The sequence below is a fragment of the Saccostrea cucullata genome, unplaced genomic scaffold (assembly GCF_032062105.1).
Source record: "Saccostrea cucullata isolate Sc308-1 unplaced genomic scaffold, CSIRO_AGI_Scuc_v1 ctg14, whole genome shotgun sequence".
NCBI lineage: Eukaryota > Metazoa > Mollusca > Bivalvia > Ostreida > Ostreidae > Saccostrea > Saccostrea cuccullata.
Window position 1 is genome coordinate 83,296 of NW_026941090.1, and position 234,215 is coordinate 317,510.

At 33.8% G+C, this 234,215-nt stretch overlaps 12 protein-coding genes across 15 annotated transcripts; 6 read left to right on the forward strand and 6 right to left on the reverse strand.

Annotated features, from left to right (window-relative positions):
- The first annotated feature begins 805 nt into the window (after positions 1-805).
- On the forward strand, positions 806-17,051 carry LOC134257175 (leucine-rich repeat and IQ domain-containing protein 1-like). Its single transcript, XM_062739820.1, has 32 exons — positions 806-904; positions 2,022-2,278; positions 2,419-2,527; positions 4,022-4,113; positions 4,360-4,444; positions 4,793-4,911; positions 5,204-5,320; positions 5,627-5,701; positions 5,786-5,925; positions 6,676-6,795; positions 6,896-7,470; positions 7,590-7,731; positions 7,889-7,975; positions 8,193-8,328; positions 8,606-8,758; positions 9,297-9,447; positions 9,541-9,734; positions 11,610-11,737; positions 11,908-11,981; positions 12,083-12,176; positions 12,412-12,558; positions 12,666-13,100; positions 13,302-13,464; positions 13,653-13,775; positions 14,029-14,078; positions 14,208-14,453; positions 14,731-14,825; positions 14,922-15,029; positions 15,332-15,467; positions 15,990-16,077; positions 16,380-16,473; positions 16,810-17,051. Exons 2-32 carry the CDS (start codon positions 2,102-2,104, stop codon positions 16,950-16,952), a joined length of 4,596 nt encoding a protein of 1,531 aa, XP_062595804.1. The 5' UTR covers positions 806-904; positions 2,022-2,101; the 3' UTR covers positions 16,953-17,051.
- Positions 17,052-18,078: 1,027 nt separating this feature from the next.
- On the reverse strand, positions 18,079-24,453 carry LOC134257148 (uncharacterized). The gene is made up of 12 exons (XM_062739790.1): positions 24,113-24,453; positions 23,332-23,476; positions 22,425-22,457; positions 22,176-22,315; positions 21,981-22,095; positions 21,781-21,879; positions 21,568-21,661; positions 21,384-21,461; positions 21,210-21,298; positions 19,517-19,736; positions 19,047-19,186; positions 18,079-18,892 (listed from the first exon to the last, which is right to left on the reverse strand). Exons 1-12 carry the CDS (start codon positions 24,327-24,329, stop codon positions 18,553-18,555), a joined length of 1,710 nt encoding a protein of 569 aa, XP_062595774.1. The 5' UTR covers positions 24,330-24,453; the 3' UTR covers positions 18,079-18,552.
- A 9,328-nt stretch (positions 24,454-33,781) lies between these two features.
- On the reverse strand, positions 33,782-34,141 carry LOC134257092 (craniofacial development protein 2-like). The gene has a single exon (XM_062739735.1). The coding sequence runs from the start codon at positions 34,139-34,141 to the stop codon at positions 33,782-33,784; it is 360 nt and encodes a 119-aa protein (XP_062595719.1).
- A 51,133-nt stretch (positions 34,142-85,274) lies between these two features.
- On the forward strand, positions 85,275-97,358 carry LOC134257147 (endoplasmic reticulum membrane sensor NFE2L1-like). 2 transcript variants are annotated; one of them, XM_062739789.1, is made up of 9 exons: positions 85,275-85,567; positions 92,542-92,673; positions 92,829-92,928; positions 93,093-93,256; positions 93,391-93,621; positions 93,884-94,163; positions 94,365-94,571; positions 94,783-94,865; positions 95,029-97,358. In XM_062739789.1, exons 1-9 carry the CDS (start codon positions 85,517-85,519, stop codon positions 95,851-95,853), a joined length of 2,073 nt encoding a protein of 690 aa, XP_062595773.1. In that variant the 5' UTR covers positions 85,275-85,516; the 3' UTR covers positions 95,854-97,358. The 2 variants fall into 2 exon arrangements, with proteins under 2 accessions (XP_062595773.1, XP_062595772.1); XM_062739788.1 differs by lacking the exon at positions 85,275-85,567 and adding an exon at positions 86,203-86,785.
- A 2,567-nt stretch (positions 97,359-99,925) lies between these two features.
- On the reverse strand, positions 99,926-111,063 carry LOC134257169 (gamma-interferon-inducible lysosomal thiol reductase-like). The gene is made up of 7 exons (XM_062739814.1): positions 110,906-111,063; positions 105,922-106,104; positions 105,495-105,572; positions 101,520-101,621; positions 101,189-101,335; positions 101,020-101,088; positions 99,926-100,203 (listed from the first exon to the last, which is right to left on the reverse strand). The coding sequence occupies exons 1-7, from the start codon at positions 111,020-111,022 to the stop codon at positions 100,138-100,140; spliced, it is 762 nt and encodes a 253-aa protein (XP_062595798.1). The 5' UTR covers positions 111,023-111,063; the 3' UTR covers positions 99,926-100,137.
- A 386-nt stretch (positions 111,064-111,449) lies between these two features.
- On the forward strand, positions 111,450-145,849 carry LOC134257146 (protein argonaute-2-like). The gene is given in 23 exon segments (XM_062739786.1): positions 111,450-111,559; positions 116,359-116,448; positions 117,169-117,219; positions 119,362-119,575; positions 119,822-119,942; positions 120,039-120,220; positions 120,403-120,539; positions 120,661-120,795; positions 121,078-121,165; positions 122,950-123,033; positions 135,271-135,334; positions 135,670-135,741; positions 135,876-135,923; positions 136,035-136,157; positions 136,445-136,578; positions 136,776-136,896; positions 136,899-136,977; positions 137,716-137,875; positions 138,006-138,096; positions 141,437-141,631; positions 141,820-142,056; positions 142,717-142,916; positions 143,409-145,849. Coding segments are annotated over 23 exon segments (2,751 nt in total). The 5' UTR covers positions 111,450-111,540; the 3' UTR covers positions 143,515-145,849.
- Positions 145,850-148,559: 2,710 nt separating this feature from the next.
- LOC134257144 (zinc finger protein 14-like) lies at positions 148,560-155,448 on the reverse strand. Its single transcript, XM_062739784.1, has 6 exons — positions 155,365-155,448; positions 153,179-153,418; positions 150,891-152,542; positions 150,655-150,788; positions 150,203-150,387; positions 148,560-149,868 (listed from the first exon to the last, which is right to left on the reverse strand). The coding sequence occupies exons 2-6, from the start codon at positions 153,387-153,389 to the stop codon at positions 149,009-149,011; spliced, it is 3,042 nt and encodes a 1,013-aa protein (XP_062595768.1). The 5' UTR covers positions 153,390-153,418; positions 155,365-155,448; the 3' UTR covers positions 148,560-149,008.
- A 22-nt stretch (positions 155,449-155,470) lies between these two features.
- On the forward strand, positions 155,471-167,803 carry LOC134257145 (60S ribosomal export protein NMD3-like). Its single transcript, XM_062739785.1, has 15 exons — positions 155,471-155,602; positions 161,022-161,156; positions 161,607-161,700; positions 161,831-161,911; positions 162,475-162,603; positions 163,981-164,071; positions 164,201-164,279; positions 164,444-164,540; positions 164,852-164,969; positions 165,137-165,279; positions 165,679-165,794; positions 166,606-166,678; positions 166,840-166,949; positions 167,185-167,255; positions 167,422-167,803. The coding sequence occupies exons 1-15, from the start codon at positions 155,559-155,561 to the stop codon at positions 167,541-167,543; spliced, it is 1,503 nt and encodes a 500-aa protein (XP_062595769.1). The 5' UTR covers positions 155,471-155,558; the 3' UTR covers positions 167,544-167,803.
- Positions 167,804-169,811: 2,008 nt separating this feature from the next.
- Positions 169,812-175,894, reverse strand: LOC134257107 (large ribosomal subunit protein eL19-like). Its single transcript, XM_062739749.1, has 5 exons — positions 175,762-175,894; positions 174,804-174,910; positions 174,455-174,698; positions 174,086-174,196; positions 169,812-170,050 (listed from the first exon to the last, which is right to left on the reverse strand). The coding sequence occupies exons 1-5, from the start codon at positions 175,764-175,766 to the stop codon at positions 169,921-169,923; spliced, it is 597 nt and encodes a 198-aa protein (XP_062595733.1). The 5' UTR covers positions 175,767-175,894; the 3' UTR covers positions 169,812-169,920.
- A 363-nt stretch (positions 175,895-176,257) lies between these two features.
- Positions 176,258-211,540, forward strand: LOC134257154 (ATP-dependent 6-phosphofructokinase-like). Of its 2 annotated transcripts, XM_062739795.1 has the most exons (22): positions 176,258-176,584; positions 178,446-178,519; positions 186,851-186,928; positions 189,363-189,552; positions 191,879-192,044; positions 192,377-192,421; positions 192,612-192,720; positions 193,121-193,216; positions 193,461-193,553; positions 194,024-194,149; positions 194,521-194,585; positions 194,677-194,767; positions 195,303-195,449; positions 195,964-195,984; positions 198,500-198,570; positions 201,193-201,283; positions 201,499-201,651; positions 201,900-202,064; positions 203,273-203,337; positions 203,676-203,887; positions 204,828-204,936; positions 208,677-211,540. In XM_062739795.1, exons 1-22 carry the CDS (start codon positions 176,395-176,397, stop codon positions 208,813-208,815), a joined length of 2,496 nt encoding a protein of 831 aa, XP_062595779.1. In that variant the 5' UTR covers positions 176,258-176,394; the 3' UTR covers positions 208,816-211,540. The 2 variants fall into 2 exon arrangements, with proteins under 2 accessions (XP_062595779.1, XP_062595780.1); XM_062739796.1 differs by lacking the exon at positions 195,964-195,984.
- Positions 211,541-216,447: 4,907 nt separating this feature from the next.
- Positions 216,448-219,154, reverse strand: LOC134257168 (BAG family molecular chaperone regulator 3-like). Its single transcript, XM_062739812.1, has 2 exons — positions 218,936-219,154; positions 216,448-218,505 (listed from the first exon to the last, which is right to left on the reverse strand). Exons 1-2 carry the CDS (start codon positions 219,083-219,085, stop codon positions 217,153-217,155), a joined length of 1,503 nt encoding a protein of 500 aa, XP_062595796.1. The 5' UTR covers positions 219,086-219,154; the 3' UTR covers positions 216,448-217,152.
- A 2,650-nt stretch (positions 219,155-221,804) lies between these two features.
- Positions 221,805-229,606, forward strand: LOC134257155 (methionine-R-sulfoxide reductase B2, mitochondrial-like). Of its 2 annotated transcripts, XR_009989864.1 has the most exons (6): positions 221,805-222,016; positions 222,591-222,703; positions 226,214-226,290; positions 226,604-226,751; positions 227,146-228,787; positions 229,549-229,606. XR_009989864.1 is itself a non-coding variant. In XM_062739797.1 (5 exons), the coding sequence occupies exons 1-5, from the start codon at positions 221,878-221,880 to the stop codon at positions 227,248-227,250; spliced, it is 582 nt and encodes a 193-aa protein (XP_062595781.1). In that variant the 5' UTR covers positions 221,805-221,877; the 3' UTR covers positions 227,251-229,606. The 2 variants fall into 2 exon arrangements, 1 of the variants encoding a protein (XP_062595781.1); XM_062739797.1 differs by having other exon boundaries at positions 227,146-229,606.
- The last annotated feature ends 4,609 nt before the right edge of the window (positions 229,607-234,215 follow it).

Genomic DNA, 234,215 nt, shown 5'->3' on the forward strand with positions numbered 1-234,215 from the left:
AGGTCAAAATTGTTGATATCCAAAAGAAAGTCTTGTCATACGGAATAAACCTGTGAAATATGAAAGTCCTGATGCTAACCCGGCGTTATGACAAAGGTTAAAAATTTTCAAAAGTGGGACAAACTCTATGGTCAAGGTCAAAAGTTCAAAAATAAAAAGATAAAGGTGGGTCAAACTCCAAGGTCAAGAGGTCAAATTTGGCGATACCCAAAGAAAGGTCTTGTGAAAAGGTATACACTTGTGAAATATTTATGAATAGTCATGCATAGACCCATTCATTCAAAAGTTATGGGCAGGGACACAGCTAAGGACTTTCTCCCTTTTTTATTTATTAAAAACATATACGGTAATACTTAAACAACAAGTGTTGTTTTAATATTACCGTGTATGTTTTTTAAAGAAATAAAAACAGGGACCAATTTAAGTCGCTGTGGGCACAGGCGTCAACAATTTTGTCAATAAATTGTAAATAAATGATAAACTCGCGAAGCTCACTGGTAGCATTTATGCCTGTTTATCAATTTTTTAATTTCATTTATTGACAAAATTGCTGTAGGCAACGGTAAAGTTTTTGCGGACAAGCAGACAAACATACAGTATTAAAATGACAAACAGAAAGACAGACAGATAGACAGACTAACGGTCAAGGCAAAAACTATATACCCCCAAATCCTTGATTACCAATTACTGGGGCGTTAGGCCATAATTTAATTTAAAAATTAAAAATACGAAGGTATGGTATGATATAGTTTCTCGGAAATAAAATTTCCCCCAACCTTGGTCCCGCATTTACGTTTTAAAAACGGAAGCACCTTGTTGACAAAGATTTGGCATACCAACGATATCATCGCTGGTGAAAAAAATGTATCAGTAAAAACTCAAGAATTTAAACAAATTCATCGAGGTATGTAATGTTTATTTAAAAAACGATCTTTAATTTCTGCTTTTCAGATTCTAGAGATATTGGAATTCCAGTAAAAATAATATGTTTTACGGTGTGACCGTTGGGGCGAGCGCAGTTTATTTATGATCATAAACCTACACATATACTGTCTATCATTCAAGAAAAAGAAAGCAAAAAGAATAAAACAAAACAACAAAAAGAAATCACTTCCCAAGCATCGGGATCGAGATTCGAAAATTCTCGGAAGTTTTCGACAAAATCGGAAATACCCGAACCGTTGAAGTGACGAAAGTCTGACGTCAGAATGAGATAAAAAGTTCTTTTGACTTAGAACGCAAACGCTAGTTTTATGGAAAAGAGATTGCATTAAATCGTTTTTTTTTTCATGTAAATTGTTGCTATGTTTAAGCCGAGTTTCACGGAAGCAACCGACATTACTTTCAAAATTCGTAAGTTTCCGGTGACGTCATTTGTATCATTTCCGAAGGGCAAGGTGAAGGCCGGTGTTGTGGCATGGGGGTATTTTTTTGAATAAGGTAAGGCAAAATCATTTCGTTAAGATTTCGGTAAGAATCAATGTTCCTTTAATTTTTTTACTATTTTTGATTTATTCGCGCAAAGGACATTGGGTAGTTGGGAAGGTTGCACAGAGAAATTTGGCTGACGTATGTACAGATTTCAATCCGAATTTCCTCTGTTCATACACGTTATATCGCGATCGCGACGCTCGCTGCGCTCGCTAATATTTTGATAAATTTACTCCGTTGCCCCGAGACGCTTTTCATAGAGTAAATTCGAACGAGAAACAAAGTTGCGTCGCTAGTGTACAATGATACAGATTTGTCTAACAGTATATATGACAAGAAATTAGTGCTGACATTTAACTATATTCAATTTTTACCCGATTACAATGAGTCTTAGATTTGAGATGGCACTGAGATACAGGTAAAAATCAAATTAAGCTTTTTGAATGAAGTCAAATTATTTACAGCTACATCCTTTAATGGTAATCGGTTACAATGGTAAAATAAATTTTTAACCTGTGATCGTCATTTTTCCAGGTTTTCAAATGTATATTTTTCTTTTCCTTGCTTAAATTTTTTTCCGCATTTTACAGTGATATTATGAGATTGCCAATACAATCCAAATTAAGCCAGCTGGCCTGATGTCTGAAAGAGGAAATCTGTGTTAACGCTGATGAAGAGCATGCCCCCTTCTGGTGTGTTTGGGGTGACAATGGATGATGAGGCTTTGATCGAGGCAGAAATTGCTCAGCAACTAGATCAAATTAATCTGGATGCTGACAATTTCCAGTATGAAGAAATTGAGGAAGAAATTGAAGATGTTGATTTGGATATTCCCCTAGAAGATGTGGTAGGAAGTTGCTTTTGTCCATAGAATAAAAAATTAAATATGTTTTCGTGTAATTTAATATTTCTGATTAACTTTCAAAAGTTTTATTTCAAAAGTCATTCATGTAAATGAATATTTAAAATATTCATGTTTCTGTTTAGGCCTTGCCTGATGGGATGTCAGACTATATCAACCAAATTCACAGACAAACTTCTAACTTTGAAAAGGAACTAGCAGAGTGTGATGAATTATTACAGCATCATACACCAGGTTTCATTTATAATTTGTCCTAACTACTGATTAAAGTATCAATATTGAATTTAGAAAAAATAGAGGTAAAAAATGTAATTTAAAATTGTGATACTGATTATTGATAATTGAAAGTCATTTATCATTGAACTTTTTGTTTGGTTGTTATATATTTCTTTTATTTCTCAAAAAGCTTACAGCATGTCAGTATAGATAGTTTTCAGTAGATCCAAATTAACAAGAGTTATTTCCCGTTGTCCGCCTTATTTGGGGTCAACATGCTCATATTCCTTCATTATTTAACCAACTTTAACTTTTTATACTGGATATTGTGGCATGGGAAGCATCGTTTTTCTTAAAAATGTACATTTGTTAGAACCTCCTTTATTTCATAATTTTAATTCCATAAATATTTTCTACCAAATATTTCTGCTACACCCTCTTATATTTGGTAGGAAAAAAAAGAGGGAAAAATACCAGGTTGACCCACAATATGGCAGCCAACAGGAAATAATTCTTGTTAATTTAGGCCTACTGCATACATGTTAACTCTCCCGATTTAGGCGGGAGTCTACCGCTTTTTCACTCCATCTCCCGCCTACCGATTTAATTAAAAAATCTACCGCTTTTCTACAAAAACTGCGTCTAAAGTATTTTTGGTTCGCTTGGGTATCAGAAGCCACTCTCATAAAATCTCGCTAGATATCGCGTGACTTTATTCGGAATCATACAAACGCTTTTTTGCACCTAGATTTCAAGCACGGATTTGACAACGACAACAACACAAGACAACCAGTGATTACATTGGTTACGATAAATTAATCAACATCCCTGCCATGAAAAAAGAGATACAGCTTTTAAGAATTAGATGAAAACATTTGACATCGTCCTTAAAAGCACAAAAGCTCAAAACTTTATCAATAAAGTCAATAGAAATCACTCAATTGACCAAGCCATGTGGCATATCCCTACTTTCGTTTTCGATCATCGCGGGAAATCTGATTTATATAATAACGAAAGATAGGAACTTGTTTTAGATCTAAATTAAACCATGTCATCAATTGTTTTGTTTAAAAACTGAATGAACATTCAGAATTATTGCTTCTAGGCTATATCAGCAAAGATCACTCTTCAAAAGGCTAAGTAAAGCAGCCAATCCAAGCAAAATGATGAGCATAAAAAATATTTGAATTTGTAAAATTTATGTCAAACTTAAGGTGTTTCTGTCTTTTTCTTTGCTGTTTCTATTTAAGATTAATAAGTGTAGGTACCTGATTTCATTTAAGGCTTATAATATACATGTATATTACATTAAAGATATCAATAATCCAAGCGTTAAACAACACGCGCGCAATGCTACCGCTTTTGAGGTCTAAATCTCCCTTTTTTTCATCACAATAGGTTAACATGTATGCCTACTGAAAACTATCTATTACACAAAAAAAAAAAAAAATGAAGAAAAAAAAATAAAGTTTTCTTTTAAACTACATTAAGCATTGTTGGTTTTCATTTGAGGACCCAAATTACAGCTGAATGAGGAAGAGTTGGGTACTTTGGAGCAGCTGGCCAGAGAAAGAGGAGAAAGTCCAGAAACCTATAGAAAAAAGGCCAGTTTGTAAAGATACTTACAAACATTATCTGTGTTTACATGTACAGAAAAGGACTATAATCAATAAATGATGAGTGCATGCATAAAAGGGAACCGATGAACAAAAAATGAATGCATATGCAGAAAACCCTCTGAAATCTATCTAAAAAGTTGAAAGAAACCATGTCACTTTTCGATGCAATTTTAATTTGTAAAAGAGCATACATTTTCTACATTTTAAGTGTTACATTTATTATCTTGGTAGATTTTGGAAGAGGAGGAAGATTTTGACATTTCTGACTTCTCATCTCTTCTTGTTGATGACAAAGATGAACAAAAAGATGCCAATGGTAAATTGCGTACATTTATTTCAATGTATTATTCAAGATGACTAAAATGTTATTTATGAACATATTAAAGATAGACAGTCAGTATTTGTTGTGAAATCACCTGTCGATGATGAGCAGACCTCTTAGGAAGTTTGATTGCTCTTCCATATAATTACAGTAAATTATTAGATGATATATTTTTACATTGTAGTACTATATGATTTTACTTAAATTGCCTTCAGTCAAGAGTATGTACTGAACAGTTAGCAAATAAAATTGCCATTGGTTTTTGCAAATTTCAAAGATTTCACATTATGACAGGGACATTTTATGAACTATGCACATATTTTTTTATGATGTTGATTTTAGACAACAGCATGGCACTGGTACACTTGGACGAGAAGCAGCTAGAATTCCAGAGGAAGTTCAAAGAAACTATGAGGGAAATGGAGGAAAAACAGAAAGAAAGGGAAGAGAAACTCAAACAGGTAATAAAAGAAAGATTATCTGCATGGGAGCCTTTTCCAAGATGTCTTTGGATGTAAGGTAAAGAAAATATGAATAGTATATATTCATTTAGCAACTTCACACAAAGTTGTGGATACAAATGACAGTTGTTTTACATTGTCTGCTTTTTATATGAGAGAAAGTCAAAAATTCTCTGATTTTGTTTGTATGATCAAAACCAATTAGTATGTGTATATTTCCTGAATTATTATATGGTAAACATTATAGATACAGATCAACATGAATTATTTATATTCTTTGTTTCTTATAAAGGAAATCCTTGAGGACAGAAAACGGGAAGAGGAGGATTTTGAAGGAAAAGAGAAAAAATGGATTGAAAAGTTTGCGGAATTGCAAAGGGAAGAAACTCAGCTAGCAGCTGAGAGAAAGGTAATATTATATCACAACAGAGTCTGCATGTGATGGAACTTGATGGAAAAGTGTTTGTTTTTTTCTTCAATTTTGATTTCTTTATACCAGACCATAATTTGGCATGAAATGTTCTTTAATTTGTTAAATTACTCGTATATCTTTGATGGAGAAATTAAAATGCCATAAGAAAATACAGTTTGAAATTGTGCATAAATATTGTGCCTCAGTATGTAGATATTTCTTTGATCTTTTTACTTAAATGTTTGTATCAAAACATTTATAAGCATTTGTCTAATTACTGTACTGTGTTATCATTCAACTTAGATTCAACAAGAAAAATTTGAATTGGAACTCAAGGACAAAGAAATTGAAATAGAGAAGGAGCTGAAATATTATGAGGTACATCATCTCTGTTTTTATGGAATGTTTTGTACAGTAAAGGGAAAAAAATGATTATCTAATAAATATTTCATATATTTTTAGGAGGAAATAAAGAAACTAGAATCAGAAACCAAGCATGAACAAGAACAACTGGAGCATGACAGGAGTGAGGAGCTAAAGAAACTGGAGATAAAACAGCAGCAGTCAGCCACCAAAATACAGGCAACATACAGGGGGTATAGGTAAGTAATTACACAGGAGATAAAATAGCAGTCAACCACCAAACCAAAATCCAGGCAACATACAGGGGGTATAGGTAAGTAATTACACAGTAGATAAAATAGCAGTCAACCACCAAACCAAAATCCAGGCAACATACAGGGGGTATAGGTAAGTAATTACACAGGAGATAAAATAGCAGTCAACCACCAAACCAAAATCCAGGCAACATACAGGGGGTATAGGTAAGTAATTACACAGGAGATAAAATAGCAGTCAACCACCAAACCAAAATCCAGGGCACGTACAGGGGGTATAGGTAAGTAATTACACAGTAGATAAAATAGCAGTCAACCACCAAACCAAAATCCAGGCAACATACAGGGGGTATAGGTAAGTAATTATACAGGAGATAAAATAGCAGTCAACCACCAAACCAAAATCCAGGGCACGTACAGGGGGTATAGGTAAGTAATTACACAGGAGATAAAATAGCAGTCAACCACCAAACCAAAATCCAGGCCACATACAGGGGGTATAGGTAAGTAGTTACACAGTAGATAAAACAACAGCAGCAGTCAGCCACCAAAATCCAGGCCACGCACAGGGGGTATAGGCAGGCTGAATTGGGGTATCCTTTGTAGACTTAAGTGGAAGCTTTAAACCAAGAAAAATATATGGTAAAGAGTAATAATTCACATTTTGCAACCTCGTCCACTTTACAGTTTTTTTTTTCTGCTCACTGAAGTGTTATTTTCTTTGGCTATTTACAGGGTAAGAAAGCAATATAAGGAGACCTTCAAGGAAATGAAAGAAGAGAGGGAAAGGAACTGGGAGGAAGAGAGAGTAAAAGAAGTGGAAGAAGAAATCCAGAGACAGAGGGAAGAAGATAGGTGAGGAATAATTACCAAATATTTTACTTCTCAGCTGGCTAAGCTACTGCAATAGAAATTAATATTCAGTTCAAATACTCTGTTTTCCATTTTGATATAGACAAAAAAAGATAAAGGAAGAGGCAGAAAGGAAAGCAGAAGAAGAAGCAGAAAGGAAAAAAGTAGAGGAGGAGGAAAGGAAGAAGGCAGAGGCTGAAAGGAAGGCTAAGGAAGAGGCTGATAGGAAAGCTAAGGAAGAGGCTAAGAGGAAAGCAGAGGAAGAGGCTAAGAAGAAAGCTGAAGAAGAGGCTAAGAGAAAAGCCAAAGAAGAGGCTAAAAGGAAAGCAGAGGAAGAAGCAAGGAGAAAAGCTGAGGAGGAGGCAAAGATAAAGGCTGAAGAAGAAGCTAAGAGGAAAATGGAGGAAGAAGCCAAGAGGAAAGCAGAGGAGGAAGTAAAGAGGAAAGCTGAAGAAGAAGCCAAAAGAAAGGAAGAGGAAACTAAAAGGAAAGCAGAAGAGGAGGCCAGGAAACAAGCAAAGGAAGAGGCAAGGAAACAGGCAGAGGAAGAATTAAAGAGGAAAGAAGAAGAGGCTGCAAGGATAAAAGCAGAGGAGGAGGCTAGAAAGAGGGAGGAAGTAGAGGCAATTAGAAAATCCAAGGAAGCTGAAGCAGTGAAAGAGACAAGGAAAAGTCAAGGTAAAAAAAATAGATATTTGCATTGAACACTTAGGATATTAACATTAAGTTATTGAAAGAATTACTTATCTGATTCACCTCTTTTTATTTAAAGAAATAATTCCTCTTTTTATTTAAAGAAATAAAGAAGTCAAAAGTTCATGTGTCAGAAAAAACATCGATGGGATCTCCGAGACCACTTTCTGCAAGATCAAAAACAAAATCAGGAGGAAAACACCAGGAAGATCTTGATATTTTTGAAATGGATGACACCAAGAAACTGTAAGAAACTTTTTTTAACAGTAAGGCAGGTTCAACTTGCTTATTTCATTTTATAGAGAAACATACCATCTTACAGTTTGTGCAGTAGTTTTAAGTACCAGATGATGATATAATAAATCTTCTTTTTATGAAGTATATTTTCTCCTTTGAATTTCAGACAAACCTCATCACTCCTACTACAGGGCCTACCAGAAAACCTGGAAAAGCTGAGATTGCAGTGGATCAAAGAATGTGTACCTTGGAGGTATGATTCCAGACTGAGTTTTGTTCTATAGAGCAATAACTATGATTACTGTGGAGGGGAAGAGATGAGTTTTTAGATGTTTTACTACCTAGGGCTTGCATTTGTGTACAACATGAGTCAGCAAACCTCTGAAGTTGTTATCGGTAGTTTTTTTTCATTAAAAACATTGCACTTTGGTTAATTACATTCATTGTTTATTTTGATGATGATTTATTAGTAAAGTGAGTAACGAGCCCTGGAAGTTGAAGTCTGTGTCCTCCAAAAGCATCAGACGACCAACATCTGCCAAGAAATTACAACCACTGAGTGAGGCCACTATTGTTATGGCTGCTAGAGTTTCCACCCTCAGACAGGTACTTGTCTCGTGAACAATTCTTTTAGTTGAAAATCTTAATTATTTTCAACTTACAACAGTTTACGAGCTGTATTTTAAAATTTTGTTTAAGGAATTCGTTTTGAATAAATAGAATACAAACAAAGGCATAGCAAAAATTTGAAAATGCACATGCAATGTATGTATATTATCTTTTTTAATAGTCAAAAGTATTTTGATTGATATGCATTTATATGGAGTCATGACAACAGACTTTAGATCTTTACAAAGATATTTATAGTGTCCTTCATTTGTAGGTGACAACGGTAGAGCTACAGGACCTGCCAGGCTGTAACATTTCTACATTAGGACAATGCTGGGGACTGAAATCCCTGAAGATGTCCAAGTGTAACCTGACTGTAATAGAGGGCTTACAGCAGTGTAAACAGCTACACTTCCTAGACTTACAGGTAACTTATTATGTCCCCCTTCAAAGAAGGAAGGGCATTTTGCTTTGCTGATGTCTGTGTGTCATTTGGTCTATCTTTCAGTCCACCATCAGTATCCATTCATTTTCTTTACAGAGGTTACACATATTGAAATGAAATTTGGTATTTAGATTTATCATAAGAATATCTAGATCAAGTTCTGTTTTCGGTACGATCAGGCCATTTTTTGGACAGAGTTATGCCCCTTGGACTTGGAAAAATTCCAATAATTTGCAGTTTCCGTTCATTTTCTTCACAGAGCTTGCGCATATTGAAATGAAATTTAGTATACAGATTTATCATAAGAATATCTAGGTTAAGGTCTGTTTTGGGTATAATCAAGCCATTTTTGACAGAGTTATGACCTTGAACTTAGACAAATTCTAATTTGGGGGGGGGGGCATAAGTGTTTTTAAACATCTTTTGTTAACTACTGTGTGGCTACTTTACGCAGAATTTTTTTTTCATGTAAGTGAAATATTATGTTATAAAAATGCATGAAAATGATTTTCTTTTGTAGGATAACTTTATTCAATATATGGACCTAAAGGACATGAGTAACCTGACCTTTCTTGACCTTTCCCATAATTCCTTGAGTTCCATTCATGGCCTAGCGGGATGTTCCAACCTAAGGTGGCTAGATCTATCAAACAACAAGATCACAAGAATAGGTATTTTACAGGATTTTGCATGCAAAATAGTGAAAGTTATAAAATGTATACAATGTTATAAAGAATATTATATGTCTATCACTGTGTCTATAGGAGGTTTGGAATCATTAAGGAGACTACACACACTGAAGATCTCCAATAATCAGCTGATTAGTACAGCTGGACTGAATGACACACCCACTTTACAGTTGGTTGACATTTCCAATAACCACCTCCAGACTGTGGAGGACATCAGCAAGTTGTGTCTGCTGCAGACTCTAATGGTCTCTTCTAACAACCTACAGAAGGTCAGTTACAAAATTTTATAGGTATTTCAGTGTATTTCTTATAAAGCGTTTCATAAGGTATGCAAGTACCGTATTTGGGGGAATACAATACGCACTTTTTTCCTAAAAATAAATTACTGTGAGAAAGGGATGCGTATTTTACATCACAATGGGATTTTGACAAGTTTTTCTTTCAGGTGAAACACGGCTATCATACGTACATACCGTAGTATTACCTATAGACATATGCAATTTCTTTTGTTTATTGCCATATTTTAAACTTTGGAAAGTTATTGTTGGAAGGTATGCTTCTTAGAAATGTCACTTTCATAATCTTTTGATACCAAAATAACATGAAAAAGTAAGTTAAAAGTAATTTGAGCTGCATGTTGATTGTCTCCGAGGAGGCCGCCATTACCGATGTTATTTTTAGACGTTCACTCATGCCTATGTCACGTGTTTCCGTAATGATAGTGCACATGCACCTTATCTGCCAGACAAAGTAATAAATCATTTTTTAATGAAATACAATAAAATAAATATTAATTTTAGGTTTAAAATAACTCGGTGATAATCTGCAACAATATTAACACCCCTCCATACGTCCCAATGAAAGGAAGCCAATGTTGTGACACACGTGCGCTGGTTAAATGATAATTACCTATCAACACCCCTAGGGGCAATTAATTGTCTACTGACTCCAACACAGTGTTTTTACAGTTACAGCACTGATTATTTACTGCCATGTTAATTGCTTTGATTATTTTATTTGTTAAAAATTGGGGGTCGGTTTATAACCTTTCGTATGTGTGAGCATGTGTAGATTACGGCACTTTAAACAATTAATCACCTGTTAAATGTTATTTTACCTTATCTTATACTTATCGGCCTCTTGTTTAAATAATTGAGAGTTGCAAAATGAAATATAAATTATGCTAAAACTTTTAATAAAAGTGGTATCATTTAGAAAATAAGATTTCCGCGAAGATTCAGAAGAGGAAAATCGTAGTCTTCTTAAAGAAATAAACACTTTGATGTTTCAATTTCGTTTCCTGTTAAAATATTGTAAGATAATTTTCAGCATGATTATCTAAAACCAAAATTAAATACGACAACTGATAAAACTTTCAACAATATCTCTTGCTTTGTTGAAATAAAATTATTTCATCTAAGAATATGGCGACGCATAATTTCAAAATCACCGTAACTATTCTTTTAAAAAAAATCTGTTAATACTTTTATGCAACATTATCTTGTGCTTTGTTGAAATAAATGAATAAATAATTTTCTCCAGATTGCCGCGATATGGAATGTCAGGATTAAGAGAAAGTTATAAAGTGTGTATTTAAAAAAAAAGTGTGTTCAGTAAATTTTTGACACTTAATCCTCGTGCCGATTTTCGAAACAAATTACCGCGATTTTCAAAGTTCAGAACATCGCTTGGTAAATTTTTCTGTTGCGTATAATACATCCGAACTGCATTTTTTTCCCCAGTTTCAGACTCAAAAAGGGGGGTGCGTATTTTACATCAATGCGTATTATACTCAGCCAAATACGGTATTCTTGTAAAGTGTAAACCATTTTTATTGCATACTTACAACAGGAGGTTATGTAGGCAACACAAGAACATGCACATATATTTGAAGCATTTAAAAATTCTCTAACCTCTCTCAGTAAGAGTACGTAAAGTGACAAGGGTGAATAAAAGAGTCCATTGTTCTTAATCATATATCTGCCTGTTTGATTTTTGGACCAACGTATGTAAAATTTAATATATATTGTCTTCATTGTCATTGTATATAATTTGCACCAGTGCATTAATGTGATGGTTATTTGGAAAGAAACTTTTCTACAGAAAATAATAACATAAAAAATAATACAATGTATGTTTTCCAGCTTCCCTGTTTGAGGAACCACGTGTTACTGAGGGTGCTGTGTTTGGAGGATAACAGTATAGGTGACCTTGAGGAGCTGCAATCTGATTGGCTGCCTCTCCTTGAAATCCTAAATCTATCCCAAAATAGGTATGGAGTAGTAATCATTACTTGTCAGTGATTGCAGTAATGCACAGGGATATCTCACTTAACACTTGTTTCAATTTCAAATTGACTTACTTATTTTAATTAGTATATGTATTACTTTATTTTGATGGACTCCTGAATTTTGAGACTGTGTTTTTGTGGTTTTCTTTTAGTATTGAAGAGTTGGTGCCATTGAACAATTTGCTGATTTTAAGACATTTTGACATCAGTCACAATCAGGTCATTGGTGAGTAATTAGTTCTTACCTAACTTTTTTTATATAAATCCTTCCTATCATTTAGCATAGGGTGTGATTTGAGGTTCCAATTCTAGATTCTTTTTTATCAGATGTGGAGTCCTTGGCATCAAGTGTTGAAAAATGTGTTCATTTAGAAAGTCTGTGTGTAACAGGAAATCCAGCTACAGAGCTTAATGAAGTCAAGTGAGTGTCTAACACAAGTCAAAGGGCTATAAATAAATAATCTTTATTCAGAAATATCAATAATTTCTTGGAAGCTCTAAAATGCAGAATACTTTATCAAGAATTCAAAATACCCTGGTTTTAAGAAAAAGTAATCTAACTTGTAATGCATAGTATTTCATTTTCAACTATTGCAATGCCGAAAAACAGAGTACCCTTATTTTAATTCCCATTTTAATTATATTGATTTCATCAGTCTGTCCCTGCCAAATCTGAAGAAACTGGATGACAAGATTTTAGGCAGTGGTAAGGAAGTGAAACCGAGGACAAGCTATGAAGCCATGTGTATCAGTCAGGCACAACTCTACACAGACCTAGCCAACAACTTGCTCAAGGAAATTGGGTAGGTTTTTTTTCCAAGTCAAACTATTTTTTATTTGAAAAAAATATTTCAACTGTTTTCATCCTCTTAAACACTATTGATATGGATTGAATCTCATTGTTTTCCAGAGTGCAGAAGAGTAATCTCCCTTGGGATTTGGGTTCGTTGTGTGATTTATATTTCAAGTATTGTGACACAACACAAAGGTTAGCAGAGGAACACAGATATGCTCATGAATATGGAGAAATCACCATGGCAATGCCTACAGCGCCATCTACACCTAAATCTAGTCAGCGTCCAGCGTCCTCCAAATCCGTCCGCCAAGCCAGGGAGAGTCAGCATCTGAACCCCAAGGAAATGTTTGAGAGGGCCTTAAAGTCCTCAGAGGAGGCCAAAGATGGAGGGATGAATATTAATGGTGATTCATCAGCAAAGCTTTATGGTGCTATAGATGGAGGAACATCTGTAAATTCTGAGGAAAAGAAGTCAACTGGTATTTCAGCAAAGATTGTCAAAGCTCTGGTTGATGAGGACATTGGCATTGACCCAAGTAGGAAAGCTAGGTGAAAATCAACTGGATTTTTTACATTTACTCAAATTGGAAAATTTTTAAAAATTGGAAACTAATTTTGACATAAATTTAGTTTTACTGTCTTAAATTCATGTTCTTCAAAGCAATTTTCCTTGGTTTCTTTAAAAATAGAATTTGTGAAGTGGTTATCTGTCATTTATTAGAAAATTTAAAGTGCCGTATTGATTTGTAGTGATCTTCAGAGTGTTGCGGCCAGGAAGATACAGGCACACTGGAGGGGTCACAGAGTAAGGAGGCAGATGTGGGGGGCAGGGGGAAGAATAGGGGGTGCAGGACTAGATGATACAGACCACGTAATCCTACAGGAACTTCACCAGGCTGCTACTAAAATACAGGTGAGGGAGGTTCATAAGATTACTTATAAGACAAAGATACAATTGTATCCATTCCTCAGGTTGCTTCTAATCCAAAATTTTGGAGCTTTAATTTGAAAAAGACTATATGGATATGTTATAAAGAAAAACAATTTCTTGAATTATTTTTGTTCTCCCTATTGAGGATTTTTTTTTTCTGTCCCTTGTAGGCTGTTTGGCGAGGCTACATCTTGAGACTAAGGCTTGAACAGGCCCTAGAATTTGCCAAGTTTGAAGACGAGGATGATTATGATTTCCAGGAGGTGGATCTCAAAGAATTCAACTTTGATGAGGTACGTTTTCTGTTTCTAATAATACAAGCTGTTTTTTATCGATTTTCAGTAATTACCAAATTTAAAAAAACTCCTTTTTTTCTCTGATATTTGCCTTAATTTTAGAAGTTTTAAGCTTGTTAAAGTATTTTGGATTAAGAGTCCTCACATATTCAAGCTCTCTTAACATTGCCAAAATGTCAACAGCTTAATATACATGTACATATATGAAGTTTTTTGTATTACTAGTAAATTATTAACCAATTTTATTTAGGAAATGTTAGAAGATTGGAAACCCCCGCCTACACCACAACTTCCTGCAAAGTAGGTTACTGCTTGGTTCTTAGTACAATATAAATGCATTGTTTGTGATAAATAACAAGATAGAATTTCTTTTTTAAAGCATCGTGGTGAAAATAATAACTATTTTAACTATTCTAAGTTGAATTTTAGCCACCCTGTTCTGGGTAAACCTCCCAGTGGGAAGTTGTCCAGCCCTCCCTCTAAGGTGCCCCTCCTGAACCTCACAGACAAGCCTCACCCCCCTACCAATCCACGCCGTGCCTGGCGGGGGATGGACTCGCCCCTGTCAGATGTTCAGCAGAACGGGCACGTCCCCCGTCCTCCCTCCATTGTCAGTGTGACAGACACACACAGGACTGCTATGTCAAAGAAAGAGGAAATTCTCTCCGAGGAATGGTCAGTTTGTTTTGGAGTCAGTTTTGAACTTAAAAAAAGGTTCAGTAGCAAAAGGCAAATGATTTGGGAGTACTTTTTGTTTAGTTCATGTTTACTTTCTAGTCTGAACAATTTTACCTTAGTCAATACTACTGAATTATCTTGGAGACAATATAGTATATGTTCCTATTTTATCAAATAAAATTACTCTATTGTCATACCAGGTTAAGGATATGTGAGGTCTCAGATTCTCTGTACTACATTGCTCTTTGATATTAACAATTTTGACTTTTTCTAGGGGATTCAAGGATGCCAACACTGCACACATGATGATGCAGCGAGCCAAAAAACTAAAATACAATGCTGAACGCAGAAAGAAACTAGGCAAATTGGGTATATATATTAGATTTTGGTTGTATATAAGGTTTTAGCAATTGGGCTTTTGAAGTTTTTCTCATCTTACTTTTCTTCATTTTTATCAACAAACAGATCCCAAACAGAGACTTGCATTGTTCAGAAGACTTGAAGAAACTAACGTGTCCAGGAAGCCAGTGACGCACTCAAGACAGACACTCCCACGTAAAGAATACTTCCAAGGTCAGTAGTTATATGCTACAGTATATAACAGAGAAAATTTGTATGATTTAACATTAGAATTCAACAGAATAGACAAGTTCTTTGGTTGCAATGTGTAAAGAATATGATCAGTAGAAAGTGGAAATGAAAATAAGGGTCTGAATTCACAGTGCCAAGGACTGTTCATATGTTCATATGTTGAATTGCAAAGTTTTTATTATTATGTAACTTTCTTAATTCTTTTCAAAAATTGTGTTAGTAACAATTTATTTAAAAATTTTAATTTTACAAGAGAAAGAGGTTGTGAATGATTTTTTTTTCAGCTCGACAGGAGGAAATAGAGAAGGAGGAATTGGAGAAAAGAGTCATGTCCAACCTGAAGAACAGTCGGACATTTGAGTGGATCCATAACCAAGTGGGGAGCTTCGAGGAATCAGACCACAATGTCCATCCTCCTGTGTAAGATTTTTGTTGCTTTTGTTAGATTTTTGTCAGATCTTACTTGTACATATAAATTATTAAGTTCCATCTTGGTTCAAAAAGAGCTTTAAAAAATGTAGAATATATGCATGTATCGATGTTAACAAACAATTTTCATAATTTTCAAATCATATTCAGTTTATTAAAGAAATACTGTATACAGGGAAATTTTCGCCCCCGTTTTATTTTCGCCCCTTTCGCCCTCTTCCTGATTGGGCGAATTTAAAACGGTTTGAATTCAAATTTCACAGCATAATTTCTTAAACAAAACTATAACTGGGCGAATTTAAAACGGGGAATAATTGTTCGCAAGTGCAAAAGAGCGAAAATAACATGGGGCGAAAATAACCCTGTATACAGTAGTTTCCATGTGTGAATTGTGAAGATTAATTATGGTTCACAGATGAATAGGTATTGATCATCACAAAGAACTTTTAGCAAATATTATATTGACATTACCTGGTATTTATATGGTTATTTACATGTATGTGTGATTTACAGAAAACCTGCAAGACAGATGTATGGAGCAGACAACAACCTTCCCAGGATTGACCCCCAGGTGGTGGGGGGCAGGCACGTCAGGCTCACGGTAAGTTTGACAGTAAAGAACCCCTTTACTGATACAGCTCATTTTGGATATCCAGGTGAAATTATAATTTATCCAGCGTAGAGGGGAAAATGGACTCTTAATATTACAATATTCCACTCCATTCCTGCTAACATAAAAAGGATTTTGGTCCTAATGTGTGAAAAGATTCTCTAAAAAAAAAATATAATGAAATGTAGCAACATTGATATGTTTTAGTTGACACATTTCTGAATGCATAGACATTATGAAATATGAAGTGGTTTGTTTTATGTTGAATTTGATTATGTCATCTCTATTTATAGGGGAGTCCTGCCCTTGACCTTCAGTCTGTGGACAGTGTCAGTCTTCAAGGAGAAATGGCACATCCCCCAAGGCGATTCTCTGCAGGATCAGAAGGTACTTTGTTTAAAGTCTGTTCAGTGATTTACTGGGACATGTACATTATACAGCAAAACTTGGTTATAACGAAGTCACTGGGACCTATGAAATTACTTCGCTATATCCGTAATACCTTATAACCATATAAGACATTCGTTAAATTTATATACCTGGGGATCCAAGATGACTTTGCTATATCTGTAAATTCGCAATATCCGTGTTCACACTGAACAAGTTTTGCAGTATCTAGTTGTAGCTTTCATTGCCGTAATTCTGTGGCACAACCTGGTCTAAATAAAGGCATTTTCTTTTCATTGTCCAAATTACTTACAGTATCTTTTTTTTTTTCCACAGCATCCAGTGGGGCAAGGTTTCCTCCAATAAAAACCAGTTCTGCTGGGTCAGGAAAGAAGAGAGAGAGGATTTCATTCAGAGACAATGAGGTCAAGTTGGGGGTAGGGTGGGGAGGGGGCAGGAAAAGGGGGCAACTTATGTGATCTTTCCTGTATCAGTTACATGTATATGAAACCAATTTCTTTATGAATTTAATGTTGAAAACAAGTGTTTGGTAAATGCTACAAAAGTATTCATTTAAAAAACTAGTTTTGAATTTTTTATTTTTTGATTTTTTTTATATTCATCAAATTTGAGCTTTGCAGTATCATTTTGAACTTAAAGTATACTTCAAGAAACCATGTTTGCACTAAAACCATATCCTTATTGTAGTAAATTGTTCTTTGCAACATCCTACCAGTTTGAAAATATAGCAGTTTTACATGAATTTGTTCAGCGATATACTGTAGAGGCACAAATTTTCGTGGGGATAATATTTCGTTGATTTGTCATCAAAATTAGTTTCGTGGGCATTTAATTTCGTTGTTTTGAAAGTTAACCTAGTCAGTATAACGTCATATAAAATTTCGTGTGGGATTAAATTTCGTTGATAATTGTAAACACCGAAATAAACAAAATTTAATCCCCCACGAATATTGAGCTTTTACAGTACATGTATAAATAATTGCTGAGAAGAAATCAAATACTGATGAGTTATCCTCCAAGTTTACTTGTACTTCACTCAATAATATTCAAGAAAATACATTTCTTTCATCAGGTTTTGATTTACTGTAAATGCTTAACTTTTTTTAAAGATATGCAAAGATAATGTTTACTATAGAAAAAATGTACATGAAAAAATATCAATTCACAACCTTAAACCTTGTGATATCATTTCACCTTAAGAAAGAAATTTTCATGGGGAACAGAATGAACATTTATACCTATTTATTATATAAAACCCATTCATTAATCTGTATACTTTATTAGTCTGTATGGTTTGCTTGGGAACACAAAAAGATTAATGAGCTAGACTTTACTGTAGTGTATAATGTGTACCAGGTCCCGTTTTCTTGACTTTGTTGTACGTGACGTTTCAATGCTTTTCTGTGATCCAAGCTTCAGAATGTTAATGTAAGTTATTTATTTATTTTTGATGTTTTGAAATAAAATCTTGTAAAAACAAATATTTCTATTAGTTTCTGGAATATTTAGAATATTTTTTTTCTTTCGACAAAGTTTTATTTTACACTATTATCATTTGACTTTAGGGTGAAAACTTAAATTGGATGAATATGCATGCATTTAATATTAAAAAATAATTTTATTAACGTACAAAGTGGTATGTCAATTTGGTAAATAATAATACATAGACAAGTTAAGCGATGTCCAGCATCCGCTACTAAACAAATAATGTTGGATACAATACAATATACAATACCGGGTACATATATTATAAAATAATTGTTACATAGAAATCATATGGTGCCTGCACCACTTTCTTCAACAGATACATGTACACAGTAAAAATTTCTTCAATTTCAACAAATTGTTGCTAAAGAAAGATATTGCAAAAAATTATAACAGCTAGTAACTGAAGAGTTTCAGTATCAACTTGACATCAAGACTGTATTTGATAAAAATATTTTTTTAAAAATAAATCATCATACTGTAATGACACAATGGCCCAAAAAAGCAGCCATGAAGGATGAGTACTGTGCAGATTATTAACAAGTGGATTTCTCCTAGACTTCAGTTGATACTCTAGTCTTTCTTTTCAACATCTTGTTTGTTACTCATTTTCTCCATTTTATGTTCACTGGACACAGGGTAGTCCTTTTTCTTGAGCGGTAAAATTGCAGACAGTTTTTCATGGACAACTTCAATCTTTAGGAGCTCAAAGAATAAAAACACTAGAATGATGATGATAAGGTAAACAAACCACAGAGCCCAGACAGCTGTGTGGGCGAGGGCTAGGAAGACCCCCAGGGAAATGTTGACCAGGGCCAGGGCTACAGCCACACGCCCAATGTTGTGGTGGAATAACTCCCAGATCCTCCTCTTTAGAGTTTTTTTCTCCCCTTCTTCTGGTCTGTGTGGGCGACTGTGTATGAAATACATGTTAGCAATTATTAACTCATACATTTATCAAAAATTTTACCAGCTTCTAAAAATGATTGGAGTTAGCTACATGTATTACAATCGGTAAAGTTTGCTATTAATTTGGAATTTTGTTATATGTGTTAAATTATACTTACATGAGAGCATTGAAAGGTTGACTTAGACCTAGCAGCATGATTATAATTCCTATGGCACCATGTGCAAACTTAAAGTGGTCAAATTGGACAGCCACTATACCCATGACCAGACCAATAACACTGAGGACCAATCCTGATACCTGTAAAGGAACAGAACAATCTGAAGGCGAAGAACCTTCATAACCTGACATTTACAGGGCAGTCCTTGCTAATCAAGATGCAAATAATCTGCCTATTGCAGACAAACTTTTTGGGGGGATAATTTATTTTAACATATTCATCAAGTATGTTAATCAGGATGCTTCATTCACACATTTAATTTGCTTATGAACACAACTTTCTGGATAAAAAGGTGTGGCTGTACATATAATTATATTTTTTATATATGTACTGTAAAATGTACATACATAGTATCAAAATATTACAAGAACAGGACAACCTAACAGTGAAAGACAAAATCTCTATACTACCTGAAATATTCTGTGGAGGAGAAACCATGTGGTCCCAGAGGAGCTGAAGTATCTGGCAATGAATGTCCCCCAGACCAGACACACGCCCCACCCCAGGAACATCAGAATACCATGTACCAGTGGGAAATTAGTAAAAATGGAGGCACACTCCACAATGGCTGCCTGGTCTGCAGAGCTGGAGTTTCCACTCAAGAACCAAATGTCATTCATCACAGCTTTCCTGTAAAAATGTTCAATATTGTCATCTTCTTGCAAACAGACATTCCACAAGAGGGATGCAGTTTGACAGCACATTACCCATGCAGTAACTACACAGAATATACTCAATAAAAAGAATTAATTAATGGATTCCGAGAAACAGAAATTAATTAAGCCTTTAAGTAGTAAACAAACTAGAACTGTCCAAACGGGACAAAATACCCCCCGCAGGGTTTTTCAGAAGTGCTTAATCAGCAATATTTTATGGATCTAAGCATGCTAAGAGAAGAGAGAAATGCTAAAACATTTTTAGTGCAAATGTAATTGCTCATTATATTTTTTACAAATGAAACGAAGGCGCAGCCTAATAAAAAATAGACTAAATATATGGACCAGACACAAATTATGAACTTTTTCTGTCAGTGACCTTGAACTTGCATAAATGACCTTGGTTCAAAGTCATGACACAACCTCAGTTCATAAGCAATGTCTGTGTGAAGTAGTAGATTCAAGTTTCTCCATAATAAAGAAAGATATGGACCGGGCACAAATTTTAAAATTTTTCTACCAGTGACCTTGAACTTCCCCAAATGACCTTGACCCAAGGTCATGACACATCCTTAGGTCATGAGCAATCTTTGTGTGAAATGAGAACTTACCAAGTTTATCCATAAGAAAGATATGGACCAGACACGAATTATGAAATTTTTCTTCCAGTGACCTTGAACTTCCCCAAATGACCTTGGTTCAAGGTCATGACACACCCTTAGCTCAGGAGGAATCTTTGTGTGAAATTAGAACCTACCAAGTTTATCCATAAGAAAGATATGGACCGGACACGAATTATGAATTTTTTCTTCCACTGACCTTGAACTTCCCCAAATGACCTTGGTTCAAGGTCATGACAAACCCTTAGGACAGGAGGAATCTTTGTGTGAAATTAGAACATACCAAGTTTATCAATAAGAAAGATATGGACCGGACACCAATTATGAAATTTTTCTTCCACTGACCTTGAACTTCCCCAAATGACCTTTGGTCAAGGTCATGACACATCCTCAGGACAGGAGGAATCTTTGTGTGAAATTAGAACCTACCAAGTTTATCCATAAGAAAGATATGGACTGGACACAAATTATGAATTTTTTCGTCCACTGACCTTGAACTTCCCCAAATGACCTTTGGTCAAGGTCATGACACACCCTTAGGACAGGAGGAATCTTTGTGTGAAATGAGAACCTACCAAGTTTATCCATAAGAAAGATATGGACCGGACACAAATTATGAAATTTTTCTTCCAGTGACCTTGAACTTCCTCAAATGACATTGGGTCAAGGTCATGACACACCCTTAGGTCATGGGCAATCTTTGTGTGCAGTAGTAGATTCAGCTGGACAGATGGACAAGGCGATTCCTGTATACCTCCCCAAACTTCGTTCACGGGGGTTATAATTATGTTTCAGTGTTTAATCACTATAAGTAGTTAAACAATTACGTTTCAGTGTTCATTCCTCCAAATAAATATATTCCTGTTGCTGTGGAAACCATGGCTGCTGATGCTCTCTTTGCAGGAAATGAACTGCTCTGAAAAGCATATCATGATTTTTTACTAATTTTTAATATATTAGCATTGAAGAGTTGACTGCAAATGAATGAATTAATTTCTTACTGTTGTAGTTTTACGATAAGTCCAGGACATTGAATCAGCGTCCAGTACTGCAACTGTGTCGGCAGGGGCTTCAGAAGTCTGCAAAAACAAATGTAATAATTCAACAAATACATGTACACTTATAGGATGGTATTATTTTTATAGTGTTTAAATATTGTACATATTTGAGTTATCTTTTGCCTACCTGAATAACTTGTCTGTCATTTTCAATCCCTCCGTACAACACGACTCGTTTTTGACCATTTACCTCTGGCAGCAAAGCCATACTGCTGTATGTCCTAAAGTAAAATTTTACATAAATTGATAAAATCCACATTATGATGTCTGTAACATCTTTGATACATATTTAAGGTTCCTTTTTTATTTTCAGGTTCAAGTATACATAATCTGTCGGTACCTGGGACTAGCGCACGGCGGTAGTTCTGTCCATTCTTGTTCTGCGCTTTTGAAAATCCAAGAATCCCCTGCAGGACAGGGGCCACCAGTTTGTCCCCCACTGAAATTAAATTTTAATGTAAAGTAAATGTCATTCTCCTGTTTAGTAAAGAAGGGTTTCTTAGAAAATAAAATATGATATTTGGACTTTTACTCGCGTACCTCAAACATCCACCAAAGATGGCCAATCGGTTGGCATCGATTACAGCTCCACTGTGAAGACATCGTGCATGAGGGTAGTTAGGGTCGTAGGGGTGGCAAAACCCTTCACAGAATCCTGTGAAATTGACCCGTGTAATTACTAAATCTCATTAATTAATTGTACTGCAATGCATCAGATTATAGAAATATTCTTACTAGTGGACCATTGATTTGTTGAAGTGTTTAAGACAAGAGTGTCAAAGTAACGTTTCCCGGCAAATCCCAGATTGACGTAGAGAAGGGGGGAACCCGGGTACACGCCCCCTACCGCTCCGTACCGCACACTGGGTGGAGTTCTGAATAAGAAAAATATACACGTACATACAAACGTGATTTTATCATTATATTATAAATTATACAATTAAAGAAGTTTTCAGCATGCAATACTTTTTTTCTTTGTCTTACCCAGTAGTTGAAACTTGAGTCCAAGTCGATGTTCTGAAATAAATAATAAAATATATCTTACTCTGTTATCGAGTGTTTCATTTTGAGATAGTCAATAGCAAAGTTAAAATGAGAGGGTGAAAGTGTACCATTTAATCATGTAGCATTAATTTTCAAAAGAGGGAGGGGGATTGAAACCCCTTGAATTGAAGTCTGAAATAGGACCATACTTATTTCCAAAAAATAAAAAAAAAAATAAAGGAGAAGTCATTAAAAGAATCCAATCTGCTGAAACAGGAAAATCCTACCGTTTTCGGGGGGAGATGTTATAAATCTTTCCAACTTTTTGGCATGTTTTTAAATTCACATGCAAAGAATGAGCCAACACTTTGTCCAATGCCGCAACAAAAAGTGTGTATGGGGGGGGGGGGGGGAGATGGTTGAATAGAATATCACCATGCTAAACTAACAGGAAAAGATTATTTTTTAAAAAAGTCCCCAACCCTTGTACTACGGGGCAGTGAAAAAAAAATGATGTCGAGCTTCCAATAATTTCTAAAGCAATATTATCATTTGTATTTCAATAATGATATTTAAAATCGGTATTTCGCGTAAAATATGAAAAAAGTAGCAAAAGAGAAAATATACGTCCAAATTTACATTTTCTCAATCTGATCAATTTTCTAAACTTTATAGTGTCTTTTAGCGGGAATTTCACTTTCATTAATTTTATATCACTTATAAAACATGATATGTAAAACGTGACTTTTTTCAAGAATTGGAGAATGCAAACTTTAAAGTTTTATTAAACCAACTTAGTTCATATACACGAACCCGGATACGAGGTCTTTTGTCAAATAGGAAACCGCGATGGACCGAATCATGTCTTCTATATACTTGATATCCTGTTAGGTACTTCCGTACTTACGTGACGTCGAATCTCCACACATCGTTGTAGAAGAGCTTGCCTGGCCCTTCCCCCGTAGTGATGTAGAGGAAGTTACCCACCACCCCGTACACCATGCTGAAGCGGGCACCAGGTCTAGTAGTCGTACTCTTGTCTGCCCACGTCCCTGTGTTCATATAAAAATTACAAATCTACAAATATTTACTCTTTACGTAGATTTCGGAAGATAACACCACCGTTCCTCAATTTGCTGGATCTGTTCTGAGAAATGTATATATATTATGATAAATAAAATTGTCTGAAGTCGGAAATTTTAAATGTAACTTCAAATTTTCAGATGAATTTAATTCAAAGTGCAATCCCTTTTACTTTAATTCATCACCAATTTATTAAAGATGCAGACCCAGTGGTTGAATTGCAATTTCAAGAGGGAAAAATTACAGTAATTTAAAAGAGTATAAATATAAATTCATTTGACAATAAATTATATCAAAGTTTATAATAACTCTACTCTGAATTAAAATGAAAAAAAAGTTCTCAAATTAAGAGCATTTCGAATTACAAAGGTACATGTACGTATATATGTAGGCGGGAATCAAAAAATAGCATCTTATCGATCATTTACTCCCCCCCCCCCCCCCCCCACTTTACATTTTTTCTAGTCGAAGAGAGGGGGAGGAGACAGACAGAAAGATAAAGAGAAAAACCCCTCTCCGAAACACATTTTTTTTTTTACATTTTCAAAGTATCTTTGGCTCCTGACTAGATTGGAGGAACTGTCGGCAACATCATCGATTCTTACCTCCAGCGATATCGAATTCCCAGGTATCGTCTAATATTGGGCCACCTCTCCCCCCAAAAACTACCAGTTTGCTTTGAGTTTGAAAGTATCCCAGCGCCATGTCCCTCCGTGCTGACGGGGTGCTCCCACCACTAACGGTGACCGATGACCATTCCAAGGAGTCAACGGATTGGACCAGTACAGAAAATAGCCACAACACGTTAGGATGTAACAACATTGTTCTCTGAGAAACCAGGAAGGAAAAGGTTTTTTTTTTAAATAGGCACAAGTCAGACTAGTCTGTGATAACCCTGTGTATATACTCAATATTTTATTAGGGCTATATATTCTCTGTTTACAACACGCTGAACGGTAAGAATAAACATCGATCGAGTTTTAAAACGAGACCAGCGCGCAATCATGCGAATCTCATGAATAAATTGAATGTTCTAACTAATGACACGTTGTATGCGAGGCGTATTCTAAAATATTGACTGGTATCTAAATTTTCGTTAGTCCGGGTATACCGACATAACCAGTGGGAAAAACATAGAAATACATGTATACTATTCTGCGTTCCGATCGAAACATTGTAATCATAGTAACTCTCCCAACCTAACCCTTACATTGTTTTTCTAAAAAAAAAAAGGCAAATTTAAAGAATTGTGGTCCCCTGCTTTCGGCGTCTTTGTGGATTAGATGTCATTTTTATGGCATATTGTGTCAAATATGAAAGCCCTAGCAAACGTCATTCAGAAGTTATCACCAAAGTTGATTTTTTAAAATTAGGTCAATCTTGAAGGTCAAGGGGTCAGAAATCATAGCATGCTCGGAAATATCTTGTCACAGGTAATGTACTTGTCAAATATGAAAACCCTATGTCTTCTCAATCAAATTTTTTAAGAAAAAAATTACATTTTTGAAAAGTAGGTCAAACATCAAGGTCAAGGTCACATGGTAAAAAATCATGGTGAATTTAGAAACGTCTTGTCAAAGGCAACAATCAGGTATAATATGAAAGCCCTAATCTCTTCCCATTCAAAAGTTATGTCCAAGGTTAAAGTTTGTGAAAAGTAGGACAAACTTCAAGGTCACGGTCACGATATAGAAAATCATAGTGTACATAGAAAGGTCTTGTCACAGATAAAAAACGTGACCTTCAAGGTCAAGGGGTAAAAAATCATAGTGTATTTATAAAGGTCACAAGCATTATAAAGCTTTAATATGAAAGCCGTATCTCTTCTCATTCAAAAGTTATGACCAAGGTTAAAGTTATTTTAAAAGTATGTCAAACTTTAAGGTCACGAAGTCAAAAATCATAGTGTATTTGGAAAGGTATTGTCACAGGTAATTTACATCTATAATATGAATTCAAAGGATATGAACAAGGTTAAAGTTTTTGTGACAGACGGAGCGACGAATGACGAGGTTTAATGTCCCCTCGTTTTCGCAAAAGCACGGGACAAAAAAAATTCGGATAAGATTCTTTGCACAGGTAGGAAAGATCCCCAGCCAATTTTCTTTTTTACAAAAATGAGGTCCACACAATTTATGAAACTGTTGAAAACGGGAAAAATATACACTGTCTTTAATTAACGATTTTCAACGATAAAAAGAAAACAGCATCCCGATAGACCATGCAGTCATAGATTCAATCTAATGGAGATCAGATTGGTCAACAAATCGTGCAGAATGCCTATAGTGCGACAAACATGAAGGTGAAAATTTTTAATCTCGATTATAACAAAATTTGTTATGACAATTCATCTTACATTAAAGGTGCTTGGACTCAGATTTTTAGGATAATATTTTATAAGATTTTCGGTATTATATTATGACTTATATGTTGCTGTAGCATTTCACACGGAAATAAAATAAACAAGCAAATTCAAAGAATTGTGGTCCCCCGCTTTCGGTTTCTTTGTGGATGAGATGTTATTTTTTATGACATATTGTGTCTAATATGAACATCCTATCATGTCATTTATCTAGAAATTATCATTGAAGTTGTTTTTTTGGAAGGATGAAAACCCTAATCCTGGCCGTTAAAAAGTTATGGCCAAAGTAAAAAAAGTTTTTTTAAAAGTAGGTCAACTCCAAGGTCAAGATCAAAAGGTCAATTTTTTTTTTTATTCAATGAAAGGTTTTCTCGCAAGGATTACATATGTGAAGTATGAAAGCCCTAGTTCTTACTGTTCAAAAGTTATGGTCAATGTTAAAGTTTTTTCATAAGTACTTAAATATTTAAGGTCAAGGTCAAAGTTGTTGATATCCAATGAAAGGACTTGCCACAAAGAATACATATATGAAATATAAAAGTCCTAGTATTAACAGTTAAAAAGTTGTGACCAAAGTTAAAGTTTTTTTGAAAAGTAGTTAAAACTCCAATGTCAAGGTCAAAGGGTCAAAGTTGTTGGTATCCAATGAAAGGTCTTCTCACAAGGATTACATATGAGAAGTACGAAAGCCTTAGTCCTCACCGTTCAAAAGATATGGTCAAGGTTAAAGTTTTTTATAAGTACGTAAATCTCCAAGGTCAAGGTCAAAAGGTCAAGGTTGTTGGTATCCAATGAAATGTCTTGCCACAAGAAATACATATGTAAGATATAAAAGTCCTAGTATCTACTGTTAAAAAGTTGTGACCAAGGTTAAAGTTTTTTAAAAGTAGTTAAAACTCCAGGTTCAAGGTCAAAGGGTCAAAGTAATTGATATCCAATGAAAGGTCTTCTCACAAGTATTACATATGTGAAATACAAAAGCCTTAGTCCTCACCATTCAAAAGATATGGTCAAGGTTAAAGTTTTTTAATAAGTACGTAAATCTCCAAGGTCAAGGTCAGAAGGTCAAGGTTTTTGTTATCCAATGAAAGGTCTTGCCACAAACAATATATATGTGAAATATGAAAGTCCTAGTACCTACTATATAAAAGTTATGGCCAAAGTAAAAGTTTGGAATTTTTGTCTATAATTATATCCAAGGTCAAGGTCAAAAGGTCAAATTTGGTGGTACCCAAAGAAAGGTCTTGTCACAAGGAATACACATGTGAAATATGAAAGTCATAGCTCCACTAAATCAAAAGTTATGGGCAAGGTTAAAGTTTTTGTGACGGACAACTGACAGACGGACAGACTCACGGACAGACGAATGAGATAATCGCTTTAATAAAAATATTTTATCTGGAAATTACTGAAACTAGGATCAATATGGAACCAAGACCCACTATATCTTAAATGTAAAATTTTAAGATTTTCAAAATTGTTTATATGATTTTTATTATCACAAAGCATCAAGATCTCTGACATAGCAAAGTGGATTGCGTGTAAGTCTCAAAGCAATATGATAATCCTGATTTTTATAGCTAAAGTTTGAATCTCTCGAAAAAAAAATTATATTAAGGAATAATTTTTTCCCCAGAAAGTTTTGTAAAGTTAACAAAATTGAAGTGATTGTAACTTTGCCTGAAGCATGACCAAGACCTGTAATAGGTGAACATTTACTCAAATTACAATAATGGCCCAACGGTTAATCATTCAAAAACGTGATGTGGCGATCTTTTGTTAGTAGAGCAGAACTATGCTACCAGTAAAGGTTACATGTATGTTTCTTAAATGAATGCATTTGATTTAATAAAATACACGTAATCAGGATTTCATGCTGATTATTATGTTCCTTGTATCAAAGTCATATAAACCTTGTTCTATATGAACTAGGAAGATATATATACTAGAAAGCAGTATATTCTGTTGTTTGAAGTTATCGCCATTATAAATTTAGAATATATTAATTTTTTGCAAAAATAAACAATGCTGCTGAACACATTTTGAAGCAGAGGGATCAAGTATGAAGGTTTTATGATTTCTTGCAATAAAACGGATAAGAAATGTGTCTTTGTGGTAAAATAGCTATTTTCCCTACAAATATGAAATTAAAAACTATGGAACATTAATAGATCATGCGTATGTATAGTTTATTTTTTGAGCAAATGTAAATCACAGGCACCTGAAGTATGGATAATACCCCCCCTTTTTTGTTAATAAAAAAAAATGTAAGAGTGTATAATATCTCAAAAATATAGTGAGAAACACATCTATATGTCGTTATAATATGCAAGCAGATTGTACTAGCTTTTTCTCACGTTTAAATAATGGCCCTATTCGGTATTATAATAAAAATACACAAGGTAAGAAACAAAAGTTGTAAACAAACGGGGGGACCCCTGCTTCGAGACAGATTTCCAAGGTAATAACAGTGTTACCTATCATACTTTTGCAAGCACTCTGTGAGGGAGATGTTCTTCTACTAAACTATTTAACCTAAACCTCGCCATCAATGTTAAATATGCCGTAATCGAACGATTTATTAATCGGATACATAAAATTTTCTCCATTGGCAGCTTAACCCTATCGCTCTGTTTCGCTTTATCTGATTCCCTCTAATTTTAAATAATGGATATATGCCTCCTCCCTCTCACCCCCTATCAAAATTATCAGACTGTACTGAGGCCCGTTCGAAAACTGTCTGATAATTTTCCCCCGAATCCTATGAGGCATACCCCTTCCTAAAACTCCATTTAAATGTCCAAAAGTTACCTGGAGGACCCCCTAATAACACTCACCCTTTCCCCGTCTAATATTAAAAGAAATGAGTGAACGGTAAAAAAGTGAGTGAACTCTTGTTTCATTAATTTCATTCATTCAATGGCAGTCGTTTCGTTCCCCACCCAGGGGTACGGTTGAAAGATTTTTTGAGGGAACATTTTTATTTATGACCATAAATTGACATTGATACTCCACATAATTTTCATATTTTAACCATCACCGTGGCAAGTTAAATGCGGATTTCCCCCTCTGAATTTTTGGATAATGGACACAGGTTTTGAAAGTGAGAGGGAACAAACATAAAAAGATTGCAGAATCTTTTTTTGTTTGCCTTTGTTATAATGACATTTAAATTTTATTCAAAGTGCTGAATAAAAAACTTTTAAAGATGTGTTTGTGAAAAACTTGGAATTGCCCCCATCGATTGCTATTTTGCTGTGAGATTAAATTTTCTGAAATGCAAAATATTTTGGTATTTTTTTCCAAACATTTTTATTGGGGGTCTTCTAACACGAAATACAGTTGTGTTGCTTTTTAAACCCTAAAGAAATAACCTGTCCAAAAGTTATGGAAAGGATAATTTTCTTGAAAGGTAGGTCAAACCCCAATGTCAAAGGCTCAAAGTTAACTGTTTTCAAAGAAAAATCTTGTCATAAGGATTACATACTGGTGTATTTGAAGCTAGTAAATCTGCTTGCATATTATAACCGTTTAAAGGTTATGACAACGGTTAAAGGTTTTAAAAAGTAGATCAAACTCCTACATCAAGACCAAAAGGACACTTGTAGCAAACTCCAGGATCAGGACTAAAGGGAGACTTGTACCAATGTAAAGCCCATCTCCCCTTCCAAAACATAAATATAGTGGCTCGGGGGGGGGGGGGGGATCGCACAGTATAACTACAGTGTTGGATTTCTCCCCCAGAATATTGACTCCGGTGTGGGATTTCCGTAGGGGAAATCCTGCTCCAGGGCCAGTTTTCCCGGGGAGATATCCTACTCTAGAGCCAGTTTTTATGGGGAGAAATCCTACTATAGAGACAGTTTTCCGGAGGAAATCCTACTCTAGAGACAGTTTTCCGGGAAAAAAGATTTTAGGGGGAAAGCCCACTCTACAAGACCGGTAACCAGATTTTAGACAATCCCGCAAAAATATTTTGATGCATGCATCACCCTTTTAATTTTTGTCATTTGCTGAATAAATTTAATACATATGATGAAAATTGGAACATGGGTTCTTTAGTACTTGTGCACTTTACTTTAAGCAGTATCCGATTTACAAACTGATAAATAATTATAATCAAAAAATAATATTGACAATTGACAATTATTTAAAATAATACAATTAATTCAAAAGAACTTCGTTTCAAGGGAATATAATTGTGTATTGAGTGTTCGATTTCTGTCTAAAATCAATGTTTAAATTAAAAACCAAAAAAACGTTGATATTACTCGTAAAGGAATATGTTTATGGTATATAGTATTTGCCATGTCCGACGGTCTAGTTGTCTGTCTGTCTGTCTATATAGTTGTTTGTCCTCAAAAATTTTAGTCTTGCACATAACTATTGAGTGGATGTGCCTTTGGCTTTCATATTTCACATATCCTTGTGACAAAATATATAAAATTTCCCCGTCAAACACATCTATATCTCTTTACCAGACACATGAGCAGGTGGATTTCAATGAAGAAAAATGATATAATGGGCATCAAAAATGGGTACCGTCCTTGGCGACAAATTCAACGTACTTACAACAACCAATGTAATGTTTGCGTTAAAGACACATAGAAAAACTGATAGGCATCATTTTGTGGGGGGGGGGGTAGTTTACAATGTTTTAAAGAAACATTTGACATTAAAAAGCTTAGTACTCAAAGGTCACCCTATTTTTTGAAAAATGAGTGAAAACAACAGCGTGTAAGAATATCTAAACAATTATTTTTTAAAAAATCAAAAATTGAAGTTATCCACGTTTGTCTGAAATTCAAACAGATAAAAAAAAGATTCACTTGACAAAAAACAGCCAAGGTCTGAAAAAAGCAAAGAATTTCAAAAGCACAAAGATAGTTTTATATATCATTCTCATAAATATTAGTAGTCTTGTTGTTCAAATTATTCGGGGAGGCAGTTCAATTTTGGAGAAGTCTAGAAAGCAAATTTTTACAACAAAAAAAATTGAAAGGTTTATGAGAAGATGGAACCAGAATCAGGAATCCACTTCTTTAAATTTCGTCATGACAGCGTCCAAACCCAAAGGCCATGAAGAATAAAGTAGTTTTGGGGATAAGTAGAAAGTTAATGTTATGTCAAACCGACAATATTCGCCAGATCTTTCACCCTTTCATTTGTTTCATTACTTGAAAAAAACACCATTCGGAAAGAAGAAACAAGTCAAGTAAATCATAGAATCTGCCATATTCCAGTATACGAAGTGCAATACTCAAAAATGCGTTTTAAAAAACAATCAGAAATTGGATAAAAATGTTACGGACATGTGTTTCAATTAAAAGATATATTTAAGTAAAATCATTCAAACCTTAAAAAACGCTTTTTGTTGCTTTCCGAGCACCGAGGACATTATTTATTGAACAGCCCTCTTTTGTACAGTGGTGCTCGCCACTCTGTAGATTGTTCTAAAATATTTCTTAAGAATGTAAATCTATTTTGATGTTCCTCTTCCTCCTCGATATGCAGCTTGCTCTGGTCTTAGTCTGTCCTCTAGTCCATCTCTAATTCTGTCAATCACTATTCTGCAAAATACTTTAGATGACACTAAAAGTAGTGATATTCCTTTATAGATGTCACATATTGTCAGATCTCCTTTCTTGGATATTTTGACAATAAGCTATCTCTTCCAGTCTGTTGGTATTTCCTGCTCACTGATGATTCTGTTGAATAAATCTTTAAGCTCTGATGTTGAATATGATACGCTCTCCTTTAGTAGCTCCGCATCGATGTTAACTATGCCAGGGCGCTTTCCATTCTTCATTTTTTTGAATTGCCTTTTTAGTTTTTAACCCTCCTCCTCTCTTATTAGTGTTGTGTCAATTCATCAATTTTGTTCTCTTGGATGGTGCATCCTTCGGGTAATTCTGTTGTTTCTGTTGGGATATTGAGGACCTCTTCAAAATGCTCTTTCCATCTCTCCAATATTTTTCATCTTCAATGATTAGTTCACCATTCTTGGACCTTAGGCCACCTGTCCTGTTTCTTTTTCTCCCACAAAGCTTCGTGGCCAGTTTGTAAAGAATGGGTGGACTTAACTGGCCAGAAAAATGCCGTAAATTTAAGTTTCATAAAATCTTTATTTTTTTCCATCATATAAACCCCCGATATCTAAAAACTGTGTATTCATGGTACGGAAATGAATTTAAAACGATCTTTTCGAAAGTAAACTAAATAGATATCGAAGGCATGGTGCCTGAAGATTTCTTGAATATCAATAGATAATCAGGGTCACGCGTTTTTCATCGTCTGAATACATAGTCAGCGCATGTTTGTCGGCTGTTCTTACGAAAACTGTAGTTGTATATTGAACAAAATAATGTTATATTTAAAGGAGAAGTGGCGACAAACGTGCGCTCACACTAAATTTTGCAAAAAACATGTTCAAAATAAACTTCACGCTTCCATTGTTATGACTGCAATTGACCTGTTAAATATCACGTGATGTCCACCTGCGAGTGTACCCGTGAAAACAGTTACATTGTATTCTTCAACCTGACCTCGATCTAAATCGTGTCTTTGAGCGTGTTTTGTTGCCGTTTTCAGAATTTAGCAAATTAAATATTGTTTTAATTTTGCGTGTCATCACATTTTTAAAATAATTTCATATTGACATCGCTGTAAAATGTTAAACACGTATTCGAATTTTTGGAGAGAGAGAAGGATAGAGAATGAGAGATGTCAACAATGACGCCGATCTATAGCCCCGCCTCCTAAAAATATTGATTGTGTGACATAAAAATCACTCCGGGTACATGTCAAATTCCGGAAGACGACACTCGTGTATCGTTGCTTCAATGTTGATACATGACAACAGGGCATTGTTTTTGCAATAAAGTTCCACCTAATATAACCAAGTATATGTGGCCCTTTCCATTGCTCGTAATATATTTGGGATTCACTTCATTTTCAGCTTGGTAGAGGAGTCGCAAAAAGATCCAAAATAGGGCGTTAAGTCCACCCATTCTTTCTTTCGGACGGTTTGTATTTGCTGAATTCTCTGCTTCGTTAACTGTATTTTCCAGATTTTCCTTTTATCAGCTCGTGCTCTTCTATTCACTTCTTTGTCCTTGGTCTTTTATTCTTCTCTCTTAATTTCATTCATTCTCTAGGACTTTGATCTTCCTATTTCTTACTTCAGTTTTCTTCTTTCATCTATGGCTCTGTATGTTTCTGCAGTAAGCCAGTCTTTGTGCTTCCTTTTATTCTCGCCCAGGATCTTTTCTGATGTTTCAGTATATACTTCTTTCTCAAGAAACCATTTTTGATTGATTGTGTTTTCGTCATCAGCTAGTTGATGAAACCTATTTCTTAATTCAAGTTGGAACCCTTTGCTTATTCTTGGATCTTTCAGCTTGTTGACATCATACATCTTCCTGTTGATTTCCTTTGGCTTTAAGTTTCTGCAGAGCTTCATCTTTACTTTAGCCAGTACTAGATGGTAATTTGAAATGGCATCTGTACCACGCATAACCTTTACATCACAGACAGACTTTCTGTATTTGCCATTCACCATAACATGGTCAGTTTGGTTCCTATCTCTTCCATTAGGTGATTCCCATGTAGGCTTGTGTAAGTCAAGGTGCTTAAAGAGGGTTCCGCAGATGACAAAGTTATCAGGAGCGCACATTTCCGCTAACCTCATGCCGTTTTCATTCATAGTCCCAATGCCCTCTTGTCCTATGACTCATCCCATTTTTCATTCGACTTTCCAACTTTTGCATTTGCATCACCCATTACCATCAGTACTGGTATGTCATGCTTTGACACTTTTGCCATCTCTTTTTGTAGCTGTTCATAAAAAAATGGCGACCTTATCCACTTCGTCTGCTTTCTTTGTTGGGCTGCATATTTGTATTATTGTAAGCTAAGCAAAGCGGGAGAAAAAGCGTGCGCTAATATTTCTGTCATTAACAGGATTCCATTCCATCAAGCTTTGTCGGCTCTTCCTGCTGAGTATAAGTCCTACTCTTCTATGATGTTCCTCAGCTCCGGAGTCTCCAGAGGTTATCTTTAGTTCACCAAAGCCTGTCCATCTTACTTCGCCCATTATGTCCAACTTATATCTGTTAAACTCTCTTACGATATTAGCTGTTTTTCCAATCTGGAACATTGTTCTTAATTTCCATAATCCGCTCTTGGTGATGTTTTTAGGTGTTGTTATAAATGGGATCTGTGTTCCTTTCAGGCCGTTAGGGTCCTCTCGGCTTTTCCTAATTGCCGTCATTCACTCGAATTCCCAGTGAAGGCAATCCTCTTCTGGAATCTTGAGAGCATATCCCGCTTGCCCTTCCTTCAGTGGTACTAATTGTTGTAACGGTTTCCGTAATCAATTGTCTTTTATGGAAGGAGGTGATTAGCCTCAATTCCAACCTCCATTTATGTCTGGGGGGTCAACATCGTAGTTGCTATCGGTCTCCTAAAAAAATCCGAATTGTAATCAGAGTTTTCTCTCCTAGATGACCTCATCTTCCAGTGCGCCCTTGCGAAGTTAGCCTGGGGCTGAAGGGTGCCCAGTATCCGTCTGCTTCCACGGGGAAGCATCGAATTGGACTTGTGGAGAGGCTATGTACTGGCAGGGGAAGACTTACAAATTGCTTCCCTTTTGGCATTGCTGCTAGCCTGCGGAGAGGACTGAAAGCGAGAGGTGACAAGCACACAGACAGACACCAATACCAACACATTTAGCAGACAGGCAAATAACTATGAAGGGTAAAAAATGTTCATTCTGAGCTCACTAAATGATACCCCCGCCTCCTATATGATTACATGTATAATGAAAAAGTCCATGTTTCTGCTGTGGGAGACAAAATATTGGTACCAGTAAAACATATATACATTTTAAACAAACTGGTCAGAGGTACAAAAAATATAATATATACAATACAAAAGTAAAATAGAGGGTCATAAATTTTGAATAAACATACATAATTTTTTGGCATTGTCCCTCTGTACGAATAATAATTACCGTCCATCATTTAGGGGTACCAATCTCTTATCCGTATACCAAACTCCTCTGGAAAATTATACCACTAAATGAGAATTTTATAGATTCTTTGTCGCATCGTGCCATCGAGCACCTCAGCTCCTATTTTACTTTTTGATCGGAAACATATTTCAGGTTTCCCATAGCAAAACATTGACACTGCCACTTTTTCTATAATACATATATTGAAAGGTACCCATCTCTTATCCGCAACTCCTATATCACTGAATAAAATTTATGGATACTTTCACAGATTTTTTCATTACATAATGCCACTTCCTAATTTTTACTTCTTGATCTGACACTTATTACGGGTCTCCCAAAGCAAAACGTGGATTTTTCCATTATAACGATATGGGAGACGGATGCATCATTTAGTTTTATTTACCATTTTTTTCAAATAGAAAAAATGTTTTAGTTTCATTTAAACAACACATGAAAACCTCGGGTGAAGAAAAAAAAATGGTTACAAAACATATCTTTTTTTAAAAAATGAATAATTACAAGGATATGAGCATGAAAAAAATAATTTGAAAAATTGAAACTAATTTTTTTTACGGACACCATTTTTTGATATACAAGATATGCATTTGTTCACATTGCAATTTGCAACGAAAGAGTTATCTTTCTTATTGCATACTAAATTGGCTTGGCATGCAACTACCACATTTCTTCTTTTTGTGACCCCTTAATCGAAGATATGGTGATTTATAGTTTTTGCTTTGTCCGTCCGCCCGTCTGTCTGTTTGTCCGCAAAAACTTGAACCTTGCCCATATTTCACAGGTGTATTTTTTGTGCATTTCTTAGAGTACCACCATAATGACCTCTTGATCTCGCAGTTGGTAACATAGTTTAAAGTATTATTAATTATTGAAAAAAAAATAACTGACAAGTGGAAAAAAAAGAAAGAACGCACGTGTGAATCTTGAAATCGGTACAATATCCAAATTCGTTAATCGGAAGTATCATGAATCATACATTCATGTGTGGTCTTTTTTCGATTTAGCGATATGGTGTTATTTCCTTCACCCAAAACCTTTGAATGCTTTTTTCTGCTATAATCCCCGGTTTTCAATCTCAAATTCAAGCTGTCCTAAAGTGAAGTATCAGAGTTAATATTTCGTATAGACGTGTCAAATTTTGACAAAAAAGACCTCAAAAACCACAAATTTCCTATATCAATTTAAACCTCCAAATAGGCTCTAAAAAATGCAAACTAAGATAGAGTTCCAAAGAAAAAGAAATATACTTTTATCAAAGAATATTCACAAGGTCAATAATAAATGGACAATTCTTTCTATTTTGTCCATAAAATTCTCATCTTTTTCCCAAGGTGCTTCACACGCTATTTTTTTGATTATCACATGTGTTAAATCATTATTTTTTTAAGATTCAAAAATGGCCAAAATGTTTCACATACCCTCATCTTCGTTAACCAACATACACTAAAACATTTTTTTCTGGTCTTTGATCTATATGATCTCAATAAAGAATATTCACGTGTAATTTATCTTTTTTTATTCATTTACAGTGGAGTCGCCAATTCCGGGTCGTCTCCAATTCCGGGTCACTCGCCTGTATTTTATGCCTAGTGTTAAAATTTAAGCACAAAAAACTTTATGAATATGCTGGTCATGAAGAACTAGTCTTTCTGTATGTAATTAATTATAAAATTTTGAATATAAACTTTAAGAGAGCATCCGACAATCAAAATTCTGAAACGCACGCTTTAAAGACTTGAATGTTTCTGCTGCGGTGACGGGCTACTTTCGCTTTTGTTCGCTGCAGAAAGGCTGATATAAAAGTTCTAGATAAATAATGATAGCTTGAAAGTATGGCAAATGCATTTAGTTTTAACTCAGAAATCAATCATAATGATCGCTGATCAAATAAAAGTATAATGATTATTAAATCAAACTGTAGTAGTTTCTCCAATTGCGGGTCACGCAATCTCGTGGCATGAACATGTCAAAATTCTATGTACAAAACCAATCGACAACCATGTATTTACCTTGATTATCAAAAGCATTCTAACTGAAAAATATTTTTTCTAAAAATTAAAATTTATCCCTTCAAATTAACCCTTCAAATGGATTTTTTTAATAAATGAATTTAATTGTATTATTTTAAATCCTAATACATTTTTTGTAATTCAGCATGTTTTGTTGTAATTGTTTTAAAAATAATTTAAACATATTTCTGTGGTTGTTTTACTTTTTTCCAAGCTGCATGAATTGTTTTATTTTTCAACATCATAAAAGTCATGTTCCAAAACCACACTGCTCAACGCGTTATCGGCAACTCGGTTGTTATCGGACACTCGGTGCAAGAAAAGCAATGTTTAGAAAATGTGGGTAATTTTAAATTTCATATTTCAACGATAAATATGTATTTCAGCATAAAAAAGTGTGTGATCTATGACAGATAATCGATTATACTTTCAGCAGCAGAAAGCACAAACCAAATCACCCTCTTTCGAAAGATCTACAACTCTTTCAAATTATATTTTACAAAAATTTCGGAATATGTCATCACATTCTAACTTCTGTAGAATTCAAAATTAGTTTATTCTATCAAACAAACTGGTCCACTTATTCTATGGACAATCAGATACCTTTAGATCAGCAAACTGGGATTAAAAATCCAAATTAAGGGTTAGTAATCAGTCTTTTAAAATGTCTCGTTAGTTGAAAACATGTTATCGTCAACTCGGTTGATGTTGCCGGATACTTCGGTTTTAGACGGGTGTATGTTATCGGAAACTCAGGTTAAAAAGTTTCCTTTAGCTTCATAAATAGATTGGGAAAAGTCCATTATAATCTGCCAATCCTTGAAAATAGCAAACGTAAAAGTTTGTTTTGATATGAATGTATATAAATAAGATTAATAATTATAAATTTATAACAGAACTACGTATCTCCAATAATTTTTCTTGTTTTCCATTCAAGATAACCTCTTGGAAACCGCTTCAGGTGGTTTCAAACGTAAAAAAACAAAACAAAAAAAAAACAACAAACAAACCAAGTTCAATTTCCCCCCCCCCCCCCATGATCCCCGGGGAACTAATCTTTTGTCCAACAATGTCAATTTATTATCACGTCACAGTTACCACACTGCTCAACGCGTTATCGGCTACTCGGTTGTTATCGGACACTCGGTTGATAACAATTTTTGACAGGTTAGTAAATTATTTTAAATAAACTCTGTTAAAATAGAAACAGAGAATAGTCATTGTGATTTTTGTAAACAGAAACGAATACGGATACAAAATAAAGCCAAGCTACGTATTACTATAGCATTTATTAGCCTTTGGAAGGCGTTAAAAGTCAAATTTGTTATATTTTGCGAGTTTTTCTCCGATTGGTATTGTTGTAAATGGCTTTTTTCTTCAAAATCCATATATTTACCTTGCGTTAATGATTGTCCACAAGAAGACTTCCACAGAATCTTGCGAATATGTAATTAAAGAGCAAAAATTGCCCAATTTTAACTTTCAGTATGTTATCGGAAATACGGTTGAATAATGCACTTTGTTATCGGATAACTCGGTTTTGGTTATCGGAAACAAAGGTTGTCATAGATTAGGGGGAAACTCAAAGAAACGACAGAAATCCGTATGAAACCTAAATATTTAAAGTGGCTGGCACGAAATTCTAATTTTTGGCTATAATTTGCCTCTTTTAAGAATATGTAACTTTTTAAAAAATGATTGCTTTTTTGGCATTTCTCACTGAAATCTGCATGATCTTGACTTCTTCGAAAATAAGGTATAAGTTTTAAATTTCATTTCAGGGTACCGAAGTCGCTCACGTGGCGCATTGGTTAGAGTGTCTGCTCTAGAGTCGCCAAGTAAGGAGTCGATCCTTACGTCGCGGGTTCGTATCCCACAGTGAGACGTCGAAGTGGGTACTAGCACGTACAAAAACGATCCCTCACTGCTCAATGGCCTGAATGCTGAGTATATGACAAATTTTGAAGCTCTCCGCCGGCAAGTGATGGCGTCTCCATCGACTGGAAAATTTTCAAGAGGGCGTTAAACAACATACAATCAAGGTGCTGAGCGCATGGCGAAGGAACAGTTGCTACTCGTTTTTATCGACTTAAATCAGTCGCCGCTGAAATTCAAACTCACAACCTTTCGAACACGAATACATTTATAAGTTTGGTATATACATGTGAAGCAATTAAGAATTTAAACTCAAGGGTGGTTAGATAAATTTCCAAATAGGTAGTTCGACCAAAATATATGACAGAGAATTCAAAATTTTGAGGAGAAAAGAGGTTGACTTTAAAATATTACAAAATCGTAAACATCTCTAAAACATCGGATGTTGTTTAACGTAACAGGAAGGAATAAGAATCCCCTGATGAACGGTTACATCACGCAGTGTGCTCAAATTCAATGTGTAGATAGAGGTAATGCTCGGATGGATGGGGGGGGGGCTGACATAAATTTTGCATTGCTATTGGATGTTTATACTGAAGCAAAAAATCTCTGGCACCAACCCCCCCCCCCATTGTAATTGAAAACGCAAATAACTGTTTGTAGAAAAAGTTATTCATAAACATACCAGGAACTGAAGTGAATCAACCAGCACCCCTTCCACCTAAATCCTAGTAGGAATTTTAACGGTTGGAAAATGAGTTATATATTTTTTTTAAATTGAAGTGTTTCTAACACAATAAAATTCCAGTCGGCTCCCTTAATTTTATTATTAGTTTTTTAAAATATTTTTTTCTGGACCATGCTTTTTGTTAAAGGATATTAGTCTCTTTAATCTACTACATATCCAAATTACATTGTATTAAAAAAGAATTAAGAATTATTATTTTTCTCTAATGTTGACAGTTGTCTGATTGACACAAGATCACATGATCAAGTATTAAAAAAGTCATAAAAACTGGGTGATTCTATTTTAAGCTTCTAAAAAAATATGTTAACGTTCTTTTGCGGAGCAGCATAAGTCCTGACGTCACAATAACAGGCACTTGTTTCATATACAGGGCACCCCTACTTAAGCCACACTTGCTATATGTGTAACTGTGACGTGATAATAAATTGACATTGTTGGACAAAAGATTAGTTCCCCGGGGATCATGGGGGGGAAATTGAACTTGGTTTGTTTGTTGTTTTTTTTTTTTTGTTTTGTTTTTTACGTTTGAAACCACCTGAAGCGGTTTCCAAGAGGTTATCTTGAATGGAAAACAAGAAAAATTATTGGAGATACGTAGTTCTGTTATAAATTTATAATTATTAATCTTATTTATATACATTCATATCAAAACAAACTTTTACGTTTGCTATTTTCAAGGATTGGCAGATTATAATGGACTTTTCCCAATCTATTTATGAAGCTAAAGGAAACTTTTTAACCTGAGTTTCCGATAACATACACCCGTCTAAAACCGAAGTATCCGGCAACATCAACCGAGTTGACGATAACATGTTTTCAACTAACGAGACATTTTAAAAGACTGATTACTAACCCTTAATTTGGATTTTTAATCCCAGTTTGCTGATCTAAAGGTATCTGATTGTCCATAGAATAAGTGGACCAGTTTGTTTGATAGAATAAACTAATTTTGAATTCTACAGAAGTTAGAATGTGATGAAATATTCCGAAATTTTTGTAAAATATAATTTGAAAGAGTTGTAGATCTTTCGAAAGAGGGTGATTTGGTTTGTGCTTTCTGCTGCTGAAAGTATAATCGATTATCTGTCATAGATCACACACTTTTTTATGCTGAAATACATATTTATCGTTGATATATGAAATTTAAAATTACCCACATTTTCTAAACATTGCTTTTCTTGCGCCGAGTGTCCGATAACAACCGAGTTGCCGATAACGCGTTGAGCAGTGTGGTTACACATATAGCAAGTGTGGCTTAAGTAGGGGTGCCCTGTATATGAAACAAGTGCCTGTTATTGTGACGTCAGGACTTATGCTGCTCCGCAAAAGAACGTTAACATATTTTTTAGAAGCTTAAAATAGAATCACCCAGTTTTTATGACTTTTTTAATACTTGATCATGTGATCTTGTGTCAATCAGACAACTGTCAACATTAGAGAAAAATAATAATTCTTAATTCTTTTTTAATACAATGTAATTTGGATATGTAGTAGATTAACGAGAATAATATCCTTTAACAAAAAGCATGGTCCAGAAAAAAATATTAAAAAACTAATAATAAAATTAAGGGAGCCGACTGGAATTTTATTGTGTTAGAAACACTTCAATTTAAAAAAATATATAACTCATTTTCCAACCGTTAAAATTCCTACTAGGATTTAGGTGGAAGGGGTGCTGGTTGATTCACTTCAGTTCCTGGTATGTTTAACTTTTTCTACAAACAGTTATTTGCGTTTTCAATTACAATGGAGGGGGTGGTGCCAGAGATTTTTTGCTTCAGTATTAATATCCAATAGCAATGCAAAATCCATGTCAGCCCCCCCCCCCATCCATCCGAGCATTACCTCTATCTACACATTGAATTTGAGCACACTGCGTGATGTAACCGTTCATCAGGGGATTCTTATTCCTTCCTGTTACGTTAAACAACATCCGATGTTTTAGAGATGTTTACGATTTTGTAATATTTTAAAGTCAACCTCTTTTCTCCTCAAAATTTTGAATTCTCTGTCATATATTTTGGTCGAACTACCTATTTGGAAATTTATCTAACCACCCTTGAGTTTAAATTCTTAATTGCTTCACATGTATATACCAAACTTATAAATGTATTCGTGTTCGAAAGGTTGTGAGTTTGAATTTCAGCGGCGACTGATTTAAGTCGATAAAAACGAGTAGCAACTGTTCCTTCGCCATGCGCTCAGCACCTTGATTGTATGTTGTTTAACGCCCTCTTGAAAATTTTCCAGTCGATGGAGACGCCATCACTTGCCGGCGGAGAGCTTCAAAATTTGTCATATACTCAGCATTCAGGCCATTGAGCAGTGAGGGATCGTTTTTGTACGTGCTAGTACCCACTTCGACGTCTCACTGTGGGATACGAACCCGCGACGTAAGGATCGACTCCTTACTTGGCGACTCTAGAGCAGACACTCTAACCAATGCGCCACGTGAGCGACTTCGGTACCCTGAAATGAAATTTAAAACTTATACCTTATTTTCGAAGAAGTCAAGATCATGCAGATTTCAGTGAGAAATGCCAAAAAAGCAATCATTTTTTAAAAAGTTACATATTCTTAAAAGAGGCAAATTATAGCCAAAAATTAGAATTTCGTGCCAGCCACTTTAAATATTTAGGTTTCATACGGATTTCTGTCGTTTCTTTGAGTTTCCCCCTAATCTATGACAACCTTTGTTTCCGATAACCAAAACCGAGTTATCCGATAACAAAGTGCATTATTCAACCGTATTTCCGATAACATACTGAAAGTTAAAATTGGGCAATTTTTGCTCTTTAATTACATATTCGCAAGATTCTGTGGAAGTCTTCTTGTGGACAATCATTAACGCAAGGTAAATATATGGATTTTGAAGAAAAAAGCCATTTACAACAATACCAATCGGAGAAAAACTCGCAAAATATAACAAATTTGACTTTTAACGCCTTCCAAAGGCTAATAAATGCTATAGTAATACGTAGCGAGGCTTTATTTTGTATCCGTATTCGTTTCTGTTTACAAAAATCACAATGACTATTCTCTGTTTCTATTTTAACAGAGTTTATTTAAAATAATTTACTAACCTGTCAAAAATTGTTATCAACCGATCGAGTGTCCGATAACAACCGAGTAGCCGATAACGCGTCGAGCGGTGTGGTAACTGTGACGTGATAATAAATTGACATTGTTGGACAAAAGATTAGTTCCCCGGGGATCATGGGGGGGGGGGGGGGGGGGAAATTGAACTTGGTTTGTTTGTTGTTTTTTTTTGTTTTGTTTTTTTACGTTTGAAACCACCTGAAGCGGTTTCCAAGAGGTTATCTTGAATGGAAAACAAGAAAAATTATTGGAGATACGTAGTTCTGTTATAAATTTATAATTATTAATCTTATTTATATACATTCATATCAAAACAAACTTTTACGTTTGCTATTTTCAAGGATTGGCAGATTATAATGGACTTTTCCCAATCTATTTATGAAGCTAAAGGAAACTTTTTAACCTGAGTTTCCGATAACATACACCCGTCTAAAACCGAAGTATCCGGCAACATCAACCGAGTTGACGATAACATGTTTTCAACTAACGAGACATTTTAAAAGACTGATTACTAACCCTTAATTTGGATTTTTAATCCCAGTTTGCTGATCTAAAGGTATCTGATTGTCCATAGAATAAGTGGACCAGTTTGTTTGATAGAATAAACTAATTTTGAATTCTACAGAAGTTAGAATGTGATGACATATTCCGAAATTTTTGTAAAATATAATTTGAAAGAGTTGTAGATCTTTCGAAAGAGGGTGATTTGGTTTGTGCTTTCTGCTGCTGAAAGTATAATCGATTATCTGTCATAGATCACACACTTTTTTATGCTGAAATACATATTTATCGTTGAAATATGAAATTTAAAATTACCCACATTTTCTAAACATTGCTTTTCTTGCACCGAGTGTCCGATAACAACCGAGTTGCCGATAACGCGTTGAGCAGTGTGGTTACACATATAGCAAGTGTGGCTTAAGTAGGGGTGCCCTGTATATGAAACAAGTGCCTGTTATTGTGACGTCAGGACTTATGCTGCTCCGTAAAAGAACGTTAACATATTTTTTAGAAGCTTAAAATAGAATCACCCAGTTTTTATGACTTTTTTAATACTTGATCATGTGATCTTGTGTCAATCAGACAACTGTCAACATTAGAGAAAAATAATAATTCTTAATTCTTTTTTAATACAATGTAATTTGGATATGTAGTAGATTAACGAGAATAATATCCTTTAACAAAAAGCATGGTCCAGAAAAAAATATTAAAAAACTAATAATAAAATTAAGGGAGCCGACTGGAATTTTATTGTGTTAGAAACACTTCAATTTAAAAAAATATATAACTCATTTTCCAACCGTTAAAATTCCTACTAGGATTTAGATGGAAGGGGTGCTGGTTGATTCACTTCAGTTCCTGGTATGTTTATGAATAACTTTTTCTACAAACAGTTATTTGCGTTTTCAATTACAATGGGGGGGGGGGGGGGGTTGGTTGGTGCCAGAGATTTTTTGCTTCAGTATAAACATCCAATAGCAATGCAAAAATTTATGTCAGCCCCCCCCCATCCATCCGAGCATTACCTCTATCTACACATTGAATTTGAGCACACTGCGTGATGTAACCGTTCATCAGGGGATTCTTATTCCTTCCTGTTACGTTAAACAACATCCGATGTTTTAGAGATGTTTACGATTTTGTAATATTTTAAAGTCAACCTCTTTTCTCCTCAAAATTTTGAATTCTCTGTCATATATTTTGGTCGAACTACCTATTTGGAAATTTATCTAACCACCCTTGAGTTTAAATTCTTAATTGCTTCACATGTATATACCAAACTTATAAATGTATTCGTGTTCGAAAGGTTGTGAGTTTGAATTTCAGCGGCGACTGATTTAAGTCGATAAAAACGAGTAGCAACTGTTCCTTCGCCATGCGCTCAGCACCTTGATTGTATGTTGTTTAACGCCCTCTTGAAAATTTTCCAGTCGATGGAGACGCCATCACTTGCCGGCGGAGAGCTTCAAAATTTGTCATATACTCAGCATTCAGGCCATTGAGCAGTGAGGGATCGTTTTTGTACGTGCTAGTACCCACTTCGACGTCTCACTGTGGGATACGAACCCGCGACGTAAGGATCGACTCCTTACTTGGCGACTCTAGAGCAGACACTCTAACCAATGCGCCACGCGAGCGACTTCGGTACCTTGAAATGAAATTTAAAACTTATACCTTATTTTCGAAGAAGTCAAGATCATGCAGATTTCAGTGAGAAATGCCAAAAAAGCAATCATTTTTTAAAAAGTTACATATTCTTAAAAGAGGCAAATTATAGCCAAAAATTAGAATTTCGTGCCAGCCACTTTAAATATTTAGGTTTCATACGGATTTCTGTCGTTTCTTTGAGTTTTCCCCCTAATCTATGACAACCTTTGTTTCCGATAACCAAAACCGAGTTATCCGATAACAAAGTGCATTATTCAACCGTATTTCCGATAACATACTGAAAGTTAAAATTGGGCAATTTTTGCTCTTTAATTACATATTCGCAAGATTCTGTGGAAGTCTTCTTGTGGACAATCATTAACGCAAGGTAAATATATGGATTTTGAAGAAAAAAGCCATTTACAACAATACCAATCGGAGAAAAACTCGCAAAATATAACAAATTTGACTTTTAACGCCTTCCAAAGGCTAATAAATGCTATAGTAATACGTAGCGAGGCTTTATTTTGTATCCGTATTCGTTTCTGTTTACAAAAATCACAATGACTATTCTCTGTTTCTATTTTAACAGAGTTTATTTAAAATAATTTACTAACCTGTCAAAAATTGTTATCAACCGAGTGTCCGATAACAACCGAGTAGCCGATAACGCGTTGAGCAGTGTGAAAACGTTCCATGAATATTACACGGCCGTAAAGTCACATGACCCGGAAATGGAGAAAATGATTCGTAACTGGGGAAGCTAGGCCTTGCTGAAATACCCCTGTAAATATTGTTCCCATGCAGTTACTTTGAAAACAAAAAGATGTTTGGATGACTCACTATTTGTTCTTTCAATACATATATTGCATAAAACAAAAACTGAACAGATTTGCAAAATATCAAAGAAACACCCTGACGTGACCCGGAATTGGCGACTTCACTATTTATTTTTGGAAAAAAGGTATTTTTACAGATGATAAGCTAGGTGAAAAATAAAACGTGTGCACATTTTCTTGTATATAGAACAGTCTATGGTATCGATATGAAGAAAAAAAAAATTTTTTAAGTAATTTTTACTTGTGAGAAACGCTACTTTTCTCTTTGCTGTTTAACTATTTTTTTTTTTCCGAATTTTACCTGGATGAGTGTAAATAGACAAATTAGACCGTGACAATTCACTGCTTTGTGTATTTTGCTCATGTTCATTTCTTTCTGAGTCATCTTTGGGTGATCCATTGCAGTTCGCGTTTGTAAAACAAGAAAAATAAGAATTTTTAAACAAATATTTATGTTAAATAAGTTTTTGGTGCAAAGAGGGAAAAATTAACATCCATAGGGCCCTAGAATATATGCATGGACTTTTTCTCCAGCTTAATGTATACTTAATTATAGTCAATAAAGAGCTTTCCTCTAAAGTTGGATTTGATGTGCATGGATAACCGACTTAGTTGTGAGTTGATTATGCATTGAAGATGCATAATGCATTACGCTACTCCGTGTCTGTTACACAGACTTCAAAGGAAATAGATGTACCCAAATCATTAAACATTCATCTGGAAAAAATCAAAATATATACTGGGAAAAGCAGAAACCAAAGAGTTAGCTAAACTTGGTAATATTGAAAAAAAATATTCAAAGTAACGATATCTATTTCCATGCACTTAAAGAAATATAATTAATTTATTTCTAAGGTGTCAATTAGAATGATAGTAAACTTCCTCCCTGTACATATGGATAGGAAAATCCCAGTGCGTTATTAAATCAGAAAAAAATAATGATTGGAATAATAACATTTTTTGTTGATTTAAAAATCATATGGCGACATTGATATATATGAACCACCTCTTCATTTTTTTGCATGTGTTCAATAATTGAACATTATTTTTATTCATGAAAAATAAGATGTGTTTGTGAAACACTGATGTCCCCGTATGGCAGATTAAAGCGAAGGTTGAAGTTTTTCAAATGCAAGTCGAATTCCAAAAGTCAAGGTCAGAATGTCAAAATCATTGATATTCAAAGAAAAGTCTTGTCACAGTTATGGCGAAGGTTAACGATTTTTTTTAAACGCTTACATCTAGTAAAAATATTTAAACCCTTTTGAATGGTTTTGTCACAATAAATACTCATGTGAAGTATGAAAGCCCTAGCATCAACTGTTCAGAAGTTATGAGCAATGTTAAAGTATGGAAATGTTGGGTAAAAGTGATTCAGACTCCAAGGTCAGGAGGCCAATTTGGTTGTACCCTACGAAAAGTCTGATGACAAAGAATACACCAGTGAAATATGAAAGCCATTGCACAACCCACCCACAATTATGGACAAGGTTAAAATTTGCGGACACACAAACGGACAGGACAAAAACGATGTGCCCCCGAATCTTCAATTATGGGGCATGAAAAGTTTTCGCTGTTGTTCGTAACATGTTCTGTTGATATGAAAATAAATCCATAAGCGCTCTCTCTCTCTCTCTCTCTCTCTCTCTTAATATTCAGTATTTCAGAGAAATGTCGACTATATATAATAAAACAAATGAACATTTATGAAAGATTGATGACTTTCTACTTCATTTATTAAATGTAAATTCACTTTTTGATGAGTCTTCATTTCCAAATATGATAAATAAAAACAATGTATTAAAGCACTCGTAACACAAAAACTCCTCTTTATTTTTAGCTTCAAACGATATCACCTGCCAATTATCGTCGTAATTTTGAATATTGTGACACATAATGTCATCAGTGTATCTCTGATGTGCCATTAAGTTCAAATATTTATGATAATAAGCGTTGATTGGTGGTATGGGATCAATACGATGTTTAAGTATCGATGGAAGGAAATGAGCCATGACTGTTGATGATACTACGCAGCGGGTCCCTCCCTTGGGAAAGATTGACTTCCTAGACGGACGTGGTCACCACGTTAGTCACACGCTAAGGTCTTCTTTATTCACTGAAAAAACAAAAGTTTATATATATATATATATATATATATATATATATATATATATATATATATATATATATATATATATATATATATATATATAGGGGAGGGGGCTTTTGCTTTATTGAATGACCTGGGAACAAGTCATCAATTGCAATTGACTTTATTCACTAAAAAAACACAATTTTTTTAAGGGGGGTTGCTTTATTGAATGGCCTTGGCACAAGTAATCAATCGAATCGTGATCAGCATGGATAAATGATGAACACATGTATTTTTATATACAGGTGCATGTATATAGATGAACCTTGATGGTATTTTTTTCATTGAACGATTCTTGGAAAAGCCATTTGGAGAGCGGTTTAGAGGAAACGTTCTTGCAGTTCTTCTAATTTTCTCATTTTACTAAAAAATATATAGAGAATATCTCGCAATTGACGAAGTATTGTTGGTTTATTCATATACCATGTATAAAGAATCATCTCAAATGACAAAAATATAAAATATCGTCTACAGTATATACTTTATGTACTTTTTATGCAATTTTTGGTTACAAAATATCAGAAAATAAAAACTCTTTGGGATCTTGACTAACCCCGCCCCACTCTCAAAAACTGTTTTAATTTAGTTTTTTATACGACAGTGATCTTATGATCTCATCCTCTAAAGATTCTAACTTTGGAATTTTTTTTTTTGAATTTTCCAACTTGTCTGTAGCGGTATTTGAGACACTTTCCAAATGAATTATATAAATATGGAATAACGCCTTATTATACATAAATATCCAACGCCCTGACATTCAAACAAATATGCCGAAACAGCTATTAAATTGCAAATTATGATTAATAATTAAAAAATAAGCAGGATGCTTGTTAACATATTAATAATTCCATATTTAACAAGGTAATTTTTTTGTAAGGGTCAAAAAAGGAAAAATGATAATGTCAATTTCATCAAAAGTTAATATATTCATGTTTTGGAACTTTTGAAGGACTTGCATTGTTATTTACAGTTTTGTCGAAAGTACATTTGCAAGTGTAGGAGGGGACGCTACTCGGGGTGTAGAGGTCCCCATAAGTACCGGACTTATTAAAAATGAACCGAAAAAGAAAAATCTAAGGTCATTCAAGTGAAACACTCTAATGTGATATCTCCATGTATCTCAGAAATCCGCCCCAAAATTGATCACCGTGTATACTATGTCATTCATAATTATCTGACCACAACAATGGTTTGTTTTTGGTTGTAGTAAAAGTCATCAATTGTTTACTCTTTGTTTTGTTAATCAACTTAAAGTGCTCTCAATTTTACTTCCTTTTGTCTGGCGCCAATGGTCTGTTTAGTAAACACATAGTAGCGGAAATCCTCGAGCTTAGAATACCTATATTCGGCACTATACCCCTGTTTCATCATCAATGACTTTTCTCGATGAGTTAGATACTCAAGAAGATATAGGGAAATGTATCATTTACTTGTATTCTACGTTTAATTTTACTGATGAATCTTTTGAAAGTTAATGCAATTCTTATATTTTTTTATGAAAAAAGTTCGTTATTGAGTTCAAGTACAACCCAGATGGAATATTTTATTATAGTAGGATTACTAAATAAAGTTTGATTTTATCATTTATTTACATTTTCAATGAATTTCTTTGGAATTGGCGTTACATCTTGTGTCATTTATACATATCTTCTTAAGCTTGGAATATTTTATTTAATCGCCTGAGGTTGCATAATGCACATACATGTACACTATTTATGAAACAATGTAGTAACAGAATTTACAATTTGAAAAAAAAATGCATAAAACAAAACAATTTATCATTTCTTTAACAGGCAAATTTATAGATGACGATATAATCTGGTTTCTTTTACATCATGAAGAAAAATGTTCATGAAAAGCAACAAAAACAAAATAGCTATTGAGAAATGGGCGTAGAAATGGGAAAAGAATAATAATGACCATTGAACAATTGCCCTGTAAAAGACAAAATTAGAAACACAGGGCTCAGCATTTTTTACCTATTAGTCTCATAAGACATGAAAATATATGAGTTTCTTTTCAGTTTTAAGTTGTTTAATTTTTTAAGTTGTCGATCACACTAACAGACATGTTATACTCGGTTTTTAGTATTTCATAAGTTAACTTGAAGATTAATTTGTCTAACTCTATCTTAAATAGAACATTTGGTTTACCACATTTAGATATATTTAGTGCACAACTTTTAATCTATCTTGTCATGTCTGAATATTGTGTAACAAGGAATCACTGTCTAGTATGTTGGGTATGCCAGGGCATCAACGAGAATTGGAAACGTGGTATAATGTACATGCCCGTTATGCATAAATTATCCCACGTTTCCAACTGTCGTCGTTGATGTCTATTGCATACCCAGTAACTAGAAAGCCATTTCTTATATTTACATATACGAGGGCTGTTCGGAAATTATTGAGACAGTGTTTATATTTTTGTTTCTAATGAACGTCGTTCGGTGAAAATTTGCATACGCAATTGACAAACATTAATAATTAAAGCAAGATATAATTTACAAATATTAAATTTCTTATCTTCAATGGTAAAAAAAATGTGTCAATGGTAGGGGTACCCGGAGCAGTCACGAAATGAGATATTGAAAATATGTAGCACTAACATAAATATGTAAATATTGTAAATAAATATGATATTATAGTTCTTTTAGAATGCTGGATCTGTGCAGGTGATGAATTGTGTATTTACTTAGATGAGTACAATTGTTACACTTTCCCTAGAAATTGTGGAAGAGGGGGAGGAATTGTAATTTTTTATAGAAACGTGCCCAGTATCAGTGTTAATATTATAGAATGTTTTTGTAATACTGTTATCTGGCTAGAAATTAGAAAAGAGTCGAGTGTAAATGAAAAGCCTATTTATTTAGCTTCTTGCTACATACCACCAGAAAAAAGTACTTTTTATAAAAAAGAAGATGTAGATATTTTTCAGTATTTAGAAGAATCAATTTGCAGATTTGCTAGCAAGGGAAAAATTTATTTAACAGGAGATTTAAATGCTAGATGTGGTAATTTAGAAGATTTTATAAGGAACGATATGATAAATAAATCGGTGACAGATACTATGCAAGTTTTTACTGATTACGATTTAGATACAAACGAGTCTACAAGGAACAACAGTGATAGTTTTGTGAATAATTTTGGTAGAAAATTGATAGATTTGTGTAAAACCACTGGTATGCGAATTATCAATGGAAGACATAAAAATGATCAACATGGGGGTATCACTTTTTATGGTGCAAATGGTATGAGTACTATAGATTATCTAATAACAAAGAGTGAAAACGCTAGTAATATTGTAGATTTTACTTTAGGAGATTTTTCTGTTTTTTCAGACCACGCACCAATTATTTTTTCTATAGGTGGTGCATTTAAAGAAAGTGAGGTTGTTTGTGGTCAAGAGCAATCAGGTAGAACGGTTTTCAAATCAGTAAAATGGGTGGAAGAAAATGTAACGCAGATAAATACTACTCTCAGCGATAATTATGACTTGCTTTCTGATTGTCTGATTCATTCGTTTGATAGCACAGAAGAAGTAAATCAGTGTGTTGAAAATTTTAGTAAAACATTATGTGATTTAATTCTACCATACTGTAAAATTATACAGAGTAATAGATCTATTAATATGAATAGAAATATTAATTCAAAACATACTGAAGATAAACCATGGTTTAATGAAGAGTGTAAGACAAAGTACATAGAATATGAGACAGCTCTAAACCATTTCAATAAACAGAAATCTACTGATAATAGGTTATTATTAGTTAATAAAAAAGCGGCTTACAAGAAAGTTATGAAAAAATGTAGACACAATTATGAGAGACATCAAGGTAATAAAATCGAGTATATTCGGAAGTATAACCCCAAAAAATTTTACAAATTGTTTGAACGTAAGAAAGGCCAAGTAAGTTCAGATTTATCGGCTAAAGATTTCTTAGAACATTTCAAAACCTTGCTTGAATGTAATACAGAAAACAATACGAATAATGAATTTAATTACGTAGAGACACAATCATCAGTATACTGTGAATTAGATCAGGAAATTACGGAACAAGAAATTGAATATGCTATTGATAAATTAAAACATGATAAAAGTAATGCAGAAGATTGCATGATTAACGAATTCTTCATTCATTGTAAACAAATACTCATGCCTATTTTATGCATGTTGTTTAATAAAATCTTTACGTCAGGCCATTATCCAGAGAGTTGGGCTACTGGGTGTATAGTGCCAGTTTTTAAGAAAGGGGATAGTAATAATCCTAATAATTATAGGGGAATTACACTTGTTAGTTGCATGGCTAAATTATTTACAAGCATATTAAATAATAGACTGATGAATTGGGATAAAGAGTATAACATAACTACAGACGCGCAATTTGGATTTAAGTCAGGTGCAAGTACCATTGATGCAATATTTGTTCTACAGACATTAGTTAACAAATTCTTAAGGAACAAAAGAAAACTTTATTGTTGTTTTGTAGATTATCAAAAAGCCTTCGATTATATCAACAGAATTAACCTGTGGCTTAAAATTAGTACTCAGGGTATTCAAGGGAAATTATTTTGTATTATTAAATCTTTATATGATAATATTAAGGCATGTGTAAAATATAACGGTTTACTTACAGAGTATTTCAAAATTACGTCTGGTGTATTACAAGGTGAAATTTTATCACCATTATTATTTTCTATGTATTTGAATGACTTTGAACGTCACTTTATTACAAATAATTGTCCATCAATCGAACTGCAGATGATAAATATATTTTTACTGATGTATGCAGATGATACTGTTTTGATATCTGACTCATCTGAAGGTTTACAAAGAATGTTGGATGCATTATATACATACACAACGGAGTGGAATCTAACTGTTAATGTTGAAAAAACAAAGATATTGATTTTTCGCAATAGTCGTAAAGTACTGGAAAATGAACGTTGGATATACAACGGTTGCAAAGTTGAAGTTGTTAATCAGTTTAATTATCTAGGTATGTTATTTAATTATAATGGAAAATTTACTGAAACACAGAAACATTTTTCATGTCAAGGTAAAAAAGCTATGTACGGTGTAAATAGTAAAATCAGGGATTTGCATTTTAACGTAGAAACACAATTAGCTGTATTCGATACTTATGTTAACAGTGTTATGAGTTATGGAGCTGAAGTATGGGGATTTCACAAGGGTCAAGACATAGAAAATGTTCACTTAAATTATTGTAAAAGAGTCTTAAAGGTCAGACAAAGCACTAGTAATGATGCAGTTTATTGTGAATCAGGTAGATTTCCACTTATACTTGAAAGGAAAAAGAAAATTTTGAAATACTGGGTGAAATTAAAAAACAGTGACAATTGTATATTACAAGCATGTTATCAAGATATGATTGAAAATAATGATGAATGGATTGTAAACATTAAAAAGGAATTCCAAAGGCTTGGTTTAGCTGACATGTATAATAGTGATTGTATTGATAATAATACTCTGAACATTATATTTCAAAGAATGTATGACTGTTATAAACAAGAAATTAGGGCAAGAATTTGTAATTCTCCTAAATATTTTCTATTTCAACATTTAGTGGATAATGTTGCTTTACAGAATTATTTAAGAAAACCATTGCATTCTAAGTATAGAATACCTATCAGTCGTTTAAGGCTATCAGCCCATGATTTAAGAATAGAAAGGGGAAGGTATAGTAATATCGAAAGAAAAGATAGAAAGTGTGAAATATGTATGTCAGGTGAGATAGAGGACGAATTTCATTTTGTATTAAAATGTCCTCGATATGAAGAACTTAGAAATAAATATATTAAGTGTTATTATTTTAAAAAACCATCAGTATTTAAATTAGTACAGCTATTGAGTTCTACAAATACTAAAGAACTATGTAACCTGGGCAAATTTTTGTATTTTTCTTATCAATTAAGAAATGATGTTCTAAATAATAATTAAATGATATTGTTATGCAATTAATACATGTATATTGTATAGCCTGTACAAATCTTATGTATGAATATTGTATACCTATGAGATGTAATGTCTCCGGTTCAAATAAAATACAAATACAAATACAACATTCAACCCCCGGTGGACCCATAATAAGAGAGAAAATAATTCAATTTGGGGAGACAGGACACATGTCACATGACTAAAAAGACATATTACGTCATAATCGGTGATGATATACATGTTAAACGTTGTTAAAATCAACAGTTCTTGTGTAATTTTATTCTAAATTCTAAAATTGTTTTTCAAACATTTAATTTTAGAAATTATTATTAATAAAAGTTTTATAGATCTTGCCATTATTTAGATATTGTGAAGTTGCCCGATCCACACCCTTGTTTCTCTTTACCCTGCAGTCTGACGTCAGTGACGTCATAGACGTAGTGTTTGAATTCTCAGTGCAGCGAGATCAAGTACACACACCCGTCATGATCAGTTTTATTTCATAATAAATAGGTTACAGTCAATGTATCGTGATAAATTTCTGAACAGATTTTTTTAAATTAATATTTTTTGTGTTTAGTAGCAGAGTTTCTCTCTATTTCGATAATTTTGAATGTTAATGTTTTCGTGTGACGTCACAATTGATTTCCCGCACTCGGAAAATACGAACGTGAAGCGTTTTTATCATGCTTACGTCTAATTCAACGATGTCCTGTGCGATATTGAGGTAAGCTTCACCCTGTGATTTTTATGCAGTAAATAATTACGATGAAGGACTGGCATTCAATCGTAAATTTAGAAATATTTATTGACAGAATTTTTTTCCAAATGACGTTTTTGTCGTTGAAACTGCCTTGAAAAATGCTAAATTATCCCACCCAAATACTATATAAAATTAAAACAATTGCTTTCAGATAATTTAAACACTATGATATTTTGAAATATTTGATTATATAGTGTAATCTGTCATATTTATCGTTTGTGCGTAAAAAATCGCATTATGGACTCCGCTTTGGGCCCGTAAACATGCAGTATCTAAACTCAATACAAACTCTAAACAGGGTGGTATTTGTGGGGCGTTATCTTTTAAATAAGTCAAGAAACCCCATGACAGGACCGTTTTAAAATTTAAAGTACATATTAAATTAGTAATATAAAAAATACGAAAAAAAAATCACTGACAGGATTTTTTTCAGCGAAGGTCCTGTTCCTCCTTAAGCACGGTAAAGAAATCTGATTACGACGACAAAATGGATTTTGATGTTAAGGCGGAGCAGCGAGAGACCTAAAATTTTGTGTAATGCTATGTAAAACTCTTCTCCAGACTGAACAACCGTCTAAAACATTAACATCGAAAAGAAAAAACATGTCGAAGGGTTTCTTATTTCATATGTATACACTTTTTTCTAACCTATAATTCAATCAAAGACGAACATCAATTTTTACCGTTACGGAATTAAAAAACGTTGACCCGCGTTGCATAAATCGGCACTGCATGATACTTAATCATCCTGTATATACAGTGCTGTATATGACGCATGAAAAATTTACACACGTGTAGCATCACAATTTTTTAAAAGAATCGTTAGGAAAAATAGGCAGTTTAAATTTTGTATGGTTTATATGATAACAAAGAAAGGAGAGTAAACGCTTCCCGGTCGTTTCACATGCGAAAACATCTCCGGCTAATATGACGTTAAAATGACGTAATGATGCTGCTCCAGGTCTATAGACATATGCATGTTTATGATTTCACCAGAAATTATCCAATTATCTCAGAAATTAGAAATTTTACATAACTTTTTAATATCTTCTTCTATAAATGTTGACGAATTTTCCTTAATTTATCTCTGTCCTTTCTCGAGTAAAAGTATTAGTCTCAATAATTTCCGAACAGCCCTCGTATATGTAAAATAACATTTTAAATATGATTTTTAAAATAAAAAAACAACAACAAGATGTGTTTGTGAAAACTGATGCCCCCCCCCCCCCCCATATGGCAGCTTATGGCGAGGGTTGAATTCTTTCAAATGCATGTCAAACTCCAAAGGTCAAGGTCAAAAGATCAAAAGTGTTGGTACCTGAAAGAAGGTCTTGTTACAAGAAATAAACTTGTGAAATACGAAAGCCCTAGTGCTAACTGTTCAAAGGTTATGACCGAGGTAAAAGTGGATCAAACTCTTAGGTCAAGGTCAAAAGGTCAAAAATATTTATACCAACTGAAAGGTCTTGTCACAATGAATACACATGTGAAGTATGAAAGCCCTAACTTCAACTGTTCAAAAAATATGACCAAGGTTAAAGTGTTTTTAAGTTCACAACAGGCAGACAGAGATACAAACAGACAGACAGGACACAAACAATATACCCCCGGGAGCTTTCGATCCGGGGGCAAAAAAATGATGTCTAGTAGATCTAAAATACGCACCCATTGTGCAAGTCGCCCAACGTTTCCAACTATATACATAGTTCATTCCCTGGCATACCCAACAAACTAGACAGTGATTCCTTAAATATTTTGTGTATCCAATTCCCATTCACCTGTCTCCAAGTCTTACAATGCAATATGTGATTTAAGGTTATTTAGTGATTATTAGTACTTGCTTTCTACATGAACTAGATGAGGACGGATAAATTAATTAGTAAAAATGGAGAAAGATAACATTCTAAAACATAATGGCAGTAATAATCAAAGCGGATGGAAAACAGCCAATAAATGGATATATTGAAACAGAAGGTGGGAGTCACGACTAATGATTAACGCTCTGGTTAGCTATTAGGATGCAATTATAGCTGCTAACGATAAAATGATATTCTTCACTTTGGTCATTTTTCATATTCATTTACACCTGCCTACGATTTTTATGCTCACGTTAAAATGGTGGTATAGTTTTGGTATGGTCATTTGCCTAAGGTGTATTTGTCTGTTGGACTGTTTGTCTGTACTTAAAAACGTTAACAATTGTCTATTTCATTTGAATGCTGGAGCTAAGACTTTAATATTTTCCAAGTGTATTCCTTGTAACAATATTGTTCTTTGGGTACCAGCATGTTATACCTTTACTTTGGAGTTTGACCCTCTTTTTTTTTAAATTATCAAACTTCAACCTTGGCCATAACTTTTAAAAGGTTCCTGTACTTTTATATTTAAATGTTTATAACATGTGACGATACCCTTCCTCGTGTACCAAAAATTTTGACCTCCTGACTTTGACCTTGGAGTTTAGCCTACTTTTAAAAACCTTGACCAAATTTTCTGGGGGGTGGTGCTACATGTAGGGCTTTCATATTAAATCATGCAATCCTTACGACAAAAACTTTCTTTCGGTACCCTTTTTTAAATCTTGACTTTGGAGTTTGACCTACATTTGAAAACTTTAACTTGACCTTGAGATGGGCACAATCACATTTTGTTTATAAAGAACTCGATTTTTAATGATCAATCAGTTTGAGCACGATTTATAAGCATTGATTAAAAAACGTTATGGGAATGTTGAATTTAATTGTGATTGATATGTTAGCCTTTGACAATTTCTTTATTTTTAGAGTATTTTAAAGGTCACGTATTGATATTTACATTTTCAAGTGAGATAAATGTCTGGCGGTATGAACTGTTTGATAGTAGACAAATTTCATTGATTGAAAACTGATTCACGTAATCTTATAATTAAAATTCAAAATTCACAGGAGTGGCAAGGAAGCCTGAATTGATTTTAATGCAAAGTTAATTATGAGGTGAATATAATTGGCGAATGATCTTATAGAAGATCAAATGCTGTATTATCAATTTTCAATGACGCCATCAATTAATCAATTAGATTCAACAAGGTTTTGACTTTGAACGTTTTAATGCATGAATTTATGTTTGTCTTATGGCAATCAATATACCAGAACTTTATAATGATTTATTGATCATATGGAATACAGATTCATTGTTGAAGAACGACACGCAGTGCAATTCAATTCATAATTTTTTGGTTCGATAAACAAAAATAGAAAAATAACTCACTTACTGTTAACAGATCCTGCATTTCTGATCGATGTAAATACAAAACATGTTTGATACAAGTAACTTAAGGTGCGTAAACATGTTCTTTTCGCCAGATAGTACTTTCAAATATCAATATATTTTTTTAAACATTTTACTCAATTTTTAAGAAATGTACACTTCTTACACGGTTCTATTGCTACAGTTGTGCGTTTGTTTTTTAAGCTTTTATCATTTCACGACACCAGATGTATTTTTTTTCCAAATGTTTCACATTTGTCAATGTTATCATTATTTATAATTAAAGAAAACTGTTGAAACTAGAGGTACTGTGAGCACTGAGCTCACTAAATGAAACCCCAAAAAGTGTATAAGAGGCAACAATTGGCATTGTGTCATAGAGAATTTATGAAAGGATCATTCGATTTTATTTAGTGGAATAGGAGGAGTTGCTGATAAGAGATGTGTATCCTTTAATATCATAGAAAGAATGGCAGTGTCAATGTTTTACTATGGGAAATTCGAAATATGTGTCCAACCAAAATGAAAAATAGGAGGAGCAATATGTAACAAAGATTCTATAAATCTCATAAACTTTTATTCAGTTTCATTACACTTTGGGGATCCCATTTCTTATGCGCAACTCCTCTTATACCACTGGATAAAATTTGATTAAACTATCACAGAATCTTTGTTACATAGTGCCATTGTGCCATCGAGTTTCCCATAGCAAAACATTGACACTGTCATTATTTCTTTAATATTGAAGGGTACCCATCTCCTCCTATACCACCGAATAAAATTCAATGATACTTTCATAGATTTTTAAAAAAATTACATAATGCCATTGTGCACCTTCTATTTTACTTTTTGATCTGACGCTTATTTCGGGTCTTCCAGAGCAAAACATGGACTTTGCCATAATGCCATAAGGGAGTATCATTTATAGTGAGTTGACTGCTCACAGTACCTCTAGTTGTTTATAAAAATAAATCAAGTTTTCTAACAACTCTTGCTCTTATATACCTGTTATTTACATGTTAAATGTTAAGATATCATTATCGGCCGCAGCAGCGGCCGATCTATTTGTGGTTGTGTTAGAAAGTGCACATGGGGAAATGATACGTTATTTTTTATTAGTTCAGTAAAATAATTCTTAAATGATAACAAGTATAAAATCACGAGTAAAATATTTTAAAACTTGCTTTAAAGTAAGTATTAATTGTTGTTATTATGTTTCAATTTCGTTATCATTTCTCATCAGATAAATGATAATTTATGGTTATATAAAAAGAGTTTACAATAGATACTCCCCAGCCTGGGAGTGTGTAAGATATGATAGGAAATCGTCATGATTTTCCGGATAATAATGACGTGGCAAAAGTGCATGGTAAATAAAAATTGAAAAGTTTTTTAACTAGTAAAAATTGTTTTGAATATGCTCTACAGCTGCAAATAACAAACAGATATTTTTTCTACATTTTGCACCGCGGCTTGCAGAAACCATGGGCATTATCACGTGACCAAAATCCAGGGTATCAGCACGCGGTTTATCTTAAGAGGCCTACATCTTCATTTTGATGACAATACTTAACATTGACTTTTTTTTACATCGATGAATCTATTTTTGAGCAAATGCGGTAAATGTCAATTTATTTGATTTTTTAAATTATTGCTTTGAAGACAGCCTGAAATAAAAATCATTTATTTCACCTTTGAATATCTTGACGTGCTTTATATCCTTGTATGGGCGCTTTTAAATATTGTGAAATATTTTTTTAATGCTAAATTTTGTTTGCGGTCGATTTGATGCTTTGCATCAATTTTACTTGTTTTGTTATTTAAAGGCATTTCATAACTCTATCTTAGCACAAAAATGAGATGGAGGGAGGTGTCATTATTAGATACAGAAACTCGACGCGGATCATCAAGTATGTATTATGTTAGCAACAAGTGTGAATTAAGATATAGTTACATGTAAACATAAAAAGGTCGTCAAAGTATAATGAACATTGTATATCAGACGTGTACTAGTTGACGGACATTCTATTTATTTTCCCCCTTAATAAACACCCAATATATGTGTAAATCACTCGTTTTCTGGAATGTGTCTGAAAACGGTCACCTCTCTGTTTCTAGAACTCCTTTACAGTTTAAATGTTTGCTCTTACATAAGCTCATCTATTTCAAGACAAAACATTTCTTTATTTAAAAAAAATGAAATTAATGCATCAAATATATCGATTCTTAATTTATTTTTAATTTTATTTACATTTGAATTAGAAATGTCTCCTTCTTCTACGAAACAGATTTGGTATCTTTTCAAAGGGGGAGGGGGTGTTATAGCCTTATTTTTTTCTCTCAATTCAGCTCCCCATACAAGTTAAAACAAAAAAAAATTAAGAAAGAAAAAGAAATTGATGCAAGTTTGTACATGTTTTTATTTTATCAGGAAGTGTTTATATTTTTTTTTTCTTTTTTCCTCCTGTTTCACTTCCAAAACTTTTTAAATTTTTTACCTTAATTGTATATTAATCGAAGAGATTCCTTCATTTTAGAAGAAATGCATTGTTTGGACACATTTCTAGTGCAATCAGTATATATTACTCAAACGCATCTTGTCACGTACAAGAGATAAACATTTACCATGACAAACTGTACCTGGTATTTCTGTCAGAATCGATTAAGATATTTAGTATCTTCGATGTTATAAATAATTTCTGCTTGTATATATTTTTACAAGGAAAGTTATTTCATGTGTACTACCCTAAATTTTTTTGTGTCTTGTAAGTTGTAAATAGACAAATATTATTTTTTTTAAATAATATAGCATGCATATATTTACTATATATGACTAACCGTATTTTTTTTAAATGTAGAAATGTATCAGCAGTTAGTCATAAGAAAATTAACGTTTCCATCCGCTAAAATGTTTCACTTTGTAATAAAACGAGACTATGAACTGAAAAAATATGTGAACGTGAATTCTGAGACAGAGACAACATATTTTCTCCTAACAAGACGAAACAAGGACAACATTTTCCTTGATGTAGTTTTTTTTTCTCTGTCTTCATGCAGATAAAAATTAATTTAACTTTAACATCGAACTGTACACACAGAGTAAAAGAATCGATATCTTTCATTTGAAAAATATATTTCTATACTTACTTTTTTATCAAACATAATTAATTAAAACATCTAGTGCTTAGGCAAATTGTACAAATTTTCTGCAGACCTCGCTTAATTAATGAAACGTTGCTCTGCAAAAAGTGAACGTTTCACATATACAGTATCAACCCACTTAAATATTTTTCTTTCAAAAAAGAAAAATATATTTTTCCATTTGAGCGCTGTGAAATCACGTTTCCTTACATTATTTATAAAATTAATTTATATAAAGCAAGCTTCCTGTTGCGAAGTATCTTCAGGTTTCTTCAGGATACGGACGTGGGAGGTGTAAATTTAATCCAACAAACATGAAGTGAATCTCAAACATCCTCCTGGAAGTGGTCAGTAGAAAGGTCTATAACCGAGCTGATGGCATTGTGAAGGGGTTGTACAGGACAGAAAATTGTGCTGGCCAGGGCAGGTACATCATAGGAACCCACGGTTTGATATCTGTTGAAAGTGTAACGGACATAAAACCCGTCGGTTTCGAAGTTGGAACAGATACATAGTGGTAACTGCATGACAACCTTCCTGAGAAAGCAATAAAACCCAAAACAAACAAACAAACAAACAAAACCCCGGATTTACCCAGTCTCAAAAATTCCATCTCGGAGGGGGGGAGAACGGTTCCAATTTTTTTCGAATAGAATTTTTTAACGGATTGTCATGGAAGAATATGATTAGTAAAAGGCCAAAAGCAGAGGGTTTACCAGCTTTTCATCCTAAATTAACAATGAAACTGTTTTGAAAAAAGCCCCCACCCCCTTTTTCATGCCTGGAAGGAAAATGATGTCCGCGTAACATTATAAAGATTCTGATTAGGATCTTTAAAAATTACATTATATAGGCACATAGAACCAGGAGGTCAGGACTTTCCCACAAATACTAGTATGACCTTTTACTTCTGAAAATGATAATTGAAAGCCCCACCTCTATCATGTTTTATTGGAAGTTGTCAAACATTTTTTAGCCTTCCTTTTCAAAAACGATACTAATTGTCTGTTAGGGTCTAATCTATAGCGAGTTATTTCGGGTGTTTTAAAAAATTGAACCAAAGGATAAAGCATTGGCCAAATCGTACGTAGTGAAATCGAAATGTATTAATGCGCATGTCTCAGGCAATTAATTATTTGGCACAATCATGAAAATGCACCACCCATATTACTCTCTATAATGCTTAAGTTAAGCCGTGCTTTGGTAGTGCACCTAAATCAGTTCATTAACATGTAAGCAAAAGGCGCTTGAATATCAATTTCGCTCAAATATATACTTCTTATTGTAAAAAGATAAACATCGAATATAAATCCTATATAAACAAAAAAGCTGCAAAATTAAAATCACAAGATGTGACTGTGAAGCATCGATGCCCCCTTTGGACAGCTTATGGCGACGGTGAAAGTTTCTCAAATACAAGTCAAACTCCAAGGTCAAGAGATCAAAAAAGTGGTACCCAAAGAAAGGTCTTGTCACAAGGAAAACGCATGTGAAATAAGAAAACCCTAGTACTAACCACTCGATTGTTATGGCCAAGGTTAAGCTTTTCAAAATTGGGTCCACCTCCAAGATCATGGATAAAAGGCCAAAACTAACGGTTTCCAGAAAAAAAAGATCTTGTTACAAGGAATAAAGATGTGAAAAATGATAGCCCTAGTACCAACTGTTCAAAAAAAATATGGTGAAAGTTAAAGCTTTTTCCAAAGGGGACGATCTTGTCACTAGAAATAAAATCTAGGGCTGGGTATTAGCCAGAGATTTCGTATTGCGATATTTTTTACCTGCATTGCAATATTTACAATGAAAAGTACAATGGCATTTTCTTATTATATTAACTTTTATTTACATGCAGAATGTACATAACTATGAAAAGTAAGCAAAAAGGAAAAAAATCTTGTTGATGTTATTAAAGTTATGCTCTGAAATACATCGATGAAACAGCTTCTGTCTTACTGTTTGGCTTAATAACAAACCTTCTTCACATTTATTTTTATATTTGATAATAAAATTCCTTAATCTTAGCATTTTGATGATATATCTATATTACAAAAACGTATAGCGCAATACGATATTTTTGTCACTGTATTGCAATACATATGTATACCGAAATATCGATATTTTTGCCCAGCCCTAATAAAATACAAACTACATACAATGTAGTATAAAAGCCCTAGTTCTAACTGTTTAAAAATTATGGCCAATGTAAAAGTTTTTCGTCGCTATGGTCAAGGTAAAAAAAATATTTGTATTTTTTCGCAAAAATTAATAAATTTCATCACTTTCCATAACATATTTTGTTGCGTATCCTTTATGTTTTTTTAAATAATTGCTTTGATTTAACTAATTTTGAATTGTAAGCGGTAATACCCATCCCTGTGATGCAGAAAGGGTAAAGCTGAATTTTATCCCCCCCCCCCCCCTCTCAAAGATTCTGGGGCAATATTTTAGTTAGTTAGTGTGTATGTTTATCTGTCTGTTTGACTGCAAACTTTTAACCTTGCCAATACATTCGTTAGTTGAGGCTATGGCTTGTGTTATTTACAGCTATGTTCCTTATGACAAGACTTTTTTATTAATTTGTCCACACCTTGCCCTTGCAATTTGACACAATTTTGTAGAATTTTTCAAAACTTTAAACTCGCTGTTAACCTTAAATGGTTAGTGATTGGGCTTTCATACTTTAAAGACATAATGCTTGTAACAAGACCTTTTCCTTGGGTACAAATATTTTTTACCTTGACCTTGGAATTTGCCTTAAGGTTTTTTAATTACTTTTGAACAGTTTGTGCTAGGGCTTTTATACTGCACAAGTGCATTTCTTGTTACAAAACCGTCCCTTGGGTACCAACAATTTTGAATCTTGAACCTTGATTTTAGGGTTTGGCTTATTTACAATAACAATAACAATAACCTCGGCCAAAATTATTTGAAGCAAAGTCCTGGAACTTTTTGTACTATTATTTCAAAGATGTAATCCTTCTGAGAGGACCTTTCCTTAAAAGTTAGAATTTTAGCAATTTCTACTCTTTGACCTTGACCGTATATGTAGACTTACTTTTGAAAAACTTTAATCTTTGTCATAACTTTTGAATGATTGGTGCTTAATTTACGGGCGTTTTCTATTTTACTGTCTTTCGGTACTTTTTATATATACATGTATTTATAAACAATGACCTTGGAGTTAGACTTGCAATTGAAGAAGTTAATCTTCACCATGAGCTCCCATACAGGAGTATCAGTGTTTTACAAAAACATCTCTCTTCCTCCTTAAAAGAAATCAAAAGTTACTTTTTTAAATTTGTAGCAACGTATGACTGAAAAAAATTCCGTCTCAATTATTTTCCCGATAAGATTACCGTTAATATGAGGCAATACCTCTCTGGTGCATTTAATAACGTGTAATTTCACTCCCATTAAAGTCATAAAATATATGTCGTATGACTCTCGGCGTGTCATTTATCTTCCTTATACTCAATTGAGGTAAACTCCAATATGTATGCGTTTGCACGTGCTTCAATAATTAAAAGAAAAGCACCTTGGTTTCAATATATACCCAAACTTCTTAAATAAATATCCCAGAAATATGACAGATTAGTATCAATTTATGATTTTAAGCATTAAAAAATCTTCGTGATTTTCCGTCAGAATTTTGCTAAATATATTCGCATTTTTTTATACTTTTCTTTTTTGGTTTTATCTGGAATTAGATAATTGTACCTGCAATATACCTTGTGCGTTTCTTTCTGGATGAAAAGCTGACACTTAAGTTCCTGCTTTATTACCGTAATATGAATAATAACTAATAAATCTATGGAGAGTATGTGACTACTTGACTTATCCTTATGAGTACGTGATTTCCTACCTGGTTAATACGTGTACATGTATTATCGTTATGCAATATGTTTCATCATTCTCACAACGTCAGAAGGAATTGAGTCAAATCATGGCATTGGGACCCCTGACGAACTCTGTTTATACCGACCAAGCTTCTCTGAAGCACCAATTATATTGGAGCATTCGTAAGATGACATAAAAAGGAAACAATTGATACCTCAATGCATATGATAATTTTTTTATCACTGAACATCCTATAATGTCAGACAGTGTATTTGAGTCCAAACTTTTACAAGTTCGTGATATCCTAAAGGGGATGTAACATTCTAAGGAATACATGACTTTACAATCACATGTCAGGTTTTAATATATTTAATATCCCAAAGAACCAAAATGAATTTGAACTACCATATCTATATTGGATTCCAAAACTTCATAAAAATCCTTACAAACAGATACATAGCGGGTTCCAGTAAATGTTCAACCAAGCCTCTTTCTTTACTCCTCACTAAGATCTTAACAATAGTGAAGGGGAAACTTCAAGAGTACTGTGCATCAATATATTCAAGAGGCGGTGTAAAATAGGTGTGGAAACTTAAAAATTCCAAGGAACTTTTGGACAATTTGAAATCACAAGATTTTACCAAAACCAACAGCTTAAAAACTTTCTACTTTTCAACTTTATACACAACCATTCCGCAGGATAAATCAAAGTCCAGGCTTTTTAGCTCACCTGAGCCGAAAACATATTTCTGCTTGCCCATGGCAAAACATTGACACTGCCATTTTTTCTATAATATTGAATGGAAATCATCTCTGCATAAAATGTTATAATATACTTTCACAGATTCTTTATTACATAATGCGATTGTGCAACTCCTATTTTACTTTTTGATCTGACACTTATTTCGGGTCTCCTTGAGCAAAACATCGACTTTACCATTATAATCATATGGGAGGCGGGAGTAATTCTAATACATGAAAGCACATGTCTCTCATCTTAATGAGTACATGACTTATCCTTATTGTAACTAGCCCCGTCTTATTCTGATGGGTGCTTGAATTATATTGATGAAAATTTGGCTGGCTGACATCAACAGACAATGAAACAGTTATTAGCATTTAGCATTGCTTACCAGGTCTTTTCTAATTGAAACAAGTTCTGTTTGAACTGATGTTCCCGTATGACAGCTTCTGGGAAAGAGCTTAATGTTTTCCAAATGCAAGTCAAACACCAAGGTCTAGAAATGTTGTTACTCCCAGAAATGACTTTTCTCAATAAATACAGTATACCTGTGGGGTATGAAAGCACGAGCACCAACCATTCAAAAGATAAGGGGTAAATTTAAAGTTTTTAAATGTGGATCACAAAAGGTAAAATTGAAATTCAGGGGGAGGTCTTGTCATGAGCAATACATAACTTATGTTCTATGGCACTACTACTACTATGAAGGTTATAGTTCTGTCTGTTCAAGAGTAATGGCCAAGGTAAGAGTTTTTACAAGGAGTGCAAGCTCAAAAGCAATGGACGAAAGGTCAAAAATATTTATAACCTGGAAAGGCCTTGTCACCATCAATAAACATATAAAATATTAAAGAGCTTGCACCAAAACTTTGGACCAAGGTTAAAGTTTGTTTTTTTTTTTTTTTTTTTTTTTTTTTTTTTTTTTGTTTTTTTTTTTTTTTTTTTTTTTTTTTTTTTTTTATTTTTTTTTTTTTTTTGCAAAAGTGGGTCAACTTCAAGGTCAGGAGGTCAAATATGTTGGTACCCAAAGAAAGGCCATGTCACAAGGAATACTCAGGTGAAATACGAAAGCCTAGCTTCAACCAATTATATGTTATGGGCAAGGTTTTACCAGACAGACATATAGGGCAAACATTATATCACCGAATCTTCGATTATGTGGTTATAAAAACAATATTTATGTATTTCGAATAAGTATGTAATTTCCATAGATTCTCGAATTGTCTGAAGTAGAAGATTAAAATTTATAACAATTTTTTTGTTCATTTTGACTTTTTTTGACTTAATAAACATGTACTAGAAATTGGAATAAGCAATACAGAGGGCATTCACATTCTGAGCGTGAAAGTCGAGATAGAGTTGGAAGTGTTATATTTGATAATGTGATAAAATAGGTGTGTGACAATAGCAAAACCTGGAATCCACAAGGCGCTAATCAATAGAGTTTGAGATTTCTATACAAACTGAGATATAGATACTAAACCTTAACACATGAAATTCTCAATGGAAGGCTTAGAGGATATTAAACTTATCATATTGTTCGTTTGGATATCTGATTATCACACCTCATGTATGAGTTGTGGAAGTTTTGAAGGAGAAACTGTTACTGAGCTTTCAGATTTCAAATTTTGTTTTCTACTGTTTTATACCAAGAGACATACTAGTACATCTCATAGGTATAAATACATTATACATATAGTACACAGTAGAACATTTCATGTGAACAAAAACTAAAAAAATAAACATAATGTAAAGTATGAATAAATAAAGACAAGATATAGCAAAGGTGTTGAATAATTCTAAAATCTGTTTATTATACCATCGCTTGAAAAGCGTGAGGTTATATAGTGATCGGGATGTCCGTCAGTCTGTCTAGCTGTACGTCCGTCTGTTACGCTTATGGTTCCCCATCTCTTATCCGTAACTCCTCTTTTACCACTGAATGGAATTGAGACTTTCACAGAATCTTTGTTACACAATGTCATTGTGCACCTCTTTACGTTTTGATCGGACACATATTTTGGGTTTTCCAGCACAAAACATGAGCACGGCCATTTTTTTTTTATATATATAATATTGAAGGGTATTCATTTCTTATTCCCCATACCTCTTATATCACTCAATAAAATTAAATATTTTCACATATTTTTATTACATAATGCAACTGTGCATCTCCTATTTTACTTTTTGATCTGTTACTTATTACTGGTCTCCCAGCACAGAACATGGACTTTGTCATTGTAATCATATGGGAGGCGGGGATTCATTTAGTAAGCTAACTGCAAACAGTACCTCTATTTTGTATTGAAACTGCCTGTTTAAATGTGATGAAATGTTTTATATTGAATAAAAAATATTCTGTCAATACATTTTAATATTGTATTGTAAAGGTTGTAGATAATAAGGCCTATATTGTAATTGGTATCGAATTCCTTTAGCCAAAAACAAATTATTGTGGAGCTATATCTTAAAAACTGAAATAATAAAACTCAATAACAAAAGTTTATTCTGACCCAAGATCATTTTGACAAAATTAAGGGTAGCATTATTGGATAGACCACATCATATGCATGTTAAAATCTCGCATTAAGCGACTGAGTGGCAAAATGAAAACCAACTACCCTTTTGTGCTCAGTAATGCAGAAGTCAAAAAAGAACTGTGCGAAAAAATTTTCGAGAATTAAGCGGTGAAAATCAGAATAAGATTCCTTGTACTTAAAAAATCTAAAGACCTTTTGGAAAATTTGAAAATCACAAAATTTTTCCAATATATAAAATATCAAACATAAAATGATATATAGTTTTTATTTATATATAACAAAGTCATAAACTAAATATCATTTTATTTATCTAGTTATATCAACATAGTGAATATCTGGATATAATAACATGGAAAGGAACAGTAAAGGTCTTTAGGTATAGTACGGGAGAGTACAGGAAGTTTTCCAGAATATGCCCATCCTGATATAAATAAAATTATGATATAAATATAGTATAAAGTGATGCGCAGTTTAAATTTTTTTTAAAAATATAACAAAGTGAAAAAATAAACTTATCTGTAGCATCATCTACAGTAAATATCTAATTTCAACAAAGTGGTTTACAGGGTATAGGTAGTGGCTGTAAGCTGGTGTTCAATAAGTAGCTTACTTAATTTAAACAAAGCCATCAAATCTGCAGACCCCAAGACCATAAAATGAGAACAGACTTAAGTCAAAATTTCAAACTGATATAACTTTGGAAATAATTTTGATTATAAAATAAAATTTTCATCATATGTATGAATTGAAGTGTTTCTCACAACTGCAAAATTTTAAGGTAACACATTGAATGAAATTTAAGATATTAAAAATCTAAATTTTGACTTAAGTCTGTTCTCAGTTGATGGTCTTGGGGCCTGAATGCTTCATTATAATAAGGTTATGCACACTAAACACCCTGCTTATAACATAGTAATACACAATGAACATCATGTTGTGATAGAGTGACGCTGCGCAATGTATATTAAGTTACAGCAAAGTAATACACAGTGAATATCTAATTAGAAGGTGATGCACGTTGAATGCGAAATTATAACAAATTGACAATACCCAATAACAACATAGTAAATGACAGCAAATACCAAAATATAAAAAGTTGGCGTGCAGTAACCTTTTTTTAACTGATAACAAATAGTGATTTCTACAAATGTGCTGTAAGATGTGAGCAGTGTGTGTTATCTACAATAAAGACATTGAAACACTGAATCTATGGCATATTCTAACTGTCTGATATATATGTACCGGCACTAAAGTTACTCACAGAATAAAGTTTCTGGAAGTAAACCTTCGATATCAATATCATGAAGTCAAATATAGCTAAAGGTTTGGGGAGGTCTTGTCGCAGAGATTGTATTTGTGAAGTTAGAAATCTCTGTCTTTTCTATGGCAGAACTTAGGGCTTATGTTAACATTATTGTAGAGTAAGTCAAACCTGATGGTCTTAAGGTAAAAAAAATATATCACATATTAGAAAAGGTTTTCTCACAAATGTTCAGAATAAAAGCTTAGTCTATTAAGATGCATGCAAAGCCACAGCCAAGATTATATTTTTTGAATAAGTCAACTTCAAGGTCAATGGGTGCAAATTTGTAGTACATTCGGAAAGGTATTTCACGGGTAATATGAGAAAAAGCAAAGCTCGAATTTCTCATTCAAAAAGGTATTACCAAAATTGTATTTTTTTTTTTAAAAAGTAGGTCAAATCTGAAGGGCATATGGTCAAATGCCCTAGTATACCCGTTATGGTTTTGTCGTGAGTAATGCATATGTTAAATATCGTCTCTTACTCAAAAGATATGACCAAGGATAAAGGGATTTTTTTGTATATGACAGAAGGGCAGACAGACAGACCAATGAGAGTTCGCGAAATCGGGGAACAACAAAGTTAAAGAAAAGGTAAGAAGTTGTAACAAAGTTATACACAGTACACAGCAAATACATTGTCATAACATGACTCAAACAGAATACATAATTATGCCAAGGAGACGCAAACTGATATAACTAATTATAACAAGTGATAAATGAACATCACTCAGTTATTTATCATAACACGACAAAATACAGCATGTACCTAATTACATGTATTTACAAATCCTCACACAATAAATAAATCATAACAATAAACAAGTTATGTATAGCAACAATATAACAATTGTCAAGCAATGAAAGAATTGGCATTTTAGTGATCTAAGGCGAATGCCTAGCTATTTTAAAAATAGAAACAAAGTGTTTTTTCTGCATATTCAAGTTTTATCTCTCGTTTTATTAAGTATACATAAGTAAGTAATGTTCTGTGAATATCAAAATACTGAACAATGAACATCTACACTTAAGCTATATATATATCAGAATTTTACTGGTTTTTATTTTTAAAAATACATGTATATCACCTAAAACATGAAAAGCATGTACCCAAACATGAGAGCAACAGAGAGCAACATTCTAGCTTTATGAGAGAAATATTTGTGCAGGTATAAATGACTATAGTAATGTTAAAAAGATGAATAGCGGACATTGTAGCTTACGAAAAGAAATGCACAACAGAGTGCAATATAGTGTAATAATCATGAATATAATTAGAATATAAATAATATTCCTGCGATTCTTGTTAGATTTAGCTCTTAATGGGGTGATTATCTTTGGATCAAATGTAATTGGTCATTACTCGTCATGCTTGAAGCTGGTGAAAAATTCTACTATCCCTTCTTGTCTTACAAAAAATGCACCAGTAATTACGTCAATGAACACATAATCTCCATACAGGTATACATTTGTTATTAAAATTTTATTTCATATTACATGTTTCATAAGATAATGAAAGGTTATTATTTTCACTTAACATTTTTTTTATTGTTAAAAGTTGTGAAATATATTTCCAATGTAAATAAAACCCATAGATCTATACATGAGCATTCTAAATCTGATGCACATATATGATTATAATTTGTAAGTAAATTTTAAATGAGTAATAATTAGGTTCAATGACCCTCTCACAGGACAAATAATCAACACTGAAATAAATTAATCCCCAAATATTCTTTTCTGAAATGTTTAAGTTAAAAAGGTCGTTGCTGTTAAAATATCCTCCGGAAGGCATGCTGAAATTTTGTGCAATTTAATTGTAAATAAGATTTATTTGAAAAAAAAAAATCATAAGCATCAAAACAAAAGTAAATCTGTCTACTTCACTAATTAATTGAAGCAAGACTGAACATAAAAAAAGGATGCAGAAACCTTAATCAGAAACCAATTTTATAAAATTCTTTTACTGTGACTCTTATTTTTTCATTAACTTCAATAAATTACAAAACATTGAAAAATATACAACTGTTTTATTTTGATAAATCTACTTCACGGAGCATGCTACATGGCACGTTACATCACATAGACTCTTTATCAAAATTAAAAATTGCACAGTTGTAGTGCAAAGAGATTTGTTATATTTTACCTGTCGCATAAGTATCCATGAAACATCACTGGGAGAAATTATGGATCAAATTGGAGGGTAAGATGAAGCAATGCCAACTGAACATAAAAAAGCTTGCTTTTGATTCGAACGACTGAGTTGCAGATGATACATGAAAACTGTCTAATGGTTATGCAAATTTAAAGTAGAAAAAAGATAAGAAAATATTTAAGAAACCAATTTTAAAAAATTACAATGTATATATTTTACTTATGCAACAATAAAATGGGTGTATTACAATTTAATTCATGGTATAGTCACTTTTGAGTAGGTGTTAGTTTCAATCGTAATGTAATACATCAAACTTTGACAGCATTTGTGCAGGTGTCTCTAAGATGAATGAAACTTGAAACTTAAATTACAGACCACATTAAGGATAAACGTATTCCTTTCGTAATATATGTTTCTGTATTGATGTCTTCATATATATCCAAATTTGATAACCTTTGACCCTTTGATTCCCCTCGTCTCTCTCTCGCTATCCCTTTCTAAACAGGGTATTTTTGTGTTCGGGTTTCTGATATTTATCTCGTTTCCTCCAAGCTAGAATGTCCACGTGATGTGACTCACTGCATTGTACAGTTTTATCATAATGTCTTCTGTATAGATTTAAAAGGTCTGTGCTGTTCAGAAAGGAAATTACCTTCACAAAAGAGAATTAATGTTATCCTGGTGCATTTCATGTGATTTTTACAATCTAGAAAAAAAAATAGGACCGAGACTTAATGCAGATAAAGATTTTGTATTGAGTTTCGGCCTCGCTGGTGGTAATTCTTACGGAAGCAGGACAGCAAATTTAATGTTCACAATTCTTGATATGGTAGAAAAAAAATCAGATTTCTATAGTGTCTTTATAATGCAATTGTTTTTTTTTTCTAGTAGCGACCTATTTGCAACCAAAAATAATAACGCTAATTGTCTTCTAAAATATACATAATAAAAGTTACCTGCATATTTAACATTTTATAAAAATCTCACAGTTTATTGAGAATTCAACCAAAAGAGAGAGAGATTCTTTCTGTTGCAAACACTCTCCAATGAATTTCATCAAACTTCAGGTACTAGTATCAAACTGGTAAAACATATTTTATTGCTACAATGCGCAAATTTTGTAATAAATTTAACTTTATTTATAATCTGAGGAGCAATAATAAAACACCAACAAAAATATACATGTAGACCACTTTTTTAGAATTAAGGCTTATAAAAAATGCACAAAATGCATGGGTGTTTATGAAGGCAACTTATTTATAGAAAAGGGTTTTTATATTATTGGCTACATATCTAGCTATAAAATTTAAATTTTTTTTTTACAAATATCCTTTAAAAACCATAAGAAATTAAGAATATATTCATTACGCAAAGACAGGTGAAAAATTTTCAATCGCCATTTAAGATTGGAAAAAAAGACTACAATTCCATAAAAACGCAAAAAGAAAAAAAAGAAAAATCGAGATTTCATAACGTCGAAAACAATTATTCATGATAACCTCAAAAAAGAAATGATTAACTGTGATAAACGATAACGAATCACGACCTAAAGGCTAGTAGCATAAAATCATTCATTTTCAGCACAAAAGGGTACAAAAATACTCTTCCCTGAAAGCAGTATATTTAATTTTCGAAAATGAGACATACCCCTTCCTTCTTTTGATTTCTTCCTATTATAGAAAGAGGAAGAATCAAACATGATAGAGCATATTTTCCCCGGATATTCGAGGATGTATATCTCCTCAAAAAATTAAAATCTTATATATATTCACGAGAGCTGAATTATTGCTATTTCAATGATTTTTATAGGATACATTTTTATTTTATTTTCCTGTACATGTATACCTTCGAGATTTATGATGAAATATAAAAGGAAAAAAATAGTTTTTGTCCGATAATGGAAAGGGGGAAATGTTTTATTTAAATTAGAAAATGTGCTTTTTTAAAAAAATTAATTAAATGATTTTTTCCTGTTGTATTGTATATAAATATCAAATAATGTATATTGTTTGTTAAAAAAACAAAAGTTTTTTGGTCGATACAATGACCTTGTCTGCAAATAAACCTAACATAAAGTCAAATGCTTACTGGTATTTTTCATACTTATTGTTAGGCCATTATTTATACACTAAATTGTTAACGCGTTTGTCTGTTTTCTCAATCATGACAAGGAGCGTACGTCTGCTTTGATCAGTCGGCAGGGAGTGCTCACTCCTCCATAGCATCAGGCCTGGGGGCCATAAAAGTAAGACTAGCTCACTTTTGATCTCAGTCTCACTTTTACCAAAGGAATATATTGTGGAAAAGTACATCAAAAGTGCATCTTTTATCCCACCTCCGATGGTTAAGAGATCCGTGTTTGCTCTGCTCTCGATTTGAATTGTTTAAAAAAGATTTACAGAGCTTGAATACTGTTCGTTTTCTCCATATTTCTTATAAGCAGTGAGTCTGTTGACTTTACAATAAAATACACAGTAAACATGCTTTATATGAAAAAATATTGAGTTTTTAGTCTTCTTTTTCTTTCTCCCACCTCTAAATCTTTACCAAGTAGATCAACCTCATTCTTACAGATTATGTAAATTTGTGCAATTCCACTAAGAGACAGGGGTCATTGGTTGATGGATCCTTCTGGGTAATTTTCTACAAATTTTCACGCTACTGTGGATTCACTGAATTAAATCACACAATAAAGCACACATAAAGGGTAAAACGAAATAGACAAATATCCCGATATGTTCTACTGATGTGTTTTCATTCTTTCTTTAGAAATTAGTTTATCTTAACCTGACGTCACCGGGATAATATGTCGAGTTTGGGCTCTTAGTTACTTTACTGATTGTCTTATTCTGAAAAAAGATATTTTACACTCACTGACTGGACTATTCTTGAAATGACATTCACCGTGGTGTGGCAAACAATTTGTGGTTAATTTTGGGTTGGTAAATAAATCATTGAAAAGTGGGTGATTCTTTACCTGGAACAATATTAGCAATCATCGAAACTCTATAAACCTTAGAAAATATTAGATGTCAAAGTGTTTAATCAATACAAGTAATGAGCAATACAAAGTATACTGATATCCAAAAGTATTAAAACTGTTTAGCCCCTTCCCAAAGACAAGGCTGTATCCGAATGAGTTAACGATGTTTATGATTGAAATAAACCTACCTTCAATTCATTTGGAGCAACGTATAGTTATTTGAAGATAAGTACTAATATATGAATTAAATAGTAAAAAAAAACCCATCAGAATTTATACTCAAAATCCATTTAAACAATATAAATCGTAAAGGAAGCAAACAATTAAAGACCTCCAAAAATATCAGAGGTAAAATCAAGTGGGGGAGTGAGCATCCCCTGTATACCGCTCACAGTCGCCGTGTGTCCCTTGTCATGATCGGGAAAATGAAAAATCCGTGGACAATGCAGTGTGAAAATAATGGCCCAACAATATTAATCAGTATCAAAAATGTCGGTCAGCATTGAGTTATTGATAGGTTGTACTTTGTGACTAGATCCTTGTACTGACCATGCCGAATCAGCTGAATGTCATATTAAGTGCATATTTCTACGTAAAAGAGAGTTGACGTTTTTCTTATTGTAAAATATCTTAACCCGAAACAGATGTGTCAGGCTCTGTAGTATTTGTTTTATGCTCTCTGGGATATATTGTATCGACATATGAATGAAAGTAACTATTGTTAATACATGAAGATAAGACGTTCTCCATACTAAGAATATCAAAAAGTCGAATTCGAGGCCACGTCAAGTGTCTTCTTCTTCTCTTGTAGAAGTTTCTGAATGAATTCCGCTTCATTTGAATACAAAAATAAGACTGCTAATAACAGGTTGCAATTGGTACCCATTAGAATTCCAACAGATTGTTGATAAACCTAATTTCCAAAAAATACATAGATTTTGTCGATCAGAAACACAAGAATCTTTTTAATATCAACTTCAAAGTATTTGTGTGTGCAATCAGAATGATTTTTAACAAAGTAATTTTGCAAATGATCAATGTCAAGGTAAAAATATTAACGAGTCCCAATTTTATTGGAAAAGCAGATGACTATGGTGTCAAAAAACCCTAGACTATAATTTAACACATGGGAATAGTTGTATGAAGTATTGAAAAGTCGTTCGACTAGATTTTTGTCTTTATTTGTAAGGGTTTATAGAATTTTGCAATCCAATATAGGTTTATTTTTTTTCTGCATATTAAAAATATTTAAAACTGACATATTATTTTGAACAGTTTCCTTAAAAATGGAGCTACATGTAGCTAGGGGTACAAGTTGAATTAGGACTTGCAAAATTTAATCTATCCTAGTTGCTCTAAAATACAATATGTTAATTTGGTGTTCCATATAGGTTTTAAAGTATTTAAAATACACATGTAAATATGTGAAAGGTTAATATCTATGTTTTTGTATGCGTCTCAAAACCTTTTCCAATGGTAAGTACCCATAAGGTTTGAAAAAAATATTTACATTTTTTTTTACTGTCAATCACGAAAAGAAGTTCTCATGTAAAAAAAAAAAATGTCAATCTCTTTGTCATATACTTGTAATTGCCATCTGTAAATACTTCTAAAAAGATTAATTTAAAAAATGTAAAAAAAAAAAAAAAAAAAAAAAAAAAAATCAAAAACATTTATCAAGTATATCACCCACAAAAATGTGGAAATTAAATTATTGTACTGAACTTTATCGTAATTGAATCTTTTTTCCTGTTGGTTACCTCCTTGAAAACATTTTTATAATGATTTTTTTTTGGGGGGGGGGGACATCACTGCAATTTTAATTCAACATAAACTTTAAAATCTATAAACAGCTATTTAAAGAAGAGAGGACAAACCTTAAATTGTTGTTTTAATAAAAAGCACGTGATTGAGATTTGAGAATTGATGGAGTCCAAAAGGCTTAAATTTATGTGGAAACCTCTAAACAAATTCTTAACCATGTAGATTTTAATCAGATGACATACCAATTGGTTTGGAAAATTTGACAATTTATAGTGATGAATTTTTTACTACTCGCCTAAGGATACACAATAATGAACATTTCCAACGTTTTGTTCGGCCTGGTTAGCAAACAGACGAAATAAGAGTGAAAGATGTGTGGTGTGGTTTTTTTTCTCTTCTTTTTATTAGAAATAAAAAACCTCACATTTTAAGTAAAATATTTTCATACAGAATGGAATGCTTTTGATTCACTTCAATTTATAATTGCATAGCTTTCTTGTAAATAGCAACTACAAAAGCAATGAAAAAAATATTCATTAAAAAAAAACAGTTCGCACTTATTTTGTTTTTCATGGGTAAAAACGGTATCATGACGGATGAAATGCTTTAGAATATGAATGTAATGTTAATTATGCTTGGACTGTATATTTAGTTATTGTTTTCATACAGCTATCTTAACATGAAATGAATAAGAGATACATGTATAAGCTTGTACGTATGTAAAGTAAGTATGAACTAAAAAGAAAAATATACATGTATATATATATATATATATATATATATATATATATATATATATATATATATATATATATATATATATATATATATATATATATATATATATATATATATATATATATATATGGTACAAGACGGGTTTTGAATCTCCATGAAATAAGTAAATATACTAGTTAGTTATTAAGTAAAAAAGTCTTCCGGTGTGATAATTTGCCAAAGGGAAAAAAGATGGATAGGTCACCTAGGACATTCAAAAACTGTGTCTTGATCGCTTTTTGACAAGTGATCTCCATGAGCGTGGTGCTGGTCAATCTATAATGATTGATGTATTCATTCTAGGGGGTTCCCTAATATGGACAACCACAGTGACCATTGATTCTACTGGTCAAGGAGTGCAAAGTTATAACGTCATTTGACAAGGACGTTTATCAGTCATACTGGGTTTTAACTAATTAACCATTATTGAATCCAAAGACAACTGGTACGAAAGACAATACTTGAAAGCAAGGACGCTGCATGTCTAGTTCCTCTTGTTTCATTACACTTCTCGGTGCTGATTCTTAGAAACCTGATTTCACAATGTAAGCAGTATAAGCGCAAGCAAATCCATTCATTGATAAAATTTAATACAATTGCATCACCAATATTGATTCTTAGTTCCTTTTTGGGGAAAAAAGCTGAAAAATAGTGAATTATTTGCCGCACCTACTACGAGAATGTTGAGGTAAATAACTTTTATATGAATCTAATGTCGCCATCTTGACATCCATGGGGTGATGCTATATCGACTGGTAGCTGGAATATCTATCAATATACTCGCATTACAGGTCTTCGTCCTGGAATTAAAGCTGACAGCAGAAAAACAACAAGAAGCACTGATTAAATTTCATGGATTTTATAAAACCAGAGGTATATATTTTCTAATTTTAGATAAGAAACACATAGTTACTCTAGAGAAGAGAGAGCGAGAATGAATGAATATGTGTCCGATTCACTGGTTTAAACTAATAAATAAAATCAAGAAATTAAAGAAATAAAGCTCTGTAAAGCAATGCTCTTCTGATCGAGGACGCACGCACCCGCTTCTCTGAAGTGTAGTTCAAATTAACTTCAAGCCCGTGGAAAGCAATTTCAATGGGGCTGGGGGTGGGGACACAATTCAAACATTTTCAGTCTAAGGGGAAGGGACACTGCAAAGCAAAAAAGGTTACTAGGTGTTACCGGTATCAATGATGGGACAGAAGCATATATATAATTAACACATTTTCTATACAAACGGCAAACTTATCGGCGGCATATTCCTCGTCTTTCTACGGTTAAATATAAACGTACCATTTCTAGTCTCCGGAAAACCTATAATATTACAGGTCTCATATACATATTATCTATTATTAAATATCATAAAGCTTCATTTTTCTTGACTTTTATCAAGTGAGCTAGTTCATGCGGTTTCTTTTTTCAATTTCTTACGCACTGTGCTGTAGGGAACCATAACCCAGATTTCTCCCTCCTTTTACTAGGTTCGACCTAAATCATCTTTCTACACGCTAACCTGGCGTTTTATGCCTTCCTCTTGGTCTCAGTTTTTGACATTCTTCCTTAGATGGCCGGATGGGGCTAAATGGGAAATTTTATCTTCTATTGGAGTTAAGTAATACTTGCGGGGACAAAGCACTAATGATGTCTCTCGCCCGCCGTGACTGACAGAGCGTTTGATAGTTAGTAATCGGAGTAAACAACAATACCGTTCTGTCGAGCTGTATACAGGAGAGGTTTTAATTCTTCTTTACCTGAGAATCTACGTATTTAAGGATTTATTTTGTATAAATGAATTTGATAAATCTCTGGTTTTCTGTTGGCTAAATCCGGACCGATTTGACGCAAGGTTTACCAGAATCTCATTTGTCAATGATTATCAAGGAAATGTATCAAGAATATCATTATCATAAATATTCCCCTTTTTACAAACTGTGATCTTTTTGGTATCTTATTTTTTTTCTGAAACTAGAAAATTAACCAAATAGATACTTACTCCGAAAAAATGCATATGTTACAGCATTGAAACATGAATCCAACAGATTTGGAGCATTAACAAATTAAATCGACTGGTAACATCGTAGATGCAGCCAGGTACCAGCGAGGTAAGGGATATCTGACCACAGAAATTTCTCTAGGTGTAACTGCACAACTGTAGCTCTCTGGTTAGAACTCGAAAGTCCTGTTGGTTGGATGGTTGGGTGGGGGGGGGGGGGCTATTTCTTTCACAAACCAGATCTTCTCCATGATAAAGTAACCAAGTTACCCGTATTTGACTACGCTCCAACAAAAAGTAGCTTTTCAATGAACATTTTCAATAGTTAAACGTTATGTTAAATGATTATTTATTTTGTAACAACTTCAATAAGACTGCCTGAGTTGGTTTGTTGTGTACAATATACCAGTATTTTTATCCCTAGAAATCGAAGAGGGTGTTTTGGTCTGTCTCTTCTTAGGTCCTTTTTCTTGCTTATGATTCAAGGGTGTGTCATGACCTTAAGCCAAGGTCATTTGAAGAGTTCAAGGTAACAGTTCTTATTGAATGTGTTATCAAGCTTACACTTGATACAAAATTAGTTCAATATAATCAAATGAATTACGACCCAGGACCTCTTGGAAAATTATTCTACCACAGTTCTCTTTTGTTTTATTTTATTGAATTTCTTAAGCATATGCCAAGTTTTAGTTCCTCTGCCTTTTCTCCTTTTCTAGCCTCTTTTTATTATATCAGTTTCATTGGTTTTCTGGTCGTTAACGCCGTGTGAGACAAAAATGTTGATCAGAAAGGGAGAAAGTGTTCGACTAATTATCGACAGAACATTTCTTCTTCAATGAATGATATGTTTAAGGTTATAGACCTAACTATTGAAAAAAAGGTGTTTATCAATATGTGCGGTGAATTCTAGTAAACAATGCGTTCAAAGCCTCCTGTCTTTTATTGAATGCAGAATATAGATTAACATAGAGAAGAGGACTGAATACATACATATATGCATGTATTCACACAAAATAATAAAATGTCAAATTATAAAAACAATCTGGATGTCTTGTATTAAAAAGATTTATTGTAGCACAGTGTTCAAGGTTGCAATATGGGTTATTCAATGTAGGACAAAGGCGGTCTTCTTTTCAGAGGTTTTTTTTATGTCATTAAATATTCTGGCAGCTCCCTGAATTGATTGTATCGCTATACAGTAAAAAAAAAACCTTCATAATTCTATCAATCGTAGAGCAGAGGAATATTGATTTGGTCGATCTGTAAGCGGTGGGGCGGAAAGCCATTTACAGCGAACTCAATCTTGAAATATAAAAACTGCACCTGAGTGGAATTGGAAACTAATTTACATACGTCCCTGCTTTTTTTTATGCACAGCTGTGGTTTTTCTTTCTCTTTTGTAATTTTTCTGTGAGTAAATCAGAGGGTGTGTCAGAATATAACAATAGAGAAGGACACAGCATTAGCTAATAGTGAGGTGTTACAGAAACTGTAGCTGGCACAGTTAAGTTTGCCTAACTACGGGTATCTGATCTGTCCAAATCTGTCAAGAAGGAACAGGATTTGTTAGTTAATAACCAAAGGCGGATCCCGCCACCTCCCTCCACTCCCCCCCCCCCCCCCTCGCCCGTTTGATTTTTTTTAATTGTTTGTAAAATCGAGTCCGAAAAAAAAAAACACCTCTTATTTGTTAGAATTCCTCTCTCTTTTTTTATTTCGTTGCCCTCGGACCCAACACAGGGATTTGCCCGGGATCCACGGGGGTGGGGGTGGGCGGGGGGGGGGCGGGGGGGTGGGCTTCAATGCAGCTCCTGCCTTCTACTACGCCACCTGTTATGAAATTCCTGGATCCGCCGCTGGTTAAGTTGATCAACTAGTAAATAGAAGATCGAGGTTCATTTTTATATCTTACTGCGTTGGGTAGGAAAACGTACTGCATGTTGCATTTTGGAAGGTTGGTTCACCTTGTAACAGACTTGATCTGAAGTTAATCCCTCTTTACCTAGAATTTTGAAGTATATCGCTTCTTCTACAAAATCTGCATTATTTTGGGGCCATCTGAGTCACTTCAGTGCCAAACTATTCTCAGGTGACCGTCAAGGTCCATGGGTCTGTGGTAGAAATTTTATTCTGTACATTGTAAGTAAGTTTGTGTTGTCAACCTTATAATATTTATAATCTTTCAGTCAATTGTCATTGCTACTTCTTCAGTGTAACATTCTAATTTCAATAAACTTTTTTTTCAAGACGATTTCGACTTAATTAAGACTACTAGAGCTTAGATATCTGCAGAGACTAACAGTTTTTATTATGGGTTTTTTCTTTACATTAAGAACAAATCGTGGATATTTTTTCCTGACGCATAACCCTTTGAAAATGAGTGATATAGTATATTTTTTATCATTAAAAAGAATTACAGAAAATTAAAAAAAATCTTTGATAAACTTAAAAATACACAATATATAATATATTAAAAATATTTCTTTGCATGTTTTGCATCTTTTTTCGAGGAGTTTCATGTAGTGCCTTTCAAAACGTAATACAGATGGGAATTTTCATATCTTTTATGAGGATTCTTTCTTAAAAATTTTTAAAATGTTTTAAAACATTGGGGGAAAGGGGGGGGGGGGGGTCGGCATAATAAAGAGCTAACTTTTGCACTTTTCTCCGCACTTGTTAAAGGGAGTTCTCTATACTTTATTTTGCATCTTTAAATTTATATTCAACTGATCTGTAAATTATTTTTTACATTTAAGGTAATTTTTACACTGATGGTTGCAACAGGTCTTGGGATGAAAAAAAAACTATACCAGTAAATGCACGTACATGTAAATAAATAAAGGACAATAATTATATATGTCAGTATCTACCTTGTTATTTGGGATCTTAATTTTAATTTATAGGTTGACAGTGAAAAATTATTTGTACATCACGTACAATCAACATCATCCTATATGTTACCTGGTAGCTTTTATCTGTCCTCAGATGAAGAACTTCCAGTATTTTTTTTACGCGTTGATCATGCTGCAGACAGAGTGACAAGTGATACAGAGATATGATATTATAACATTGAAATGTGTTATCTTTTGAGTGTTGTCTACAGATTGAAATGTGTTATCTTTTGAGCAGAGAAAGGATCTCCATAAACCATAATTAAAGAGTTGAATGAACGAGTGGAATCAATGTTACTCTAGATCTGGATTGTGGACAGTATAACATTATTGCACTAATATTTGATACGTGTGGTGTAAAATGATCATTTGTGTTTTAAGAATTATATCGTTTATTAGCGAAAAAACCATAATTAAAGAGTTGTAAACAATCAAAACGCTAACGTCTGATTTCAATATAACTTGGAATCAATGTTAGTGCATCGGTTTTTGATTTATGAACGGTGTTGCCATCGTTACTAAAAATAGAAATTTCTGTGAAATTCCTTTAAAACGCTACTCCTCCTACAGTTTTGGTCCGATTTCAATATAACTTAACATTATTGCACTAATATAAAAATAGAAATTTATGTAAAATACGGTTTTGTGGTGTAAAATGATCATTTGTGTTTGATGAACGGTGTTGCCATTAAAAATAGAAATTCCTTTTATACATGGTTTATATAGCTTGGCACAAATTACATAAAATAGTGCATTGGTTTTTGATTTATAACATGGCTAAAAATAGAAATTTTTTTAAAACCTGATTTCAATATAACTTGGCACACATATATACGAAAATTATCTCGGTTTTTGATTTTGATGGGTGTTGCCATGGTTACTACACATAGAAATTTCTGTGAAATTCCTTTAAAACGCTACTCCTCCTACAGTTTTGGTCTGATGGCAACATCACCATTTTCTTTGTATATTAGTTTTTTAAAACCCATTATACGAAAATTATCTCAAGGGGGATAACATCACCATTTTCTTTGGGGGGGTCTTTTGATTGAATGCTGTTTTATTTTTTTTTTTTCCATTTATAGCAAATTACTCACTTTCAAGTAACTTTTTTTTGGAAGAGCCATTTCGAACTCTTGCTTAATATATATGATCAAAAAATGTTGGATGAGCAATTCAGACATTTTAAACCACTTTAGCCAGTATTTTACCTCTAAAGTGCATCGTAAGTTTGCATAAAAATGCATCATTATTCAAATACATGGCGAGACATTGGAGTTTTTCAATAGATACTAGTTAAACATTTTACCTTTAGTTCATCCCTGCTGTCAAAAATTGCAATTCGAATTTTTTAATATCAGTCAACAATACGATGACAATGATGAATACACATGTATGTACGAATTTCTTTGCTGATATTGGTTAAAGGATGTCTGTGAAGAACTTTATTGTATTTTGTTAATCTGTAGAAAAAAAGCTAGACAATAAATGATATTATGTTATGTGCATTCGTTGCATGATACGTTAATTTTTAGCATATACATTCATGTTGTATGTATTTTGTAAAAAAAAAATATTTCTATATTCATAGATTTAATATACATGGAAAATGACGAAATAAACATTTTAATTACGTTAATTTACCAAAATTTGCATGTAGTGAACTTTATTTAAAATTCGTTGCTTGTTAAATGACTGCTTACTCGTGGATTTGACGTAACACTTGCAAAAACGACATTTTAATAGTATATAAACCGAATATTAATTTTCTGTAAAATAAAAATATTTTAATTAAAATACAGATGCTTAAAAAATAAGGAATACCATGTGCAGTTTGTATATTTTAATTATATATGCAAATGTCTTCAAACAAGCATTCGGGTCATAAGAGAGAAATTTCATTCTTTCGGGAAGGGGTGGGGGGGGGGGGCGAGACTTACAAAAATTCTTAGCTTTGTTTTACGTGGTATGTTATATTTTGGGGAAATTGTTGAGGGGGCACAAAAGTAATATAGCTTTCTCTTCTACTGTTTTGATCTCCTACTTCTAGTTAAGACTTGCTTACATAGATAAATAATATACTACAATAATTGAAATTTTATGCTTAGGCTAAACATTTGAAACAATTTTGAAGTTATAAATGTGATATTTAACAATTTTAATGTTCAGAAATTCGTGTGAGCTCGGCCTTTTACTTACATGTGGATCCTATTTATACATGTACGTGTTTGGTGTATAGCATTGTCGGATTCCGAAATAAATGTCACAATAAATAATCTGTGTTTGACCCTTCTGGTCACCGTGGTCAGTGGTTTCTTAAGGCAAAAACTGGGCAGGGAGGCTGTCGTGCAAAACTCAACAGATACAATCAATACAGAATACAAGGATTACTATTTTTTGAATTTGTGATATTCTTTTGACCTTGCTACTATGATGTAACTCACAAAAGAAAGCCATTAGTAATTATTTTCAAATGTTACGAAACATTCAACGTATATACTTTAAAGCACTTCTCATATAGCCCCCCCCCCCCTTATATATGTAGATTAGTCAGGTTTCAGGGCGTGATTTTTTTAAAGACACATACATGTACATTAATTGATACTTCTATGTTGGGTACGTTTACATACAATAATCATGCATAATGTTAAATAAAATTTGAAATCTGCATAGGTGTACTTATTTATATTTTTGTCATTCTGCTTGCATTTACTTAAATATTGATGAAACATCGTGTGGCTATATATGTGGTAGTTGTACTTTTTATATATTCTACTTTAATATGATTAATCAAGAAATTATTAATATTTTTTAAACGTATGCAAAAAGATACAAATTATCCTTGTCGTAAACAGAGGGGGAATTTGTCGGACTGCGTCAGATCTGCATATAATTAGAAATGATACTGGGAGTCCACTTAACCTGTTTAGTTATCATGCATATTTTTGAAAATTATTTATGAAAATTAGTGAAATTATCATCCACCAAAAATGCATTACTAAAGCTGTTTATAAATATTTGTCTCTCCAACTTTTTATCTTTTTTTTTTCTTTGTGGATTTAAGATTATTGAACGAATTTTTTAAATTTACTTTTTCAATAGAGTGTGAAAATTTATACAAACCGAAAGTTAGCATTCCTTCAAAGTATGAAAATATTTATGTGCACTAATGAGTAATTTTAAAAAATGTATAGCACGGTTCACATATCATTATTTTTTTTCTTTCTATTGAATTAATTTTCGTCTTCCTTGTAAGATAAAACAAAGAGGATACGTGAAGGTTATAATAAACAATTTTAAACTTTAGTCTCGACGAAATCTAATCTGCGATACGGCCCTTTTTTACCTATACAGTCACATGGTTAATGCTCAGCCAATCGCTCGTATCGCTCGCACAGCAGGTTAAATACATTAGCACATTTCAATACACACACATCATGGAATATCGAGGAATAATGTGTTGATGTAAATCAGTAGCTAGTGATCAACTCTATTAAATTGATGGAGACTATGTTTCACATAAAATTTTATTCACATGGAGTAAAATTCAAGTTTTAAACTTTTTGTTGTGGATATTTCAGTGAAAGTATAAAAACATTTTAGTGTGAGTGCTCTGAAACACGGCTATTGGGGCACCTGTTGTACAAGATGATGGAAACACAACCTGTCAGTCTTCACATGAACAATCCGGCGAACGGGGTTTGTATATCTTTTTTAGCTTCAGCATTATATGTCATGTTTTATTTGTCCCTATATTATTTGGACACTGTCCAAAACCTAGTTATTTGCTGTTGTAATATATAATATTAGGAGAATATAGGTTGTTGTTTGAGAATCTCGTTGGGTTATTTCGATTTGTGTCAGCTGGGTTCAAAATGATTATTTGAGTGAATCTACATTTGTAAATAGTAATCAATAAACAATGTTCAGATAGTTTTTCAACTTCTGCTACCCTTCGCCACCTTGTCAAATATTTTGGTCAGAAATGTGTACCATCTTGACCCGGAAGTGACCTTCACTTTGGATATTACGCTCATGCGCACATCGACATTTCTGACGTCACATTCAATTCTGCATGTTCACAGGTTTTATGGCAAATGGTGTCCGCTTCCTGTTGAAGGAATATTCTAGTCATTACATCATATCTAGGAACTCTTTTTTCGACATTTACCAATTATTCTCAAGGTTCCAGCACATCTATCACCCAAAATGACATGATAAGTCTACCAAAACAGTTTTCACGTCGTCGCACGTGCGGTGGGAACATGGTCGCCATATCTTGGAAATCTGCTTTGTTTACTTGTATCTGAAACAAAAAATAATGTGATAATCGTTTAACTTCTGGGTGAGAAATAAAGAAGGAATTAACTTCAAAGGAAAGGATTGTGCGAAATGCAACTGAAACAGTATTTCACAGACGGTTTAGTGCAGATTGCCATTGTTCTTAGTTTGTTGCGTATTGATCTCAATAGTTACTTGAACACCAGTTATGTGAACTATCCGGAAGTTCAAGAGCTAATTCTTGGACAGACAGCTGTGTATACACAGACAAATTTTCATAGAAGTAGTTTTGAAAACCATTATTCAGGTTATGACCATTTGAAAACTTTAGAAAATGAAGCATCTATTCTACAGGATCTCCGTTCATTAAGTCGTTTTGCTAGTCATCAAGTTGCAAGACAACAAGGAATAACCACATTTCTTGTTGGAATTTCTAATGGAGGAGGTCATCTTTTGACAAATTCTCAAGAAACGCAATCTGCGAATGTGGAAAATAATGACAGTGCGTCTGCAACAACAGAACAGTCATCTGAAAATGCACAAGAGGAGGACAATGCAGTGTCTCAAGAAAATGAAGAAGTTGTTCTAGTTCAAGTGAATGCAGAAAACCCTTTAGCAGTAGATCCTTCTTTTGAGGTGAAAGTGTACATCAGTTCATGAATTGTGTTGTCATTCATAGCATACAATGTAGATTCTCTTAGATTATTTTCTCCCAATTATTCTTACCATGCTCAGATTATCAGATGTATTTAAACACATTGAAAGTGTTATGCTGCAGAATATGCCAGATGTATCATTAGAATCAGTTTCTAATTGTCATATTTGCATTGTGGGGATTTTGTACTTCGATCTTGGTTGAAGCAAAGTTTTACCTTCCGACAGTCTGACTGTCTGTGTTAGTGGTTTTCTTAAGCTGTTGGCCTGTTGCATTTATTCCTCTTGTTTTTGATGACCTATTCATAGTTATGTATTCTTAAATGAATATTGATATATAGGATATGTTTGAAATGCCAGTACTGTAATAAAAGTTGAACTCCCCCCCCCCCAATTTTCTTCTCTGAAATGATCTGTAGTTCAACTAATGTATTGTGTTATACATTTTCGGGTAAATATTGCCTTGATCTTGACTTTGTTGCTGTGGATAGTTTGTTTAGAATTTATGCAAACTTCACACCCTGTCAGTAGGTATATACATGTAAATGGAGCATTTTGAGCTTTCTCATTTCTTCTAAGAAATTTTCCTTATACATGTACAAAATTCTGGCAAGTATTCCTTATATTTGACCTCTTTAAATGTATATATCTGTCTTTATATTTCTGACTATAACCATGATAACCTTATTTTATAATAGTTAGCATAGACAATTAACTGGAAATTGTTAGGAATCATGAATGAGCAGTGATTTTCTCTTTTCCAGTATTTGAAAAGGTTGAGTTATTGTGCAATAATGACAAGTATTGCATTTGATTGGTTTTAAAGAGATTTTTAAAAAAAATAAATACAAGAAGTGAAGTATTTTTAACTTCATTTTAACCAGATAACATGTGGAATAGGTTTATTTGTCTTACTTTCTGCTATAGCTTGGAAAGACTGCTTCAGTAGTCAGTACTATTAAAAAATATTCAAATTGTTGTAAAGCTTTCAAAAACATTAAAACAGGCAGAACAACATTGGATAATGTGTGGAAACAATTTTAATAAATGTTATGTGTAAGAATATTTTGGCAAGTACAATCATGATTGCAGAAGTAAAAGTAACAGATATCATAAGACTTTTAAAGTCACTTTAATAAATGTAACAATGTATAAAAAGATAACAAACTTTTCCTGTAGTAAAAATAATGTTCAAAAGCTTAATACTTAAAAAGGTAATTTTAAAGTTTAGAAGTTGTGTTTCTTAGAGATAATCGTTTTGAGGAAGTGTCATGGGTGTAGCTTTATTCTATTTTTATGGCGTGGTTGTTGATGGGATTTCCTAGAATGTGGGGGAATTGTCAAGGAAAATAAGACTAGTTTATGTCTTCAGTCATGAGTCATATGATCCTTAATTATATAGTTGTAGTCAGATTATTAGATATATAAGATAAATAGTTTGTCTGTTACAAAATCTTCTCCATATCACTGTAAAGTTAAATTAAATATTTTTCTTTACGCACTAAAGCAAAATTAATTAATATATCAAGTGTCCATTTTGTTGGGTATGAGTATAAAAAAATTATCTACCCAAAAAATGAAAAAAATTAAGAATTTATGTATTAAAATTTTGTGTGTTAGACTGTTAGTGTATTTAGGAGTGAAAATAAATAAATTGTGCATCAGTAGGCTTAAGAATGAATTGTTACCAGGTAATTATTTACTGTTAATACCAATTCAAATTTTGCTTGTAAAAACCAACAGTATGGTGACTTTTTTATCGACTGTTTTCAACTGGCACATGTGTTTAAATATATTGTCAGAATTTTTTTAGTGTAAAATTCCATCTGCTTCATTTATTTCTTCTCCTAGTTCATTGTTATCCCTTTATGCTCATTTTGCTGTCAGTAAAGCACAGTATTACAGTTTATTAATAAGTTCATAGATAGGGTTCATGGATATTATAAAAAGGTTTCGAATACTAAATCTGTAAAACATAGTATATCTTGAAAGTTAGTGGTAGATTGATTATATATATGTGGGAATATTTTCATAACAGTACCATATAAAAAGATGAATTTCTGAAATTTATTAATCTTCATTTATAAGGTTAATGAATATAGATTTGATCACAGCAACCTTACTAACTGTTAAGAATGATAGAAAATGTTTCTGACATCTTAATTTTCATATTTGACTTGAGATATCCCAAACCCAAGCAAAATAATGTATCTGATATGTATCTGATATATTTCAGTCAACAAATTACAATACACTGGAATGTCAGTATTATCAGGACAGCCGTAGTAATCAGCTAGTTATGCATGTTTTTATACCCCCCGCAAACGAAGTTTAGGGGGGGGTATATTGGAATCACCATAGACGAGATTTTGTCCGGACCATTACTCAGAAACTATTGGAAGGATTTGTCTGAAAATTTGTACAAATATTATTCACCATATGAAGTTGTGCACCTGATATTTTCATCTTGATTCGATTATTATTTTGAATTTTACAGGTGTTTTTTCATTTTTATTTTGTGATTTTGTCCAGACTGTTTCTCAGAAACCATTGCAAGGATTTATCTTAAAATTTGTACACTTATTATTCACCATATGAAGGTGTGCAATTGGAATTTTCAACTCTTTTTGTTCATTTTTTTGCATTTTACAGGTTTTATTTTTTATTTTAATTGACTTGTTCATTTTGGGCTCATGTATAAGGTTTGAGACATAGAATCTAGAATATCTGTACAAAAATACTACAGCTTAAAACTACTCATATAAACTTAAAAAAAAAACATCATCAAGTGCTAAAAACAGTTTTTACATTGCACAGAAGATAATGTAATTTCATTTGTCTCTTGGGAATAATGACTGGACATGCATCCAGTTTAAGATAAATTAATGAGTTTGGTGTGGAAAGTTGAACATTAAGGCATCTCATTATCAACCATGTGTAATCTCCTGGGAATCAGGCACAAGAATTAAAGATCTCTCTTCTCTTATTCTCTTAATTGTAATTTATTGTCTGTCAAAGCACTTCATTACTGGATGACCAGCTCTTTATTATTTTGTATAATATGATTTTTTTTTTCAACAATCAGTTTGCAGAGTGACATAACACATAATTGCAATATATTTTTTTAATGCAGAAATAAAAAAATTAAATAAAAAAAATAATGTTACAATGGAATTACAATGTATTAGTATTGATGTTTCATTTGGTTGCACCTTTGTTTCATTCATTAAGAAACATGATGAGCAATTATATTTCACTGCAAATTTTTGTAAGTAAATTGTGAACACCTCTAGATCCATAAAGTATTTTTGAATTGGCACATTCTCTGAAAAACCCAGCGGGGGGTATTCGTCCCTATTGGACAGTTCTAGTTTGAGCTGGCAAAGTTTCTATTTAATAAACATGCTAGAATGATAATACAGTAAAACTTCTTTAGTTCGAGTTATTCAGCAAATTCCGTATACAGATATAACAAATTATGGATATAGTGAAGTAATTTTGTGTGATTTTGTTATAACCAGGTTTTACTGTAGTAATTTTCCATTTTCTAAAATGACTGGAGGAATTACTTCACTAATTCCTGCCAATATTGGCATGACTATCTTCTTAAACCAAGATAAATATGGTACTTGTAAAGGAAAAGTTGAACATGTTGAAAAAGACTAGCTAAAAATGTTATTTTTAAATTTGCATTTTTCCTGATATAATTTGATTTATAAGATATTTAAACTCTGCATGGATATTTTTTGAGATTATTCAGTTTCACTCTTAGACTAAATGTTAGCAGAGTGCACCTATGGAATGAGAATGTATTTATGTATTCTTTATGATTTTGTCAGGGGTAAGAAATATTGTCAGCAGTAACAGAATTGAAATGCTACAGAAATATACAATTATTTGACCTTGGTCATAACAATAGCAAATAATCAGAAAAAGTGGATTAAATTATGTAAGAGGAACTCCAGAGGGTTTCTTAAAGGTCTTGGAGATTAGGATCAAAATCCTACAAGCCTGTAATTAGAATTACAATGTGAAGTCTCTGTAATTAATGGTGATGGGCATTGCCTGGAACAGTTTTCTCAAGTGCAATTTATTACTTTGATGTTGAAGGAGGGGGGTGTAGATTTGTTTGACTTTCACTGCATAAAATTTAAAATTCCTCCTGCTCTATATTTTTTACAAGAATTTATACATTAACATGCTATATGTTAGGACCAGTATTTATGTATTCTCTTTATTCCTGATCATATGAATTTTTATTTCTGTTTATTCTGAAATCTGAATTCTTTGTATTTAAAAATTTATAGGTATGTGTATGTATTTTTAATATCTTTTCCCTTAATAGACAGTTTATTTGGATGGTTAATATCACTCTATGCTGAAAGGAAATCTATAATTGACAAAGAAGGAACATTCCCAGGTTGTTAAATTTTGGATATCCCACTGTCAAAGTTGTTCAGTTGTGAAGTATTCTGAATACAGCAGAAAATCACCTAAGGGAATAGTCACTTGAGCTCCTCATTAATGTGCAAGTTGAATCTTGTCATCATGTGTAATATTCTGAATGGATGTACAGCCATTTAAAAAAAAAAAAAAAAAAAAAAAGTACTGTGTGCAGAGCACAGGTTTTGAATATTTTATTTACATGAGCACATTGAGAATTGTTCTGTGCGGGTTGTATGGCGGTAGCAGCCGAGATCAATAGAGTTAAGCGCTAGGAGTTGTTTTTTAGGTCAAACTGTTGTTGCCAGAACTTGGATTTTTTTATTCTCTTGGTATGAAGGAGGTCAGTGGTTTGCTTGTGTTGTATTACATATTGGATAATAATGTGATGAGCTTGATCAGTCAAGCTAGACCGATTTACCTATGGTTTAACTGAACTAGTTCACTGCAGTAGAAGGAGCCAATTTAATACACTACAATAGTTACACACAAACCTTCATTTACAGGTATAATCCGTGGGTTGGTGCCGCAGGCATTTGAAATAGAAAATTGACATTCATTAAATTGTTGTTTGTTAGTTTAGACTTTGATGGATGGGATGGAATACAGTGAATAATATTGCTCTTTGTGATCAACTATTGAAAACAAGAAAGGGTCTTTTTTAACATTGCCATGCTAAAACTTTACTGATCTCTAAATGCTATTTAAATTTTTGGACACAAATTGTTCAGTTTGTGTTTTATGATCCACTTTCCTATGATTCTTATATATATTTCTTTCCATACCTAAGTTGAGCTGGGTCAAAAAAAAAAACACCTGAATGCCTCGAAGTACCTTGTGAATATTGAATAAACCTGCTGTAGTTCAAAGCTTTCATGACTAAAAATAAAGCAAGCCCTGTACTCTGATAAGGAGACTTGAATCGTCAGGATTTTTATCTCCTGGGTTTTTCTGTTGCATAATTCCTGTAATCTAAAATGACATTAAATACAGTTTTGTGTCAGTTGATACAAGTATGTCATAAACAGAGCCTTGTGTTGTTATATAATTGGTATGCACCAAGGCACACATGAAAATATATATTAAATGTGTACATTGTTATAGGTTTATCATATAAACTTAATTTATATCACACATATTTCATAAATGTGACATTGAAATGTTTATGTAAACAATATGTCTGGAAGTTCTATATTTGTATTGAAGAAACATGCATGAAATGCTTCAAGTATTTTAAGAAAAATGTTTCAGGTATCCATGGAGAAATTAAAATTTTATTGAATTGTGTTTTGCAGGATTTGGACCTGATCGACGTACTATGGCGCCAAGACATAGATCTGGGGGTGGGGAAGGAGATGTTCGACGTAAATCTCCGAAGAGAACTCGAGCGAGAACGAGAAATTGAGCTACAAAAGGAAAGACAGAAAGTGAGTTCAGATTGTGTACTAGACACATATTGGAATAAATAAATGTATAGAAACTGGTAAAGCCTCTTGATGAAATAATTCAGAGTTGCATTAAAAAATGTAAACCATATTTAAATGTACATTCAAGTAAAGTATTGAAATTTTGTGTAATACAGCAAAAAGATAGAGAACTATTGCAAGCCAAACTAGAAGAGCAGCGAAGACGCAGAGAACAGCAATGGATGGCGGAGAATTTTATGAGGGATGGAGAAACAGGTCAGACACATTAACAAAACAAAATTAAGATACAGAAAAATGTATGGATTAAATTCATAAGTCAAAACAATTCGTTCTAATTCAAATTTGCAAACATTGCGATAAGAGTTGCTTTTATTATATATTAGAGAAAAGTTTTTCAAAATGACTATTGTTTCATACAGGTGAATGGGTGCCACTCAATGGGAGAAGAACATCTCAGCCCATGAGTTCCCCTTCCATGGTTCCCCCAAACATGTCTCCTCAAGTATCCAATGTGCCCCCTCCCAATGTTACAAATATTCAACAGAATAACCCCCACAGTATGAATCAGACAAACCAGTTTCAGGTGAGGAGATTCTGAGATTTTGAAATTTTCTTACAAATGCATTTGTGCAGATTAATTAGTTTGTATTTTGTTATTTGTTGCAAGAACTTTTGCTTCCTTTACAAATTTTCAATGCTCTTTTATTCGATTTTCAGAATTACCAATCTTATGAAACTGGAATGCCGGTGATGAGCAACCCAATGCAGCCACATCTAAATGTGCTGGAGAATGACTATCACATTCCCACCTCTAACCAGAGTTACCAGCATCAGCTGGCCTCCCCCTCCCATCAGCCATCCCCCTCACATATCACGTCCCCCCTACATCACATGTCCCCAGACCAGAACCACTTACAGAATTACAGTTACAATCAAACTCAACAACAGGTATACTTCATTGAAAATATTCCAGTTTTTCAGTAATATTGTAAATATGAGTTAATGCAGAACCAGTTTTTAGCAATCAGTTTTAGAAATGTGTATGCATATGCCAGAAATGGTTTAAAACAAAAACAAGCAAAAGAAATAATGAAAACAACAGATGTTAATTTTTACAATTTTTTAAAACTTCATGCATGTCATATTTGATAAGTGAAAATGTATTTCAACATTCTTTAATATGTTTAATATGTTGGGCATAATTTTCCAGAGTCAGGGTAGCTATCACCCCCAGGAGAACATGACCCAAGCCCAGTACCCCCAGGCTGCCAACAGAGGCTATGGTACCAACAATTCTCTGGAGGAGACCTGGATGGACCTGGTCAACATTCTGGAGCTGCCCAGTAATGATTCTAATACCGGCATGGTGAACAATATGAGTACCAGTGTAGGCATGATGCCCCCACAGAATCATTCCAATGCCTTGATTCAGAACGTCACAATGCCCACTCCAATCAACAATACTGTCAACACAAACACATTTGAACCACGTAAGCAGTGTTGTATGCTACAATTTATGGCAAAAATTATGAAATATTAAATATATAAGTCATTTCTGTATTCAAAAACAAAGTTTATTTTCTGAACACTTATCTTTTCTTAGAAGAATAATCTAGAATGCACATGATATGCCTTTTTCTTCGATGGTATAACTTCTAAAATTTTATTAATATGCATACATTGATTTTTAGAAACGAGAAACAATTTCACATCTGCTCCCCCTAGCGAGGGCTGTTCATCTCCATTGGAATGGGACCCTGCCAACATGCTGTTTAACAACAACAGTGCTGGTGCTGAACAGAATTCTAACCTGACCACCCAAGTGGATGACATCCTCTCCAACATCATTGATGAAGGACTGGATGACCTCAATATTACAGAGATGGCCATTGAAGAGGGTAAGTTTGGCCCATGAGATCAAGGGGAAATAAAGCAGTCAAAAGTTGCAGTTTTTGCAAGCTTTACATTGAAAAGTTTTGTTTGAAATTATGAAATTAAAACTTGATATTTTTCAGACCTTATTTATGTAGAGACAAAACATTAAGAAATAGAAAAGGGAAGTGCTGTTCATAATTACTTGTGCAGTAATGAAATATTTTTCTTTGATAGGTCTGGGCTCCATGCAGATGCTTGATGATGCAAGCAGTGAGTCAGGAATTTCTATGGGCAGCTCTGGAGGCTCTCCTTCTCAAGTAAGTCTCTTAAAAATCTTTTCTGCATTCAGCTGTGGGGCATTCATTTCTATATCTGATAACCGAGAATTTTAAGATTTTGTCGGATATTCTTTGTTTTAATTGTTTATGATAAAAAGTAAACTAAATCAGTGTTTACAGTGTCTTCTACTTTTATTTCCAGGACCAGTTTAGTGAGGGAGCCATGTCCCCCTATGATGGAATGGAAGGTGGGGCAAGAGGTGGTGGAGATTTTGGTGATGGCACCCCAGACTTTGGAAAGAGACCAAGGAAGTTTAGTTTCAATGGCGGATTTAACTACAATGAGAATGGAGGAGAATCTGCCCAGTCCAACTATTCCTCATCTTCAAACGACACAGATTATCACTACCGTCCATCCAGTGCAAATCATATCAGACATAACCATTCTTACCCACTGCAGCCAGGCCAGGAACCTCGCGAATACAAAAAATACACCATCTCGGACAAGCCTAAACAAAAGGGGCCTCATTGTAGGGACAAAAAGAGACTTGAAGATCTCAAGGTCCCCTTAACAATGGATGAGATCGTGGACTCTCCCGTTGAAGAGTTTAATGAAATGCTTACTCGTCACAAGCTGTCCGAGTCCCAGCTTCAGTTGATCAGAGACATTAGACGACGAGGCAAAAACAAAGTGGCTGCGCAGAACTGCAGAAAAAGGAAAATGGATGTGATCGTCACTTTGGAGGATGAAATGACCCAACTGAAGGAATCTCGTGAAAGACTTATGGCAGAAAGGCAGATGATTGACAAGCAAACACGAGACATGAAGGACAAATACAGTGCCCTATATAGAGAAATATTCCTATCTCTACGGGACGAACATGGCCGACCCTACGACCCTGCTTTATTTTCTCTCCAGCAATCCAGTGATGGAAATGTTTTCCTTGTGCCTAAAAATGTTACATCTGAGGAGCAAATGGAAATGAACAAGAAGATCAAAGAAGAGCGAGACAAAGATTCACATTAGAGGACCAGCACTCTGTGTTGGGTGTTGAAATCCACTGAATGCACTTGATCTTTAGTTGAGATAATTTGCACTTTTTCCTTTTTTGGAAACTGAGAATTTTATTCTTTCAAAATCTGTGATGAAATTAAGTGCTAGAAAACCTTTACTCAGGAACAAAGAAAGTTTTCTAAAATTCTTCATAATTTATGAAAGTTTTTTTCTGTTTGTAATGAAAATTGAGATGGCCAATGCCTTTAAATTTTGGCGTACAAATCTCTTTAGGGTGTAAGGTTTGAGTAGTTGAAACCAACAATTGAGTCCCGGTGGTGTACAACCAAAGAGTAAAATATTGGAAACAAGCAAATTAGAGATTAAAATTAATATCCTATGAGTATTGTGCTAAAGCAGTCCGAGATGTTCAGACAATTTGCCAATAGGGTATTTAAAGTTGAGAACAGAAGGTTTTCAGCACGTAAAACAGGAAATCAAGGTAGCTTTTGTTCAAAGTGTATGACAATTGTGTCATAGAAGTGCTGCCAATTTAGTTATCGGTTAAAGTCCTACAAGTACATGTACATTTCAACAACAATAAGTACCAGGTCAAAGGGGAAATTCATTACGACTTTAAATTATCTTTTTTGGATCGGTCTTTTGTTACGTATAGTACGGATCTGTTGTTTTAAATGCTTATTAGATTCAAGCACTCCTATATGCTTTGTTATGTTTGATTATTATATAACAGATATTCATCATCAAAGAGTTATTAGATTTGAAAGATTTCGAATTTGTCATGCACAAATGGAGATCAGCGTAACTTATCATTTTTTGTAGAACATATTTGGCATAATAGGTTTGTTTTTACTGCCATAGGAAAATATTGTATAACCTAGAGGCTTCCACTGACTTTCCTCTCTTTCTCTCTGTTCTTTATATAAAAAAATTTTTTACTTTTAGACTATTTAATCACTGCATGTGAAGAGTAAACAGGCCAGGAATTGGTCCATATCCTTAAGAAATAGAAATGAAGTCTGACTAAGTATTTACATCATACCAAGTTCGAATCTATGGGTTTTAAAGAGAAATTGCAATTTATTTTTTTTTGTATTGATTAATTGCTTGTATCACAAAGTGATGTGATAAAGAAAATTTATTTCTGTTTTTCATGTGTGTATACTGATGTTATCTCTAAGTTATGGAACATTGTCAAGTTCTCATGCTTGCTGTTTGTTTTTTTGTCTCTCATACTTTGTATGCATATCATTTGGAACCCTTCATTAGTTTGCATTGTTTGTAAAACATTCATGATTTATAACATTCTTTACCCTGATTTATACTAGGATACTGAGAATTGTGTGTTATGTTCCAGGGTCTGGCTTTGTATATTATTATATTGTTGTTATACACTACCCCCTTGTGTCTTTTTACTTTGACGGAAATCAGAGTTTTACCACCTTTTACAGGTGGTTGGATCATTAAAAGTGCTCTCTATTGATGTCCAAGCCTCTGATGCTTACAACTATTTATAATTAAAGATAAAAGTGCAGTGTTCAAAACACTGTTTCAAATGTTATGTAACCTAGTTATTTTCCCAAAGAAGTTTTTTTTTCCAAACTGTTGCAATTGAAGATTTGTTTTTGTTTTAAATTTGTGAATATCAACTATTAGTAAGCAGAGTATGCATCAAAGTTTTTGTTGGATTAAAAAGTCATACATTAAAATCAAATATTGTGTAACGCGCAAGTTTTAAATCTTTATAACGATGGAATGTCTTTCTGCATTTAAGTGTAATATTCACAGCATTCTTCTGTTTTTGTTTTCCTGTGTGATTGTTAATGAGTATAAAATTGATATCGTCTCACAAGTTACGGTTGTTTATAGCTGTATTCATCTGAATAAAAGTATTCATCTGAATAAAGTATATTTTCTGTACAAATCTCTTATGACTCCTGTTTTCAAGTTGGAATTGTGATACCATTTATCGTATTGGAATAAACTGATGTACAGATGTACAAAATACAGAAACCAGAGTTTGGTAATTGGAGAGATTGAAAACAGAAGTTTTCATCCTACTGAGGTTTACAAGACAAATTAAAAAAACGTTCAGTTACTGACAAAACTTTTTAGCATCTTTCCTGAGTTTTCCCCCATGAACTGGTTGAAATGAGTAGATGTAATAGAGGGTCTAAATACATGTACATGTATGTATTTTTAAAGGAAAAACTTCTTGGAGAATTTTAAATGTTTGTATTTGGCATACTTTGAAGATGAATGGATCAATGTAAATTTTTTGCACTTGGATTTCACAAACAGAAAATTGTTGTCTCTTAATTAGTTTGTCCCAAATTTTATCCTTGCATGGCCAAGATGTTCTGAATTAAAACACAGTGACAAACATTGTACAAAGAAAATTGATACAAAAATTACAAAACATAAATTCCATTTTTTTTTCGTCTAAAATTGTTTTAGAAGAGGTGAATCCATATATATAGACATTAAAAGATTTGCACACAGAATTGGCCACTGTAGGATTTCAGGTTTTCAAATTGTTATTGAATGACTCAATTATTAATGGAGGATTTTTGTGTTATATCTGTATCACATTCTTAGTCATGATACTTTCCTTCATTTTTTTAAACTCATTTGGTTTATAAGAAAAATTAATGCTTCACACCAATATTCTCCAAATTTACAGTTCTTAAAAAGCTTTCAGATGTTCATGTAGTACCACTTTCCATTTTGTTGGTCTTTATTTATGTCAGTGCCTGTAAAGCACTTTCTAAAATTTCAATCTCAATAAATTGCTAAGGCACAAAAATGATAGTTCTATAGTTTGATTTTTATGGCCCCTTTCAACTTGTAAATCCACATATGCAATTAGTGATGAATCTGATCTAGCTTATCTACAGAGTTTACCTTGATCCCTGTAGAATTCAGAAAAGAGGAACTTTAATCCAGTCCCAATTAAAAGATTATTTTTAAATCTCCCTCATCAAGATACTATTTTTAATTTTAACTCTCAAGAAAAGAAGAATTAATTGAAAGCTCATAGATATATAGAAAGACCAAAAAAATAGAAGAACTATAAATCATAATGAGAAAATTTCCATTATCAATCCTTTAATTGTACCAAACATTTTAAAAACTGTTTCATTACGTGTGTAGCAGAAAGGACAAATAAACGACTGGGCTGGGAATTAAACCTAAGACTCTTGTATCACTAGTCAGTTGCTACCTGACCCGAACTATTACATGTACATGTATGTGAAGTATGTGTACAAAGAGGGATAACTCTATCACACAATAGCACAACTGCTGATCGTCTCCTGGTTAGCCCACTTGTAGACAAAGGCCTGTTCACTTCTCTCTATTAAAAGAGAATAGATTGTCTCCATGCTTGAATCAATCCAAGTTACTTTAGGAATAATTGTCACATGTTTTGGAATCATGACAATGATCAATGGATTGGCTTGCATGATAATTTGCATATATAAACACCAAATGAGTTTATGCATAAAATTAACACAAAATCCAATTGATTGAAAATTGTTATGCAAAAAAAAAATCTGACAGTTATTCCTTATATTAACATGCACTTGATTCTGAAAATCCACATGCTCTAAGTCCCGCTTCTGCCTCTATTTGTCCCGCCCCACACCTGATTTTTTTTAGCAGCGCCTATCGATGAACCAGTACATTTATGTAGAAATAAAGTATTTTTACTATTTGTAATTTTATCTCAGACACACAAAAGACATTGGAAATGTAAATATGTATATTCAGCTCAATAAGGAGGATCAAAACTTAACTACAACCTTAATAGGTACATATTTAGACAAAAATATTCAAAGCATTTTTAAAAATAGTGATTTAACTTTTATTGGCTTTATTGTTAATTATCTGTGTATTGCAAATAGGTATATATGCATAAGGTATATGTTGAACAAATTTCCCTAAGAACAATTTATAAAGGACAAAATACAAAACAATTGCACCTGTCAGTGTACATAAAAGTAAAAGGAAACTCGTTATTTTAAATAACAAAATTAAAAAAGCTTTTGATTTTTTTTTTTCTAAAAGTAACAAAAACATTCTGCACAAAATCTAAATTTTGACAAATATTACAACCATGCATGCACTTAATACATATATATTGGTTATATGTAAATCAGGATCATTTATAGCAATCAAAGAAAAATCATACAATAAATGACTTAAAAATTCATATCAATATCACAGAAAAAAGATAGACATTTTGTATAATATCAGATATTCGGTGACTACAGAGAAATTTCAACTCCCCCGTCTTTAAAACTCTCTCCAGGAATGATGAAAGTCAGATATTTTGTTGCAGGCAGCAGGTTTGGGAGACCCCTGTAAATAAAAATAAACAGAGTTCTTGTAAAGCAGCCATCATTCACATTTTACTGTAAGTCCTGTCGCTCATGAAGAAGTCATTTTTGCCTTCACATCTTGTTTCTCTGTCTTATATTCATTACTTTTAAAATGAAATGTTGAAAATGTAAAAAATAAGAAATCACCAGCTGCTCTCGTGTAAGTGGGAAAATAAGAGCCCCATAAGCTTCAATGCTCACCTGAGTCGCTTTAGCTCTGCAGTTTTTCATCACATTTTCCACCTTTAATATTATTTTGATTCCCTATTGTGGCCAGACACTGGGATCTACACTACCTCAGGAAGCTTCAACATAAATTTAGGCTTTTCTGGCCCAGTGGTTCTTGAGAAGATTTTTTAAAAACAGATTTTCCTATATTTTTCAGTATATAATTTTAATTTTGATTCCCTGTTGTGGCCTAACCCTACCCCACAGGGTCATGATTTGAACAATTTAGCATCTATACCACTTCAGAAAGCTTTAATTTATAGAATTTCCAACTTTTCTGGCATAGTGCCTCTTGAGAAGATGATTTTTAAAGATTTTTTTCTATAAATCTGATTCCTTATTGTAACCTCACCCTACATGTATATCGAGGGGCCATGATTTGAACAATTTAGAATCTATTAAACCTCAGAAAGCTTTGACTTCAGCTTTTCTGACCCAATGGTTCTTGAGAAGAAGTTGAAAATTTGAAAAATTTATGGATGGATGGACAGATCAATGGACAATGGACAACAGGTGAACAGAAAAGCTCAACCAAGCTTTCAGATCAGATGAGCTAAAAAGTGGAAACCTTGTAAGTATCACATATAAGCTTAGTCAGATCTGCCTCTGCTTTCTTCTCTATATCTTCTGTGTGAACCTGGAAAAGATTCAAAGAACATATTTGAAGGAAAATGAAGTGAGAATTCACAATAATGAAATCATTTAGGGATATAACACATGTTTGGCTTGATGCTTACCCCATTCAAGGTGACCCAAGGGACATATTTATGGGGTGGGTTGAGTGCATTTGTCTTCAGAGCCATTTCATGTTCCAGGCTATTTCCCAGTTTTCTGGTGGAGCACTCCAAAATAGGCTTCAGGTCGATACCTTGACTCTTGGCACACTGGTCAAATAAAAAATAAGGTAGACATTTATAACATCTTGTAAATCAGCAAAATTAATCTCTTCTGAGAGCAAATGCTTGAATTTATCAATACCTAAAGTAAAACTAATGCAGGGCATTAAAATGTACTATCACACTCCATGATATTGACAGTTTCTTCTGTAGTAATCTTTACTATACTAACTTTGTTTGCTGACAATTTTGGTGTTCCAAACTGATCATGTTCAATGCAGCTGATGAAAGGGAAGTAACTGGAGATATTCTTCAGTATATGAATAGCACAGGTCTGAAAGTAAAAGAAAATTCAATCAGGTTGCAAACTGGGGCTTGGATGGGGGTATAATACAGGGTCAAGTTTTATATAGAAATTCACAGGAAAAAAATCTTTTTAACAATCTTTTCAATATGAGCAAGTTGAAGGTGACTTTGGTGAGAATTGTGGCCAAGGAACTTCATGTTATGAACTACAAACTGCATGTTTTCAGTGATAACTGCTGAACAGAACTGAAATATAAAACCAAAAATTCACATAGCGTGAATTCAATTTTCTAAATTAAATAAAATATCTCTCTCTTTCTCATTTTGTGTTCCTTCTGAGAGGATAAGAATTCCTGGGCATACCTATTATACTGATAAGGACTGCTGGAATAAAAACTGAAGTGTATGCATACCTAATACTGATAAATACTCTTGAGTTTACAAGAGCATATTTACCTATGATCCTGATATGGACTCCTGGCTTTACTAAGTACTGGTATGTCTACCTATGTTACAGATGAGGACTCCTGGGCTTACAGGAGTATGTCTACCTATGTTACAGATAAGGAGTACTGGGCTTACAGGAGTATGTCAACATATGGTACAGATAAGGACTCCTGGGCTTACAGGAGTATGTCTACCTATGTTACAGATAAGGACTCCTAACCTTAATGGAGTATGCCTATCTATGTGATTGTTAATACCTTTGGGGCTTACAGGAGTATGTCTACCTATGTTACGGATAAGGACTCCTGAGCATACAGGAGCATGTCTACCTATGTTACGGATAAGGACTCCTAGGCTTACAGGAGTATGTCTACCTATGCTACAGATAAGGACTCCTAGGCTTACAGGAGTATGTCTACCTATGTTACAGATAAGGACTCCTGGGCTTACAGGAGTATGTCTACCTATGTTACAGATAAGGACTCCTGGGCTTACAGGAGTATGTCTACCTATGTTACAGATTAAAACTCCTGGGCTTACAGGAGTATGTCTACCTTTGTTACAGATAAGGACTCCTGGGCTTATAGGAGTATGTCTACCTTTGTTACAGATAAGGACTCCTGAGCTTACAGGAGTATGTCTACCTATGTTACAGATTAAAACTCCTGGGCTTACAGGAGTATGTCTACCTATGTTACAGATAAGGACTCCTGGGCTTACAGGAGTATGTCTACCTATGTTACAGATAAGGAGATGTTACAGATAAAACTCCTGGGCTTACAGGAGTATGTCTACCTATGTTACAGATAAGGACTCCTGGGCTTACAGGAGTATGTCTACCTATGTTACAGATAAGGACTCCTAGGCTTACAGGAGTATGTCTACCTATGTTACAGATAAGGACTCCTGGGCTTACAGGAGTATGTCTACCTATGTTACAGATAAGGACTCCTGAGCATTACAGGAGTATGTCTAATCTATGTAATTGTTAAAACTCCTGGGCTTACAGGAGTGTGTCTACCTATGTTAAAGATGACTCTTTGGCTTTAAGGAGTATGTCTACCTATGTTACAGATTAAAACTCCTTAGATTACAGGAGTATGTCTACCTATGTTATAGATAAGGACTCCGGGGTTTACAGAAGTATGTCTACCTACGTTATAGATAAGAACTCCATGGCTTACAGGAGTGTGTCTACCTATGTTATAGATAGGGATTCCTTGGATTAAAGGAGTATGTCTACCTATGTTACAGATAAGGACTTCTGGGCTTACAGGAGTATGTCTACCTCTGTTACAGATAAGGACTCCTTGGATTACAGGAGTATGTCTACCTATGTTATAGATAAGGACTCCTGGGCTTACAGGAGTATGTCTACCTATGTTACAGATAAGGACTCCTGGGCTTACAGGAGTATGTCTACCTATGTTACAGATAAGGACTCCTGGGCTTACAGGAGTATGTCTACCTATGTTACAGATAAGGACTCCTGGGCTAACAGGAGTATGTCTACCTATGTTACAGATTAAGGAAATACCTGGTGCTGTACAGACTCTATATTATGTCTACCTATGACAATATCATGATGATATCGGACTCCTGGGCAATTTATTTTCACATTGATGTCTACATATGTTAAAGTCACAAGTGAAGTCCAAATTGATTACAGGAATATAAAAATAAATTAATAAGATAAAGAAATTTTAGGGTTGTTATTGTTTTAGATTAGATTAAGAGTATGTCTACCTATGTTACAGGTGAAAATTCCTGAAAGTGTTTTCACAGGTATCATGTCTACCTATGTTACGATATCGTCGATATCGACGATATCGACAGTAAGGTAAATTTTTTAAACACAGAAGTGATGTAAAAATAAAGTTTTTGTATTAGGATGAAGATTGATAAAGTAATATGCTCTTAACAATCATGATTCCTGAGCTTACGAGTATGTCGATATTGATGATACAGATAAGGTAAAATCTGGGTAAAAGTAAAGTATTTAAACATAAACACATTCAAAGAAACTGGGAAGGTATTTACCAAGAGTTGAGCAAACAGATATAAGGATATCGTCGATCCTGGGATTTATAAAGAAATTTTTAAGTAACAGTTGTTAAAAACACCATATTAAGGATGGAAATCACAATTCTACCTATGTTACAGATAAGGAGTAAGGAAATAGCTTAAAACAAAAAGTATTGTAATAAACACTTGAGAATATAGAACTATTTTAGTAAACTATAAAAAAAGTAATGTGTCGATATCGTAACTACATCGTGTCTTGGACATAACTCCTATGTTATAGATAAAGACTCCTGGGTTTACAGAAGTATGTCTACCTCTGTTACAGATAAGGACTCCTGGGCTTACAGGAGTATGTTTACCTATGTTACAGATGAGGACTCCAGAGCTTACAGGAGTATGTCTACCTATGTTACAGATGAGGATTTTTAGGCTTGAAGGAGTATATCTACCTATGTTACAAATAAGGACTCCTGGGCTTACAGGAGTATGTCTACCTTTGTTACAGATAAGGACTCCTGGGCTTACAGGAGTATGTCTACCAATGTTACAGATAAGGACTCCTTGGATTACAGGAGTATGTCACAGATAAGGACTCCTTGGATTACAGGAGTATGCTACAGATAAGGACTCTTAACCTTAAAGGAGTATGCTTATCAATGTAATTGTTAAGACCTTTGGGGCCTACAGGAGTGTGTCTACCTATGTTAAAGATAAGGACTCCTGGGCTTACAGGAGTATGTTTACCTATGTTACAGAGGACTCTTTGGCTTTTAGGAGTATGTCTACCAATGTAACAGATTAAAACTCCTTGGATTACAGGAGTATGTCTACCTATGTTATAGATAATGACTCCTGGGCTTACAGGAGTATGTCTACCTATGTTACAGATAAGGTGTACTGGGCTTACAGGAGTATGTCTACCTTTGTTACAGATAAGGACTCCTGGGCTTACAGGGGTATGTCTAACTATGTTACAGATAGGGATTCCTTGGATTACAGGAGTATGTCTACCTATGTTACAGATTAAAATCCCTAGGCTTACAGGAATGTGTCTACCTGTGTTATAGATAAAGACTTATTGGATTACAGGAGTATGTCTATCTATGTTATAGATAAGGACTCCTGGGCTTACAGGAGTGTGTCTACCTGTGTTATTGATGAGAACTCCTTGGATTACAGGAGTATGTCTATCTATGTTATAGATAAGGACTTATTGGATTACAGGAGTATGTCTATCTATGTTATAGATAAGGACTTATTGGATTACAGGAGTATGTCTATCTATGTTATAGATAAGGACTTATTGGATTACAGGAGTATGTCTATCTATGTTATAGATAAGGACTTATTGGATTACAGGAGTATGTCTATCTATGTTATAGATAAGGACTTATTGGATTACAGGTCTATGCCTCTCTGTGTTACTGACCTCAATCAGGTTTCCCACACATTCATCCTCTCCATGCTGACAAGTAAATTTCCACTGACCAGTTTCATCCTTTGTTTCCTACAACAAAATAAAGTAAAAGACTAGCTACATGTATATATTAAAATTTATTTTAAGTTCAATGCTTAATGAACTTTTTCAAACAAAGTATTACAAATTTTAATAAAAAAAGATGGTACATGTAGTACATTATTTTTAGTTTCTGGTCTTTTATATAAGAATTAGCATAACGGAACCATAATATGTTTATACATTTAATTATATGTAGAGAGTATTATGTACAGTATTATCTTCTAATTTTTCATATTAATACATATATCAGTAATCTCTCTTTCTCTTTCTCTCTTTCAATCCCTTACTCACAAATGTAAGGGTGCACAAACACAGACACAAATGCACAGCTAATTACCCTTGCATTCCCATAAGGCACAAGTGTGAGATTTATGATTTCCCCTATGTCATTGTATGTCTTAGTCAACTGTTTACGGAAAAAGTTCTTGCAATCTGGACACAAGGATTCAAAGTACAATGTGAGTTCCACCTTGTCTGCCTTGCCCGTGGACTGATAGTAGTGACTGCATTGCTCAGTCACCTGAAGTAATAAAAAAATTACTGTATTATTTCAGAACAATAAATACACGTTTAATATTTTACATGCTGAAAAATCAAGTTTCAATTAGAACATCTAGGTAACAATTTCTACCCTGGAACCGTTTTAGCATCCATTCCTATTCGTTGTCTTAAAAGCGTGATTTTAAACATGTTAAAACCAAAGATATTTCAGATAATATTAATTTTATGTTAAAATCACAATTCTTGGAAATGGTGGTATGTTATACCTACAACTGCATGAAATTAAAAAGCTGTGCAGTCATGCACATGCATGTTCTTGGTTTAATATCTCTTACTATCAAATGATTACCAGTATGTGTAATTGTTTGTTTATGATGACTTGATACCAAATAAATAAATAAATAATTATAGCTTCACTGGTTACAAGTGTAATGGTTTGGGTCATTGAATGTCTTGGGTAGCTCAGTGCCAATGGTTAGAGCATGTGAAGAGTACTTGACTAGCTAATCAGGGGTTTGAGGATCATTAAATGTGGGATTCTTCATGCAAGATGCAGTCAACCCAATACCATGAATTAAGACAGAAATAAACTGGTATAAAGAGACATGTGAACCAACATTTTAGGTTGAAATACCCAATATAATAAATATGCTATTTTCCCCAGAAAGACCATTTGGGGGTTCAAATCAGGGTGGAAACCTTTCATTTATAATGCAGATGGTGGGGTAGTTTTTGTGTGGAATGATCATTAGGCGGGGGTCCTGATTGATTTTTCCTATAGTATAGAACACTGTTCTAAAAAAATATGTGTAATGAATATCATTACTGAAGAAATAATCCAACAAGCTCCAGGATTAAAAAGTGGTGGCAGGGGTCCTGTTCACAAGTACCTGTGCAAAAGATGGCAAAAACAAATACTTTGTACTCTTCTGAATACAATGCATGTAAAAATCACTCACCAAATTATGTCTCCTTGAGAGACTTTGTACTCAAACTTTTAAAAGTTTTAGGGCTATTGGTGGGTGACCACACAGTATTTCAGTTATGGCCAACAGGTTGAATGATTGGTTAATCTCAGCGAGATTTGTCAAGACTGAAAATTTTGGACAGACGTCTCCTCCAAATAGAAATCTGTCCAAAATTTTTAGTCTCTACCAATCTCGCTGAGATTTATGATTGGTAACAGTTCAGCATAACGAGAAGCAATTGATTCAATTGTGAAAAGTATGTGTCCATTGTATATAAAATTAAGGCAGTCATTTTCAATAGTTATTTAAGGAATAACTGTCAAGTTAGTAGAGTATACCAGGGCATCAACGATAGTTGAAATTGGGGGATAATTTGCATAACGAGTGACGCTTACTAGACAGTGGTTCCTTATATTTCCTTTTCATTGTGAAATAAAATTGTAAATTTAGATTTTTTAAAAAATAAACAAATAGATTCAAATTACACGAGGCCACCCGTGTCAATTTCAATATTCCCCACCCATTGAGGTCAAACACAAAGACAGTCGCACAAGATTTACATGCATATTGGACCTCCTTAGAATCAGACACAAAGGCAGATGCACAAGATTGAAATATTTAAATCATACATGTTAACTCTCCCGATTTAGGCGGGAGTCTACCGCTTTTTCACTCCATCTCCCGCCTACCGATTTAATTCAGAAATCTACCGCTTTTCTACAAAAGCTGCGTCTAAAGTATCTTTGGTTCGCTTGGGTATCCATTTTTGAAGCCACTCTCATAAAATCTCGCTAGATATCGCGTGATTTGACTCGGAATCATACAAACGCTTTTTTTGTACATAGATTTCAAGCACGGATTTGACAACGACAACAACATAAGACTACCAGTGATTACATTGGTTACGATAAATTAATCAACATCCCTGCCATGAAAAAGGAGATACAGCTTTTAAGAATTAGATGAAAACATTTGACATCGTCTTTAAAAGCACAGAAGCTCACAACTTTATCAATAAAGGCAATAGAAATCACTCGATTGACCAAGCCATATGGCACATCTCTACTTTCGTTTTCGATCATCGCGGGAAATCTGATTTATATAACGAAAGATACGAACTTGTTTTAGATCTAGATTAAACCATGCCATCATTTGTTTTGTTGAAAAACTGAATGAACATTCAGAATTATTGCTTCTAGGCTATTTCAGCAAAGATCAATCTTCAAAGGGCTAAGTAAAGCAGCCAATCCAAGCAAAATGATGAGCATGAAAAATATTTGAAGTTGTACAATTTATGTCAAACTTAAGGTGTTTCTGTCTTCTTATTGCTGTTGATATTTAAGATTAATTAGTGTAGGTACCTGATTTCATTTAAAGCTTTTAATATACATGTATATTACATGAAAGATATCGATAATCAAAGTGTTAAACAACGTGCGCGCAATGCTACCGCTTTTGAGGTCTGAATCTCCCTCTTTTTCATCGCAATAGGTTAACATGTATGTTTAAATGTTAATACTAGCCTAAGGTACCTTATGATTGTTGATGTACAGATATACAAGTATTATTTTGCAATGCTTGATACAGAATTTGGATTTATAGGCATTTACTATCTATGTCAATTCAACAAAAATTATTTTCATGTACTAAAAAGATATGAGTTGAATTGAATATTTTCTGTTACACACATGTATGTTGATGTAGCTTGTAAATGAAACACTTCTAGCATGTGTTTGTTTCTTTGTCTTTTCTGTTAGTACTAAGGAAAAAATGTTTTTGAACTATAATTACATTCCACTTAAATTAAGCTCAGTAAGGAGAATTATTATATCTATTATAAGCCATAAAAAATTTTAAAAAATTGTATTTCTAATTCTTCTGCATTCTACACAGGAAATCTTCAGTTGAACATGTATCCCATCTTCTTTAATATTAAATCTAAAAAACAAAACAATTAATTTCATTGAGAAAAATTAGATTGCAATGGTAATCTAATTTTTTGGTTTGGTATTTTTTTCCCTATGCCTTCCATTTTTTTTTTTAAATTCTAAATTGACATATCACCAGAGAAATGTGTAAGATATCATGTTCCAGAAATTAAATGTTTTATGATCTATGAAGTATACAATATATTTGGCAATGCATGTTTTTTTTAAAATTTATTTTAGTAAACAATTTATTTCCCCCTTCAGAAGCAGACTGTTAGATAAAAATTGCATTGTTTACATTTGATTTCCAGGTATTACTAATTTTACAAACTGCATGCAAACAATATTTTGACTTTGCTTTCACTTTAATTTTAAGGTACTCTCTAAACCATTGGGGTGGGTATTACCTATACATTGCTTCTTTTTCACAAATCGCAAGATAAACAAATAAAAAAGCTTCAAAGCATTTTAATTTTCTAAAGTGTTTTTTGTTAAATTATAAACATGTAAATTTGTCACTGTATATTTATCGTTTATAAAACTACATGAAAGTTCAATAAATACTGCAGTATGTCAATAGCTAAGGGTAACCCTGGTATTTATTCAGAAGAATTTTGTTCAATTATAAGGTATGACTTTAGACCCTTCAGCCCCTGCATGGGTTTCAGTTTCCAATTTTTATAGCTATAAAATGACTTGGAGTTGTAAAAGGGGTTTTTGAAGAAAAGTACATGTAGCTTGCACCCTCATCCTCAATAGAACTTCATTTTTCATAATATTTATTTTTTTTATCTCTTGAAGAAAAAAAAAATTAGAGCAAGTTATTAATTGAGTATATTGTTTCTCCAAGGATGAATCCAGGATATGTCTTTGTACTCTCATGTCATCCAGAACTTGTGAATTTTTTTCTCATTTTCCCATTTATAAATATTTTTTTTTATTAAAAAATAATAAATAAGACACTTCCACCTTGTTATGTTAATTTAAAAAGTTGTCCACATAATTTTGAAGCGATATGAGCAAAAATAAATCGATAAAAATAACCTATTGCAGATTTATTAAGAACAGGTGTGCGTGTGGTGGATTTTGATCCGCTCCCGTAAAAAACAAAAATGGCATCGTACAGCAGACGCTTCGTACTCATCGTAATTTTCGTGAAATACTGCAAGTAGAAATATTATCATGGATAATTTCGTTTAGTATCATTGCATGCAGGAGAATATTCATTTGATTTGCACCAAAACATGACTGATTCTGTCAGGAAAATGGAAATCTAGCCGAAAATTCTATGGCATGTCCTGTCGCACGACTGCTATTTTGTGCGTTTTCAAAGACTTGATATATCACCGGTGAGTTTATTAATTCTAAACAACTTTTTCTTTCTTCGAGACGAATTGGGGTTTGAAAAAATTGTGGAATTTATGTACCTTGCGAAAAAATTTCAAATAACTACCGTTTGACAGATTTTTAAATGCAAAAACGAAAATCGGCAATAATGGGTACTCGGCAATAATGGGTACTTGCACGTTAAATTAAATGAATAGTCAAATACTTGTGACATTTTGTTTACTTCTTACAAAAAAGAGTTTTTGTGAAAAAACTGCATATAAATAGCTTTATCAAGATATTTTAAATAGCTTAATAACGCTATATAGATTTTTAAAGCTATATGGCTTAATCAAGAGATTGTGCTGGACCTGCGGCTTTGTGGTCTGATTTAGGAGCATGTAAAAAGAAAGCAGGATTGACTTAGTATCGAAGTAAAGGCCTTTGTTTTTTGTGTGTGTTTTTTTTTAATTGATTATATGTTTAATTTTTTTTTATTTATTATAAATTTTGAATATATTTATTTTCTTTTTTAATATTTAACAGCAATATTCAATATTTGTTTCAGTGACTGTCACAGATTAACAAAAAAATTTACCTGACACAGTGTTGCTACTTCCTCTGAACTACACCAAAATTCTGGTGGAACGTTACATTTATTAGCTGAAGATACAGCTAGAACCACAAACAAGAAATAAACCACTTGCTTCAACATTGTTTTTGGTTAACTGTCACATGATTATCACATGCGCATGAATTGCTGCATCTCGATCTCGATGTTAATAGAACTAGAATCGCCTAATCATACAATAAAGTGATATCAACACTTCGAATAGGTGCTATAATCTATCCGAGAAAGTGTTTCACCTATGATATCACTTATTCCATATGCAATTTTACAAGTAACAGTTACATGTATTACTTTTATTAACAACCCACCCCCCCCCCCCCATTTTGAAAAAAAAATCATTTAAAAAAGTTATATGACTCCGGTGGTTATGACACAATGAAATAAGCTGCTTTTTCTCGAAGCTTTACATTATATAAATAAACTCTCAGTTACAAAAAGGAAAATATAACTTATATCAATTATTGGTTTATTCGGGTAAATGAAATACTGGTTCTTTAGTTCAACCCCAACTTCCTGTGCGCCATGTTTTTATTTTGACAAAAGATGGAAATGACAGAACTTTGTTTACCTCTTTTGATTTATCTTCACCATAAAATGCCATAATGTTTCCCATAACACCAGGTATTAAAAATATCAAGTTTTCCTCTTTACGCTTGTAAGATGTTGGTGTCGACATTTTTATGAATCAAGAATTTTACTTTAGTGATGGTGCTTGTGTTTTGTTTTGATGTTTCTTACTTAAGTTTTTCACAGGTAAGTCATGAAAGATAGGGACGGATCGTGCGTTTTAGATTTTTATGCACTGAATTTCAAATAGTTAAAGCACTGCTATGGACAGTTTACAGTTATCCCAAGCAGTTTTCATAACATTGACATTGTTAAATTTGACAAGAAGAGTTACTTTCCTTAGAAAGAGAAACTTTGCCTTAATAGAATGAAAGTATTTTCGAATATCAATAGGAGTGCTTCCTAATAAAACTGGTCATGGCTAAGCATCTTTTCATTTGTTGTAAATATGCCCTTCAAATTTGAAAAAGAAGCTCCCAATCAATTTTTTTTTTACAAATTAATTTTAACAATTGTTTCATTACTGACCCTAGCACTCACCAGAGCAGCTAAAAATTCAATTTTATCTCAGTTAATTAAGGTAAATGGTGCAGATTACAGAAACAAAACTTGAATACAACAGTAAAATCTAATGATACGATCAAATAGTTTATCTTTCACATCTTTAATTCATTTACTATAATCCTTAAAAATTTGTTGTTGGCAAGAGGATTGAATTTCTGGTGATGAATCCTGCCTTTTATGGTATATGACACACAGTTCTTTTGCAATCGGGCGTTTCAGAATGTTGTAGGCCATTTGAAAATAATGGCCAAAGAAAACAAAAGGCTACAGCCGAAATAACCTGTAAGTTTAACACTCGCTGAACAGACTAAATAAAATACAGTGGGCCTTCAGATATCCGGACGCCAGATATCCGGATGCTTCAGTATCCGGACGACTTTTTATCGGAACAGAATTTTTAAATGTTAATTTGTCTTGTTTAACTAGTAATTCAGATATCCGGACGCTTCACATATCCGGACAAATTGACTAGGAACCAAAGTGTCCGGATAAATGAGGCTCCACTGTAATGAGTTTTTTTTTAGCTTACCTGAGCCGAAGGCCCAAGTGAGCTTTTCTGATGACATTTTGTCCGGCGTCCGTCTGTCTGTAAACTTTTCACATTTTCGACTTCTTCTCAAGAACCGCTGGGCCAAATTCAACCAAACTTGCCACAAAGTATCCTTGGTTGAAGGGGATTCAAATTTGTTCAAATGAAGGGCCACGCCCTCATTCAAGGGGAGATAATTGGGAATTAATGAAAATTTGGTAGCATGTTTTAAAAATCTTCTTCTCAAGAACCACTGTGCCAGGAAAGATGAAACTTGTGGGGAAACATCCTCAGGTAGTGTAGATTCAAGTTTGTTCAAATCATGACCCCCAGGGGTAGGGCGGGGCCAAAATGGCCGACCAAAGTTTTACATAGAAATATATAGGAAATTTCTTTATAAATCTTCTCCTCAAGAATAACAAAGCCATAATTGATCATATTTATATGGAAGCATCCTCAGGTAGTGTAGATTCAAGTTTGTTCAAATCATGACCCCCAGGGGTAGGGCGGGGCCAAAATGGCTGAAAAAAGTTTTACATAGAAATGTATAGGAAAATTCTTTAAAAATCTTCTTCTCAAGAATAGCAAAGCCATAATTGATCATATTTATATGGAAGCATCCTCAGGTAGTGTAGATTCAAATTTGTTCAAATCATGACCCCCAGGGGTAGGGCGGGGCCACAATGGCCGACTAAAGTTTTACATAGAAATATATAGGAAATTTCTTTAAAAATCTTCTTCTCAAGAATAGCAAAGCCATAATTGATCATATTTATTTGGAAGCATCCTCAGGTAGTGTAGATTCAAGTTTGTTCAAATCATGACCCCCAGGAGTAGGGCGGGGCCAAAATGGCCGACCAAAGTTTTACATAGAAATATATAGGAAAATTCTTTAAAAATCTTCTCCTCAAGAATAACAAAGCCATAATTGATCATATTTATATGGAAGCATCCTCAGGTAGTGTAGATTCAAGTTTGTTCAAATCATGACCCCCAGGGGTAGGGCGGGGCCAAAATGGCTGAAAAAAGTTTTACATAGAAATGTATAGGAAAACTTTAAAAATCTTCTTCTCAAGAATAGCAAAGCCATGATTGGTCATGGGACTACTTTTGGATTTAAGCTTTTTGAGTATAAACCAATTCTGCTTTTTCCTAGCCACAGTGCTCAGGTGAGCGATGTGGCCCATGGGCCTCTTGTTTCACATTCAATTTATTTTCCGGTACTTAAATTACTTTTACTACTTTCCACAATCTCAGATTTCAGCATTCAATGACAAGTCAGGTATTCGATTTTGATCCCCAGTTTGCTTGTTAATTTCTTGTTGCTAACATGCTTTCCCTATGAGTACTATTAGTAATGTGGAATATTGAAAGTTTCTGAAATAACAGTGCACCTGACATCCTGCGATGCACAAATTTTTGTCATAGGTGTACAGATTTGCCCGTATTGACGCCCGGCTGGATGTGTAAAAATTTTCCATATTATTAAATTAAAATTCGGATATTTTATAAAACTCGCTCAAATCGACCAATATTACTGGTTGCAAAGTATAACAAACAAACGGGTAGAATTTGTCATGCAACCTTTAGGTCCAGGACTGAATATACAGTGAGCTGGCCCCATTCACATTATTGCTAAAATGAAGTTATTAAAGACATTTATTTTTTCGGGCTTGTACATTTTTGGCAGAGCGGACAACTTTAACTAGCAATCAGCCCTGCATGTCTAGCTAATTTTACAGTGAGTTTCAAACATTGGTAGTGAACAAGCTAGGGCTGGAACGATATATATCGAGATATCATGATATATGTGAGGACGATACACATATCGATACATATGAAGAAATATAGCCCCCAAAAAAATCTGACTTCTGCTTTTCTTTGTTTATTTAACATTTAAGGTTTAATATATAAAGGAAATAAGATTAATATAAATAGAGATATGAAATAAATAATAATTAACACCACTCGAGATTTTTTTTTTAACAACATATAAACAACTATTTTGAATAAATTATTCTTATTTGCAAAGAAATAATTTGTTTATTTCAATGCAGAAACAGATTTTATAAGCAATTAAACATATTTTGATACAAATCGTATCGTGGCTCAAATATCATGATACGTATCGATATAGAAAAAGTTGTATCGTCCCAGCCCTAGAACAAGCAAAGATTGAACTCGCAATGGAATATTATATTTACCATGGCAGATAGCATACTTCTGATGAAAAAAGTATACTGTCAGATGAAACTGAAGAATCAGAATAAAATGGAGAAATTCTCACAGAATGAGATGTAAAGATTTCAAAGGACGTGTTTTAGCATAAACCTGTAGCCATCAAGATAGTAGTTTGATTCAAGTGTATCATTGCAAACCACAGTCAAAATGCACAATTTTTCCCATTTTGGCCTTGGGTATCCTTGGGTATTAGAGAGCTGTAAGTGGACTTTTGACCATGGGTTGAGCCAATGATCATGGCATCTTGGCCAAAAAAAAGATAAAACAGCATTCTAGCTGTACATTCTGAAAGCATAAATGCCATGCAGAACTTTGTACATGTTATGATAATTAATAAAAACAATTTACTGACTTGGCAGTATGTTAATGTAGTAAGTTTATACCAGTGGATTAATTGTTTATTGAAAGCTTTACAACCAACAACTATTTTTTATATTCATATCATGTAGTTGATTAGATTATAACAAAATATACTGTTGATAAAGTACACATACATGTATATATAGCTTGTCCCATAAGTAAATATGTTTTCTTGATATTCAGCATGGCATCAAAACCAGGTTTCTAGAAAGAACATTAAATCTTATAGACTATAAAACTTAAAAATATGTCAATTAATCTTATTTGAGTTTGTCAAAGTCAGACAAAGTGTACATTTAAGAATTCAGTAAATTGAAAAAGAAGGAAATATTGCAGGAGGAAAATCATCAAAGACTTGTCTGGTTTGAAAAAAAAATCCCCCAATATCTTCTGCATTAGATGATCATAATAGGGATTTAATAGAAAATATTGATTTAACATGGGATTGAGGTCATGATGATATTTTATAAAAGTCTCTCAAAAATTTATGTTTGGTTAATTGGGACAGACTATAGCATGTGTCTTTGATGGTGGGTGAGCAATGATATTGGTCATATGTGTGCATTTTCAGTCAGAGAGGAATTATTTTTAGCTTTTAATTGTAACGGGAAAGATGGTTAAATTCATGTTTTGGTAAATTTTAGTCATTTTACTTCAGGAAAAATCGTTTCATGAACTTATATAAATAATAATTGGCACATTTACTGCAAAATTCGGCTTCTTAAAATTTGCTAAAATTGATTGAATTTATTCATTTAGACATTAAGTAAAATACAAATTGAAGGCAAAACTTGAGAATATGAAACAACATTGTCAGGGTATTGAATACAGGTATTAGCATTTTATGATTGTCCTCACTGACTGACAAAAATAAAGGATTATTTAATAGAAAATTTCACTGGTAGACCCAGAATAATGCATGATTGACTAATGACATTTGTCAAAAAAATATTTTTTTTTATTACCAATTATAAAATATTTGGAAATTTTTCAGCAAATTTCAGAAATAAATGGTGTCCTGTTGGAGTTAGGATCTACCAGTGTCTGCCCTTTAGACATTGTCCTCGTCCTTCTACCTCGGTTAACTCAATATTTTGTTGTGTCAGTGCTTTTTCTCCCATAATATGAATGACGCTGCTTTTTTTGTTTTTATTGCAAGGTATAGCCAGCTTAGTCACCCAACAACTGAATGTGGCAAGCAATGGTATGTGTGGAGTCCAGATGCCAAATGGACTGTCATCAGACATACGTAAATTATCCCCCCTTTATTTCTCTCTCCACATTGAATTGTGTTTACACAATTCCAGAAGTATCAATGACATGTTCTATGTGGCAAGCAATAATATATTCTTAACACATGACGAAACTTTCTCTTCATTCCAGGTGCTTTCAATGTTGCAAATAGTTTTAAACAAATTCATATGCTTGATATTTCTGGTATATGCATTTATGTAAGTACAATGTTTCCATACTGTAAAATGCTTCATCCTAAGCACTTACAGTACGAAAGTTTTCTGCATGATGTAGATTTTAATTAACTAGTGTCCACAGGTTATTAGTAGCAGTGAGCGATAGAAAAAAAATAATTTTGATGTTTTCACCATAAAAATCACGTTGACTAATGTGTTTTAGCGCAGAGAGAATTTTGTCAAAATATTATTTGCAGACATTCAAAATGCATGAGTTAATGGGTTGCTTTTATTTCTTTTGAAAAGCAAGACATAAAAGATTAATGGAAAATTAATTTCCAAGCTTTTTTAATGATATATATTTCCTAGGAAATATGATTTTCAGTTATTATGGTTCTGGACAAAGTACAATTCTGAGAGCTTGCATCATTAATTCCCTCAAAATTTCAAAATGAAACACACAAGAAGTTCAATGAAAGAGTGAGCAGGTGCTTTTCCGGGTGTAGTGTAACAAGTCATGTATTGCCGGATTTGACGGAATCTTTATCTTTCTTTTTCAGGCTCCACGCCTCTGTCATTCGGTCCATTCACCACTGTTCCTCCACCTGAACGTAAGTTATACATAGCTTTTATATTTACAAGATTTTTCATACAAATATCACGAAAATTTTTATTTCTGACATAGAATATAATGACAAAAAAAATCAAAGTTTGATTTATTTTTTATTTGTTTGATTTTAGTTACATTTGAGGGTAAGAATTGATATTTAAACCATATTAAATGTATTGTTTTTTGTGAATGCTGATTTTTCCATGAATGTTTTTAATTCTTTTCAAATATTTAAATCGTGGCGGGTCATTCTTTAAATTTCAATCAAAAACCAGTGAAAAAAAATCAACTAGACAAATTACTAGTAATAGATTATTGACTTGTTTCATCCAGCCATCAAAAGAAATCCAAGAAAGAACCTTTTTTTTCTTTGTGTCCATTCATGTGGAAAACAAAAAGAAATAACTAAACAGATAGTGTAAAAATTTATGATACCGTATTAATTTTAACATTATTTAAAATTCAAATACAACTTTATTTCTGCTAATTCTCAAGTTTATGTGCATCCTTATCAAACTTAAATGGGTGTTGCTAAAACGCGGAACGGGAAACGGAACGGAAAGCGGAACGGAAAACGGAATATATTATTTTGGATTAAATCACTTAAAATACACAAAATTTATTATAAACGATATATCATGTACATATTCAACCCCCCACTATTAAATACAAGTGGATTTTGTCATGCTCAGTCTCTTTTTTACGAAAATCGCTAACATAGCAGTCACCTAGAATCGAATATGAAAAGGGGGGATGAACGAACTTGAAAAGTATTTGACAAGCAAAAACACAAAAAAGAAACAATTGTTTGATTCGGGAGGGGGATAAGTTCCAACTCCAACATCTTTCAATACTATTTTTTTACACTAACTTACTGCATTAATTACATTCACAAAAAGTGTGAGGATGTCAACTTGAACGAACATTTCCGTAGTAAAAAGGTTATGACTGGGTGGGGATCAAATACGAGTTTGATATCTAGATGAACCATGAAAAGAGAACTAAAATGTAAAAAAAAATTATTATGATTACGCTTAGGGCAAACCTTTACGGCAAGCTCGGATAAACATCTCTTATACACACTGGTTGTTAAAATTTTATTCAGAATAGAGTCGCTTTCTATATATTTAAATTCTGGATAGACAAAGTTGGAAAACTTTCATGTGGTAGATATAATGCAGAATCTTTGCATTCAATGAAGTTAAATTTTGTTTGTTTGCGGTTCATATGTGTGTGTGTTAGGGGGGGGGTGGTGTATATGAATGACCTCGTAAGAAATGAGTTTGTTTTCCTGCTCATCGGAAAGGTCTGAGAAGTTGTAATAGGTATGCCCCCCTTTTTGTGTCCAAATTATACATAAGGTTTAATAAATCAATTTTTAATGTGATTGTGGGCCCCTAAACAGACCCGAAACTGCCGCTACCCCTTTCATAATTCGCGAATTCGACACTGCGTGCATAATCTGAATATCATAACTAGTTATTTTTGTCTTTACATACATCGACATTGGAAACAAATTGAAAAGGGGGGGGGGGGTCAGTAAAAATTTTCCAACATACAACAAATTTGACAAGCCAAAAAAGGGGGATATGTCCTTTGCCCAAGCACGAAAATCCCATTTCGTGTGTGTGGGGGGGGGGTCGAATTTCTTTCAGTACCATTCTTTCCATGGAGGGTGTGTATGACTCATAAATATATAATAGTTTACAATAAATTTTTATCAGAAATGATTTTTACAGCAAGAATATTGATCTTTTATCTGATTTATATCGAATCTATGGTATTTGTTTGACAAAAATTTTCCGTTTTCCGTTCCGTTCCGCTTTCCGTTCTGTTTTTCCGTTCCGCGTTTTAGCAACACCCAACTTAAACAGACAACTGAAAATATGAAAATCTATGAAGCTTCGCATTCTTTTCATAAATTCTTAATATTATATGCCTTGAGTATGCACATATAAAGCTGTGATATAAATTAAACAGAACCACTTATGATACAATTCTTGACTTTGTACATGCACATGTTGTATACCAGTATGAATCTCACAATCTTTTAATATTGTATGTATTCTATGTATTCTTTTGCATACTTTTTTGATGAATCATTGTGAGTTACACAGCTGTAATGACTTTTTTCCTTGTGCAGCTCCACCCCACCCTGCTGATCAGCCCCCACCTCCACCCCCACCATCCAATGGAAATGCCGGAGAGTTTGTCTGCCCTCTCAGACCGGACCATGGCCGAGAGGGAAAACCCATCGCTCTCCGGGCAAACCATTTTCATGTCAACATCCCCAAGGGCTTCATTCACCACTACAATGTAGCAATCACACCTGAAAAATGTCCCAGAAGAGTCAACAGGTAAGGTATCAACCAAACCATTTGTCCTTTTTAACAGTAAATTATTTTCAAATCTAAGTCTTCCAAGAACTGCAAACACAAGTTTCTGCTAACATGTGTATTGATTACGGTAGATATAGAACCCATGATTTTAAACACAAATCAAATTGTTATATACATCATGAAAGAAACTTGATAAAGTCTGGTTTTAGCAACTATTTGTGGTGTAAAAGTAGTCTTCTAATAATAGTCTTCTTATAATTTCAGAGAAATAGTGGAGACGATGGTAAATGCCTACACACCCAGAATCTTCTCAGGCCAGAAACCTGTCTTTGATGGAAGAGAGAAAATGTATAGCAGAGAACCACTGCCATTTGGCAAGGACAAGGTAATATTTTGGCTGTTTAGTAGTCTTTACTTAACAATCAATGCTGTAGAGTCTATGGAATAAGCATGATAAGGAAGTCATATTTTTGACCTGTAGGTGGAGCTGGAAGTGACCCTGCCAGGAGAGGGGCGGGACAGGATATTTAAAGTGGCCATTAAGTGGGTGTCCCAGATAAGTCTGTACGCCTTGGAGGAGGCACTGGAGGGCCGGGCACGCAGGATTCCCGAGAGTGCAGTAGAGGCCCTAGATGTCATCATGAGGCACCTGCCTAGCATGATGTAAGTAACAGGGGGCGGCAGAATCCTTTCTTTTGTCTACTAAAAAAATCTAAGTAATGGGTAGGGGTGTGTGCAACATCCTTTCTCAACTACATATAACTGAGATACCATTCTAAATTTAGTTTAATTTGACCAGTTATGGCATGAAGTGTATGATGTAGCTAATTCTGGTCGTTACACAGGTACACCCCAGTAGGACGGTCATTCTTCTCCCCACCTGAGGACTATGATTACCCCCTGGGAGGGGGGAGAGAGGTCTGGTTTGGTTTTCATCAAAGTGTTCGCCCCTCCCACTGGAAGATGATGCTAAATATTGATGGTACGTTATACATCAACTGGTTTTGGTCTCTTAATGATTACAAAAAAGAATAATACATCAATTCTATTAGTATTACAGTTTATACAGAAAGATAGCAAAAAAGTTTGATTTTTATTTTTAGTGTCAGCTACAGCTTTCTATAAAGCCCAGTCTGTCATTGATTTTATGTGTGAGATCCTGGAACTGAAGGATGCCAATGAACAGAGGAGACCCCTGACTGATTCTCAGAGAGTCAAGTTCACCAAGGAAATCAGAAGTAAGTCTGACTGATTCTCAGAGAGTCAAATTCACCAAGGAAATCAGAGGTAAGTCTCATCTATTGAAAGTCTTAAAACAGGTTGTTCAGAAAGCTAAATGTATATAGACAATTACATGTACGTGTTCATCTATGTGATACTAGTAACATAATATAGAGTTGATACAATGAAGTGAATTTTTACTGAATTTTGACTAAGAAATATGTCATACTAGGACCATCCACAAAACAAGAAATAATGCTAAAAATTTAAATGAGCACCTTATTTTAAATTTATGACAGATTTAAAGGTAGAAATCACTCACTGTGGAACTATGAGGAGAAAGTATCGAGTTTGTAATGTCACCCGCCGCCCTGCTCAAACTCAGTCGTAAGTACTGCCTCCAACAAACACACATGTACAGTTATAAGTTCTGGGTTACATAATGCTTGTTATAAGTAATGCCTCACACAAAATCATTGATTCTTCTTCACTGAACTCTTTTAAGTTAAAATTATGCTCGTCCCATTTCATTAGTTATCTAGGGGATTTGAGGTGATTTTATCTTTAATTAATTATTTGGGTTATGCAATGCTGATCAACGGTTATTCTATACTTCCTTTGATTTTTCTAATCATTATTTTCAAATTATGAGTTTACGAGGGTTGTTCAAAAATTATTGAGACATTGTGTATATTTTGCTTTCTAATGAACGTCTTTCGGTGATAATTTGCATATACGTTTGACTTACATTAAGAATTAATAAAAGCAAGAAATATTTTACAAATATTAAATATTTTCTCTACAATGGTATATAAATGCGTCAATAGTAGGGGTACCCGGAGCAGTCACGAAATCAGATATTGAAAATATGTAACACCAACGTTCTAACTCTTCGTGGACCCATAATAAGAGAGAAAATAATTCTGTTTATGTGTATAATTTTTCAGCTTTAATTCAAATTCATGTTGTGCAACTTTGATAGAATTTTGATCAGGAGTATGGAGATCATAAAAAAATTAAGCGCGGTAGAGAAATCTGCTAAGAACGAAAAAATGGATTTTGACGTCAAGGGCGGAGCAGGGAACATACCTAAAATTTAGTGTAGCGCAGTGTAGAACTCTTTTCCAGACACAACGACCTACTAAAATAATAAGTACGAGAAAAAAATAATGTGATAGGGTTTGTTATTTCATTGGTATAATTTTTTTTTTACAATTAGTTCAACCAGAGTAAAATCAAAAGCTCTGGACAACCATCAGTTATTATGTACGGTATTAATATCGTTCCGGTATCAATATCGTTGACCCGCTTTGCATAAATCGACACTGCATGATTTTAAGTCAACTTTTCCCATAAAAGAAAATATTACACTCAGGTAGCAACAGCATACGTTTTTAAGGAATAGTTTGAGAAAAGAGACTGTTAGATTTTTGTACTGTTATATGTAATAACAGAGAAGGAAGATTAAACGCTTCCCGATCGTTTTACATGCGAAACCATCCCTGGCTGACGTGACGTTAAAATGACGTAGTGATGCTGCTCCGGGTCGATAGACATACGCATGTTTATTATTTCACCAAAACTTTTCTTATTATCATAGGAATTAGAAATTTTGCATAAGTGTTTTATTCGTTCTTTATAAAATGTTGATGAATTTTCCTGAAATTATCTCCGTCCTTTATGGAGTAAATGTAATTGTCTCAATAATTTCCGAACAGCCCTCGTACTAAGGACAGTATAAAACATGATCAAGTTGTTTACATTTTTGTCATAACAGGACATTCATGATTTAAATTTACTTTTTAAAAGTCAGAACAAACTAACTTTAATGTTAGAAAATCTTAATAATATTTTCTCTGTCTTATTTAATAGACTCAGATTAATTTTATATTAATAAGTATAAACATATCTGTGGTGTTAATGAATTCTTAAATGTCACGTAATATGCACATTCTTCATACAGATTTATTGTTTATATAAAAAAAATGATGCAGCGTTTAATGAAATTTTATTTTTTCTTGAGATCTTGTATCCTTAGTTCCTCTGAGAATCTCTTTAATCTTTACACAGATTTATTATTAATAAAGATACATGTAAGTTGATACATTAGTTCATTAAATTATATTCTACATTCCTCTGAGAATCTCTGTAGTTTTGATTATTGTTTCCAGATTTCCCCTCCAGCTGGATTCGGGACAGACAGTGGACTGTACAGTGGCCAGGTACTTCCTAGAGAGATACAAGATGAAATTACTGTAAGTATACGTCAATATGTAGGATTTGTTCATTTACATGTACATGTACTTAGTGGTCCTTGATGGGTGAGAACATTTATCTTGTTTTTCTTAGATAATCATGCATACATGGTGATAAAGAGATTTAGATGTTGCACTGGTATGCATATCGTGAAAATGCATTTTATTTAAAACACAGATAAGGCTATCTAAATTTAATTCCCTGGTTCTCAGGCCAATTTTCTCCAAAACAGATGCGGGAGGGCGGCATTTTATTTTTCATTTTATTGGCAATAAAGTAGATGAGGGAGGTATTTTTTTATTTTAATTTCCGAATTTTCTTTAAAATAAAGATAATTTTTTTAATCACAGATATACTTTCCATTTCTGGTCAAAATTTCTGCTTTATCCATTGCTTAACAGCGTGTAAACATCGTAGGTAATGTCCTCGAATGTATTTTCAAACGAAGTAGCCAAAATCTCATTGTAAATTGCTACCGGAAGTGATATTTGAATACTAAACTACGAAACAAATGAGGTCGGAATTTTTTTTACCGGATTGGTCTCCGCATTACTAACTTTTTATTTTATCAAAAATACAATAAAATCGGCAATGCGGCTACCTCAAAACGGATGCGCGCGGGCCTGAGAACCAAGATTTCAATTTTATTTGGCCTAAGCTTTGGTATTTTGGTATCTTGAATAATCTTGAAGATTATCAGAAAATGTGATGATATCTGGAGTATGTGTCAGGATATCAAACTTGTGACTTTACGTCAAAGATACCATTATGATAACAAAGAGAGACAAGAATTTTTTTTTTTTGCTGTATAACAAGATGTAGCAACATTTAGTTTCTTGAAATATTACAAAAACTAACCTATGGGTTCATGCAGATTGTGTCCCATAGTTGATTTTTTTACCTGGCTTATTTAAATGTATTTTATTGAACAAATTGCTGTTTTTAATGATTTCTTATTAGGGCCCCGCAAGAATTTGCGGGTGCCCTATAGTAATCACTCTGTCTGTCCGTCCGTCCATCCGTCTGTCTGTCTGTCTGTCTGTCCGTCTGTCACTCTTCCGTCCACAAATTTTCTGTTTTTTACCAATAACTTTTTTTATGGTTGCCCAATCATCTTCAAATTTGGTATGGTAGTTCAGTAGGCAGAAATACATATTTTGATGCTAAGTTTGGTTCTGTATGTCTTCTGGTTTGGAGCTGGGGTGGTGGGGTAGATTCTTAATCTATGCATAAGAATGAATGTACAACTTTTTTTATGGTTGCCCAATCATGTTCAAATTTGGTATGGTAGTTCAGTAGGCAGAAATACATATTTTGATGCTAAGTTTTGTTCTCTATGTCCCCTGGTTTGGAGCTGGGGTGGTGGGGTAGATTCCTTAACTTTATATACCAAAGCATTGGCAAAGAGAGATAACTGCTGAAGATGTTCCCATTGTAAATTGAATGCTTCTATGAGTCCCTTGAGATTAATTAGCTTTCCTCCTGAAGAAAATGCAGAGCATTATCTTTATCTGTCAAATTGAGATGAATTACCACCTCTGTCTACAAATAAGTTTGTTTTGAAGTTCAGTCAATTTGGAATGCTATGAACACTCTGAAATGTGGATTTAATTTTTATGTTCCCCAAACGAAGTTGGGGAACATATTGTTTTTACTCTGTTTTTTATAATGTTCCCCAAACGAAGTTGGGGAACATATTGTTTTTACTCTGTTTCTTATTATTATTATTAGGGTCTTCCGTCTCCAACGGAAGACCCTTCTATTATTCTATTGTTTCTTTTTCACTTTTTTTCTTATTATTATTATTTTTCTCCATACCAATTTTTGTGCAGACGATTTCTCAGAGACGGTTTGGTCGATTTCCTTGAAAATTTCAGAGATGATCTATAATAATGTGAACCTTATTCATTTTTTTTAATTTTTGAAAATTCACTTCCGGTCGGAAGTTATCGCCCTTTAATCGAATTTTTAGTGACCATTTTGTCCGGACAAAAACTCAAAAACGATAAAAGCTAGAATGCTGTCCTTTTCAGGACTGATAGACAACATATTATAGTTTTGCACCTATACTTTCAAATATTCCGGAAGTGCTTAGTATGGAAGCTCGGTAGGGGTCAAAAATTAAGACATGAATCATGACTGAAATTTTGAGACATTTTCCATCATATCTTTTAAAGTATAATTATTTTGTTAAAACATACTGATCAATATTTGTGCAGAATCACAAGATCTTTAATATGATATCAAGAAAAAAGTGCTGACTCATCACATTAGGGGCCGAGAGGGGCCAAAAGTGTTTAAACGATAACTCTGTAACAGTCAATATTTTGTAATAAATTACTGAAGCAAAAATGTTTATCTCAACGATCTACAACTATATATTATAATTTTAATATCGTATATTACATAATTAGGGGCCACAAGGGGCCAGAATGCTAAATCTTTGACGCTTTATATCTCGAGAGTGAAAATATTTTGATAAGTAATATTGAACAAAAGATGTTCAAATTAATGTTCTAAACAATATGCAACCTTTCATTTTTTGCTAAACGTCCCCTTTAAGGAGTTGAAGGGTTGGCCCCTAATTATTTTTTTTGCTAATAGCTCAAAAACGAAAAAGAATTTCTGATTAATTGTTGAACAAAAAGTGTTCAAAATCCTAAGAGCTGTACGATGAGATCATCATGTATACATGAAAAAGGGGCTGGGCACTCGAATTAGGGGCCAAGAGGGGCCAAAAGTCTTCAATCGATAACTCTTTATTAGTTAATATTTTGTAATATGTTACTGAAGCAAAGATGTTTATCTCAACGATCTACAACTATATAGTTTGATTTTTATGTCGTATGTTACATAATTAGGGGCCGCAAGGGGCCAGAATGCTAAATCTTTGACGCTTTATATCTCGAAAGGCAGAAATATTTTGATAAGCAATATTGAACAAAAGATGTTCAAAATAATGTTCTGAACGATATGCAACTTTTCATTTTTTGCTAAACGTCCCCATTAAGGAGTTGAAGGGTTGGCCCCTAAATATTTCTTTTGCTAATAGCTCAAAAACGAAAAAGAATTTCTGAATAGTTGTTGACCAAAAAATGTTTAAAATCCTAAGATCTTTAAGATGAGATCCTGACAAAAGGGCTGGGCACTCGAATTAGGGGCCAAGAGGGGCCAAAAGTCTTCAATCGGTAACTCTTTATTAGTTAATATTTTGTAATACATTTCTGAAGCAAAGATGTTTATTTCAACCATCTTCAACTATATGTTATGATTTTTATGTCGTATGGTATATAAATAGGGGCCACAAGGGGCCAAAATGCTAAATCTTTGACGCTTTATATCTCGAAAGGCAGAAATATTTTGATAAGCAGTATTGAACAAAAGATGTTCAAAATAATGTTCTAAACAATATGCAACCTTTCATTTTTGCTAAACGTCCCCATTAAGGAGTTGAAGGGTTGGCCCCTAATTATTTCTTTTGCTAATAGCTCAAAAACGAAAAAGAATTTCTGATTAATTGTTGAACAAAAAATGTTCAAAATCTAAAGAGCTGTACGATGAGATCATGAAAAAGGGGCTGGGCACTCGAATTAGGGGCCAAGAGGGGCCAAAAGTCTTCAATCGATAACTCTTTATTAGTTAATTTTTTGTAATATGTTACTAAAGCAAAGATGTTTATCTCAACAATCTACAATTATATATTATAATTTTAATGTCGTATGTTACATAATTAGGGGCCACAAGGGGCCAGAATGCTAAATCTTTGACGTTTTATATCTCGAAAGGCAGAAATATTTTGATAAGCAATATTGAACAAAGGATGTTCTAAATAATGTTCTGAACATATGCAACCTTTAATTTTTTGCTAAACGTCCCCATTAAGGAGTTGAAGAGTTGGCCCCTAAATATTTTTTTTGCTAATAGCTCAAAAAAACGAAAAGAATTTCTTAACAGTTGTTGAACAAAAAGTGATCGAAATCCTAAGAGCTTTTAGATGACATGAAGAAAAAAAGGGCTGATTCCTACAATTAGGGGTCGTTAAGGGGCCAAAAGCCGATTTTTTAAGTCTTTAATGTTCAATGTCTTTTACAGATTGTGGTAAATCATTATCTTTTAATGAAAATCTCAATCAAAATCTTATCTCATCTTATCAAGAATTGGACGGAAGACCCACTCGTTGCTCGCAACGAGATCGTATCTAGTTCTTATTATTTTTCTTCTTCCTGGGAAAATTTTGTCCACGAGTGATCTTGTAAACTACACATCCGACTTAGGTGAAACCTTTTTAGGGTCAGTAGGCATGTTATGTAGAGTTGCCAAACAAAGGTCATTTTGCGCGCACGTGCTTGCAAGAGCGCGCACGTGCAACAGGTGAAATTACCAATATAATGGATATTGCCGTAACTTTTCTATTTTTTGATGAGATGCTTTGAAACTCATAATGTAAGGATACATTAGTAGTATAGACAAGATAGCATGGTCAAAATAGCAAGATCTCACGCGCATGCACGTGCGCTTCGCTCTGATTGGCTGAAACTAAAGTCTCAATAACTTTCTTGTTTCTTGTCATAATCCTTTGAAATTTTGAACATAGTCCTACGTTATGAAGATCTACCGCATGATATATAAGAATTTTCATGAAAGCATGCGCATGTGCGTGTGCTGCAAGCTGATTGGCTGAAACTTTAAATGGCAATATCTCCTTTGTTTTTTGACGAAATTCTTTGAAATTTAAAATATAGTCATGCTTTAGGATATCCTACAAAATGATATAGAAAAAAAATCATGAAATCACGCGCATGCACGTGTGCTGCAAGCTGATTGGCTAAACTTTAAATGGCTATTTCTTCTTTGTTTTTTGACGAAATGCTTTGAAATTTAAAATATAGTCATGCATTAGAATATCCTACAAAATGATAAAGAAAAAAAATCATGAAATCACGCGCATGCACGTGTGCTGCAATCTGATTGGCTGAAACTTAAAATGGCTATTTCTCCTTTGTTTTTTGACGAAATTCTTTGAAATTTAAAATATAGTCATGCATTAGAATATCCTACAAAATGATATAGAAAAAATCATGAAATGTTGCGCATGCACATGTGCTGCAATCTGATTGGCTGAAACTTTAAATAGCTATAACTCCCTTGTTTTTCAACCAAACATAATGGGATTTAGAACATAGATAGATGTAAGGGACTCCTACAAGAAGGTATGATCATCATGCACGTGCACGCACGTGCGTGCATTTGAAACGAGTATATTTAAAAATACTCTTGAATGAGTGATTTTTATTACTTTTGGACTGAATGCTTTAATATATAGTATATTAAATATATAAATAGTGTAGACAAGATGATATGGTCATAACGCACATGCATTCACATGCGCTTGGGTGCAATGCTAAAAATTGAATATAATTGGTATCCTTCTGGGAAAACGTTGGTAAAGTCAAAAATGCACAGAGTTTGTCTTATTTAATGAAGCTTACAGGAAATATGGCACCGAAAGGGAGTTTGGGGGCGTTTGGGGAACATCTGTAACGGTTCCCGTTACAATTAGCACTAGTTATTATTATGTTCCCCAAACGAAGTTGGGGAACATATTGTTTTTACTCTGTTTCTTATTAGGGTCTTCCGTCTCCAACGGAAGACCCGTCTATTATTCTATTGTTTCTTTTTCACTTTTATTATTATTCTTTTTTTTTCTTTACAATTTTTTTGCAGAATATTTCTCGAAGACGGTTCGATCGATTTTGTTCAAATTTTCAGAGATTATGTGTTTCTATCTGAAGTTTGTACCCCCGACTCAATTTTGAAAAAATCACTTCCGGTCGTGAGTTATCGCCCTTTCTGTGATTTTTAGAGGGTCTCCTTGTCCTTGAGTAATCTCAAAAACGGCATAAGCTAGAGAGCTGAAATTTTCAGCGATGATAGACGACACTTTGGTGAATTGCAGAATAGTTTTGAAAATTTCCAGAAATGTATAGTATGGAAGCTCGGTAGGGGTCAAAATTTAGAACACGAATCAAGAGTGAATTTTCGAGACATTTTGTATCATATCTTTTAGAATATAACTATTTTGTTAAAACATACTGAACAAAATTTGTGCAGAATGACAAGATCTTTAAAATGATATCAAGAAAAAAGTGCTGACTCATCACATTAAGGGCAAAAAAGGGCTTAAAATCTTTTTTCGATAACTCTTTAACAGTCAATATTTTGTTATACATTACTGAAGCAAAAATGTTTATCTCAAAATTTTACAACTATATATTATAATTTTAATGTTGTATAATACATGATTAGGGGCCAAAAGGGGTCAGAATGCTAAATCTTTGACGCTTTATATCTCGAAAGTGAGAGATATTTTGACAAGTAATATTGAACAGAAGATGTTCAAAATCATGTTCTAAACAATATGCAACCTTTCATTTTCCGCTAAAAGTCCCCATTAGGGAGTTGAAGGGTTGGCCCCTAAATATTTCTTTTGCAAATAACTCGAAAACGAAAAAGAATCCCTGAATAGTTGTTGAACAAAAAGTGTTCAAAATCTTAAGAGCTTCAAGATGAAATCAAGAAAAAGGGGCTGTGCACTCAAATTAGGGGCCAAAAGGGGCTTAAAGTCTTTTTTCGATAACTCTTTAACAGTCAATATTTTGTAATACATTACTGTAGCATAAATGTTTATCTAAACAATCTACCACTGTATATTATGATTTAAATGTCGTATATTACATGATAAGGGGCCAAAAGGGGCCAGAATGCTAAATCTTTGACGCTTTATACCTTGAAAGTGAGAAATATTTTGACTAGTAATATTGAACAAAAGATGTTCAAAATCATGTTCTGAACAATATGCAACCTTTCATTTTTCGCTAAAAGTCCCCATTAGGGAGTTGAAGGGTTGGCCCCTTAATGTCTCTTTTGCAAATAACCCGAAAACGAAAATGAATCTCTGAATAGTTGTTGAACGAAAAGTGTTCAAAATTTAAGAACTTTCAGATGAAATAAAAAAAGGGGGCCGGGCGCTTAAAGTAGGGGCCAAGAGGGGCCAAAAGTTTTCAATCGATAACTCATTAGTTGTTAATATTTTGTAATACATTACTAAGCAAAGATTATTATCTCAACCATTTACAACTATTTATTATGATTTTCATGTCGTATGGTACGTAATTAGGGGCCAAAAGGGGCTAGAATGCTAAATCTTCGACGCTTTATATCTCGAAAATGAGAAATATATTGATAAGTAATATTGAACAAAAGATGTTCAAAACCATGTTCTGAACAATATGCAACCTTTTATTTTTCGCTAAACGTCACCATTAAGGAGTTGAAGGGCTGGCCCCTAACTATTTCTTATGTGAATAACTCAAAAACGGAAAAAAATTCTCTGAATAGTTGTTGAACAAAAAGTCAACAAAATCATGAGAGCTTTCAGATGATATGAAGGAAAAAGGGCCGATCCCTAATGTTTGAGGCCGTGAGGGACCAAAAGTTTATTTTTTGAGAGTCTTTAATGTTCAATGTCTTTTTACAGATTATGGAAAATCATTATTTTAGAATGAAAATCTCAATCAAAATCTTATCTCATCTTATCAAGAATCGGACGGAAGACCCACTCGTTGCTCGCAACGAGATCGTATCTAGTTATTGTTATTATTATTTTTCTTCTTCCTGGGAAAATCTTTTCCGCGAATGATCTTGTAAACTACATGTCCGACTTAGGTGAAACCTTTTTAGGGTCAGTAGGCATGTTATGTAGATTTGCGGAACGAAGGTCATTTTGCGCGCACGTGCTTGCAAGAGCGCGCACGTGCAACGCGTGAAATGACCAAAATAATAGATACAGCCGTAACTTTTCTATTTTTTGATTATATGCTTTGATACTCATAATATAAGTATATATTAGTAATATAGACGTGTTGACATGGTCAAAATAGCAAGATCTCACGCGCATGCACGTGCGCTTCGCTCTGATTGGCTGAAACTAAAGTCTCAATATCTTTCTTGTTTTTCGTCATAATCCTTTGAAATTTTGAACTTAGTCACACAATATGAAGATCTACAGCATGATTTATAATATATTCATGAAAGCACGTACATGCGCGTTTGCTGGCAAGAGCGCACGTGCAACATGTGAAATTACCAAGATAATGGATGAAGCCGTAACTTTTCTATTTCTTGATGGAATTTTTTGAAACTCACAATGCATGAATATAGTAGTAGTATGTACAAAATGACATGGTCAAAATTGCAAGATCTTACGTGCATGCACGTGCGCTTTGCTCTGATTGGCTGAAACTAAAGTCTCGATATCTTTCTTGTTTTACGTCATAATCCTTTGAAATTTTGAACTTAGTCACATATTATGAAGATCTACCGCATGATATATAAGAATTATCATGAAAGCACATAAATCCACGTGTGCTGCAATCTGATTGGCTGGAACTTTACATGCCTATATCTTTCTTGTTTCTCAACAAAACAGGATGAAGTTTAGAATATGAATAGGTATTATGGATTCCTACATGATATTGCTATCAAAATTGAATGCAAGGACGTGCTTGCATGCACATGCGCACACGCAATGCGTAAAATGAACAATATGTTTGAAAAACGGTAAAATTTATATTTTTATGACTTTTTATTGATTTCTGGAATATAAAGATATGTTAATGGTTTAGACAACATATCATGATCACCTTGCATGTGCATGCACGTGCGTTTGCGAACAATGCGTTAAATGACAAAAAGTTGATATCATTGTAGCTTTTAAAATTCTTTTATGAAATCCTGCGATACTAAGCATATTGAAAAAAAGTTTTAAAGGAACTTTGCACAAAAAGGGAGTTGGGGAGCGTTTGGGGAACATCTGTAACGGTCCCCGTTACAATTAGAACTAGTTATTTTTCTTCTTCTTCCTGGGTACTTTTTTGTCCGCGAGTGTTCTTGTAAACTGTTCATCCGAAGTAGGTAAAACCTTTTTAGGGTTAGTAGACATGTTATGTAGATTTGCGGAATCAAGGTCATTTTCCATGCACGTGCTTGCAAGAGCGTGCACGTGCAACACGTGAAATGACCAGTATAATAGATATAGCCGTAACTTTTCTATTTTTTGACTATATGCCTTGAAACTCATAATATAAGTATATATTAGTTGTAGATGCATAATGACATGTTCCTCGCGCACGTGCTTGCAAGAGCGCGCACGTGCAACACGTGAAATGACTAATATAATAGATATAGCCGCAACTTTTCTATTTCTTGATGAAATGCTTTGAAACTCATTATATAAGGATATATTAGTAGTATAGACATGATGACATGGTCAAAATAGCAAGATCTCACGCGCATGCACGTGCGCTTCGCTCTGATTGGCTGAAACTAAAGTCTCAATATTTTTCATGTTTCTTGTCATAATCTTTTGAAATTTTGAACAAATTCTTAAATTATGAAGATCTACAGCATGATATATAAAACTTTTCATGAAAGCATGCGCATGCGTGCGTGCTGCAATCTGATTTGCTGAAACTTTAAATGGCTATATCTCCTTTGTTTTTTGACGAAATGCTTTGAAATTTAAAACATAGTCATGCAGTAGGATATCCTACAATACGATATAGAAAGAAAATCATGAAATCACGCGCATGCACGTGTGCTGCAATTTGATTGGCTGAAACTTTAAATGGCTTTATTTATTTTGTTTTTTGACGAAATGTATGGAACTTTAAATATAGTCATTCATTAAGATATCCTTCAATACGATTAAGATAAAAAATTCATGAAATCACGCGCATGCATGTGTGCTGCAATCTGATTGGCTGAATCTTCAAATGGCTATAACTCCCTTGTTTTTTAACCAAACAGGATGGGATTTTGAACATAGATAAATATAAGGGACTCCTACAAGAAGGTGTATTCTTCATGCACTTGCTTGCACGTGCGTGCACGTGAAATGAGTGAAATTAAAAATACACTCGAATGAGTGTATTTTTTAATACTTCTGAATAACATCTTTGATATATTAAAATATATAGATAGTGTAGACAAGATAATATGGCTGTTATGCACATGAACACGCGTACAATGCTTAAATTTAAATATATTTTGTATTCTTCTGGAAAGACCTTGATAAGTTTAAATTCCATTAAGTATTTCTTATTTAATAGAGATTACAGGGAATATGGCACCAAAAGGGAGTTGGGGAGCGTTTGGGGAACAGAAAACGGTCCCCGTTACAATTAGCACTAGTTTATAATTTATTTTTGTTTAATAGTTATGATTTCATTGAATTCTAATCACAAGAAATAGATTAAAGAAGATTTTTTTAATTTGCTTTTTTCACTTTATGTTAATTTAAGAATATTATTAATTTTTAGGATAATTGTATAAAAAACCCATTCTATCATTAATACTGAAAAAGTTCTTATTGTAACTTTAGAAGAAAATGATGAGAGAGGTAGTCAATTAATCCCTCGGGATTAATTATCTAGCCTGCTGCAGAAAATTTAGAAGGCTTATCTTTATCTGTCACTTTAAGGTTAATGAGAACCTTTGTCTGCAACTGCTGTTTGTTTGAAGTTAAGGTCAAGCCTTCATGATATCTGCATTCATTGAAGGCTGGCATTTTATATAACACAAGCCTCATAATTGTTTAAGGTTCATCGATACTCTGATAAGAGAGATAACTCTACAGATAAGAAAGATAACTTTCTGCAGACATTTTGTCATGAAATTCAGTAATTTGTCATGCCAGAGTTTACAAATCTCTATCTGGACCATTTTATTGTTAACTCAAGCAAACCTATCCCATGGTTCAGAGGTTGATTTCTAGTTTTATTGCTAGTATATTAAAAAATTATTTTGAATAGTTTACCTAAAACATTTATGCTCAGTTCCTTTAAATGGTGTAAATCGATAAAAAAATCTATTTCTTAACGTGAAAGTCTTAATAGTTGTAAAGAAATAAAAGCCGCAGAATTATTTATAAACATTTAATTGATATTTTATTTCATTAAAAAAGAATTTCAAGGGCGATAATGGAACGATAACTCTTGCTTATGGATGCATTTTATTTTACATGCACAAAAAACAATTTGATATTCTGATTTAAAAAGCATCGCTCCAGTATGTTTTCTAAAGGGAATCAGATAGGTATGAGAGTAGATATTATTTTTATATATACCTCATATTTCTAATTTAATTGTGAGATTAAAAATAATTGATCTTTCTAATGACCATATCAAATTTTCTTCAAATCATGATTTGACATATCATCTATTTCTGAAAAAGTAAGCAACGCTTCATACTTCAAACTATTTTTTATTTGAATTGAATGTTATAGTTGTTGCTGAAAATCAATGTTTGGAATTTTAAAAAAAAGTTGTGAAATGTGGAGCAGAGGGATACTGTCCCTTAAATATACATTCAATGTTAAATTGTTCTTTACTGTCTAATGTAAATACAAGGATATTATTTTCAGGTTTTTGAATATTCAAGAATTATCTTGAAATTTTAAGAATACAGTTGCTTTGTACATTTTTTGATCATTCCGTAAGCTGCGACCTATTAATTCTACCCCATGGCGGGGCCCTTGCTGACTGGTCAGTTTTCTAGTTTTTTTTGTATTTAATATGTACATTACTTTGATATATTATGTCAGCTGAATTTTATTATTATGAAAATTAATAAATAAGAGTGTGCTATTAACTGCACCCACACACTATCAATTTAATAAGAGATGTCAGACAAGTCAGTGATATTTGAGTGTTCTAGGGGTTTATTTTATTAGTTTTATGTTCATTGCAATACCTGGTGTGCAATCTGAACATGGGATGAATTACTGTCAATGTGTAGGGATACAATGTCTTATCTTAACTGTTATTATCTTAGATGCTTTTTTTCCATTGTGAAAGGGCAAAAATAACCCTATACACTATATTTGATTTGAGGTGGAAGTGTTGCTAGCCTCACAGGACCTGAATATACATCAAGATTAAGAGAATTATGAGATTATATTAGTCAACGTGTCAAAGTTTTATGTCAAAACATGTAAAAAAAAAAAAAAAAAAAAAAAAAAAAAAAAAAAAAAACAGTATCATCAGCAAGTAACAGTGCAATCATTTGAAATATCTTTGGTTGTCAACATATTCAATAATTTATCTTTAGATGATTGGCTCTGGGATAAAATGAATTAACATCAATTTATAATTTTACTATATTTTTTTTCACTGTAGACATCCACATTTGCCATGTCTACAGGTGGGACAAGAACATAAACACACATATCTTCCATTAGAGGTAAGTGTTTTATTTAGATCTACCAGTGTCATGGGTATTTGTTTAGATCTACCATTGTAACTATGGAGTTTTTCATTTTAATATAGCTTATGATTTAATTTATCTGGAGTACCTGCAGGCAACATGTGTTCTTTATTGGTGACTCTTGCAACATTCATTTTCTGTGATTTCTTAAATTAAATGATGCATTCAGTACAAACTGCAAAGCAGAATCCTTTTATTTAAAGTCTCATCTTGAAATATCAGTACACTCTTATAAAGACATGTTCAGTATTCACAATTATAGTTATATGCCTTGAGAATTTGGAGGTATATATATTCTTTCCTTATTGTAGGTTTGTAATGTTGTTGGAGGCCAGAGATGTATAAAGAAATTGACTGATCTCCAGACATCTACCATGATCAGGGTAAATAACTCTGTCTTAATGAAGTTAGAATACTGCTGTGGCAGTTATTGTAAACACTGTGAAAATTGTATTGATAAGGATGTTTCAGTATTGCTTTCAGCAGTTGTGTATTGTTCTGTATATTTTTTCTACAGGCAACGGCAAAGAATGCACCAGACAGAGAAAAAGAAATCAATACTTTGGTATGTAATTTAAAAAAATTAAACTTAAGAATGAAATTAAATTGTGACGTACAGTGTATTTTATATTAAATGAGACCTCCCATTATTATAAAATGTACATAATATATATAGGTCAAGAAGGCTAACTACAATGCGGACCCCCATCTGAGGACATTTGGAATCACTGTCAACCCTCAAATGATGGACCTGCATGGAAGAGTCCTGTCACACCCTAAACTGCAGTATGGGGGAGCGGTCAGTATTTATACAAGCATACAAAAGATCGACAGACATACAAAAAAATAGAAAAGTGTACAAAAAAGACACCCTCCCCAATTATAAATAAACGGGCTGTCAGTGTTTATAAAAGCATATAAAAAATTTACTGTCATCTGTTATGTTACTTGTGTACCAGGATTTCATAGGGGAAACAATCACTGTTAAACAGTCATACAAAATATATGCACCAATTTAGCTTTTCAAGATTTTATTTTGGTCATAAAATTCTAAAAAATGTAATGTACAATTGTATCTACTTCCAGACTAAAGCCCAGGCCCTGCCAAACCAAGGTGTATGGGACATGAGAGGAAAGCAGTTTTACTATGGAATAGAAGTGCGAGTTTGGGCCATTGCCTGCTTTGCTCCGCAGAGGAGTGTTAGAGAAGATGCACTTAGGTAAATATAAAAATTACTATTGTTTTTTTTTAAAATAATGTACATTTTGTTAGCCTTTCTGAAGTTTTGTTTCTTGTTCTTTTTATGATAAATTGTATTATTGGTAAAAATGGTAAAAGACCATATTAACTTGCCTACTTTAGAAAATGTATGCCTATGTACAGCAAAACCTGATATTTCTCTGATTTCATTGGCAGGAATTTTACCCAGCAGTTACAGAAGATATCTACAGATGCGGGCATGCCTATCCTGGGTCAGCCCTGCTTCTGTAAGTACGCCACAGGTCCAGACCAGGTGGAGCCGATGTTCAGTGTGGTACCTGAAGAATTAAAACCAAAAACACATACGCCGGACTACAGCTGATTGTGGTGGTACTACCTGGCAGAACACCAGTTTATGGTAAGACACCTGGCAAATCATTGTATGTGTAAGAAGTATTTAACAGTGTGTCCTTAAAATTCTGTATACTCATACATATTTCTCATGCAATTTTATAGAATTAAAACCAAAACAATTTTTTTCCATGTGTATCCATTTCTGCTTTCTTAGCAACCATTTCTGAGTGATGAAATTAAATGAGTATAAATATGGTACAAAGTTGTTTTTTTAATTACTGGGTATAGTGTTTTCTTTCTTGATTCTGTGTTATTTTAAAAGGTAATTTTGTTGAGTGGGTTTTGTAAGCAGATTTTCAGTCTGCTTTGATTTAATCCCATAACAGCACATCATGCATTTCAGTCATTTGTAAATTGAAAAAATAGAGAAAGTTGATAATGACAAGTCATTAAACAATTATTGGAAAATGTTATGTACAATGTCAGAGCCTATTGGAATTAAATGAATATGACACAACTTTTAACTTGTTTATAATGATGTTTTTGGTGAAACATAAACAAGATTTTTATATTTTAACAATTCACAACCTGATTTCTACCTTAATAATTACTCAGACATTTCTTTTTCACTTTTGCATGTACATGTACTTTGAGAAAGTGAAAATATTTATATTCACTAATTTTAGTCCTTATAACATGTAGGGTCCAAATGCTGGAAATGCATTAAAAACTTGATAAGTATTAAATAACAAGTATCGAGGCACAAAGCATTAATTCTGTGTATGTGATCTTATGTTTGTAGCTGAGGTGAAAAGAGTGGGTGACATCCTGTTTGGGTTAGCCACACAGTGCGTGCAGTCTAAAAATGTCAACAAGACTTCTCCGCAAACTCTGTCTAACCTCTGTCTGAAAATTAACGTCAAACTCGGAGGCATCAACAACATCCTACTGCCAAGTAGTAGGTAAGGGGTTAATGGCCATCTAGCATCAATACATTTAACTCAGTGAATGGTAATTGTTATCTTAATGAAAAGATGTGTATTGGTAATTTTCCATGGTTTGTGGCTTATGTGCTGTATATTTGCTTTGTAGACCCCTTGTGTTTCGAGAACCAGTTATTTTCCTGGGGGCTGACGTGACACACCCTCCTGCTGGGGACACCAGCAAGCCCTCCATAGCAGCTGTAAGTTGAAAGTCACAATCAAATACTACATGTTTATGACAGGTTTTTTTTGCATATCACAGTATTTGCAAAAATACCTGAAAGACTTGTTTTAAAATTATATTGTCCTAATTTTTGCAACTCTGTTTGTTATGCCCCGCCACGAATATGGCTGGAGCATATATTGTTTGACATGTGCATCTTCCGTCCTTATGTCCTTCTGTCTGTCCTTCCGTCACACTTTGCGTTTAGCTCTGTTCAAAGCTCAGTTTCAAAGAAACTATCCAAGATATTTTCATCAAACTTCATATGCTAATAGATATTGATGAGAGCTATGCAACTGCATCAACATTTTTTGACCTTGACCATTTCTTTGACCTTGACCACACTTTTCTTAAATTAGTGTTTAGCTCAATTTTAAACATACCATTCAAGATGGTGTTATCAAACTTCACATGTTGATACATACTGATGAGAACTATTCAACTGCATCACCATTTTGACCTTGACCTTTCCTTTGGCCTTGACCTCACTTATCTTTAATTAGTGTTTAGTTAAATTTTTAAAGATACCATTCTAAATATTTTTATCAAACTTCATATGTTGATACATATTGATGAGAGATATGCAACTGCATCAACATTTTTGACCTTGACCTTTCCTTTGACCTTGACCTCACTTTTCTTAAATCAGTGTCAAACTTCATATGCTGATACATACTGATGTAAGCAATTCAACTGCATCAACATTTTTGACCTTGACCTTTTATTTGACCTTGACCTCACTTATCTTTAATTAGTGTTTAGCTCAGTTTTAAAGATACCATTCAAGATATTTTTATCAAACTTCATATGCTGATACAAACTGATGAGAGCTATTCAACTGCATCAACATTTTTTGACCTTGACCTTTCCTTTGACCTCACTTTTCCTAAATCAGTGTCAAACTTCATATGTTGATACATACTGATGTAAGCAATTCAACTGCATCAACATTTTTGACCTTGACCTTTTATTTTCCTTGACCTCACTTTTATCAAATTATATAAGTCAGTTTTAATTAAAGAAATCATTCTAGATATTTTTATCAAACTTCATATGTTGATACTAGGGATGGGTATCGCCAAAAATTTCGTATCGCGATATATCACGATTTTTCCCCAAAATATCACGATAATATCATGATATTTTTGCAAGCAATTTTTACAATGATTTTAAATAAATAGTGTTTTTTCTTAAAAATAAGCTAGAAAAACAAAATTTCAATTTTTATGCACATAAAATTAATCATGTCTGGAAGGTAAGATGCCGTTCTTTTCACCTTTTACAACATTTTTTAATCTTTCTGTAATTGTTTTTTGAAAGATTGAACAAATAAATGAATAATTTCTTGACTTTATAATATGTACCTAAATACTAGTATTTAGATCTCCGTATCACGATACGTATCACACAACAAAAAATCGCGATATACCGGTATACCGATAAAATCGCACATCCCTAGTTGATACATATATATTGATGAGAGATATAAACATTTTTGACTTTGACCTTTCCTTTGACCTTTGACCTCACTTTTCTTAAATCGGTGTCAAACTTCATATGCTGATACATCTTGATGAAGCAATTCAACTGTATTAACATTTTTAACCTTGACCTTTCATTTGACCTTGACCTCACTTTTATCAAATTGTTTTCAAGTCAGTTTTAAAGAAACCATTTATAATATTTTTTTTCAACTTCTTATGTTGAAACATACTGATGAGAGCTTTTCAACTGCATCAACAGTTCTTGACCTTGACCTTTCCTTTAACCTTGACCTTATTTTAATGAAATTAGTGTCAAACTTCATATGCTGATACATACTGATGTAAGCAATTCAACTGCATCAACATTTTTAACCTTGACCTTTTATTTGACCTTGACCTCACTTATCTTTAATTAGTGTTTAGCTCAGTTTTAAAGATACCATTCAAGATATTTTTATCAAACTTCATATGCTGTTACATACTGGTGAGAGCAATTCAACTGCATCAACATTTTTGACCTTGACCTTTCCTTTGACCTCACTTTTCCTAAATCAGTGTCAAACTTCATATGTTGATGCATACTGATGTAAGCAATTCAACTGCATCAACATTTTTGACCTTGACCTTTTATTTTCCTTGACCTCACTTTTATCAAATTATATAAATCAGTTTTGATTAAAGAAATCATTCTAGATATTTTTATCAAACTTCATATGTTGATACTAGGGATGGGTATCGCCAAAATTTCGTATCGCGATATATCACGATTTTTCCCCAAAATATCACGATAATATCATGATATTTTTGCAAGCAATTCTTACAATGATTTTAAATAAATATTGTTTTTTCTTAAAAATATGCTAGAAAAACGAAATTTCAATTTTTATGCACTTAAAATTAATCATGTCTGGAAGGTAAGATGCCGTTCTTTTCACCTTTTACAACATTTTTTAATCTTTCTGTAATCTGAAAGATTGAACAAATAAATGAATAATTTCTGGACTTTATAATATGAACCTAAAAACTAGTATTTAGATCTCCGTATCACAATACATATCACGCAACAAAAAATCGCGATATACCGGTATACAGATAAAATCGCACATCCCTAGTTGATACATATATATTGATGAGAGATATGCAACTGCATCAACATTTTTGACTTTGACCTTTCCTTTGACCTTTGACCTCACTTTTCTTAAATTGGGGTCAAACTTCATATGCTGATACATCCTGAGGAAGCAATTCAACTGTATTAACATTTTTGACCTTGACCTTTAAATTTTTTTGACCTCACTTTTATCAAATTGTTTTCAAGTATTTTAAAGAAACCATTTACATTTTTTTTTAACTTGTGTATGTTGAAACATACTGATGAGAGCTTTTCAACTGCATCAACAGTTTCTGACCTTGGCATTTCCTTAGATCTTGACCTCGTTTTAATGAAATTAGTGTCAAACTTCATATGCTGATACATACTGATGTAAGAAATTCAACTGCATCACTATTCAAGATATTCTGATCAAATTTCATACTCTAATACAAATTTTCATGTTGCATTACTAATATACCGACGGCAGGCCATTCATGTCCTATGGACATATTTCTAGTTGTTTATGACTTATCATAGTTATTGATGTGGTAAATTGTTTATAAGTTTATGTGAATTTATTTATTTTGCAAGCTTAAAGCACTAGCAAAGCAAGTGAAAATTGAATTGCTGCTAAAAATACCCGTTAAAAATACCTGTTGTATATAAAGTATTTGAATTAATTAAATCAAGATCAGGGAATCTTTTAGCTATGTAAAAATGGCATCATCCATTGTTTTTAGGTGGTTGGTAGTATGGATGCCCACCCAAGTCGGTACTCGGCCACCGTAAGGGTCCAGGAACACCGTAAGGAAGTGATAGAGGAGTTCTGCTCGATGGTCCGTGAACTTCTTATCTCCTTCTACAAGTCCACACAATTCAAACCAACCCGCATCATCATCTACAGGGACGGGGTCAGTGAGGGCCAGTTCCAGAAGGTAATTAATCATAATTCTTTATGTTTATGAGTAGTGTGTTTATGCTCTGTATATTTAGACAGTGTGAATTTCCCTCTTCATGGAATGGAATCCAATCTTTTTAGAAAAGTTGTTATTGTTTCAATTTTTTTTTCCACTAATGATATATTTCTTGGTATTTCTTTATACTCAAACCGTTTGTATGACAGGTGCTTGCCCATGAGCTGAGAGCAGTAAGGGAGGCATGTATGAAGCTGGAGATCGGATACCAGCCCGGAATAACATTTATAGCTGTTCAGAAGCGACATCACACTCGATTGTTTTGTGCCGACAGGAAGGACCAGATAGGACGCAGTGGAAATATCCCAGCAGGCACCACTGTGGATGTGGGAATCACACACCCCACTGAGTTTGATTTCTACCTATGCAGTCATGCTGGAATTCAGGTAATCAGGAAGCTTACATGAAAATTAGGGCTGGGACGATATATCGAGATATCGATATATCGTGATATTTGTGAGGACGATACACATATCGATACATATAAAGAAATATCGAAATATCGCCCAAAAAATCTTACTTCTATTTTTCTTTGCTTATTTAACATTTGGGGTTTATATATAAAATAAATAAGCTAAATGTAAATATAGATATGGAATAAATTATTCTTATTTGCAAAGAAATAATTTGTTTATTTCAATGCAAAAAAAAGATTTTATAAGCAATTAAACATATCGTGATACATATCGTATCGTGGCTTAAATATCGTGATACTTATCGATATAGTAAAAGTTGTATCGTCCCAGCCCTAATGAAAATGTATAACCTGTGTTGACATTCAGTATCTGAAATAACAGTTCCACTCATAGATCTCTTCTCTATTAACTTGTTGGTTTCATGCTACATTTGTTTTCTGTTATTTTTTGAACAGAGAAATACAATATCAAAGATAAGCAATTTGCTAATTCATCAAACTTACACAATTCTTTTGCATAACAATGTGATGAAACTTTTCCAAGTAGATTACGAACATTTAAAATATACTGTAAAATTTGAATTTGGAATGATTTATTAGTAATGTAATTAATGGATTTATTTACTTACAGGGCACAAGTCGGCCCTCTCATTACCATGTGTTGTGGGATGACAATTGTTTTAAAGCAGACGAGCTTCAACAACTGACATATCAGCTGTGTCACACATACGTACGATGTACACGCAGTGTATCAATCCCCGCTCCAGCGTACTACGCTCATTTAGTGGCATTCAGAGCACGATATCATCTGGTAGAGAAGGAACATGACAGGTTTGTACTCAAAATGATTCCCACTGAGATTACACTAAAGTCAATAAAAGATTATAATCAGGCGCGGATCCAGGAATTGAAGTTAGAGGGGGCGCCAAAAGTAGACAAGGGGTCTGGGGGCCGCCTTGAGACCCCCAGTAGGTCCAGGGCAAAGTTCTGGTGGGGGCCCAGGGGGCGAAGCCCCCAGAAGCTCCTGGGTTCTAGAGATTTTGTAGGGTAAAAATGAGGTCTACCAAGTAGACATATTTACATTTTCTAGACGAAACTGTGATTTACGTTAACTTTGACAATTTTAGGGGGGGGCGCGCGCCGGGTGCACCCCCCCTTAAATCCGCCACTGATAATTCAACAATGGTTCCACTTGTTGAAGAAAATTGGTACTCTGCTATATGTTGTCCTTATAGATTTAGTTTGAGATAATATAGATAATACATGCATGAAAAAACTGTTGTAATGTTGGTTTGATATGTTTTGTAATATTTTTATCTACAGTGGAGAAGGAAGCCGTCATTCTGATGAAATGGAAAGGACACCTTCTGCCATGGCTCGAGCCATTGCAGTTCATCCAGACACTGTGAAGGTCATGTACTTTGCCTAGGTCAAGGACACCACCATAATAAAGACAAAAGCTTGTCAAAAGCTCACCAGAAAAGATATCTGACAGAAACCAGCTCAGTCAAACCTCGGAAAGTGCTAGTACTGAAGATTCTAGTCATTGGCCACCAATGTACTACACACTTTTATTTTTCTCTTGTATTTTTTCAACATCTTTTTTGAAACCTTCTTTTCATCTAGTTTTTTTTTCATCAGATGAATTGGTCATTTTGTGTGAATAAAGAACACCAAACTTTTTTTCCTGTCAAATAAAGTGCTAATTTCACTTTTAAAAGTTTTTTCCCCCTACAATATTTTGTAAATTTATTTGATATAAATGTATGCATGTTCTTGTTTTTAGTTCCCACAATTTATGTCTGTTTTGACACTAAATATTTCATTTGGGGCAGTCCTATGATTTCTGTTGTTCTGAACAATTTGTTGATAACTTGGAGATCAATGACGAGATCAGCTGAACATTATATGAATAAAATAAGATGCAGACATTTGCAATAAAGTGTGAATATGTCATAAAAGAGGTGATGGGGTTGTTCAATCTTTACCATTGTGGTTTATATATATTGTTCCATTTTTCTGTTCAGTACAGTAGAAATATTCATATTTTTCCATCTTGTTAGTAGAATCTCATAATTCAAAGCAAATATCCAATTACCAAAAATAAACTTTGATAATTTTTTTTGAACATTTAAAATTGTAAAAGGAAAAATTGCTTTTGATATACTTGTATTTAATCTGAACTTGAAATATTTATCTTTAATCTAGAATGAAAAGATGTTTCATCTACACTGGATTTAATCAGCTGCTATTTTTCATACATGTACACCCGTACTTTGTCCCACTTTGAATTTTATATTTTCATATCATGTTTTTTCATGTTTATAGTGTCACATAAGCCGGGAAAATCATTGTTATATTTAGACATTTTATGACTTTCTCTATTGAGACCAAACATTATATTTCACCAGTGTTTGATGTGCATTACAATTTTTGTTTACAATTTCTCAAATACATCTGCAGATTCATCATTAACCATTTATTCTTGGATTGTTGCTTTTTGAAAGAATTTTGATTCTTTACTTTACTTTTTCATGAATCTTGTTATTATTATCAATATTATACATTGTTAGTGCTCAATAATGTAAAGTAAAAATTGAGAAAATTTTCCATAGATAAATTTCAGTCTTGGTTAGTAAAGGTATTTTAAGTGTTCTAGTCCATGAAAAGTTCTGAAACATGAAATAAGCTTAATTTGTTGTATGCAAGAAAATACTGCATAAATAGTACAATGTGGTGAACTACATGTATTTCCCAATTTTTTGTCTCTAATCATGTCAAAGAGTACTCAGTTGTCATCTACCACAAAGCAATGAAATGGCTGTGTAAAAAAGATCAATAATTATATATTGTCTATAATCAGTGTGTTTTACCCTTTATACACGTGTTTGTACAGCACTATCTCCTTTTTTTGTTAGGACAGTATATTTTGTTATAGAATAATGTAAAATTACTGTAATTTGGTGCAAATGTATGGTACCATGTAAACAATATATTTAATAATTAGTAGTAATAAGTAGAAATAATATAATAGAATTAAATAATTGCTGTAAATGTGGAAAAGAAAAAAATACCATCAAAAACTATAGTTTATACATTAATAATGAACAACTAGATTTTCCGCATTTGCAGCACTTTAAATAGCAATAGGCATGTGTAATTATTGCATGATGATCTTGTGTTTTATTCTGATTTATGACAACAAATATTATCGGTCTGAAGTTTCATCAACAATGTGGGCAGCTAATGGTATGATAAAGAATCAAGTACAAAGTGGTATTTTGGGAGGGATTTCATAGTTTGTCCCAGCATGAAGATGTATGATGCTTCTCATACAGCTAGATCATCCAACAATTGAGACATTTCAGGCCTATTATTGTTGCAGAAGGTTGTAAACAAAGATTTAATATGATATATATTATTTACACTAATTCAGTTTTTCAGTGCATAGTGTTCAGTTTATTATTAGAGAATTAAATTATACTCAAAGAATTATTGATACATGACATTGATGCTGGGATAAATTATGAATGTTTAACATATTTGTCATTACAGAGCATTCTTTTAAGGTAAAAATGCAACATTGAATCCATTGAATAAGTTTATCATTTTTAACAAAAGTTTACTAAAGCACAACTTTATTCATATCCTATATACAGTATATTTAAAATATGTTGTCATTTATCTGTTAAATATTTGTTTTTTATCTGTTATAATTGTAGGTTTACAGCTTAAGATTAACAAAATAAAATATTTGTCTTTTACATGTGGTTTTCCATAATTCTATATAGGAGGAACCCCACACTTGCATATACGTATGTACCTGATTGTTTAATTAGGACAAGAAGGCAAATATAAAGAAATGGGGGAAAAAATGTTTAAACAGTTGAACTTCGGCATCTCAAACATTGATATCTCGAATACCATGGATACATCGAAGTGATTTGGAAGTCAAAACCTTCTTTAAGTATTTTACCCTCGATATCTCAAATCATCGCATATCTCAAAGTTTTTACTCTGACAGTCCCATCAAGTCAGGTAACAAGATTTGACTTTACCTATTTGGACTATTTCTGTTGTTGAAATAGTTAAAAGTTTGTAGTGTAAAAGTTTGCTTTGATCTATGAGTGAGGTATATATATATTGGTCTTCACCTTAAATTGCACGACTCAGTTTTGTAGTCGTCAGGTCTTGAACCCACTACCTTCGAATCACAGAGCAAGCACTTCACCAAATGAGCTTCCAAAGTGGTCTTCTCAAATTTGAGAAATAAATTTCTTTAATGATGCTTAACAACTTCTCTTGACTGAAATAAGGTAAATTGAGGTATAATTGTGGACAAAAACAAGATTAAAATGTTTTTGAAGCATATCTGCCCTTCCAGTGTGGAAATATTAAAAGGATCACTTTATTTTAATGTAATGATAGTGAAAGAATAAATAAAGTAAAAAGTATCAGGACAATATCTCCAACAATCTTTCTGCTTGTGCAATGAAACTGAATACAAGTAGTTGCATGTTCTCAAAGACATTAAGGAAGACTCTAATAATTACGAATTCATGCATTCTGTCTTTTTGTATCATTTGAGTTTCCAAGTAATATTTCATTACCATAAAAAATCTTTAAAAGCGATTTTGTGAATATCCCGGCTCATTATGGTTTTGAAAAGCCAACTCTTGATTTTGATGTCAATGGTCAAGGTCAGACATTAATATATTGCAAAAAATGGCTTCCAGATTTCAGTTTTCTTTGGGCTTTTCCAGCAAAAGAATGAGTACCATTTTGAAAGAGTTCCATGTGTAATTCTATTTTAAGAAACCACTGTATTAGCATCTTTAAAAGTATTCATGCTTGTGTCACTGCCAAATTTAACCAAAATTACGCTAAAACAAATTCTTCCACTTTCAGTAAGCCACAAATTGATTTAGCAGAATAAACACCTAGACGAAATGAAAGATAATAGACACATCAACATTTCAAAGGGTCTTTTGGTTTTCATTCAGTAGAGCTTAATTTTTCCTTCAGTAAATCGACAGATCATTCTACTATCAAATTTCAAACAAGAGGCCCATGGGCCACATCGCTCACCTGAGCACTAAGGGTAGGAAAAAGTAAAGAATGGCTTTTTATTGTAAAGTTTAAATCCAAAAGTAGTCCCATGACCAATCATGGATTTGCTATTTTTTAGAAAATGTATTTTAAAGAATTTTTCTATCTATATCTTTAAAAACTTTGGTCGGCCATTTTGGCCCCGCCCTACCCCCGGGGGTCATGATTTGAACAAACTTGAATCTACACTTGAGCATGCTTCCATATAAATATGATGAATTATGGCATTGTCATTCTTGAGAAGAAGATTTTTAAAGAATTTTCCTATATATTTCTATGTAAAACTTTGGTCGGCCATTTTGGCCCTGCCCTACCCCGGGGGGTCATGATTTGAACAAACTTGAATCTACACTACCTGAGCATGCTTCCATATAAATATGATGAATTATGGCATTGTCATTCTTGAGGAGAAGATTTTTAAAGAATTTTCCTATATATTTCTATGTAAAACTTTGGTCGGCCATTTTGGCCCCGCCCTACCCCCGGGGGTCATGATTTGAACAAACTTGAATCTACACTACCTGAGCATGCTTCCATATAAATATGATGAATTATGGCGTTGTCATTCTTGAGGAGAAGATTTTTAAAGAATTTTCCTATATATTTCTATGTAAAACTTTGGTCGGCCATTTTGGCCCTGCCCTACCCCCGGGGGTCATGATTTGAACAAACTTGAATCTACACTACCTGAGCATGCTTCCATATAAATATGATGAATTATGGCGTTGTCATTCTTGAGAAGAAGATTTTTAAAGAATTTTCCTATATATTTCTATGTAAAACTTTGGTCGGCCATTTTGGCCCCGCCCTACCCCCGGGGGCCATGATTTAAACAAATTTGAATCTACACTACCTGAGCATGCTTCCATATAAATATGATGAATTATGGCATTGTCATCTTTGAGAAGAAGATTTTTAAAGAATTTTCCTATATATTTCTATGTAAATCTTTGGTCGGCCATTTTGGCCCCGCCCTACCCCCGGGGGCCATGATTTGAACAAACTTGAATCTACACTACCTGAGGATGTTTCCCCATAAGTTTCATCTTTCCTGGCACAGTGGTTCTTGAGAAGAAGATTTTTAAAATTTGCCACCAAATTTTCATTAATTCCCAATTATCTCCCCTTGAATAAGGGCGTGGCCCTTCATTTGAACAAACTTGAATCCCCTTCACCCAAGGATACTTTGTGGCAAGTTTGGTTGAAATTTTGAGAAGAAGTCGAAAATGTGAAAAGTTTACAGACAGACGGACAGACAGACAGACGGACGCCGGACAAAATGTGATCAGAAAAGCTCACTTGAGCTTTCAGCTCAGGTGAGCTAAAAAATCTTACATAAAATTATTACCAGTAAATTTTCAAGAATAATTGTTAAATTGATTTATTTCACTCTTAACATTTCTGAACATATCAAAATCAGCATGGAAGATAAAAATGTTGTAAAAGGTTTTGCAGGGTTTGGGAAAACATATTCTTAAATTCGATTTCAAAGTTTTAAACTTTCAAATCATAAATATGATATAAACTTTATATGTAAATACAGGTACATTTGAACATGTTTAAAAAACAATCCAACATAATTTAAAAAAAAAAAATCTTTCCTTCATACTTTTAATACATTTATGTATTATTATTTAGCTTTGAAGCTTTGTGTATACACATATATAAGCCATTACTAGTACATACCATTGACGATGGATATATTTTGTGTGTGTAAGTGGAGGCACAAATGATATTATAATAAATAGTTAAACTCATCCAGAGTTTGAAGATACAAAAAAACACAAATTAATGCCTTAACATAACATATAATTCTATAAGTGTTGCATAGATTGATTTATGGCATTCACAATGGCCGCTGAGTATCCTATACTATCCTCAGTCAGCTGATGGACGTTACCAAGGGTAACAATGTTTCCATGGTTATTAACTACAATGTTTTCATGAGAGACCATGACTTCCTGAGGCACTAGACTACTGGGGTGTACATGATGATTGGGGTCAATAATTGGGTCAGAATGGACTGCCACATTAGTCAGTGTATGAAGATTGCTGACCTCCACCACAGCTGGTGCTGCTGTCAGCTGAATTTGGTGGTTTCCGTGGTGACTGGGTTCTTGCTGTGGCGGTAACTGGAATTCCTGCAACTCAAACCCTGGCTGTGTGTCTGGAATCACATCCTCCTGGACTGAGATGTAATTGAGGGACATTGTGTTTCCGGATTTCCTGGCTAGCCGTGCAGCCTCTAACAGGCTGTCATCTCTGATATAACGCACCTCTAAATCCTTATGCTTCTGTTTGATGTGTTTGCGGGTATTTCCACCGGTTGCACAAGTGAATGTACAGTAAGGACACCTGTAGGGTTTGAATCCTTTCAGCTGATGCTGAATTCTAATGTGTTCGTTCAGCTTCTGTGAGGTTTTGGTCTGATATCCACAGTGAGGACAGTCATATTTTTTCTCAGAATGAGTCCACTGTTTGTGAGCTCTCAAGGTTGAGCTAGAAATGAATTTTTTATCACACATGTTACAAGAGTACTCCCGGATGTTCTTGTGTCCATTTAGATGAGTCTTGAATCTGTGTCCCAGTAGAGTCGTGAACTCGCAATGAGGACACTGAAACTCTTTCCTGGTGTCTTCTTTTGCTTTGACTTTGTGGACCATGAACAGGTGTGCTAAAGAAAGAAATATTTTATTGTTACAACACTAGAAAACTCTCAAAGCTGCCTAAGATCTTGAAGTCCCAGAGCTTGCATGTATTTTTACTTGCAGAAATTACTTTTAACTTCAAAAAATAATGTTATGCAATAAATAAGCATTTTTGAATTCCTTTTTTAAAATGTTTGATACTCAAGAACATCTACTTTCAACTTTCACTGAAAGACTAATGAAAAGCACTAATAAAATTTGTATATTTCATGGTAAATTCTACTTTATACATTGCTTCTTTAACTAAAAAATGCTCACTTATTCTTATTAATCAGAATATAATCTACTTGAATAACTTACTGTAGAATGTAGCTTTGTTGGCTGTAGCATATGGACAGTGTTCACACTGGAACTCTTTATCTGTGGAGTGACGGTTCTTGATGTGGGACTGTAACTCGGAATCCTCCCCAAACCTCTGACCACACACCTGGCACAGGTGAGGCCGAATCCCCAGGTGCATCTTGTTGATGTGCTTCTTCAGGGTTCTGAAATGTGGAGAGGGAAAATGCATTTGTATCTTCTGCAAAATTTTATGAAAGTGCTTAGCTCTCTTTTGAAATTTTTCTGTCTTGGTGAATTTGTGGATTTGTATGAAAATTTAACAATATTGGGAATAGAAATCATCAATAGTTTTAGGTCTGAATAAAAGTCTGCTTCTCTTTACTCAACTTTAAAAATACAAATTTACAGACTAGCAATAGGTCTAAACCTGGAATCAAGTCTGTTTCTCTTTTCTAAAATAAAGCACTTACACCTCTGTCTTGAGCTTGAGGGAGCAATAAGGACATTCGTAGTTTTTATCTGAGGAATGGCGCCTCATGTGGGACTTCAGACTGGAGCTAGACATGCATACTTTATTACAGCCATTGTGTTCACAACGGTACAACTGAAAACAAAAAAAAAGAAGAATATTTTATGTACATAGGAAAGAGGGAATCTGCAATTTTTAATACAAAGAAATAGATATTCATGAAGATGTCCAAAATACCTTCATTTCATCATGGTAAATTCCATGCTTGAGGAACTGATGCACATGAAGTTGAGAGTTCTTGCAGAATCTTCTTCCACATGTGTCACACTGTTTCTTCAGGTGTTCAGACCGACAGAGGTGCTTAACGATCATGTGCCGATTCAGGGTCTTCTTCACGTGAAATGTGAAGTTACACTCGGTACACTTGTACTCTACTTCTGGGTGCTCCTTGACGACATGAAGCTTCATGGTCACCATGTTTCCTGTGGTGAAGTTACACCCCTCTACTTCACAGGTGACGGAGTTCTTTAATGCCTCCCGCACTTCTGCTACCGTCCTCTTGTGCACCCAGCGTAAATGTGATTTGATCGTCCCTAGAGAGGAATAAGAACTGTCACATTCAGGACATGGGTACTTCATATCATCTAGCTGGTGCACTCCCTCAAAGTGACTTTTCAGGGCCTTGTTTCCAACAAAAGTCAGGTTACAATCTGGGCATTCCCACTTCTGCTGCAGGCGATACTTAGGATACCCTGTTAACTCTTTAGCTTTCTCAAAACTCAGATAATGTTTCTTGATAAGGTGGCTGGCATATATTCTGCCTTTAGAAAGCACAGAGTGGCAAAAGCAGCACTTTTCATACACTTTATTGGATGCTTTTCTCCTGTTTCTTTTTGTTGTTTTCCCCTTGTTTTTCTTTTTTGGACTAAATATGGATTTCATATTCTGGACATGTTTGGCAATTCTGTAATAAACCCCTTGTTTGTCCCCCTGATTGACCTGCATATGGTTTTCCTGAGTGTGTCTGTAGAACAGGCTATAATATTGAAAGCTGCAGGAGCACAGAGTGCACATGTACTTTTTAGGGTTGTCTGTCAATGTACAATAACGCATGGCTCCTGAACTCTTTGTGATGTTGCTCAATATTGCCCTGCTGTGGGTGTAGTTTAGAGGCATCTCCTTGTGTTGTATAACAGTGTGTCTCTTCAATGCAGAATAAGAGCTTAGTGTTTTTCCACAAGTCTCACATTTAATTTTAGCACCTTTGGGAATCCAGATTTTGGTTATCTTTTTAACTGCCACTTTGGTGACATTTTCCTTTTTCCTCTTTTTCTTGGTTTCTTTCCTCCATGTTTCCTTTGAACTTTCTTTCACCTTTCCTGCTTTGGGTTTTTTGTCCACTACTGGCCTCCGTTTTCCTCTATTTCTGGTAATCATTTGGTTATCTGTTAACACTGTGTCTCTTCTGCTATCTGGTTTTGTTATCTCCCCTTGCTGGACAGCATCTACGTTAACCTTACTCTCTTTTTTCTTTCTACCTCTTTTCTTTTTCTTTAACTGTACATCAGACAATTTGTTTTTTGTTAAACTTTTCTCTATGTCATGCGTCATATCACCTTCTGATGGAATATTGGTCTCTCTGGCCTCAGAATCTTGTACATGTACATCCTTGACAATTTCATCTGATTCAGCTGCACTCTTTAAGACTTTGGGATTCATTATCCCAGGCCATTCACTGGATATGTAAGCCTGTTGCAAGAGATCTTGTGCTGTTTCCATCTCTAAAACCACTGAAGCGTGGTAGAGAGAAATTCGCTCAGGTGGAGTGACACATAACTGACCTGTGTACATGAATTCCATCAGCACTTTAAACACAGCTGAGTCCACATCTGAAAAGTGAAACAGAACATTCAGTTATCAATCTACATCACTTAATAGTGTATTGTCACAATGGCTACACTGTCGAGCAAATTTAGCCAATGCCTCATCTAAATTCTACGAAGCAGAGCAGATTGAACCCTAGGCTAACAAAGATGTGCCAAGCAAGGATTTTGCAACATGCATATAAATGACAAATTGTCTTCATCTTCTTGAACTTGACAATCGCATAACATAATATCAATATTATACTTTCATGTAAATTAGTTAAATCTGATTGGTCGAGAAACATTTGTTAAAAAACAATATTACCCGCTGAATAATGAAGCCATGCCCTCCAGCATAGCAACAGTCAACATTGCTTGGCTACAGGTGATATTCCAAAAAAAATAGCGACTGCGCAGAATTTATGTGTGCACGGTTCACTGTTATATGTATTTGTATAAAACATTCTGTATAATATAATAAATATTGCATGTAGTTGAGTGTAACATTGAAAATTTTCACCCATCGAAAACCATTGTCAACCTTGTCTGCGCCTCGGTTGACAATGGTTTTCTTGGGGTGAAAATTTTCAATGTTACACTCAACTACATGCAATATTTATATAATATTACACATGTACAAGCTAACTACATGTACTATACCTATAGAAATGACCATGTTATAAGAATCTTGACGTCCCTTGATTTTCCTCTGGAAGTAATCGGAGAATGTTGACAGAACGAGTCGATGTGTGTAAAAGGTGGATTGGTCTGATGTCACTACCTCCACATCACACAAATGTTTGGAGGCATATGCCTTATACAGGTAATCACTAAGCTTCCCATCATGCTTTAGGCTTACAAGTACATCCATTTTCCTTTCCTCTGCAACAGGTATAATGTCTACAATTTTCAAAATACCATATGTGTTTTACATGAATTTAGTGTGTACAATATTCATGATATTTGGTGGTAATTAATTGGCTTTACAACAAATTGGTGAAGATAATCTTGAATTAGTACATTACTAAATGTACTAGAATTAAATGTTTTAAATGTGTTTATACCAGACAACTAACTAATACATAAAATAAAATTTTTTGCTATGCATTACAATATTTAACGTAATTATTTCACACACAAGAACTGGACTTTGAGGTATTTTTACTTATTCTTCCTTGAAAATTACCTTGATACATAGAGATATTTGAGACTTTACATAGGATACAAATTTCCAGTTGGGGACTTGGGGTTATAAATTTCGAAGGATAAAACCAGAGACCTCGGAATAGAATACCCGTACTTTTTAGTCTCTGGTTTTATCCTACCACCAATCGGAAGTTTTATCCCATCTAAGGTCTTAATATGTATCAAGGAAATTCTGAGGAGTAAATTAGTTTACAATAAAGAACCTTGACCAGAGACATCTGAAATAATTTCTATGACAAGAAAAAAAGTCTCTCAAAGCAAACAATGTCATTTTAAAGTAGCTATGTTAATGATTGATATATAAACAAAATATGAGATGGAAGCTGGCCCAGTGGGGTGCCTAAAATGGAGTTAGATATTTTATTGTAAAAATTAGTAGGGGTGCCCCATATAGGAAACAAGTGCCTGTGCTATACATCCCTAAATCTTTGTTTCTGGGCTTATTAAATACTCAAACGTTATAAATCTGATTTGACTGGATATATCAGGAAATAATTAAAGGGGCTTACTGGGGTTTTATTGTGTGAAAACTACAACAGCGAAACTCTTCATTTTTATACCAAATATAACTCACATTAACTTCAGTGTACATGCAAAGTTTGGGCGAAATCTAGCGTCCAGGTATTTTTAGGGACCGTCTCAAAATATAGGTACATTTACTATAGGATTATATAAGAAAGTGCCAATTTTTAGCACTTCAAAGCAAATTATTTATACAAATACTACAATATACTTTTTGGTCAAACTATAATATTTGATAGTAATATTATATTTTACATTATGTGTAAGAAACACAAAATTCTACCTTCTTGTTACCAGAGGGGACATCTCAAAAGACCAAAAAATTAACAAATTTTCCTGTTTTTATACAATTGTACAGAATATGACTGGCACAAAGGTATTATATGTAAAAATAATAAGAATAATTAGATTCTCAAATTTCTATGTTTTAAATTTCAAGAGCGTATATTTATTACTTTTTATTTAATAACATTTTTCTGCCCCCGTTTCTTTAAAAGCTTCAGTTTATCATAACGTCAAAAACACACTATAACAACGTCAACCTACCTATCAATTTCAAACCTGTAATTTCTTAATTTTATTTAATTTTATTAATTAGGGGAAGAAAGTTGCTTTAAAACAGTAAATACGCTTCATTTTACTATAATGCGCGAAATTTTGCGCAGTGAAAACTACAGTCGGCCCCCTTAAAATAATGCCGCACTTGATTTTGCCCTGGTTGGATTTCACATCTCAGACAGCTCTTCTATTCATTCAATAACCTAAAAATCTAGGTATCTGTGTAAACGTATCTTTATTTGACAGATAATTTTTTATCAAAGGAATTTCATTCTAGGCCAATCTTTTACGCCTAGTTACAATTCACATGATCCTTTAAGAGGATATAGGGAGCTGTCAAATCTATTAAATCAAAGTATATGACAAAATGCACAAGTTTTAAAAAAAATGCAATTCTCAGATTCTAAAACGACGCCATTTTGATAACCTTCTTTGACCCGTACTGTACACTCATTTTTGGGCATTTTTAAATAGATTAATTAGTGATTGCTAGGGTATTAGCATTTAAAATACATTAAGGATCACTACTTTCATGTGAAATAAAGACAATTCTCTTATACCCTTGTATCTGCTTTGATTCCTCTTTCACCCCATCACCAACTTCTGTTCTGCGTGCAAGAGTTTTAGCGCCCCCTGTAGGAATTGTGAACGCGTACGGTTTTGGAGTTTAGAATGCATATTGTATTTCCAGTTAAACGTCACTGGCATATTTCACAAGCACGTGTTGACAGTTTTCCATCAAAATAGCTCAGCGATGGACTTCTCCCTGGGAGAAACATCCAAAACAACGAACCTCATGTTAGTATGATTTCAAAAAATGTCATTTAACGTTAATACCTAATGGTTAAAGTTGTTAATATCAATATAGATGAACTTAAAAATTTACACCTTTAGTTCCCCTCTATCATTGGGTAATGTTTGTATGTCCTAATGGTATAGCAGTAGGTTACAAATATTTAATTCTTTTTTCTTCTCATTAAATCTAGCTAGCCCATAGATAAACTATAGCTTCTTCTTGCTTGATACACAGAGGTCTACTCCTGGCATACATGTAACTGTTGTGTTCATTGTGTTATTTATAGATGTATGACATCACAGTGGTCATTTAAACCCCTGTCCCTTTTCTATTTATATCTTGTGTAGTGTCAGGGCCAACTTGGATTTCATTGGTTGGTTAGTTTCCCTCTCTTTTGGTTTTAGCTTAGTTAAATACTTTGGTTTGAGATCTTGGTCTGACCAGCAGACATATTGGTTTTGTTTATATGTTTGTCCATTTTCTATATTGACTTATTTACGACCATGACCAAGACTGGACAGAATATCACTGAGTAAGATTTCACTCATCATATTGTATATTTGGAGTATTGGCTTTATATCACATATAGAGCTGTGATAATACTGATTGAATATACATTTATCCACATCTACAACATGGTGTTTGTGTTAATTTACTTATAAAACGAACCCCATTTCAATGGCATCCCCCTGGAGCCTCCACATTGAAATGGGGTTCGTTTTATAAGTAAATTAACACAAACACCATGTTGTAGATGTGGATAAATGTATATTCAATCAGTATTATCACAGCTCTATATGTGATATAAAGCCAATACTCCAAATATACAATATGATGAGTGAAATCTTACTCAGTGATATTCTGTCCAGTCTTGGTCATGGTCGTAAATAAGTCAATATAGAAAATGGACAAACATATAAACAAAACCAATATGTCTGCTGGTCAGACCAAGATCTCAAACCAAAGTATTTAACTAAGCTAAAACCAAAAGAGAGGGAAACTAACCAACCAATGAAATCCAAGTTGGCCCTGACACTACACAAGATATAAATAGAAAAGGGACAGGGGTTTAAATGACCACTGTGATGTCATACATCTATAAATAACACAATGAACACAGGTTGATGTAAATAATTCCATGTGGATTTATTCAATAAATGAAATGCTGAAAAGAAATAAATATGATAATTCAACTGAATTAATTTAATCGTGAAATACAATAATTAATATAAGATATAAATCACCCTATCACATACTTCCCCTCTTCGTGAAATGACGTCCTCGTCATTTACTATTTCATAAAGAAATAACGACTGTAAAATAAAATAAAATCATAAAAGCATAGAATATCACTAAGAACTATATACACTTACCTAACTGATTTAACTGACTGACTTAACTGACTTTCTGTACTTGTCTAACTAATTCTTACCTGTAATAATGTCTATCAGAGCCTTTTCTACTAGTTCCTTACTGTTGCTGGAATGAAATACATTACTGGAAGCTAAAGTCTGTAAATAATTAGCCCTTTTCTCCCAGTCTGGTTGTTGTTTCGCAATCTGTTGATTTACTACATAATCTCCACTGGTGATCCATGATGTTGTTTTCTTTGTCCTCTGAGATCTTCTAGGTACTGTCTGCTGTTCATGAGCTGAATGTTCCTCAGAATTGGTATCATCCAAATCATCATCATCAGCTTCAGCTTCGGCTTGCTGCTGTGTATCTGCAGACGGTTCTATTTCCTTCAAGTCAGTGTCTTCTGTAATAGTAGCTACTGAAGTACCTGTGTCATCAACTTGTTCAGCAGGTGAAGGCATACCGGCATTACCCTCATCTTCAGCGCTCTCTTCCTCATTGGCCAATATATTTTCTTGTGGATTACTTTCTATCTCAGGAGCAGGTGTACTATCACTGCTATTTGCAGTGAAAGCTGCCTCCTGTATCAGAATTTCCTCATCGCTGCTCTCCGAGTCACTGTTATCCTTATTTGAGGTAGTCAGTTGCTTGGTTCTTCTTGTGACTCTAGGCTTTATCCTTTTCCTAGGTGCTGGCTTAGGCCTTTCTGTTTGTAAATCAACATCTAAGTGTCCGATTGGTAGCAAAAGGTTCCGATGTAAAGTTCTTTTACAGGTGTTGTTGCTTTCTTTTCTCACTATGTACACAGGAACATCCTTGTTTGGTTGACTCTGCACTATATATGGCTCTTCTTCCCATTTATCTGATAATTTGTGAGTGCCTTCAAACGCAACAATCTTGACCAATACTCTGTCTCCTGGTTGTATCACAGCATCTCTCGCCTTAATGTCATAATGCTTCTTCTGTCTTCCCTGGGCGTTCTGGATAGATTTCTGTGCCAAATGGTATGAATGTTCTAATTTAGATTTCAAAGATTTGATGTAGGAATTCAGGTTTTCATGTTGATTTGGTTCATCTGTTTTGAAAATGAGATCTATTGGAAGTCTAGGTTCTCGTCCAAACATAAGAAAGAAAGGTGATTGTCCTGTTGTTTCCTGTTTCATCGAATTATAGGCATGAACTAAAGTTGAAATGTGAGACTTCCAATCCTGTTTTTGGTAGTTTTCAAGTGTTCCTAACATCTTGAGAAGAGTCCTATTGAAGCGTTCTGTTAAGCCATTGCCCATGGGGTGGTAAGGCGTTGTTCTCGACTTGCTAACTCCAAGAATGTTGCAGAGCTCCTGTATGATCTTTGATTCGAAATTTGCACCCTGATCACTGTGTAGTCTCAAAGGTATTCCATAATGGACAATAAAATGATGGTATAATGCCTCAGCTGTTTGGTTGGCAGTTTGGTTCTTTGTAGGTACAGCCTGAGCAAATCGAGTAAAATGATCAGTGATGACTAGGATGTTTTCGTATCCTCCTTTTGATTTCTCTAGTTTAAGATAGTCTACGCACACAAGTTCTAACGGTTGCGATGTTTTGATGTTTATAAGGGGAGCTCTTGTTGTTGGTGTTTTCCTTAAGAGACATCTTCTACAGTTTGAAATAAAATGTTCTGTGTCTGTTGTCATTCCGAGCCAATAGAATCTATCCCTTAATAAGCTGATGGTTTTCTCTCGGCCTGGATGTCCCATGTCAGTATGTAGATGGTATAATACTGTTCCAATGCATGATCTAGGTAAAAGTATCTGGGATTTCTTTCTGTCATTCACCATTGTTTCTCTAATGAGTATCCCGTCTCGTAGTCTAAGTTTGTCAAAATTCTTGTGTAGTAAAGCATGGTATTGCATGTTGTTGTATGGTAGATGGTGTTTTGCTGGCTTGTACTGATCTCGTACGTACGGTATCCAAAATCTTAACACTGGGTCATTGTACTGATGACGACGAACATCAACTTCTGTCTGATCACTCAAGTCTGGTAGGTTGTCAACTGATGATGGAGATATGGACAAGCATTGTACATAGGGGTGATTGGATACAGCTGAGTTGCATATGGTTTTAATGGAATCAGATGTTATGACTTCCTGGTTTGGTATCCTGCTTAGTCCATCTGCATCTGCATTGTGTGATCCGGGTCGATACAATATCTCAAAGTTAAAGTTGGCCAGATCTGCAATCCATCTTTGGCTCGTCGCATCAAGTTTCGCTGATGTTAACACATACGTGAGTGGGTTATTGTCTGTGTAAACCTGGAATGTTCCTCCATATAAGTAGTCTCTGAATTTTTCGCATACCGACCATTTTAGAGCCAGGAACTCCAATTTATGAACAGGGTAGTTCTTCTCTGATTTTGACAAACTCCTGCTAGCATAGGCTATAACCCGTTTGAAGTTGTTCTGCGTCTGATATAATACAGCGCCAATGCTTGATGATGAGGCATCTGTATGAAGTTCAAAGGGTAAGGAGTAATTGGCGAATCCTAGAATTGGATATGTTGTGAGTTTCTCCTTAAGTTTGTTGAAGGCTTGTTCCTGCTCACTACCCCATCTCCACTTGTCTGATTCTTTTGATGTCCTAACACCCTTTCTGGATTTCTTCTTTGTATTTGGTAGGAGGTCATTCAATGGGCGTGCTATTGTTGAAAATCCCTCGATGAATCTCCGATAATACCCAACAAAACCCAGGAACTGGCGAACTTCATCTGAGTTTCTTGGTTGCGGCCAGTTCTGTACCTTGCTGATCTTTTCCGGATCTGGTTCTATCCCCTCCTCACTCACAATGTTTCCTACGTATTTCACTTTGCTCTTAAAGAATTCGCACTTCTTTGGTGATAGTTTAAGATTTACTTCTCTTAGTCGTTGAAAAATCTTTTCCAAACGTTCTAAATGTTCTTCGTATGTCTTGGAGAAGATTATCAAGTCATCCAAGTAGATGAAGCATATATCCAGGTGTAACCCTTCAAAGCATTCCTCCATAAGCCTTTGGTATGTAGCAGGTGCGTTGACTAGACCGAATGGCATGCGATGGTATTCATAAAAGCCTAAAGGTCCAACTGTAAACGCAGTTCTTTCCTTGTGACTTTCATGTAACTCAACCTGATGGTACCCACTTTTCATATCTAAGATGGTAAAGAATCTATTTCCTGCTAACGCATCCAGTATTTCCTCTATCCTTGGTAACGCATAGGAGTCTTTCTTTGTCCTAAGATTTAGCTGGCGATAATCTACACACATGCGTAGTTCATTGTTTTTCTTGCGACAAAGGACAACGTTACTTGACCATGGTGACTTTGACTTCCTGATAATTCCTCCTTCTAATAGTTTCCTCAAGTGATCTTTAACCTCTTCAAACATGGCTGGTGGTATTCGCCTCGGTCTTTGTTTAAAAAGGGACAGGGGTTTAAATGACCACTGTGATGTCATACATCTATAAATAACACAATGAACACAGGTTGATGTAAATAATTCCATGTGGATTTATTCAATAAATGAAATGCTGAAAAGAAATAAATATGATAATTCAACTGAATTAATTTAATCGTGAAATACAATAATTAATATAAGATATAAATCACCCTATCACAATTATTTATGGGAAAAAATCATGTATGTAATGTCAAAACAACACAAGAGAGGATGTCATTCAGTTTCCCTTCATTGCTTCATTGCATCAATCTCTGTTTTAATTAGTTTTATTCCCATATTTTACTGACTCACTACCTCTGGTATGCCAAGTAATGATTCTCCATAGACATAATTATGTTAGAATTATCCACTTGGGGTCCCAGTAATACTTATTTCAGGATAAAAAAAAACAAATCCACCCCACTCTTTAGAACAGATGTTGGGGCCTGAAAGTAACCTCAGCATTTTACATTCTTATAAAAAATTAGAACTCTTGAGGTTAAAATCCTAATGCGAATTTGCTTTCTGTCCCCGAAAACTGGCCTAAAGAGTGTGTTTGGATTGTTTAATTACAATTAGTTTAGTACAGCTTTTATTTCTTTGCATTCTGCTGCAGATTGTGTTGTCAGTGTGGTGTAGAAATCGAGCCCAATGCCTCCAATATGTGCGTATCCTGCATCAGAACACAAGTTGACATCACAGAGGGAATACCAAAACAAGCAGTCATTTATTTCTGCAGAAATTGTAACCGGTAAAAATATAATACCTGAAACAAACAGTGTTTTATTTCTGAAAAAACAGTATTGAGTAACTATATAAGTAAAATATTAAAACTTATTAATTTTCAAAATTATCGTACTATTCAACATTAAATGTTATTTTTATAGAGAGAAAAAATCCCTTTAACAAGAGTACTGTAGATCGTTTAATTTTCGTGACACCTTATTTTCGCAAGATAGTCATTGATTCTTGATTAGTGAGACAAAATTTTTGCAAACTGTGGTTTTTGCTCAATATATTCTTAAGGAATACTATTAAACGCGAGAATTAAATTTTCGCGAGCACACTGTCTCGCGTAATTACGCGAACATAATGTTCTCGCGAATAAAAAGTGATTTACAGTAATTGCCAAACAGGATTATAGTATTAAATTTTAAAATGTTGTTACCTGTCATAAAGGTGGATTCAATTACTATTATAGATATTTACAACCCCCAAGTACCTGGATCCCAGCACAGCTTGAGTCTAGGGAGCTTCTCTCTATTTGTTTAAAGAAGTTGAAAGGATTAAACAAAGTAAGTTTCATTTTAGGAGGGAACAATTCAAACTCATCAAGTGTACTGCTTATGGCTAATGAGCAATTTTGTGTTCAGTTAAATTTCAATTAAATTATTATATTCAAAGTTGATGAATTTGAATTCCTAGGTAAGATTGGTTGATGCAGGATTTGTTTGGACAGAACCACACTCCATGAGAATCAAAGTGAAACTCACTGTACAGAAAGAGGTATTAATAAAATGCTTAAAGTTAATATTTTAATTCATCATACTGTAGAAGTACTTTTTTCTGCATGGTATTAATTTATGCTATGTACGCAGTCTTAAATTTTCTGCTGAAATTTGTACAAGCGTACTTAATATAAATGTAAGGCATATAGTGACAGTCTAAAAAATCTGCGTAATTTTCTACCCGCGGATTAAACAGAAATTCAGATTCAGCAGAATTTTGACCCCGTGGAAAAAAGTACATCTACAGTAATTTTATGTTTAGTGCATTAGGATTCGCATACAGTTGAACTTAGTTATCTCAAATATCACTATCTATATCATGGATATGTTGAAGTAAATTGACTGTCCCAGCCATTTGTAAATATTTTTTTTACAATTTCATCATTTTCTTCAGAACCACTGATGACTGTGCCAGTTTCAACCAAACTTGGCACAGAGTATCCTTAGTGGAAGAGTAATCAGATTTTCACATGAAGGATCATGTTGTGTTTCAAGGAAAAACAACAAGAATTTGTGAAAATTGTATGGGGTCATTTAAAAACAGTGAGTTATCTTTTGAAGGTGATGAATGGTGCTGTTCTACAGCAGGTGTTTGTGGTGGAGTTTACAGTCAACAATAATATGTGTGATGATTGTCACCGCGTGGAGGCTAAGGATTTCTGGAGAGCTGTTGTACAAATCAGACAAAAGGTTACAATTTCAATTAAATTTTTGTCTGCAAAATTTTTTCCCCTTTTTTCTTCTCTTTTCTTTCTTTTTTCTAGGGATGTCAATTTTACTCGGACAGCTTAGTCGAATAGTCGGATGCTTTAGTCGAACGATAGTCGAATATTCGTTTAATTTTAATTATTTTTCGCACCAGTTTCACTTTTTGTTTTTTACAGACTGGTTCACAATATTGAACCTACGCTATCACCATTATATAACGAATTTCTGAATTGTAAACATGTACGTAGAGCAATAAACATTGTACATCAATATTGTATCCAATGTATTTAATTTCAAAATTAATATGTTAGCTGCATGTTTTATCTAAATGCAGGATATCAAACGCCCGTATTTGTCCTGGCTTTCTTTACATAACGATGATAAAGGTATTACATGTACCCCATAATTGAAGCCAATTATTACGTGTCCGTCAAAGATCTTTCACAGGAAAAACAAATAAAGCGTGTCTCTTATAAAAACAAAGAGAGAGCGAGAGCTTGGGATAAATTTAAATAATGAAATGTTGTGCAAACAATCAATGATTGTATGAAATTAATATCAGAAAAAGAAAACACGGTTTAATTACTCTCATATTAACTGACTCCGATTTATATGCATTTACAATTTTGTAATATTATAGCTGTTTACTAGTAATTAATATTCTTTCTTAATAGCTGTATCACGTCAGATCTTAGTTGAATCCACAAAAACTAAACAATTGCCCTCTCCATTTAAAACAGTCAGAGATAGACACTTATTAATAAACATGTTTGATTTTCTTTCCCATTTTGCTTTTTTGTCATTTATGCGGAGAACTTACTATAGGAAAGTTTCACTTGAGGACTGTGTAGATGTTTGACTGATTCGGCATATGATACATCTTGTTTGATGTTACACTGCAGAATACAGTTGTTTCACATATATTTGATAACACTGTTTACCTTTTCTAAGCTATACCAAAACTGTAGATTTTGAAGACATGTTTGCCGAACATACATCGACGTACAAATAATTTTCTTTGAACAGTATACTATACGCTTTATTTTACATATAAGAATATTGATCTGTAAAGAAATGAAATGGGCAAATATAAGTTTATTGCCTTGAATTCAAAATTACTTTGCTGAAACACATTTTTAACGAATAATCGACAAAAGAAATTTCAATATGTTTGAATATATCGATTGAAAGAAATCGGTATGATTGAACGATAGTCGAGTACTCGAATATTCGTTGACATCCCTACTTTTTTCCTTGAAAATAAGAAATGTTGAGAGAATCAGTAGTTGACTGGTAATCTGCAGTTTGTAGGAAAAAAAATAGCATAATTGAATTGAAATGTTTATTCCTCAATTGTAGACAGATCATAAGAAGACATTTTTCTTCTTGGAGCAGCTTATTTTGAAGCACAAAGCTCATGCCAACACAGTGAACATCAAAGCTGTACATGGTGTGTATTTTGTTTCTTCTAATGAGTCCTTGTAAATGAATTATATATACATTTTTATATGTTGTCATATATATGTTGGATGTTGCATAAATTTAATACTATTTGTAAAACCGATATATATATTTTTAGATGGATTGGACTTCTTTTATGCACAAAAACAAGATGCCCGTAAACTGGTTGATTTTCTGGTTAATGTTGTGCCTTGCAGGTAGTACATGTATCCATTTACTTGTCAAAACTTTAGTCTGAATGATGAGAGTTCCATTAATTTAAATTTTGAATTTATCAATATGTCTGGTCGATTTTAGTATTTTACTTACTGATACAATTATTGGAATATTCTGTAACTCTCACATTTTGTTTTAAAACCAGGTATCAGTCAGCACAAGAGTTGGTGTCACATGACATCAGGAACAATACCTTCACCTACAAGCATACATTCTCTGTGGAGATTGTGCCCATTTGTAAGGTGAGTACTGGTACCTTTCTCAATGTTGATGTACATGTGACTGGATATCTTCTGCAATGACTGCTCTTTGTGCCAGAGCTGAATTTACATGATACTGTATATTAGAACGGAGCTAAATTTAAATGGTGTTGTATGATTGAGCATGAAACATTAGATATACTATTGAAGGTCATTTCTTCCCCTAAAAGTTCTACTTTATAATCAACGCTTTTTTATGTGACATCTCATTTAATAAATGACTTGGCATTGTTTTAGATTTTGTCTTGATGTTTTGTATAGAGAACTAATATTGATTTTGTTTCATTACACAGGACAACATAGTGTGCCTCCCCTCTAAGCTGGCCCAGATGTTGGGAAACATCAACCCAATCTGTATATGTACTCGTGTTACCCAGTCTGTGCACCTCATAGACCCAAATACACTGCAAGGTAAACTATCCCCCAAAACACAAAACTAAGTTGTAAAACCATCAATATGTAAATATCTTATGAAATGTGGATATAGAGTAAAATCCTCCTAGGTTAGGAAAACCATAGGGAAATGTCCATGTAAAAATGATGTTGAATATATGTACATTGATGTTTGCTTTTTGTAGTGGCAGATGTGAGTGGTACACAGTTCTGGAGATACCCCTTTGTAAATCTCTGTTCTCCAAAGAGATTTGTGGAGTTTATGGTGATGCAGGTAGACATTATACCAGAGAAGGATCGCCCTCACAGAGTACCCGTGTCCCAAAAGGTAACTTGTACAACACATGTATAAGTCCCATGTCCCAATATGTTAATGATTTATCATATCTAGTCCTCGTGATAACTTAAAAATGTACTGATAGACACTGCTTCTTCAATGAAAATGGAGAATACATCATAATTTTTGTTTACAAACTATAGATATGCTTGTTTGTCTCTATTATAAATTTTGTGTGACAGAGGTAAATCTCTCTGCACATCTGAGACCAATGTCACATAGGGTTGTCATTTGTTGCCTAAACTATCATATTTTAGAACAAAAGATATTCTGTGTCACCAAAAAAGAAGAATACTGATGGGTTAAACAGATAAATCAATTAGGGGTACCATACATGTATTTTGTCAGTACATATAATGATCTATTAACTGTTTTCTTTTGATATTTCAGCATGTTTTGGCTGACCTCTGGGTGTCAAAGGTCACAGATATGGGGTTAAGTGAGCAGCAGTACTTCTGTAGGACACACCTGGGGCATCTGCTGAGTGCCGGGGACACGGTTCTCGGGTAAGCCATGAAGCATGAAACAGTTACTGTAGTTAATACTTAGTAGGGACATATGTAGTGTGTGTGTGGATTATCAGGGGCAATTGCTGAATGCAGGGGTCACAATTCTTTGGTATGTGAGGAAGGGTGCGACACTTATTTGAAACACATTTTTGGTAAGATTTAATGTGGAGCACCTATTGAATACTGTATACAGGGTTATTATCGCCCCGTGCTATTTTCACCTTTTTGCACTTGCAAAAAATTTTGCCCTGTTTTAAATTCGCCCAGTCATAGTTCTGTTCAAGAAATTATGCTGTGTAATTTATATTTGCCCCGTTTTAAATTCGCCCAAAAAAGAAGAGGGCAAAAATTTCCCTGTATACAGTATGTTGAATACTGAGACTCAGTTCCCTGGGTATGTGGTACTAGGTTTTAAGCAGTTGATTTACTTGTGAAAAAGGTACACCTCTCAACTTTTGAGGACAGCTCCTAAGTGCGTAACAGTAATGTAATATAGGGGTCTGAACCCCGGTTACACATGTAACTGAAAGTGGGTATGTTTGCTGGTGAGACAGTACCTGGGTAAATGATATAAGACGTTGACAGAAAAGAAGTGTAACAACTTAATATACAGGAAGCAATGAAAAATGAACAGTAGTTCAACAGATAAAATTAATGATTGAAAATATGACAGTACATGTATCTGGTATCATTACTGATTAAAGATTGGTCTCTGTGATTACTATGTATTCTAGTAAATACATGTAAATGAGTAAATAAATGAAAGTATTAGGTGTCTTTTCAAAAAAATCATTAATTTTCTTTGCAGATTTGACTTCACAAATGCCAACTTAAACAATCCAGACTTGGAGAAAGTTAAAGCTGAAAAGTTACCAGATGTGGTTAGTTATTCAACATTTAAATTCATGTACAATGTACATTGTGTACCGTAGTTTTATTTCTGTACATGAGACCTTTTCATATTTAAGTAGTTGCTGATATTCAGATTAAGAATTCCAGTGACTGTCTTCCATTGTCAAACTTTTTTCCAACCTACTTCTAGGTAATTGTGAAGAAGGTATTTGGAGACAAAACACTGAGAAACAGAAAGAGAAGATGGAAACTGAAACATCTCCATGACGATCTTCACATGGAAACTGCCAGCAATGAAAGGTAAACTTGGGGTTTGGTTAATAAATAGTTTAAAGTCCCACTTAATGAAATTGGCATCATAGAATAAGCGAAGTATTCAAGTTTCTAAGGAACTGAAAAAATATCAGCATATTTCGCAGATATTAGCAGCTTAACCTGCTGACTAAATTTTATTACATTTCACATAGACTTAGTATAAATGTTTTAAAATCCTGTGGAAAAGGTTAGTGCTTCACGAATTGATTTCTCATTTCAGAGACTACACTGATTTTCTGGAGGACTTGGAGGAAGATCAGACTACCAGACAACATGTCAATATTTACAAAGGTGAGAACCAGTTTATTGTATCAAGATATTGTGGATTCTTCTTGCTCTGTATTTAAACAAAATGGATGAGACAATCCACTACCACTCTTTCTGTGGTTACAGAAACAGTTACAAGTATGAATATGTTGGCATTTTAATCAAGACATCTGATTTGTTTATGCTACAGATGAAAATAAGATTGCAGTTGACACAGATGAAACAGATGACGAGGGACTTCCACAGATCAGTCTCCAGGAGATGCTTGATGACCTTCACATCCATGACGACCCCATGGGCGACGAAGATTAGGGGGGGTGGATAAAGGGAACAGGGTCTGAAGAAATACAGTAAATTGTGAAAATGAGGAGTTGGGAGAAGGAATATTTAACAGTCAACAAAAAAAGAAATTTTTAATTTTTCAATGCATTTGCATCCTTTTAGAGGACCTTATATTTACTGTGGCTTGTTGTTATTTTGTTACCCAGTTAAAATGACTAGAAATGCAATGAGTTCTTGACTTGTACATGAACATTATATTAAACAAAATCCTGAATTGAAAAAAATGTTTTTGTCATTAAAATTGCAGATGACATTGTCTAATACGACACTGCTGCCAATGAGGTGGCTGCTAATATTGGCCAAATTTTAAATTTCCCTAAAAGTTCTGATATTGTTGGTTTTACGGTATGTTTTAAAAACCACAGGCTTTTAGATCACTTACAAAAAAATTGATGTTTATACCCAATTTTTTAAAAGTTGGATTATAGTGCTCCAGAGGCCTGTGGTTAAAACTGATATATTTAACTCGATGATGAAAAATTTTTCATAAAGATAAAGGATCTACTGAGTACATGTATTTGGGAAAAATAGAGTAAAAAAGAAATGTTTAATAAACTGTTGTGGCCCCAAGTAGTAAATTATCAGCCTTTAAATTGCTATTGACAAGTTTGCAGACATACAGTGTAAATTTATTAATGTGAAAGTTCAGAATGTCTTTGAAATTGATAGATCTTATGCAGATCATAAGGGAATTTAAACAACTGAAATAAGAGCATCTATGAACGTTTTCAGAATTTATTTTTTTTTTTTTACATTCTTGAAATGGGAGTATATTGCTTTGCACCTATTGGTTGATTGTTATGTCAGTAGACCAAGTGGTGTCCGTTCATTAATTATTCTGGGACCTCACTGCCTGACAGGCGTCAAACTTACTACACCGATTCCTCCTGGAAAGTCCTCTCTTTCTGAGGTCAGGATCAAACTACACTTGCCACGGAAAGATCTTGTCCATTCACTATCTTGAAAGAAGTGAATCAAGTGAACTTTTCTGATCAACTGTTGTCTGTCCATAAATTTTTCACATTTTCATTTTTTTTCTCGAGGACCAATGGGTCAATTTTAACCAAAGTTGGTACAAAATATCCTTGGGTGAAGGGGAGTGTAAATTATTCATCTGAAGGGCTAAGCCCCCTTACATGGGAAGATAATCAAGATAAGGCAAAAATAGTTTTCTCAAGAACTAGGCCAGAAATGCTGAAACTTGAGTTAAGCATTTATTTGGTTAGTGTAGGTTCTGAATTGCTTAAATCCTAGCCCCCAGGGGTAGGATGGGCCACAATAGGGAATCAAAGTTTCATATATTAGTATCTAAATTGTTAAAATCATGGCCCCCTGGGTTTGGGTGAGGCCAGTTAGTGTCTGTATGACAAAGGGGGAAAACTGGCCAAGAACAAAAGGGTAAACATTACTCAGGTGAGTGTTGTGGCCCTTTGGCATCTTGTTCAATATATACATGCATGTTTTGTTCCAATTCATTCTATCTCCAATGTTCCCCTCTTCAAACCAATATACATGTATGGAACCAATTCTGTACTGATAAGTAGCATTAAGTCTTCCAAGACTTCAATGCTATTCTAAAAGGTCTAAAAGGCAAACAGATGGTATGATATTTTGGATTCTAACAGGACAATCATTGATAACTATAAGACCCTGCCTCTAACAACTACATGTATGCTGCCCACATTTCTGTGAAAGCAAGTATTTTTAAAATATTACATCTCCCAATTTCATACAAATAATTTGCTTTGCCTTGATCAGGTCATATAAGTGATGGTTGACAGATTATTTTGGGTTTTTTTGTAAAGATACACATCATTTGGAATGGTTTGGATATTTGCTATCCTTTAAACATGATTGTATCATAAGACTTTGCAAAATCATTTATGTTGCATCTTACGAAATTGTCCACAAGCAAAGTTCACTTATCCTCAATAGTTCAAATTAAGAGAGGACATAAAATTGTGCATTTGATATTCAGTATCTTTTCCCCTTTGGAGAAAAAAGCCTATACCGAGTTATTGACTGACTGAATGGAATGTAATACCAGACATCTTTGCCTTATGAACAATCAAACGAACACAATTCCAATTTCAATATCTCTTTTCCTTTAAAAAAAACCACAATTCATGACTCAAAGATAAACGAAACACTACATATACAGTGTATATATGAGTGAATCTTCCACTGGATACTGATTGACTACAGTACATATTAATTTTCAAAGACCGAGATCTTTTTTGATTTTGTTTCCAACACATTGAATAACAAATTATCACAAACAACCATTTTTTCCCACACAGGTTTATTGTGCTGTCAATAAAATCTATGTGTACACAAAAGTCTGTCTTTAAGAACTAGATGCTGGGGGTTCCTTCTCGGAGAAAGATTTAAGCATCTCCTCTTTCTTTTGCTTGATGCGTTCTTCACGGCGTTTACGTGCCTCACGGACTCTCTGTCTTCTTGATTCGGCTTGGTCACTGAATTAAACAAAATAAATAGATTTTACTAGTTGATCTTCAATAATTTCAATATATAATGAATAAAATTTACTTATACTTTTTAATACAATCAGACATATTTCAGTCAAGATAAAATAAAATTTTATTGATAAGAACATTCTCAATAAATTTCTTCTAAACAAATGAGTGAACTAGGCTATAAATCCTAAACATTGTACTGACATTTTAGCAGCTTTAATTAAATTAACTACATTAGACTGGGACTGTTATGGAGATTCTAAATGTAGTGTATACCAATGAAATTACAATTAAAATATAATGAACCCAGCTTATTGGAAATCCTCAACATCAACCTAAGGTATAACAATGTATCAATAACATATAAAGGGGTAGACAAATAGAATTTTTCAGTACTTGCCCTTGGACAGGTTACCATCGTAAAACTACTTGTCCTACCAAAAAATATGCTTGTCCCACCTTTTTCTTAAATTACACAGAACGGAAGCATTGATATTAAATTATTTCTTGAGTGATACACCTAAACACTATACAAAGACCATTCTAGATCTAAAATCACAAAATTCTTCCCCAGATAAATTTAGAGGAAAATATTTTTAAGGAGTACTCTTTCTCAAAATTTTGCAATAAGATACACCTTGGTTAAATTAATGTTGTATTTATTTAATCAATATTTAAGGTGAAGATTTGGGACAGTGATCAATCTCATAAAACCTACAAAACACGAATCTGTGAACAGAACACTAATGCATGCTGATTAAGAGATCAAAATCATGGCTGTGTGATTGCCAGGGAACAGCAATCAACAACAATTCTAATACCACTAGCATCTGTATTCACAGTATGAATATAATATTTTGACAATAAATGTCTAAATTCCCATATTACGTTTTTGACGACATCGATAACGCCATGTTTTACGACATCTGCATTTTTTAACAACACGTTAATGGGTTAACTCTAGAGAGGTGTTTTTATGAGCATGTTAAAGAATGAATACACAATTACGCATTCATTTACATGCACACATTAAACGTGCATTAATATGGTGAAGCTCTCATTCTAAACAATACTGAATCATGTACATTTAAGGGACATTAACCTGATACAGATAGACAAACAGAGAAGCTGAAACTTTTGTAGAAATTTTTCTTTAAAAATCCACCTATTATAACAAGAGGCCCATGGGCCACATCGCTCACCTGAGAAGCTTTTACCATTCTGTTCTTTGCCAGATTTTACCCTTGTTATACATAATGCATCCCCACCCTACCCCACTGATCATAATTTAGACATTTTGAAATCTACACTACCCCATGATCCTTCCATGGGCACATATGTTTCAGCTTTTTTGGCCCAGTGGTTCCTGAGAAGAAGATTTTCAAAGATTTTTCCTATACATTTCTATGTAAAACTTTGTTCCCTGTGTGGCCCCGCCCTTCCCCCGGGGGTCATGATTCCTACAATTTAGAATTTACACTACCCCAGAATGCTTCCACATAAGCTTCACTTTTTCTGGCCCAGTGGTTCTTGAGAAGAAAATTTTCAAAGATTTTTCCAATATATTTCTATATAAAACTTTGATTCCCCATTGTGGCCCCGCCCTTCCCCCTGGGGTCATTATTTGAACAATTTAGAATCTACACTATACCAGGATGCTTACACATAAGTTTCAGCTTTTCTGGCCCAGTGGTTCTTGAGAAGAAGATTTTCAAAGATTTTTCCTATATATTTCTATGTAAAACTTTGATACCCCATTGTGGCCCCGCCCTTCCCCTGGGGGTCATGATTTAAACAATTTAGAATCTACACTCTCTCTCTCTCTTCCACATAAGTTCTCTCTCTCTCTCTCTGGTTCTTGAGAAGAAGATTTTCAAAGATTTTTCCTATATATTTCTATATAAAACTTTGATTCCCCATTGTGGCCCCACCCATCCCCCGGGGGTCACGATTTGAACAATTTAGAATCTACACTACCCCAAGATGCTTCCACATAATTTTCAGCTTTTCTGGCCCAGTGGTTCTTGAGAAGAAGATTTTCAAAGATTTTTCCTATATATTTCTATGTAAAACTTTGATACCCCATTGTGGCCCCGCCCTTCCCCCGGGGGTCATGATTTGAACAATTTAGAATCTACACTATACCAGAATGCTTCCATATAAGTTTCAGCTTTTCTGGCCCAGTGGTTCTTGAGAAGAAGATTTTCAAAGATTTTTCCTATATATTTCTATGTAAAACTTTGATACCCCATTGTGGCCCCGCCCTTCCCCCGGGGGTCATGATTTGAACAATTTAGAATCTACGCTATACCAGGATGCTTCCACATAAGTTTCAGCTTTTCTGGCCCAGTGGTTCTTGAGAAGAAGATTTTCAAAGATTTTTCCTATATATTTCTATATAAAACTTTGATTCCCCATTGTGGCCCCACCCATCCCCCGGGGGTCACGATTTGAACAATTTAGAATCTACACTACCCCAAGATGCTTCCACATAATTTCAGCTTTTCTGGCCCATTGATTCTTGAGAAGAAGATTTTCAAAGATTTTTCCTACATATTTCTATGTAAAACTTTGATACCCCATTGTGGCCCCGCCCTTCCCCCGGGGGTCATGATTTGAACAATTTAGAATCTACACTATACCAGAATGCTTCCACATAAGTTTCAGCTTTTCTGGCCCAGTGGTTCTTGAGAAGAAGATTTTCAAAGATTTTTCCTATATATTTCTATGTAAAACTTTGATACCCCATTGTGGCCCCGCCCTTCCCCCGGGGGTCATGATTTGAACAATTTAGAATCTACACTACCCCAGGATGCTTTAACATAAGTTTCAGCTTTTCTGGCCCAGTGATTCTTGAGAAGAAGATATTCAAAAATTTTTCCTACATATTTCTATGTAAAACTTTGATACCCCATTGTGGCCCCGCCCTTCCCCCGGGGGTCATGATTTGAACAATTTAGAATCTACACTATACCAGAATGCTTCCACATAAGTTTCAGCTTTTCTGGCCCAGTGACTCTTAAGAAGAAGATTTTGAAAGATTTTTTCTATATATTTCTATATAAAACTTTGATTCCCCATTGTGGCCCCGCCCTTCCCCTGGGGGTCATGATTTGAACAATTTAGAATCTACACTACCCCAGAATGCTTCCACATAAGTTTCAGCTTTTCTGGCCCAGTGATTCTTGAGAAGAAGATTTTCAAAGATTTTTCCTATATATTTCTATATAAAACTTCGATTCCCCATTGTGGCCCCACCCATCCCCCGGGGGTCATTATTTGAACAATTTAGAATCTACATTACATGTATACCAGGATGCTTCCACATAAGTTTCAGCTTTTCTGGTCCAGTGATTCTTGAGAAGAAGATTTTCAAAGATTTTTCCTATATATTTCTATGTAAAACTTTGATTCCCCATTGTGGCCCCGCCCTTCCCCCGGGGGTCATGATTTGAACAATTTAGAATCTTCACTATACCAGGATGCTTCCATATAAGTTTCAGCTTTTCTGGCCCAGTGGTTCTTGAGAAGAAGATTTTCAAAGATTTTTCCTATATATTTCTATATAAAACTTTGATTCCCCATTGTGGCCCCACCCATCCCCGGGGGTCATTATTTGAACAATTTAGAATCTACACTACCCCAGGATACTTCCACATAAGTTTCAGCTTTACTGGCCCAGTGGTTCTTGAGAAGAAGATTTTTTAATGACCCCACCCTATTTTTGTCTTTTCTTGATTATCTCCCCTTGCGAGGGGATATGTCCCTTCATTTTAACAATTTAAATTCCCATTTACCCAAGGATGCTTTGTACCAAGTTTGGTCAAAATTGGCCCAGTGGTTCTTGAGAAGAAGTCGAAATGTGAAAAGTTTACAGACGGACAGACAGACAGACGATACAGACGGACGGACAGACGGACGGACGACGGACAAAATGTGATCAGAAAAGCTCACTTGAGCCTTCGGCTCAGGTGAGCTAAAAATACAGACAATTAAAAGTTCCCTAACACTCGTATTAACAGTATAACAATATACCTGAGCTGTTTAGATCTTGCTTTCTCGGCCTTCCTCTTGTGAATGTGCTCCATCAATACTCTCTTGTTCTTGAAACCATTACCTTTAGATTTCATGTACAGTTCATGATATCTACAAAAGTAAACATGTTATGCTATATCATAGAGGAAACAAACTAGTTCTAATCACATGCTACATACAAGCAGAAAATGGTGTTGAACAACTCAAACTATGATCATTTTCTAATAATTTCTAGTGAATAAATATTATTTCTATTAATTCTAATCCTATTCAGATTTAATCTATTGAAGATCAAAGCATTTTCAAGTTGAATTATTTTTTTATCAACAATACTATTCTTTAAAACAGATTAATTGTATGTAAACTTACAAATGCTTGTCAATTTTCTTAGCTTCTCTGTAACGCTTCAGAAGACGACGGAGCACTCTCATTCTGCGCATCCACAAGATCTTGACAGGCATACGAGCATTAGCTGTACCCTTTCTCTTTCCATGACCCATGTGGCGACCCTTTCTCCTGGCAATGGCGTTCTTACGAACCCTAGCCCGCGAGTGCACAGCAACAGGTTTGCGGATGATCAAACCATCCTTGATTAATTTACGGATATTTTGTCCTGAAAAACCAAAATTGAATAATTATGTTACATAATTCAAATTTTAAAATTGTAAATATCAGGATTTTATTCTGCTTAACTCTTAAAAGCTGAATATCCACTTACTTGAGTTGGCATTAGCAATTTCATTTGTTTCATTGGGGTCAAGCCAAACTTTGTTTTTGCCACACTTTAGGACGGCGGAGGCCAGCCGTTTCTGCAACCTGAGGGTACTGAAAAAATACAACATATCTGTCTCAGTAAGATATTCCAACTAATAATTCTTATTAAATCAATACTTAAATTTACATAAACTGATATTCAGATTAAATCAAATTATTCATTTGTGCAGAGAACATAAATTCTTTTCAAAATCAAAAATGCAAAGAAGACCGGTCCTTCAAACGAGGCCAATATAAATCAAAAGTCTGGCAGAAGATACTGGCACAACAGATTCCTCACTGGGAACAAGTCTAAATTTGCAGTTTTTCACCAGAAACTGGTGATGTCCCATCAATGGTAACTGGTGGAATCATGAGAGACAAATTGATTCTAAAACTTAAAGGGGGCATAATGAAAATGAGTATGAAGCAGTTAAATTAAATCTGTGGTGGTCACTTCAGTTACTAGTAGTCTTCACACAAATCCACACAGGATACAAGTACAAGTTTACTGAAACATAAGTAACATTTCCTATCTGTGTCTCAAATAAATGTAAAGGACCAATACCAATGCCCCCCCCCCCCCCAACTTAGGTACAACACTACTGAAACACTATCTAGTCCTTTGCAATAAAAAGGCTGTACTTAAATATAAGTTAACATTTGTAAATTTTCAATCGTGTTTTCAATTTTTGCAAGCATTGTTTCTACTGTTATAGACAGTGACACTAGACAGTCAATACATGGTAAATATGCACAACTTCCATTTGCTTTCCATAATTACTTAGAATAATCATAAAACAGAACCAACAAAATAATTTATCTGAAATGTATACAAAATATCAACTGAAATCTGTCAAGTTTTTAACAATTTAATTCTTCTAGATAAGAAATTAACAAAAAATTGAGGAGAAAATTTGCACCTCATGGTTGCGATTTCACGTTGTTGAGAAAAAGGAAGTGCGTCGTAATCGATGTGAAAAATATACTTTTTTAAACAAAGCAATGACTATTATTTCTAAGTACAAAACACTTTATAATATATAATTTAAAATATGAAAATGGCTTTTTTGTTATTTTATGCAATTCAACTTTTTAAAATAAATAAAATATTAAGAACTATTTTTCATTCGCATAAAACAGAGATTAGGCGGAAGAGAAGACTAATAAGAAAGAAAGATCAATCAAAAAGATTTTTATTGATGCTCAATCGTTTATGAAATTTAAATATACTAAGAAAACAATATTGAAAACACAATTGTTGAAAACATTGTTTGATAATGTCATATTCTAGGTCTTCTTTTTATGCGGAATGTTTATTAGTATTTATTTTCTGTGAACTTTTACTGTTGTTAGTTTGACCATAAGACTTCGGATGTTTCCGTAAAGTGTTGAATCCTCAGTTCGGCAAATCTCGGTCAGTTCATGCAGGTGGCAGATGAATGGAACGGAGACCGAATCGTAGTTGATGAAGACTGCAGAGGTTTTCCGAGTCCGTGTCTAGGTCGTTTGTGTGGAAGGTCTTATAATCCCTCCTGGAGGACATTCCACCAAAAATGGCAATGCCAATGGAGACGGAAGGAGTCGTAATAAGAAATGACAGGGAGCGGATTCACAGCGTTCGGGATAGCATGAGTAGAAAAGACAGCATCATGACTGAAAGGGGAAGAGAGGGACAGGAATTGGCATGGGGAAGTGGGACGGGGAAATCCATAGGCGTGTTTACAAGTGGAGGGGATTCCCAGGGTATGTCATTGAAAACAACTTTGCACTAAGCTTGCCATTTCTAATGACAACTGAGAATGACAATCGACTTTCTTTCCGTAACTGTAATGAAAGATTCGCCTAGCAGACAATTTTTTTTCTCCAGTAGATTTCTCGGGTGTTATTATGCGATTGTGAACAATAATCCCGAGGAGTAACGAACATCATTCAATTTAGGGGAGATGGAGGGGATGGGAATGGTGATGGGCAAGGGGGGATTTGAGAAGAAAGATTTTTTTTTACTTTTTTAAAGATACTTTAAGAAGAATCTGAAATAAAGTTATAGTGTTTTATCCATTAATTTGAATGAATACATTTCTCTATCTGTTTTTTAATGATTATAGATCAGTATCGATACTGAGAATGCAGCAAGCATTAGTGATGATGCATTGCTTTGACATTGTTTTGACATTAGTCACATAATGCAGACAGTTTGAACATGCAGACAAGTTTAATCAGTACATAGCAAGGTACAATTTGAAGTTTTGTAACACTGTTAATACTGTATGTAGATTTATATTAACATGATTAAACTACATAGCTCCAGTAAACGTAATTGAAACATCCAGGTTCTTAGATTATAATTAGCGATTGTAATTAGATAGCTAATCACCACAACAATCATCAAACATTTTTCTTTTTGTGTCTCACTCAATCATGAATTTTAAAATGTTAAAATTACGAGGGTTGTCCTGTAAAATCGTGGACGTGTTGTCTAGTGTGAAAAATAATCATTACTATGTTCTGAAATTTTCACTACCCTTTAGTATTTGGTGAATAAACATAACAAATTTTGGATAGATATATGCATAAATAGACAAATTATGAGATTTTATGTTATGTATTGTATCGCCTTATGGCACATGGATTGGATGATAATGTCAAAGTGTCTAAAACAACGTCACGTTTCATCTTTGCTGAAAATGAAGTTGGATATGAGTCCCTCTACAATTTAGGAATTTCATTATGCATGTACTCGGTTCTCCATAAACAGTTGAGGAACCAATCTAGCGCACACACGCCATCTTATGAAGATTTATTAATAAGTTACGGACAAAATTCTCACCATCATTTAACTAATATATATATATAATATAATAATAAACATACAATCTAATATCAATGGTCAACAGTGACGGCATCTTTTGCTATTACAATAGCAGTTTATTCGAATGTTTTGTACTACCCGGGGACTCGATCAAAAATGAATTTGCTAAGAAAACTCCTGTTTCATTTGTATACTTAGGATCTGGTGATTTTTTGAAGAAAAAAAATCTTCTATATTGTTTTAAAGTCTCTACAGGTGTCATTACATCTAAATCAAATTAAATTGCTCTCCAGTGTGAAGTAACGTCATCAAACGTTGCCATTTTTCATATGTTGTGTTTATCACTTTCCCATTTCGAATGCCCGGAAACTGTCAAAAATTAACCAAAGCCTTGAAATTTTTCAAAAGACGACATAGATTATGGAATCGAATTAGCAAAATTTTAACCCCAATCTTAATGTATTTAAAACTTTTATTTCGTTTATTCTCTAATAAAACCTTGGTTTTTTGACGGGCTGCCCTGTGCACATTCAAGCTTAATAAAAATTTTATTTTTGTCTCTATTTTACCAGAAAAATTATGATGCACTTAAATATGATAAATAAACATTTACTGAAAATTTTAGCTTAGTTCACCGATTATTTTTCGAGAAAAGCGTTTGTCCACGATTTTACCAGACAACCCTCGTAAGTATGGATTTTTTTTTTTAGACAATTACACTTATTCATGACAAGTAATGTGATTGTTTATAAAAATGAATGATAAGCATTAATTTTAGCATTTAAAAATTTTCAGGTATGAATTCCAGTGTAAGAGCTGTAGTAAGAATGGGTGCCTACTTGGGCTGTAAAGTTTTCTATATAAAAGAGGTAAATGGTACCAAAAGTAGGCCTTTCAACTGCCGCTAGGGGTCGGTGTTATGAACGATAACTCACTGCTGAAAGGAGTTTTCCACTTAAGTATAGTAGCGTGGTCCCTTTTTTTGCCCTTATTTTACAGAATATACATGAAGATACGGTATTATTTTTAGTTTCATTGTGTATAACAAAGTATTTCTAATTAACATTTTGTACAATCATTATTAATAACTTGCAATATCAAGAAATACAAGCCGATTTCCAACACCTACTGAACACACAAATTCCGGAACATTTTTTTTCGAACAGAGTACGGTTCCTCTATTACATACAAATGGGCGGAGACATTTAAATTAGGTATTATATAAAGGAATAAAACCGATGAATTGTAGCGTGAGATAAGAAATAATAAGCAATATACGATGGGTAATAATAATCTACAATACGTTTGAATTTTATTTTGCATCATTCGTATTCTTCTTAACTTGGGGTGAGTGGGAGTCTTTTTTAGTACTTCTGGTATTTTTGTCGGGGTTTTAAAAATCCCCCTAATCGCGATAATTTTTTAAAATCTATCATTGTTGAATAAAATGTCAATATATTTTACCCACTACAATAATTTTCTTTTACATGATTGTTTGAAAAGCACAGGCGATTGCATAATAATTAACGGTAAATACACACAGACATACACTACCATTCTTTTGTAAAGGGGGGAGGGGGCTGAGAAAAAGAAAACAAGAAACATGAATTTGATAAAGCAAAAGAAAAAGATCGAGGAAATCCTTTTCCAAACTTGAAAACGATTAATGTAGAATTAGGAGTTAATAAAAAATACTCATATTTTTATTTGAAAAATTAAACTTCAACATTAATGTGTGTTTATTATGTTCCCCAAACGAAGTTGGGGAACATATTGTTTTTACTCTGTTTCTTATTATGTTCCCCAAACGAAGTTGGGGAACATATTGTTTTTACTCTGTTTCTTATTAAGGTCTTCCGTCTTCACGGAAGACCTTATAGTGATTCTATTGTTTCTTATTATTATTATTCTTTTTTTTTAGACAAAATTTTGTGCAGGCGATTTCTCGTAAACTATTCGGTGGATTTCAATGAAAATTTCAGGAATTATAGGTCATTATATGAATTTTATATAAAATTCCGTTTTTTGGAAAATTCGCTACCAGTGCCAAGTTATGGACATTTTCCTGATTTTAAAATGCAATTTTGTCTTCGAATGTTCTCGAAAACGGCTCAAGATATTAACTGGAGACTTGTTAGAGATGATAGACCATGAGTTATAGATGTGCAATTTTGACTTCGTTTGCGTCGTCAGTACTTCCGGTCGCTACAGGAAGTGAATTCAAAATGTGCACTTTTTCAACTTTTTTTGTTTTTCAATATTTTTCTTTGATATAATTAATGGTAATTAAGACCCTACTTGAAAGGCCAAATATATAATTTATTTAAGAATTGATCAATCCACACACTAGATATTCGCATTTAAAAATCTGAAGCGTGTCCAAGATGGCGGCGGTCTCGGTAAACTCCGCCATTAAGCAAGTCGGGTTCTAGAAGGTCAGCTGAGCGTTTAGATGAACGAAACTTCTACCAAAAAGATTTATGAAATGTAAAGGATTCTTTAGATTGCTACATCACAATTTCGTTGCATTGAGTATAGTTTTAATATGAGGTTTCCTCAAACTTCTATTGAAATTGCTTTTGTCTGCATCTCATAGTAGAATACAACATGACTACAAGTGGAAATACGATGACTACAGTCTTTAGTTTTGCACCAGGGAAAACTTATCCTAAACCATGGTTATAAGTAATAGCTTTTCAAAAAACTTGCCTGACTTAATATTCACTATGTTTCTGAAGTATTACTTGACTTCTGTTTATTTTACCTCGCAGGCTTATGACATATTAAATGAATAGCAAAGACAAAAGCAAGAAAAACATTTTTTATAAAAGATTGTTTATTAAAGGTTATATGAATATTCTTGTAATAAATGCAAGTTATTGAACATAAAGAGTATCAGATTCCTTGACCGTCGGGGGGCGAGTGATCTTTTCATGAACGTGTAACTCATCTCCACTTTGGGGGTAAACAGGAAACAAAATTCGTGGAAAATTTTACCGAATTCACAGCTTTAGTGTTACTTGGCCGTATACGATATTATATTTGAATAATGTGATAAATTTACTTTCTAACGCTCGAAATTCCGGTAATAAGAACATACATTTCTAATTTTCATTGAAGCTATCAGATCCATTAAATAGATCAAACATTTCAAAGGAATAGCGTTAAGAACTATTTGTGACCTTTGGCCCGAAATAATGTATCCTGACCCGACTTAAGTAGTAGACAAATGGCGACAATAGTGCAGAAATATAACATTGGCATGCCTGTATATGAAGTTGCATGGAATAAAAAGTTGAATACATATCGAATCAAAGACAGAAAACAGTATTATCTGTTCATCACTAAGAGATTATCTATCCTAATAATTACTGTTAAAACTCAAGTAACAATTTCCTATGTGTTCATCTTGAGCAAGTTTGGCGCGAAGATTTACTCGTGGCGTTTGACGGAAAATTATACTGAAAGGAAAAAGAAACGCAGGGTAATCTTTTGAGGTGAATTAAATTTGTTTTTCTGAAAATACTTTTTAGTTTTCCTATCTACCTTTTAAAATCATCTTTCAAAAAGATATAACCAAATTCTCATATGATTTTGTCTAATTATTCATAAGTTATTGAAGGTCAAATGACGATCCCCCCCCCCCAAAAGTGAAAATCGAAAACTCTCATTATCTTCAATGTCTATCAGAGTCTTATTTCTCCTTTGCATGGAATTTCATCAGAGGGTTTATCTTTCAAATCCTGGCTATATTTAGCATGGATAACCACTCAAAAAATAAGTCAAACGGTGCGCGCATGCGCCAGTGAGAGGAAAACAACCGTAAGTTGACTGGCTCAAAAAACCAAATTGCAGAGTTGTTTTCTTTCAAATTTCGTATGAATGTGATGATTATTATCATCTACTCTATAAATGGCTGTTTTTGTGGTAGTAAGGCCGCGATTTAAAAGATGGCAGGACGAATAACCCGCTCGTAACATGACTCTGTTTCGCGTTACCGTCATCGTCACGGTTGATTGAAAACCACTCCAAACCCTCTCTGACAACGACTAAAACGTTTAATGGCGGAAAATTTACAAGAGACTGCTAAGTAAACCGTTGTTGCCTTTTTCATTAATTAGGCAATTTGAAAACAAGACCCCATTGAACTTCCGTAAACTGTGCCAAGATTGCAATAAATTCATAATGTCTCTTAATATTGAAAAACGATGTGCATACCTCATATGCATCAAAAAATGCAACAAGATTTGTTGACAAACTCGTCGTTATCAAATTGTATGTGTTTTGGGTTTTTTTAGCGTTTTCCCTACGTGACGTCATAAATTTTACGGTTGAGTAATTCTGAATACTGATTTTGATGCACAGCAACTAAATATCCCATCTGACTAATTTTCGTAATTTTCGATCATGTGGTCAAATTTTTATCGAAAATTATGCTACCCTGCGTTTCTTTTTCCTTTCAGTATATGAATAGTGACCGCTTTTCATTATTCTAAGACAGATGTACTGTTTCAGAAGTATGTAAAGTAGATTTAGAGATGTGGTCCCAATAGTGTAACAGTAAGCGCTTTGTATTTTCATGCTGGCGACCCGGGTTCAATCCCCTTTGTTTCCGTAAAAAAAATTATCACTTTTTCAGCTCGATTTTGCGGGTTTTCTTTTTTCAGAATCGGACGGAAGACCTCTCGTTGCTCGCAACGAGTTTCTTTTCTAGTTATTATTATTATTATTATTATTATTTTTCTTCTTCTTCTTCCTGGAACTTTTTTGTCCGGGAATGATCTTGTAAACTGTTCATCCGATGTAGGTAAAACCTTTTTAGGGTTAGTAGACATGTTATGTAGATTTGCGGAATCAAGGTCATTTTGCGCGCACGTGCTTGCAAGAGCGTGCACGTGCAACACGTGAAATAACTAATATAATAGATATAGCCACAACTGTTCTATTTTTAAATGAAATGCTTTGAAACTCATAATTTGAGGATATATTAGTAGTATAGACATGACGACATGGTGAAAATAGCAAGATCTCACGCGCATGCACGTGCACTTCGCTCTGATTGGCTGCAACTAAAGTCTCAATATCTTTCTTGTTTTTTGACGAAATCCTTTGAAATTTTGAACATAGCCATGCATTAGGATATCCTACAACATGAAATAAAGCAATTATCATGAAAACACGTGCATGCACGTGCGCTGCAATCTGATTGGCTGAAACTTTAAACAGCTATAACTCCCTTGCTTTTCAACCAAACAGGATGGGATTTGGAACATAGATAGATAAAATGGACTTCTACAAGTAGGTATGGTCACCATGCACATGCATACACGTGCGTGTACATGTGCTGCAATCTGATTGGCTGAAACTTTAAACAGTATAACTCCCTTAGTTTTCACCCAAACGGGGTGGAATTTAGAACGTAGATAGATGTAATGGACTTCTACAAGAAGGTATGGTCACCATGCTCATGTATGCACGTGCGTGCACGTGAAATGAGTAAAATTAAACATACACTTGAATGAGCGTATTTTTTTTAATAATTTTGGATTAAATACTTTAATATTCAGTATATTAAAAATATAGATTGTGTAGACAAGATGATATGGTCATGACGCAAATGCATTCACATGTGCACGCGTGCAATGCTAAAGTTTAAATGATTTTTGTACACTTCTTTGTTAATGTTGTTAAAATCTCAGATGCATAGAGGTTGTCTTATTTAATGAAGCTTACAGGGAATATGGCACCAAAAGGGAGTTGAGGAGCGTTTGGGGAACATCTGTAACGGTCCCCGTTACAATTAGCACTAGTTATTATTATTATTTTTCTTCTTCTTCTTCCTGGGTACTTTTTTGTCCGGGAATGATCTCGTAAACTATACATCCGACTAAGGTGAAATGTTTTTAGGTTCAGTAGACATGTTATGTAGATTTGCGGAACGAAGGTCATTTTGCGCGCACGTGCTTGCAAGAGCGTGCACGTGCAACATGTGTAATGACCGATTTAATTGATATAGGCGTAACTTTTTAAATTTTTGATGAAATGCTTTGAAACTTATAATATAAGGATATATTAGTAGCATAGACAATATGACATGGTCAAAATAGCAAGATCTCACGCGCATGCACGTGCGCTTTGCTCTGATTGGCTGAAACTAAAGTCTCAATATCTTTCTTGTTTTTTGACGAAATCCTTTGAAATTTTGAAAATAGCCATGCATTAGGATATCCTACAACATGATATATAGCAATTATCATGAAAACACGTGCATGCACGTGCGCTGCAATCTGATTGGCTTAAACGTTAAATAGCTATAACTCCCTTGATTTTCAACCAAACAGGATGGGATTTAGAACATAGATAGATATAATGGACTACTACAAGAAAATATGGTCACCATGCACATGCATACACGTGCATGTACATGCGCTGCAATCTGATTGGCTGAAACTTTAAACAGCTATAACTCCCTTGGTTTTCAACCAAACGGGGTGGGATTTTAAGAACATAGATAGATGTAACGGACATCTACAAGAAGGTATGGTCACCATGCTCATGTTTGCACGTGCGTGCACGTGAAATGAGCAAAATAAAAAAAACAAGTGAATGAGCGTATTTTTTAATACTTTTGGATTAAATACTTTAATATTAAGTATATTAAAATATATAGATTGTGTAGACAAGATGATATGGTCATTACGCACATGCATTCACATGTGCACGCGTGCAATGCTAAAATTTGAGTGAACTTTGTACACTTCTGGGTAAACGTTTTTAAGTTTCAAATGCATCGAATTTGTCTTATTTAATGAAGCTTCCAGGGAATATGGCACCAAAAGGGAGTTGGGGAGCGTTTGGGGAACATCTGTAACGGTCCCCGTTACAATTAGCACTAGTTCATATTGTAGCAGCGTAAAGGCGTATGAAAGTTGTTTTTTTTTTGGGGGGGGTGGATGGGTGGGTGGGTGGGGGTGGGTGAAGAACTCAAGATTTATCCCTGAAAAGAATGGGTTACCCCTTCCCCAGATACTATCTGCCTGACATGTATATATATTTCTTAGCTTCGCTGTAAATTCTGCAATGAATATTCCGATTTACTTATCGATTATAAATGCATTCGAAGTTTTTCCGAGTTTATATAAAAATTTTTATGCATTCAGCTAGCATCCAAAAACGTGACAAGAGTATAAAGTTGCTTTGAATATTGAAGTGGTCAGTATGCGAGTGCATTAATTTTGTTTAGACAGTGATTAAATGTGAAGAAATTATTACGTCTTTGGTATTTTCTGCTTATAATATTTTGTTTCTTTTTCGCAAGAAATTGATTAAATGTGTATTTATATACATCTACGCGTGTGCTTTAATTTTCGCAATGAACAGGAATATTGCGATTACGTGCAGGAGAATTAAAAAATGTCCCGGAAAATCGTCAAAGTTTATCATAAGTGATATTCATCGAAGTCTATAGAGAGTCTTTTTTTATTTTAAAAAATAAAAGCTGGTGTCTGCACTTTTCAAATACGAGCTACAAGATTGTGTCACTGACTCGCTTCCTATAGAAAACACGCTTTCCAAAGGTATTCACCTGTGGCGGAATGGAATCACGTGACATATTATCTATTCTTAGCAGGTCAACAAGAGGTTAATCCTATGTAAATATACTCACCGAACAGATTCAAAATCATGATACTTTTAAGTAGAAGACATAGAGCGCAATGTTGTTCAACAAAGATATTTTCACACAATCTGTATAAATATAATATACACATTATATTTTGATGTCGACTTTGAACAAATCTGCGCTCGATGTTTACGAAAGCTCTGAAGTGGGTACCTGTCACATATTTCTTTTGATATTCATGAAAATCAAAGGACCCCACCTTCAAAACACAGGTTCGCGTGTTCTTTTTTGCAATTATTTGAAATTTTTAAACGTTGGACCATATACTACAGACATAAGAGATCAATGTAATTTACTTTTTAAGCTTTTTAATGAAAGTTTAAAATTTGACGAGTAACCGGGGACCACAGATAATGGCTTATTGAGACTTCTTCTTTGTTTAGAGCAGGCTGGGGGTATCTAACTGTTTACACGCAATGCAATTTTTAGCATTTCCCAAGTGTTTCTTTGCTCTCAGTAGAATCCAGTGGTTTTAAAATTTAGCACCAATGTTAAACTTATTTTCTGTATAGTTGGGACATCGGTTTACTGCATATGATTAAAATTTTTTAATTAAAATAAAATGTGAAATCTACCCTCCTTCTCAGTTCTAACCTAATTAAATTTTTATACTAGGTCGTTCCCCTTCGTGCTTAGTAACACAAATGAGATGATCAATTGTTGCATTTACTTGTAAAAATATATATATTTAAATAGGAAGCGAAAAAGCGCGAACACAAAAAACATGACATTAAATTTTCTTCTTTATAATAATCGTCAAAGAGAGTTAAAACTATTGAATATAGTCTGTTCCCCATTCATTTGACCCTGTTATTTCAGGTAGAGTGAAGGCATTCTCTTTCTCTTGGTCAAAACTTTTTGTGTACAAAACAATGTACATAAGGAACCCTTTAGTGTATATAACAATACCAATGCTGAAGCAGGCTATATGTCATTCCTATAAACGATAACTCATAAATCGGCACTAAGTTGGTCATTTTTCACACCTGAGTTACCTGTCCTTAAACATAACATCGGAAAAGTCAATTATAAATAATTAAACTTTTTAATGATGTAATTAAATGTATGCATAAGTTATTATCTTTTTTGATAATTTCATATACCTGTAAATCTATCTATACAATTTTTTTTACCATATGTGCAATTTGAAAAATTAGTTGAAAGGCCTACCAAAAGTTATTTAACTAGTCCATTTAGGAAAAGTATTTCTAGTAGGGCCTAATTTTGTTCAAAGATTTTATAAGTTTAAGTTTGCTTGCCCTTTTTAACTTAAGATCTTAAGTCTCTAAGTCTTGCATTGAATATGAATTCTTTGTTTAATTTACATGTTAAATTCACTGACAGAAATATTACGTCAAACACATGAGCATGATAAATGCTCACATTAATATAATACAAAAAAAAAATTAAACAAGCTTTATTGCCTACTTAGTATATAACTAAAATAAATGTGTAATATAATATTTCATTCAGTTTTGAGTTGAATTATTATACCACCTGACTTGATGTAACATTGTAGGGGTACCAGGGTATGGTAGATGGAGGAGACAACATTGTGGAGGCTACATGGGCCAGTAGTTCAGGGATTATGCAGAGGGTAAAGCTTCTTAAAAAAGTTCTCTAACACTTTATATATAGTTATTTACATTATTATACCCCACGCAACAAGTTGTGTGAGGTATAATGTTTTTGACCTGTCCGTTAGTCAGTGTGTCTGCATACATGTTAACTCTCCCGATTTAGGCGGGAGTCTACCGCTTTTTCACTCCATCTCCCGCCTACCGATTTAATTCAGAAATCTACCGCTTTTCTACAAAAGCTGCGTCTAAAGTATTTTTGGTTCGCTTGGGTATCCATTTTTGAAGCCACTCTCATAAAATCTCGCTAGATATCGCGTGATTTGACTCGGAATCATACAAACGCTTTTTTTGTACATAGATTTCAAGCACGGATTTGACAACGACAACAACACAAGACTACCAGTGATTACATTGGTTACGATAAATTAATCAACATCCCTTCCATGAAAAAGGAGATACAGCTTTTAAGAATTAGATGAAAACATCTGAAATCGTCTTTAAAAGCACAGAAGCTCACAACTTTATCAATAAAGTCAATAGAAATCACTCGATTGACCAAGCCATGTGGCACATCTCTACTTTCGTTTTCGATCATCGCGGGAAATCTGATTTATATAACGAAAGATAGGAACTTGTTTTAGATCAAGATTAAACCATGTCATCATTTGTTTTGTTTAAAAACTGAATGAACATTCAGAATTATTGCTTCTAGGCTATATCAGCAAAGATCACTCTTCAAAAGGCTAAGAAAAGCAGCCAATCCAAGCAAAATGATGAGCATGAAAAATATTTGAATTTGTACAATTTATGTCAAACTTAAGGTGTTTCTGTCTTCTTCTTTGCTGTTGATATTTAAGATTAATTAGTGTAGGTACCTGATTTCATTTAAGGCTTATACTATACATGTATATTACATGAAAGATATCGATAATCCAAGCGTTAAACAACACGCGCGCAATGCTACCGCTTTTGAGGTCAGAATCTCCCTATTTTTCATCACAATAGGTTAACATGTATGGTGTCTGTCAGTCCTGGGTTTTTTTTGTAAGCACAACTCCTCATAAACCTCTGAACAGAATTTCATCAAACTTTGCAGATGTTTAGGACGCAATGTGTAGATGTGCATAAAACCAGGAAATTCCAATTACTTTCTTTTTTCCGGGAATTTCCGCACTTTTCAACTTAGATTTTTGGCCATACCTTGAATAAGAGATGAACAGTTTGTCAGCGCAACTCCTCTTAAACTGATGCACAGAATTCTATTAAACATAGCAAATATTTAGGACACAAATGTGTAGATGTGCATATTTTCAGGAAATTCCAGCTCCTTAATTTTTCTTGGAAATCGGCACTTTTCAACTTAGATTTTTGGCCATACCTTGAATATAGAGATGAAAAGTTTGTCAGCCCAACTCCTCTTAAACCACTGCACAGAACATTGTCAAACTTTGCAGATATTTAGTACACAGTGTGTAGATGTGCATATTACCAGAAAATTGAGATTCCTTTATTTTTCCCGGCGATTTCAACACTTTGAGTTTTGGGGGAGTGTGATTTATGTGAGCTTGCTCACTTTTTCTTTCATTGAAATATATCATAACTGTACATTATCTTAATGTCAATGCTATGGATAATTAAGATGCAGCTAATTGCTAACTCATTGTAAGATAAAAAAAATAATAGAGATAACTGGCATCCTTGGTTCTGTTTGTTGTACAATATATCAACTACCTAATCATGTTGGGAAAAGGGAATGAGGTCTGCAATTACAGAAATGTCACTAGTGTTACAACTAAGAAAAATAAATTGTCTCTCATTCATTTCTTAAACACTTTTGTGTGCTTATTTCTAATATACATTATATGTTTTATGTTCACTTCAGGACTCATGTAATTTAGAAACAGTTAAGATAACTGATGCATCTTAATAAATCTGAACAGAATTAAAAATAAAATTTAGAAAATTGCGTTAATATTCCATAATTTAAGTGAAAAGTTTAACTGCTTTACCAAGAAGTTTTTCTAGTATATATGACCTAATTAATTTTACCTGGAGGCCTAGGAGTGAAGTATCATTTTCATAAATAGAAAATAAAGAAATTATTTATTGCAAGAAACAATTGATTATGAGATGCATCCTTGGCTGGCTAATATTCTCTATAATTGATGTATTAAAATGCATAGGTTTATTATGATGGAAATTATACATTGAAATTAATTACTTTAAAAACTGTTCAAAGAAATTTCATTTCTTTCTTAGAAGATGCAGTTGTATATGCACAATTAACTATGCATACTATAAGAGGAACATTCTCATTTTCAAAACAACATACATGCAGGTGGTGTCTACAGTGGCCATACTTGTTGTTATATAAAATCTAGCATGTTAGTACATGTACTACAGAGTTGCTTCAAAAGTGATACCCTGCTGATCAGTAAATACTTTTGACAGGGAGGCACCGTGATAGGGAGTGCTCGTTGTCAGGATTTCCGAGAAAGAGGAGGCCGCATGAAAGCTGCAGAAAACCTGGTCAATAACAACATCACAAACCTGGTAGTGATTGGAGGAGATGGCAGTTTGACAGGTGCCAATCTCTTCAGACAAGAGTGGGCGGAGCTTCTCGATGATTTACTCAAAAGTGGTAAGGGCAGTAACTAATGAACGTAAGATTCCTCTGTTGAAGGTTTTGCTGTCAAATTTTTAATTAAAAGATAGGAAATGTAATCTAATGTCCACTTGTATAATTTTACGTACTCTATATACATGTACAAACCCTCCGTATTTTTTTCCATTGTGACGTCACAGTCTACCGAAACAGCTTGATGATGTAACAGAAGAATAACAATCCACACAATTTATGGACGATTTTATTAATCATAAAACAATAATATTATCTACTGACTAAATCTCAAGTCAGAAAAACTTTAGAGGAAACGTAAATTGATTATATCTTGTATAAAGTACCATTGTTAAGTAAGTCCGCATATGTACGAAACACTCCGCATTTTATTTTGTATATAGCAACGTCATCCGCATTTTTTGTATATATAGCAACGTCATCCGCATTTTTTACTTCAGTAGATAGATTTACATGCTTACTTGTTCTGATGACGACCGTCACAGGTCGAAACCGGTCAACAAAATAAATTTACTGCTGCATTCTCACGAAGTGTTGGTGATCTGTTCTGTACTTTTAAGTTTATAACTTTAGTTACAGACCCTATTGAATACCTTTCGGTATCCACACATGAGAATCTTCGGCAATTTTAACCTCAAGGTGTTGGTCTCCAGCTTTTCTTTGTTTTGTATCCTACATTGTTACTGGGACCCCTGCATACCATAAGGTATCCACCATTCCGAACTGCGCTATACATTATGGCCACCAACTCCATTCCAAAGTTACAAGAATCGTATATTAAACAGAAAGTGAATGAATCTCTCAAGGTAGACATCAGTAACCCCAAATAAAGATTCCGCAATTCTTCACAATCCGATACGGATATATAATATTCAGAAACAATTAACAAATCTCAACAAGAAACAGCAAGGAAAGAAACCTCTGTTGCAACATCCGATCCAGTGGGATCTTCCGAGAAACCGAAAATATCAGAAGAAAATGTTGCCATTTTTAGGACACTCCGAAAACTTCATATCAAACTCCAAAGAACGGAAGGTCATGCCGCATACCTGAATAAATGCCAACAACAGGACCTAATACCTAAAACACTAAGAGCCAAAATTGTTCCACAAATTCCAGACACTAATGCTTTATTTCTCCTAAAATGGGAGGAAGCACACCTTAATTTTAGCCGCAGCCTCATCCACTTACTTTATGAATATTGGAATACGAGAATTAATACGATTAATACACAAATACTTCATTTAAAATCCCAGCTTACAAACAAAGAAAATACTAACGAAATGGAACATATAAACTATTAAGTGCAATCCCAAACTTTATGAAGAAGAAGGAAGCCGATAAGGAATCAACAAAAGCATTCAAGGACAATAAAAAATCCCAGTAATTGTTATCTACAACCCCTCGCCCCCCAAATATTTATTGGACAAATTGTAGCGAGGATCTACATACCTTCACGTTTCGTCTGAACGAATTTCATCATAAAACTACAATGAACTTTTGAACATTCTATAGAAATTATCTTTGTTTATATTTATACATGTTAATTATTTTAATGTAATTTTATGAACAATTATTGTCCTCCATAAAATAGGACTATTCAGAAGTAGAAATTTATGAAACCTAACTACATTTTATGTTATCCCAACATTTATAGGAAATGTAATCTAATGTCCACTTGTATAATTTTACGTACTCTATATACATGTACAAACCCTCCGTATTTTTTTCCATTGTGACGTCACAGTCTACCGAAACAGCTTGATGATGTAACAGAAGAATAACAATCCACACAATTTATGGACGATTTTATTAATCATAAAACAATAATATTATCTACTGACTAAATCTTAAGTCAGAAAAACTTTAGAGGAAACGTAAATTGATTATATCTTGTATAAAGTACCATTGTTAAGTAAGTCTGCATATATACGAAACACTCCGCATTTTATTTTGTATATAGCAACGTCATCCGCATTTTTTGTATATATAGCAACGTCATCCGCATTTTTTACTTCAGTAGATAAATTTACATGCTTACTTGTTCTGATGACGACCGTCACAGGTCGAAACTGGTCAACAAAATAAATTTACTGCTGCATTCTCACGAAGTGTTGGTGATCTGTTCTATACTTTTAAGTTTATAACTTTAGTTACAGACCCTATTGAATACCTTTCGGTATCCACACGTGAGAATCTTCGGCAATTTTAACCTCAAGGTGTTGGTCTCCAGCTTTTCTTTGTTTTGTAAAAGATTTTGAGATTGTTGATTTGGCATTGTATTTGAGGACTTGACAGTTTCGCTGTACGTAATGATTCTGTTCTATAGGTCGTATTTCCCAGCAGCAGAGAACAGACTGCACACAACTGAATATCGTGGGACTGGTGGGATCCATTGACAATGATTTCTGTGGGACAGATATGACTATTGGGGCTGACACGGCTCTTCATCGCATTGTGGAGGCTGTGGACTGTATAGCCACAACAGCTTCCAGGTAAAAGTGTCTGAATTACGTAGGCCTTGAACAGAAGAATTTTAACTCTTTAATAACTATTTGGGAAGAAAACTTTAAAAAGCATTCTTATTTGTAGAATGGGGAATATCAGTGTTATGTTAAAGATTTTGCATTGATAGTATTAGACCAATTTTAATCATTTTCATTTTCTGAAATGCACGTTTTATATCACCAACACATGATAAAATTAGATTACTAGTATTTTGATTATCATGATTATAGTTCCAGCAGGGTTAAAGTGAACAAGTTTTACTATCATTTTACACCAATCTTCTAAGGGTTTATTTTAATATCTTACTTTTACCCCTCAGCCATCAGAGATGCTTTGTACTTGAAGTGATGGGGAGACACTGTGGGTATGTACATAATTATTCTATCCTTTTTAATTTCATTATCATAGTATGCTTTCATCTGAGATTGGAATAGGAAACATTCTAGTAATTTATAACCATATGAAGAACAGTTGTTTACTTGAACATATTGAAAGTGGTCAGATTAATCACACGTTCATGTTAGTACATTTACCTGTATGTTTTCATCTGACAGGTACTTGGCATTAGTGGGGGCCTTAGCCACGGAGGCAGACTGGGTGTTTATTCCTGAGTGGCCCCCAGAGGAGGGATGGGAGGAAACTCTCTGTAAGAAACTGGCCGCTGTAAGTGGATACTGAGAAAACTCATTATAGTCCTTTTTCAGTGGTGCAACTTTTAGTAATTTCAGATGTTATTAAAAAAAAACGTTTTTTTTTTATGCAAGTAAATGATATTTTAACACCATACAGTGCTAAAGAGTTCAGCGCATCTCATAATTTATTGATGTTAAACAAATACAATGCATGTAACTAATTAAATATGTGCTGTTTTTTTTTTTGGATAACTTTCATTAAGCTTATTTAAACAGATTTTAGTCACCAAGCATGCATTGTCAAATTGAACATGACTAAAACTTAAGCATTTTACTTTAAATTCTCAGAAAGAAGAAAGAAAGAAATTGTACCTCACAGTAGTAAAACAAATGTATATTAATTTTGTGCAACCATCTGTTGATCTTAACAGGAGCGAGCCATAGGACAGAGACTGAACATTATACTCATTGCTGAAGGAGCAATAGACAAGAAAGGGAATCCCATCAGTGCTGACATGGTGAAAAAGGTCTGAAGAAATAAACTTAGTCATAAAACAAATTTAAGCAAACACAAAAGACAAGTTAATTATTGGGCTTTGCATCAAACATGAAATGAAGTGAAACAATTGTATACTCTCTGAGACAATGAGTGACAGAAATATTTCTGTTCGTATTTTTATAACCTTTTAATAATCTTTACATTTCAATTAATGTACATGTAGATGTACAAGAAGTTCTGTAGTACTTGATGTCTCCTTTTAATGCTTAAAGGTGATAACAGAGAGGCTGAAGTATGATACAAGAGTTACAGTCCTTGGTCACGTACAGCGAGGAGGAAAACCCACAGCATTCGACAGGATCCTGGTTAGACATACTTTCACTGATAATTAAATATAGAACATTATCTTCATTTCTTGCTGATTTTTACTCGTCTTGAAGGACATGCCCAGTACATATTATGCCCCTTACTGGTTGAAATAAGTGGTAGTCTGAAAGTTTCATGTATTTTTATAATACCAGTAAGCTGTAAATTAAAATTTGTTAAGTTTCTGTGTACAGAAGAGATGCAGATTGAAATTTATTCTTCGTCTGATTGAAAAAAGATTCCGTTGGTCATTGTTTTAGGCCAAAGAATGGGGTTGAATATATCATGATTTAAAATTTACAATGCAGATATATGAAAAATACATTGTCGATTGTACTAGAGATACAGTATATGTTATTTTTAGAATTTTCACATTAATAATATGCCTTCATGAACTAATTTTATACTAAGACTAAATTACTGTAAGATTTGTTGAGACCATTTTGTTGGGAACATTATCCATCGTCAGGGTGCCCGTATGGGAGCGGAGGCAGTGTTGGCGCTGATGGATGCTGAGCCGGGCACCCCCGCCTGTGTGTGTTCACTGGACGGGAATCAGACTGTGAGAGTCCCACTGATGGAGTGTGTTGAAAGAGTAAGTGGTGGTTAGACAATCAGAGACACTGTTGTGTAATACATTGAGATATTTAATGTACATTTAATAACCAGTGATCTTAGGATATACATATCTCGTTAACAGAGATTGTTTTAGAACTTGATAATCTTGTTTCTTAGTAACATTGGAATTTTCTTAATCATGCTCATGAATAAAAAGTTAATTTGTTTCTTACTCAGTATTTTTTTTTTTTTTTTTTTTTTTACAATTACCTGCAGTCCTAACTAGCAAGTTTGAAAGTAGAGTGTAGCTACAAAGATAGAAACAAATTATGATCTTCTAAAAGTTTTTTTTTTCTGTTTAAATTTTTTGGAGGTTAATTTTTCATGTTGCAAATGATACAATTTCAGACACAAGCTGTGCAAAAAGCCATGAATGAAAAGAAGTTCGAAGAAGCCGTCAGGCTAAGAGGAAAGTAAGAATCATTTATCTATACGATAAATTGAATCAAAATATTTTACGGAACATTTTGTAAAGGCACTGCATGTACTTTTATATGTCACCAGGAGTTTCCAGAATAACCTAACAACCTACAGAATGTTGAGCAAACTACGACCTCCCAAGGATAAATTTGATCCTTCAGGAGCCACCAGTGGGGTATGTTCAGATGGAGTTTTTCTCAGAAACTGCTTATACGTGATAAAGCTTTATACAGCAGTCACTAAAACCCTGTCTACAGTTTGTGAAAAGTGGTCCTTATGTGTGCTGTAAGTTACCGTATATCAATGCTTCAACAATTGTGTGTTTTAACTTCAAAATTATTACCCAGGATCATGTTTGTGTGATTACTGGTATCATATGATTTCTAAACTTCATCTGAGACAGTCTGCTTTGAAAGGTTTGATAATGATAAAATTGTCTTTTTTGAGGAATTCTTGTCTCTTGAAGTAAAACATATTTTAAAAAATGGACTGAACTTTTTAAAAATATAAAGAGGTGATGTAATATTGCAGTGTAAATTAATTACTATTCTTGGAATACAGGTACTTAGTATCTGATGAAATGAGTACTTACTAGTATGTATCTGATGAAATGAGTACTTACTAGTATGTATCTGATGAAATGAGTACTAAGTATCTGATACTGAAGGTTAAGTTGGTTTTGTAGAAGTATTTGGATTTTTTGTTTTCAGAGTGGGAAGAAACTGGGTGTAATGTGTATAGGAGCACCTGCCTGTGGGTCTAATGCAGCCATTAGGTCCTTTGTCCGTCTGGCCCTGACCAAAAACTACACGGTCCTGGGCTTTCACGACTCCTTTGATGGACTTCTCTATGGCAATGTAAGAAATGTTATAATCAGGGGATTATCAAATTGGTTTTTATGTAGGTGAAAGATGGTGGTATTCTCTCACTACTAACACAAATTCTATAAGTACAGTGTATCATATGTATGGATTTGGACTCTGTTTAGAATTTTCCCACAACTCCTCTTTTTCTCTCCTGCTTATTGAGGCATGACAGTTTTATTTCATGTAAAAGCTAGTGTTATTTTGCATATAAAAATATTCAATACGATTTCAATTCTTTCTTCAGAATTACTTTGACTTTTGCTTTAAAACAAAGCACTTTTTTAAATACATGTATAATACTTTGCACTAGAGGGTAAACATTTTGTTTACATGTATGGAGGAAGACATGTTTTGCATTTGTTTACTTTCCTTTTTTATCTGATACAAATACATTTCTAAAAGTGCTAGCTGTCAAAACACAAAACTTTATTTTGATGCATTACAAAATAGGGATCGTGTAAATCAACAGTTTGAATTTTTCCTCAAATGTTATTTTTGGTTGCAGTTGACAGATATTATAGATCCGGTAAGACTTAGTTCTTTATCTGAAAATTATCTAGCTTTCTTTCAGCTTTTTTTCAAGTCGAGATGAGAGTTACTAGGACAACCAAATGCAATCAATGCATGTATACAGACTGCACTATCTTTGAACAATTTTAACCAAAATGATATGAATTTGTTGGTAGTCCATGTGGAGAAATTTCTCACATTTTCAACTTTTTAAAAACAGATGCATGCTAAATCATCAACCTTTGAGGAAAAGGTCCTAAAGACATGCTGAGAAATGCTATATTTCTTAATGCTTGGCTTCTGATATAACCACATTGAATTCAAAATAACTGAAATAAATTTTGGCTATCAAATGTTGCATGCTTAGTCATAGTCTAGGAACAAATGTTCCACTGTAAAGAAGAATGTTAGACATTTATCAGTATGTCACTTTCACATCTGATAAGCAAAGATTAAAAAAAAATGTTTTTCCTATTTCATGAATTAATTATGCTAATTACAAGCTTTTTAAATGCAAAGCATATACATTGTCAATATACATAAATCTTCTTGTATTATCTATTTGGCAGATTCTAATTATTACTTTATCTTGGTTAAAAAAAAAAGAGTCTTTCAAATAGATAATTGAAAAATGCTTGTTACAATATATTAATGAAAGTTAGCATAAATTATCAAGATTGCTTCAAATGTTATCTTTTACGAAAAATTACATATTACAGTATAGTACTTCATACTAACTAGTCAGAGGTGTGCATATATACTGTATATGAGGAAATTTGAAATACATAATTTTTTCACCTCAAACTACTTCAAAGATGTTGCAAAATATTTTAGTTGAAAGCTCAAATAGTGAGCTTTTCTGATTACACAATATCCATCATCCCTCTAGCTGTCTGTCTGTCCATCTGTAAGCTTATCACATCTCCAACTTCTCAAGAACTGCTGGGCCAATTTTAACTTAAGATGGTACAAAGCATCCCTGGATGAAAGGATGTTTAAATTTTTAATTTGAAGGGACAAGTCCCCTTAGAAGGAGGGATAATCAAGAAAAGACAAAATTAGTGTGGTGTCTTTGCTCAAGAGCCACTGGACCAGAAAAGCTAAAACCTATGAGGAAGCATCCTGGGGTAGTGTATGTTCTAAATTGATCAAATCATGACTCTGCCCCCCTCTCTTGGGGTAGGGGGGGGGGGGAGGCAAATAAGGAATCAAAGTTTTAAATTGAAATATGCAGTGAAAATCATTAAAAATCTCAAGAATCACTTGGACAGAAAAGTTGAAACTTATGTTGAAGCATCCTTAGGCAGTACATATTTTAATTTGTTCAAACCTTGAGTCCCAGCGATAATTCGGGGCCATACTAGGGATTCAAGGTTTAACATTGAAATACAGTGTATATACTGTAGATCACTAAATTATCGCGACATCTTATTTTCGCGAGATAAGCATTGATTCTTGATAAGCGAGACAAAATTTTCACGAATTGCGGTTATTGCTCTATATAATCCTGAGGAATACTATTATACGCGAGAATTAAATTTTCACGAGCACACTGACTCGCGTAATTACGCGAAAATAAAGTTCTTGCGAATAAAAAGTGATTTACAGTAATTAGGACAAATCTCTAAAAATCTTCTTCTCAAATCTTCTTGAGAACCACTAGACCAAAAAAGTTGAAACTAATCAGTAATGTTTATGTTGACATTGAAATTCAGGGGAAATTTTTAAAATATCTTCTCAAAAACCACTGGGCCAGAAAATGTGAGAATTAAGAGAAGCTTCCTGTGGTAGTTCAGATCTTGCCTATGGGGATAGGGTGTGGCCATGGTAAGTATTATAAGGGGGGGGAACTAAAGAACAGCAGGGCTGAAGTTATTCATTTGAGCATTGTGGCCCATGGGCCTTTTGTTTCTAATGCAATTTTTTTTATCTGTAAATATCCCTTTTCATTAAAAGTAAACATTTGGTATATGATCTTTATAGCAGTCCTGTATTCTTCAGTATTGTGCACTGATGCTTAGTTTTAAATGTACTCACAAATTATACTGTAGATCACTGAATTTTCATCAGATAGTCGTTGAGTCTTTATGAGCAAGACATAATTGACACATATTGTCATTATTCCTCTATATAATTGTAAGGAATAGTTTTATATGCAAGAATGAAGTTTTTGCGAGCTCACTGTCTCGCGTAATAAATTGTTCTCATGAATAAAAAGTGATTTACAGTTATACATGTAATTGAATATCCTTGCATGAATTCAAGATTTCTGTGTTTTTTTTAAATGATTTAGCAGTTTCTCCCCCTCTATGTTACACTATTAGCCCACACATCCTTCCTTCATCTACCCTTCTCTAAATGTTACTAATTTCTTTGTACATGTATGTTATCATGTATTAAATTTAACAGAGGGAAATAATTTTTTTAACTAATGCATATGTATTGTACTGTAAAATGAATGTTTGATTTCAATAAAACAGCAGTCTAGTATTGTTAATTGGGTACTGATATCCCTGTTTGTCTGTTGTCAGGTGAAGCCTATGAGTTGGACTGACGTCCATGGCTGGTCTGCTTATGGAGGCTCTCTTCTAGGCACAAAAAAGTAAGTGACTTAGGGTAGTGCAAAATGGCTGTGAAATCAGTTTTAACTCATTTCTTTAAAAATGTGCACAAAAAAAGAAACAAAAGCACACTAATGTCAATCTTCATTATCTAGGAAAAGTTTAAACTGCAGAGCTGTGGAAAACTGCCGGTCATGCCAGCAAGACCGGCGAAAAATGTCTGTGACCGGTAAAAATGCTATCGATGTCTGCCCAAATGACCGACCTCTTTCTTTGTTAAAGGTTTTTGATTTTCCATTTTGATTTAGGCCATTCATCGGCACACTTCCCAGCTTAGTTATCGTACCTTATAAACGATTGTGCAATACTTTTTCTTTGCACGACTGCCACGAGATCTAGGCTATAGGAAATGAAAGCGAAACCAGCATTGTCTCGCATGACCTTTTAATTTACAAATGGCGCAGAATTAGGTAAAAAACATTAAAAAAAAATTAAGATAAGACTGGCTAAATAGCTGAGTATGTAAAACATATTGATAGAAAAAATCAAACACAGTTGAGTAAAGCGGTAAACCTATAGTACTTCTGTCGTTCCGACTGTCCCAGATTTCTTTTTTTTTTTCATCGACCAAGTTCATGATGTTGGTATCTTTATTATCGATGCACAGAGTTTCTTGGACTCATTTTCGAGGCAAAACATAATTCCCAAATGCATTAATGTTTTTTAAAAAATATGTTTACTATGCAGAATTATCATGATTATCATTGTTACTTGCTAAAAAGTGATGAAATCTAGTATTGTTATAAATGCAAACAAGAGGCCCAGGGGCTACAGCGCTCACCTGAGGACATCGGCTAGGAAAAAGCACATATCAGATCAGAACTGAAAGTTTAGTGAGGTGGGGGGGGGGGGGCTTGAATTTTAACCCCCCCCCCCCAGGGGTTCATGATTTGAACAAACTAGAATCTACACTACCTGAGGATGATTCCATATAAATATCACAAATCATGGCTTTGAAGTACTTGAAAAGAAGATTTTAAAAGGTATCTCTATATATCGCTATGTAAATATTGGGTCGGCCATTTTAGCCCCACCATAGTCCCTGGGGTCATGATTTGAACAAACTTGAATCTAAACTACCTGAGGATGATTCCACATGAGTTTCATCTTTTCTGGCCTAGTGGTTTCTGAGAAGAAGATTTTAGAAGATTTTTCCTATATATTCCTATGTAAAAATTGGGTCGGCCATTTTGGCCCCACCCTACCCCCGGGGGACATGATTTGAACTTGAATCTACACTACCTGAGAATGATTCCACATGAGTTTCATCTTTCCTGGCCCAGTGGTTCCTGAGAAGTAGATTTTTAAAGATTTTTCCTATATATTCCTATGTAAAAATTGGGTCGGCCATTTTGGCCCCACCCTAGCCCCGGGGGTCATGATTTGAACAAACATGAATCTACACTACCTGAGGATAATTCCACGTGAGTTTCATCTTTCCTGGCCCAGTGGTTCCTGAAAAGAAGATTTTAGAAGATTTTTCCTATATATTCCTATGTAAAAATTGGGTCGGCCATTTTGGCCCCACCCTAGCCCCTGGGGTCATGATTTGAACAAACATGAATCTAATCTACCAGAGGATTATTCCACATGAGTTTCCCCTTTCCTGGCCTATTGGTTCTTGAGTAGAAGATTTTAAAAGATTTTTCCTATATATTCCTTTGTAAAAATTGGGTCGGCCATTTTGGCCCCACCCTAGCCCCTGGGGTCATGATTTGAACAAACTTGAATCTACACTACCTGAGGATGATTCCACATGGGTTTCATCTTTCCTGGCCCAGTGGTTCCTGAAAAGAAGATTTTTAAAGATTTTTTCCTATATATTCCTATGCAAAAATTGGGTCGGCCATTTTGGCCCCACCCTAGCCCTGGGGGTCATGATTTGAACAAACTTGAATCTACACTACCTGAGGATGATTCCACATGAGTTTCATCTTCCCTGGCCCAGTGGTTCTTGAGAAGAAGATTTTTTAAAATGCCATTAATTTTTCTCTAATTCATAATTATCTCCCCTTGGAAAAGGGCGTGGCCCTTGATTGGAACAAACTTGAATCCCCGTTACCCAAGGATACTTTGTAGCAAGTTTGGTTGAATTTGGCCCAGTGGTTCTTGAGAAGAAGATGAAAATGTGAAAAGTTTACAACGACGACGACAACGACTACGACAACGACAACGACAGACAACGGACAAATTTTGATCAGAAAAGCTCACTTGAGCCTTCGGCTCAAATGAGCTAAAAATGAAAATGGTGGAGGATGGACCTGGAAATGGAGACTTTTTAAAATGTTTTATTAAGTAAAGTGTACTTAAGAAAATAAATGTAATGCTTTTCTTTTTAATTTTGCAACTTACTATTTCGGACTGGCAAAAATCACTTAAGACCGGCAAATTTTGTCTTCTTGCAGGTCCGAATGACTGGCTATCTGAAAAAAGTTTTCCACAGCTCTGAAACTATGACAGTCATATTTATTCTATTCTTTAAAAGAAAAAAAATTGAGATATAAATCCATATATTGGAATTCTTTAGCTGACATTTAGAAAGTGTTTATGTCACCTAAATGCAATCTAACCCTCTCGTATTAAATAAAATATTACTTTCATAGATGTGTGGGATCAAAATATGGTCTGGACAAAATTGCAGAAAAACTCAAAGAATATGATATCAGTGGCTTATTAATTATAGGAGGTTTTGAGGTGAGTTCAGATTCAAATAAAATCTTATAAAATAGCATAAAATGTAAGGAAAAAAAATTATATACTGTAAGCTACATGGAAGTATACATTATACATTTTATAATATAAGCTTTAAGAGTACAAGTTAACCTGACATAATATTTTAGGCCTATCACAGTGCCTTATAACATGTAAGCTATAACTACATGTATAACCTGACTTAATTAATACTTTAGGCATATCACAGTGCCCTACAGATGGCGGAGGCCCGGAATCAGTTTGAGGCGTTCTGTATTCCTATAGTGGTGATCCCCTGTACCATCAGTAACAACGTGCCAGGGACAGACTTCAGCCTGGGGGCAGATACAGCAATCAACGAAATTACTGATGTAAGTCAATAGTTACCAACGATTAATAATTGATGTGAGTCAAAGGTTACCAACGATCAAAGAAATTACTGATGTAAGTCAAAAGGTTACCAACAATCACCAACAATGGTTTTACTGATCATGTAGGTCAAGGTTACCAGTAATCAATGAAATTTATTTTGAGAGCACTAAATAAAACAGAGCTATAAAAGTATTATTTTCTAACATCACCTTACTTTCATCCTGTTTTGCAATGCTTATACTTCTAGATTTGTGACAGAATCAAACAGTCTGCACTCGGAACTAAAAGGCGGGTCTTTGTCGTGGAAACAATGGGAGGGTACTGTGGTTACCTAGCAACCATGAGTGGATTGGCAGGTGGTGCAGATGCTGCTTATATCTTTGAGGAAGAAGTGAACATTACAAAATTAAGGGTTTGTAGTTGAAAAAACTAGACTTTGTATTTGATGAAATTACGAGGGCCGTTCAAAAATTACGCGGACTGTGCTATTATTTACTCTTACAGACGTCATATAGTTATAAAATTTCACAGAAATATGTATCTTAAAGATTCCAATAAATTTTGGGCAAAATTTCTGTATTTTAAAAAAATTCTACTAAAATTATCGGTATGTTGATCTCGTTGATGGAGAGGTACGGCGCACGACAAAAACAATTGAAGCAAAAGCATGCGGATTCAAAAATTTAACTCATTGATTTTCTAAAATTCGCGATATTTTTCAACAATTTTCTCAAATGTACCTTTATATTGTTCTATTATTATGTATTTAGATTTCGGACGTAATATTTGAAGTACTAACAGAAATATAGCGATTTTTCTCTGATGCGATTCCCGTGAAAACGACTGTGAAAATGACGTCTCCTGAATTGACGGCGCACCACACTTTTGTTAAAATATGTGTAATGCTCGCGATATCGGCAACATAGATCCAAAATATGCATAATAAAACATGTAGTAAACTAAGGTACTCGTGACATTCGCCCACAAATAGCAAATTGAAATTTTAGACAGTTAGACCTCTGTAAAAAGGCTATACGGGAGGACGGGAAGAAGATTATAGACGAAAAGTTAACTTTATCCGGACTGTAAAGAACGTGATTGAGAGTCACCAATATCACACTATATCTCATAAGTAGTTTTTGGTTTTAAAACAAAAAAAGAAAGAATATTCTTTACTTGTTTAATAGATTTTAAGCTTGACAAGAAATGGTGTTTTGATGTTGAGTAGATAAGGTAACTCAAACTATACAGGTACTTAAGGGAAAATGTTGAGAAAATGAAAGCTCAATCACATATTTTTAATAATGCTTGTGACGTCGAAGATTTTGCTGCGCCGTGACTTAAAGGTATGTCCTGAAAAATCACTCAAAATTGATACCAATTTACAACATTTTGATATGAAATTTTGAAGACCATATAAGTAAAGATTCTTTTATATTATCTGTGAAATTTTGCCCGATTATGTCGTCAAATATTTCTTCTGTGCAACAAGTCCGCGTAATTTTTGAACGGCCCTCGTATATACATGTCAATTAAGTTTCTTCCTACTGTGGCTTTAAATTTAACTATAGAAATGATATTCTTTTAAAGAAATTAATAGAGTTCATCTTATTGATATAGGATGATGTCTTCCATCTGAAGGACAAGATTGTTAACTTGGGTGTTCAAAGAGGGCTCATTTTAAGGTAGTGTACTGTCTGCTTTTGCTCAATTAAGAATTATACTGAGGAGAATTTTGCTGTCATCGATTCTCTCCATTTGACTTTTTCTTCTCATGTACATGTATGTTCAGTACAAGTATATTATGATAAACAGTAAACATTTCTAATCAGAATTTAAAATATTTAATGTTTGTGTTTTGGGAATGTATAGATGTACATATCCAATGAGTTTTGCCATTGACAGCCAGCTTACATTTGAATTTTTTGACAATTTTCTGGTGTGAAATTGAACTGTGTCTTCTTCCAAAGCAATATGAAGTTTATAATATATAATTGGCAAAAGATTTTTTTTCCTTATTCAGAAATGAAAACGCAAATTCAAACTATACAACAGACTTCATTGAGAAGCTTTTCTCCGAGGAAGGGAAGGGGGTTTTCACTTGTCGTAAGAACGTCCTGGGCCACATGCAGCAGGGAGGCATGCCATCTCCATTTGACCGAAACTTTGGAACCAAAATGGCAGCCAAGGCCCTTCAGTATATGGCTGATATTGTCACTCACAGTACAAATGCTGGTAGGTATACCCTTAAGATACACTGAATTATAAAGCAGCAAATTATATTTCTAATGATGTTAATGGTTATGCAAATTTTTTCATTATTTTGTTTTCAGGGACTAATCCCATTTTTGTATCAAAAAAAAGTTTGACGGGACGCAAACAACCCTCATTTGTTCGTCATTATGGGAATTTAAATTCACATGTTATGAAAAATCATCACTTGACAAATTTTTCCTCAGGTTCACTTTAAATAATGATGAAATTTGACACCATTTCTGTTCATGTGTATGCAGTGGTTGTCTTGTGGTCACTACACAACATACTTTTGGATTTGAGAAGCTTTAAATCTTTTTTTTACTTGTATAACCTAAGAATGTCCCATATGCTTTCATGTATGAAAAATAGCCTAAACAAAATTTTCTCATATTATGCCTCTGAAAGAGTAATCAGAAGTCAGCAATCATCCTCTATAAATTTAATAAGTGTTATTTTAGGTTAAAGTCATCATACAACTTATGTTAAAGTATAAAACCATAACTTATTGCAATTTTTCGTTGTTATGAAGGCAAGGCGAATGAGGGTTGGGCATTACTCATGGGGTTACAAAGAATGCACAATTTCCTGAAACTAATAAAATTACAATGGAATGATATGCAATGGAATTAGATCTGACAGAGCCTAATGATTTCATTACACACAGAAATTTACACAGTAACAATATCATACAAAGTATTAAGAAACACTAGTTGTCTAAGGCCTATCATTTAGAATTCTCTTATTTTATGCTAAGTGTGAGGAGCATTCCTGATGTAAGAAAGTCAGCAATTGAAAATACTTCATGAGAATGAACAATTAAATTAAGTTGATATGTTTCTGTAATGCTGTGTTTATAAGTACATGTACATGTATTTTTCTTTAAGGAGCTCACATTTTATGTTAACCTTTTATCTTACAGCAGGTAAAGTTGTGAATAAAGACCCAACATCGGCAGTTTTATTAGGAATGCAGAGACGCCACCTGACCTTCTCCCCAGTGGAGGAACTCAAAAAGACAACAGACTTTGTGTATGGGCTGTTTTATACTATAATGTTAAAATTTTTAAAAATTCATATATCTATTATGTGTATTAATTGTTGATTTCAGGTTTGAAGCACATACCATAAACTAAAGTGGAATTTTTAGCAAAACTTAAATTTAGTGATTTTAAATCCATATTTAATTTTAGTGAGGAGTTATTACATCTTTTTTATTGTTGCATAGAAGCATAGATGGTCCTCTTATGTGGAATAAATTGTTAGAAATATTTAAATTTTGTGATTTCTTCACCTTCCCTAAAAATTGCAAAATTCAATTCTTGCTAAATTTCTGTTCATATAGTATCTTGTAAATTATCAGCCCAAGTTCATATTAATGATGTGCATAGTTATACCCCCCGCAAACGAAGTTTAGGGGGGGTATATTGGAATCACCATGTCCGTCTGTCCGTCTGTCTGTCTGTCCGTCTGTCTGTAGACAAGATTTTGTCCGGACCATTACTCAGAAACTATTGGAAGGATTTGTCTGAAAAGTTGTACACATATTATTCACCATATGAAGTTGTGCACCTGATATTTTTCATCTTGATTGGATTATTATTTTGAATTTTACAGGTGTTTTTTCATTTTTATTTTGTGGTTTTGTTTGGACCGTTTCTCAGAAACTATTGCAAGGATTAATCTGAAAATTTGTACAATTATTATTCACCATATGAAGTTGTGCACCTGGAATTTTCAACTCTTTTTGTTCATTTTTCTGCATTTTACAGGTTTTTTTTAAATTTTAATTGACTTGTTCATTTTGGGCTCATGTATAAGGTTTGAGACATAGAATCTAGAATATCTGTACAAAAACGTGAACTACAGCTTAAAACTACTCATAAAAACTTTAAAAAAAAGAAACATCAAGTGTTAAAAACAGTTTTTACATTGCACAGAAGATAATGTAATTTCATTTGTCTCTGGGGAATAATGACTGGACATGCATCCAGTTAAAGATAAATTAATGAGTTTGGTGTTGGAAGTTGTTTAGTCATATCTCTTATCAAGTGTGTGTGTGTTATCAAATCTTCAGGGAATAAGGCACAAGAATTAAAGATCTCTCTTCTCTTATTCTCTTAATTCTAATTTATGGTCTGTCAAAACACTTCATTACTGGATGACCAGTTCTTTATTTTCAAAATGCATTTCAAATTGATATATCAAGATTAATTTGATTTTGTATAATGTTTTTTTTTTTTTCAACAATCAGTTTGAAGAGTGACATAACACATAATTGCAATATATTTTTATACGCCCGTCTTAAGTCAAATTTTATTATGTTATAGGCTTCGTGTCTGTCTGTTTGTCTGTCCGTCTGTCTAGCTGTCCGTCCGTCCGTCTGTTAGCTTTTCTCGTGTCCGGCTCATAACTTTAATACTATAAGGCCTAGAGTTATCAAACTTTGTCATCTGATACATCTTGGGTAGAAGGTGTGTCGCGCACAAAAAGTATGTCGCTCTGACCTATAATTAAAAAGTTATAGCCAAATATGGAAAAATCCTGTCCGGTCCATAACTAGAAAACTATAAGACTTAGAATCATCAAACTTGGCCAGTTTATGCATCTTAGGTAAAAGGTGTGTCGCGACCTATTTCAAGGTCACTGTACATGTGACCTTTAATTTAAGTGGAATTTTAAAAAAAAAAATTAAATTTTTTCTCTTCATTTACACATTCAGAATAATGTAAAATTATTGCACTAACCTTATTAGAAAAATGTTAAATCAAGAAAATACTTATTTTTTAGCATATACTTGACAGCAATCTATAACAAATATAGAGTATGTTAGAGAAATTCCACCACTCCCATGAGTCTAATTATCAAGCACTGGTCAAGAAGAATGATAACAGAAAATTGCATGACAATTTAGAGAGAGAAATTAATGAGTTTAGTGTGAGGAGTAGCTGTAAGAGCATCGGTGCTATCTATATCCCTTGAGTATTGGGCCAAATGGGTAAGCCTGTAGGATTAAAAATAGCTCTTGTTAGGTAGCCGAAGTTTGAAAATGAATTTGATGAGAAGTAATTAAAACAAATTTGATATTGCATATTAACTATTTTGATATTACAATAATATTATTAACTTAAAAATTAATTTTATGGTGGTAGGGGTGGAATCTGCATGTCCACATGAATTGCATATTAACAATTAACTATCTGACATTAAATCCAAAAAAAAAATCATTGATGTTTTATATCTTTTAAAAATGTTTTATGGTAGATAGCGCAGATCCAATAATCTTTTGGGAGTAATGAGTAGACAAGCATCCAGTTAAAGATTAATTAATGTGTTCAATGTAGGAATCTCTTTCATTTCTTCAGAGCATGGTCTAATCTGTATCCTTCGGGAATTAGAGGAAGAGCTGTTGGTCAGTTTATATTTGATGGCCAGTCTTTTATTTCCAAAATTAATTAGGTGTAGATTAAGTTGTGAAGACTAATTTGATATTTTTAAATATGATAGGCATTTGGCAAGGTATAGAAATCTATGAATGATGCAATATTTGTTATAATTAATGCCTACACCACAGGAGATAGATAAACAAATTTTTTAAGGTGTGTAAAAATCATTGAAATCTAAAAATCAAGGTTGACATGATTTTCCTGCACTTTTAACTGTTTAAGATACATTGTAATTGTATTTTTTTGACAGGCGTATCATGCTGTGGCATGGCACTTTATTTTAATGCAGTAATAAAGTAAAATGAAATGAAAAAAATTAAAAAAAAAAAAAAAGTTACAATGGAATTACAATGTATTAGTATTGATGTTTCATTTGTTTGCACCTCCGTTTCATTCATTAAGAAACATGATGAGCAATTATATTTCACTGCAAATTTTTTTTTAAGTAAATTGTGAACATCTCTAGATCCATAAAGTATTTTTAGTCCCCTACCGGTGAAACCGGAGGGGACTATAGGTTTCCTCTGCGTCCGTCCGTCCGTCCGTCTGTCTGTCCCCATCAGTCTGTCCCACTTGGTTTTCCGCACTTTTTTTCTAAACGCTTTGAGATATTGAGCTGAATTTTGGTATTGAGCTGAATTTTGGTACATGAGTGTATCTTAATGAGTTACAGATCAAGTTTGAATTTCGTTTGGCTTCATTGATTTTTGACAGAATTATGGCATTTTGAATATTTTTCATTCCCACTTGGTTTTCCGCACTTTTTTTCTAAACGCTTGCAGATATTGAGCTGAATTTTGGTATGTGAGTGTATCTTAATGAGTTACAGATCAAGTTTGAATTTTATTTCGCTTCATTGATTTTTGACAGAATTATGGCATTTTGAATATTTTTCATAATCGCTTATTAAGATCGGGTTTCGAGCTGCACTAACTTGCGATTGTCGACAAAAATATGAAACGAGGAAAAGACGATGGATAAATGAGTTGAATTTGTGTGGTCTTAATGTTTATTATTTTATTAGATTTAAGGCATTTACAACTTGAAAATCTTTCAGTTTAACCTTGGACATGACTTTTGCACATTAAAATATGACATCCTGAAGAAAAAAAGGGGAACCCGGTAGGGGACATGTATTGCTTATGCAATACTCTCAGAATGCTTGTTGAATTGGCACCTTCTCTGAAAAACCCAGCGGGGGGTATTTGTCCCTATTGGACAGTTCTAGTTCTACATGTATGAGGTTCTAATTGACAGAAATTAACCATTAGCTCTCTGTTAGTATTGATGTCTATTTTTATTTTAAAAATTTTTTTCCATTTGTAGACACAGAATTCCGACAGACCAGTGGTGGTTAAATCTCCGCCCACTGCTGCGAATTCTCGCCAAGCACCGGGAGAAGGCCTATCAAACAGAAGGGGTCATGGCAGGAGTGGACGATGTGGAGGATGAAGACAATATTTAGATCCACACCTAAAAGATCTTAGATCCACCACTTTGTCCAGTCAGCAACCCACCCCTCAAAGATCCTAGATTCATCACTTAGTCCAGTCTGCAAATCCATCTCTCTGCTTAGTTTACCATGTTAAACATACCGTTCCCAAGATTCTAATGACTTTAATCCCACACAGTCAGACTGTTATATCTGAGCATGAAGAGTGTGATGCCACAAATCAAAAAAACAGAATGAGTCCAGGACACAGGTTACTGAGGGCTGCATGTTTATGTTAAATTTAATCTTAGTACGCAGTAGTTGGTTACTGGATTTTAATTTTGTTGACTACTTTAATTCGAGACTTCACTTCAAGAAATAAATAGATTTGTCCATCTCTGGGTACTTTTTTGTAAATATGGGGTACACGTACTAGCGTACTGTATGAAACAAGCACCTGTGGGGGTAACACAGGTGTTCCCAAATGTACTCACAATCTGAATTAGTTGTTGGATTAGTTTTGTTATTAGTGCCATTGTTGTTATTTTGCTTGATTTAAAAAGTTGTACCTTTTTAGTTTTGTTAGAGACGATTATGTTTTCTTAGGGTCTCAACTATATTATCTTTTGATAGAATGCTGTTATAATAAATAGTAGATGTAGTTGTGAACAATCCTTTTTTTTCCATCATCATTTTGACATTTATCATCATCTCCATTCTGTGTGAGTCATTTACCTTGCGATTACAGGTAGTGTGTCCATTACATAGCAGTAGGTTTTTACAGGGACATTCATTACAGATGTTATGGTTGTTTTCTTATCTAGAGTTTAAAAATTACATGTACATTTATTGTACATTTATTACTTCCAACAGCAACAAATTACATGTATATGAATTTTTCCTTGTTCCTGGTGCTTTTAAAATAATTTTGTACATACCGTATTTGTGTTTTAACATTTGTAGACATTTAAAGTGTCTAAGTAATACTAGTTTATTTTATTGTCCAGTGGTAATATTTATATTAAGTGAGTGGTTTTTTTTCTTTGTTTTTTCAATTTTATTTTTTATAATTATTTCATACACTCTGTATTTTACATTGTAAGGAATAATTTACAGTTCTTAAATGAAAAAAAATTATTAGAATAAACATGCAGTTCAGGGTTTAAAAAGTTAAATTCAATATATATGTGTTTACTATGTTTCACTTCATTCTGCTGAAATACATCAGTTGTGCTACTTGTTAATACTGCTAACTGTGTTTTTTTTATAACAGAGCTGCTAGTAAACTTTAATGTCTGGAATTTCAAAATGCATAATTATATTCATTTGTTTGAAATACATACATGTATTATTCAGGTACAGTATTCATGTTTGAACATATAGTTTTGAAGAAAGAAACTTTTGATGCTTTAAAGGATTATTGTTTAGTTTTATGCTTTGCCAGTATTTTGCCTTTTACAGATTCATGCTTTGTGATATACATGTACAAGGAAACATGTTTTTAATGAGCATGCATATTGCATAATGAATATACATATTACAAACTAAGCCAGATAATTTCACCTCAGAGGAATGTAAACATGGATTATTAACTGTGAATTACAGAAAGCATACAGGACCACTGTCTGTCCTGTAGGTCTGCTGTTGAATAGTTTATCTACAGTAGTTAGGTTGGTTTTTGTGTTCATATTGCCTGTGCTTTTTATGTTGAATGAGCATATGTTGTTGTTTTTGTCTTTTTTTTAATTACCTTCTTATTATACTATTATATTTAGGTTTCCAGTAGAAATCCTTGTTAGCTTATCTTTATGTCAACTCTTACGAGTGAACTGGAGTACCTCCCATATTTACTATGTCAAAAATGACTTTGTATAATCAAAGGTCAAGGTCAACACTGCACAAGTCACTATTCTTCATCTTAAATTTAGAATATTTCAACATGCAGACTTCGTTTTACATGTAGTTTTGGTAGGAGGCTATTATAGAAGGAAAACACCATATAAAAGATTTTGTGATGAATAGATCAAGGTCAAAGTCAAGGCAAAAAAGAAAGATTATTAGAAAAGTACTTTTCTCTGTGTGACTTAATTTGTCCATTTTCCAGTCGTTACAAGTTAGTGATGAAACTTTATGAGAAATCCCTATTTTATATTTGGTAGATCTGATTATATTCTCTTGTTGCTTCATAATTAATAACTACCCAGTTTTCTTTTAAGTAGTTTGAACCCCCCCCCCCCCCCCCCCCCAATGTCTTTAGTGATTTGAAAAAAAAAAACTGAAAGTAATTTACATTCAAAGTAGTTTTTTAAGCAGAAAAGATTACAGTGTCATTCCAATTTCATTTCACACATGACAGTTTTACAATTTGTTGTATCAGACTTAACAAGAAAAATATCTTGTTACAGATTTATGTGTGCTTTCCAAGAAAAATCCACCTACCAAAATAGCACTGAAATATTTTGAACTTTTGCTTGAATATTGCTTCACTGTAGCCTCCTCCCCCTTCCACAACTACATTCATTTGGAAACCTTTACAGGGGAGCATTCTACTCTTATGTATCCATGGGTCAATTTTTTTCCCAGATAGGGTGTGAATGGAAAGCTTTTTTATCCTAAACCAGGTATACCCTATACTCACTATGACCTGTTTTCAGTAATAATTGTTTTATAGTTAACATTCTATCTTAACCAATCTTTACATTTTTTTTTTCTAACTCTTTGTTTTGCTGTCACAGATGAAAATAAATCTTCAACAGCATGCAGTGTTCTGTGTTCTTTTCTTTTATATCACAGACTGGATGATTTGATGATAAATATTCAAAATTTCAAATCTAACACAATCAATTACATGTAATAGCCAGCTTGGCCTTACATGCTGATAAATAGGATTGAGTGAATTAACCAGTTGTATAATGATCTGAAAGGGGATGAAATACCAAATTGCCATTTTTTAAACAAGCATATAACATACTCTCAACCTGTATGTCAGTTATTACATGTACTAGCAAACAAACTGTCATTTCCTGTTGTAGGTCATTAACGTACTGATGTCGGTATGTTTGTTGCAGGTCACTGATTTAGTTTTATCTTCCTCTCAACTTTAGGTCAATGACAGACTGTCTTGGTGGTCTGAAAAAAGCTCTCCTTACATGATAGCTTCTTTTGCTAATGGCAGATGGGGAGAAATTGCTGAACAACTCAATTTAGAGAACATTTTAAATTCAGAAAACTATCAAAAGGTTTAACCATGGTGCTAAATAAGTTGTAAACCAACAAGAGAAGAGTCAAACTTGTCTGCATTAGTTCAAAAGCAAGACACTGAATCTACTACATACTTAACCTTAACAATCCAGATTTTTGAAGCCCCAGATATCCAATGTAAAAAATCCTTAAAGCAAGTCAAACTTCAAGGTCAAGGTCAAAAAATGAAAAATAATTGTACGCGGTAAAGAACTATATGCGGTATATTGCATTTGTTTGCCCCCACAAAAGTCAAATTTTGAAAACTTCCTGAAATGTGCTGAATTCAATAAATTGTACGAGAAATATAAATTAACAGAAAATATTATAGTTCCAAAGCAGTGTATTCACAATTTTTGTTTTTATGACGTCACAAACTAGTCTGATTTTATATCCTTTTTCAGAAAAAGGACAAAATGGACAATATTCCAACAATTTTAGCTTTTAAAGTTATAGAGCGCATGTGTGTTCAGGAACAATATTGACATATTTCATTGATATTATCATTCTACACATTATATCAAAATATTTATCCTGAACACACATGCGCTCGGTGACTTTTATTTAAAATATCGACGAAATATGTACATTTTTCTGTAAAATTCATAAAAAACTGAAATGTACGTCATATTTGTGACGTCATTACGTACATATGACGTCATTACTTATGAAATTATTCAGTGCTTTGAAGTCAGCATATACTCCCCTGTTTAAGGACTTAATCAAATATTACTCCATCAAAGTTTGATTTGGGGGGCAAATATTGGTTAATACCGCATAAAGTTCTTTAGAGAGATTTGTGAAAAGCCTTTGCACTTAAGAGCCATTCCCTGTAATTATTTGAAATTTTATATAGGAGCTGTGGCACGCATAGTCTCAGAATTTCTCCAAACTCTCTATGATAAAAGTCATTGATACCCTACACTGAAATCAGGCAAAAATTGGTTGCTAATGTTTTATAGTTATCATGGCAACATGTCTTAAAGTTCGAAAAATGGCATTTTTTAACATGTTTAGAGCCCTATAGTTAACATTTGCGGCAAAGCAAACAATTGGCAATAATTAATGACTGTTTCCAAAAGTTGAAGGCCAGATGTCTCAAATGCATAATAAACATGTTTGGTAAATCAACTATCACATACGTTACTATGGTAACAAAGTATTCAAAAGTAAAAAAAATATTCATTGTATTTTATAAAGTCATAAAAATAAAAAGCATGCAATTATAGAATGAAATGTGACCAAATAATAGAAAAAAGAGCCTTGAAACATATACCAAGAACAAAATATGATATTCCATTTTGGTTGGCAAATTGGTTGCCAAGGTTTTTATACCACAAAGAGCCTTCAAAGTAACACTGTGTGCTTAAATCTGATCCTATCTTTTAAAAAAAGCACATTTCCTCATAACTAATGATCAATTTTATAAGATGTTGGTGTGCTTCAAGTTTTCCCATTTGAAAAAATGCAGATTTGATTCTTTGAATAGAGTGTTGCTATGGAAAAAAGCAGAAAATATATGCTTAAAAACCTGAAAAATATTTTCTTTCCTTGGATACGTACCCTTAAATGTAGATTCCCAAAACTATTGATATTTATTAACAGCTAACCTGACTTTTAATTTTGACTATCATCCAATCTCTAAGTGGATGCAAGAAGTTGGCACACAGGGTTTAATATTAATATAAAGTTCACAAAATCGAACATTTTCCCTTCTTGGTAACCATAGCAACAGTGTTGTTTTCTTCATCAAATTTTATCAATATACGATATTCAACTTCAGTTCTAACAGATAAGTACTATCCAAGCTGAGTCCTTTAATTTGTTTCTTGATTTAATATGACAATTTAATTCTTAATGCAGCGAAAAATAATTCAGTTTTAAGCACTGGTACTTTGTTTCCATGGTAACACTGCAAAGTAGCAATTATACCCAATTTTTCTTATGGTTTTGGTGTTGCAAGGTCCTAAGGATGCATATTTGCCAGTCTTGAATTTTCATGTTTTTTTCTCAAGACAGTAGCATTAACCCAATCTTATATAGTTACTGGTTTTGCATGGTTACACTGTGTTACCATGGCAACCATAAAAGTTTTTTATAGAATAATATTGCTTATACTTATATATATACTTAAGGTCAAACATTTTCATTGTTTTTCTTAAGTCGTTGATTGAATTTGAGCATGTAACACCTACCATTAGTGAATACAGAGTGTTTTTCAGCATATTTCAGCATTTTAAATGTATTCCAAATGTACCCTTGGTTACCACTTACTTAGAGTTATATTCTAAACAGTTTCTTTACAGTATCAGTGACATCAAGGTGTGATGCTTTTGTGAGAATGGTTTGTTAATGCTTTTTCTAGTTTTTATTAAGCGGCCACAGTGAAGATTTAAAGTGGCTGAAAATCTCGATTTTTCAAACTTTTCCGGCTGTTGGCATAGCAACCGAGACACTTAGCAACAATATTTTGTTTAATATTTGTTTCTGGTGTCAAGTACTAAGCATGGGTGAAGTTTCATCAAAATCGGTGACCATGCGTGGCAACGAAGTTTAAGTGGTTACAGAAAATGGCTATAATTAACATCTATTTAGAAGTTTATCATGGGCAGTTTGTTTCGGGTTTCGAGTTTTTCAAAAGTAGGCCAAATTCCAAGGATAAGGTCAAGGTCAAAATTGTTGGTATACGAAGGATGGTCTTCTCATGGGGAATACCCCCTGTGAGATATATAAAAGCTTATTTTGACTTATAACAAGGAATATACATGTGGATTATACAAGCCATTTTATACACTTTTTATACAAGCAGTTTTGTACAAACTGTTTAAAAGTTTAGGGTGAGGCATCTCCACTAGGCAAGGGGTGACAATCTGCTCCTCTCCTCTTGAAAGAAAAGAGGAGCCAATCGTTACCCTTGTCTAGCGAAGAGGTGGCTAAGGATGAAATTAGTTAAAATTTTGCATAAAGTGGGTCAAATTCAAGGTCAAGAGGTTAAATATTACGGTATTCAAAGAAAGGTTTTATGCCCCCATTATCAAAGATTCAGGGGTATATATAGGTTTTGTCCTGTCTGTCTGTCTGTTTGTCTGCAAAAACTTTTAACCTTGCCCATAACTTTTGAGTTGGGAGGGGGGGGGGGGGGCAAGGCTTTCATATTCAACAAGTGTATTCCTTGTGAAAATACCTTTCCTCTGAAACCGACATATTTGAATAGTCACTGTGACAATATCTTTCACTGGGTATAAAATATTTTTTACCTCAAGAGTTTGACCCTCTTTTAAAAAACTTCAACCTTGACCTCAGCTTTTGACCTGTAGAGTTTGACACATCCGATATACTTCTACCCCTTGCAATTAGCTACAATTTAAGGGACCATCTTGTTTGATCTTTTGAACTTGGAAGTTTGACTTGCATTAGAGAAATTTTAACCTTTTTCATATGCTGCCATACTGGTGTTCTTGTTTAAATCATAATTATTTGTCCTTCTTTCATCCTATTCAAGCTGGTACTATACTCAATTGACTGTTAAAACCCATGGCTCTGCTCTCTTGTTGAAATACCATTTTCTTATTTCTGGTTCCTATGTCCAAGTTTTTGTGTTTGTAAAACACTGATGCCCCCCGTATGGCAGCTTTTAGTGAGGGTTGAAGTTTCTCAAATGCAAGTTATACTCTAAGGTCAACGTCAAAATTTTTGGTATCGTAAGAATTTTACAATGAACCTGTGAAATTTTAAAAGCCCAAGTACTAACTGTACAAAAGTTATGACCAAGGTTAAAGTTTTTTTAAATGTGGGTTAAACTATAATGTCAAGGTCAAATTTGGTGGTACCCAAGGAAAGGTCTTGTCACAAGGAATGCACATGTGAAGTATGAAACCCTAGCACTAGTTATTCAAAAGTTATGGCCAAGGTTAAAGTTTGGTAATTGTTTGTAAAAGTGGGTCAAATTCAAAGGTCAAGGACAAGGGTCAAATTTGGTGGTACACAAAGAAACTCTTGTAACAAGGAATACCCCTACGAAATATGAAAGCCATAGCCTTACCCACTCAAAATTTATGGTCAAGGTTCAAGTTTTTGCAAACAGATAAAAGACAGATGAATGGGACAAAAACTATACACCCCGAACCTTGGATTAAAAGGGCATAAACAGGTCAAGGAACAACAAGGGCACCCCAAGGCAGAGTATCCCCATAGAAAACATCTATAAATCAGAGCAGCATTTGACATCCGATCCTTATGCAAATTAATTCACTTCAGATTTGTGCAGGGCTTCACTGCCTCATCCACAAATGTACACGATTGTGCTATATCCCCTGCAACTCCATTGGTAGGCAAAATAACCAAACTTTTGCGACTTCCATCCTACAAATACTTGGCATATATCGAAATCATTTTTTTATCATCTCGGCACCAAAACTAGACAAATTGTTTTCCTTCAAATAAATTTATTGATATTTAGCTAGTCTTGTGACACTACTGATAGTTTAATAAATAATCAACAAACTTTTGCAATGTAAAAGTTCCATATTATCTCATATGTCATAAAAATTCACTTTGTTTCTGTATACAATAACTGTCAATATCAATAACAAAATGTGATCGAGTACATCATTGATGACTTGGAACGCAAATGATATGTTTTTCTGCCAAAAATGAACTTTTATAATACATGTACCTTTATATATAAATTTTCAACAACCCTTTTTGCAAAGTTAATTCCAATGAATTACAAATTATGTTTTGCATGATATTGTGTTAGTAGGCAAAACTGCCAAAAAAAACCATGCTTTGAAAAATCTTGCATACATGTACCTTTGCTATAACATTTCAATCGTTTTAGTCCCAATTATTCACCAAAAAAAAAAAAAATTGAAAAAAAAAATTATTTCTTTTATTGTATATTTTTTCAATGCCTTGTTGTAACAGTGATAAATTTACTTGTACATAATATATTTTTAAAAAAGTAATAAATAACCATTCAACAATCTCTCTCATCATAACAAAAAACAACTTCAAAAGCAGTTTTACAAACAAAACGTATCTATCCATACAAACATTGCTATCACTAAGTTTAAATAAGCATGCACTCTGTCCACCACAAATATGAATATATTAAGACACAACATCTGGTTAAGATGTGTCAGCACTTTCCTCCATTTCCTCTTTTGAAATTTCCCCTTTGACCTCCGTTTCCATTGGTTCCTGACTCTCCTGGTTAGTTTCACTAGAATCTGTTTTCATTGGTTCTTCTGTTTTTGGTTCCTCCTCTACAAAAGCTTTAAGGTCTAACTGATCTAGAAATGACTGCATGTCCTTCACTGCTGTCCGCCGTGCCATTCGCACTTTCTCATCATCACCGGCCTCAATTCCATCTAATTTCAAAATTCCTCTATTTAACATTTCCTCTAGATATTTATACTGCTTGTCTGATTTCTTTCCTGAAAATGCATTTACTCCTTCTTTTATATGTGCTGTATCACTCACTATTTTGTCGATCTTCTTTAAAGGACAATTTTCATTTTCTTTCTTTGTTTCTGTAGAGGCACTGTCTGTTTGATCGGCACTCTTTTGTACTGTAGGTTCCTTGGAAATCGTGTTTTGTTCACTGTCACTGGTCTCTGTTTTAGGAACGTCAGCAGTTTTCTGTGGCGGTTTGTCCTGACGCCGCACCTGTTTTGGTGATTTGGGTTGATACTGTTGTTGCTGAGGAGGCTGTGTCTGGTTTGGTTGTGTTTGCGGTGGTGTCTGATACTGTTGTGGAGGCTGGTAGTGTTGGGGTGGCACCTGATGGTGGTGTCCTGTCTGTTGTGGAGGGTACTTCACCTCTCCCTGGTGGTACACAGGTATCTCCTTAGCAGGTTGAGGTTGAGGCATATGTGGCTGTGGCATCTGTCGATACTGCTGTTGTGGATATCCTCCTTGGGGTCCTTGGGGATAACCTTGACCCTGTGATGCTTGAGGGTATCCTTGACCCTGTGATGTTTGAGGGTATCCTTGACCCTGTGATGCTGGAGGATATCCTTGACCCTGTGATGCTGGAGGATATCCTTGACCCTGTGATGCTGGAGGATATCCTTGACCCTGTGATGCTGGAGGATATCCTTGACCCTGTGATGCTGGAGGATAACCCTGTTGAGGGTAGCCACCTTGGTTTCCCCCAGCATTTCCTTTGTAGAAAGTATATCCCTGAAGATCTGGCTGTTGACTTGGTTTAGTCGAAGATGTGTGATGGACTGGAATTTCCCTCACACCTTGATATGGCTGTGGCATTTGTTGAGGAGCAGCAGGCGGTGAACTCGTCCTCTGGGGCGACCCCATGCGACCCGGTGACTGCATCCTCTTTGGGGACCCAAGTCCTGCTGGTGATCCAGCTCTGTGTCCTGCTTGGTGTGTCCATTTTGGGGGTTTGGAACTTTCATGGAAAACTGGAATCTCTCTGGAGAAAAATGAATTTTGCTCTGGGAAACCAAAACCGTGCTGTCTCTGTAATACAGAATAAAAACATTCCAAGTTTACTTTCACTGCTAGAAGCTACCATTCTATTATACAAGATCATCCTGTCATAACCAAAAGATAATAATTAATCGATCAAATATATTGATCCATCCACATTTGCTAACTAATGTTCAGACCTTTAACATTTTATTTTATCAAAGAATGTGATGCATCTGCTATTACAAATTGAATTCCTTGTTAAACACCCATCCCTACCCCCAGGGTTTACAGTTATCCTAATTTAACAGTGTCATGTCATCTCTTTTCTATAACAAAGCTAAGAATTTACATTACCTTAAAACTTTTTTCGAAACTTATATCTTTATTTAATTGATGTTCAATAAATTTTCACAAAATAGATTAGGTCCTAATTATTATTTTGTTCAGTGAATAGGTAAACAAAAATGTATAACCTTACCATTCTTATCCGTGGGTCTTCCCAGCTCGTGCTTTTAGTGTTGTGGTCTACGAAGTAAGGCCAACCTGTATTACGATCATGTAACATTTCCCAACCTTGTGGAAGATCAGAGTTGTTGTAAGGATTTGGATAAAACTGTCTGCCAGCCATGTTTTATAAATGTTTTTCTCGATTCTTCTCAAACCCTCTGGAGGCAACTAGAGCGCCACCACATTCGGGAAAGCTCGGGAATTTTCGATGGCCGAACATCGTGAATGGATAAATATAAACTGGTTCAATAACATTTTTTTATATGATATAGATATTGGTCATGAATGCATAATAGAAAATAGGTAAGAAAGAATTATATCATCAGCTTGCATATATTCATAAGCCATGACCATATATCTCCCATAGGTCAACATCCCATAGGCCAATCAGTAAAGTGTGGAGAGAAGTACAAAGTGCATTATGAAGGTGTACTTGATTTCACCTCAAAAGTGTAAGGTTAGGTCCTTAGTCTCGTACTTCCGATACACTTTGTGAGGAATATAAGGGCTCGGGAAACCAAAGCATTATAAAAGAGTACGTGAAAAAGTATATATATTTACCAAAGCTTTTTTGAAAAGGCACGTAGCCACTGGAATACAGAAAGTTTCTTTCTTGTTTTTAATGGTTTATGAAACAATATATCCATCATGTTGTACTTTATGTAGTATGCATTGAAAAATTGTGCAATTTAATGCAATTAGATTTTTTATTTATGTATATTCAACTTGATTAAACATTAATATTAACTAATATTTCAATATTTGTTTCAAGTATTTGTTTTTTAGCGATATTTTGACAAGAAAATAACATTCATGATTCAATGCATTAAAGATTATTAACACTCCGATTTCGATTACTGTTTTGTTTCAGACTTATAATTTCAACTAAATTTTATCAGAAATTAAATTAATTGCATTACGTAAATATTTTTTACATTAACAATGAAACATTTCAACATGTTCAAGTTAAATTAGATCGGAATCAAACGTAAAACCGTAACCTGAAATCAAAAATTGAAATAACTCCTAAAATAAGGAAAACATACTTATTTTAATCATGTTAATCTAAAATTTATATTCTTTATGTTAAACTAAAGTAGAAAAACATACCAAAAGCAGTTTAATTGCATTAAATTATAAATGTTTACTAGCGTACTCTATTTAGTACTCTATCTAGCGTACTCTGTTTAGTAGGACCGCATTTTTCCAAATATAATTTTTTTTAACTACAGACTCTGGGTGCGTTCAGAGTACTACCGTTGGCTGACAAAAGTTACCACTGGTAGAATTTTTTACCATTGGTAAGCCAATGGTACCAAAGTTTGCCAAAAAATTTTACCATAGGTAGATTTTTCTGCAGACGAACTAGAGCTCTGTTAGCGATGGTAACTTTTCTAATGACTCAAACAAAATGGCGGGTACTGATCGAGTTGGTCCTACTAAACAGAGAACCCGAGAGATCTCTAAGTTTATCGGGCGGTATTTGGTAAATTCAAAGAAATTTCATGCATAATTGAGTTCATTTTTATTCTATAAATCGTTTTTTATCTGTAAAATTAATAACAAGATTATTCTATGAAAGTTTTCCCACAGGAAAAAAGTTGAAAAAGAAATAAATCATTGTAATGTTTTTACCACACCTATATACATAAACTCTGTGTGTATAGGTTTGAAACATTTTTTTTAATGTGGTTTTTCTTGACTGAAAGTTTCAGAATCTTTATTTTAATAACTTTTTAAGTGTATTTAATGTAGAATCAAGATTTTATTTACTAGTATTTAATTATTTTACATTCGACAATCCGGACGACAAGTTGGAGAAAAAAACAGTTGTGGAATGGTACTTTACTGTACTAAAAAGTATTTCTGACAGCATTCTCTTGCTGCAAAATGATACACGAAGCAAGAATAATAATATTGGTTTGACATTTTCTTCAGTCTAAGAAATCTGTCATTGTTAACAATGGTATACACCAATGTCACAAATGGTACGCCAATGGTACCATTGTTAACATTGGTGAGTTTCCTACCAACTCTACCCAAAACTCGTTCAGAGTACATATGGGTCCAATGGTACCAACGGTACAAATTGTTACCATTGGCAAAGAGGCTATGGTACCACTGGAGATACTCTGAACGCACCCAGAATTTCTTCATTTAAAGTCAAGTAGCACCCCTCCCTCTTTTCGTTGCAGTATTTGGTATTGTCAAATGATTAAATCATTATGAAGTAATGTACCCAGTCTGATATATATCATGTACATGATATAGCCTAAACATTAATTGATAAAGGCAATATCCATTATATAAGGCCAGTGTTTGATCGAGTGGATAGAATTTTTTAGTTTAAACATGTTAAAAGTTTCTGACACTTTCAGACAAGAAATGCTATGTTGAAAAACATATAACATCTACATACATAAACTCTACAAGGGAAACTAATTAATTATTATAAAAATGGTCATTAAAAGCATCCCCCATTCAACATTTCAATATTGTTCATGGGTCACATGAGAACAACCTATTCCAATCCACCACTTAAGATTTTAAATCATTGTTCTTCGGACTCGATGAATATTGTACTATCAAGTTTAAGTTTCAAGTTTTTATTTAAGAAGAAGACCCCAACTGAATACAAATAATACAAGATTTTAAAATATTATAAACAAGAATGCATGAAAAAATGAGTGGTACTAATGTTATTTACAATTCACATGTAAAGTTCAAATAATAAAGTTATCAAGGTGATTAAATCATCATTCAGACCTCAAAAATAAAAATTTTGTCACATGATGATCAGACGCTTGATGGTCATGCTGGAAGAACTAAAACTCACAATCAAACGCGACTCGGGGTCAAAAACCCCATGACGTAGAGGAAAATAAACAGAGCAGACGCATTTTTGTTGGAATCATGTCTTATGCAGCTGTGTTTCGTGTGTTTTGTCGATCAGCTTGCAGATTCTCAAATCTTAATAATATCAGAAACTTTAATGCATCAAAACGTCTCTCCAGTTGTGATATAAGCTGCAACAGGGGATCAGCGTTTCGCTGTAAGTATAAAATTACACAGTTCGAATTTCCTTTACTTGCTGATAAAGAAAGCTGTTTTACGCTTTAAGGGTAATGAACGTCAGCTCTAACGATATTTTTCCCCTTTGTATTGAATAAATGTGGCAATTATAAGACTTAATTGTGCTGCTAAAATATTGCATTAAGATAATTACGTGAAATTCTTAAATAACAAGAACTTGAAGAAGGATTGTCAAAAGACATTTTATATGGCCTGTACTATATCTGCGTGTTTTCACAACTGCATTATAAAAAGATATCAACTGCAGATAAATGTTCTTTAATAATGCATATATTTTTATCTATACATATTATTATCTGTTAAATAAATTTATAGGGATGATAGGGTATCAAAAGTTAAATTGTTCAAGCAGCAACATATAAAACCATGCCCCAGGGCCATAATGTCAGGTAGAAAATGGAGTTCTAATGACCTGTATGTAGGGATGTCCCTGTTGTTGAACGTATGGGCCTATACATGCATTTCCATTATGTAATAAAAAAGAGCATACAATGTGAACAGAAGATAATTATACTTGATGTAATTTGTAACAGTTTACAGCACTGAAGTTGACCCTGATGACCCGAGAACAGTCCCAGAAAATGAATGGGAAAAACGTCTAACACCAGAACAGTATGCAGTCACCAGAGAAAGGAAAACCGAGGAGGTAAGAATCAGCTAGTGTGTAAACAATATACAGATTAATTCACACAGTCTCCCTCTATACAACTTATAACCTTGTCAGCACTGGCATCACAGTTACACCTCGGTATCTTGAATACCATGCCAGCAATTTTTATGCCCCCCCTTGAAGAAGGGAGGGCATATTGCTTTGCTGCTGTCTGTTGGTCGATTGGTCGGTCAGTCTGTTGGTTCACCATCAGTTTCCGTTCATTTTCTTTGCAGTGGTTGAACATATTGCAATGAAATTTGGTATACAGATTTATCATAAAAATATCTAGTTCAAGTTCTGTTTTTTTTGTGTTCTTCTTAAAATACACAAGTAATGAGACTAGAAGGCATCTATGTCGATTAGCATTTTATTCTAGACTAAAGCATACAAGCATATGTACAGTGTATAAGCCTGGGCATGCAATTCGATATTCCTGGGATAAAGAGCTAATGTCCGAAACCATAATAAAGTTAACATAAACAGTTCACTGGTTTGTTTATTAATGCACTTAAAATATCCAAACACAACATTTCCTCCCTTCTTATTTTTTTACGTAAATAAAATAATATTGAAATTTAACCGTTAATTTTAAAAATACTTAAGAAGAAATAATTTGTAAAGATATACAACAAATAACTTTTACTACATATCTATTATTTACAAAACTAATGTGGTTGCAAAAGAAACTTCTGTTTCTACGCGCACTACAACCACTGCTAAGTTATTGCTGTCATGGGAATTATTATTACCCACACGGTGCTACACAAATAACCATTCACAAATTTAATTTGACCACGGGCTTCCTGGTTCGCAGCGGATATCTTCGTTCGGGCGGCGCATTAATTATCGGCGGTGATTTAATCGTCTCGCCTGCTTCACTGTCAGTTGCTTTATCGTCGATAATTGGTATTACCGCATCGGAATTTTCATTGGAATCGGCCTTGAACTCGGCATCTCTGATTTGGTCGGCGTGTCGCTTCCAAATTCCTCCTGCTTGTGTTTTAATTTCGTAATTCAACGGTCCTTTGCGCTGAATGATTTCTCCGCTGGTCCATTTCTCCTTCCCGCGGTAATCTCTAACGGCCACGTGCTGTCCAGTGTTAAATTCTCTTAATTTCTCTGCTTTGGTAGTGATAGCAGTTTTCATTTGTTTATCATTTACAGTTCGTCCCAGGTCAGGTTTGATGAGGTCAAAACGGCATCTAAGGTTTCTCCCCATGAATAACATCGCTGGCGTTTCATTTGTTGTGGCGTGAGGTGTGTTACGGTATGTAAGAAGAAAATTTGCTAACTTCTTATGAATGTCCGCATTTTCTTTATCCATGGCTTTCATTCCTTGTTTAAAGGTTTGAACGAAACGTTCTGCCAGACCATTTGTTGCAGGATGATAGGGTGCTGATCGGATATGGTTTATTCCGTTTAGTTTCATAAATTTTTGAAATTCTTCAGACAAAAATTGTGGCCATTGTCGGAAAGACTGCTGTAATGTTTCTTGCAAAGATATTACGCAAAGTAATTATCGTTTTGGTTGAAATTTTCTGCATAGGAATAACTTCTGGCCATTTTGAATGTGCGTCCACGACAAAAGAAACATGTGTCCTAAAAATGGTCCTGCGAAATCAATGTGGATACGTTTTCACGGCGCTGACGGCCATTCCCATGGATGTAAAATTGTGGCGATGTTTCTGGCATCCAGCACAACCTTTTACAAGCTTTTCGATTTCAAAATCGATTCCTGGCCACCAAACGTAGCTTAAAATCAGAAGTTTATTCGCACAATTCCAGGGTAGCTGAATGGAACATTTCAAGTAGTTTTCCCGAAATCGTTGTGGAATGATAACTCTGCATCCCCACATGATGCAGCCTTGACTCACAGTCAATTCATTCTTTCTATTAAAGTAGCATTTAGGTATGGATCCTCGTTTTCAGTCCAACCATTAACAATGCAGTCGTACACCTTTGACAAACATTTGTCTTTAGACGTTTCTCTTCTAATTTCTTATGCGTAAGACATGATATTTGTTCCATTTGACTGAGTGTAAACATATCTGCCACATCAGTTAATTCCTCGGCCTATGGGGAATTGTTGAGTCCGTGTATTCGTGTGGCGCTTGGTATTGCGATATTCAATGTGGTACGTATATCCACTCAAAAATATAGCATGTCTCTGCATTCGCGCTGCGGAGGTTACTGAAATTCCTTTCCTAGGATTGAAAATTGACACTAACGGCTGATGATCGGTTATCAAGGTAAATTCGCGAGATACAGATATGTGGAATTTCACCAGAGAAAGACAATACCTAGAGCTTCCTTGTCAATTTGACTGTAATTTCTCTCAGCTTTGTTCAAAGTTCTTGAAGCGAACGCGATTGGGTGCTCCGTCCCGTCCTTCATATATACTGCCCCTAATCCGAAAGGTGACGCATCACACGCTATATGATATGGTAAGTTTGGATCATAGTGACATAATACTTGATCAGAGGTTACCAACCTTTTTGCTTCCTCGAACGCTTCCTGACATTCTTTGGTCCACTGCCATTTAACATCCTTTTCCAGGAGTTTGTGCAACGGGTGTGCAACGGATGATAGATTCGGAAGGAATTTGTGATAGTAATTGACGAGCCCTAGAAATGCACGGAGTTGGGTGGTGTTGGTTGGCTCCGGGGTATCCCACACGGCTTTAATTTTATCCTTGGTCTTGTGTAATCCTTGTTTGTCAATTAAATGACCACAATACTCGATTTGATCTTTGAAGAAGTGACAATATTCCCATCCTCGTCGCCAATTTTGTGTTCTTCTTAAAATACACAAGTAATGAGACTAGAAGGCATCTATGTCGATTAGCATTTTATTCTAGACTAAAGCATACAAGCATATGTACAGTGTATAAGCCTGGGCATGCAATTCGATATTCCTGGGATAAAGAGCTAATGTTGAAACCATAATAAAGTTAACATAAACAGTTCACTGGTTTGTTTATTAATGCACTTAAAATATCCAAACACAACATTTTTGGGTACAATTGAGCCATTTTGGACAGAGTTATGTCCCTTGGACTTAGAAAAATTCCAATAATATTTGCAGTTTCCGTTCATTTTCTTCGCAGAGGTTGAACATATTGAATTAAAATTTGGTATACAGATTATCATTAGAATATCTAGGTCAAGTTCTGTTTTGGGTAGGATCGAGCCATATTCGATAGAGTTATGCCCCTTGGACTTAGAAAAATTCCAATTATTTTAACCTCAATATTATATGGTACATATTATCTTGAATTCTCATATATCTTTGTTCCATTGAGTTTGATATTAGGAGGTCTGGCTGTATGTGTCAATTCATATCTGTTGGCTTTCGATTCAGACATTGATTCAGACATTTCTTTTTTAATTTGATATGACTTTCCAATTTTCTATAAAGGTCACATTTGCATGTGTAATATGTTTGTAAATGTATATGTATATTCTATTGACAGTATTTTTGATTTAAGTCCTTCAATTTTTTTAGCCATTCAGTGGAAGTTATTTGAACCATTTTGAAAAAGGCACTTATCATTGTGTATGTTGTGATGCAGAGCTTTTCAGGTAATGTAACAGCAAATCCAGTCATTTCTTTTCATGAAAAATATATATTTTGAGAATTTGCTAAAATTAAATATACTTTTTCATTCATATCAAAATTTTATTGATCCTAATTCAAAGTTCAATATACATGTATTGTACATATATATATATTTTTTTCCTATTTTCTAACTGCCATAAACCATTATTTTTTTTTTTTTTTTACCATTTTGCCTCCACAAAAGATTGATGGAATAAAATGGACACAAATACTGTTGGCTAATGATAAAGATTATTTATTAAATTTTAATCACATTTATCAATGGATTTTGAATAGTTCTGATGCTAAGTACGACTCCCATTGTGGTTGGCCCTCCTTCTTTGAGGCTGCTGGAACTGAAAACGGTGATGAGTCTCATACACACATACTACGCCGTCCTGATAACAGCATTGGAATGGTGCGCACAGAGGTTATATGTAAAAATGTAAGTTGGTATTTGTTTCTTTTATAGATGAGTTATAAATACAAGATAAACCAAAATGTCATGTCACGTTTATGATCTATTAAAATTGTTCTCTTCAACAAAATAACATGTAGCAGACTTATAACGGAATCTTGATTACAATCTAATTAAAATTAGGTCTTTGATATGCTTCACTTTTTGTAGCAATCTATTTGAAGTGGATCAAAGATCCAATATAATTTTAATTAGATAGATCTTTATTGATAAAATAAATAAGGAAATAATTTAATTCCGTCAATCAGATGAATTATACATGTTTGTCTTTAAGTACATGTATTTCAAAAGCTATTTTGATGCTGATTTTCACCGTTAATTTCCAATAAATTTCAGATTCATGTGATAAATTTTTTTACAGTGTGATGCTCACCTGGGCCATGTCTTCAATGATGGGCCGGAACCCACCGGACAAAGGTTTTGCATCAACAGTCTGTCTCTCAAGTTTAAGTCTTACAGACCATAAACTGATTTCTTACAAAGTACCAAAGTCTGTTTACTAATTGGGTATAAATTTCGGAGAAAATTGTAAGGAGGATTTGTTTGTCGAATCAATTTTTTAAATGTATACACGTGAAACCAACCGACAATCCAATAATTTTTTAATCAAAAAATTGTTTTTGTTATTCATGCCTGGCAAGAGAGTGCCATATTCATTGTTTTTTATGTTACAATACCGGTAATTTCAAAACAATTTTGAATATTAAGAATAATACTTGATTACTTTATTTCTCTTTGAGCTCTAAAATTGTGTTCATCTAGCAAATGGTAAGGTCACAAAAATTTTTGAATTCCTTGGCTTAAAATAATTAATATATGAAATTTGTGTGAAAAAATTGAATTTTCTTGGATATTATTTTTGTTTGCAGTATAAGATTTTCTGTACATTTTTGGGTACATTATAGATCAGATGTATGATAAAGAATGAAGTTGAAGGTTTGTCTCAATTTTAATGATAAATGTTCATTAATGTGACCATTTGGGGGGGGGATAAAAAGAAAATATGTGGCTTTACAACTATTAGAAAGAGTAAAAAAAAATTTATAAAAAGAGGGTGTACAATAAATGGTTGTATGATGAGATTTTTTATTCAGTTCTAGTTTTTTCTTAGAATCTCTTATTAATACTTTTTTTCCCATGATAATTATTAATCTCTGTTGCTATGATAAGTTCTGAAGAAAACTAATGGAAAAGTTTGTCCACATTAATTTAAGTTTTCCTGATCTATATGCTATTTTATTTTTCCATTTATATCAAAATTAGAGAGTTATACACTAAATTATTTTCTTAGAGATTATACCAGGCATGAAATATACTGATACAGTATTACATATAAACATGTGAGTGGGTAATGTAGCCCACAATGAAAAATTTGATCTTGAATTTTTAAAAAGCATTTGGAAATTTAAGGTATATTGTGAATTTGATTATATCAACTTTGTGATTAACATTAAGTAGATTTATTTGTATATTTAGTTTTTTTTTTGTTTTTTTTTTTTAGAGTATCTGGTATTACAGGTATTTACACATTTAGATGAAAATAACTACTAGTCAGTTGGACATAAATGCATGAATCGATCCTGATCACTGTTATATTTGCTCAATTAACAGATCTGACTTTTTTTCCTAAAATAAAAACATATATATTATTTGTTAAAAGTAAGGTTTATTTAATTTCTTGCCCAATACAATTATATATCGACCTTTTATTTCTTTTTGAGTGTCATCCAATGTTATGTATAATATGATCTTTGGTATATTTCTGTTCCATTATTTTGTTTTTTTTTTTACTTTGAGGTAGTATAGTTGTTTGTGCAATTAACTGTTATTTGTTTAACCAAACCCTCTTAAAATGCCCAAGCTTAGTTGTTTTCATTCAAGGGTAGACCCTATACTTATCCAGTTTTCCAGAGATTTGCTACAAACCCTATTGAAGTGCTATGCTTAAGTTGGGAACATTTTGCTTAAAGGAGTATTGGGAAATTTGTAGTGTTGTCAAATCGGTTGAAAATCAGAATCGATTAATCGGTATAGCATCGGTTGACCCTAACCAACTGATCATCGGCCAATAATCGAATCGGTAATTAATAATTATATATAGCCCTTTGCATAAAATAGGTATTATATTTCATATAAAATTTAGAATTTTCATTTTAAATAATGTAAGTAAAGGTGCATTGTACAGATCGCAATTCTAAAAACAGTATATATGCAGTTTGATTAACAATTTCAGTAATACAGACTTTTGCATGACTAGGAATTACTTGGCCTGGGAAACAAGCATTGACAGATCAGGTTTTAATTTTCATGATCATCTAAAATATATATCAAATTAATTTTTTAAACTGTTATAAGACATTTAATATTGCAAATCCTTGTGATTACGCATGAAATGAAAAGTGAATTCTCCCAGATACTGAAAACTAATATATTTCTTTATACAAGTAGTTTAGTTTCTTTAGTTTAGAAATACAATTATCATTATCTTATGATTTATTTTAAACAGATTTTAAGTACATGTATTTTAAAATAGGTAGTAAAGGACAACACTTGGAAGATATATATTTTAATAACAAGTCTTAGAGCCTGTTCTTGAAATAAAAGTGAGAAAACTATTTAAAAAAAAAGGATATGTGCTGAAATATACCAATTAATCGATTGTTAAAATCTCCAATCGATTGTCTAAAATCGACAGCCTTTCCGACCGATCATCGATTATAAATCGATCATCATGACAACACTAGAAATTTGCTCTCTTGAGAAGAAATTTAAAAATACACTGTTATCCAGACTAGTGAGTAAAAGGCTCCCTGTTGGACTAGGCCTAGAAAAAAAATATGTTTGTTTCCGCTTTCAGGCTGAAAAAATATAGGGTAGGTACAAAATGTAGGTAGGCAATTTTTTTTTTTTTTTTTGAAAAAAATTTTTTTGCTTCTTTAATCAAAACGTGTGTAGATGTAACATTAATGACAAAAGAAATGGTGTTTTCAAGCATTAGTGTGACTTAACTTATAATAGAAAGGTGACACAAACTTCTTTCTGTCTTGAAAAGCTTGCAAAGTTGGAGGCTATAATTCCCTGGTTGAAATCTTGCACATCATGAGACAAAAGCATTAAAAAAATGTTTAGGATCGGCACTGTAAATTAGGGTCGGTCGGGAAAGCGGAAACAAACATATTTTTTTTCTAGGCCTTAGAAAGGACGTTGCTATCTGGATTAGTAAGGGAAACTGTGCTGTCTTGAGTATTTAGGGAACTTTGCTATCTGGATTAGTGGGGGGAACTGTACTGTCTGGAATATTTAGGCAGACTCAAATGGGACATATTGTGAGTAGTACATGCATTGTCTGATAGAGTGAAGAAGAAGGGGTATGCAGCACTGTTTGGTGCTAAGGGCCACAAATCTGAGTTGTTGGGCATAGTAACTAGGCTTTCGACAGAAGGGGGAGTACTGTGCCATTGAAAAATTGATACTGGTGCTTGCATATTTGATGAATTTGAATATACATGTATATTAATTTGTCCAACTGTTTTTGTTGGCCAGTCAGAGTCATATGCTAAAAATTTGAAAGTTGTTAAAGATGTCTTATTTTAGTTATTTTATTTTGTGTAACACTTATTTTTTGTGTGGATTTTAGTTGGGTATATACATGTGTATATCAAATAACTTAAAAAGATGTAATGACTTTTATGTCAATGTATACCATGAGTGATTAATTTTTTATTTACATTTTAGAACTTCAAAACATTCTGTAAATCATGAGTATTATGATTTTTGAATTGGTGACCTACCTAGCTGCACAACTGTAGCTCTCAATTTTCGCAATCCGGGAGCTACTACAGTTCTACAGCTAGTGACCTACCGAGTGAATTTTCTTTTTTCTTTTTTTTTTTTTTTTTTGCAGATTTGTGCACCTTTTTTTAATATCTTTAAAGGATTTTTGACATGTGGAAAGTTTCAAATCAAGCTGTAGTATATGATGATTATTACATGTATTATTTGTGATTTTGTAAAATAAAGACCCAATCACATTTTTGTCTATTTATAATTTTATTGAAAAGAATAGAAATTGCCCTAACTCAAGGAGAAGATGGGGGGGGGGGTTCCAACTTCGTTTCACAACCAAAATTTTTTTATCAGGGTAATACATTACCAAGTTACCCTTGATTCATCTGTATTACAACAAATGGGGGGAGCCAGTCATGGACCGTCGGAAGGGGGGGCGGGGTGTTTTCCTGTTCTCCAGCTTCTGTTAATTTTTGTTAGATAAAAAAAAACGATCAAAATTACATGAATTCCTATTCTATTGTTCCTAAATTTCGATATCTGACACCAAGGTACCATCATTTTCTTCTGTTTGTTAAATATTAAAGATTGGTCTTTACAGCATATACATGTAGTACATTTAATATACCAATATATATCTGAAACTACATCATTACCCTTACACTATAATTAAGAACGATCAAAATTAAAAAAAAAATAAATCATATATTGCATTACAAAAGTTTGCAGAGGAAATGTTATACATACACACATACACAACAGATGGGCTGGTCCCTCCCAAATTTTTTCCCAAATATAACTTTTTACTGTTGAAACTAGAGGTACTGTTGGCACTGAGTTCACTAAATGATATATATACCCCACTTCTCGTATGATTATAATTGCAAAGTCCATGTTTTGCTCTGGGAGACCCAAACTACGCGTCAGATCAAAAAATAAATAGGTGGTGCACAATGGTGACTAGGAGGACTACACGTGTATCCCCAGCTGCGTGTACTAGTATACAAATACTGATCACGTAAGTTTTACATTCCTTAGTCAAATTCAAGATCAAAACGAAAGCCTAAAAATTGGTATGAAACATAAAAAAAAAGATCCAGTGCTAGAATAAGTAGGGTGAATAAGGGGAAGCACAGTGATCGATCTCTAGAAAATTTTAAACACAAATCTGCGAGGAGGGTATAAACACGGACCCCAGGATATCCCAGAGGTGGGATCAGCTGCCTAGGAGGAATGAACATCATCTGTCAGCTGGTCACACCCGCCGCGAGCCTTTGCATTGATCAGGAAGACCGAACATTCCGTAGTCAAATTCGTTAAAAAAAAACAAAGGCTTAACAATATGGTATGAAGCAAGTATGAATCTACACTAACTACGGATGCTTACATATTTATTTTGACTACCTGTTACTTTTTTCCTACAAGTATGAACTCTTATTGTGGCCCCCAGGGTCAAGATTTAAACAAACTTAAATCGACACTATTTGAGGATGCTTCCACGTATGACTTAGCTGTACTTGAGTAGACGTTTTTGAAGATTTTTCCTATTTAAAACTTTGATCGTCCATTGTGGCACTACCCTACCCCCAGGAGTCATGATTTGAACTAGGTAGGCCCAATCGTTTCTCTGAGCACAGTTCTTGAGAACAAGATTTTTAAAGATTTTTGTTATATATTCCTATGTAAAACCTTGAACGCCCATTGTGGCCCTCACACCCTACCCCTGGGGGCAATGATTTGAACAAATTTGAATTTTACAGTCCTGACAATGATTCCACATGAGTTTCATATTTCCTGGCCCAATGGTTCTGGAGAAGAAGATTTTTCAGGATTTTTTCTATATATTCCTATATAAAACTTTGATCATCCATTGTGGCCCACCCACCCTACCCCTGGGAGCAATGATTTGAACAAATTTGAATTTTACAGTCCTGACAATGATTCCACATGAGTTTCATATTTCCTGGCCCAATGGTTCTGGAGAAGAAGATTTTTCAGGATTTTTCCTATATATTCCTATATAAAACTTTGATCATCCATTGTGGCCCACACATCCTACCCCTGGGGGCAATGATTTGAATAAACTTGAATCTACAGTCCTGACAATGATTCCACATGAGTTTCATATTTCCTGTTCAACTGGTTCTTAAAGAGAGGATTTTTTAATTATGCCATTCATTTTTCACTATTTTAATTATTTCCCCTTTGAGAAGGGCATGGCCCTTCATTTGAACGATTTTGAACCTTCTTTACCCAAAGATACTCTGTGCCAAGTTTGGTTGAAATTGGTCCAGAAGTTCTAGAAAAGAAGATGAAATTGTGAAAAGCTTACAACGACGAAGACAATGACAAACAACGGACAGATTTTGATGAGTAAAGCTCACCTGAATCTTTGGCCCAAGTGAGCTTAATTAAAAGGTCTATATAGCGACCACAGAAGATATGTTAATGCTGACTTTTATCAAGGTTGCTGAAATCCCTGTAACACGAACTTATCTGTCAGTAGCCTGCCTCGGCTTAAAAAGTGTTCGTACTCGGAGCATGCCCTCGAATAATATATAGAATCAGAGATGCAGACACTATATGCAGGTAATAGGGGACATAACTTCACAAATAAGGAAAACTGACAATGGAAAGGATGAAAATGAAATAAAATCGTTTAATACACAATTTAGTTGTTAGTGAGTCCTTATCGTCTGATTTCAAATAAGAAATTTAAAACCTGTTTTCTATTTCAAGTTCACTGGGATAAGTTCCTCAGCAACCTGATATTAAAATTAAGTGTGTTTATTTGATTGAATAAATCATAGTTATGAATTTCAAATCATAAATATTTGTTCATTATGCTGTTGAATTTAGAACCGATTTACCTGGCTTAATTTTCAACGGGCTAAGGTCTAAATTCAACACCTTTGGTCTCAATATCTGAACCCAGGTCAAAATTCTAACCAACCCCCCCCCCCCCTGGAATTTACGATCTTGACCTTTTACCTTTAAGAACTCGTCTTTCCTAAGCCATAGTAAGTATATGCTGTAAAATTCACTACAAAAGTTCATAGCTTCTCGAGATATCGCGCGAAACGAAAGTGTTATTTAAATCAGACATAATTTGAGAATTTTTTAGCTTGACCCTGAATGAAAGGAATAATTGTCCCTCGCTTCTCAAAAAGTCGGGGATATTAATATCAGTCTGTCTGTCTGTCCGTCTTTATTTTTATGATAAACATTTACTGTATACAGAGAAACTCATATGAAGAAATGACGTATAATTATTTTCTTAAACAAAACTATGACTGGGCGAATTTAAAACGGGGCAAAATTGTTTGCAAGTGTGAAAGGGCGAAAATAACCCTGAATACAGTATGACGAACTTTGAAGAAATTACGATTTTCAGAACCGGGGAACCGGCCACAGGCATTTGTTTCGGAAATAAATTTTTAACCCATAGTTATACTAGGGGTTAAAAATTTATAACCGAAACAAGTGCCCGTGGAACCGGCTCCATTATGAATGCAGATAATTAATAGGTGTTCCAGGAATAATTTCTGTGTGAGGCTGTAAGGAACTGTTGTCGACAGTGGCACATAAGTATAGTGAAAATAACATCGTCCGCTTTCAGGAAAGGTTAAAATTCGAACACATAAA

Bases quoted from the DNA above. Each gene is read 5' to 3' on its own strand.
- LOC134257154 (XM_062739795.1), top strand. From the start codon at position 176,395: ATGGCAATGCCAATGGAGACGGAAGGAGTCGTAATAAGAAATGACAGG. The intron at 189,553-191,878 runs GTAAGGGCAGTA...TCTGTTCTATAG, and splicing joins CGATGATTTACTCAAAAGTG to GTCGTATTTCCCAGCAGCAG. The intron at 193,217-193,460 runs GTCTGAAGAAAT...TAATGCTTAAAG, and splicing joins GTGCTGACATGGTGAAAAAG to GTGATAACAGAGAGGCTGAA.
- LOC134257092 (XM_062739735.1), bottom strand. From the start codon at position 34,141: ATGACGGCAATTAGGAAAAGCCGAGAGGACCCTAACGGCCTGAAAGGA.
- LOC134257175 (XM_062739820.1), top strand. From the start codon at position 2,102: ATGAAGAGCATGCCCCCTTCTGGTGTGTTTGGGGTGACAATGGATGAT. The intron at 2,279-2,418 runs GTAGGAAGTTGC...GTTTCTGTTTAG, and splicing joins ATATTCCCCTAGAAGATGTG to GCCTTGCCTGATGGGATGTC. The intron at 2,528-4,021 runs GTTTCATTTATA...TTTTCATTTGAG, and splicing joins ATTACAGCATCATACACCAG to GACCCAAATTACAGCTGAAT.
- LOC134257168 (XM_062739812.1), bottom strand. From the start codon at position 219,085: ATGGCTGGCAGACAGTTTTATCCAAATCCTTACAACAACTCTGATCTT. The intron at 218,506-218,935 runs GTAAGGTTATAC...TCTGTATTACAG, and splicing joins AAGACCCACGGATAAGAATG to AGACAGCACGGTTTTGGTTT.
- LOC134257144 (XM_062739784.1), bottom strand. From the start codon at position 153,389: ATGGATGTACTTGTAAGCCTAAAGCATGATGGGAAGCTTAGTGATTAC. The intron at 150,388-150,654 runs GTAAGTGCTTTA...TCCACATTTCAG, and splicing joins CTCAAGCTCAAGACAGAGGT to AACCCTGAAGAAGCACATCA. The intron at 149,869-150,202 runs GTAAGTTATTCA...TTCTTTCTTTAG, and splicing joins CAACAAAGCTACATTCTACA to CACACCTGTTCATGGTCCAC.
- LOC134257147 (XM_062739788.1), top strand. From the start codon at position 86,261: ATGCAACTGAAACAGTATTTCACAGACGGTTTAGTGCAGATTGCCATT. The intron at 93,257-93,390 runs GTGAGGAGATTC...TTCGATTTTCAG, and splicing joins ATCAGACAAACCAGTTTCAG to AATTACCAATCTTATGAAAC. The intron at 94,164-94,364 runs GTAAGCAGTGTT...ATTGATTTTTAG, and splicing joins CACAAACACATTTGAACCAC to AAACGAGAAACAATTTCACA.
- LOC134257169 (XM_062739814.1), bottom strand. From the start codon at position 111,022: ATGTTGAAGCAAGTGGTTTATTTCTTGTTTGTGGTTCTAGCTGTATCT. The intron at 105,573-105,921 runs GTAATTAGCTGT...ATTTTGTTGTAG, and splicing joins TGCCTTATGGGAATGCAAGG to GAAACAAAGGATGAAACTGG. The intron at 101,089-101,188 runs GTAAGCATCAAG...AATCTTTTCCAG, and splicing joins CTTGGGTCACCTTGAATGGG to GTTCACACAGAAGATATAGA.
- LOC134257107 (XM_062739749.1), bottom strand. The intron at 174,699-174,803 runs GTAAGTGGATAT...TTGGTTTTTCAG, and splicing joins AATTGCTAATGCCAACTCAA to GACAAAATATCCGTAAATTA. The intron at 170,051-174,085 runs GTATATTGTTAT...TGTTTAATTCAG, and splicing joins GCAAGATCTAAACAGCTCAG to TGACCAAGCCGAATCAAGAA.
- LOC134257148 (XM_062739790.1), bottom strand. From the start codon at position 24,329: ATGTTGTTACATCCTAACGTGTTGTGGCTATTTTCTGTACTGGTCCAA. The intron at 22,096-22,175 runs GTAAGAATATTT...TCAATTTCACAG, and splicing joins AACAAATCAATGGTCCACTA to GATTCTGTGAAGGGTTTTGC. The intron at 19,187-19,516 runs GTAGTATAGAGA...GTTCCTTTACAG, and splicing joins TCCTCCACAGAATATTTCAG to GTATCAGGATTGGTCCTCAG.
- LOC134257145 (XM_062739785.1), top strand. From the start codon at position 155,559: ATGGACTTCTCCCTGGGAGAAACATCCAAAACAACGAACCTCAT. The intron at 161,157-161,606 runs GTAAAAATATAA...TTACTATTATAG, and splicing joins TTCTGCAGAAATTGTAACCG to ATATTTACAACCCCCAAGTA. The intron at 166,950-167,184 runs GTAAACTTGGGG...TTCTCATTTCAG, and splicing joins GAAACTGCCAGCAATGAAAG to AGACTACACTGATTTTCTGG.
- LOC134257155 (XM_062739797.1), top strand. From the start codon at position 221,878: ATGTCTTATGCAGCTGTGTTTCGTGTGTTTTGTCGATCAGCTTGCAGA. The intron at 222,017-222,590 runs GTAAGTATAAAA...AATTTGTAACAG, and splicing joins CAGGGGATCAGCGTTTCGCT to TTTACAGCACTGAAGTTGAC. The intron at 222,704-226,213 runs GTAAGAATCAGC...CAATTTTTTTAG, and splicing joins GAGAAAGGAAAACCGAGGAG to CCATTCAGTGGAAGTTATTT.